This window comes from Asterias amurensis, chromosome 9 (genome assembly GCF_032118995.1).
Source record: "Asterias amurensis chromosome 9, ASM3211899v1".
Classification (NCBI taxonomy): Eukaryota; Metazoa; Echinodermata; class Asteroidea; order Forcipulatida; family Asteriidae; genus Asterias; species Asterias amurensis.
In genome coordinates this window covers 81136-309670 of record NC_092656.1, presented here as the reverse complement: position 1 = coordinate 309670, position 228535 = coordinate 81136, and the positions used below count along the sequence as shown (strand labels likewise).

The 228535-nt window shown below is 37.8% G+C and overlaps 16 protein-coding genes and 2 long non-coding RNA genes across 19 annotated transcripts in view; 11 read left to right on the top strand and 7 right to left on the bottom strand.

The window, feature by feature from the left end:
- Positions 1-2255: 2255 nt before the first annotated feature.
- Positions 2256-14260, top strand: LOC139941956 (glutamate receptor 1-like). The gene is made up of 10 exons (XM_071938603.1): positions 2256-2589; positions 4245-4409; positions 5525-5779; positions 6935-7122; positions 7576-7638; positions 8437-8760; positions 9306-9413; positions 10254-10385; positions 11097-11330; positions 11987-14260. Exons 1-10 carry the CDS (start codon positions 2502-2504, stop codon positions 13169-13171), a joined length of 2742 nt encoding a protein of 913 aa, XP_071794704.1. The 5' UTR covers positions 2256-2501; the 3' UTR covers positions 13172-14260.
- Positions 14261-20204: 5944 nt separating this feature from the next.
- Positions 20205-30619, bottom strand: LOC139942251 (glutamate receptor 1-like). The gene is made up of 10 exons (XM_071939042.1): positions 30022-30619; positions 27907-28095; positions 26384-26632; positions 25263-25438; positions 24316-24369; positions 23782-24066; positions 23098-23205; positions 22440-22574; positions 21837-22085; positions 20205-21698 (listed from the first exon to the last, which is right to left on the bottom strand). Exons 1-10 carry the CDS (start codon positions 30098-30100, stop codon positions 20469-20471), a joined length of 2754 nt encoding a protein of 917 aa, XP_071795143.1. The 5' UTR covers positions 30101-30619; the 3' UTR covers positions 20205-20468.
- Positions 30620-30780: 161 nt separating this feature from the next.
- LOC139941559 (uncharacterized) lies at positions 30781-53222 on the top strand. Its single transcript, XR_011786608.1, has 6 exons — positions 30781-31513; positions 32032-32102; positions 47458-47536; positions 49009-49066; positions 52388-52483; positions 53097-53222. It is a non-coding gene; the product is annotated as an uncharacterized lncRNA (long non-coding RNA).
- LOC139941560 (uncharacterized) lies at positions 36048-38687 on the top strand. Its single transcript, XR_011786609.1, has 2 exons — positions 36048-36175; positions 36221-38687. It is a non-coding gene; the product is annotated as an uncharacterized lncRNA (long non-coding RNA).
- On the bottom strand, positions 37836-54124 carry LOC139941558 (glutamate receptor 1-like). The gene is made up of 10 exons (XM_071938114.1): positions 53221-54124; positions 47000-47191; positions 46593-46841; positions 45545-45717; positions 44513-44566; positions 43859-44149; positions 43325-43444; positions 42899-43042; positions 41583-41786; positions 37836-41038 (listed from the first exon to the last, which is right to left on the bottom strand). The coding sequence occupies exons 1-10, from the start codon at positions 53300-53302 to the stop codon at positions 39821-39823; spliced, it is 2727 nt and encodes a 908-aa protein (XP_071794215.1). The 5' UTR covers positions 53303-54124; the 3' UTR covers positions 37836-39820.
- A 3419-nt stretch (positions 54125-57543) lies between these two features.
- On the bottom strand, positions 57544-100123 carry LOC139941715 (NBAS subunit of NRZ tethering complex-like). Its single transcript, XM_071938328.1, has 57 exons — positions 100007-100123; positions 98862-98925; positions 98098-98140; positions 97739-97819; positions 97348-97439; positions 96623-96756; positions 96213-96307; positions 96054-96110; positions 95099-95336; positions 94342-94410; positions 93667-93795; positions 93464-93524; positions 93049-93098; positions 92206-92349; positions 91517-91678; positions 90855-90910; positions 90429-90498; positions 89938-90063; positions 89468-89619; positions 89091-89216; positions 88791-88869; positions 87855-87959; positions 87318-87454; positions 86644-86805; positions 84982-85060; positions 84463-84513; positions 84043-84177; positions 79889-80014; positions 79596-79643; positions 78793-78926; positions 78020-78205; positions 77211-77313; positions 76208-76491; positions 75131-75243; positions 74366-74445; positions 73824-74041; positions 73408-73495; positions 72879-73004; positions 72162-72473; positions 71293-71422; positions 71023-71099; positions 70478-70778; positions 70132-70198; positions 69494-69604; positions 68903-69150; positions 67933-68051; positions 66955-67053; positions 65200-65313; positions 64441-64635; positions 64066-64125; positions 63604-63851; positions 61363-61471; positions 60734-60817; positions 59903-60039; positions 59635-59767; positions 59197-59325; positions 57544-59015 (listed from the first exon to the last, which is right to left on the bottom strand). Exons 1-57 carry the CDS (start codon positions 100103-100105, stop codon positions 58728-58730), a joined length of 7263 nt encoding a protein of 2420 aa, XP_071794429.1. The 5' UTR covers positions 100106-100123; the 3' UTR covers positions 57544-58727.
- LOC139941371 (allatostatin-A receptor-like) lies at positions 81596-82615 on the top strand. Its single transcript, XM_071937832.1, has one exon. The coding sequence runs from the start codon at positions 81596-81598 to the stop codon at positions 82607-82609; it is 1014 nt and encodes a 337-aa protein (XP_071793933.1). The 3' UTR covers positions 82610-82615.
- A 293-nt stretch (positions 100124-100416) lies between the features above and the next one.
- On the bottom strand, positions 100417-103585 carry LOC139941574 (small ribosomal subunit protein bS16m-like). The gene is made up of 3 exons (XM_071938138.1): positions 103506-103585; positions 102440-102708; positions 100417-102184 (listed from the first exon to the last, which is right to left on the bottom strand). Exons 2-3 carry the CDS (start codon positions 102684-102686, stop codon positions 102063-102065), a joined length of 369 nt encoding a protein of 122 aa, XP_071794239.1. The 5' UTR covers positions 102687-102708; positions 103506-103585; the 3' UTR covers positions 100417-102062.
- A 265-nt stretch (positions 103586-103850) lies between these two features.
- Positions 103851-105797, top strand: LOC139941808 (UPF0729 protein C18orf32 homolog). Its single transcript, XM_071938431.1, has 2 exons — positions 103851-104241; positions 105238-105797. The coding sequence occupies exons 1-2, from the start codon at positions 104065-104067 to the stop codon at positions 105316-105318; spliced, it is 258 nt and encodes an 85-aa protein (XP_071794532.1). The 5' UTR covers positions 103851-104064; the 3' UTR covers positions 105319-105797.
- A 2027-nt stretch (positions 105798-107824) lies between these two features.
- On the bottom strand, positions 107825-111236 carry LOC139941807 (zinc transporter ZIP1-like). 2 transcript variants are annotated; one of them, XM_071938428.1, is made up of 2 exons: positions 110489-111236; positions 107825-110330 (listed from the first exon to the last, which is right to left on the bottom strand). In XM_071938428.1, the coding sequence occupies exon 2, from the start codon at positions 110178-110180 to the stop codon at positions 109047-109049; it is 1134 nt and encodes a 377-aa protein (XP_071794529.1). In that variant the 5' UTR covers positions 110181-110330; positions 110489-111236; the 3' UTR covers positions 107825-109046. The 2 variants fall into 2 exon arrangements, with proteins under 2 accessions (XP_071794529.1, XP_071794531.1); XM_071938430.1 differs by having other exon boundaries at positions 110493-111236.
- A 6076-nt stretch (positions 111237-117312) lies between these two features.
- On the top strand, positions 117313-122555 carry LOC139941687 (uncharacterized). Its single transcript, XM_071938285.1, has 5 exons — positions 117313-117448; positions 118103-118252; positions 119328-119471; positions 121008-121151; positions 122108-122555. Exons 1-4 carry the CDS (start codon positions 117379-117381, stop codon positions 121148-121150), a joined length of 507 nt encoding a protein of 168 aa, XP_071794386.1. The 5' UTR covers positions 117313-117378; the 3' UTR covers position 121151; positions 122108-122555.
- Positions 122556-126515: 3960 nt separating this feature from the next.
- LOC139942271 (peptidyl-prolyl cis-trans isomerase B-like) lies at positions 126516-130950 on the top strand. The gene is made up of 5 exons (XM_071939067.1): positions 126516-126580; positions 127288-127593; positions 128075-128168; positions 128429-128613; positions 129276-130950. The coding sequence occupies exons 2-5, from the start codon at positions 127291-127293 to the stop codon at positions 129417-129419; spliced, it is 726 nt and encodes a 241-aa protein (XP_071795168.1). The 5' UTR covers positions 126516-126580; positions 127288-127290; the 3' UTR covers positions 129420-130950.
- Positions 130951-131116: 166 nt separating this feature from the next.
- LOC139942270 (gamma-aminobutyric acid type B receptor subunit 2-like) lies at positions 131117-167640 on the bottom strand. Its single transcript, XM_071939066.1, has 17 exons — positions 167579-167640; positions 161801-162053; positions 154026-154163; positions 151278-151448; positions 151005-151106; positions 150472-150537; positions 149913-150101; positions 148831-149061; positions 148478-148541; positions 147458-147547; positions 146496-146652; positions 146166-146298; positions 145596-145703; positions 142830-142955; positions 142278-142423; positions 132544-132736; positions 131117-131319 (listed from the first exon to the last, which is right to left on the bottom strand). The coding sequence occupies exons 2-17, from the start codon at positions 162047-162049 to the stop codon at positions 131167-131169; spliced, it is 2316 nt and encodes a 771-aa protein (XP_071795167.1). The 5' UTR covers positions 162050-162053; positions 167579-167640; the 3' UTR covers positions 131117-131166.
- Positions 167641-169845: 2205 nt separating this feature from the next.
- Positions 169846-178915, top strand: LOC139941922 (gamma-aminobutyric acid type B receptor subunit 2-like). Its single transcript, XM_071938566.1, has 14 exons — positions 169846-169958; positions 170415-170516; positions 170929-170994; positions 171225-171413; positions 172580-172810; positions 173102-173165; positions 173316-173405; positions 174385-174541; positions 174723-174855; positions 175188-175295; positions 175852-175977; positions 176780-176925; positions 177342-177534; positions 177647-178915. Exons 1-14 carry the CDS (start codon positions 169854-169856, stop codon positions 177797-177799), a joined length of 1863 nt encoding a protein of 620 aa, XP_071794667.1. The 5' UTR covers positions 169846-169853; the 3' UTR covers positions 177800-178915.
- Positions 178916-183963: 5048 nt separating this feature from the next.
- LOC139942132 (gamma-aminobutyric acid type B receptor subunit 2-like) lies at positions 183964-195226 on the top strand. Its single transcript, XM_071938853.1, has 16 exons — positions 183964-184104; positions 186202-186339; positions 186825-186992; positions 187869-187970; positions 188721-188786; positions 189372-189560; positions 190176-190406; positions 190632-190695; positions 191137-191226; positions 191575-191731; positions 192306-192438; positions 193032-193139; positions 193623-193748; positions 194149-194294; positions 194767-194959; positions 195071-195226. Exons 1-16 carry the CDS (start codon positions 183979-183981, stop codon positions 195224-195226), a joined length of 2193 nt encoding a protein of 730 aa, XP_071794954.1. The 5' UTR covers positions 183964-183978.
- Positions 195227-196562: 1336 nt separating this feature from the next.
- LOC139941765 (lactadherin-like) lies at positions 196563-202614 on the top strand. The gene is made up of 4 exons (XM_071938378.1): positions 196563-196605; positions 201397-201624; positions 201790-202184; positions 202471-202614. The coding sequence occupies exons 1-4, from the start codon at positions 196563-196565 to the stop codon at positions 202612-202614; spliced, it is 810 nt and encodes a 269-aa protein (XP_071794479.1).
- Positions 202615-206982: 4368 nt separating this feature from the next.
- On the top strand, positions 206983-221312 carry LOC139941373 (protein misato homolog 1-like). The gene is made up of 13 exons (XM_071937835.1): positions 206983-207133; positions 207927-208019; positions 208631-208743; positions 209153-209228; positions 210979-211220; positions 211599-211716; positions 212174-212308; positions 212589-212741; positions 213019-213150; positions 213558-213742; positions 213843-213938; positions 214388-214503; positions 216492-221312. The coding sequence occupies exons 1-13, from the start codon at positions 207050-207052 to the stop codon at positions 216692-216694; spliced, it is 1746 nt and encodes a 581-aa protein (XP_071793936.1). The 5' UTR covers positions 206983-207049; the 3' UTR covers positions 216695-221312.
- Positions 221313-226626: 5314 nt separating this feature from the next.
- Positions 226627-228535, bottom strand: part of LOC139941372 (uncharacterized) — a 10110-nt gene continuing 8201 nt past the window's right edge. Inside the window, exon 2 of the mRNA XM_071937834.1 lies at positions 226627-228535. This exon is cut by the window's right edge and continues 1423 nt beyond it. Coding sequence (XP_071793935.1) covers positions 226664-228535 — 1872 coding nt within the window. The 3' untranslated portion in view covers positions 226627-226663.

Here is a 228535-nt window from a genome sequence, read left to right as displayed (position 1 = left end):
GCGGGATCTTTCCAGACAAAGTTGTCTAGGTGTTCTTATTGTACTGTTACGTAACAATTTACTTAGCCTTCTATCTAGTGTCTGGGCGAAACAGCCTAGTTTAGTCAGTAGGTCACAGGCTTGATTGAATCTCAGTAGTTATGAAACCATAAAGATGCATAGAGCAAGTCCTCGATGAAACCAACCGCTCTGAATCGATTATGGCGCCCTGGTGCATACTTTCCGTCCCCACTTTTGTAATCTACAAATAACTGTTTTTGTGTTTTTTCGCATTCAGAATAACCCTTTACAATATTAGGGTTCTTTTTCAAAAGACAATTAGTTATAGAGCCATCGCGAGCCTGGAACTTCGCGATGTGTACCAGACATTCGGATAGAACCGTTGATGTTGGAGAAAATGGCTTATATAAACGAAAAACTAAGACTCCCTTTTAGACAAACGCTTCCCTTTTCCCCATGAACCGTTTTTGATTTTTTTTTTTTAGAGACTCACTTATTGGAAAATCACTCGCCCCCTCCTCACGTTTAGGAAATGCAGATTCATTCACAAACCCCAAACCTATCGAGGAACCTCAACCTCGGTGTGACAGGTGTCACCACTTAACAAGGTACGGGTCACTGCAGTGCGTAACACCAGTAGCTGGGGCCAATTAATGTGATATGCAAGACGAGGCCTCCCTTGATGGTCCTGCCATTTCCTTCACCCATAGTGCTTCCATGCACATGATACCTGTGGTCATTAACTAGAGGTCATTTACTAAACTGGGTGCGGTTTTAAAAAATATCAAGTTACATATATTTCAGCCACTTTGAAAGTTTCCAATAATGTGTAAAATAATTGCACATTACATTTTTGTTGTATTTTTTTATATTGTAAAAAAAACATCTCTTGAAAAGTTTGAACATGAGTTTTTGTTGCCAATTCGAAGAAGAAGAAGGAGCCAAAACCCAAGGTTGGTTTACCAATTAAAATATTTCCCTCTAAACCATGGAGGTAGAGTCAACTAAGTGTAGCAGGATACGTGTAAAAACGTGTTAGAATGGATCACGTCGTGACCTTTACATAATAAATCCACTCCCTCTTATCTATAACGAGTCTTTGAAGTGCCTGAAAGATTTATGATGTTTAAATATTATCGCACATTGGCAACGTTACAATGTGTTGAATGCGGCTCGGGCTTGACATTCTGTTCCCTGTTATTATTTGTAACTAACTTGGCAAACTATAAAGAAACCCTTGAGTGGTAGATTGTTGACTGATAGTAACACGCCATCTTGTAGAACTTGATGTAGTGAACATTAAGTGGCACGTGTCATCAAATTAAAATAAAAACGTTCAAGAGCACTTAGGAAAAATACCCCACCTCCTGCACCCCCGCACTGCGTTAGAACATTCATTGTCTCATCAATGTTTAATTTCTTGGGCTCACTGGAAACATTAAGAGCACACACTTTAAAAACTTCTTGGTCAGAATAATTGGTCATTTCTCGTCCATGTAAATCACTGGTCAAGCCTAACCCAGACATTCTGACACATCTTCTAGTTTGTGTTTTGTTTTTAGCAAACACAGACCAGTACCACAGCCTATTTCTTGATGCCCATCGTCAGGCGAATGCCCATCATCAGGCGAGTTTGTTGAATGAAGTTCTAGTGCTCCAACCAAAACTAGAGTAATCATTGTGCTAAATTGGTGATATAAAAGACAATGTAAATATACAGAGCTAATTGATCTTGGGCGTTTCCCATTAATTATGGTTCAATATAATAAGTAATGATAACATGACATTTTAATTCCTGTCACGATCATGTATGAAAAGGCTCTACGCCAAAAAACACACCAAACCCTTATCATTTACAACCAAATTGTTTTAATGTAATTTAGATGTTACGATTGTTTCGTCACGAATCATGGGTGGTGTGATCACGTGATCAGATGTGCCGACTCATCAACGACTAAAAACAAACATATTTGTTTATCGTACAAGTGGTTTTTAGTGAGTCAAACTTGAAGAATGGTGTCGACTGAAAAAGTGTTGTTCACTTTTAGACCATACGCTGTATTTTTTGTTCAAATGCCATTATACACTGTTTTCACGGATGACAAGTGATGTAGTTTAGCATTCAGCAGTGACATCATTATGCAAACAGACTGACCCGTCATCACCCCTATGTGGAATAATGGTTCAGTCTGCCACGCCTCCTCATGAATATTACACATGCCATTGGCACGCACCACCTGAATGTGAAAGGGATCTTTGGCGCTATTGATTGCCGTTCGTTTTCACCAACCTCCCATCATCTGACGCAGAGATAGGAGCAAAAAAGAGAAAAATTCTGGTTGCGTTTCAGGCTCCTGAAGAAGCCAGGTTTCACATATTTTTGAGGAGTGGGTGAAGTCACCAATTGGTGCCGATTTTCAGGAGTATTTTGTAAACACCCTGTAAGAGGGGTTATCGTCTTGTATCGAAAGAGAAGACGTTTATCAAGTGAAGTTATCAACATGTTGTCGACTACCGTCAAGGTTCTGTGGTCAGTAATGCTTATGCAGCTTTACGTTCATAATGGAGAGGCTGGTGATGTTAGCATCGGTAAGTACTGAGCATTTTATCTTTCAAGGATAACTAGTTTTACAAACCAAAGAAAGTGAATTTACGGAGTGTTGGGCACGGCCATTGCTTTTTAATTCTGGAATCTCGTAATTTCGTTATCAAGCTGAACTTGATTCAGGGGACTCTGAGACTGAGGTCGTACCGATTGAAAGTGACTACTGAAACATTCTTTAAATAAACACAACTTTATATTGGCTCTTCGCGATCTAAAAGCCCCATCCCAATATATACATACATATACATATACATATACATTTCAATAAAAGTAAATCATGTTGTATAATGAAGACGCAATCACTTTTTTGCCGTCCGACATTTTTTCAAATATTTTTTAGGCCTAACTATATAGCTGAGCTATAGTCGCATTTGGTTGTGTGCGCTGGATCCTGTGCCATAGACAGTCACACACGAATGGGTTCCCATACAAAATGACGTATCGATATGTAAATTACTTTCTTTAATGCTCTACTCGTCCGGACTAATTTTATAACTGACGGGCCGCCATTTTCTTTCCATATTTTTGCTGAATCCTTTTTCTTTTTGAGAGGGTTTAGAAGTTCCGTTCCACTTTGACTGTGACTTTTACAGAACCTTTGTTGTCTCTGTGCATAAAACAAAAGCAGATTAGTGCTCATTTATTGTTTGTGTTATATATTTTGGAAAAGTTTCCGTATGGCGCCACCACTTTTTCATTCGATATGATATAATATAGTATCTAATTTACCTCAATGAGATATCCCTTTTTGTAAAAATGAGTGAAAAAGTGGTGGCGCCATACGGAAAGTTATCCCTGTCATCTGTTATTGTTGTATTCTTGATTTGTTTAGTTGTCCCAAAACTAGTCTGCAGTTGTTAAACAATAATTCAGCAACCACGTATTATCAATTTCAATTTCAAATCACTTTATTATCCACGATGGGAAATTAATTTAGGACTTTTATGTACATCAAATTTACAAAAATTACATAAGATGATTTTTTGCCAGAAAACAGAACAAAAAACACTACAAGCCACAAAAGTTTATAAATATATATGTTACATAAAAAAGCTGTAGTTTAAGATTGATTCGATCTTCCCATCCTTTTCAACTTGTGTTGCTCGACCAAGTCTCCCTGGAACCATGCACTGCAAGATTATTCCATGTCAAATGAAAGATGTGATCACAAACTCACAGAAATGACATGCCCATTGTGCATCCATAGTTTGGACTAACATTTAATTATGAACTTGAAACCCCCCAAAGCACAATTGTAAATTTGAATATCAATGGAATATTTGTTTTTAATTGGACTTGATGAAACCTGTAATGATTGTAATGATGCTCATTATCTGTTTTCTTTAGAATAGTTATTTAGCCCTGTTAGTTATCATCATAGAATTTGAAGTAGTTATAATGTTTCAATATTCACATGGAGCAACTCTGTCCACCCAAGTGAGTGAACTGAACTCCTGAATGAATTGTTTAATTCTGCTTTTAAAAAGTATATGGAGAATTCAAATAAGCCACACTCATATTAATAAGAGTATTTTATTTTTTATTTTATTTTTATTTTGGAGGTCTGTCAAAGGTAAAACAGGTGGTCTGTCCATTTATCTCTATTTATAAATGATTTATTTGTTTTGTTTGTTTACAGCCGCACTATTTGGAGCTGCTTCTGAAGATCTCAAGGTTGTTATAGATGATGGAGTGCGTTACATTCAGAGAAATACCTCATTTCTCTCTGAAGTACACACCATCTCATTCACTGGTGCTGAGCAGTTTAAACCTTCAAACTCTGTCTACTCGGCATTGGAAGAGAGTAAGTTCTTATTTTCATGCTTTTAAAAGTGAAACATCTCTTTTCAGTTAAATGCATTTTATTTTATATTATAGAGCCTTGCTTTGTTGAAAACATTGAATTTGAAAAGCAAGCAGAAGTATAAATATTAAGTAATAAACCACTAAGGAAACTAACTGTGAATTTTAAATTATTTTGAAAAAAGAAAAAGAATGAACAATGACTAGAGCAGGAATTGAACCTGTGACCTTTGGATTAAACCTAACTGGCAAAATAGGGAGTTTTCCAACATTGGGGCTAATTAGCTAAGTTGGTAGAGCTCCAGGACGGGAATAAAAAAATCAGCAAATTTTATTTGTCATCAAATGCAACTCACTGTTGCAAAGTGTTAACCAACCAATAGCACCTATGATTGGTATAATTGCAAAACGTAAGAGAAAGATAAGACTTTGCTATTGTTGAAACATTTAACTAGTCCTTGTATTTATTTACTCTCTTAACACTTTAATAGAGAAATTGTGATGTACATAATTATTTTTCCACACAACTGCATGGATTTTGTTTTATATATTCAATTTCTGCTATAATTTAAAAATCTTTCAAAATCTTTCATAACTTTTAGCGGCTCCCCCCCCCCACAAATTAGTTCTAAGTACTGTAATGGGAGTAGGTAGGCCTACTATTATACATTGTTGGGAAGTTCTTACAACTTTATGTTACACATAATAATTGTTATCCCAGTGAAAGATGTATTTTCTTTTTCAGTGACCATTTATTAAACTTTGTGACACTTCTTACGTCCTTCAGAAGGAGAGAGTGCCAATCTCTGAACTCAGATCCTTCTGAATCCTCCATCGTTTTGCTTCCTATAATACCTCTGTCCTTTTCGAATCCTTCACTTTGGCAAAGAGGATTCGTACAATTTTAATTACATACTTAATTATTAAGTATCACCCAATCTGCTGGCTATAGTACATTATCAGTTGTAACAAGGAAATAGAATGATTTAGGGCTTAATATAGCTTAAAATTTTACCTGAAAAATGTTTTTTGCAAATCAATGCATTTTTGCCACAGAATACAATCCTGACCGTATACTTAATTCTTTTTCTTTCCTCTTTTATACTTTGTTTGTAGTTTGTAGTTTAATCTCTGGTGAGATTCCTTCTGCAATGATCCTATCTGCGGATAAATGCCCAGACTGTGAAGATATTGCTGGTATAGCAAGCCACGCCTCCAACCCGGTATTCTCTGTAGATCATGGGTCTTATGATTCTGGCTCCTTGGCTTTCAAGATGCACCCTTCTCCTGAAGACACTAACTCCTTCTTTGTTGACATCCTCACTTACTTCCAGTGGAGGAACTTCATCATCATTCATGACGGTGGAAATGGTAAGTTTTTTTAAATGTATTTTAGGTTTTGATAATTTAGTGCACTTGTATTTGACAGCTTAGAGATGAAATAACCAGCTTTTCTGAAGATATGAACATAAGTCACTTTAAAGGCACTTTACCACCATACATGTATGTCTCAGAAGGACTCCAGCCCCATATTTCCAACCGCCAGTCTAGGTGATCTTATAGCAAACATCTTTTAAGGAAACCCCTGGCCAAAACATCATGGGGTGAAAGATCATTTACTTCTGCTGCTCCTTCATTATGGACCAACTTGCTGGATCATGTTAAACTTTCTCCATCAAGAGCTTTGTTCAAAACTTCCCTCAAGACTCATCTAATGAGGACTTCATAACATTTTCCCGTTTATTGTGTCTCTGCGCCATGATCATCTTTGGATGGATACCAGCGCACTATAAATAATATATTATTATTATTATTATTATTATTATTATTATTATTATTATTATTATTATTATTATTATTATTATTATTATTATTATTATTATTATTATTATTATTATTATTATTATTATTATTATTATTATTATTATTATTATTATTATTATTATTATTATTATTATTATTATTATTATTATTATTATTATTATTATTATTATTATTATTATTATTATTATTATTATTATTATTATTATTATTATTATTATTATTATTATTATTATTATTATTATTATTATTATTATTATTATTATTATTATTATTATTATTATTATTGTTATTGTTATTGTTATTGTTATTGTTATTGTTATTGTTATTGTTATTGTTATTGTTAAGAGTTTTGTTGCCAAGGAGATAATAAAACCTATTGTTTGACCAAATGGCAGTCAACCAAAAGAAAATAAGTTACACTTTTACACTTTTTTTTGACACCAATTTTGAAACACTAGAAACACTTCAGCTGTTGATGACAATTGAGCGTCATGTGTAGGATGTTGCTTTGTTATACCTCCATGCTGCAAAAATTGAGCTCCCACACATGACGCAACATGAGTGATTACGTAACAGAGCTTTTTGCAAATCTTTCTGAAGAGCACCTAAGAAGCCTTCTTAGGAGCTTTTTCAATTTTTTTTACACAGTTCAAGAATAGGTCCTTAACTTCCATGTATTTTGTTTGTGTTTTTGGAACCCAGCTCTTGAATTTCTTCAGGAAGTGTTGAGCATTCAGAAAGAGCGAGAGTGGAATATCACGGCCATTGAACTAGCCAGCAGCAATCACCAAAGCTTCTTAGATGTCTCAGTTAGAATTAAAGCTGAATCAACCAAGAACCTATTCGTATTCTGTTCTGCAGAGACCACCGCTAAAGCTTTTTTGGTTTGGGTAAGAACGTCTTCCTGTAAATTGTGGAAATTATTGTTTAATAAGTTTTTGATGTGATGCCAGTGTGGCAGGAGATTCTGTCATCCAAATATGGCGAACTGTGTGTAGACTTGTTCTGACAGCGCCCTCTATTGAATCATCTTCCTCAAGCTCATGTTAATTTCCCATGTTGGGTAGAATCTCTGGGTACAGATTTCCCTAGGACACCGGAAACTAAAATAATAGGCAATTCTTTATAGAAATAGTGAAATGACCACGGAAAGATCAACCATCCATCATATCAATGTGGTGTTTTAAAAACATTGACTTTATATTATATAGGCCTACCCTTAACAAAATTGGATTTGAAACTCTTACTACAGATTAATTGTGATATTTTATTCGAAACTTGGAAGGGGGGTGACCACATAGTTTTCTTGTACTTTATGTATTTATGTGATTGATTAATTTCAGGCCCAGCAAACTCCAAGTGCAGATATTCTGACTGCTAACTACCATTGGGTTTTGGGAAACATTGTAAGTATCCAAATTTATTTATTTCCTCAAAACCTCTCAAAATGGAGAAGATAAAAAGATTTTAAACAATCAAATATACTATAAAAGGTACATAAACACGATTTGGATTTGGATTTCTAAAGAGTGTCCATTTCAAAGTTGTTGCAACAAAACTGAATTCTCCTCTAGTGGCACAACTTGGAGAGAATTGATTGTTATTCTCACATCCCCCCTCTTTCGATTGAATTCTGGAAAATTAAAAAAAAAACTACAAAATTAATGACAGAGTTCAAGATGAAGCTGGAAGCCAAGCCAAGGTTTAGGGAAAGGTCCAGGGGGAAAGGTCCAGGGGGAAAGGTCCAGGACTGGGAAGGTCCAGGACTGGGAAGGCCATAAACTTGTAGGAAGAATGGAGGGAATCTAAAGGTTGTTCCTGGAAACAAACAGATGCCCCCCCCCCCCACCTCTGTTAAACACCATCTGCTGTGCCAACTCAGAATAGTTGTGCGGTATATTATTATGAAATATGAGAAATTAATGTCAACTTTGACAAAATATCATGTAATAAGGTCAAGCACCAGACTGAATTTTACTTTGCAAATAAGCACAGCAGTTTTGTAAATGATGGCCATTTGTACAACTCATTTGTTTTTTCAGTTATTAAAGTACTATTGACCTGTTAGCATAAATGTTAGCAATTTTGGTGTAAATTTAGGTGGTCCTAACTTGATCCCCAAGGTCAGTATTAAGTCTAAGATAATGTTTCTGACTCCATTTTGATGATTGTTCTTTACTTTCCAATTGTCAATCTCCTAACAGGACATGTCACTGGATAGAACCTTTAAAACCGATCTTGAGAGAACCAATGCATACATCACTCGATTCGGTATGAATTACACTCGAGAGATTCAGTTTGCACTTCCTACATCAATCACGACGTCAACCAATGAGTGGCCAATGAGAGACCGTCTTGCGTTTGATGCAGTCATCTCTGTTGGACATGCTCTAAGGATGTATCGAGAATGGGAAGAATCTCAAGGTTCTTCAGGAACGGCAGTTCTTCCTGGGGATACACAGATGCCCCCCTGTCCTACAGCATCTGCTGTGCCAACTCAGAACACACTCACAACGTATCTAAGACAGGTAACTATCAATTGGATTTTTACTACATTTATGAAAGATTTATTTGTTTGAGTCTTAAAAAGTGTACAGACCCAAGCCCCCTCCCCCCTTGGACATATCTCCCACTGAGCTGAATATTATTGTGAAAAATGATGGCAACCTGTCCATTCTTGTATGCCATATTGTTTATCAGGTCAATGTTGTCGCTCTTTGTATGGGTCAAACTAGGAGGTCACAATGGGTCTGCCTGTGCATGATATGCAGTGTAAAGTCTGGCTGGATACAAATATCAGCCGTCTGCGTGTTGTCAAAAAGTGAGAAAAATCCAAAGGTTTAAAAAAACGTTTGCTGTTTGTTTGTCCGTGTCTGGACCCATAGCCAACATGAAGTGATTAAGAGGCTGGGTAAGGGAACTGGGAGAAATTAATATTAATGAACTTTACATGTACCTTTTGTTCATCCTAAACAGCAGCCAACCTCATGACTCTTGCACTGTTATTTTTATTTAAAGGCTTACCATCTAAATAAATTAATGTTAAACTTCTACTTTTTTCTTTCTTTTCTAGGTTGCGTTCGAAGGCATATCTGGTAATGTTGAGTTTGATGACCTTGGTAATCGTGTCAACTATACCATTTCAATTTACAGTGGCCAGTTCAAGACTTTGGATCAAATGGTAAGTTCTATAAAAAAATTATAACAAGTATGAAACTAGAAATTCAGTTTTTGTTGCATCACAAAAACTAAGCTGTCCATGCTTCTGATGTTGACGCAAAAATATAGTTAGTGCCTAGTGGAGAGCGAGGGGGGGCAGTTCTACCTCCATGGTATATGTGTACGGAAAAGGGAAGGGGCAGACAGGGGCAGAAGGAGTGGGGGTAGAGGGAACTTGGTGGTTACACCAGATAACAAAATTAAAGGTGAGAGGTTGGAGACAAAAGTAAATAATTTGTACAAAAAGTGTTTTACCATTTCCTTGGATGTGCAGACCATGGGGTTGAGTGGTCTGAAGGCGCCTTATCCACAGTTTCGCCCCACTAACAGTCTCTCTGTGGTTGCCTAGTGCCTCAATGCCATGTAAAACCAAGTCAGAAATTGTGTGATTAGTAAGATTGAAGTGATGTCCTACAGGTGTATCAATAATTTTGTTGAGTGTTGGCTGTAGTAATGCTTCTCTGATTCCAAGTTTTGGGCGTCCAAACTGATTTTTACATAACCACATTACTTTAAAGTGTAATGTTTCACAAAATGCTTTATACCGTCAACGCTTCTATAAGCTTCTGTTGTCATTAATTTGAAGAGTGATAATGAAAGTTTCCTTGAATTGACATTTGGTCGACAGCAATCGTGTCTGAAATTCTGTCTAACGTTTATGGTTTTGAATACTTTTTCACTTCTGGTTTTGCTGAAGTGTTTTGTCTATCTTAGTGAACACAGTTAATGAACACAGGACTTTCATACCGTCAACCTTGAAATTAGTTTGTAAATGTTAAAAAATGTACTGCTTTTGTTTCAGAGAGGTGAGTGGACTCAGAATCCTGCATACTGGGAGAAGAAATGGAAGAGGAAGTGGGAGAGTGACGGTCATCTTAATGTCACTTATCACAACTATGCTGCAGAGAGGACTGTCAAAATCGTCACCATTGAGGTTAGTTTTACTCTAAACATTGATGATGATCTAAGGTATCAGGATACTTGTACCTAGTTCTTGTTATAATGCATTTTAACAAATAGGTAGCGCTAGTATACAGATACGATAACCATATCCGGCTATCTGTTCAGGTTGGATGCGCGTCAGATTTTGTTTCACAATCAGAGAGTTTTCTGATACACTTCAGCCTAAATTTTGCAGGCAAAAGAAAAATCCCAAAACATTTTGTTTTATGGAGAATTTGATTGATTTTTATTTTCAAGTGTCACGACCTGGAGAGGAGAGCAAAACAAAGAAATACAAAGCAGATATGAGATTCAGGTCTTGAGAATGTACTCTTTATAAGCAGAACCTGTTAAGGACAAAGCTCTTTAGAATAAGAATTGACTGTACTTCTAATTTTAGCGCATTTACATTTAAAAGACTGCTCTAAGGTCAAACTCAGATTGTGATGCACTGATTTTGTAATTATTGTTGACTTCCAATGGTGCAGAATTTTGATTTTCTCCCACTTTTGTAAGGAGACTACCCATTGCAAAGTGGTCGCAAAACAAAACTAAATTTTACCTTGGAGCCACTCTTTCAAAAGCAAATGGACCTTCTGCCTTTGATAGATTTCTAGATTTTTAAATTGTCTATGAAGTGCTGTAAAACATTCATGTCAAGAAGTATTATAACGGTTAATTAAAAATTCTTCTCTGCTCACAGGCTGAACCATTCTTGAAGGCTAGGATTGCCAATAGCACCTTCAGTGAAACTGGAAGCTGGGTAGGAAACAATCGCTATGAAGGTTACATCATCGATCTTTTGGAGAGAATTAAGACTCATGTCAAGGGCATTGATTTTGACTACCAGATAGAGCTTGTTTCAGACAATAAGTTTGGAAGCCAACATCCATACAGCCACATCTGGGATGGAATGGTTGGTGATGTCATTAGAAAGGTATGATTGATTTAACACCCTGCAATTTCATTTTTAAGAGAGCATTTTCAATTTGCAAAGGTCACTTTTGTTTTGAAAGCTATTAATTAATCTTTTGGAAGCTTTTATAGTGGCACCAAGGCCAAGACCATGGGCAACAGGGGCCATGGCTTACTTATAATTCCAGGCCCGCTTACCGTCAGAAAGCAGATCCATAATAATTACAAATCATCAACAGTTAATATAAAAACAAGTTACCAAAATTACCTCAGAAAGTAATCTGCTATGTCTTTGGCCTTCAATGCGAAAAGACGTATCAACTCAAGAAAAAAAATTCATGCCTTGGAATAGCCCACAGCACCCACAGCAGTTGCCTTGGTGCCCTGTGCTTTTGCTGTTGTGCCAATACAAATTTAGATTTTCCCAAAAGAGGTGCCCATTAATAAAGGAAAACTGCTGTGTGCCCCTTCAAAAATGAAATTCAAGGCCTGCACATGGTTTTGAATGATAGATGCACTACGCCAGCCTTTGGTGCTAATTTTATCTACATACAGTACACATCTGAACAGTGTGTCAACTCACAAGTAAAAGTTTATTTGGGAAAATGTGGGAGTCTTTAAACCATTTTTGGTTTGGGGGACTAAAACAATATTCTTTTGTGCTTTGTTGATAAACAGAAAGCTGATGTAGCAGCTGGTCCGCTGACTGTGACTCCAGATCGAGCTCAAGCTGTTGATTTTACCTACCCCTTCATGAGTAGTGGTATCACCGTGATGATGAAACACCCAGAGAGTGTTCAGCACAACCCCTTCCGTATCATGTACCCCTTAGGTATTGAGGTATGGATCGTCAATCTAGTGGCTTTCTTCATCATTAGTGCCATGCTGTACTTCTTCAACTACTTTGACCCCTATGAGTGGCGTGCTGCTGCCGAGCGACAGGAAACCTTCGAGGAGAATGCAGACAACTTCAGCATGAAGAATTCAATGTGGTTTGCGACTACCTCTATGTTTCTGCAGAGTTTTGACGCTTCTCCTCGGTCGAATGCTGGTCGTACTCTAGCAGCTTTCTGGTGGGTATTTGTCATCATCATGGTCTTCCTCTATCTTCTTAACCTGACTCACTTTGTGACCAGTAATAAGAGGCTCGTCTACGCTACCACTGCTGAGGGTCTCCTCGACCAGACAGAGGTGGCTTTTGGCTCCATCGAGAAGGGATCCACCTATTACTTCTTCAAGAAGTCTAGTGTACCAGAGTACCAGCGTCTTTGGCAGCACATGAATACCCGCATTCCTTCACCCTGGGTGGCGAACATCAAGGAAGGGATAGAGAAAGTACGTGATTCTAATGGTTACTACGCATTCATTGGTGAGGCTGCTGAAATGAACTTTAAAGCCAGCAAGAAGCCGTGTGATCTTCTAGTGGCCGGTACCTTCATTGCCCGTACTACATATGCTCTAGCTGTTCAGAAGGATTCTCCTCTTAAAGATCAGCTGTCAAGTGCTATTGAGTCTCTCAGAGATACAGGAGTCTTGGAAGATCTGGAACGTGAATGGTGGAATCTGGATAGGTATCCCCTAGAATGTCGTAATTTGACCACCTGGGAGAAACAAGGCGTGTTCTCCTTGACCGCTGTGGACCTCCAGGGTGTCTACTACATCCTCCTGATGGGTATTGTTATCGCCGTGGTTACCTTCGTCATAGAGTCTTTCTTTAGTTGCGGGGGAGGAAATAAAAAGAGCAGCAGCCGTAATGGAATGGGAGGTGGTCAACGCATGGGTGGTGGGCAACCCATAGGTGGTGGACAACCAATCGGTGGGGGTGCCGGTGGTGGAGGGGGAGATGAAAAGATGTGGATCTAAAATAAAAACTGAGAATTTTTTTCTAAGGTTTGGGACAATTTCTTTTTCACAAAAGGACAGTATTTTGGTTCTAAGTTCCTGACAAATACATGTGGCTTTGTCTAGTGGCAAAATAATAAAGCTCTTTCATTTGATTATCTCTAGGTTTATTCTAGGATAGTTCACATGTACCATTAGGTTTCTGGGTGATGTCTGAGAATCAAGTTGAAAACAATAATATTTTTGTTGAGATTGTAAAGTAAAAGTTTTTGTACTGTGGAGGGAAATATATATTCAATGATTCGTTTTCCTGGTTTTGATTTCATATTTCAAAACATTCTAAAGCTACAGATTGGCCTGTTATTTTAGATCTTGTAATCGCATGTCTTATAAAGACAGTGTGTTTTTCCTGGTTGAAAAATGTTATTATCAAAATGAATTTGAACAGAAATACGCCTATTTACATTTGGTGCGACTGTTTGAATATTTTGTATTTTGTTTATAGATCAAAAACACTTTGTACAAAAAAAATGTTTGTTGTCAGTGTAAATATTCTTACGCCTTTTAAGAAGTTGATGTAATTGTTTCTTGCAAGTAGATGTTTGCATACGGGATAGGGATGTTTTAACTTCAGTTTGCGCTGTTTTGTACTGGAAAGACTAGTTTTCTGCATTCCATTTTAATATACTTCAATCATAACTGGTCAGATTAGATATGCCAAAAGTTTTAAAGGTGAAGTTTCTATTGAGACTTGCCTTAAATAATTTTATTGTTCTTTTCTGTTTTTCATTATTGTTATTCTTATTATTATTTGTTTTACTTTTTATGTATCTTTTTGTCTTGATCTTCTCAATTTAACCTTTAGTTTCATGCATATGATTAATTGAATGTTTGTGTATTTGTTGGTCTGTCGAGGAGGAACTGTAGTGATAGTTTATTTCATCTAAGTCAATAATTAAGAAAGTTTTAAGTTCTACTAATTAACCATTCTTGTTACTTACACAAGTACCAGCGATTTAGCTCCATTTGTAGATAAGCATTTTTTATGAAGTGTGTATAAATTTCTGGTTTGTTCAAAGATGTTGTTTTTGTCAGTAACATTTCATAAATAAAATATTCTAATCTTAGAACAAGTTTTGTTTTACTTTATTTGATTAGACTAGAACTATTTCGACTCTTAATTTCTTACCCAATTTGTTCTGAATATAACAAAATTGTTATCAGACTTTCGCCCAATGTTAGCGTGTAGTTTTGTCAAAAATGTGCTTAAATCTGACAAAATCACAAGGGGTTAAATTTTGATAAAATCACAAGGGGTAGTAAGCCTTGAATATATGTCGAAATTTGGCTAAAATCTGATAAAGTCACAAAGGGTAGGCCTAAGTCTTGCATTTGTGATAAAAATGGGCTAAAATCTGATAAAATCACAAGGGTAAGTCTTGCATTTTTGATAAAAATGGACTAAAATTTGATAAAATCACAAGGGGTAAGTCTTGCAATTTTGATAAAAATGGGCTAAAATTTGACAAAACTACAAGGGGTAGGTCTAGCGTTTTTGATAAAAAATGGGCTAAAGATTGATAAAATCTCAAGGGGTAAGTTTGCATTTTTGATAAATGGGGTAAAATTTGATAAAATCACAAGGAGTAAGTCTTGGATTTTTGATAGAAATAGGCTAAAATCTGATAAAATCTCAAGGGGTAGGCCTAAGTCTTGCATTTGTGATAAAAATGGGCTAAAACCTGATAAAATCACAAGGGGTAAGTCTTGGATTTTTGATAAAAATTGGCTAAAATCTGATAAAATCACAAGGGGTAAGTATTGCATTTTTGATAAAAATGGGCTAAAATCTGATAAAATCACAAGGGGTAGGTCTTGCCTTTTTGTTGAAAAATTTGCTAAAATTTGATAAAATCACAAGGGGTAAGTCTTGCATTTTTGATAAAAATGGGTTAAAATTTGATAAAATCAAAAGGTAAGTCTTGCATTTTTGATAAAAATGGGCTAAAATCTGATAAAATCTCAAGGGGTAAGTCTTGCATTTTTGATAAAAATGGGTTAAAATTTGATAAAATCACAAGGGGTAAGTCTTGCATTTTTGATAAAAATGGGCTAAAATTTGATAAAATCACAAGGGGTCTTGCAATTTTGGTAAAAATTTGCTGAAATTTGATAAAATCACAAGGGGTAAGTCTTGCATTTTTGATAAAAATTGGCTAAAGTGATAAAATCACAAGGGGTAAATTCTTGCATTTTGGAAAAAATGGGCTGAAATTTGATAAAATCACAAGGGGTAAGTCTTGAATTTTTGATAAAAATTTACTAAAATCTCAAGGGGTAATAGTTGCATTTTTGATAAAAATGGGCTAAAATCTGATAAATCTCAAGGGGGTAAGTCTTGCATTTTTGATAAAAATGGGCTGAAATTTGATAAAATCTCAAGGGGTAAGTCTTGCATTTTGTTTAATCTGGGCTAAAATCACAAGGGGTTAGTCTTGCATTTTTGTTAAAAATGGGCTTAAAATCTGATAAAATCTCAAGGAGGTAAGTCTTGCATTTTTGATAAAAATGGGCTAAAATTTGATAAAATCTCAAGGGGTAAGTCTTGCATTTTGTTTAATCTGGGCTAAAAAGGGGTAATGTCTTGTATTGATGAAAATGGACTAAAATTTGATAAAAATTCACAAGGGGTCTTGCATTTTGTTGAAAATGGGTTAAAATCTGATAAAATCTTAATGGGGTAAGTCTTGCATTTTTTATTGAAAATGGGCTAAAATCTGATAAATCTCAAGGGGTTAGTCTTGCATTTTTTAATAGAAATTGGGCTAAAATCTGATAAAATCACAAGGGGTTCGTCTTGCATTTTTGTTAAAAATGGGCTAAAAATCTGATAAAATCACAAGGGGTATTAAAGTCTTGCATTTAGTTGAAAAATTTGCTAAAATCTGAAAAATCACAAGGGGTAAAATCTTGCATTTTTGTTGCAAATGGGCTAAAATATTATAAAATCTAAGGGGGTTAGTCTTGCATTTTTTATTGAAAATGGGCTAAAATCTGATAAATCTCAAGGGGGAGTCTTGCATTTTTGTTGAAAATGGGCTAAAATCCGATAAAATCACAAGGGGTAATGTCTTGTATTGATGAAAATGGACTAAAATTTGATAAAAATTCACAAGGGATAAGTCTTGCATTTTTGTTGAAAATGGGTTAAAATCTGTTAAAATCTTAAGGGCTATTAAAGTCTTGCATTTTGTTGAAAAATGGGCTAAAATCTGAAAAATCGCAAGGGGAAAGTCGTGCATTTTTTATAGAAAATGGGCTAAAATCTGATAAAATCACAAGGGGTTAGTCTTGCATTTTTGATGAAAATAAGCTAAAATCTGATAAATCTCAAGGGGTAAATCTTGCATTTTTGATGAAAATGGGCTAAAATCTTATAAAATCCCAAGGGGTAAAGCTTGCATTTTTTGTTGAAAATGGGCTAAAATCTGATAAAATTACAAGGGGTAAGTCTTGCATTTTTGTTGAAAATGGGCTAAAATCTGATAACATCACACCGGCAAGTGTTGCATTTTCTATTGAAAATGGGCTAAAATCTGATAAAATTACAAGGGGTAAAGCTTGCATTGTTGTTGAAAATGGGCTAAAATCTGATAAAATTACAAGGGGTAAAGCTTGCATTGTTGTTGAAAATGGGCTAAAATCTGATAAAATTACAAGGGGTAAGTCTTGCATTTTTGTTGAATCTGGGCTTAAATCTGATAAAATCACAAGTGGTAAGCCTTGCACTTTTGTTAAAAAAATGATAAAATCTGATAAAATCGAAAGGGGTAAGTTTTGCATTTTTGTCTAGAATTTGGCTAAAATCTGATAAAATCGCAAGGGATAGCCCTGGCATTTTTGTTAATCTGATAAAATCACAAGGGGTAAGTTTTGCATTTTTGTCTGGAATTGGGCTAAAATCTGATAATCGCAAGGGTTACTGCCTTGCATATTTGTCGAAATTGGGCTGAAATCTGATAAAATCACAAGTGGTATGCCTTGCATTTTTCTGTTGAAATTGGGCTGAAATCTGATGAAATCACAACGGGTAGGTTTGCATATTTTTTGTCTTGAAATGGGCTGATATTTGATAAAAGCACAAGGGGTAAGTCTTGTATTTTTGTCTTGAAATGGGCTGAAATCTGATAAAATCACAAGGGGTAAGCCTTGCATTTTTCTGTTGAAATTGGGCTGAAATCTGATGAAATCACAACGGGTAGGTTTGCATATTTTTTGTCTTGAAATGGGCTGATATTTGATAAAAGCACAAGGGGTAAGTCTTGTATTTTTGTCTTGAAATGGGCTAAAATTTAATAAAATCTCAAGGGGTAAGTCTTGTATTTTTGTCTTGAAATGGGCTGAAATCTGATAAAATCACAAGGGGTAAGCCTTGCATTTTTCTGTTGAAAATGGGCTGAAATCTGATAAAAGCACAAGGGGTAAGTCTTGTATTTTTGTCTTGAAATGGGCTAAAATCTGATCAAAGCACAAGGGGTTAGTCTTGTATTTTTGTCTTGAAATGGGCTAAAATCTGATCAAAGCACAAGGGGTAAGTCTTGTATTTTTGTCTTGAAATGGGCTAAAATCTGATCAAAGCACAAGGGGTAAGTCTTGTATTTTTGTCGAAAATGGGCTCAAATCTGATAAAAGCACAAGGAGTAAGCCTCACAAAGTTGGTTGAAATTTTGCTAAAAGTTGAAGAATACAAGGTCTAAGCTTAACATTTTTGTTGAAATTTGTCTACAATTTGATAAAATCTGAGCGAGGCATATTTCTTTCAAAAGTTTTTTGGGGACAAAATCGCTTGTGAGAAAAAATAATGAAAAACATTAAAAACATAAAGTCTCTTCACGTATGCAGGGAAACCTGTTGTTTATCAAAGTATTTTTTTAGAAGCACTGTACACCAAACATTCATTGCAGGGGTCTTTACAGCTCCACTCATGCAGAATTGTTTTGGCCCCATTCCTGTATTCGACCATCAACGAATTTTTGTTCCAATATTATTAAACATCTTGACTGTATTTATACATCCCTGCAACACAGTCTGAAACTGAATCATGATTAAACTTACATATCTGATTGATCGAGTGTTACATAGATCCCATCAGACCAGTGGTTCTTGAGTCATTATTTCTGCAAACTGTCTGCGGACGTAGACAGCCAATCCAAGTTGTATTAATCTACTGTTTTATTCAGTCGAAGCCATTTCACAGACAGCTCTAGTCTGAATAAGCTTGATGTCACCATGAAACCTGGTATTATAGAATCCAGATGCTCAGCCGAGTCCATCGATGATATTTTAAGTTGTATCTTTTGATTCACTGGAAAAAGCAATACTTCCCCAAAGTCTCTCCTCGCCGAATCCAAAATGCAAATCAACCTTGGAATGTGCCACCGGACTACTCGACACTTGTACACGTCATGGACACTGATTAACAACAATGGACATGGAGTACTCCAGTCACAACAAAGCTTTCAGAACCAAATCATCACCTGACATTCCACGGGTGCTGGTTGTTCAGATTTCAAATCGATTGAATGCTTCCTTATGAGGACAGTTCGCGCAAATCTGAACCAGACCGCAGAGGAAATAATCACCAAGTGCACTTGTTGATTATTTCCTCGAACAAATAGTCAAATCCAGAACAATTTTCCTAGTCTGATAATCCTGCTACATCAACCATGTCGTCTTCACCAAATGCTAACTAAACTACAAAAACTCTGTTAACTATTTAATGCATTTATACCACAGATATTTTTGGTTGGTAGCAGTGTGCAATAGCTTAATTTATTTTCACACTTAGAAAAAGGTGACACATTATAGAATATAAAATATCCCGCGGTTAGTAATTTATTATACAACATTCAAATATTTGAACTGTTAACCAAAATATGACAAAATCAAACTGAAGTTCTGATTTTCTATTCTAAATGTTACTAATCAAGATAGTATTTAACATACGTTTGGTAAAATATCTTGCAAACAAGTAAATACATTTAATCTTTGTAAAGTCTATACATGTGAAAGAGTTGCTCTTTATGATTAAGCAAGATTATTCACTATGGAAGCAAAGGATACACACCACACTGTGAGAACAAAAAAGTGTTAGTTCGTGTGACACTGTCTGACACCCAAGTTCGTCCTTGTCATTTGATTGGATGATTGCTGGTTACGTGGGCTTAGCTTACGGAAAAACAACGTCGCAGTGGAAGCCAGAACACAATTTTGTACATTTCTGTAAATATTTTTGCCATCAAACTACAAAGATCTACCTACCTGAATGTTTTATTGAACAAATAATTATATTTTTCATTGAAAGATTGAATGTCCCATTAACAGGCAAAAACGTTCATTATATGTATAAAATAACATGATAATTAATTAATTGAATGTTGTTTTGTACTATTTAACAGACAAAATCTTAAGAATTGTGCTTATTGATGGGTGCTCGTAAATTACTCGTGACAAAGACACGCCCATTGTGGTATTGTACGGAGACCAAAAGGGACACACATGAAGAAAAGACTAACTTTAACAGGTGAACAAAGCAGACAATTTTCTTGTTACAGATGTCTTTTAGGTGTTCGTCTAGAGCTTCGTAATTGTGTCTGCAAAATCTAAAGCTAAACGAGCAAACATTGTTTGACGATACATGTACACAAGTTTTTATCCGAAAATATACATTCCGAGCCTCAAGACCAGAATTAAACTAATATTCGCTAGCTATGCCTAAAAGAGTTGTAAATTTTCCAAATATATACAAAAATAGATTGTCCGCGTTTCAGCCTGAACACTGTATAAACCCAAGATAGGAAACCCAAAATATAATTTTATAATGAGTTTCTAGTACAACCTTTTCCGCAAAATTAACAAGTGTTTATACAAAATGTCTGAAAACAAATATTTTACTACAATCAATATGCATCGTTAAAGGCATGTTGGGTAGGGTAGTGTCTTATTTATAACTGATGGTAAGGTTGAAAACTGAGAGTTGAAGATGATGTTGTTCTACTATTTTCTTGATCAGTGTTGGGCCTTTTCTAAACTTTGGCTAATTCCCCAGCTGGGACCCAATGATCCTTTTAATGTTAAATACACCATGCAAAATGTACACTGCTTCAAAATTGATGTCGGAGTTCCTTTTCTATTCTTTATTTTCATAATATATGACCTTAAACGCATGTTGCACATCATGACATAGAAAATGTCACTGTTGTTAATTCACTTTTCGGAAACAAATTATAAAAGTGAAAAAAGACAATACATGTGTGCTTCAAATCCACAAGTTTGGTGATTTTTCGGTTGGTTTGGCGCCGTAATCATAGCCGTCATTTCGGAGAGGAGGTGGGGTTGACGAGGATGGGTTGTCGGTAAGACGCATGCCGTTATCCCCTTGCCGATTACGACGGGCGACTTGGCCAGTCGGTGGTAGCTGTGTACCTGAACTGGAGCAACTCCCATACTGCCAGAAACTCAAGACATCTATGCAGAATATGATGACACTAAGAACTACACCCATAGCTAAGACGTAGTATATACCTTCCAGATCATTAGCATTGATGGACAGAAGGCTCTCCTCCTCCCAGATCGTCTCATTCTCGCATTTTTGGTCCCCGAACCATCGCCTCTCAGCCAGGTCTTGCAAGACGCCTTCCCTACCCAGCTGATTCATGACGTATGTTATCTGGTCTCGGAGCGGAGAGCCAGAAGGAGTGGCAAAGGCAAACTTGATCTTTTTGACAGGGTCACCAGCGATGTACAAGTCGCACCAGGGACCTTTCTGGGTGTAGAATGAAAGCATGATCTCTTCACTGACTAGGGCATAATGTCCATTGTCGTTTCGTACACGGAGGGCGCCATCTCTTAACTTCTGTACGAATGGAGCTCGATCCAACACCCCCATAAGTGTCATCAGCTGCTGGTCATCTGGATTAGTAGACATGGAGTAGTAATTGTGGGTGGGGCTATCCCTCACCATGCCGATTTTGAGGAGTGGCTCGTTCAGAAGATCCACTGGGTCGTTGATGAAGAGAATGGATTTGTCAATGATTATGAAGTCAGTGAGATTCAACATGAAGAGGAACAGCATAACAATACAGAAGAAGAACCATGTTGCCAGCATAATTCGACCAGAGTAAGACTTTGGTGATGACTTGTGACCCTGCCAGAACATGATGCATACAAGCGTCCATGCTGAGTTCCGAAGGGTATAGCTGTCAGCCTGTTCTTGTGTAGCGTTTCCTGTGGCAGCCTGTCTCCTATACTCCAGGGGATGGTATCTCATGATGAGCCATATGGCTAAGATGGCAATACCAAGAGCAAAGAGGTTGACCAGCCAAGTATCCCAGTGGAATGAGAAAGCAAAGTTAAAGGGGAAGTCGCGTCTCCAGTTAGGATGCTTCATCAGGGTCATTATGTTACTCTTGACGAAGTGTTTAGAGAAGTCGATGACTTCTTCTCTTGGCCTGGTCACGGTGAAAGCTGCTGCTGCTAGATCTGCATCCTGAAATAGCAAAAAAAACAGAACATGTCATTATCTTTAAACCCTGTAAGTTTAATGTAAATCTATGGACATTATGAAAAAGTACCCAAATCCTTTAATGTAAAAACCATTCTTGGGAATGATCTGAGAACCACTTACCGAGTCCTGTAATTCCTTGACTAGGCCGTCCCATTCTCCGGTGTTTGGATTCCGCTTCCCGTAGTATCCCTCGGAGACTAGCTCGATTCGATATTTGAATTCCATGTGCATGTCCTCCTCGAATACTCTCTTGACATGTTGGAGTAACTCTGGAATGTAACCGATGTAACGGTCTAAACCATCATTCTCATCCACCTGACGAGTCTCGCGAGTGTAGTCACGATCCTTTAACATCATGAAAGGTGGCTCCTATAAACAAATAAAAAGGATGAGATGTTTAACTGGTGGGTCTACATTGGTCATATTGGACAGTTGACATTTTTTGGCATAACTTCATCATCAGCTCAAGTGTTATACAAAGTCCACATTTCTTTATAATTACCTAAAGTTGTTAGAAATCATACTGTGCAATCTCCATAAAATATATAAGAATTCATGTTTTCTTCCATTTAGCTCTTAAAAAACATGCCTGCAAGAAGTCCGTGCTCTGTGGCTCTGTTTGAAACATGTGATGTCACAGGTCACATGGTATATATACCATGAAGGATTCAGCCAATAAATGCTGTCCTTAGATTTAGAAGTCATGAATATTCATCAAATTACCTCAATGGATAGTATTTTGATGTACCCTTGGTCAGATTGCCTGAATGGGAACATGTCTAGGCGACCCTTGCCCTCTGGCCACTTGACCCCTTTCTTCCGCTCGTAATGGTCGATGTTTTGAGTCCATCTTCCGGCCTAAAACAAAACGAATCGATTATTAATTTCATGACAGTTATTAATCATTATGGGTCTTAGTGGAAAAGTATACATCTTGTAATGGAACCGATGTAGATATTAAAAGTAATCTGCTAAAAATTCATTTCAAAAAGTGGTCAAGTTTTTGAGATACCTCTGAAAATCAGGAGCGATTATGTCCACACAGGAAAAATAATCCCTAATAATTTGAAATCACAATCTGAGCATTCTCATACCAATTACCAAAAGCTTTTATTTCTTTCAAATTTAAGAGTGATAACCAAACGTATACAACCCCTTTCACATGATGTCATGGCAATTTTAAAACTAAAACGTATATAAGACTATAATGTCAATCGTTAGGAGGGTAACACAATTTTTCAGTTTCATCAGTTATTAAGGCTTCAACCAATTTGGCACTGTTTTTTTTTTACCAGAAACGAGTCACTTGTTCATGATTTCTGCAAAAACATGCGCAAGCTAATTTAGTCGTAAATGATCTCGTGAATTTGTGTTTAATTACCTGGAGGATGTTATGCTTGTCTTTTCCCATGAAGATGTTGATCGTGTAGTTGACTCGATCCCTGTTTTCATTGAAAGCCACTTCGCCACTCAGGCCTTCATGGGAGATCTACAAAAACCCAAATAATGCTATCATTCACCCAACCGTCTCTTAACATTAAAGGCACTGGACACCTTTTGTAATTATCAAAGACCAGTGTCCTCACTTGGTGTATCCCAAAATATTCATAACATAACAAAACCAGTGAATTTGACTCAATTGGTCAGCGAAATTGTAAGATATCAATGAAGAAAAAGCACCCTTGTTGCACAAATTTGTGTGCTTTTAGATGCATGATAAAGTGGGTCATGCCTAAAGTATTTTATTTCCTCAAAAACTACGTAACTTTAAAAGAAGCCGTTTCTCCTGCTTACAGTTATTTTGAGCAATTACCAAAAGTGTCCAGTTTCTTCTACTTCAACGACACAGAGAACGCAATGTCAACCGGGTTAATATCAATAACTACCGATACTTTTCAAAGTAATAATTTTAAAGAATACATGCTTTTTTCGAACCCAAATTGTTGCTTTTTTATTAAAGATATTTGTCGGTGGAGTATTAATGATAAGTAATTACTGTATACATTTATTAAATTGAGAGAGGTTTTGAGTGAAAGGAAAGTATAGATTATTGTGGTAAACAAACCTTTTGCATGGTCGGGTCTAAGTCACATACGGTGTCTTCTCCACATTTTGGGACTGCTTCAGGCCATCTATTCCACTCTGCATGATAAGCCATCACAGCTTTAGCCATGAACACCATAGAATCGTACGCGGTTCTCTGCCTGAACGGCCACTTCCTTGGAGGAATGGGGTTTCTGGTATGGACATCTTGATCCACTCCAGAGACGGTTTCCATCTTAAAGCGAGTCAAGAAGGAAGTATGAATCCGAAGCTTGTCGTCCAAGAAGTTACGACTAATTGGAGGCTCCTGGAAGGGGAAAAACATCAGAAAGAACTTGCTGAGTTGATTCAACTTTATTCGTCATATTTCCTTGAAACATATTATTTTCAAAACGATATTATTCTGTCTGATGAAACATTGGGAACAAACAGCAGATGGAGTTCAGGCAAGGTCTACATGGAACTCACATGTCCAAATGGACTTTTAGAAATAAGATAATTTAATACATGTCTGATAATACAAGAAATTTGCAACAAAAATAAGAGTCTCACTTACCATGTTTCCAAAGATCCAGTGATACTTGTCACCAAACATACCGCTATCCAACATCTGAATCGGAGAATTAATTCAACTTTAGATTTAACTTTATAATCTATTTTATGAAACTTTAAACAATACAATAATTACATACATAAACTATGTAAAGAACGGCTTTTCAAAACTGTTTTCATAATGTTTCAGACCAAATAAAAAACAAACAAGAATTTTTCCCCGAAATATTAAAATTAAAATTAAAAGGAACTAGCTTTGGGTTTCAAATCACACACACAACTAGATTCAAGTATCTAACACTAAGGAACCAAAGAAACGTAACACATATATTAAAATACTAAACAGCAGACAGTAATAAGAAAGTTAGGCTAAATGCTACAATAAGCCTCTAAGAGGAGTAATTGGAAACTGCATGCTTACCAACCCAAAGGGAGTGGTATTAGTGCATGCAAACATGGTATGGCGTTTCAACCCTATATGTATAGCAAAGTTCTCGAAGGCGAAATGCAACACGACAAACATAAACATGTTCACAATTGTGTTAACAAAATAACATCAACACCAAAAAACTCACAGACAAACAAACAAACAAACAAACAAACCCACAAAACAAACAAACAAACAAACAGACAAACAGACAAACAGACAAACAGACAAACAGACAAACAGACAAACAGACAAACAGACAAACAGACAAACAGACAAACAGACAAACAGACAAACAGACAAACAGACAAACAGACAAACAGACAAACAGACAAACAGACAAACAGACAAACAGACAAACAGACAAACAAACAAACAAACAAACAACAAAGGCCCCCCAAAATACAGAAAGACTCTGCTAGGTTCAACGTCAGGCCATGTCTACTGTTTGCATTTAAGCAGTTTGCAACAGCTACAACTTGTTTCGGTAAAAAAGAAACAAAACAACTAAACAAGAAACTTACCCAGTCCCTTAAGTCCGGTAAGAGTTCTTCCTCATGAACGTAGAGAAGATAATTCTGAATTCTTCTCTGCTTGAGATCCTTGGCCATAACACTCCAATCCTCAGATATCTCATAAGGCACTATATGCCAATCATTATCCTCTTCCATAGCCATTAACATCAAGGCCACGGAGTAAGCTAAATGAGCAAGGCAAACACAACAAGTAATTATAAGGGGGAAAGAAGCAAATTCACTGTAGGTCCCAAACAAGAATAATAAGAAGAGGAAATAAACATGTAAGAGCCAAACATATTGTTATATGTTTTTAAAACAAACATTAGCTGACTGTTCCGAGTCACAGAAAACGGATGCGTTTCCACTGGTTATCAGACTCTGCTATATAGTTATATGGGTATACGACTGATAATGTTCAATCCAGTACAACACTCGGTAGTGCATTATTAAATTTCAATATTTATGACAGACAATTCGTGAGAAAATAATTATTGAATGAGATGTAGTAGGCATCGGACCACATGCTTATTAACAAATGATCGTTTATTACTGATAAAGAGGGTGATGTTTGGAAGACCAATTATAATTCCATTTTGAAAGTTCATACGAAAGAAAACAAAATTTGAAAACTGACAGATTATTCTGAAAAATTTACTTGACATTTATTTTGTTATACCGGCAACGTTTCAAAATACAATGAAACAGTTATCGTAGAAAGGAGATGGGGAAATTTCAAAGAGCTGCTTAAGCACAAAACTTAAGCACAAAACACAACAACATCATGCTTAACAGAATTAAGTTACCATCCGAAATACCATGTCTCATGTACAATTTGTGACTGGTTTCCTGCTCATTTTGGCTCATCCATATTCTTGCTGCTGAAGGAACATTACAGAATTGGTTTCGCTGACAAAAAGTGATAAACTCCAGATGGTTTTTTTGTATATTTGTTTCTCACCAAGTATATGACATTTCATACAGAAATATTTCAAGGGATGTTTTCTAGTATCATAACAGTTAGACCGTTTAAGTTTTATGTAAACCTGTGATCTTAGACGATTTTTCATATTATGAACTTGGTTCCTACTGGAATCCGAATGCACTAAGTATCAAAGTTTGTTTTTTACCTGTATCGCCATCGTAGATGAATATGAAGTCTTGCCATTTGTAATGATTGATTACGCTAATCCAGAGGTCCATTAGGTCTGAATCAGTCATTAGCATCTTGTAGGCATTAGAACCTTCAGCTTGGTCTAAGGCTATGACTGGACTAAAAGCATCACCTACAATCCGACCTGTATGACCGCCACAGTTTGGACACATGTCAGATGGTATGATCAACCCATGCAAATCAACCGAGCTAGCAAACGTACAGGCTGTCAAACGAAAAGAAAGAATAGTACATCAACTCTGGTTAAAAGAAAAATAACAACAACGATTCTAGACTTTTATTTGTTCCCTAAAATCTTTTAAAAACTTTCCTGACCTTTTCCTTTCACTATTCCCTGGATTAGGGGGAACCATAACCTTTTCAGTAACTCTTCACTGCAGATGGCAAGTGACCTTTGACCTATTCGGGATGCACGTGGTGGAGTTGGAAAGTCAATGTTGTGACCCCTAATTGACACAGGTCCATTCTGCACTAAAATGCATTCTTTATAAAAGCACGTTTATGTGCCATATATTGAGATTGCTCTTGCTTTGCAGGGAACATTGGAACCGAATAACAGTCATTTTTTGTCGCCTTTCACATAGATTATAAAAAGTAAACTTTGCCCCACCCAAGACTATAAGAGCCATTTAGAGCGTATGATTGAAATTTAGAGGATATACTGCACCAAACTGATTGTTGGGTAGCGAAAGGGTTTGACCCCATTCCACGTGTTAACAATAGTCAAAGAGAAGGTCATGTCCCGAATTGACACATTCCAATACGAAACACAATCATAACAAACTTTGGGTTTATAATTATTGTTCAGAAACTTTTAAGGGAGAAGTAATTTTTTCCAGAAAGCTATTTGACAATTTGAGTCATTATGGGTAACTATGTATTGATGTACACAAAACAAGTCACTAGAGTCAGATTTGACCCGCTCCGGGTTAGACTAACCGAATACAGCATGACTGCATGGCTGGTCAGACTGACCCAACAAGTTGTTAAAAAAGTACTTCAGATCAGACTCTCACCCTTTTCAAGATAATTTTGACACATCAGACTCCGGGTCTAAATAACCTAGGGATGGGTCAGGGCCCACGGGAGCGAGTCAGGTCCCAGGGGGACCCGGGTCAGTGCCCACGGGACCCGGGTCCAGGTTAAAATGCACAGACATTGTTTCTCGGGGATTGTCTTTTTGTGTACATTTTAGTATTTATATTTTTAACTTTTCTTAGAGATGTATAAACATAAAACTCAATTCAGCCTCCTTAAGGCTGTGAAGCTTTTGTTTGTGGGAATAAACCAATCAATTTGGGTTTGTTCCTCCCTCTGCACTATCTACATGGTATAAAGCATTTACCTGCTCTAAGAGCTTGGGGTGTGTTCGGTAGAGCCCACTCTATACCACCCACCGGTGCATAGTTGTAGATTGAAAACCAATCAATTTGGGTTTGTTCCTCCCTCTGCACTATCTACATGGTATAAAGCATTTACCTGCTCTAAGAGCTTGGGGTGTGTTTGGTAGAGCCCACTCTATACCACCCACCGGTGCATAGTTGTAGATGGAAATCTGGTCTCTACCATCATTCGACAATTCCCGGTCCCTGTTGATGAACACGGACGCGTCCGTAAATAGATTCTTGTACAAATCTTTCTCGTGGGTGTTTGCGCCGTACATTGCACCTATCAAAACAACAAAATAGTTTACAATTACTCCGATGCGTCTGAATATCACTGAAAAATAATGGGTTAAAGAATAATGAGATTTGATTCTACATTGTCAACCGAAGAAAGAAACATGGCAGGAATGCAATATTGAACAATAGGTCTTTCTCTTTGTATTTTGGAGAACCAAAGGGCTACAAGTTACCCTCGGATTGACCCTAATAGAGTTAACAGAAAAGTTTTGTTTTCTGAAGCACGCTGATATTTTTTTCAAACAAGGTAGAAATGAATGAGCCCATTGCCGAATGAGCATACTGCCGATTTACAAGTACATGTATAAACACTTAGTATCAACTTACTGCAAAGTCAGAACACCAAGTTTGTAGATACATTTCAGCTAAAACTGATTATAAAAGTAGTCATCTTAGGCATGCCATCTAAAAAAGACGCTTGCCAAGACAGCTAGAAACGTATCTAGAAGTTTTCTGGGGATGGATTTTACTAACAAATTTCAAAGAAAACAAAGAAAAGGAGAGGAAAAAGCGAAACATAAATACTTTTCGGAATGTAATGTTCAACCAGCCTAGCTTTTTTGTTTAAAAACCCCCCATGAAAATGAAGAATCAAACAACAAGGTATACTTCGCTAATTAAGTCACAATTACTTTTGAATCATCTTTAATTTGCATACTGATTATACTACCATTTACTCCAATCAGCACTCCTCTATCACCGCCTCCAAGATCAACATGGTCACCCGACCTGATTACTATCAATATGATCATCGCAATCATCGTAATCATTATCATCAACATCCTCATCTTTATTATCACATGATTATCTTTATCATAATACTTAACGCTATAAAAAAATCCAAACCATCTTAATAAACATCATGATCAAAATCAATAATATAATCATCCTGATTACAATCATCAACGTAATAAATCATAAATAACACAATCATCTTCATCTGACTCATGATTATCATTCCACAATCACTGTCTGTTCACCTCAGTCATCTTAACCTCATTAACCACATTCCAATCCAGCCAACCCCCATTGGATGTATCCTGATTCCGATACACACTTGCAAACAGCGTGGGCCTTCAAATACTACTGATATCAGACACAAACATGAGCAGCTTAGCGTCTGTACAAAACGAGATGAAACGCCCTCTACCTTCACGGTGTTTCCATCCAACCCCCCCCCCCCACCCCCGTTCATGCTGACCTCTTCTATATAGCGCAAACCCATATTGGTCAGCTTCCCATTGACCCGTAACGCAGCTTACGCATAAGAATCAGGAAAACATCCAGGAAAACGAACTAATTCAACTCTACGCAAAATAACTTACAGTGACACTAAATATTTGCTTATTTTGTGAAATTCAAACACCCACAAATGCATCTCACAGAGTCACACAGAAATGCACAGATGCCGCAACACAGCACCGTCGAGAATGACGTCATTATTTGTGGAAATGCATGTTTGGTAAAATTGTGACACCACAACTATCTGACTGTAAAATTGGAAATTAAAAATACTGGGCTCCTTTTCTAAGAAATCGACTGTAAATTAACATGCAACACTAAAACAAATTTACTGCATTCACAGTCACACATAACTAAGCAAAATTGAGATAAAACTACGACAATTAACTTTCCCTGATCGTTTGTAATTATGAAATTATGTCATGATGACAAATTAGTGGCAAACATTGGAAGTGTGACGATGACACCGCTATAAACAATCGGTTTAATTTCAAATTATTCCGACCATCTTAACCAACATGAGTAGGCCTAAAAAATAATACGATACTTTGTAGTTGAATTAGCTTTTAATTTCCCGGTTTCATTGTGAATAAGTGCGCCCATATTCAAACTCAAAGTCAACGATTTTGACAAGCAATCTGGAAAACAAAAATGACGGAATGAAACTTACCAATTTTGTAGTCGAATGATGTCGCATAACCGATTAGGGCTAAAACCAACTGAACCGCAATCCATCCATGGACAGCCATTTTCGTCAACTCTTGGTCGGCCTTCCTCTCTCCCTTTCAAGAACACCTTAGAGGAAACTTGGCGGTAAAACAACAGTTGGCGACAAATTATGTTCACATCAGCAAAATGTGAACGGGTGAAAATGGGTTGTTCTCTTTGAGCTAGTCCTCGTCACGTAGCAATATGAGCGACAAAACCCTCTTACTGTTTCGAAGCTCAGTCCGCATAGATTCACCAACCGCTACATGAAGTAGATCCAAGCGGCTTAATACTGGTTTACGTGCACACTACGTCCTCTCACCATAGGCTGATGGACTGCCATCAAATTATTCAAATCTAAATTTCAGATGAGTACACAAAAAGTAGTTCCTCTTTTCACGACAGGTTATGATTCATCTATGATGTCGATAATTTCTTCTTTTTCGTTTGGAAACCAGACCCGAATCGGAGAGGAGGCGGTACTTATCACGCACCACCGATTTATGAAAGAAGTTGACTCCTTTCAGTAAAAGGAACAATATGGGATGTGAAGCGACGCGGTAAGCAATAAACAGCCTGTTTCCGACTTTTCAACATCTCTCATACCTCAGCCAAGGATTGTCACCGCTTTGAATTATTATACGACACATTACATTGTGCGCATGATCACGGTCATATTAGTATGTATTTTTTTTTTTTCATGTTAATTGAAATGCAAAACTGCAAGATTTGAACTTTTCAACCACGCCCCCTACTACGTGACTAAATGGATGCCGGCCAAAAGAAGCCTGGATAATTTTATGAACAGATGTGGATGTTTCGTACAAGCTGTGAATCTGGTTCATCTATACTGGTCAATCTGTTGTAACATTTAAACACTACCTATCAGCAAACACACCTGAATGACTGGGATTTCCCCTCTCCAAACAGAACTGAAAAAAAACCCTAAGTCATTCCAAGTGCGTCTATGATTCAAATCTATTTTGAACCGACTCTTCTCACGTCAAGGCAGTGAACATTTGGTTTTGAAACAACAAACATTCGTTTGTTTTGGTTTATGTGGTTGCCATCTTTGTTTCAACCGCCTTTTTTGGACGCTAAACCTGGGTTAGCCTCTACGCAAATAGCAACAGCTGGCTCGGAACATATTTCCGCAACCCAGCTAAGGTGTGAGGAGGTCGTGCATGCCTTATGACACAAGGGAGACCCTTAGTGTCTCTCCCGACGCCCAACGGCAGGAAAACAGAGCCTTACTCGGTGCAAGCTAGCCCTACCTCGGTGTATAGCTAGCCCACCTCATCAGCCAAGCTGCTGAAAGATGTACCACACCGGAGGACAAGTAGACAGATACGAACCCAGGTTCAGCAACCCGCCGAGTTGAGAAGCCGCCACAGCAGGAAACTCTGAAGAGTCAGAAAGTCAACTCCACTGCGGTTGAAGGAACCAGGACTAAGGTAATCGCATTATTAACAGTCTGTGAATCTTTCGTAAACGTTGTCTGTTTTCAAACTCTACTCGTTTCATTTAGATAAGACACAAATCTCGTTCATTTATTTCATCAGTACAACCATACCCATGTATAGAGTGATGAACATGACTATTGTCGCAATTTTCTCGCTGTCAAAAGATGATTTAGTAACTTTGACCAATATCATAAAGGTCATTGAATACCATTAAACAAGTATAGTAAGGTTGACCCAAATTATTCCGCTGACCTGCAGTTTATTGTTTGGATACCATCCGTGTGATTATTGAACTTGCTCTATATTTATGAGGTTATGTCAACAAAATAACGCCAAATAAAACCACAATTTGCCTTCAAAATGTCTACCTTAGAAATTGTGTTTTCAAGCTTTATCGTATTGATGAAAGGCAAAGTACATATGATTACAAAGACCAAGCCTTGTGTTGAACACTAACTGACAAAAACGACAAAAATAGACAATTATTTCCACTCTCATTAATATTACAGAGCTATGCAGCCGACTACGAACCACGAAATGCTAATCAGATCAACTAATTCGCCATCTTGGATTTTCAAAGGTAGGCCATGCCACAATTATTTGTTTTCTCCCTGTACTACAGTAGGTCTACTATGAATTTGTTTCTGATTTGTTAATATCAGAAATTGTCAAGTTTTCAATTAAAACAACATCGATAGTGCACGGAAGCGCTCCTCTTATCGGGGGAATAAAATATCAAATTTTCCTCTAAGAAAAAGCAGTTTTTTCCTTTTATGCATATTTTTGTCCACTAGATTTGGAAAGGAAAAGTACTTTGAATCTTTTCGATTTTTGAAAGTATAAGGAATGTTTACTAATTGAAGAAGACAAATTGAGAAATGTGTTAATTGTTATTCCATTGTTCAAAATGTGGAGGCGTCACCTTGCCGATTGTTAGGCAATGATCTGGGCAATGTTCGCAAACGCGTTTAAAAATAATAAATTGTCAAATTTTAGTTCTGGAAAAAAGTATGTTAATCGGTGAAACAAACGAGTCTTGTAAAACCAAACCAGACAAAACAAAAAAGTTAACACAATTATAAGCAACTGTAATGAGACTGGTTTTTCGGATATTTGTTGCAACCACCAGGTACAATTGGATTTACTGCGCCGAATAAACGATTCGGGGTAAATAAGCCGAATATAAACAGTAATAATGTAGTTCAATACTTTGTGTGTAATATTAACATATTCGTACTCATAAGTGATGACCGTTTTTTGTCCGCAAAATACTATACAAATAGCTTCAATCTAATAATTATAACAAAGTGTCTAGCATTGCTAGGGGTGAACAGGCAGACTTCAACCAACCCATGGAACTGTAATATTTCGATTTAAGTGGAATACCTCAGCGATTTGGTTTCTCAATATCGAATATTCGGAACCAATAATGACATGGAGGGTTTGGTTTCTTTTTACCCCCTAACCAAGCCTCGTAAAGACAACAGTGTCCGGACTCAACATATACCACAAACATTCTTAGAGAAACCCCAAGAAATGTAACTTAAGAAGGGTTTGGTATTATGATATAAGAAGGCGTCGTGTAGGGTTGACAGGATAATTCTTATCTCACAAAGGGGTAAAAATGCTACCCAGCAGGAAAAGATTAATTTCAATTTAAAGGGAATTCAGAAATAACAACAAAATGGTTTTACGAGAGCACGACTTCTGTCTGGAACTCATCGACTTAAAGTGGCAGTGTTTGGTGCTCTATGAAAAATTATGAAATATCTGGCTCGTTATGTTTCATAAACAACATGATTTAATTTGATTTGAAATGGTTTATTTTGACATTATTTAACAGCCAAAGGCTGAATTGCTGTCAAGTTACAAATTTAAAACTTAACATTCGGAAAGGGATTTAAAACCTAATCACATTATCATTAAACGGGGTCAAGTTGTGTTTGAAATAAATGGAGGGATTGTGCAGAAGATATCAAATTAAAGCCCACCAATTCTCGGGGGGGGGGGGGGGGGGGGTTGGTACTATTATCCTCTCAGTCTCACATAAGTATGACGTCCTTCGGAAAACCAAGACACATTGTGAGTAAATTTATCGCACTCTTACCTATGACTATATTTGCAAGATTTCACATTTCAGTCAAATGACTTTGAAAAATGATCCAACTGGATCAGCTGATGCTGTCGTCCAGTTGGTTTAATTTTTACCTCTGTGTCTCATTCTTAAATAAAACAAGTCAAGGCTATAGACATCAATCAGACTGACCCTCAAATTGAATATTGAAGATCAGAATCCAGAACTCATGGGGTGCACGTTAACAATCACAGTAATGCCAAAGTTACGTACGAAATGAACAAGCTCAAACCACCAACCGAGGCGACCCCAAAGTGAACTTTAGCAAATTCAGCTTCGTGCCGAAGCTGCATAAATAGGTTTTTTTTTTATAACCGTGGACCCCAGGCAATGTTAAAAGACCTTCAGTATTTCTATGCCCTAAACCAGCCCCAGAAATTGAAAAAGAATTCTCCTTTTATTGTCTAAGTTTTTACCCCAACCAAGGTTTGTCAGACAAAAGAAAAACAACTCTGAATATAGGGGACCCAGAAAGACATGTTATTCATACCCAAGATGTGGGTTGCTGAAACTTATGAAACCCTAGCCTCTTTTTATTGGGGTTGGGACAAGCTTGACAAAGGGGCAGCTGCTGTGGGCCTAATTCCAACATGATTTTTTTTCATCGCGTAAAAGCAAATTTGAACAAAACACCTCGGAGAAAAGTTTAGCCATTAAATTTCTTTCACAAAGAAAGGGCGGTTAGTGTTAACGTTACTGCCGAAAATATTGATATAAGTGGCCTAAATCCACATGAACATTACACTTGCAGAAGCACATGGGGCGTTCATGGTTTGGTCTCCGGTATGAAATCATAAATCAGTCAAAGGTCAATTACTGAGTAGTGATGTTTTCACACCAACTATTCGCGACTGACCTGTTGTCGCACCTCGATTTCAGGGGACCTGAATTGGTTTAGTAAAGACGTTCCTCTCGCACCTTAGTCGAACAATGACATAACACTCAAGAGTATGATATAAAGGCAAGATGGCTTTTGACTGTGGTGGATATTGTTCAATGTTCTGAACATTTTGTTCATCATCACGTGACCTCCGGCATACATTGTATTCTAGGGAGGAGAAGGGATCGTAGAATCATTTCATTTTGAAAACTTTGAGATTACTTGTTATATGCCTACTAAATTAAGTAGGATTTGAAACTTTGCATAGTGGAAATACAATATAGAAAGGTTTGCGGTAACACCATGTAATGACTATCTCTAATGAGTTGGAGTGGTTCTGAAAAGAACCGTTGGTTTCAACTCGACGTTTCGATCAGTATGCTCTGATCGCCTTCTTCCTTTCTATAGCCTACTATATTGCTTTTCAAGAACCGTTGGTTTCAACTCGACGTTTCAATCAGTATGCTCTGATCGTCTCCTTCCTTTCTATAGCCTACTATATTGCTTTTCAAGAACCGTTGGTTTCAACTCGACGTTTCGATCAGTATGCTCTGATCGTCTTCTTCCTTTCTATAGCCTACTATATTGCTTTTCAAGAACCGTTAGTTTCAACTCGACGTTTCGATCAGTATGCTCTGATCGCCTTCTTCCTTTCTATAGCCTACTATATTGCTTTTCAAGGACACACTGCGATTACCTTTAAGCCACATACCTTTCTCATTAATGATATAATCTGGTTGTTGGTAAAATTCACTGATTGTAATTAAAATGCACAAATAACCCCAATATCTACCATAAAAATAGCTGTTCCCTCACCAGCGATATTGGCGTCCCTTTCAAGCACGTTTTGTAAAGAGCCTATTCGTCTTACTTCAAAGTTAAGGCTTGAAAAAGTCCCAAGTTCCATAGGTCGATCATAACCTTAGTTTTTTACTCTCCAAGTGAAACGTTTTATCCTAAAATGCGAGGAATTGGAAAAAATGCAAAGGCGAAGTAAACACCTTGCTATTACAATTGCCGGGAGTCGTAAATCTCTACACCCAATAATAAATGACTTTGCCTCTCAAGGGACATTTAAACCTCTGGTGAAATGCCCCCATTCTGGTTTTGTGTGGATTTATTTACGACAATGCACGATCACACCGTCCAAGTACAATCCATCCCCTCCATCCCCCCCCCCAATAAAAGAAAAACCTGCGGTTTAGTCAACTATTCGATTTTATGTTGAATAACACCTCTACGTAGAAAATGTTTGGGACTCAAAACCCAGTTGTGACCTCCGACGTCCGAACACTCATTCAATCTCGAATAAAGGCGGCCAGAAAAATTAAACGAAACGGTTTTTCTTCCCGCAGGAACTGATAATAGTCAGAGCAATTAGAGACGGTGAATGCTGGTAGTCAGCCATTATTCTCGGCCAAACATGGCGCCGTTTTATTATCCATTTGTTATTTAGCTACTGGCAGTTATTAACTGAAAACCGCTATTATTTGTTTTTAGTTATGCCTGGTTCGTATATACATGATGCGACTTAAAGAGAGAACTTTATTAGTAGTTTACATTTCACAAAGAGTGAGGGGATACCCAAAGAAACAAATGGTAGATATGTAGACCTCATCCTAATTTGATATACGTCGAGGTCAGACATTTTGCCCAACTGATGTTCATTTTGATATACGTCGAGGTCAGACATTTTGCCCAACTGATGTTCATATGGCCCGACAAATTCATGAATGGTTTGCAAATGGATTTTATTTTTGTCAAGGACAATTTTAACAAATTAGTTTGATTAGGGCCTACATACAAAATGCTATGGGTTTTTCTATTTTAAGGTTTCTGTAAGAATGGAACATTAAAGATGATATAGCCTAGTCTTCGTTCGATTTTCCCCTTATTTTCATACGCGCGAGACTTCAACAGTCTGTCTACTAGCTAGCTTGATTAAACGCGTACATTTTGTAACTTTCATGTGCCATGTAGTATTTGTAGGAGAAGGTGACAGCCCTTTTTCCAAAATTTGTTGTTCTCACCAAACGCACCAAGCTGCAAACGCACCAAGCTGCAAACGCACCAAGCTGCAAACGCACCAAGTATGTAAAAAACACACGGAAAAAAAAACAACGATGAGCATCTCATGCTCGCTGTGCGAAAAGCTCAAAACAATTTCTCGAAATCTACGTGATTTCTAGAATAATTCTCATTTCATTATAACCGGCCCTCCTCGTGTATCTGCGAAACGTTTGCAACCCCATGGGGATACAACATTGACGGCTTGAAACACCTGCATTGGGACCCAATGGACAGGGTGCATTAACTCCTCCGTCGGAATAAAAACCCTCCATCAGGAAATTTACGACGGTCAAATATTAAGTGGGGTCTGCCTTCTGGAAGGAAATAAGCCAAGATACGATAAGATTTTATAAAAGCAGGAAGGTAAGATGAGATCCTGATGTGGGACCAGGATTGCAGGCAGTGGCCGATACTGCACTACTGGGAGTTCAACTTTTATTATCCTTCATAAACCCCCATAAATGTCCTGTCAAGATAAATGGGTGGAAACAAAGCAATATATTTATCTCGATATTGACCTTGGGGTTTAGGGAACGGAAAGTATTCAAGTTCAGTTTTCGTAAACAGGGATGAGAGTATTTGTGGACAATAAAGTCTGAAACTGGGATCCAGTTCTTAGGAGGAATGTTGAAATGATGGCTTGTTGCGCTTATAGTGGGTATGTTGAAATGGTGGCATTTCTACAGTTCAGTTACCCATGTAGTTTTAATAGATTTCAAGGAACTTTTGTGAACAGTGTACCAGCCAGACTAAAAACGGTTGAATTAAGATAACTTCCTCCATCTCATATACAATTTTTTTTTTTTATATAAACAAAAAAACTTGACCTATAAGGTTGAACCCCTAAGACGGACCAACATTTACGAAAACTTGTCAGTAACTCCTTCCATATCTGACACTCTGGATTGTTGTTTGTCCTTTTTCAAATCCTTTCAAATATGCAATACTGAATTTCATTAAAGGGTTTTGTATAATGATTTTGCATTTATCACTCAACAGTCCTGGCAACTGTGACTGAAATATTAACGCTTCATGTACTTCATTGTTTTCAAAATTATACTTGTAGTCACCGAGCAACGAATCGCTGGATTTGTCCACATAGCATCTCAACTTCAATTTGCGACGCGAAAAACATGACCTGTGATTTGAAGTTGATAATTTAAATATGTTAAATTAATGAGTCTGCAATGGTTGGTGAAGCTCAAGAACCGAAACGAAAGTTACAAACATTTACAAAATATCGGAGTTAGTTTAATTTCCTTCCACCAGAGAAAATGTCTTGAAATGTTTTCAGTAACTCTACAAAGTATTGAACTGTAAAACTAAGACCGATTTATTGATACAGAAATATGAAAAAAATTATGTTAAGGCTGACAAATGACCTTAAATTAATAAGCAAGAGGGATAAATATTTACAAATGACAGAATGCCACTTCAAAATATTCCACTTATATTTACAACTTTTTGTAGAGTCAAACATTTACATGTAGGCCTGCTAGCTTTATATAGTACTATACCCTGTATCCAGTCTTAATGTTCATGGGCAACAAAGATTAATCTTTAGTACAAAAACTCTTGTAAAAAGTCCTAGGGCATTCACCGATATAAAATAATCTTATAAACTGTTGTAAGCAAAGCTAAATATACACCTAAAAGCAACTTAAACAATCATTTAACAATTTTACATTTTAACATATGCATTATATTGTGAAAATCAATAACTGCATTTAACATTCGTTTCTTCTTTTGTTCAAATCTTTCCTGGAATGTCAACCCTCATAATAGTGTTGTCAAAAACTCAACTTTGTACACAAATTGAGATCACGAAATTAACAATGTTAAAGGAGAAAACTAGAAGACAAAAAGACAACACGATTTTGAGCGTTAAGTTGAACTTGATTATTTACACAATAACTTGCTAAAGTCAACTTGTAGTTTAAAGAAAGAAACTGTTTTGCTCTCAGTAATTGACGCGGGGATAATGAACGCGCCCTTATGCTGAGACACAATGTGCTACTACAGTCCTACTATAAATGGAAATGCCAGTACATGTATAAGGGAATCGAAGCCCCCCCCCCCCCCCCCCAAAGAAAAAAAGGGATTAAGCCCTCTGAAATTGTTTATTATCACGTTACGAGAAAATAAAAACACGAAAACAAGTAATCAAGACTACATTATATACAAGTAAATTAAACCAAACGTTCAATTAACTGAAACAAGATAATATTACATCAATTAAAAACACAACTTTTGTTCTGCGAATGACGAATTAAAACTCATTATATAAGAATATTAAAATTCATCATTCTGAAAAGGGTTTACTCAAAATGAGCATACAACGTCGTGCTGTTAACATGGTAAAATGATGCACCTACAACCCGATATCAATCGATCATTACATAAAACAGTCTAAATAGACCCTCACTGCAACAAGATCGCTGGGACTGGCCAAACTATCTCTTTATAACAAAAACGTTGTTTAAGAATCGGGTCTTCAGAATTTACTCTTTATAAGCGGAACATCTTTAAGACGCGCTGTTTATAACGGACTGTAGTTATCGATCTTATTTTCGAAACGAAGGTGTTCTTACTTCGAGCTTGAATTTGCAACCACTAGCCCGATACATTTTTTTTTTGCTCTTAAAGATCACCGAAACGTTTACTTCCAAAGAGGGCATGTAAAAGGTTTACAACATTTTCAAGAGGTACAAAGGCAGTCCCAAGTTAAAAGTTTGAAGATCAATGAAACGTTTTCTTCCAAAGAGGGCATGTAAAAGGTTTACAACATCTTCAAGAGGTACAAAGGCAGTCCCAAGTTAAAAGTTTGAAGATCAATGAAACGTTTACTTCCAAAGAGGACATGTAAAAGGTTTACAACATCTTCAAGAGGTACAAAGGCAGTCCCAAATTAAAAGTTTGAAGATCAATGAAACGTTTACTTCCAAAGAGGGCATGTAAAAGGTTTACAACATTTTCAAGAGGTACAAAGGCAGTCCCAAATTAATAGTTCGGACTGCAGCCCAAGAACTTGTTACTTCTTGCTCTTTATTCTCTCGCATTATGACTCTAAACGATCGGAGATGTAACCGGTTTTCATACCCTCTGTAAAGCACATCTTCCTGCCTATGAATATCAACGTTGAAAAGTAAAATGTGTTTGGCAAATTTGGATGTCTCAATATTTCCCCCTTTCTAGTGACGTATCTCACCCTGACCTAAATCCACATCTTTTCATTACCTCCGGCTCCACCTCCCTGCCCCATTCCACCACCACCTCCCATTTTATCGTTTGATCTAAGGTTTTGCAACTCTTGTCTGTCGCGAGGAGCGCCTGGGCTTGAAGGTCCGAACCCAAGTTGGAAAGCTAGGACTTCAAGAACGAATACTATAACAGCGAAACCCATTCCAAGCATGAGAATGAAGTAAACACCCTTGAGGTCAACGGCTGTCAAGGAGAAGAGACCCTGTACCTCCCAGATGGTGGCATCACCTTGGCAAGAACCTTCTTTGTTTATCTCAACCCAAAGTGGATTGTTGCTGTTGTTTTTCCAGATTTCGTCGATGATTCCCTTCTCTTGCAGACGTCTCACGGCATAGGTCAGCTGGTCACGTAGTGGTGATCCTGACTGTACAGCCAGGCCATACTCGACCAGAGCAAAGTGACCACCAGTAATAAAGAGGTCACATGGCCATCTATCTGCCTCTTTCTTAAGCACCTCCTTGTCGTGGATTAAAGCATAACGCCCATTAGATAGACGGACCCTCTGGACAGCTTCCTCTGCACGAACCTCAATCGTGGTTTCATCACCATACATGGAATTAGCTGCATGGATGTACTCCCAGAATCGACGGTAGTCTTCAACGTCGGAGTACTTGAAGAAGTCATAGGCAGGGCTATCCTTAATAAACCCAACATCGACAGTAGTTTCATCCAGAAGACCTCCTACATCACGGACGATACCAATACTCTTAGAAGCTGTAAGGAATGGTGTTAGATTCAAGAGGAATAGAAACACCATAACGATGCAGAAGAAGAACCAGAAAGCTGCCACAATTCGACCTGACCATGATCGGGGTGATGCATCGTAACTCTGCATGAACAGGGTCGTTACAGAGAACCAAAATGAATTCCAAACATTGAAGCTTTGACTCTGTTCCTGTGATGCTTCACCTCGCTCCGATGCCTTCTTCCATTCCTCCTTGTTGAATGCCCCGATGAAAGTCAGTACTACGGTAACAACAATCAGAGCAAAGAGATTGATTAACCAAACATCCCATCGGAACGGAAAGACAGGTGCGAAGGGGTACTCCCAGATCCAACTAGGATGTTTGACCAAGACACCTAGCTCACTCTTAATGAAAGGTACGGTGAAGTCAACATACTCATCACGTAGGGGCGTAACGGCCATGGGGGCAGCAGCGATATCAGCATACTGTAAAGAAACACATTGAGAACTTAATGAATGATCCGGCCGGAAGACAACTACTCAAAGTCCCTTGCTGCTCGACTATAATGCCAGACTGGTGCACTTTTAATAAGAGTCTAAAATTCTCTATATATTTAAGCATAGAGAAAGGAAGAGTGGCTACGAAATTACGATAGGCCCTATGACATATGAGAAGCAGTGAGAAATAACGGGAACCGAAAACACAACAAGCACACACGGATACAATATTTTGCATAACAAAGTATGAAAAGAAAGGCAACCCAAAATAAACATCAAAATGGCAATTAACATCATTCTTCATTTCTAAATAAACAAACAATTCGACTGTTGAGCGATTTCAAATCTCTGTAAAGCAATTCACAATTTTTACAACATTATTCGAAAAGGATTAGAAAAATCTGCTATTGTCTTGAAAGAAGACAAGAATTAGAAAGTGTGAGTTAGTTTTTAAACTTAAAGCAACATTTGCAAGATGACAGCAAATAAAGAGAAATTGACTTACACAAACAAAAAGCAAAATAATACATACCCCATTGACTAGTCTTCCCATCAAGCCACTCCAGCTATGGGAGTCGATATCGTATCTACCGTAGTCTCCATCGGAAACCAGCTCCAGTTCGTAAGAGAAATCGTGGCCAAGTTCTTCTTCCATGAGCTTCTTAAGATGTTTCAAGAACTCTGGGATGAAACCTTGGATACCGACGCGACTGTCATCCAAAAGATAAGGAGGCTCCTGTATTGGGGGAAAGAGGGGTTAGGCAAGTTAGGGGTTTAATCTTAACATTGTTGTATCTTGTGGTTGGTATCAGTTTCAAATCAGTTATTGATCTCACAGGTCGACACAAAACAATTACAGTATAAAAATATAAATATAACACAACAGGCAAGAGATATAAAAATGTAAAACAACAGATTACAGATTACGGTAAACATTCCAAAGATCAGACAACAGCACAGGAAGAATTACGAAGTAAACTAAAACACAATCTATTTGTTAATGTTGGCAATGAACCCTCTTGTGAACCTATACTAAAACAACCGTCTTCTTTATCGAATATGTTTCTCATACAGGACTCTTAATGTGATTATAATGAATAATAACGAATCTAAACAACAAACGATTTTACTTTAACAATCTGAACTTCATTCAGGCTTGATACCTTGAAAATAGAACAATAATGATAAGTACAGCTCACGAAAACTCAGGTTTGATTTAATAAGTTAAACATTGCAAACTTTGCAAAACAATTTCGGGATTAGTTTCAAGAATGTTAAGAATTGGTTAAGGTGCTTTCGTAGGTGGTACTTTTACTTCTATACTAATCCTTATGTTTACACAACCGACAGTGCACATATTTATTTTGAGAAGCTGTTTTTATGTCGTAGTCGAGCGAAATTCCACCAGATTTAGTCATATGAAAACGCATAATGGAAATATTGTCACGGTTGGTCAATAACAGAGGATTGAATGTGAAGTCTAAAGCTTTGCATTTGAACGGGCTAGATCGCTCATCCATTCATGGCACTGCCATTCAGCAGCCCCCACAAACAGGTCAAGGGTTATTATTTACTTTAGGGTTTAATAAGGTATATCTGTCTCCACTCAACTGCAAATGGGTGCTAGTTCAAACAAACAACCTTATTGATGTTGTTTTGAATCAATTAAGACAAAAGTATACTGAAATACCATGGATCCTTTCTCTTTGTTCTCTCCTTTATCTCTTGTTTCCATACTTATCATTCACACCATGCATAGCTTCAAACATCACTTATGAATCAATTAGAATAAATGACATGCTTCTACAAACTTAGAACCCTAATATTCAGATCGAATCCTCGACTTACCTCCAATGATACGATTCTTATGGTATCCACAGCAGCATTCCTAAATGGGTTCATGGATAGACGGGTTGGGCTGTGCCATTTACCGGGGTTTCTTAGCTCCCAGTTACGAATACTTTGAGTCCATTTTCCCATTGGGTGGATTTCCTTTAAAATAGAAAGGAGGAAGAATACAGTTACCAGTCAAAACCCATGTTAGAATAAAAGAACTGTTTCTTGGGATATAAGTCAATATCAGATCAAATTGGGCTATTAAGCTGTAGGCCTACATTCATCAGGACAACCATTTTTTATAAATAATTATTATTATTGGTTTATTAAAAATTCAATCGAAGCCCAAGAGCCGATTGAGTTCATTGAAATATATACATTAAAAAGAATGCGTTCACAGAAAAATAATTCTGAAACGTGGATCTGTACACTGCCTACCTCAACAGAATTGTGAACATACACAGTTTCTCCCTTTCCCATGTAGATATCGATTGTGTAATTTGTTCGGTCGCCATTACTGTCGAAAGACACTGTGCCGCTAAGACCTTCAAATGTCACCTGCAAAGGAAAAAAAAGAAAAATGTAAGACCGACCTGTGAAATGCTAGACACTGGATACAAAATGCCTCAGGTCAAATCAACACTTATTTCAATATTTTATAAAAGAAGGGAAAAGTCAAAACATTTAGAACAATAATTCAAGTAAGGAAAATAATCAAGAACTGGTTGGGAAAAGTAATTAATGCAAACAAAAATATGAATAATGCAATACGTATAATACAATGTGGTGATGGTTACGGAGCAAACCAACATGGGGGACATTTACAGAAGCCAAAAAGACTCAATTTGAAATGTCAATCTTACCAATACAAAGCGAAACAATTAACATCAAAAACACAACCAAACAATTGCAGTATGGATAAACAATTAACCTGGCAGAAAAGAATGAAAGATAAATCCGAAATAAACTCACACTCTTAAGATCTTCCTCGAGTGGGCTAACAACATAATTTTCACTTGACTGGCAAAGAATTGGAGTCTGTGGATATCTGTTGTTTCTTAACTTGTACTTCGTTAGGGCATGTTTGAATAGAACCACAGCATCATAAGAAAGTCTCAACCGAAATGGCCACTCCTCAATTGGCTCTGCTTTCTGGGTTGAAAGGTCAGACGCTACATTGTTCACAGTCTGCATCTGGAGGCGTGTTATGTAAGCCCCGCCCCTTTTAATCCTCGCAACATCGTCCCAAGTCAGTGGCATGTTCTGTGATGAGGTAGAATTTAAAGTTGTTGTTATAGTACAATCATCAATGTTAGGATTCTTATCAAATATGACATGTTTCTTGAAGTTAATTCCAACGTAAAGTAAAGTATATGTCTTTATTATCCCTGGCAGTCCTTGTGCAAGAACGCAAGTATTGCGACATGACCAGACTGGGGATTCGAACCCACATTCTGTAAATGATAGAACTTGATTCCATCACCCTAGGCCGGTCATCAACGACACCCTACACACATCACAAAATGTGTCACAGTCCACGTATCTGCATCTAGCCCTCTTTACACAATATACTAAAAAACAAATCTCCTGTAAAATGTTAAAGGTCCATCAATATACTGTACCCACCACATTGCCAAGCATCCAATGGTAAGAATCCTTCATCATGTCTTTGTCCATAGCCTGAAGGGATAAAAAGGAAAGAAATGAAGAAAAAAAACTTTAAAAAAGCTTTAGACAAACACAATGCAATTATGTATTTACTATTAAAATACATATACAAAAATACGTATCAAAAAGGCATATCAAAAATACACATTAAAAAATATATCAAAAATACATATCAAAAATGCATATCAAAAATGCATATCAAAAAATACATTTCAAAAATGCATATCAAAAACACATGTCAAATTTACATAGAATCTAATTATGACACACCACTCTATATTAATCATAAAAAGTGTCAGAGACTATTACATAATAACAAACATAGAGAGGAGACAGTTTTAATAAATTGAGGGAGTTGACATCTATTATCGTACATTTATAGCTGATAATAAATGAAAAATAAAAGGTAATGACGTCAGAAAACTGCACAGAATAAGGTTTACATAAACATGTTAAAGGCAGTGGACACTATTGGTAATTACTCAAAATAATTATTGGCATAAAACCTTACTTGGTAAAGAGTAATGGGGAGAGGTTGATAGTATAAAACATTGTGAGAAACGGCTCCCTCTGAAGTGACGTAGTTTTGGAGGAAGAAGCAATTTTCCACGAATTTCATTTCGAGACCTCAAGTTTGGAACTTGAGGTCTCGAAATCAAGCATCTGAAAGCACACAACTTCGTGTGACAAGGGTGTTTTTTTCTTTCATAGTTATCTCGCAACTCCGACGACCGATCGCGCTCAAATGTTCACAGGTTTGTTATTTTATGCATATGTTGAGATACACCAAGTGAGAAGACTAGTCTTTGACAATTACCAATAGTGTCCACTGCCTTTAACGGAATGTTTTACAAAGTAAACAACTTCCTATTGTCTGACCATTCAGAATCATCCACGAGGCCAGTACTATATCATGATTAATACTGGTAAATAGCATGACAATTATGGAATAAAACAACATTTTGAAAGAAAGTAAGACAAGGTACCAACCAATCTGACAACTTTCATTGCATTCTCTTGGTATTCGCAGTAAAGTAGAAGATTCTTAACTGCGGATGTCTTCAGTGTTTGAGTCAATGCATCATGATCCAATACGCTCAATAACTTGACATTCCAGCCGTAGATTTCAGCAAAGTCCATCATCTTTTCAGCCATATGGAGTCCTACAAATTGGAACAATTTTAAAGTGATTTGGTTTTAATCGAAATTTAGACAAATTTAATGGTTTTGTTGCAGTGGAAATAAAGTAACCCTTGAACTGTATTAAACTTGAAAGCCTTATACTTAAGAAGTCTGAACCACGAAACAATTAAAATAATACAATTTAGGGGAGAAACAAGGGGATGAAGATATGATTAAATGCGACATAAATTCAAATCATCTTTGCCTAGACATTTTACAACAGCATTTAAGCAAATAACGATATGTTAAATGAGTATCAATCATTGTTTAAACACTGGTTACCTCAAGTGTAAACACTTTGCTTGTTTTGTCTAGTGCCAGTTTTCTCCTTTAAATCAAACTCTATGCCCGAACCAGATAGTTTCATGACTATACAAACGTGCAATTTATTGTTAGTTATCAATCCACAAGTTTGCTTTGGATCACGCTTTGTCTTGATCATAATATGGGAGCATTAGTGTGTGTTTTACTTTCCCCTGTAATTATAGTAAGTACTATAGTATATAGCACAGGTGTTAAACATGTTATTGTCATATGTATCTTTCTGATGTATTGATGATCACAGTGTAAGGGTCAAATGAAGTTGCATTTCACACTCAACAAATCAATCTATTTATACCATTTATTTTTCACATCTGAAAAAGAAGAGATAATGGCATTTTAAACACCAGTTTTTAGTTGACCACAGTACAAGTTTAGGAAGTGGTTTTCACTAGCCCATAGCAACTACTACATGAAGGATGTGCTATTGTTACGGGTGAGATTTGAGGGTTTCACTAAATTAAGGAGGCAACTGGATTAATGACTTAGGTTAATTTGATATTCTAAGAAACATTGGGTATTTACAGACACTTACCAGAGTCTTGATCGTACAGAACAATGAAGTCATACCACTTGGTATAATTGATAAGCCCAACCAGCAAATCAGAAATATCATCGGTAGTGGGCAGCAATTTGATGGCTTTAGAGCCTTGAGCCTGATCTAATGCAATGGTTGGACTAACTGCATCACTGACCATCCCTCCAACGGATCGGCAATTCACGCATAGATCATTAGGAATCATAAGGCCATTGATACGAGCGGAAGCCACAGATGGACATACATCTAAAAAAAGGAATGACAAAATGATGTCAGCTCAAAATGTGAAGAAGAAAAATGCCCAAAAGAAACAAGCAAATAATAATAAATCACACAAAGAAACAAGGAGAAAATGCCTTTGTGCCTTTTCAAAAACGGCGCATAAAGGCTTAGAGCACACTTACCTAATTTGAGAGCCTGGTATGGGTTAGTGCTGAACTGTTTCACGTAAGGTGGAGTTTGTGATATACGGGATTGGAAATGCGTAACTCTCAATTGATCTCCATTTCGGTCTTCTGTATTCACGTATCGAACGGCATCATCAACAATCTTCTTGTATTCATCGTCAATGTGTGAAACACTGCCGTAAAAAGATTCTGCACAAAAACATCAAAGCAAAAGTCAAACTTTAAATATGAGGTCTTTTGGTGTAGAATGACTTCTTTCACAGAATATTTTTCACAACAGGTGCTTTGCAATAGGAGCACATCATACTGATAAACAAATAAAAGTATTAACAAATTAATAACGAATAATGGAAATATAGATTCTTTAATCAATGTGAAGGGGGGATTTAAAATGATAATACAAACATTTCAGAATACCTTCCATTTTCTAATTTCCTATATATGTATATTTTCAGGTATTAATGGCTGATGTCGGGACATTTATAGGGACAGTTATAGTGACGTCATGATGACGACACGTGCAGCGGTTTGATGGTATGTATTGCCGTTTAAAGAGTTGAAAAAAATGTTTTTGTTTTCTGTCTTTCTTTATTTTCATTTTTGCTTTAAAATTTAACTCATTTTATAATAATTACTACTACCTTCAACATTCTAATGTTTTATTGCAACTTGAAACACATAACGAAATATAATGACTCAAATAACTAGAATGTATAGACCAGAACGATTTATTTTGGCGATATATAGCAATGGGTCCACACTACCAGCATACCCGTTCATTTAGTAACTATTAGAGTGTCATACCATCATTCCGCTTAGGTGACTTCTATTTAAATTATATTCAAATTTATTATGACGTCGGAGAAAAAAACACTGATGGTGATTGATTCTTTTTCTGAAAACCAAGATTCTTGATCATGCGAAATTCAGACGCCATTTTTTTGAAACATTGTGAGCATTTACTCAGAGAAAACCTTCGGTATTTGTATGTCTCACTCATTACGATCAATCAATGTTTCTGTCGTAAATTTTACAGAAATTATAACAAATATTCAAATGAGCCACTGGGAAACAATCCACACAAAAACAACAACTAATGGGCAAACGGATCTATAAAGTCACGACAAAGCAATTTCCCATTGAGAATTCTTATTGGTTTATGAAACAGCGCCCTCTGTCTAGCACTGGGGCGTTGCCATTCCCGCGTTTTTTCGACAGCAATTTCGATTAAAACACAAGTTGGAATCAACTGACAAAGAAAATTGTACGTGTAAATGTAAATTACTCTTAAATACAAGCGAAAGTGGAACTCTTCGTGTTTTTAAACAAAAAGTTTGGGTATGGACCTTAGTTTGTCACGAAGAAAATAGATATGACTGTTGGTAACCTTTTGTGCTTCACTAGCAGTCACCAAGGCCCACTCCAAATTGTAATAAAAATGGCGCCCAAAAAGAAACGACCGTTTCAGGCAACGGCAACCAGTTGCCTGCACATACCATTGGAAGGCCAGCCATCTTTTGTGCGTAATAAGTCAACCGAGACAGGCCGGTTTCAGTTGCCTTCCAATAACAATGTTGTTGTAATGCTTTATTATGCAAAGTAGACTAGTATGCAAATGAGATGCACTGTTGAGCCACACCCCAACCAGTGACTGGCCTTGCAAGTTGCAGAGCATGGCGTGTTGATGACGGGGGTTGTGTGTGTGTCACAATAGGGAAGAGTTATTGTGAATAATTATTTAGAATAAAATCGAATATATAATACAATTAGAGATTATTCATATGACTATTAATCAATAAAGGTGTCCGCAAACTGATGGTTTATATCAGACGTTAATAGAAGCTGACATTAATATGTATTTCAGGACTGTATTAAAAAAAAGTTAAACAAAAATACAAGCTTTCTGTTTTCTGCCACTAACTGTTGTGGGAGACATGATTTGTAGTCCCAGGTTTATTCCTTATTGATGTTAAATTTAACACGATGGTTTTAATTGCTATCCACAGTGAAAACAGCTGGGCTAATGGAGTGAAAATAACCGACAAACTCGAAAGGAGTTCGAAGGTACAATACTTTAAATAATCAATTACTTTAAAGATGAACAAACCAGAACAATTTATACAACTAAAAGGTTAAATAACAATCTACATAAAGATTTTCATGTCAAATAAACAATCATAAACCATTCAAACGGCTACTCTGTCACCACAAACACAATTTTGTTGACGAAAATTACGAGTCATTCACTAGGGCCTGTATCTCACATACAAATGTACTTCTGTGAAATGTTGGGCCTACTTACTCCCCGGCAAAAAGAATTTAATAAATAAAGGAAATAAATAAATAAATAAATAAATAAATAAATAAATAAATAAATAAATAAATAAATAAATAAATAAATAAATAAATAAATAAATAAAAAACCAATTAAATGGGGAAAACTCTAAACCAATCTTTATTTCAAGAAGACATAAAAGCTCCATGAAAAGTTATCACATATATATTTACAGTTTCGTTTTAGAATTCCCAATAACAAAGTTTTGTTGTAGAAACAATTGAACCCAAGGACGTTCTGCAAACCATAAATTTAAGGAATCTTATTTACGGTCAATGGTAGTTGCAAACGTCAGATTGACCCAAGTGCATAAATTACATGTACTTCTTGACCCAGTCGTGGTCAGCAGGTGTCATCCACGTCAAGATGTCCCAGGACCAAAACAAAAACATATGATAATTGTACCCAGGAATGTTGCCATACCAACGGCCAGATTGTTCGTAATCCAGCCCAGGCCTCCAACAGAGGTCCAATTACTGCGATATGTAGAGTGCTTTGGCTTTGGTTTAACTTCCTCCATGAAAGCAACTGCCGACCTGTAACTGACCTAAGTACCTGTACCTCAAAGCATAGATACTGAACAATGTTTTGACTTACCAACTGACGAAAAATATCTTGCAAGTTTTATGGTTTTACTACGCGGAAACAGTTATTGATGCTATTACTTGTGAAAATTTGAAATAATGCACAGGTTTTCACACGAACATAACAAAATTAAGTTTCGTTTTCGTTTAGTAATTTAGATTGACACGGCCAGGAACAAATTTACACTTGTGACCTGTGAAAATCCTGACCAAACTATGATAAAATGAGCGTACGAGGACTTTTGGATAAAGGAGGAGGGTGAATTTCCCGAGAAATTGTACACTAACAGCACAAGTTCCACTTTCTTGAAGCGCGTAAAAACTATTTTTGTTTTCTATATTTTCGTATTCCATGTCAATTTCCCCCCTTCTTAATTTGCCTGAATTTGGGAATGCAGTTGCCCACTTGTTCCCTATGTTGTACGAGTAAATGATGAACAAATTAGAAGCGTTCTAAAAAGTTTCCATTCTGATTCAACACACGTTTGAATATTTGCTTGCTGACTTCCTCCTAAAAATAATAAAACCTCTTTCAAAAATGCTCTCGACACAATAGATCACATAGTTCCCATGCGCTGGGCCACTCTGGACATGTTTTTAGTCAGAAGGACATCGTGGTAGGATTTGGGGCATTCTTTGAGGGTGATTTGGATTATGACGCAGGACAACTGAAATTCTTTTCCCTCGTAAACTGTCGACTCTCTATTCACAATTCGAAAATTCATTGTAGATGACTAATAATTCCGATCATTCAGAACACAATAAACGGTTGTTAAACTGTGTTGGGCTTTCGCATATTAATATAGGGGTGTGCATTTCCCCCCTCACACAGGGGTAAATAACCAGCGGTCTCATGCTACTCAAGTTATGTTGATTGTTCGAGAAAAGTGACTACGTGCAAACAAAAATGTTCATATTCTGTTTAAATCTTGACAGCAACTGTCAACTTTATCGACATAATTCACGAGGAGACAAACATTTCAAGGAAAATGTTAGATTTGCTGACAAAGATTTTACTTATTGTTTTTTTAAACACTGACAGCAACTTTTAACCATGGAAGGAGTCATCCATGGTTAAACGGACATAATTCACAAAACCCATACAGTTCAAGGAAAGTTGTAAAGTGTAGTTCAATGACTACCCCCCCCCCCCCAACCCCATCATAACGTTTTCACAGAAAAACAGCAGATTTAACAAATACATCCAAACACAGATTATTTCTCAACCATACCGTATTTTTTAAACGTCAAGAGTATGAACTTCATTTACACAACAGTGTTCTTTCCAAAGACATTGTTTGATTAAGTTCAAGAAACACTACAAAAAGAACCTTTTAACCACTCTTGTACATGAAACTAGCAAGGAAATCGGTGTACTTTTTGAACAGTGCAAGTAACAAGTGGGATGATGCACATGATGAACAATTTAGTATATATCAAGTTTGCAAACCTTATTAGATAAACTGCTGCTTTTTCGTAAAGAGGAGCAACAGGTCTCACGAAAGAAACAAAAATTGTCACGGACATGCCTTTTTGTAAAATACAATCTTACGGTAAAATGGTCCCTGTGTATGGACCGCTTTGAAGGCATTTGTTGTCTATAAAAGCCCTTTCTACCCCAAAAGCTTTGGGTGATACATTAAGCACGATCACTGAATGACAAAAGATTTGTTATGTTTCCCCCTTCCATTTTGTACAGAAAAAACCCACTCGCCGTGTGAAAAAGGCGACCTGACAAAGTAAAAGGAATTCTTTACAAAGCAATCTTTTGGTTTGGTTATGAGTATACAATCAGAGGGTTCAATGGCAGGAACTTATTAATCTATAAGCCAAACAATATTTCAGAAATAAAACGCCATGGTTCACACAGGAGAAGCTGGGCTAGATTTAACTCTTTTTTTTTTGTTAAAAGAAATCTATTTTCATTACTACAAATAATTCATTGCAGCACTTCGCCGAATAAAGTTATCTCTGTCCTTTTCGACCAAATGTTTTTCAAAGTGGTCAACTAAATAATTGTTTTGAATACATTGCATATAAAACGAATAAACTCATTTTCTGTACCGGTAAACCACCACACATTTATCACGCATACCATGGTCTTGAGGAAATGTTCTGAAATTATTGATATATTTTGAGAAGAATTATAGTATCTTAATTATGTTTAATGTGCCTTTGCAAAACCACTCCATGGTCAACCATGGAGAAGGGAACATTCCTCTTTGGTCTGGTTCACCCAAAACCAAAATGTTTGGACTTTGGCAAGATTGATAATAATATGCCAGGCATCCCTCTGGCCAAGCATGGAGGAAATAAGAACACAGTGATAGGCAATCGGACAACATCATGAAATTGGGGTTTTATTGATGTAATTATAGTATTCATTGGGGCAAGAGCTTCCATTGAATGATATTAACAACAAACATCACACTGATTAACATTATCATCTGATTGATTTTATTCTAGATGCTCTGTAGTAACATTCTCCTCTGTGTCTGAGGTCAAATTCATCACACTATGATCGTAGGTGGTTTGGTGCTCATCATGGATCAAACACGACAGGTTGGTTGTGAAGGCTACGATGTATTCAAATACAATGTATTGTATGTGTGTACATGTAGACATAGGATAAAATTAATGCAAAATGGCATCTACAACTTGTTCACTCTAGACTTCAAAAGATTCAATAAATAAAATGTTACAGTGTTAGCCAGTTTGTTTAAAATAATGGTTTTGGATCAGAGCCTTGTTGGTGGTCCTGTATAATCATGGAGGTAGAAATACCTCCATGTGGTATGGACGGTAGTAAAATATGCCCCCTGCTGAACACCTGGTGGGTTTAGACCGATCATGCTGTTTTATGTTCTCAGTGAAAACTGGCATTCCAGCAGTTTAAGAACATATTCTCCTTAAAGAGCCGTGTTAATACAGCCCCTAAGTGGAATTCATCAAAGAAACTCACACTCATGAACTCGTCGTTTCCAAGAGCTACACTGAAGACACCAACCGGCGCAGCGGCCATTTTGAATTCTGATTTTGACCGTATTCATGCAGTCGGTCTGATCTTAATGTAATGTTAAATTCAGAATAATGTATACTGACAATAATGTATTTATATTTTTTTTTAACCATCCAACAATCGTAAGTAATAGTTCTGAATTAATTTATATTGCAGGAAAGGGACAATGACCTTTGCAATTAAGTCGTGCCTCTGGCCACCAGGCCCTGTAGAATTGCAAAACGACTTCTCAAATCGGCAGGACACCAAACACAGGTTTATTTGTTTCTTCACAACTTACCGAAAGTGAAATCCTCTGCTGAGATGGTAGCAATAAGTAACATCAACGCCTGCAGGAGCAGGGGTATCTTCCTCCAACCCATGTTCCAATTCTCTAAGATTCTCTATCAAGACGTCTTGCTTGATGATGGCGCTGAAACAGCTTCAAGAAGTTTTCAATCTCCCTATTCAGTCGTGCGGTTCAACGGGAGAAACAGCCCTTTTCTCCTTTTTGAAACACAATACACGGCTTTGCTAACCATTCGCTCACCGCGTACACACATTCCTTATTAAGAATGCAAGAATTACGTATTGATGTTTTTTGAGTGAACGCGTCATCCTGTCACTCAACAAAACCACGCCCATTTCTCGAAGACACCATTTTGCTGAAAGGGGTACAAATAAACAAGTATTGTGAGGGGATGTGTAAAATGTCCAGGGAGGGGTCATTATGTCTGATAGTAGATCTTTGTCGTTGTCAAAGATCAGTAATCAAGCCAGCCGTTACATGATCCACACTAAGTGTAAACCATGCATTTTGGTACTAATCCTACCTCCATGCTATGATCAATGTTAACACGACCTACGCTGTAATAACCAAGCATTGTGGTCACCGTACACCTTTGTCCGAACCTTTTGGGAACATAATTGCAAAAGAAAATACAATATTGTGTAGTTTATATTATTGTCTTATGGTTTCATCTTCAAGGGAAAGTAAATGATAAATCTACTTGGATGTCATGGTCATAGGCAACAAAATAATGCACGTTTTTCCATAATTATTTTGTGCAATGGAGTGTTGTAGAGCGTTTCAATCAAAATGGTTTCGTTTCGTTCCGAAACAGTCTTCAAATACTTAAAATTATTCTCACAAAAAACCCCATCAAAAACGTGACTTGTAACGTATTTCCAGCCTAAAGCAGTTATTTGAATTCCTTCTAGATATTTTCAATCACTAACCTGTATTTATGTTTTGACAAACTGACGTTTTGAAATGTTGAGCAATAAAATACTGAGAAGTAATGTTGGTGTTGTGAAATTTGTTTTCTTCCTTTATCACGAGTACAAACACACCGGTAGTTCAGCGGGATTTCCCCCACGGGTTCACCAGAAGCTCCAAGGGAGCAACTCTTTGACCCGTGCGCTGTGAATTTATCCCGTTTCCAAGAAACATTTCTTAAATCTTTTCAGAATCTAATCGAAATCGGTATGCCTCAATTAAACATAGTTTTTTATTATGCGAAGTAAAAAAGAAAGGGGGATGATCTCTCTAAATTCGGGGATTTTATATTTACGTTTCCATACACATGGCAAAAATTGAAAACAATATTGTTCAATGTATGTGGTGAGGTTGTCAAGCTGGATTTAGGAAATGTCTCTGCGTGGAGGGGGGGGGGGTCTCCTTCTGCCCATCTCCCCTATTTAGGTTACTGTAGTGTACCTAGTCTCGGAACAAACAGCTAGACATAAAGAAAATAGTTTCAAGGTAAATCGCGACAACTTTATCAAGAAAAAACAAACTAGATTGTTATGAGCAACTGAGTAAATATTATGTTTTGATGACTTCACAATGAGTGCTCATGAAACTGTCAAAATGACTAGTGACTAGAGAATTCAGAAAACAAGTTTGGTGGTTTTCATGTTGGGGCTTTCAACGTTAATAAAATGCTGTTCGTAGTGTTCACTCCATCTTGTTGTGCTGTGGGTCGGCTTTAACATGTTAGTCTTGCCCTGACCAGAATAAAAGAAATCGTCGTAAAATAAGAATTAATTGTTTGGGGCATGGATGTCTGACATTATAATTTATTATAGCCACTACAGGGAAGAGCAGAGGCAACATTCAAAGGATGTGCCACAAAAAGGTGTGACTTCGTTTCTTTCTTAATATCGTCGCTCTTGTCTGCATGTTAAATCATCAGTTATCATTCAGGCTTATAGATGCAACATTTTACTCTGGTAATGGAAAACCTCAAAACTCAATCTTTAAGTTTGTGGTCGGATGGGAGGTGGCATATCGCGGGAGGCGGGGGGGGGGGGGCGCTGGGGGAAATATTCCACGAGTAAATTAAACTTCTGATTTATTTTTAATTTTGGGGTTTGGTATGAAGCCTTATTGGTGCCACTTGACAAGTGCATGTATGTTTCACTGAATGAGATGTATTTCACAGCACAGCCACTTATATCTTGCGGCCGCCACTTAGTATCTTGCGGCCGCCACTTATTATCTTGCGGTCGCCACTTATTATCTTACGGCCGCCACTTATTATCTCGCGGCCGCCACTTATTATCTCGCGGCCGCCACTTAGTATCTTGCGGCCGCCACTTATTATCTCACGGCCGCCACTTATTATCTTGCGGCCGCCACTTAGTAAGTTGCGGCCACTACTTATTATCTTGCGGCCGCCACTTATTATCTTGCGGCCGCCACCACTAAGTATCTTGCGGCCGCCACTTAAACATTTCGAATGCAGCCATCTGTATCCTTGGTGATTTCCTTGGTCTGTTTTAGTTTTAACAATAAACATGGCAACATCTAACAAGTCAGATTTGTGTTTTCTTCTGAAAAGTCCAAGCTTTCTCAATTCACGCTTTAGGGTCCGCATACTGATTATGATTCTATGATTGGCTGCTAAAGAGCACAGTTTTTCCCTGTAATTTAATCCAAGCTGGAAATAAACTTGTTTTAATAAATCCCGTTCCATGTTGTCCAACATTGCAAAATACCGACAACTTTTGCATGACTTTACTTCTTTATGAATGACAACCTGTCCCAATACCTGTTTTCAATTACACAACTTGAAGTTGTGGCAGCAAGATACTAAGTGGCAGCCGCAAGATAATAAGTGGCAAGATACTAAGTGGCGGCCACAAGATACTAAGTGGCGGCCGCAAGATAATAAGTAGCGGCTGCAAGATACTAAGTGGCAGCCGCAAGATAATAAGTGGCGGCCGCGAGATACTAAGTGGCGACCGCAAGATAACAAGTGGCGGCTGCGAGATAATAAGTTGCGGCCGCAAGATAATAAGTGGCGGCCGCAAGATAATGAGTGGTGGCCGCAAGATACTAAGTGGCGGCCGCAAGATACTAAGTGGCGGCCGCAAGATAATAAGTGGCGGCCGCGAGATAATAAGTGCCGGCCGCAAGATATGTGGCGGTGCTGTGAAATACATCTCATTCAGTGAAACAATATATGCACTTGTCAAGTGGCACCAATAGGGCTTCATAGTTTGGCTTGTCCAGAAAGGGTGCATCACATACACTTCAATAGCAACCAAATGCCAAGCACTTTACAAAAAGTTGAGTGCATGATATCTGTATAGTTTCGGCCAGGAGATCATCTTGTGAAACGGTTACACACCTATATTCCGACCCCCTATGTTCCGACAAGTTAGTTTTCTCACATTAGTACTCTGTTGATCAATAACAAAAACACAACTTGAGTTACAGCAATGTTTCCCGGCGAATTCCGGCCGGGAATAGGTTTGAACATTCATAAGTTGAATTTGTACTGTTTTTAAAAGTGATGGAATCAAGTTAAGATAATCGAATCACACATGATTTTGTTGCTTGTTGAGGCATGCATTTCATTTGTTGTGTGGTTATAAACATGAGTTATGGCTTCTCGAGTTAGCTGGCAATAAAATACTTGGTACTTTGCTATTGTTAGGTGCGTGTACGTGTTGATAACATTTCATGAGCCTTCAATTTATAACAATTCCAACCCTCCCCTGCGTTTATTGCGCCGATGTGTAATTTCTTGTCAAAAAACATTTAATATTTATAATAATTTGTTTACAATTTATAATAATAAATAATTAAGTCCTACCACCCCCTCCATGTTTCAGTCCTCTTTCTAAATAAACCAAAGTTGCTATTTTTTAATAGCAGAATAACACTTTTTATACAGAAATTAAACTTGCGGTCATGTGTTATTTCTTTAAGTCACACCGTTTTCTTTAAAAATGGCTAACACACAATATTGGTGCAGGTTGTCGGAACATAGCCTGTGCCGGAACATAGGGGTGTTTGGGTCGTTGAAATATAAGGATGTCGGAACATAGGGGTGTCGGAATATAGGGGTGTCGGAACATAGGGCTGTCGGAACATAGGGGTGTCCGAACATAGGGATGTCGGAACATAGGGGTGTCGGAACATAGGGCTGTCGGAACATAGGGGTGTCCGAACATAGGGGTGTCGGAAAATAGGGGTGTCGGATTATAGAGCAGTCACCTGTGAAGCAATATTGAGGATGGTTGGGCTATAGAGGGCGCCAAACTAACTTAATGGATAGTAAAAATGATGAGAATCGCCATTGATCCCCAATCTTTGTTTGATTCCATTCCTTTATTGTAATTACAATATTAGTTATAGTACAATAACATTGATCAATATGGTAAAATGGATGTATTTCGATTGTAGTGATAGAAATAAGCTCAATATCCATTTGCACAAAATTCATAAAACCATTAAAAACACAGAAACATTTTACCACAAAATTTCAAGCTTATACTTTAACAAATCTGTCGTTTGGTGTGTTTCATTAAACATAGAATGCCAAGATTATCTACCCTTCCCAATAACAATAATTATGTTTGTTCAGCTTTTTTTTTTTTTTTTTTTGCTGGAGCCAATAATTAAAAATGAGGACTAATCCACCAGACACAAGAGTTTTACATATTTCCTGAAGGACTCCCTCCAAAAGGTTTCTTAAATATGGCCCCAATGCTATTCATTTGTAATCTTTTTCACACATTGTCCAAAACCACATAATGAATTAGAATGAAAATGAAAGTTAACAAAAATGTTTAGTTTCCAGTCCAGTAATTTCAACACGATCATTGACCTGTTGCTTTACAATAGATATTATAGGCCTTGCATTATTCTATTATAGAGTCATCATTTTTTTGAAACATCACAGCATTTTTAACATAATTATGTCCTCTTTAAAACCTTGGTTTGAGCTTGGCCCAACGGCTCGCAAGGCTTGGCCTGGTTTGGGCTTGGGCCCAACGGTTTGGGCTGAGCCAATTAGCTTGGAGCCCTGAGAGTGAATGTTTTCAAAACCTCTGAAAAAAGGAGCCCGAGTCAAGCCTCTGCCCAAGACTTGGTTTCCAACAGGGCCTTTATTCCATTATGATCTGTGTTATGGCCCTGGTTTCCAAAAGGGCCTTTATTCCATTATGAACTGTGTTATGGCCCTGGTTTTCCACAGGGCCTTTATTCCATTATGATCTGTGTTATGGCCCTGGTTTCCAACAGGGCCTTTATTCCATTATGATCTGTGTTATGGCCCTGGTTTCCAACAGGGCCTTTATTCCATTATGAGCTGTGTTATGGCCTAGCAATCAAGCGCATTCAACTCAATATCATTTGTTTTCAAAATTCTTAAAATGCTAATTATTCAGAAGTTTATACTTTAAATAACAGTTTTAATAAAGCTACTTTAAACATTGTTGCAATGCCATTGACGACTTACAAATGAATCGGCCCAACCGCTCGTGAATAACATTCTTACTTTTGAAACATTCTTACTTTCCTAACCAACACTTAAGAGCTGAGTAAGCAGTGTCCAGAGTGCCGAACATTGAATGTGCCCCCTGGAACCTCAACAGCAATGTACCTGCTGCCGTTTCATGACCTGCTGCTCTAAGCTGACCTACAATGACCTTGACCTTTGGTTTGAGAGGTTCGGCTTCCTGCGAGGTCAACAGGAATTGGATGAGAGGGGCGTAGTAGGGTGTGGTCGCAACCTTAGCAACAAGGTCATTATCAACAAGAAGGCAAAATAGTTGGTTGTCATAGGAACTTGGAGATATCTGAAAAACAAACAAAACATGTCACTTACAATCATTTTGTATCAATAATATTGTATTTTGGTTTACCTTTTCCTGTTAACACATGTTTTTGAATCTTATTTATCTGTGAAATGCCTTAAAGGCCCTCGCATAAGGCACTCTATAAATATTTTTAAATTAAAAGTAAAATTGTTGCTATTACCTTTGTATCTTGCTGCATATACTCCAAGATGAGTGGATATAGTCTGGTATCCCTGGTAACCAAAACAAGCTTCATGGCAGTCAGCATTGCTCCTTGGGCAACCAACTCTTGGTACAAGACTTCAACACACTGTCCAAAAGATAATGAAGTAAAAACATTGCAAATCATTCGAAAAAAATAGTTTGTGGCACTAGCAAGGAAAGACAGAAGAGATAAATCTTCTCAAGTGTACGATCAATTAAACAGTTTAAAAATGATAAAACTGACTTCTCAATTTGATTCAAGTCTCTACTCATTTTTACTCTAGTCTTGTAAATGAAATCCTGGTCCAGTAACGATTCTGGGCTACGCATCTCAAGATTTTGTGGATTTTGCCCCAAATTTGAGTCCTGACTGGGAACTACGTATTGATGGTTTGTGTGATGACCTATGACCCACCTCTGAGCTGATGACATCATTCTCTTGGAAGTAATCAAAGAGCTTGAGTAAGACCTCTTCATGTTGGCAGCTATCCTCATGTTGAATCCATTTAATCAGTAGCTGAACCCACGGAGTATCTGCAGTCTCGGTGCTGTAGAATAAACACAAATATAGTGTTAGTCACAATAAAGGGAATCAAGGAGTAGTAACGAGGTCTTACATGCCTATTAAAAACCAACATGTCTTTCTGAATGAAGTTGATAATATTTCTTATTTCAATCCATACCTTGAGACTTGAAGTGGAGGCCACTGCTGCAGTAATTTGGAGAGAGTAATAAGCTGATCCATTGCCTGGCTGCTTTGTAAGAGTGATGTGAAGAGACGTTGGCGAGCTTCGTTAGTAGCTACATCCTCTTCACTCACCTAATAGATATCATCAAAACAAAATGTAGTTAAATCTACACCAGTGGTGTGTCACAGCCAAGCTGGCAAGCCTAGCTACTGGACTCAAGTTAAATCTACACCAGTGGTGTGTCACAGCCAAGCTGGCAAGCCTAGCTACTGGACTCAAGTTAAATCTGCAACAGTGGTGTGTCACAGCCATGCTGGCAAGCCTAGCTACTGGACTCAAGTTAAATCTACACCAGTGGTGTGTCACAGCCAAGCTAGCAAGCCTAGCTACTGGACTCAAGTTAAATCTACACCAGTGGTGTGTCACAGCCAAGCTGGCAAGCCTACTGGACTCAAGTTAAATCTACACCAGTGGTGTCTCACAGCCAAGCTGGCAAGCCTACTGGAATCAAGCTATGGTGTTTCTGATTAGCAAAGTATAAATCGAGTTCTTACTTCCTGCAAATGTGGATGAGAATAGCGAAACAAATAAAGATAAGTGGCCTAGAGAAAAGGGAACCCAGAAGTATTAAACTCTTTTGGGAGAAGTGTTGGTTCAGAGAAGAGCAGGTGTGGTCTCAACGCTTCAAGCTCTGCTGAAGACAAGTATGCTGTTTGAAAACTCAAGAACACATCAATTCTTCTCTGAGTCAACGCTTCTCCCAAAAGAGTTGTATACATGGATGTACCCGGAAGTGAATTACTATAGTTTTGGTTAAGAATATACCTGTTGTTTCCAGAGGGTAGATACAAGAGCCTCCGTACGATAGAACAGCAACAACATGGAATCTTCCTCATCAAGGTTGAAGGTCTAAAAAACAAAAATAACCAATTGCTAATTGTCAGTATCCAAACATTATTCAATATACACAGCAAGACAATTACTACACACATAAAAATATATTATGTGGACCCCTTTTCACCAACATCATAAGTGGCTACTGTCTACCAAGCTTACCATTTTGGGAGTCAAATTGCACGTACAAATTGTGGTAAGCATGTTAACACTATGTCGTCTAATCTGCGCACTACACTATAACACATGGGGAAAATGCAAACAAAATAAAACACATGGAGACACACCTCCTTGTTGCAGTAACTCAATGGACATTCCATCGTTCTGTTTATTCAAGGAAAATCCTTCTCTTTAACACTGTAAAAAGTAGCTGTGTGGATGTGTGTCCATATAATCCACATAGTGTTTCATGTTCCTATATTATATGGATGTCGTTTGTTCTCAGGACGACACTTTGTATGTAGCGCTTGAACACTGACTCCCAAAACTAAGATTATTTTGATAATGATGTCCGGTGAATTGGGTTTATACACATATTTCAGCCATGTGAATTAGCTTACCCTTTCCAGTATTAGCAGTAGGTTAATTCGTAACTTGGCATCAATGGAGCTGTCACTACAAAATGGTCTGAGGACATCTAAGACTTGACTTGCTTTAATGAGAGTACCCCTGCAAGAAACATTAGACAACAGTTAGAGAAACTACAGCTATGCTGAGGAAGAAACATTAGACAACAGTTAGAGAAACTACAGCTATGCTGAGGAAGAAACATTAGACAACAGTTAAAGAAACTACAGCATTGCTGAGAAAGAAACATTAGACAAAGGTTGAAGAAACTACAGCATTGCTGAGAAAGAAACATTAGACAAAGGTTAAAACAACTACAGCATTGCTGAGGAAGAAACATTAGACAAAGATTAAAGAAACTACAGCATTGCTGAGGTATTCAGGTTGGCTCAGTTGGTTTTCCCTGTTTGGACTTTTTTCCTCCAATATCTGAAACTGACAATCTTCACTATTTTCAGCCTACATGTCACAGTTTCACTGCCCAGCACAGCTAGTTGCTCTTGATGGTATCTAAGTTTCATTCCGAGACAGGAGTAATAACAGAATCAAGTAATAAACCATGAGGGAAACTGACTGGGTACATAAAAAAAAAGAATTTTTGGTTAATTTTTTTTATTTAATGCAGTTGGATTTGACGCTGCAACCTCCAGACAAACGAGTTGGCACTCCACCAACCAACCAAGCTATCTGGCCGGGCACATTTCAAGGGGGGGGGGGGGGTCACAAGCCCTACAGCTGTATACTTGGGATACAACCTTGGAGGCAGAAGAGGGATCATCAGATTATTCATTGATTCATTTTGAGGGGATGCAACATTTTATTTCATATATCAAGTAATAAACCACAAGGGAAACTGACTAAGTTAGTTTGAAACAATTTAGGGTTGAACAAAGAAGCATTGTTCAACCCTAAATTATTAAAAAATGTATTCAGTCAGGTTCCCTTGTAGTTTATTACTTAATTTAGAATAAAGGACCCAAGAAACAACAGAGTCCTACGGGGAAAGTTCCTTTTGTTGTCACTTTCCACCCCTCACTTCCTCCCATTCGTAAAATAACCAGTTCTAACCATCATATTCTTCACACATCAGATCGACTTCAACGTGCTGTGCAGGAAGAACCCATAGTTGCCTACAGACACCCACCAAGTCTCAGGGATCTTATTGTCCGAGCAGAAGTCCCTCCCATTAATGATGATGTTAATCCCCCTCTACCACAGGGAACTTTTAGGTGTTCCAACATCTCCAAATGCATCGTCTGTAGACAACACATCAGGGAATCGGACTCCTTCACCAGTAACACCGGCGGTACCACCCATAAGACAAGGGGTCATGTCACCTGCACCACCACTAATCTCATTTATCTCATATCTTGCTGAGTCTGTGGTGTTCAATATATAGGTGAAACAAGAACTACACTCAAGAGGCGTTTCTACGGCCACAGATCTACAGTCAAGACCCAAAAGCTAGATACACCTGTAGGTCATCACTTCAATCTTCCTAATCACTCCATTTCTGACATGATCTTACAGGGCATAGAGGCACTAGGCAACCACAGAGAGACTGTTCGTTTGAGTAGGGAGAAACTCTGGATTAGACGCCTCCAGACTATTCAACCCCATGGTCTGAACATCCAAGAAGGAAATGACTAATAAACCTTTTGTTTTGCCGTCTCCTTTTTTCCCCCTAGCCTTTTAGCCTGAGCCTCATTCACTAATAAATTACTGTTTACCCAACCTCACCACCCTTGATGTTGTCCTTTGTGTTTCCATCCTCTTGCTTGTGGTCAAGCCAGTCCCTTCCCTTCAACCCCCCCCCCTTTTTTTGTCCCCCTATTCATTGTTTACCCCCCTGTAGTTCTTGTTTTTTATGTATGCTTTCTAACCCCATTCATGTATTTCCACTTCACTGCTTATGTTACCTGTTCATGTTTGTTGTGTTGTCATTTAGCCTTCGAGAAAGACTCTGCTAGGGTCGAAACGTCAGGCCATTAACTATTTTTTGCATTTAATTTAGAATAGTAACTTACTGTTGCTGTTCATGTTGGCTGACAGTAGTCAGTAAAAATACTAAAGAAATAGACAAAACAGTAACTTACTGTTGCTGTTCATGTTGGCTGACAGTAGTCAGTAAAAATACTAAAGAAATAGACAAGACAGTAACTTACTGTTGCTGTTCATGTTGGTTGACAGTAGTCAGTAAAAACACTAAAGAAATAGACAAGACAGTAACTTACTGTTGCTGTTCATGTTGGCTGACAGTAGTGAGTACAGTCTCCATCTTACTAAGGAGAGTCTCTACATCCTCCAGACCCCTGCCTGGTTTCTCATCTTTGTCTCCCATCAGAGAAGTCATCAATGCCTGCAGTGTGTGCTGGACCGCTGAGAGTGACGTCCATTTGTCTAGAGTGGTCTGCTTCAACAGTCCATCGATAAGCTCCAATGTTGCACCACCAGTCAGTAATGACATCATTAAGTTCTTCATCTGAAATTGATTGGAATTTCTTTCAATTGAGGAGAAGTTTTGGATGCTTAAATTAGTGCTAAGGGGTTGTTAATTCAAAACCAAACTGCCACAACCCTCTCAAGCTTCCATTTATACACCTGGATTAAGAGGAGCAATTATGGTAAATAGCCTACCAGCCATCAGAACTTACTAACCACAACCAGACAACATTCGTGCAATTTTACAATCTCACCTTATCCGTGTCTCCTTGCGTAAGGTCATACTGCACAGTAAACAATGACCCAGTCTTCTGCTGCAAGACAACAAGAACAATATGAATAATTCCTACTTTTTCATCAAAACTATTTTATCTGCAAAAGGGAAAAAGCATGCAATTTTTTAAAGCACGCAAAAGTGTTACACTATCCCACTATGAACTTCTTAACACTATATGCTCAAATATGTGAGCATTTATTGGTTCAACCATTGTAGATGGCAACCTTTTTAACGATATAATTAACCCTAATTTTCCTGGTTCAAATGGCAAGGAATTCATCCAGGGTGTCATTAAAACAAACTGAGAAACCCACTTAAAAGGAAATCAGAAATGTAGCTACTAATTTAGTACCTTATCATAATCTTTAAGATCCTGTACCCCGTCTGATTCCAGACTCTGTAGATGTTTCAGGTACTGTTGAAGTCTCTCTGATGCCCAATCCACAGTAAAGGCTCCCACTGCTGCGGCTAGTTTCTGTTTACCAGTCTGTTGACGACTGAACTTCAAAGCTCTAGTCACAATTTTCTGACGGCAATCAAGCTCCAGCTACTTAAAGAAAACGATATTTATAAACTTTATGAATGACAGACATTAGTTTGTTTCTCTGTCTCCAATGTTGTAGCATCAAATTCTCAGTGTCTAACAAGTGATTCATACCCAACTTCTAGTTTCTACAAACTCAGAGAGCAACCAGTATCAACGCAATGCACTGGAAACCATCATCACAATTATCTTGGTTGCGCCATTTGAGTGTGAAACAAATATACCTGATTTGAACATGTGAAACAAAGTGTTTTGATCCCTTGATGTTATTATTATTGTTGTTTACCTGTTATAACAACATTTTTTAGTTGTAATACAAAGAAATTTGCCGTGTAATCCTCCCTCACAAGGTCAAAACTACAGTCACATTGAACATTGACTGTGGCAGTTACATTTGAGACACATGAAAAGTGGTAACCACATTGCAATTTCTGCACTACAACTTGTTAACTTAATGAGAGTTGATTAAACATTACAGGTGTCTAACTGAGGAACATATACACTCGCTAAGCTTTGATTCAAAGACTCATATCAGATTTTGGGGGCATCAGATACAACAATACAAACCTTTTGGATGGAGTTTTCAGTGAAGATAACGTTTGAAATGAAGGAGGTAAAATCTGCCGGATTGATGCGATTGAATAACTCCCCACATCCTTCATAACGATGAAGCCAGTCAGCCTGAACAAACAAGAAGATAAAACAATGACTTTAACTTGGCTACTAGTGATTACACTAGAGGAAAGGGGGGCACAGGGTAAGCGCATTGTACACTCCTCATTTTGTGTTACCCCTAAAAAAGAAAATACTTACTGAAATTGATTTTTTTGTAATAGACAGAATTTGATTTTTTATCAATATCTTCTTTGGTATAATAACAAACAATGCGAGACAAATACTCCCAACATTATCATTGAGGTCTATTTTAATCACTCTTTATGAAATTCACGATTACTCAACTAGATCTGTAATAACCTGTTTCTTCCTTTCACCCGCACCCTGCACTCTAGCAACACCCTTCGATTCACTGGTCCAGGTCTTTGGAACGCTATCTCTAGCGATTTAAGAACAATGCTGTCTTATTCTTATTCTTTATTTGGCCATTAAACAACAACAAATACAAGCAGACAGTATGTAAAATAAGTAATATAAAAACAAAAGTAAATACAAAGCAAGACAAACAGTAAGGGTCTGTAGGTCAATTTAAGCTCTCATATAAAAAGAGTCCTCCTCTCCCACTACGTACATAGCTTTTTTTCTCTACTTATCTCTTTACTTTTGTTGTCTTCAGTTAGCCTGGTTTAATATTCTTTGTGTTTTGTTGTCAGCATTTTGTAATGTCATTGTGTGTTTGTCTTGTCCTTGTTTCTTCTTCCCTGTTTGTTTGTTTGTTTGTTTGTTTGTTTGTTTGTTTGTTTGTTTGTTTGTTTGTTTGTTTGTTTGTTTGTTTGTTTGTTTGTTTGTTTGTTTGTTTGTTGGGGTGTTTGTTTGTTTGTTTGTTTGTTGTTTGTTTGTTGACCTTGAATTGAATTGAATTGAATTGAATTGAATTGAATTGACAACACATCAGGGAATCGGACTCCTTCACCAGTAACACCGGCGGTACCACCCATAAGACAAGGGGTCATGTCACCTGCACCACCACTAATCTCATTTATCTCATATCTTGCAGAGTCTGTGGTGTTCAATATATAGGTGAAACAAGAACTACACTCAAGAGGCGTTTCTACGGCCACAGATCTACAGTCAAGACCCAAAAGCTAGATACACCTGTAGGTCATCACTTCAATCTTCCTAATCACTCCATTTCTGACATGATCTTACAGGGCATAGAGGCACTAGGCAACCACAGAGAGACTGTTCGTTTGAGTAGGGAGAAACTCTGGATTAGACGCCTCCAGACCATTCAACCCCATGGTCTGAACATCCAAGAAGGAAACGACTTATAAACCTTTTGTTTTGCCGTCTCCTTTTTCCCCATAGCCTTTTAGCCTGAGCCTCTTTCACTAATTAAATACTTTTTTACCCCACCTCCCCACCCTTGATGTTGTCCTTTGTGTTTCCATCTTCTTACTTGTGGTCAAGCCAGTCCCTTCCCTTCACCCCCCCTTTTTGTCCCCGTATTCATTGTTTACCCCCTGCTTTTTTATGTATGCTTTCTAACCCCATTCATGTATTTCCACTTCACTGCTTATTTTTCACTTAGTTACCTGTTCATGTTTGTTGTGTTGTCATTTAGCCTTCGAGAAAGACTCTGCTAGGGTCCAAACGTCAGGCCATTAACTATTTTTTGAATTGAATTGAAAACAAAACTAAACTTACTATAGACTCTGGAGCTTTCTTAAAGCCCTGATCACCTTCCCAGAATAGCTTAATGATGTAGGCCAAGAACACCTGACTGGAAGACAGGTTCCCACCTCCCTGTAACGATCGATCACAAATAATCATGCAAAGATGACACACACAATCTAAGCAGATATCTCTTAGTTAAGTTAGTTCAATAGAAATAGAGTAATATTTAAGACTATAACACACCTCTTGCTTGTTCTGTATTCTGGTTGGCTGAAATACGGTCACCTGGGATGAACTATTAGAGTCTAGTGATCGCGCGGCGTGCTTTTCGGGAACTAGTACCCGAGTGGGCACTAGTCTTTGAAAATAGTGCCTGGTTACAGAGCCCTCTCTTGACATGAACCGTGAACAGCAACTACAAAACTTCCTTTCTTTTCCAGATTTCTGTTCTTATTTGACATTTAAGACCGAGCTGTGTTATAAAACACATATTGACTGGCATAATTCGGTAACTAGTGTATGTCTATTCCCCCTCGGGCCTATGAGTGACCAGAAGAGGGGCCTATTGCCCTCGGCGTAAGTCCCTCTTCTGGTCACTCAAAGTCCCTCGAGGGAATAGACGTACACTAGTTACCTCATCGCCAGTCAATATGTGTATAGTAGTACACGGGACCCATAATGAGGACCAGTCACTTTAAACTCTGCAGAGTTCGGCTGGCTCGTTCAGCTTTGAAAAACATACCTATTTGATATAAAATACGGACCAGTAAAAAAACTGATGTGAAAATGACACGCCAGTTGTGGTGGTTCTGAAAGAACTTGTGGTGTGACAACATTTCAATTAGTATGATCTTATCGTTTATAAGAGATAGCGTGACTTTAACCCTGCAGGAGGCATACGTACATGTACTATGAATGTGTGTATGATGTTCACAAGCGGGATAGTTTGAACTGATCTCTAATAGAAGGGGGTGGAAAGGGGGGTTGATGGAGCACCAATTAACATACCTGTAGAGGTATCTTAGCTGCTACTTTAGCAATAACGTGTACATTTGCTCCACTCAGCACTGGACCAATCACATCCACTGGATCAGTCTCTCCATCTAATAAGCTCTTATAATCAAGACCTGAAAAAACAGGTATCGGAAAGTATTCAGTTACACCACAGACTCTAATAAGCTCTTATAATCAAGCCCTGAAAAAACAGGTATCGGAAAGTATTCAGTTACAACACAGACTTAAACTACAGCGCTTGATTTCAAACTTTTGTACACGCTCAATCCTATACCGATTCAATTTGACCTCACTTGAACACATTGTCACTACAAACAAGTCAGGGGACAAATTACAAAACTTGTTATGAGTCATCATATTTTTAGTCAAAATTGCACCTCAACACAATCAGAAATGACATAAATCAGAAATCAGCAAAATCAGAAACACACAAAATTATTAATGACCCATCCTAATCACAAGTTTACAAAAACTTACAGTCAGACAACAAGTAGCAAAACTTCACAAACAAACACTGTCTGCAAAGATTGACATTTATGGAGTCAAATTGCAAGTAAAAATTGTCGTAAGCTGCAAACACCATATCGCCTAAAAACAAACATTGACTCTTAAAAAATTGCACCCAAGGTTATTACGATGATGACCTCATATGAATTTATACCATAGAGTTGTATATAAGAACTAGAGGGCGCAATGGCCTATATAGGCGGCCCGGGCATGCGCGCATGCGGCCATTTTCTAAGTTGACAAAACAGCATCGAACAGCGTGTGTTTGTGCAGCCATTTTGTAAGTTGACACAACAGAATCACAAATAGCGTTCAATAAACACAAACTCCAACGTGTACTTCATATTCAATGCGTGTACAGAATGGCACGCCTGTCTCTTTGCGGTCCCGTCGCGTATGTGCAAGCAACATCACCAGTGCACCCTCTAGTTCTTATATATAACTCTATGATTTGTACCTGGTGCTGCTGACTTCAGTTTCTTCAGAGACTTGATGTGTGTGTCAGGGGTCACCGAGCCTGTCTTGATCTTTGACCCACACTTATGAAGAAGTGAGTAGTAGTAAATAAGCCTGTTGTGATCGCTGCCCTCTATTGTTGGAAAGACGTATAGGTTGAGGCGGTCAGCAAAGTCAATGGGTTTTGATGTTAGTGTTGGCAGGATGCCAAGAGCTGAGATGTACTCTTCCAGTTTTGGAGTTTTAAAGCTGTAAAAACAAACAAATGAAAATGACAATATAAGCACATCTGTAGATCATGACAAAAGGGTTAAATTTGACGAATGGGAAAACTACGAACTCTGTGCATCATCAGAAACACACAACTACAGGTTTGGACAAAATGTGGATTATTTCTTTCCTTCTGACTGCTTCACTCTCAAGAAAATGTGACGGCTTCTAGAGGTTTTGAGAAAATCCTGAAATCAGGAAACATCCTGAGAAATCACGTGCCTGATTACAATAATACAAAGCTTAAGTTTAGAATGCACTCTTTATTTTAGGTGTAGGGCAAAACCAAAACAATCTTAGAACAAATTTGTATATTTCTTACCCGCTGTCTGTGAATAGGAATTCTAGATGTGTCATATATACCTCCCAAAGAGGCAAATGATAACGTTGAGCGAGTGACACCGACAGTTTATACACCTCCTCTTCTGTGGTCCTGAAAAGCAAGTTTTTGAATTGTTTAGATTATGAGACTGATTCGTTTAGTACCTTGAATGGGTTACAAGGTACTGTGGTGCATTCAGCAGCCATTGCCAGAAACACCAGGGCAAGCCCCTTCTTTTAGCAATAAGTGTAACTGTGTAATTGTAAACAATAATAATTATGACAATTTATATAGCCTCCATCCATGAAACATGCTCCTGGGCGCTTAACAATTTAAAAGACATTAAAATCCATACCATTATAGAACCTTAGAAAAAATGCAGAATAAAATGTAATTAAAGGCAACACATATACATGTGTGTACACTAACAAATCAAATAAGTAAAAACAGTTAGGATAAACACAAATTCAAAATTCTGGCATTGCTGAAGAAGTATAGGCAAGTCTGTCTTGCTCAAAGACACAAGTGTCAAGACTGGGACTCGAATCCACATTGACCAGAGCTTGAGTCCGATGCTCTTAACTACTCAACTGAAACAATCCACTAAACATTTATAGCTTACATGAATGTGCACTTACATGGCAAGACCCAGGATTGTCTCATGTTTATATTCTTTATCCTGAGTGAAGCGAGCCACGTCAACACCTAAAAAACAAGAGACAAAAAAATATTAAAAGGAAAGAAATGTTTCCAAACTTTGATAAACTTAAATTAACTGCTTTACACAAAATATATCATTTTAACAGCATGTCAACATTTCATTAACAGGTACATGTATAACTCTTATGCAATGCACAGCAGAGGTCTTACCAACTGGCAATTGTTTAATCAATGGAAAACAGTAACTCAAGAAACTCAAAATACCACTGGTGGGCCACAACAATTTTGAAAAAACCTCAACGTGAAGGGGTTTGACTTTCTCACCTCGCCCTAAAGCCTGCAGTGACTCAGCCTGAGTAAAGTCAGCCAATAACTCCACATAACACTGCAGCTGGGATACCAGTGACTTCTCAACATCTGACCAATCACCACCATTCTCTCCAGTCACCTGACTCACTACTTGGCCAATCAGCTTACTGGGTGACTGCTGGTACCTAAGGTCAGGGGTCATGACTGTGGTTGTGTTAGTGGAAGAGTTCAGCTGGAGTGCGTAGTAGTAAGCAGCTAGCTGCAGGGTCAGGGCGGTGCGAGGAAGTTTCTCAAAGCACTGTTCAGCGTCTAAAGGCTGGACACAAGTAACAAATGGAGAAAAATTCCAGTAAATAAAGAAAAAGCCAGTAAATTATAAACATTACCCTTAACACTATTAACAGCTGCTAGCCGTCCAATAGAAAACCAATGACAAACAGTTGAAACAAGTAACTAAAGTACAATGGGAAACCATTCATGGTTTTCTATGATAAACAGGTTTTATTAAATGCCTCTGTACTTTAAAATTGTAAGAAAATGTTTTATTTGATTAAACTTACATTTGGTAGAGCCAGCAGAAGGCAAAGACCTTGGGTCAGGTCATAGGTCATGACCTCCAGAGCAACTTGTAATAAAACTATTGGAAGCAAGCAGACCAAATGACAAATAGAATTAATCAAACAATGCGATCCATACCACATACTATGAGAATGGTTTATGCCCAGAGAGTTACATGGTTTTTTTATTTCCGATTTCAGGCATGTGCAATAAAACTTAGATTTCTTCTTCTTTTTTTTTTGGGGGGGGGGGGGGGGTTAAGTAGCACTGACCTTCATTCTGTGTGACTAGATTGGATTCACTGGTCCCCTCCATTAGTCCAGCACGTAAGAGATCCTGACTGACTTTCACTGGTGCCCCATCATTCTGAGATATGCGATACACACCATAGTCTATCTGCTCCTGTGAACATAAATAGCACAAACATTGAATTCTAGATACACCTAGACTGGGCCCCTGTCTTTATTCGCAAGGATAAAGACAGGTCGCTGCCGCTAGATCCAGTGATTCCAGTGGATACAATGATATGACTGAATACGTGCAGTAACATAGATGCCCAAATAGTCACTGCTCTCTCAAGTCCGCAATGGAATTTGACTGCGTATCTATAATGTGAAACGACAGAGGTCAGAGGTCAAACTACACACCGGTTTTGCAATTTTTTTAGCCCGGTCTCTGGCGTCATTCATGAGCCTCGAAGAATGACGTCAGACGTTCAGGCTAAGATACACCCAGCTCATCTAACAGATAAATATACCTTTATTTTCATTTTAGATGCTCTATATGCAATACCCCCCCCCCCTTAATATGTCTTCAGGGATTCTTTAGAAGACAAATCGGGCATGGTACATGAAAACTGCTCACAAAAAGTTAGAAAGCTTTTTTCAATCAAGTGTATATTTTTATCATTTATTAATCTGTTTGTATTAAGTCATATATCAATGCAAAGCTGTATTCCTCTTTAAAATGATACCACATTTGCAAGTTTAGATGACTCTTTGACATCACAGCCACAAGATTTTGGTTGGCAAAAGAACAGGCAGCTTGTAAAGTTTCATTCCACAGAATTTGTTTTCCAATTTTACTTGACTGTATCTTGAACAAAATCACAAAACTAAACCCGGGGTCTTGAAAAACCGACCTTTCCAACATAATGATTACTGATCATCGTTGAGTAGAATGGATGGCATCCATGACGTTCCATCTTGGCGTTCCCATGACCTATGACCCCATACTCTTCTGCCATGTCACTGTTGTTTCCACCAAGAGGGCGTACCCATTTCAGAGTATCCTTCCACCATTTCCTATCCCCTACAGCGGCTAGTACAGCCTTAGTGGTAGTCCCAGTAGCAGCAAGAACTGCTTTGGTAGTAGTGCCTGTTGCTGCTAAGACTTGTCTCGTCTTGGCCGTTGTTTTGCCAAGAGCTGCACGTAGCGCAGTCTGATCTTCAGGCTATAAGAAAGCAACAATAATAATCTAGATTTACATATGCACAGTTCTACCATGATGCAATACAAAGGACACTCAAGTTTAATCAACTAAAATATAAAACCAAATGTTAGGTATAAGAACATTATCAGACAAAAGTTTGTGACATAAAATTAGTCTTGAATGCTCATTTAAATTGCTCTAAATTGGCAAAGGTTGTATGTCTGTATCGCACCCACGTGATATGCTGTGGATTTAGCTTTCAGTGGACTCGAGAAAAGTACTGACTATACAGTGCTTACATGTAACACACATCTGTGAATGGGTTCAACCAAATAACATTCTTGGTCCTTGAGCAACTCTTAAAAAGGAGGAATTCCAAACAGCGCCATGTTGAGTATTTTGAAGGTAACGTGGCTCTTTAATTACCTGCAATGCTTCTGCAGTGTCTACTTCCATATCATCAATGGCTTCCGGATCTTGTTCTTCGGCATCAGTTACAGTAGCGCTTGCAGTACTGTGTGATGAGTGCGCATTCACTGAGAGGCATAAAATCTAAAAGAAAAACCCAAATACTTGTTTTTAATAAACTACTTGCGAGTAAGATGTGAACAGTGTCAGGCACAAAGTCTTGCTAAATCACAATTTACCACTTACATTTGAATTCTTCAGACTATAGAGACAGTTGCTATTTGGGCAAACTTATGTATAGTAACCACTAGATGAGCAAACGGTCCGGGGCAAACTTATGTATAGTAACCTCAAGATGAGCAAAGCCTGGTTTGCATTGTTCTACCTAAGTGACGACGGCCAGTGATAGGGGTCTCATAGATAAAAACCCAACTCTGAAATCAACCCCCTCCCTAAAAAAATGAAAAAAACCAAACCGCAAAAAAAAAAAAACGACTTGATGGAAATATTTTAGTGGTATGAGAAAGTAAAGAAGTTATTTGCTGACCTGTGTCTCCAAAGCATTTCTGGCTTTCATGATGACCTGGAGAGACTCAGCGTCAGAGTGAGCCAATGAGAAGGACAGGAGCTCTCGTCTGATTTCAAAAATAAAAATGGTTATTCATACAAAAGATGGGATAATACAGCAATGTGATCTTTCTTTAAATAATGAAACACCCTACAAAATGGGCAGTGCTATTTTTATTCCTATTATTGTTTTAAAACACCTAAACCAAGTAGCTTGTGAACTACAGTGCTGAAGTTCACTTGTAAGACATCCTTGGTTACATTTCCAGAAATATGTAACTGTGACAATTATATTAAAGCAAGCCTTCACCAGTCAGAAACTAGCGTAAACTGAACTTTATCTTATGAGTTACAAACAACAACCTAAAGACAATTCTTTGAAGGTTCAGAACTTACTTTGCAGAGAGATCTCTGAATTCGTCTGCCATGGCTAGTGTATAGCAGACACTCCAACCAGGACTATACCCATCCTGTATAAGCTGTGTACAGGTATGATGCATCCCTCTGTAGTCTGAGACGGCCAATGCGGCTTCAGCAACTAACACCAGAACAAGGCCTTTCCTATCCTCTGCATTGTTCCCTGATACTCGCAGAAGTTTGGCTAGACGTAGAAGCTAAAATGGAAACATATCAATTTATGAATTGATACATGTACCATGACTATGAATATTCATAGAAATAGAAAATAATCTAATGTTAAACACAATTTTAGCAAAAATTTATCAGTTTTACCATTCAAACAATTTTAAAAAATGGGTAGCATATTTGTGGTTTTACCCAACACCCATAAGTGATATGTGTTGTATACTCAGTGCTTCTAAAGTCTTGCCGAAAAAAATAAAAATATATAATAAACACACCACTTGAGTGGAATTTGAATTCATGACCCCTCATTCATTTCCAAATCTAGATACAAAATATAGTTATAATCATTTTACCTGTTTGGAGTCTTTGTAAGCACTAGGCATCGAAGATAAGACAGTCTTAACGAGCTCAAGTCGATTCGCACTAAGCCTCACTAAACAAACACAAACAAAATAATAATATAATGTAACTTATTTATTCGCACATGACTAGAAACTTTGAAACACTAGGCACTCCAATATTAGTACCCCTGGTCATTTAGGTTATTTATTTAATTCCTTAAACCATCTTAGCTTCCTGGGGAGTATACACCCTGTGCTGCCAAATATGTAACACACCAAGCTAATTCAATCACAAGAACTATCACTGCCCTCACAGGTAGCCTTTTACCCCTGGGTAAAGAGAAGTCTTTAAAGTCAAGGATACAAGTTTCATGACCGGGATTGGAACCCACACTCTGATGATTTAGCCACCAGAACTTGAGTCCGCTTCGTTAAACCACTCGGCAAGGAAACAGTGTAATCACTTAAAAGTGCCAGACTAGCTATGAGGTCTAGAGTTAGTTTGTATATACTTACCTTGCAGTGGGAGTATGGACAAGTTGTAATCACTTGAAAGTGCCAGGCTAGCTATAAGGTTTAGAGTTAGTTTGTATGTACATGTATTTACCTTGCAGTGGTAGTATGGACAAGCTGTAATCATCTAAAAGTGCCAGACTAGCTATGAGGTTTAGAGTTAGTTTGTATATACTTACCTTGCAGTGGGAGTATGGACACATTGTACTCATCTAGAAGTGCCAGACTAGCTATGAGGTTTAGAGTTAGTTTGTATATACTTACCTTGCAGTGGGAGTATGGACACATTGTAATCATCTAGAAGTGCCAGGCTAGCTATGAGATCTAACTCTTCCTGTACACCAGACGGACAATCAGTCAATAGTTGCAGGCAACATCTACAAGAGACAAAAAGATAAACACACACAAAGAATTAGGGTCATAGATTGCTAAACACTCCAAAACAAAATGACCACAAAAACTTACTTGGTGAGAAGCATTGCAGCTGTTGAAAGTAAACTTTGAGAAAAGATTCCCTTCAAAGAAATACAGTATGGATTATTTTTACCCAAAAAGATTTGAATCTGAGAACTGATTGTATCTCAGATTTCTGAGGGTTAGTGTCCGTTTATGAAACAATAGCACATTAAAGAACCTATAACTTGTAACCCTACCTTGCTAGATCCATACAGGAATCCATTAGATCAGCTGATGAGTTAAAGTACTCTCTCGCTGCAGATAGTACAAACTCAACTTGTAACCCTACCTTGCTAGATCCATACAGGAATCCATTAGATCAGCTGATGAGTTAAATTACTCTCTTGCTGCAGATAGTACCATCTCACCTTGTAACCCTACCTTGCTAGATCCATACAGGAATCCATTAGATCAGCTGATGAGTTAAATTACTCTCTCGCTGCAGATAGTACCATCTCACCTTGTAACCCTACCTTGCTAGATCCATACAGGAATCCATTAGATCAGCTGATGAGTTAAAGTACTCTCTCGCTGCAGATAGTACCATCTCACCTTGTAACCCTACCTTGCTAGATCCATACAGGAATCCATTAGATCAGCTGATGAGTTAAAGTACTCTCTCGCTGTAGATAGTACCAACTCAACTTGTAACCCTACCTTGCTAGATCCATACAGGAATCCATTAGATCAGCTGATGAGTTAAAGTACTCTCTCGCTGCTGATAGTACCAACTCAACTGAAGTCTCATAATCAATCCTCGGCAACATAGTGCTATCTCACCTTGTAACCCTACCTTGCTAGATCCATACAGGAATCCATTAGATCAGCTGATGAGTTAAAGTACTCTCTCGCTGTAGATAGTACCAACTCAACTTGTAACCCTACCTTGCTAGATCCATACAGGAATCCATTAGATCAGCTGATGAGTTAAAGTACTCTCTCGCTGCTGATAGTACCAACTCAACTGAAGTCTCATAATCAATCCTCGGCAACATAGTGCTATGTTGACCTTTGACCAGGTTGTAACTTGTCCCAGCTGATGAATCTTGAGATGATGAGGTCGCTGAGGAGGAGGAGGCGGTTGGCAAGGAGGAGGAGGTTGTCAGCATCTCACCGGCTAGCTGGATGTTTGGCAAGGAGCTGGATCCAAGCAGACTCTCAGTGTACACCTACAAAGTAAATTTATCTTATCAATGAACCTTAGTATCTTGCACAATGAAAACATTCAACCTGCCTAAAAGTCATCCACAAAATGTTCAAGTTCAAAAGTTACAACAATGTAAAATGTAAAGTAGACATGTCAATGAAAACCAAGGTTATGAAAGAACTGTAAGAACTCCTTAGTCCCCTGGCCACAAGGAACTTGGAGAAACTTAACCACTTAATGCCCAATGTGTCAGCAAGCAAATTGTTCACAAGATGCTTACAGGAGACTTGATGTGAATGTCATAGAACAATGGCTGCCCATCATCTTTGCACTACAGAGCTTGTGGGTACACAGCGATCACTCTCTGATTCACCCACAAAAAAAAAGAACAGATACTGGTCACAGATATACTGGTCACAGATAGTGCTAAATTCTGCCTTTATGAGGGGGGGGGGAGTTAATGTGTAATCCTTAATTTCTGACCTTTGTCCTTCTACTTCAAGATGAGGATTATATGGCATCCAAAGACTGTATTTGGCTCCAAAATAAGAGAAACAACAAGTCTTGGTGCTTCAAAGAAAATATATAGAATTTCTTTGTGCCAGCGATACTCTCCAAGAAATATTATTCCAGAATTTTTTAGAAAATAATCCCACCATCGTGGAATGGAAATATTGGAAGCTCGCAGCATCAACTAGTTCAGTCTTATTAAAGGTGGTCAAATTAGCCCAGTATACATACCTCATAGCAAAGCTGTTGATCTAAACAGGTGTAAACCTTGCGCTGGAGTTCTAGCATGTCCCTCAGAAGTTGTTTCCACTCCCCCGATTTTAATGGTGGATTCCTAGATTGAAGGGAATTAGATTGAACAAGAAATATTCCTTCAGTCTTATTCTTTATAGTTCACTGTTTAAAAACTGAAACTGACATTACCTTTTCAAACAGCGTATCAAAGGGTTCAAGAATTGAAATGTATTTTATTTCTTAAGATTTTGTTCCACTTCATTAGTACTACAACTTTAACATTGACACTCTGCAAACAACTCATGCTGCTTACCCAATTTATCTGGGCCCAATTTCATCAAGCCTGTAAGCACAACAACTTGCTAAGCACATAAAATGTTTGCTTATGCCTATGCAGATGATGATGCATCAACACAAAATGAGGCAGCAAGATGCAATAACAGTTGGGGGTCGCATCCAATTTGAACTTTGGCAAAATAGCCTGAGGATAGAAATTTAAAAATTGGCCCTGTGGACACAAAAGACCTTGCATTCGGCTCAGTCCTAATCCCATGATCTTGACCTTGCCCGTTTTAAATGGGCATTTAAGACCTCAGCATCACTCTTTTATTCCCTAAGTATGCATCCTGTGTTTCGATGACATAAAAACTATTTGATGAGGATACCTGCGAGCAGCTTGCCTTGATAGACTGATCATCAGCCCCTTGGCTTGCTGTTTGTCTATCTGAGTATCTTATGAACTGTGGAGGTTAAGGGACATCGAGGGCAAGAAGGATCTCTGCAGCTCTAAGATGACCTGAACTAACCTGCGAGCAGCTTGTCTAGTTAGTCTGATCATCAGCCCCTTGGCTTGCTCTTTGTCTGTCTGAGTATCTTGTATGAACTGTGGAGGTTTAGGGACATCGTGGGCAAGAAGGATCTCTGCAGCTCTAAGATGATCTGAGAGATGCCCAAGCTGGTCATGAAGAGCAGACGTCTCCTCGGACTGCATCCTAAGAATTATTACAAACCAAAATACATGCATTATATACCAGAAATTACAGTGGGTCACAAGAAGGTTGGGGAAGATTGGGGGGAAAAACCTGCGTAAATTGGATTGTAATGGTTGCTCAAGTATGTTATAAATAACGTATAATAGTTTTCAAGTTTATATCAGATACATAAATGCAACAAAAAAACAAATATAAAATACCCTAACTAACATAACATTGGGTCACAGGGTGAGGTATTAAATGGATATGACAAAGCTTAGATTGGGAAACTCACATTCACTCCAGCATGTCCAGTATAATTTTTTTAAAGAAAACCTTGACTGTGCTTAGCGTATTTTGTTTGCCTCGCAAACCTTGACTGTGCTTAGCGTATTTTGTTTGCCTCGCAGCTTTATGAAATTGGGGCCAGAAATTTATCTCATGGCAGCTGCATTCTATACACCATGCATACTTTGGTCCCACATACATCGCTGTAACGCGTAAAGAAAACAACCTCGTGCACTTGAACAGTTCCGAATGTTTGAATACGCATGAGACTTGCACAGACTATTGATGTAAAAGGAAGACAGACTTTTTAAAACTCTTACCCAAAACTCCTCCTAGGCATACAGTCAAGCACTGCTAATGCTAAACTCAGCTGGTCATTTCTCTCTGAAGCATAGACACACTGTAATGCTAAACTCATTAATAAATGACTCTCTGTCACGATTGATCCAGCATTCTACAATGAGATAAGAAAAGGATGCAATCTTTAATAAATAAATATTTTAAAATAAGATGCAACTTATCTCCAGCCCATTTCACTCCACTGCAGGAGGAAAGCCCCTTCATGACAACAGACAACTCAAGATTTAGTGAAATGGAGAATTGGTTTTAACTCTTTCAGTGTCCGTTTTCTTTTGTGTTTTGAACCTAGAATGTCCAGCTTTTTTAGCCTTTTCAAAAGGCCGAGTTGGATATGGGACACAGATGCGCTATATTTTCTGTATTTCCACGAGCGCGCGTGTGATAACGTATTTATCTTCAAGCAAACTTGGCGCGTGACATAGAACACACAAGACGCATGGTAGTGATATTAGCCGTGCAATATAGGTTATTATCACCACTCCATTCTGCGAATCTGATTGGAGGATTAGCGCGTACTTGAAGATAAAATGTATATTATTAGTTGTACTATGTTCTCTTTATGACACTTTTGGACAGCGTAAAATAGATTGTACATGCAGAACCTTGGCATCTCAAAAACGACAGCATTTCAAACAAACATACTTTCCAGAGAAGAGTTGCACTATGACCATCTTTATTCCATGTCAGTTGTGTACATTTTCACTGTTAACGTTGTTGTGCACACCATTTAAAAGTAGAAAAAAAAAACATCTGCAATACTTACCATTGATTTAGAGTTTTCAAAAATCATCACACAGTTTGTAAGATCTTCCTGTTGTGCAAAAAGATACAGGATTATAAAAGACAGGTCTAATATTTGGTGTTTGTATTACGGGCATGGCGAAATATTCTTTGAACAGGGCACCTTGAGAGAAATTGACATTTGCAGAGGAACAAAAAAAGAAAATCCCAAAACAACTCTTTTCAAAGGTTATTTTGTGCAAATTATTGATACATATTCAACAAGTTTAGGGATCTAACATTTAGTAGTTTTAGAGCCTTCACCAAAATATGTACCTTGGCCATGCATAGCATGTATTGGGTCAGTAGCTCATTCCTCTTTCCTGGATGCTGTCTTTCACCCCTGTCCAAAAATGGTATCACCCAACGTTTAATGTTCTTCACATACATCTCTTTCGGTGACTTCAATTGAAAGAAAAAAATAATAAGAAGTATTAACACATATTTAGACCATCTTGGAAGCATCTCTGTGGGAGATTGAAAAAAAAATTAAACATCATGATAAAAAAAATAAAAAAAATAAAAATAGTAAAGATGGTACAATGCAATAGCTTTATTAGACTTTTCTTCAATTAACAATGTATTTTTTTCATGAAAGGACCACTTATGTATGACCAATAGGTGGCCACTGCCAAATTGTTTCCTCTAGCCAAAACAGTATTGAACCAAGTTAGATAGTGGGAGAAGCATTTTGTAAATATAACAGCAACATTGTATGAACATTCTTAGATTGACCCATGGACTAGTTCACTTTTAAAGTCATAAAATATATTATTTGTAGCCATTCACAGTGAGCATAAAAAAAGAAATATTTCAGGGAAAGAATTGATAATATCCATAAAGGGGTTTAAATGTGTATATTTAGCTGAAATATTATTATTACTATCTACAACAAGTTGTTACATGGCCTTATGGACATAATAGCAAATATTATTTAGAACAAACATTATATAAAAAAATAATCAAAAAAAAAAAATCCTTTGACATGTTTTCCTGATCTGGTACACACAAGACTCGAACAGCCTATACACAGTTACAGACCTCCATTTATTTAGATAATGCTATGAGAAGTCAATCATGGCAAATCTTCAGAGATTTTCAATTTCACAATATCCACTTAATACTGCAGGAAGCTTTTTAGTAATTAAGAAGGTTTTTAGTAATTGGAAATGTCATGGCTGAAGGTTGAGCAATCAATAGTAACTCATTACAAAAAGAGCCTTAACAAGGCAACAATCAGCACTAATTCATGGCATCATGTTAAAGGGTTAGGTTCTTTATAAAAGCCACTCTTGGTAAGGGGCAACATTTAAGATGAAAATACCTTTGGGTAGAATTTCTACCTTTAGCTTTTTAGTAATTGGATACAAATTGGCTGAAGGCTGAACAAATGTCAGGAACCCATAACAAAAGGAAGCTTTAACGATCCTAATGGCATCGTATAAACAACTCCAGTTCTATTTTGGGATTGTTCCCTGGGGACCATGGTCAAACCCAAAGCCAAAGTCACTTGATTTGGAGAAGGCCTTATTTAAACCATAAGCCTTCCAATTTTACATCAGATTATTTGAGAGCATCGCTCATTTGACATCGCTGGAGGAGAGGTAAACCTCCAACTATAACCTGTAGTCCACCTGTCTTTCTTTTTGTCTTCAAGTCATTATCTAAATGACATTTGACAACATCATCGTGGACTGACTTTATTACTCTTTTGACATTGATTCCTTTCCATTGATAATTATGTCTACAGCGTCAACAAAGACTTTGTTCATGTAAGTTGATTGATATCAATATAAACCACACTGACTGGGTACATTTTTTAAAATAATTTTGGGGTTGAACAAAAATTGATCAATCACATATTTTAAATTGTCAAGATTCACCCATGGTACCATCTTTTGTTTAATCTTTTCATGTTTTACAATTCTTTCCACAGATAATTAGGTATCGTCTGTCACCGAAGAATTGGTACTTGTCAGCACTATGGATGTCCTGCCGTCTAAGTTGGATATATACCCATCGTGGTTGACCATTGTCTTACTGCTAGCTGGTACTGTTGGATTGCTGAGCAACATCTTGGTTTGTTTCACCATCTTCAAGACAAAGTTCCTTCATGATGTGACTCACTATCTCATCTTGAATCTTGCCATATCTGACGGGCTGTGTTGTTTCATCTTCATTATAGACTCACTCATGGACTTGCTGGAGTATCCGCACACTGACACAAACAAGTTTGTAGAAATGCTGCACTGCCATCTCATCTATGGTAACTACATGTTTCAATCCTTTGCTTATATCTCAGCTTATAGTCTCGTCATTATTTCCCTGGAACGATATGTCGGGATAGTCACTCCTCTCAAATATGTTCACATCTGCACCAAACGTAATATTTGTTTGGGGGTGTTCCTTGCATGGGGACTCGGCTTCTGCACGTACTTGTTACATATGATAGGGGTACATTACTCTACAGTTGGTGATGTATATGTGCATATCAGGTGTAAGCTTGTGCACGATTGGCGATGGCACTTTGTGCCGTTCATTGTAGGTTGCCTAATCCCATTACTCATTATGTTCTGGGCTTACTTTCAAATCATTAAAGCCTTAAAGGAAAGTTTGGCAAACCAAGTTGTATCAGCTCAGGTGCTTGAATCTCAAGAGGCTAAGAAGCGTGTGATTCACCTCATGCTGATCGTTACCATCACCTACGCAACGCTCTACATACCAAGCCAGCCAGCATACATGGTCATTGTTAACATCAGCTTGAACACCTTTGAAATCTCTACTTTGGGAATTCTTTTGACAGATCTAGTCACCAAACTCCCTGTTCTGCTTAATTCAGTTGTCAATCCTCTGATTTATGCATTTAAGTATAAGAAGTTCCGCAGGGCTATGCATGAAATATTGTGCAGATGTTTTGTGAACACTGTTGCACAAAATCAGTCTCTCCAAATTGGTGGAGGACAAGCTAGTATTTCAATCAACCAGCAGAACTTTTAGAATGGGCCAAATCAATCCAACAATAGAACGAGTCACTATCAATCGTCAGTTATAGTTCGCACTGAATGGATCAATCCAAACAACAGAGGGGGTGTCACAATCCTTGGTTCAATTTACAGCTGTCAACCGAAATGAGTTAAAAAAGAAAAGCCCACCTTCTAACGGGTTATTACAATATGTTACGAGTATGAGATAGTAACTTATACATAGATAGTAACTTCTTGGACTAAGGCTCGCCAAACACCGATGTACAGTCATATTGATAACTACAACAATCTCGATGATGGATTACTTGCATCGGCTCAACAAACTCAAATATAATAAACCCCACTGGAAACAAAGGTCAATACAAAAGCATAATGGTTGATTTTTAACGTCCAGCCTGTATCATCATCACTCTGGAACATATCTCTCAACAAACCCAATTGCATCAAAGATTGTTTCACACAAGAACAGTCCAGAACACATGGTTTAAGACTCATCTTTTATCTTCAGAACTACACAGTGACTTTTCTTAATATGTATTGTAATTAAAGAGTCTTTATGTGTACATCATCACTATTAGTGTTCACTTCTAAGTTTTTCAAACTAATTTAATTGAATAATCTAAAATTTACTCTTCTGTTTCTTCAAGGTTTTAGAAATATTTTTGATTTTTTTGTTCAACAATTCTTGTCTGCTCTTATAAATATATTATGTTGAGAGAAAGATTTGGATGGCAATACAAAGCCAGACATGGAACTTTTTAATTGCACAAAAGAAGGAATGGGCGCTCACACTTAACTTTTATACAGTGTTTTTCAGTTTTCTATGGCACTGTTTTGAAAAGGAAAAGAGGAAATCAGCTGATCATCCAAAAGACATTCAGGTGCACATCAATGCCCTGGGTTCAATTTCATATAGCTTCTTAACAAAACACTCAAAATAGCAACGCATAAAACAAATATTGTTTGCTTACCAACAAAAATACCATGTCACACTTATTTTACTAAAGCAAAGCAGAAATTGCGAGGCAAGTTTTCCTGCCTCATCGGCTTAATGAAATGGAGCCATGGCTAAAACCACCTCTTCTTAAAAACATGCACTACACAAATAAATTGTGTTCACAAATTTAAGCTTCTTAAAGTTGTCTGTGAGGGTCCTCCTTGGGTCATCGTAGTTTTCAAAATTATGTTGTCAGGAAGCAGAAAGTCTTTCTCTAGATTTTCTGAATGACAACAATATCTTTATCGTTTCACGGACTGATATAGTTTTCCTGCATCACTGTGGGAAAACAGGGCGTACTATTTGATATGATTTTGGAAGAAGCACGAACCAGGCTTAAAACAAGTGTTTTTAGAAAACTCACTTGAAAGCCAAAAAGGAAAACAAGATGCAACTTTGTTTCTGTAAGAGTATAATCCAATGAAATCCAATGAGTTTACATGACTCACCTTACTCATCATAAGAAGGACTTTATCCAAGTCACTCATAGTCTGTAGAGTATCCAGTGTTATGCCTGGTTGAGTCTGACACTCATAGGTCATGACCTCTAAGGTCACAAGGTCATCATGCAATGCCTTTAGGCCCTGGTAGCAAAAATCAAGAAATCAAATGTGGTTGTAATATACCTGTTTTGTTATCGCTGTTATGTTTTAAGAAAGTAGAATACAATTTGGTTTAATTAAGAGAATACAGTGCTCATGGTGTATTGGTATAATTATTTTATATCAGTTATCACACAAGAATGACTGGAGTACGGATAATGCAGTCCTTCTTCGTTTCATATCCAATGAGGTCAAAGGTTGAGTTGGACTCCCCCTGGTAAGATGAAGGAGGTGACAAAAAATGAAAACAAGAAATAACCAACATACCTGAACATTTCTTTCTATACCAAGATCAACAAGTTCCAGTGCATTATCAACCTGAAAAATTAAAACAACAAAGTTTGATAAAGTCTATATGAAAAACATCACTAATGCCACCAAAGGACACCTTGTGTACAAAACCATTTTGGTAAAGTTTCATACCTTCCAGAGCTTTACTTTTTTAGTTATGATACCTTTGCACAATGTGAAAATCTTTGTCACAGTGTGCACCAAGCTCAACTGTGAGAAAAAAAAACGTTCTATCGAACTGACACAAACCTTTTTTGTGGCGCACGCACAGACCTCTGTTTTTATGAAGTGACACAAATGTAGCGTTGTAAAACATTGCAATGTGTAACTTTGTGAAAACAGAACATCTTGACTTATTTTTTTTTAATTTATCAATATAAACCACAAGGCAAACTGACTGGGTAAATTTAATTTAACAGCTCAGATTGCAAAGCAAATGTTGTATGGGAGAATGCTGTGAGGGTAGAGACTGAATTCAAACCCTTAGTTCGTTACCTGTCTGGACTGTCTTTCAATGGTTGTTGCTCTCCATATAAACCAATCAGTTAGTAAAGCTTTAGTCAACTTGTCAGCCCTGCCAGATTACAGAATAAAGAAACAAGATTTAGTAATGGTCACAGCTCGATGGTAACTAATGAAAGCAGAGTGCATCCTTTGACCAATATAAATGTTTTTACCTAATTTGTTTTCTTTGAAAGAATTTTGATAGATGATGCTGTTGGACAACAAAAATATTTGGCGAAAAATCGGACCTAGAATCTTAACCATTAGACAAGCTGCATGACTGCTTTTCAGAGCCGTGCTAAATAAATGAGTTTGAATTCAATTGAACATCCTGTTGACCTCTTGCATGAACCACCATCGACGAGGTCACACAATGGAAACATCGAAGTATGTCATGCTATGTACAACTCTCAGCCAATGGTAGGTCTTTCTTTGATCTCACTTAGGCCACTGTTTGAGTTTGTATCATTGTATACCAAGGGTCTATATCATCAGTAAGGTTAAAGTCTAATAATAATAGTAGGGTTAAAGTCTAATAATAATAGTAAGGTTAAAGTCTAATAATAATAGTAGGGCCAAGTATTCAAAAATCATCTCAAAACATATCTATTTCGGAAAAAAATAGCCTTCAATCTTCTGGTTGTCTTGTGTCATTGTGTATTAGCAGAGTTCTTGGTTTTTGCACCAGGAGTGTCATCATTGACAGACATGGTGCACTAGAAATGTTCAACATTATTATTATTAGGATTTTATAGCGCGCATATCCGTCACTCAGTGATGCTCAAGGAGCTTTAAACATACAGTATTTTGCTGCAAGGTATGTGGGACTATGTTAGAGACCTACCCACCATGTTATGGTTTACAAGGTGCTGTGGTGCAATATGCAGCCAATCAAACCAGAAACGACAGGGCGAACCCCTTCTCTTTTTGATAAGTGCACCAGGTTCTTTTAAGTGCATTACACAACACACGGCACCAAAGGCTGTACATGTACGTCCAATCCAAAGGATGAAGCAATGGCTAAGTGTCTTGCTTAAGGATACAACTGCCACAACCAGGATTTGAACCCACACTCTGCTGATCAGAAACACCAGAGTTTGAATTCAGTGCTCTAAACCACTCAGCCATGACACTTGCACTAACCTGAAATGAGCCAGTTCTGGGCATTCTTCATAGAGGAAAGCACCATAGTCTACTGGTGTTGGATTAAAGGGGTCTATATGATCATTAAGGCTGACGTCTCACCTGAAATGAGCCAGTTCTGGGCATTCTTCATAGAGGAAAGCACCATAGTCTACTGGTGTTGGATTAAAGGGGTCTATATGATCATTAAGGCTGACGTCTCACCTGAAATGAGCCAGTTCTGGGCATTCTTCATAGAGGAAAGCACCATAGTCTACTGGTGTTGGATTAAAGGGGTCTATATGATCATTAAGGCTGACGTCTCACCTGAAATGAGCCAGTTCTGGGCATTCTTCATAGAGGAAAGCACCATAGTCTACTGGTGTTGGATTAAAGGGGTCTATATGATCATTAAGGCTGACGTCTCACCTGAAATGAGCCAGTTCTGGGCATTCTTCATAGAGGAAAGCACCATAGTCTACTGGTGTTGGATTAAAGGGGTCTATATGATCATTAAGGCTGACGTCTCACCTGAAATGAGCCAGTTCTGGGCATTCTTCATAGAGGAAAGCACCATAGTCTACTGGTGTTGGATTAATAGCTGCTTGGCAGATAGGACTTTCACTCCAATCATCGTCTCTATCCTGAATGAACTCCCATTCCAATACCTCAGAATCTCCACTACTATCAGGGCTAAATACAAAGAAGAATAGTGGCATTAGTCAGAAATGGGACATTTTGTTTGGTTACTTTGTATGTTCAAAATTGTTTGTTATACCACAGTATTAAATAGTGAAATTATTGGTAGAGAACCAAGCATGTGATGAACTACAAAGACGTATGAACATGGCAAGTTCATAGACACTGTATTTAGCTGCAACTTTAACATGTGACTTTTATTGTTAATTTCTTTACTTTTTGGCTATTTAATCAACATTTTGTTGACAATCCATGACCCTATCTATAAGCAGAAGTTTCAACACAATTCATTTCAACGACAAAAAAGCTTTGAAGCAGTGACATACATTGTACAGTACACAGTTTCTAGCATAAGCAGCTTTGGTAACTCATTTCGTTGACAATCTATTCCCATACCTTACAAATTTCTGCAAATGAAAAGAACAGCTTTGAACCAGTGACATACATTGTACAGTACACAGTTAAAATGTTTCTAGCATAAGCAGCTTTGGTTAACTCTTTTATACCTTGCCTCTGGGAACAGACTGCTGTATTCAGCCGGAGAAGTCGTCTCTGGAAAATTATTAAGAATGAGCAGCCAATGAGGAAGCAGATCTCTGCCGTGATGCGTGAAGAGGGTTTCTACAGCCTGCCAATCAGAATCCTGTAAAATACAAACCTCACTCTGATAAATGTGCTTAATACTGCTTGTTTATTTCAATACTCAGGGGTGAGAGTAGTTGCTTACAACAAGGTCTGAAACTACATTAGGATAAAACTTTCAAGAGACATGCCAAATTAATAGTATCATCACCACCTTTTGCCGGCAGGACATTCTTCATTTTATTTTTCTAATTTCTGAATGATACTATTATAAAAGCATATTCCATATGCACATAGGTCAGCCACTGTACTCAATCAAATTGTCCAACTTTTTCCAAAGGCAACAAATCATGCTTGCTTTTGTAACCCCTGGAGTTGTAGATTTCATTTCTTTATTGAAAAGAGTCTACAATAGCTACAATCAAGTTAACCTTGCATGAGGCAATTTAGGAGAATCTTACCCTTGCAAATTGCACTGTTGCTTCAACAATGTTCTGAGCACGGAATGTCTTAAAGAAATGATCGCTGAAGAACCTTGCTGCTGCCTCCCCTCCTCCTAGTATCACCTAACAAGAATCAAGTCATACATTATTCATCTTACCATAGATCTTAATAGCAAATTAATAGCAAATATAGTATACAACTTTATATTGGACATACTAACATGCAGAGGAGTTTAAAACAAGTTTGAGTATAGCATAATAATCATATGATAATCATGCTATATGATAATCATGCTATATGATAATCATGCTATATGATAATCATGCTATATGATAATCATGCTATATGATAATCATGCTATATGATAATCATGCTATATGATAATCATGCTATATGATAATCATGCTATATGATAATCATGCTTTATGATAACCATGCTATATGATAATCATGCTATATGATAATCATGCTATATGATAATCATGCTATATGATAATCATGCTATATGATAATCATGCTATATGATAATCATGTATCAACCTAGTATCACCTAACAAGAATCAAGTCATACATTATTCATCTTACCATAGATCTTAATAGCAAATTAATAGCAAATATAGTATACAGCTTTATATTGGACATACTAACATGCAGAGGAGTTTAAAACAAGTTTGAGTATAGCATAATAATCATATGATAATCATGCTATATGATAATCATGCTATATGATAATCATGCTATATGATAATCATGCTATATGATAATCATGCTTTATGATAATCATGCTATATGATAATCATGCTATATGATAATCATGCTATATGATAATCATGCTATATGATAATCATGCTATATGATAATCATGCTATATGATAATCATGCTATATGATAATCATAGTTACTTTTTGACACAAATACATTATGACAACAATTTTTCAAATAAACTTTCTTACCTCATAGGTCCTAAGACGATCAAGATACGTCAATAACTTCAGACGACATCTACATAGCTCCCTCTGCTCAAGAGTCAAACTAGAAATAATCAATAATAAAGAATATACACATAATGAGGATAAGCCACTATAAAAAGAAACATCCGATACCTAATAAAATACATTTAAAAAATTAAGAAATAGCATGAGTGTTAAAAAGTTGGTTTTGGAAGCAAACACACATTGTAATTGAGAGACGAATCAGAATATTGACTTGAAGATGTATAGAATGGACAAGTTGTGAACCTTGAATGCTCTAACCTGTTAAAGTTGACTTGTAGCATGAGCTGCTCTTTCTTCTCTTTAGCTGTCTGCCGTTCGGTGTCAGGAGTGGGATCCTCAGTCTCAAAGCTTTCTTCGGCCTCAGCATCAGGACTTAAAATAAACCTTTTAGAAGTACACCTTTACATTAATAAATTGCAAATACAATGCATTTCTAAGAGAGGTTTGTGGTAACACAATTTGAATATCTCTTTTTACTAGTGTTGGTTCTAAAAAGAACCAGTGGTTATTGACTAAACTTTTTGATCAGTATGCTCTGATGGTTTCTGGTGTTACCGCAAACCTCTCGTGTTTATACTTTACAAATCCTACAATGTACTTGTAGATTGCATTATGATAAGAACGTCGTATCTAACCTTCCATGATCTTCTCCTCTGCCTATAGCAACCAGAGCCTCTAAGTCAGTTCCTCTCAATCCATACTGAAGGAGTTCTCTAGCTGCATCAATATCCTCAGGAACTCTCTCTAAGCATTCATGAAGGACCCAAGCACGCTTTGTGATCTTACTCTGTTAAGATTAAATGCAAAGCTATTTCAATGTCGGAACTACTTGTGTGAATACTTTAGGAAAGAGTTTTTGTTTCCCTCCCTATTGCCTTATCACCATACAAAATAAAAATGTCAATAGTTTGAAAAACCATCTAACAAAGGGCAGTGGAGAGAAGAATGCAACAAATATCCATCCGGGACAAACTAAGAAGCAGAGATATAAGGAAGCAAACAGGAGTTAAACAACAAACATGTAAGTGAAGAGGGAGGCAAAGTGGAGATGGTGCTTTGCATGTTTTGTTTTTTTGTGTACTTGACTATTGCCTTGTTTACTTACGAGATAATCTTGGATTGCAGCAATGGAGACTGGAGCTTTCCTCCACTGTCTTTGGTAGACAAGATCAGCATCTAATCCAAACCGTCTCGCTAGCACTAGAGCTTCTCCATACTCTTCATTTTCAATCTGACAATATATAAAAGGCATTAATATAGTAAACTTGAACCCTTTCAGCACCAATGACGATTTATAGTCGACTGTCTACTGATAACAGAGTGTGTTAAATTGGCCTTTGAACACAAGTTTTCTGTTGTGTGAGGATGTGACCTTCACACTTCAGTGGTCAAACAATATGGCCACCAGGGATTGTTTTGTACATAACAATTTGTAACAAGAGGGTAAGCATTCCTGAGGCAAACTCAACTACTTTGGAGTATGCAGCACCATCAATACGATTTATTCAGATGATCTCTTTCAGACATCTCAATTGCTTTTGGTGAAAGCAATTATTGTTCTTTAAACCAAGTTTTTCTACCCAGGACTCATCTTACCCTACGTGCATACAGCTCCTCTGGTGTTGTCTTCTGTAGACTTACAAGACGGTAAGTACGACTCACAACTCTGTCAATGTAAGAATAAAGTACAATTAAAAAAGAACATAATTCCCGATATCAGTGTTTCTCCCTTTCTGACATGATTTTACAGCACATCGAGGCACCAGGTAACCACAGGAACACTGTTTGTCTGAGTAGGGAAAACTATGGATAAGGCGCCTTCAGACCACTCCACCCAATGGTCTTAACATCCAAAAAGGAAACAACTAACAACCTTTGTCTTTGCCTTCTCCTTTTCCCCATCCTCCTTTTCCAGTCTGCCTCATTCACTAACAGCTAATTATTTTTTCTTCTGTTTCTCAAGATGCCATAATCTGATAATGATACATGCATTAAAATGTGATCGTTTATAAAGCCACTTACTTGGGGCGTTTTCTGGGCGGTTGAAATGTCTCACTCTCTGTTATAAAATACATGGCCTGGGGAAAGAGAAAATAAACATGATATTTTTTTCTACACAGGACTCAGGAAAGCACAAAGTAAAAAGCGTTTGACATAAGTTGGTGCAGGTTGAACACAAATAGTATTCTTAATTCTCAATAATTTCAGCAGTTGGCTGATAACGACATGACCATCAAAACTCAATGATACAGGAATGAAACTCAGCGAAAGCAAATACTCCTTGAATTGGTATTTGGGCCCGAGTTGCTTATACTCTTAGACCCAGATAACACTATTCAGATGGTTTACAGACACTGTGAATCACCAGAAAGAAACAACTACAGGTTTGGACACAATGTGGACTATCTCTTTCTCCTTTTTGGTCATTGCTTTCTTTGTTTCAAGAAAACTGGAAGGCACCAGGCGATTTTGAAAAAATCCTCAATTCAGGAAAAATCCTAAGAAATCCAATGCCTACTCTTCTTGGTTGGCCACTCACTCACTCCGTCAACCCAAGTTACTTAAAACGAGTGTGATGATACACACATCACACACGCGTCTCCAACCCTGCGTCTTCTTTCATCCTCTTCACCTTTGGTCGTTGCTTTCCCTAAAACTAGGAGATTGAGTTAAATCTCTCTTACCTGTTTCATTAGTTTAGTTGACCTCATGATGATGGTAGCATCTTCATCTTCATCATCTTCACTATCATCATCCTCATCACGTGATGTTTGACTCTTACTGTCATCATATTCAGTATCAGATGGCATCCTACGTCTCTTCAGTGCAGAAGTCTTACTCTCACACTACGGAGGACAATCAGTCGTTAATCAGATGGAGTCAAACTTCACAGAGGGGCCTCCAGGCACTCATTTTCCAATTGATATAGTCCTTGTAAAAGTGGGGGGGAACTCTCTAACTTCACGTAAATATTGTGTAAATATTTTGGAAAATATTTAGATGGTTGCATAACAAATCTCCTGTGCCAAAGTTCCAGCATACCATGTCAAATTATCAGGTTCTGCGAATCACAGTGAGTGCCTCTTACATTTTCTCACATAACATTACCAAAGTCCAAATTATGAAAACATTTATTGTTTTTCCTTTTACAAGTCAGACTTTCAATGTGGCAATGATATTTCCAAAGAAAAATGATTACTGAAGAATCCTCAACAAGCTTTTAAAATACCATGGGTCAGGACTTAAATATTTTTAGAATACAATCGGCAGGGTTTCAAAAAAATTTACTTTTTCCTTGAGGTTATTACTTACTGAAACTTAATAAGATACAAATTTGGAGGCAGCTCTTGTTGAACTCAATGACTTGACTTACCTCAATGGATAGAAATCCTTTATCCGATGCTTGGTTAACTCTAGGTGCTGGTTCAAACCATTCACAAGAATCACCCAAGAGGTTTGTTAGGTGTCTTGTAGAAGCCACGGAAACAGCTCCGGAATATCTTGCCAATATCAGGGCCTGTAGTACGTGTAAATAAGGCGTTTATGGTTTAATTGACAGGGCCGGTGTAAGGCAATATCCTAATTACGGCTATGACTGTATTGTATGCCTTCAAGTATAGGATATCCTTAGCAACATCTTGAGCACCTTTAAATGTGGAATTGTACCTGCTCATATCCTGATTTTTCAAGGAAATTCAATAACTTTCTGGCATTTTCAAACTATTTTGGACTCTGATCAGAAGGATTTGTCTTTTTCTATATTTTTCTATTCGGTACACCTATACCAACAAAGTCATAAGGGTTTTGTGTTATACACCGGCAGAGACTACAGGATCATAAGGGTTTTGTGTTATACACCGGCAGAGACTACAGGATCATAAGGGTTTTGTGTTATACACCGGCAGAGACTACAGGATCATAAGGGTTTTGTGTTATACACCGGCAGAGACTACAGGATCATAAGGGTTTTGTGTTATACACCGGCAGAGACTACAGGATCATAAGGGTTTTGTGTTATACACCGGCAGAGACTACAGGATCATAAGGGTTTTGTGTTATACACCGGCAGAGACTACAGGATAAGGGTTTTGTGTTATACACCGGCAGAGACTACAGGATCATAAGGGTTTTGTGTTATACACCGGCAGAGACTACAGGATTTAAAAAGGGAGAGATATGTGGAAAATGCCCTTCAGCACTTCACATTATAATTTACCTTTTCTGACCAGAAGTTGATATCAATCAGTGAATGAGGAGCTGGTTGACCTGACAATTAAAGAAACAAATAAATGATTAAGCTTCAGGTACTCCACATGCTTTAGAACTACCAACATTAAAATGTTCCCTTTTTTTTTATTGCTATAACTTTTGCTGCTAGCCTTGGTGTTTGAATAAACGTTGGTCCTTTCTTGAATCTCGACATGGGCTCCGGCTCCGGCTCCAGGCTCCACTGCGTGCAAAATACAACTAGATAAAAAAATGTACAGGCCTGAGATTGGTTCATACTCGCTGCGGTTCCACTGAGGAAGCAGCAGCCAGTGCCCACACCAGAGACGGAGTCTAATCTGAGGTTTGAGAAAGGCCCCTGGATAATACTTAATTCCCACAAGATATGGCGTCTATAAACTTGCCTTCTGCTGGCTTCTTCTTGGAGGGAATAAGAATGTTGGGATTCTTCTCATCATATCCAGGCTGAAAAATAACAACAGTGTTTAGAAAAACTACAAAGAATAAAAGCTTAGTTGAAGCAAGAGTTGAGGCTTTGCATAAGAGTAATAAATGAGGGAACAATTCATTAGTTGATGATGTATTTCAACACAGGGTGATGTTGTACCTGCTTTTCTAGAGTCCACATGCTGCTATTCTTCAAAGATGGAACGTCCCAAAGAGCAACAAGACCTGACTGGTGGACGGTAACTAACTGGTTCCCCTCTGGTGATAGACACATCTTGTAGATGCCATCCTACACATGAACAAGAAAGCTATGATCATCATATTGAAAACAAATTGTTGATGCACCATCTAGGCTTCCCTGCTGCTCACCATCTCTCTGCCAACACCCAGCCCCCACCCCCCCCCCCCCACCCCCAACAACAACAGCAACAAAAACATCCTACCCATTCAAACTTAAGTTGAGATGAATACATTTCTAGAATATGAAAAATGCACAATAACATGTAAAAACATCAACAGTAGCTGTGTGTTTGTTTGCGAACGAAACACAGAGCTGTTCCTTTTAAAACTCCGCCTTTAAGGTGACATCATGTGACATTTGGTGACGTCATTATAGAAGGACCTCAAGTTTTGGAAGTAACACATCCCGTTGTGTGCAATATACAATGAATCATTAAGCAGTACCAAATGTAGCGACATGTACAGTACATGGTAAGAGATATGGGGTATGGAGTGCAGTAGACTAAAGTCACCAAAGGTAAGGAAGAGGGTTTAAGGAAAGGGTCAATGTTGTTGTCTGTTTTACAATGAACAATGAAGTACAATGAAAACTGACCTGTTTGTTGGATCTATTAAAGAGTGACATCGAGGTCACTTTTCTAAGAAGCCGACGAGAACTGCAAGACTGTTAAACAAAAGGGACACAGAATTGAACAAGTTAGTCAAACAAAATTAAGAATTGGGCACAATTTCAAAGAGCTTCTTAAGCACAACAAATAATAATAAATAATAATAATAAGACTTGTTATGCGCACATATCCAACCTGCTGGGTGTTCAAATAGTTAAGCATGCAACAAGTAGTTTAAACTCCCCAAAAGTTCCTGGCCAAAATACCATTCAATATGTACCATTTGTACCATTTGTTTCATGCTCATACATGTATGTTGCTTAGCAGAGTTGTAAGGGTGATCAAAGAATTTAATGTTTGGCAAAAACTGTAGTTTTAATTAGTGCGTGGACATGGGGCATGGAGGCAACTGCCTCTGTTGCTTTGGTGAAGCACAATCAAGCTCGCATAATCAAGCTTGCACCTTTTTCTTGTATGTTTTATGATTATTTATTGTGATATTCGGAAATAAAACAAACAAACAAACAAACAATTCCTAAAACTAACCTTAGTAAGTTCCCCTGAATAGTCAGTCACCATCTTGTAGTATGGTGCATCATCTAGCCTTCTCCAGGCAGTGATGCCATACTAATTCCTAAAACTAACCTTAGTAAGTTCCCCTGAATAGTCAGTCGCCATCTTGTAGTATGGTGCATCATCTAGCCTTCTCCAGGCAGTGATGCCATACTAATTCCTAAAACTTACCTTAGTAGGTTCCCCTGAATAGTCAGTCACCATCTTGTAGTATGGTGCATCATCTAGCCTTCTCCAGGCAGTGATGCCATACTGTGCTGCCATGTTATTAGCATCTTGACCTTCTTCTTGTGAGCAGCAACCAATCAGGAGTAAGGATCGAACAGGCAGGTATACAGCGCTGCTTATTCCCAATGGATGCTCATTACTAAACTGGAAGCTATGATTGGGGATGAATCCATCGGCCAGGCTGAAGAATAAAAGCAGGCGAAGATTTATTGTTTATTTAAAGGTAAAATGTTGGCTTTTTTATTCCTGAGGCTACTCTCTACCTGTACAAGACAACTATACGTCCCATCATGGAGTACTGTTGCCATATTTGGGCTGAAGCTTCTGCCTGCCTTTTATCTTTACTGGATCGAGTGCAGAAGCGTATTATAAACCTGGTTGGAGAAGACTTAGGAACTACACTGCAACCCCTTTCTCACCGAAGGTCTGTAGCCAGCCTTTGCCTGTTTTACAGATATTTCCATGGTAAATGTTCCACCAGTCTATCCAACCTTGTTCCTCCTATCAGGGTGTTTGAGCGTGAGACCAGGCTTTCTGCTTGTTCTCATCCTTATACTGTGGCTGTGCCGAGATCTAGAACAAAGAGCTACTCCAGTAGCTTTTTCCCTCGTACTGCATCTCTTTGGAACTCACTCCTTGCCTGGTGCATGTTTCCCTTCATCCTATGATCTTCCATCTTTTAAGAGGAATGTCAATTCCTAACTTCAGCTCCACTGAGTTTCTGCATGTATATGTTTTCTTTGTTGTAGCCCACTTGGTTAAGGTTAACCTAGAGTGGCTTTTAGCCTTGTTTTGGGCGACTTGCATAAAAAAATATATTAAAAAATGGGAGTTAGGGAAGGACCCTCATTCAAAACATTACAATTAAGTTTTTGTTAAAGCAACAGTGTAACTTTACCTTACTAAATAGCTGTGAAGACTCCCATGGTACGTTATGACTATCAGTTCAGCACACCTGTGTACAAGAGAAAAATGAAGACAGGGTCTAGTTTGAAACTAGAATCCAGATCTTAAGAGATACACCAAAATGATGCCTTGGTAATGGCGGTTACTTTACCATTGCGATGTCTGTTTGTACTCGGTGAAGATAAGTGAAGCTACAGCACAACTCAGATCTAAAGGACTTCCTGGAATCTGCTGTTTAGAAGATGTCTGCAACAAAATACAGAAAGGTTGATTGAATGGAGTGGAAATATTAGCAAATAATTATCACTTGGAACATTATATTAGCATTCACTCAGTTTCAGTAATAATGTGTCAAATGTTCACTGCGATAGGGACACCATTCAAAAACTAATTAAATAATAAGGCAGTGTTGCAATTTTTGGAAGGATTTGGAGGGACAATGACTGGCCAGCTGAAGGCAGGTCCAAAAATATTTTGCAGAGAAAAAAACCATGTCTTTCAACATGAAGTGGTTAACCCCAAAGATTGAGGCGTTGGAGAGGTGAATTCTAATAGTCTTACCTTCTTGATAGTGAAGAGAACACTTCCCAACAGATCTAAAACACGTACATTACCGCTACTGTCTGAACAGGCTAGCATAGTACAGTCTGGACTCCAGGCTAGCTTTCTCCATTGAGGATATGGATCCTTAGGTACTGAAGTCAATGCAAAAGCAGGAGAAACATTAAGTGGTGGGGATTCAATCTGGTGAGGTTTAGAGAAGCACCATATCTACATGAAAACAATCTGTTAATGAGTTGTGGTGCAGTTCTGATCATCTTCTGATCGTCTTCTTTCTCCTATCAAAATGTTGAGTTGTTGTCAACGATGGTTCTTTTTAGAACCACCAAAACTCACAGGAATTATTTTCATGTCTGTTGTTTTACCGCAAACCTTGATAAACCTGAATAAAGTCTGTGGGTTGAACAACGGAAAATTTACTAGAGCAAGATTAGAACGTGTACCCCGGTCGGATTGACAAAATAGGGAGACTAACAACATGTTTAGAAAGATGACTCAGTCTCAGTTGGTAAAGTGCCAACAGGTTAATTCAGAGGTGGCTGGTTCAAATCCATTTGGATAAATTTGTCTTTGTTCGTCTCAAAATGCATTAATAGTTTACCCATTCATTTTCCCTTGTGGTTTATAACAATATTAGACAGTAAGACAAGGTTGAAAAGCCATTAGCTGAATGGTTGATATTTACAGGAACTTAACATGGCAGAATTAAGTGTTGATTTACTTACTTGTGCATTTGCCAAGACATGTTGCATAATCATCTCTGAATGATCGGACCTCGATATAACTGTCCTGAAGAACAGCCAGAAGTTTGTCATTGCTGCAAAAGAGGATTATTCATGAAGCAATATATCCAGAACTTACAATTTGACAACTTTATTCCCAGTGGTGCTAGAATTCTTTTCCCCTTGAAGTGTACCTTTGAAATTTCCAAATATACTGGGTTATAATCAGTCCTGTTGACATATTTGTGATATGTATATGATTAATTTGAAGTGGATATTATCGAGCAGGCAAATATTGTGAGTCAATCGCAATTAATAAACTGAGCCCCAAGCTTTGATGAACGAGCCTCATTTATAAGTCTCTGTTACACCATTGAGATTAATAACAGCTTACCTTGTGGTTGCTAACTGCCAATTACTCTGAGCATTTACTAACTTGATGAGAGGAGCTGGAAGTGAACATGGAGTAGATGTCCTGAAGGAAATATAAAATATGTTGAAAATAAACAAACCATTTTTGTATATTTTATGTTACAATGTACAATACTACACTGTAAGATTGTACATGTAAATAAAGTGTTTTTAGGGGGCTTGCCAGTTTTGCCATGCTAGACAAATTGACTGCTTGCACCATTGTCACCATTTGCTACTGTCTGCCAGTGTCATGCTTATTATTGAGTTAAAAATTAATCTGATTCGTTGAACAGGATAAATAAAGTTGAACAGATTTATGTACAAGTTAAAGTAGCTCACCTCAGTGGCATCCCAGTACTACGAAGAAAAGTCCATAGTGATCCTGAACACAAACAAATTAACTCATAATGTCAAAAGAGATTTTCCATTTACACATGTGCCTCAAACAATTTTCACAATTTTAAAGTTCTTATTTCTAACATGCAAGTCTATAAATGAGTAAAATCTGCAGAGAAGTAACTCAATGTAAAAGTGTAGTCCTTGAAATTATGACAGCCATTGACAGGGCCTGAGGTTCTTTTCTGTTTCCTTCTTCTTTCTGAGCAGAATTACTTCATATTGTTTACACTTTCATTGTAATTTCACATTTACATGGTACATAAAGATGGTTAAGGTAGTTTCATGCAACCTGCAAATTTTGACTGAATTGCCCCATTGATTAGAAATCTGAAATTATGTCAACAAATTTGAATATCCAACAATTGAGTTTTGGATTTCTGTGGTGTCCATGTGTAAATGTTACAGCTAGAGATGTGATTGTACCCGTGTTCACCTCGCTTAACGAGGATGAATTTGACATTCTTGATGACATTTTTGTTGCTGTTTTATTTTTCTCAACAAGTACACCTAGACACTGTATACAGCTGAAACTTCCTCAGGTGGCTTTACGTGTAAATGTATTTTTGTTGACAATTTTGCCTGTGAATCAGCATTGAAAACAAAAAATAGTAATCTATGACCCTGCCTTTAATTTTCCAAGTCTGCCAGTCACTGGCAGTCAACAATCTAACTTTCCATTGATTAAACCTGTTTTTAATACTTACTGTTAGCAACAGATGATAGCTTTCCAACGATAGAACCTTTAGGCTTCTCAGCGATGACCTTTGTCTGTCATTTTGACATTAAAATAAAAAATGCAGAATCCGTGGGTTATTACCATTAAATTTTATTTGTTAAATTTTACTGAGGAACTTATAATTGTATTACTATACAGTTTGTCGATGCCACTCCTCAAAAATGTTTGCAACTGACATTACAAGTACTGCAAATTGCTATCTTTTTCTCTCTCTCTCTCTAGAATCTTTGTTAAATTGTGTTGTTAATTCTATTTCTACCTCCATGCCTTTAAAAACAAAATAGAAAATTGCCGCTTTTTATTAATACATGTACATGTATGTAGACTAGGCCTACTGTAGCCCCACTTGTGTGGCCAGGGCTAGCTGAATTCAGCTAGCCTCGGCCAGACAAGTGGGGCTAGGCCTACTGCTGGAGCAGTCTCCTTGGCCTACCCTAAGATTTGGGGTATAGTGTATTATTTACACCCGTCGTTCAGCATGGTTTTGTCCTTGCTCCATGATTTAACCATGGAGCAATAAACTAGCCGTCAACTCCCACTTATTTAAGATTGGAAATCCCTGCACTGCATCGTGGTTAATTCTGCTATCATTTGAAGATAATAAGTAACTGAGCAACTACATAGGCACTAAACTCTCTGTGTGTAATCTGAACTAACTAAAACTTACTCAAGTCGAGACTATTTAATTTTTAAAGGAATTTCAAAAAAGGAAGAAATGCAATTTACTTTAGTCATGGATGGATTGGAGGAATAGTTAGTTGTACTTGTTGTAGTAGCCTTTATCACTTTTTATTTTACTTATTATTATAAGCAGTATTTTTTTATTTAACCACTTTTTCATTCGTTATGAAAAGAAATTAAACTATTAAATTAAGTTTACTCAAATGACATTTTGGTAACAACTTGTGGAAAAGTGGTGGCAGGGTACAAGGAACGCCGCCCCTCCCCCCCCCCCCCCCCCCCCCGACGGAGCCTGCCTGACACAGCCACAGTTGGCGTCATTATTGGCTCAGGCCCAGGGCTCAGAAAACATCGAATATTTACAACAACAAAATGCAACGCCCTAAATAGAGTGGGCATTTTCTGTTCATAAAAAGCTTAGTTGTTTCTCACCAAAGTTTCAGGTTCTTGAGGCCATTCAGAGAGGACTAGAAGGTCGTACAAAATGTTATCGGCATCATCTACTGAATTTGCCTCCGTGGACGTCGCCATCTTGAATAAGTTGTTTGTTCGTCGCCCGTGAGCTCATTACTCAAGTCATGTGGAAAACAGAGGGCGGGACAAATGGGCCGGCGTCGAATAAACGGGGGTGAATGGGTATCAGCATGGGGGGGGGGGGGGGACACGTGTCTACCTCCATGGTATCAACAGTCGGGTTCAGAAAAACAAAAACACAAACACCATAATATTTTAACGAAAGCACTGCCAAATTTGCAGCTTTCTTCAAGGTTTACAACTACTTACTGATATTTCAATGGAAAATCACAACTACAAACTCAACATGACACAAGTGTTTTGTTTCTTTTCCTTTTTATTACTGAAATGTTTTATTTCCTTATGTGTTGTCTATTTTAACAACAAAAACATCAACTACAAAGCTGCTGTCGAATGTAGCCATGTTTCTGAATTAATTGACAAAAGTTTCATTCAGAAAAAGGTCATCATTGGTGGTACAGCAAATTGTTCACAAGGTTTTATTTGGGAACAAATTTCTTTGTAAAAGATCTCGGCTAAAACACAAAGCTTTTTGAGCACTTTCATATGCTAATAAGTTTAAAATAACCTTGAAAACAATTTAATTTATGTACAGAGGTATGATACACAGTGATATGGAGAAATCTGTCTGGGTTTGCCTTAAAGGCAGTGGACACTATTGGTAATTACTCAAAATAATTATCAGCATAAAACCGCACTTGGTAACCAGTAATAATGGGGAGAGGTTGATAGTATAAAACATTGTGAGAAACGGCTCCCTCTGAAGAGACAGAGTTTTCGAGAAAGAAGTAATTTTCCACGAATTTGATTTCGAGACCTCAAGTTTAGAATTTGAGATCTCGAAATCAAGCATCCGAAAGCACACAACTTCGTGTGACAAGGGTGTTTTTTTCTTTCATAGTTATCTCGCAACTCCGACAACCAATCAAGCTCAAATTTTCACAGGTTTGTTATTTTGTGCATATGTTGAGATACACCAAGTGAGAAGACTGCAGTCTTCTCAATTGGTGGACTGGTAGTTGACAATTACCAATAGTGTCCAGTGTCTTTAAACGCTCATTTCATTCTTCAGTCATATGTTGAATTGCAAAGGTTTCACTGGTCCTCCTCTCAAATAAGGTGTCATCAATGATAACAGAAATGAAATATATAGGATTTGAGGCATTGCATGGTGAGGTATCAATGTATATTTGGTTTGCGGTAACACCATGTGTGTATCTACTTGCTGGAAACGAAATATCTCTGACAAAGTATTTGGCAAATTCACACTTCAACTGATGCCAGGTTTAACCCGTCTGATCATTTTTGTTAATGCATTACTTTTTGAAGAGAACACTGTGGCTGTAGACCTCAGTTCTTAACTTTAGATCTTGGTATGTGTTCATAAAAGCTGTATTGACCCCTAGGGTCGAAACATCAGGCCATTAACTATTTTTTGCATTTATACCCTCGGTCCATTTGGTTGGTAAGTTGTTTGCAACAGCTAATTTTATTTTCCTGACCCCTTGTTAACACGGAATACACCTTCACAAAATGGGGGTCTACCATTTGCACCATCTTGGAATCAATTCCTTTGTGAATATTTTGACTCCTAAAAAATGGTGGACAGGATAGGTGCATGTAGTGCCAACAGATCGTACAAGGGGTCGATAAGCAAATTTGTATGCTTAATTTTAGCATGAAGTTATCACAATAAATCAAGCATTCTTTGTTAATGGAAAGCAGTAGTTATAAAAAGGGCCACTCCATGAACCAGAAAACATCATCTTCACAGGCATATAGGCCTCTGATACTGAAATCAACAGACCCATAACAGCTGTGAGCTGTATAGTGATTTTCCCCCTCAAATATTCAGTCATTGTGATGATCAGCTCGGTGATGATGTCTCTTAATTCCAAGGCATCATATTCCACTCTGAAGTCTCTACAATATAAAAGTTCAAGAGTCTTAAGCATCAACTGTTTGTTTCTTCCTCTGCTTCATCAGCTTCTTCTTGCGCTTTCTCCTCAGCCTTGGCTCTCGCTCGTCTTGCTAGCACTGTACTCATCGGATGGAGAGGAAGGAAGCCGGATAATCCTGAAGTTAACAAATAATAATAAAAATCCATTAACTCAGAATTTAAAAAAACTTGTTTTCATGTGAGAATATATAGCTGTTGCAAACTAAACCCAACCCAAATGACCTACAAAATGCAGAAAATTGGTCATGGTCTCACATTTTGACACTAACAAACAGAGTTCTAATAACAGTGTTTTTACTGCAACTGAGCAATATGAGGGGGTAAATGAGAAGGAGAGGAGCTTGGTTACCAAAACATATCACAAAACATACCCAGTAACATAGCAACTGGTCTGGTTGGCTTTGCTCCTGTTGCTAACCAATGTTTGATCCTTCCAAAGTCAAAACTAACAAGTTTCTCGTTGTGGTTATTTGGCATTGGGTCATACGTTCCAAGCTGCTCTAGAACTGCTGGGCTGTCACGGCCACGTCTGTTGTGTATGGCAACAAGATGATAGAATGGTCGGTTCGTACAGCCATGGCGTGCAAGCCTGATCATAACTCTTAGTTTAGCTGGCATCTTGATGATGTAGTTACAATTCCTGCAAATTAAGAACAAGTTATGGGTTGCGTTATTAAATGAACGTTTACAATACTGTTTCAAATTTAAGCAACAAATTTGGAAACAAGAAGAAATGTCTAATCAGTCACATTATAAAAGTGCCGATATTCATTAAATCTGTTTATGTTAAATCTGCACAAGAAGTTATGATTCATGCAAGATCTGTTCAAAATAATTATTTAAATAAACAATGCACCATGGCGCTGGCACAGGGGGGCAGAATCAACATAATATTAGTATTACTGAACGGGTCTATTTAAACGAGCATTTTGAAAGATTAAATCATGAAACTATTAAAGCAGTACCAATTATTGTTAAATATTACAATTTGTAATTTTGCACTCATTCACACTAACTAAGGCTATAATAAAGTAAAACAGGTGGAAAGTTTAATAAAGGCAAAGCATTTTATAAACTTTTATTAATGACAATGTGTAATTATTCATTATTCCATTAAGTTTTTATTTAAGGTTTTAGATTGAGCCTCAATTTTGGAGAATCTGTGATTCATATAATGTTTACTAATACTAATGTGTAATTAAAATGTGCTATTTTAATTTATGTTGATTATAAATATTAACTTATTTTTAGGCCATTTTATTTAAACCTTTTTTTTTTTTTTTCAATTGAGGAACGGTATGATGGTTGGTCCCGATGAAAATAAAATCCAGGTGTTACTCTACAGAACAGTTATCTCAGTGTTATGTTTATCTATTAGAACCAAGGCAACATTTTCAAAACAAGGTAAAACATTGAATAAATGCAAAAAATACCCACCTTCCTTAACAAAACTGTCTTCTGCAACTTTGGAGGAAGAACATCAACGTTGGTTGTTTTTGCACACAGCGCGCATGAAGATTGAGCAGTAGTGATTATGATCTCGGTACTAGACCAGTTGAAACCTGCCGACTTCAATACCATTTAATCTGGTGCCCTGCAAAACGACACATGCTCGGCACCCACAAACTCGGCACCATTCACATTTCTTCTGCTTACGCATAATCTATGCTTGTGTCGAGTTAGCTCAGTGCCGACTTAACTTGTGACGAGTGTGTGTATAATTTACCAGGTGTCGAGTTCGTGGGAGCCGAGTTGTGCTGTTCGCATACGACGTGAGATGAGCTGAGGTCATCATTTTTCTGCAGGCGACGTGTGTACTAATAAATATTGATTAAATTAACCCAAACGTAAAGTCAGTTTATTTTAACATAACAACACGTCATCAGTCATTAAGAAAAAGTGTCACTAGTTTGTCATCATACATTCCAGAGCTCGATTGTTCCTAGAGTTTGAAGAAATCAACCAAGGCAAAAGATTGATTGAACTTCAATCAAAGATGGTGTGTTTACCGTGTATCGTGATCCCGCTGTTGTTGTGGGTTTTCCACCGGTTTCTACAGCCGTACCTCTTGCCACTGATGCCCGCAAGAATACAGAAATGGTTTAGTGTAAAAGCCGAGAAAATGGAGCATTATGGTGGACCACCACCGGAGAACACATCTGAGAGTGAAAAGGTCTGTTCTCTGACATTAATGTACATCTCCTTTATAATATAAATGGCCCATTTTGTAAGTTTATTATTACATGTTGTGCGGTTTTTAATTTATGTTTACCATCTATAATATAATGATCTATTCTTGAATTGGAGCCGATAAAAATGAATTACTATGACTATAGTATATGACTATCAGATCATACTTCTAGAAACTATATATAAGACTCCTCACAGGGGAGCCTTATAGTTTCTAGAAGTAATCAGATCAAATGTTTTAGTTGCACCTGGAAATTAGCACTAATATCCCAGAAATAGAAACATTGTGCATGTTATAAATCTGAAATAATTGTTTTGTTAATTAGATAAAAGTTCATTAAAATGAGAATTTGTTTACTTTTAGAATTTCCTATTTCACCTTCGCTTGCACTTTATTAAAAAATCAACCTAATTTGCATATAGTTTGTACATTATCTTTAACATCAGTGTACCAGCAATAATCCGCTTTCAACCTCCATGGTTTAATTGAAACTACTAATTGGTGGCACTTGAATAAATGCCAGCATAAATTTGTAAACTAGATAATTGATACTGACTGCTGACTAGCATGGTGTTTCAATTCATAATTTAGGCCTACTGTCCTCGCTTCAGTTGCAATCACATAACCCTCCTCCCGATGGCGGGAGGAGGGTTACGTTATCTCAACTATACACGCTTATGATCAAATTTACTTGTTTGATACGGTACAAAATACAATTGTTCTTATTATACTATCCTTTATGAATTTTTAACAATCGAAGGAACCAGTTTGAAGTGTGACATTTTTGAAATCTGAACTTCTTAAATGAAGTCACTCTTTAAACTAATATATTCTCCATAATAGACAATGTTTTTCCTTATTCATCTTTTCTCTCTTAATTTCAGTCCAGTAACATGTATCGCTAATAACAGATTTCTGTTTCCATTTGAGGTCAGATGAATTGAGTTCTAATCATGTTGTTTGTGTTTTGTTCTTCAGACACCCAGCTGTCCAATGACCACAGGGGGCCAAACAGCAACAACAGAAATCAAAGCAGGCGAAGATAAGAAAACGGATTGATGGATTGATTTTTGCAAACTTTTTAACATTAACTTTATTAAGAACTTTGAATGGACCACCATCTTGGCTTAACATCCTGACTTGTTACCAAGGTGTCTAGTTAAGTACTGTCATCCACTACCTCTCTCCTCCACCTGCCAATTCAGGAATGGGCTATGGCTATTGGCTATGGCTATTTGCTGCAAAGACAACAGTGATGAATAGGCCATTTCAGCGATCCTGCCTCAGCCACAGTCGAAGCCATCTATTCAGTCACAGTATCCTTGCACATGACGTCACGCCACCTTCAGCTTCTTAAACATTCACATTGAGGCTTACCAGTGTGCAATTTTTCGAAAAAATATGCATCGTAATTTTGTATGGTTATTTTTCCCTGATAAAGAAAATTAAAACTGTTATGAGACTCATTACAAATGTACTTCACCATTGTAATATTAAACAAGGAAATTAACAATGCATGGTGCCATTTGAAATTATAACCAATGTTTAAAAAACTTGACTTCTTTTTAAAAGTGAGGTTGGTTGTGTCAACTTTCTCTAATTTGTCAACTACAAATTGGTGCATTTCTGAAAATGTTCCTCAATACCTGTGTGTAGATAGCGATGTGGGTCTACTCTGCTTGATTAAAAGTAAAAGGGCTTTGTTGTCAAGATCAAATAATGGCCTGTGGCTATACATTGACTTAATATACTGTCACTCAGGTACTGCATGGGTGTGCACTCACTGAATATTAAATCTATGGAGAGCGTCCACACATGCAGGAACTTGTCGAGACTTCATAGTTCCATGTACAACCACAGGCCAGAGGGGGCAGCGCCCTCATTGTTGCATTAGAGAAAGTAAACAATACATGGAATAATAACGTGTTTGTCAATACAACAATACAGCACAGATTCTTTAAGGCATCACTCTGTCCTTTAGTATGTAGGATGTATTTTATAGGCAGTCAATATTAAACTTACAAAAATTGGAGTGTGGGGAGGGAAGGGGCAACATTCTTTATCATTGGTTTTTCTCATTGGCCCCATAAAGATTGGTTAAAACTCGCCATTTTAAATTAAGGTGTGGCACCCAGTGCATCCATCTAACAAAACTTTCAAGAAGTGGCAAGCTGAATCCTGGGTGTACTTGGATGACTGGATGTAGCAGTACCATTACAGTATTTGATTGTACAGGTAACGTGGTATTTGTCGGCCTCTTGCAGGCACAGAACACACCTCCTAAAAAAGGCTCATCCACCAATTCCACCATTTTGGGGGTCAAGTCCTTTGTGTACATTTTGACTCCCAAAATAAAGACAGGTCAGGCGCCTGGAATTAAAATATCGAGCAGGGTCAATAAAAGAAACTAACTGGAACATTGGTGACACGATTTCAGTATTGTTATGATTTCTTAACGGACAATATGGAAAAGCAGAGTGTGACATTGTGAAATGATGTTTCTACCCAAATTACTAACAGAATTTTCGACTTTTAAGTAGATTCAAACAAATGTATATCTTCAATCGAGTTGACATGTTTATAAAGTTAATTCACACAATATGTACACATATTTTTAAAGATACAATTTTATTGTATGAATTATCAAAAATATTATTTAAAAAAACATGCTTTGAAAAATACATTTCAATTATGTATTCACCAAGTGTATAATTATTATGTCTACGAGTCATATACATGTAAGCAGTAACTAAATAATATTTTCATTGACATATCATAACATAAACAGGCAATTTCCACTATGACAGGACAAGTCCAGCAGTCTAACATTTTTGTGTTACAATGTTGTCTGATAATATTTTTTTTTTATTGAAGAACACTTATACTACCGTAAGTGAGATAAATGCTCTCTTTTTAAATTCTAACAGTTTGTTATTTTCTCATTTTAAATCTTATATTATACGCGAACTGTCAGTTCAATTTGAGCAACAAGACCAGGGCCCAATTTCATGGCTCTGCTTACCGTAAGCACAGAATCTGCGCTTGCGGAAGCACGGAATTCTGTGCTTACAGCAAGCGTATTTCACGGGTTAGCGGCGAATTTTGGCTTCTGCGCATGGGTACTTCACGTTACTAGGCATTCTACGCTTACAAGGCTAGCGCAGAAATTTGGCGCTTGCACATAAGCGGGGAATCGCGATCGTAAGCGCAGAATTCGGCGGTAAGCAGAGCCATGAAATTGGGCCCAGTGGTCTTGTGGGTTTCCGCAAATTCGAACCCAATGTCTTTGGGATGCTCATTAGAAATTATAATTTTCCTCACTGATGAAAAAAGAGCTTCATAGTCACACAAGAACAAAGTATAGCACCTGTATGTGTTATTATTTATGCAAAATAAACAAATTCAATAAAATAAATCTTATCTGAATGTGATTTTGTTTGTTTTGTCTTCTTATTTATTTGTCAAACAAATTACCTTAAACAAAAATGCTAACCTACATTTGATATAAAATATTTTATTTTACATTATATTTTTGTAAACAATACAAAAAACGGAACATGTAACAGCATTTTAGTAGTTTTAAATTATGAGGTAAAACTGTGTACATTGCGAGTGAATAGCCTCACATTGTTGTAATCTTGACACGTTTGTCTGGTTTCATATCACCATCACTGCAGCATGACTATCATTTACAAAGGAGATCAATTGAATTGAATTGAATTGAAGTAAAAGCCTCACTTATGCCACATGTTCGTATGATTAGTTGAAACGTGACCAAGTTATCATTTGCATAATGATGACATGGCCATGATATTAAGACCCCCCCCCCAAAGCATGGTTTTTTATTGGGTCATGAAAAGGATTACATAACAATGGTTTATTGTTAATCGGACAATGCATTAAATCATTCTAATTAATTGTTGTGCGGATGCAACAAGATTGTGACTTATTTTTGGGGAAAAGAAATTATTGTGCAATTTTCTCCATTATAAGCAACGGTGATGGCTAAGTTTTACAACAAGATGGAATATTTTGCAATACAGTCATTGAAATGGTTTGTACACACACAGTTCATTGCACTGTCAAGATAAATGCCTATTGTCATTGTTTGGTCTTTGCGGTATTAATTTGTTTTTTATCATGGGTCAAAGTTCTGAAATGGTGGTGTATCATCACTGCATTGTTTCGGTGTCTGTCCTTGCCTTTCTCTCTGCAGTGTTTGTTAATAAAACACTGCAGAGATAAGTCATAAAGAATGAAACAACCTGTGAACGAGACATCTGCTTTAGAATGGCAAAGGTCATGGGTTCCAATTGGAGGAGTGTGCCTGTGGATTAAGGGCAGCCTAGATGCCTCAATGCATGTTTTTAAAAAGTGGCTAACAAGAAGTCACAGCCACTAATTTGGACACAGACCTAGCTATGAAGATGTACCTTACAGACATATGTTTTCCAGTATACAGCATTAAATTATCCATTACATGTATAACAATGTGAGGAGCTGGTCTTCACTGTGTGGCTGAATGGTCCATGGCCGAGTTGGTCCATTAACAGTGCCCAGCTACCAACCATCCAAGTGATAGTATGGGGTTTTTCACTGGACTTAGGAAAGTACCGAGTATACATAGATGTAGATCATATAGGCATACACATCGATGTATGGGTAATATTTGTTATCCCAAATGCAAAATACAGTATTAGTAATACTAATACTAATAATACATAACATGTGTACATGTCAGCAAACTGAATACCTGCCACCTACTGTACATGTATTGAGATCTATTGCTAATTGCCACTGTTAATCGTAGGATCCAGAAACAATGTTCCCACAATTACTGAAAATCCTATCAATGTGGATAAGAGTTTAAGTAATCTATCTCCAGGTTGGCTCATCTCCATAGGAAGTACTTCAAAGAAAGTTATATACAAGAATGTCCCTGTAGCTAACCCTTGCAAGACACCACTGGTGATGCCGTGGGCAATACTGTTAAATCCTTCCGTCACTAAGACACCAATAACGATACCTATTGGTGCCATGACAGAAAAACAAATACTAGATTGAATTACTGTTGCCTTATGGAGGTTACTCTGAACAAAGTTAACTCCGAGACTAAGCGCTAGGATGGTTTTATGGATCACAATGGCAGCGAAGATTCCCAACAGCTGTGCGATATCACTCTGCAGACCTAGGGCCAGGCCTTCAAATAAGGAGTGTAGTGATAGGGCAAGGAGTAGAAGCAGTGATCGTAGGGAGGAGCTAGTGACCATATCATGGCTGTCAGTATGCTGGACTATTGTACTATCAGCAGGGTTAGAATCAATCATTCCATGACTGTGGCCGTGACTATGATGACCATGTCCCTCTGACTGAACACTACCAGTGTTACTAAGTTCTCGTTGCAAGGTTTCCTGGCTGCTAGGGTTGTTGTGTTGTTCAGTATTGACTTGATTATCAACAGCAGCACTGCTAGTGGCAGTGTGTTTTAAAAGTGGACTTCTTTCATCCTCAGGTTGCCCTTCTTCTTTGATTTGTTGAAGTGCCTTGTTATGCTTCTTCTCAAAGCTCTTCTCCTTGAAGTCATGAGCGATTTGTTCAATACAGAGAATCAAAAAAAGCCCCACGGCGGTAATGAACTCTGCAATAGGAAAGTTGGTTTTGATACCTAGTTTTGGGAACAAGTCAGTGAGTTTACTGCGAACATCTGGCAGTAGATCCAGCAAGCATGTTGCGAGGAACACCCCTCCACCAAAGCAGTTTAGAAAACGAAACACTCGTTCCATGAGGTGTTTACGTGCCAGGCCTGCTTGTCCCTGTCGTTTATTAAAAACATCGACAAATTTCAGGGGAAGCAAACTTGCTGTGAGGCATGTCACAAAAAGAGTTCCCAGCAAAATGAACTTGATGATCAGGATTTCCATGGCAAGAGATTAGATTTACACCTGGCAGGCTGGCACAATTAAAAAGCGGAATGAGACTCACAAATCCTTGCGAATAAGTTGGGCCAAGCAATTCTGAACAGAACAGCAGATAACATCAGCGCATGAAGTCAAGTTGTACGGTACATCAACCTGTCAAATGATAAAGTATTTTTATATATTTTATTTTCAAGTCCTAACAACATTGTGAGTAACTACACAACATAATCCAATATCAGAAAAACATGTGTATAATTCGCATGATCATGGTTGATTCCAATAGTTCCATAGTTATATTATTATTAACTTACATACAGTTTTCTTGCATCAAGAAGCAGTGACTGAAACCGTGAAGGAAGGATGAAACCAGTCCACCATGTCCACTGTTGCCAATTCAGTATCTTCTTTCAACTCTGAGACAATAGCACATTGACGGCATCGACAAACAATACTTCAGTGTTCACCTTGTCTAGTCTATAGTCTAGTGCCGGTGTCACGAGACCAGTTGTTTGCACAAGTGTACCTCCATAAACGTTTGCACACACCAAGCTTAGCACAGACATGAAGTTTTCGGTTTTGCACCTAGCAGCAATCAGTCATAAACTTTACACACACACTACAATACAAATACAAAACATTGTATAGTGGTAACGTGTGCATTTGTTTCTTGATATTTGTTCCCTTGACCATGCCGTGACCAAGCACTTTTGCACCACACAGTACGACCATGGTCTAGAGCAAGGAAGAGCGGCTATATACTCCTCTGCCTCTGGTGGTGGAGGGCCAGGATGTACTTGATAGGATAGATTATAGATAGCTCGTGGACTCCACGACCACGGTGTATGTAGGGCCTACGGGGGAGTTTTCTACCTCCATGGGTTTGCTTGCACACACGGTTACTTTGGCACTTGTGTCGGCTGCGTGCGTTGTTCGATCATGACGGAAGGAACCTCTTTCCAGGTTGAATAGCTTAAAATGTCAGAAAGAATTGATGTTATTATGTAACTATGCCCAGTTTCCTTTTTTTTCACACCACACACAATTGCTTCATGGATCACCAGTGACCGAGAAAACCATTGTTGAGCGCAAAGTAGAAACCCGCGCGAATTCGAAATATGCTCACGTATGTACGCTCGGAAGTAGCGCCGGTACCATAGAGTTATATATAACTCTATGGCCGGTACGTTTTAAACTTGCGCGGATAATACTTTTTAAACTTGCGCTTAACACAAACCTGTTTGACATTTGTCATGGTTCAAGGTCAACAAGCTTATCAGTATCCAGTAGTCAAGTGTTTTCAATAGGATAACAGGAAAATTGTTCACAGTCAAAAACTGCATGGTTTTTTTTTTCAAATCATCTATCCATTTTTTTTTCAATAACACTTACACTTTATGGTGTGTTGAAATTTTTAAAGTTTTGGTTCTACGTTGCGAGAGACAGTCCGCCATTAACAGTGCTTGCATGCACGACATTGGAGCAACGTCATATTATGTTTTCACACCTTTCATTGCTTGGTATTTTATTGAATAGGCCCTATTCAGAAGCTAGTATGGCGTGCAAATCAAATCAAAAATATTATTCAATTACTACTTAACAAATTTAACTACATTTTTGTCCTAATGCATTTAATGGCTACTATATTAGAATCCAGAGATATAAGGCATGAAAGTAAAACACCCCACGAGCTCCCTTGAAGCACACACACTTCGTAACAATTCGTTTTTCCCCCATTTCAGACCAGCAATGTTTGGTTTCAGGAGATAAGAAACCAATCTATGATATTTTCTCTTTAATGTAGACTAAATATTTATTACGCTTATCGGAATTTATTACAGTAAGCAGTGAAAGGCAGTGAACACTATTGGTAATTACTCAAAATAATTATCTGCATAAAACCTCACTTGGTAACGAGTAATGGGGAGAGGTTGATAGTATAAAACATTGTGAGAAACGGCTCCCTCTGAAGTGACTTAGTTTTCGAGAAAGAAGTAATTTTCCACGATTTTGATTTCGAGACCTCAAGTTTAGAATTTGAGGTCTCGAAATCAAGCATCTGAAAGCGCATAACTTCGTGTGACAAGGGTGTTTTTTTCTATCATAGTTATCTCGCAACTCCGACGACCAATCGAGCTCAAATTTTCACAGGTTTGTTATTTTATGCATATGTTGAGATACACCAAGTGAGAAGACAGGTCTTTCACAGTAACCAATAGTGTCCACTGTCTTTATCAAAAAAATAAATGTTTTTTTGTCATTTTCACTTTAAATGTTTTAATTTTGTCCCCATATTGGCACCATAGAATCCCAAATAGTAACCACCTCACGTGATCCATCTAGTGACTAAAGCAGAATGAAACTCAATCTAGCAGATAGTAATTTTGTTTTGAACTTTCGAGGTTGGATTATGTTTCTTAGACTCATTTGAATGTTGGCATAATAACTAATGCACTTGTGATTTGTACCAAAAATCAATCATTTTATAACCAACGACAGGAAACTTTATTCTCAGCATGATTAAGCCTGATGAAAATACAGACCGTGAGTAAACTGAATAGCTTCTGTCACCGGTGCAGCTTGCACAATCTCGCGGTAAACGGGAATCAAATTTGGGGTTCGAAATTCGAAAACTTATGAGGGTCGGTAACATGATGGTGTATAGCTTCCTACTCACTCAACCTGAGCTCAGTCACAAGGTCATACCAGGGTCATGGGTAAATTTGAGTGCACGGCAGCATTTCACCCAGACAATCAAACTTGTTGACCTTTAAGTCTTTTCAGAAATTATCTGTAGCCTACAAACGCACATTTTAAGGGGCGGCCCAGTAGGCGTTATAAAAGGGGGGGCCATCTCAGACACTCTTCTTTATACGGCCCGCGGCATCATGCTGCCACATCATCGGGTAGTAGCTACCATGGAGCTATGCATGAAGGTATAAATATTTCTCGTAGTACAGCGGATAAGCTCCCATATTATGAAAATTGTGCCCTTTTTGAGAAAAGCATGGCATAGTTAGTTTTGACCATAAGATTCGCATTTATCAGAGGTCAAATCTGACTTTCCTCCACATCTATTAACAGAAGTTATAAATGGTAAGGTATCATGGAGAATACAGCGCCCCAGTTAATTACTGGTGGTCATAGCTATTCGTGCTTTTCTAGTGCACAATTTTCTTACTCCATGAGCCTGCACTAGCTATTCTACATAGCGGCAAACATCTGGGGCCGATTTCACAAAATTCATCGCAAAACTTGATTGATTTGCAGTTACGATCAATCTTAGTTACATTGTGACCATGCCCTCAGTGCAAATAACCTGGAGGCCGATTTCACAAAGAGCTAAAATTGATCGTAACTGCAAATCAGTCGTAGTTGCTTAGTACAGTGATGTCACAATGCAAATCACTATGGTGATACTGAAAATTTCTCTTACGATGAATTTGATTGCTTTGTGAAATCGAGCCCTGCTGGGCCCATTATTGGAATTTCATATCCCAATTTTACGGCGACTTCGGGCTTAACTGCCAAAAAATGCAAAAAGCAGGATGGGCCTCAATCACGTAGGCCTACAAGAGGTAGCGTTTTGGCTGGTAACATAATTCTGGTAAGCATTTTGTGTGTGTAAGAATGGTAAGCAATAGACTTGATTTCAAGTCTGAGACTCAATGTTTTGCATCAGCCACGCACCCCATCACACTCTAACCGTGATCGTAGGCCACTGATGACGGAGGTTAATCTGCAAGAGGGCGCCTTTTTTAGTCAATAATGTGTTGGCTACGGGTAGACTAAAAGCCATGATCACAGACTTGGAACCAAGTCTAGCTAAGCCTTACTAGATGTGACATCCAGGGGACTTATTTAAGACAGACTCTGTGAAATTAGGCCCATGGATGTCACAATGTCAACCATAAACGTCTACAAGCCATCGTGTTACTCTCTATCTTGTAGAGGGGTTTCACTCCAGAACGTCTACAAGCCATCGTGTTTTACTCTCTATCTTGTAGAGGGGTTTGTTTCACTCCAGAACGTCTACAAGCCATCGTGCTACTCTCTATCTTGTAGAGGGGTTTCACTCCAGAACGTCTACAAGCCATCGTGTTACTCTCTATCTTGTAGAGGGGTTTCACTCCAGAACGTTGTCTGGTACAATTATGACGCGTCTTCTGATCACAAGTCACCAATTTTAAATTCCTCAGACTATTATTTTATTTATTTATTTCCTCACAACCTCAAAAAGAATTAGAAAGACAAAAAGATTTATAAAAATTAAATCTAAGACAGTTGCTATTTTATATGATTCGGGGCAAGCTTTGGCGTAGGTACGTATACGAGACGATGAACACCCATACACAATTCTGAATTGATGTGTATGGCACATTGGTACCAGCTGCAGGGTCGACTGCTCATCTGGAGGTTGCTATACAAAAGCTTGCTCCGAATCGTGTGACATAGAAACAGTCTCTGGTAGTCTGAGGAGTTGCAGTCAAATGCACGTGGTAAAGTGACTGCAAGTCATTGTACAGATTCAAACTCGCAAATGGATGACATAAATCCCTCAACCAATCTAAGTGCACCCCATCATTACCTACAAACAAGAACCCCTTCATCCATATCAACCTCGTACTCAATCATATAATATGGCCACCATCCAAACTGCTCCAAAAGTTGTCAAAATGTTTGCTAAATTAACATTTATTGCTAATTAATTTTGTTTAATGTGTAAGGCGCTTACGAAGCATGGTAGTTGTACTATTTGTGTTAAAATTACTAACTTTTTCATTTTTTTAGTACCAAAGACAGGCCGTGCATCGATCTATAAGTTGTCAATGAGAGTTTCCAAACAATTACTGCACGAAGTACATCGATAATACTTATACTGTCATTATTATCCGACCCAAATCAGAACCTCAATATTACACAAAGCCCCGATCTGGGAAATGAAGTTGTGACTAACTGTCTGGGACTTTTAAAAGCACATCATAACCGGCCTCGCTCGATAAAAATAAGGAAACCTGCATGATAAAGTGTTGTATTGGAAGAGAAGTTTATCGATAAAAGTGGAGGATTTTGTTTATTTGTAGAGATTGATATGCTGGTATCGAATGGCGTTATGGCAATAATTCATTTGAGTTGTCATCAATCTTTTTGTAACATCTGTTGCTCTGTCACTCTTGTCGTCATTGATACTTTTAATTATTTTGTTATTTTTTCTGAGATAGTGTTGTCAAGATATCAGTGCACTTGAAGTTGTGGTCGCTATGGTGGTTTCCATAATAATATATCTCTAAGAATTGGTTCAAAACAGACCGGGATTATAGGGTCAGAGTCACCATGGAATCTGTTTCAAAATCACCCAGAAATGGGTCACACTGACGCAAAATCCGAGAAACTGGTCAGGCCCGCTGGAACAGGGCCTCTAGGCTCAGTCAAAAACAAGTTTACAGGAATATTGGTGATGTTGAATCACACTCAAAAGTTCAGTAACGCATCCATTTCACAATCCCCTCTCCTGCTTTTTAGGGAAACAAAGAATGAAAGAAATTGATCGTTTCTAAGAGGAGTTACGTCTATTTTTACTCAGATGTTTAGATTCAGTCAAGCATATACACATTCCATGGACATGCAGTTACAAACATGAGTGCTTTCAGTAAAACAGGCATAACTTCCGTCCCTTTTTAATAATCAATTGTTATTTTTGTTCTCCCAATGAAGCAGGAACAAAGCTTGTTATGTGCTTCACAGGGGTCAGTTGTTGTTTTGTTTTCAAATCATAAATCTCAGTCAACTTCGTTTCCGACTCACGCTGTGCACAGCTTATATGCTTACTTTATACATTGTTTTGTCAAGTATTCCATGGACAGCTTGCAAAATGATTACCTTTATTATTGAATAGACATTTATGCTCCTCTTATAAAGGAATTATCAGAGTCTTTTATTCTTTTATTTTTCTCTTTTGAGTATCATTTGTTTGTTTTGAAAAACATCACCAATCTCGGTCAACTTCTTTTTTTGCATGTCTTAAAAGTTGGATCAGTTAAAAATGTACGCTTAATGCAGTTTGTTTTATTCATTTTGAGCTAAACAGTTAATTGACAATGAAATGCAATGTTCAAGTGTGTTGTACTAATAATTTAGAATCAGTTTTCGGTATTTTTCCGTGTCCTTGTTTCTTGGTGGCCCATACTTCAACCCAGTCTAACAAGAGCCTCTTTGGATATGGTTTTCAGTCTAACATGATTGCTAGGACCATACAACACACAACACACAACACAACATATTATGTTGTGTTCTGTGTAATATTATTAATAATATAACAAAACATAACATACATTATATATTTTTTTTACAAAAAAAACAACATAACATAACACGACATGATATGACAAAACATATATCAATTCAAAAGTATATAAGGCGACATTCATCATGATCACCTTTTACGAACTAGAGATAAAATAACGATTTCCAAAATAACAGGAGGAAGATTGTTCCAAATCATTGGTCCAGTTTATTAGTGATTGATGTCAAGTGGTGGAGCGAAAAAAACGTGGAGGAGACTGAGGAATATAACAGTAAAGACATACATTGGACAAACTATAATAATAAGAGTAGTTTGTTCAAGCGTTTATCCAACACACAGAGCAAGTTAAAAATGAATTCATTCTTTAATAGGTAGCCAATGTAGTTTCCTGGGTGAATCCAAGCATTCTAAAATAGGGACTGAAAACCCAATCCATGGGCGAGGCTATGCTATAAAGTGGACTTAAGTCACTCGACGGTTAGAAATCAGCGAAATTAACAATGCAGCACATTGCCAATATACTGTTTTAGAACTAATTTTGACATGATAATATCACAGGACCGTTTTCTTTTGCAAGTGCACTGATATCTTATACAAACATACTATTCCCCCAAGAAAATAAGTTGTAACATATCGATGACTGCGATATAGACAAAGCAACAGATGTTATATACAGATCGATGGCAACGTGTTCTTTGAATTCAATTGATTTATTGGTAGAAGGCCATTCGATACCAACAAAAAACTCCTTCCAATAAAAAATCCATACAACACTTTATCAGGTTTCATTTTATCGAGCGAGGCGTTTCAAAATTTCCTATATAAGCCCCGACAGTTTGTCACAACTTCATCACAACGATTTTAACTGCATTATTCTGAGAATCAAGAAGTGAAGTCAACATGGCACGAGCAGTTACAATGGTGTTCTTGATGGCTGGGGCTCTGTTCATTGCTACCACCAACTTGCAAGGTTTGTTCTATTTTCCTAATGTTTTAAATCTCTTCAGAGAGTCTGGCTCTTTTTGAAGAGTGTCTTTTCACTTCTACACATAATTATACAATATTACCTACAACTTGATTCTATACAAAACTTCTCTCTTGTTGAACGTTTCGCTATAATGTGATGTACTATGTTTTGCAAAGTGTTGCCAAAGGAAGCCGTGTCTGGGTCCATACACTCGAGAGTATTTTATATTGTTTTTGACTCCCATAACATATACGTGACTGGATCCACCGGTTTTCGAGCTACACAGTGTTTAATTATACTTTTGTTGATCCTGGTCATCACACTACGGTTGTTTTGTAAATTTGTGCCTTTATGGTTTGTTTTGCTGTTTATTTGAGTATTTTAAATTTTTATATTCATGTTACTTACTAAATAAGGAATAAGAAGAATGGATGGGACCAGTAAAACTTGGTCCGAAAGTCAGAATACTCTGGAGCCTTTGTGACGGCGTGTCAGCATTTTTGTATGACCTTGTTATTGTACCCACTGGAACTTTCTTTAATGTTTTAGATGTAAACTTATCTTCATTAACATCTGACTAAGATGTTTTTGCTACAAACTCATCAATTGTTGTAAGTGTTAAAGTGTCCTGACTATCTTCATTGCATTATTATGTAGGAGTGAGTGGTGAGAAGCCTGGGCTCTGCCCCGAGTCGTCCGGTGCTTGGGGAGCAGCTCTTTGTGTACAGGCTTGCTCAAATGACGAGTCTTGCCAAGGGACAAAGAAATGTTGTGAAAACTCATGTGGTGGGCGACATTGCAGTCAAGGTATGTTGTACTATATATCAAAGGGTACTATATCTCACACTCATGAAAACTTGCGAAGATGAAGACAAACCCAGCATAGAATGTGCATTGTACATCTTAGGAAACCAGCTTAAAAGGAAACGGCAACCAGATAATATTTGCTAAAATTCATTTTAAAAATGTTTTCAATTAGTAAGTAAATACAGTTCACATGAGAGTCAGATTTAAAGACACTGGACACTATTGGTAATTGTCAAAAACCACTCTTCTCACATGCTGTATCTCAACATATGCATAAAATAACAAACCTGTGAAAATTTGAGCTCAATCGATCGTCGAAGTTGCGAGATAATAATGAAAGAAAAAACCTCCTTGTCACACGAAGTTGTGTGCGTTCAGATGCTTGATTTCGAGACTTCAAATTCTAAACCTGAGGTCTCGAAATCAAATTCGTGGAAAATTTCTTATTTCTCAAAAACTACTCCACTTCAGAGGGAGCCGGTTCTCACAAAGTTTTATACTACCAACCTCTTCCCATTACTCGTTAACAAGTAAGGTTTTATGCTATATTTTGAGTAATTACCAATAGTGTCCACTGCCTTTAAGACTGTCTGAATCTGTCTTTACCTTTGAACGTTATCGGATTTATTGTAAACCAAGTTGAAACGAACTGAATTTTAACCAAATGGCACCTCGTCACATTGTTGCCAACAAAGAAAGTTTATACGTTATGAGTTCCTCCTTTGTAATATTTTAAAATACATTTGTGAGTTTTAGTTTTTGAACACCCATGCGAGGAAAGTCTTAAATATAAAACAAATCTTCCCAAAGATGTCTGGAAATTATATTATTTTTTTTTATTCATAAATAATTATCAAGAGGAATTGTATTGGCACAAGCTTGGAGTGTTTGCTAAACATTTAAACAAAAAAAAAATCAAAAAGACAAAACAGAAATACACGTATAATGTTCGTAGAATTAACCCACGGGTATAAATTAACATAAACCACTGCAAACAAAGCGCGCCGAGGATGATATCAAGCTATCATGAAAGACAATCCACTTGTTTTTTAATTTTATTTGTTTGATTTAATAGTGGTCCATCCAGGAACGTGCCCTGTTATTCCACCCGGTATGGGAGGAATTTGTGGTTCCGTTTGTGCCTCGGATGGGGAGTGCTCCATCGACAAGAAATGCTGTCACAATGGATGCGGGCCAACCTGCCTAACCGCAGGACCAGGTATGGATATGCCCTCAAACAATTAAAACAATACAGATGTTTCAATGTATGATTGACTATTTGGAAATGGCCATGATTTTAAAATAAGCCACTGCCAAGAAAATAACATGACAGTATAATGCTATCATGGCAGACAATTGTAAAAAAGTGTGCCTATGATGATATGAAGCTATCTTGGCAGACAATCCACTCTTATAAAGTGTACCGATTATAATATTAAGCTATCATGGCAGACAATCCACTCTTGTAAAGTGCGCCGAATATGATAATATTAAGCTATCAAGGCAGACAATCCACTCTTATAAAGTGTACCGATGATGATATCAAACTATCATGGCAGACAATCCACTCTTATAAAGTGCGCCGAATATGATATAAAACTATCATGGCAGACAATCCACTCTTTTAAAGTGTGCCGAATATGATATAAAACTATCATGGCAGACAATCCACTCTTTTAAAGTGTACCGATGATGATATCAAGCTATCATGGCAGACAATCCACTCTTATAAAGTGTACCGATGATGATATCAAACTATCATGGCAGACAATCCACTCTTATAAAGTGTACCGATGATGATATAAAACTATCATGGCAGACAATCCACTCTTTTAAAGTGTGCCGAATATGATATAAAACTATCATGGCAGACAATCCACTCTTATAACGTGTACCGATGATGATATCAAACTATCATGGCAGACAATCCACTCTTTTAAAGTGCGCCGAATATGATATAAAACTATCATGGCAGACAATCCACTCTTATAAAGTGTACCGATGATGATATCAAACTATCATGGCAGACAATCCACTCTTATAAAGTGCGCCGAATATGATATAAAACTATCATGGCAGACAATCCACTCTTATAAAGTGTACCGATGATGATATCAAACTATCATGGCAGACAATCCACTCTTTTAAAGTGTACCGATGATGATATCAAACTATCATGGCAGACAATCCACTCTTATAAAGTGTGCCGATGATGATATCAAACTATCATGGCAGACAATCCACTCTTATAAAGTGTACCGATGATGATATCAAACTATCATGGCAGCCAATCCACTCTTATAAAGTGTACCGATGATGATATCAAACTATCATGGCAGACAATCCACTCTTATAAAGTGTACCGATGATGACATCAAACTATCATGGCAGACAATCCACTCTTATAAAGTGTACCGATGATGATATCAAACTACCATGGCAGACAATCCACTCTTATAAAGTGTACCGATGATGATATCAAGCTATCATGGCAGACACTCCACTCTTATAAAGTGTACCGATGATGATATCAAGCTATCATGGCAGACCATCACTGTTTGAATTGAACATCAATGGTTTGATGTCGCATGTAACTGCTGTTTTTAATTAGAGATTTTATTGTGTGAAATATGAGTGTGGATTTCCTTTAGCAAGGTATAATCATCAGCCATTTTTTTTAACCACAAGCCCTTATATGTTGCTGGTTAATGAAATATGGTTCACTTTATTTTGTTTATCTTTTTGATCTATATAGTGGTCCATCCAGGATTGTGCCCCGTTGTTGCACCCGGTGTGGCAGGAATCTGTGGTCCCGTTTGTGCCTCAGATGGCGAATGCGACAACAACAAGAAATGCTGTGACAATGGATGCGGGAAAACCTGCCTAGCTCCATTTTAAGGTAAGAAATCGATATGGAATTAGAACGGCTTTAATGTTGGATTGAACATAATAGTTTCTTTGTTTAATAGCGACAACAAAGAAAGCATTTTACAGCACAACATAATAATTATTATAACACCCCTTACAAGTATTCTGCCTGCTCATTGGTTTAGAGCGCGTCACATGACATGTCTTAGTTTTGCTAGACGACTGCCGTGTGATAGTGCGTCGGTTTGCCGTGGATGATAAATTAATAGTCTGTAACCATTTCGGATTGCACGACACTACATGCAGCACAGTAAAAGTTTTTGCAATCTGTATTCGCGTCGTCCGTGGATTGTAGCATTCAGGTCTGTAACTTAATAATAATAGTATACAGTATTTAGAAATGTTTGGGGTGTTATAAAACAAATATTGACTGCTTTTACTCGTGCAATGGTTAAAACTATGACTCCCTCTGTGATCCCCGTAGCGTTCTATTTTCCCGAGGCGCAGCCGAGGGAAAATATAACGCTCCGGGGATCACCTCGGGAGTCATAGTTTTAACCATTGCACGAGTAAAAACAGTCAATATTTGTATACAATGTACCTATAATGTGCTATTAATTCAAGTTCATAGCGCACATAGTATACTGATATAACCCATTAATGTTGTACTTTACAACATTGTTCATTTGTTGTATGATAGGCCATCGTCATATCAAAGCATCATTCAGTCTGTTCAGCTGTATGAACACTTCACCCTATGAATGTATTTGCTTACAAACAACGGTGAAAAAAACTAAACAAACAACAGGGGTTTTTCTTTTAGCAGCGATTAACAATTATATCTGCAAAACAGGAGAACAGAAGATAACTTAAGATGTAAAAACGTAATTGTTTAAAATTGTCGCCAAAAGTTATTCAGCAGAAGAATGTATTACCAATGTGAACTTAAAATTTCACTCCCTTTAAAAGTAATTTTCTTTCCTTCAGTTCACAGAGGAGAAACGCTGTAGCTGGGACATCATGGCCATCAGTAAACAGCACCGGGCATAAGCCAAGAGGCGTCATTTATAAGAAGATGATACGTAATTACGTAGTAACGCAACGTTACCATCGTCCTACAATGTAAACCCAAGACGTAACGGTTGACGTCACACGTTACGATGATGCAGACGTGCCATCTTCTACAATGTTTTTTCTTGGCCTGTTCCGTTATGAAATTAGATATTCTTCCTTCCTGTATTTCAACAACTGATAAACATTAAAAAATTCACAATTTATTTTCCCCCTTCCACAGTCAATGTTGAAAGAGCTCATATAGGGCAAACTACATTGTCCTGTCAGATATTAACTATATAAAAGACATAAATGCATACCTGTAGTGTTTTCATATTTATTTGCGTTTGGTTGTGAACAATAATAAACAGCATTAAACTAACGAGAATTTATACCCAAGTGATTTATTTTGTATGTCAAGTTTTCTTTATGAACGCGCCACACTGGCTTGTACATTCGAGAACCTATTTTAAAACGTGTAGTTGACTGCAGTTAGACCCCTTGTCGAGGGACCCGTTTGGTCGCAGCGCCCTCTTGGTGCGTTTTCAGCGCATGCTGGCAAGCTTTTTTCATTGGGTAAAAAATGTTTTTGGTTTGTTGCATTTTTCAAACCTAAAACCAATCTAAGAGAGTTGTTTACATTTCCAAGTCAATTTAAGCTTATTTGCTTGCTTAAAGCCATTGGACCCTTTCGGTACAGAACAAAAAAAAAGTTCACAGATTTACAAATAATTTACAGGGTTTACTGAAGGTAAAGGTGAAAGACTTCTCTTGAAATATTAGTCCATGAAATGCTTTACTTTTTGAGAAAACGGTAAAACAATATAAATTCTCGTAAGCGAGAATTACGGATTTGTTATAAACACAATCCCCATGTCATGACACGGCGAAACGCGCGAAAACATGGGTTTTCCCGTTATTTTCTCCCGACTCCGATGTCCGATTGAGCCTAAATTTCCACAGGATTGTTATTTTATATATAAGTTGTGATACACGAAGTGTGGGACTTGGACAATACTGTTTACCGAAAGTGTATAATGGCTTTAATTAATTAAATGTGCGGTGTGACATTGGCCCACATTACTAGAGCTGATTAAACACAGAATTAAGCAAAACAAAACTATGCATCACAGAATAACGTAAACAACCGAACTACCATCTCACATATAATTGTTCATTTTTACTCAGCAGAAAATTGTATATGTTTTGCAGCTCTGACAAAGAGTGTTTCTTAATACTGACATATTAAGCTGTTGATCAGCACGATAAATCACGCCAACAACAATAACAGACTTACAGAGTGTGCTAATAGATATTAAAGACCCATTTTAATGAAAATTGTTACAAGTGATCTTTGCTGAAATTCATTTTAATATGTTCAATCAATAAGGACATCAAGTTCACATGAGATTAAACAAATTGTTGTTGTACAAAACTGTCATTCAAAACTGTCATTTTGAATTCCCCGGTGCTTCCCAGAAAGATTTGCAAATCTCTGTTACGTCATCAAATGTTACGCCAAGTGGGAGCTTCGCGTTTTGTATAACTGCTTTTGTTACAGCATGGAGTAGTAAAACAGTTACATCCCACAATAACGAAGTTCAATTTGACGCACGCCGTGTACAAAATATCGGACGTAGTCCGCACATTTTAACGATAAATAAATACAACATAGCATTCCCGTTTAAACAATGACGCCCATTCAGCTGTTTTAAGTTTAAGCAATTCTTATTCAAGACAACTCAAAATTTGAGTAAATTTCCTTCTGATCTTACCACATTAGACGGTGAGGCATTCCTTGATGAACCATGTTGTTGAACCGTTCACACTTGTATACCATGCTTGTTACAAGGGGAGAGTGTCGACCACAATGTTCACATACGTGAACGCACTTTTTCCACAGAAATACTCGGGACCCGAAAACCCTTCGAAGAATTCCAGACCTGAAATGTGATAGCAAATTGAACAATGGGAAGTGGGGGTGGGGGGGGGGGGGGGCTTTTAATGCCACATGTTGCTGCTGAACACTGAAATTCCATAGAATGTAAGCGTCTTGCATAATGTCTCACCCTACATCTTGTTCAACAGTTCAACCTTTGGATCATTATAAAGCCGTCGATGAAGACTATACATTTTGACACAGAAAGCAGTGTTAAGCAATATGCCCGATGCAGGGTATACCACCCATACTTAGACACACTATTCTCATCCTGTATCGAAGTACCTTCTCCATAAAACCTTCTAAAGAAATCCTGAGATTCCAAGCGCCCAATTAAGACAAAATAGGGTTGGGCTTCACCCAGCCCCATTATTGAGCAACACTTAAAAGCAATAAATATGTGCACATTTTTAATTTGATTCCCTCTACTCTACAGTAAAACAAAGGATGTACTTGTAATGCACTCACCTCATGTGTTGCCTTTTCAAATTCCCGGGTGAGGTGTCACCCTTGCTCTATGATGTCACAGCGATTCGTTGCAACTACTGTAGGTTTCTTTCCCAAATACGACGGTTATACCATTGCTCTTGCTTCTTCTACAGAAAAGTATCCTCACACATGAATACATTTTAGCTGTATAGACGATGATCGCTTTTACTGTGGTAATGTACTTCCTTTCTGACCAATTATTATGAAGTTTGTTGCTGACGAAGAGGAATCGCGCTTCTAACCGGTACTGCCTTGATTGGTAATGCATGAGCCCCAACAGAGGGCACTATTTACGACGGGGAAAAATAAATTTGTGAACAGGACTGATCCGAGACGCGAATAAGTGGGACAAACGTCCGACCATCAATCTTGAACAAATTTCCCTGCACCTTTCGCCAACTGGGACAATTCAGGGCTCAGTATCCAAAATTGGAAGTAATTAACCCGAGCCAGGGTACTTATTCAACAACTTATACAAAGGTTTGTTCTATACATTTCAAGAAACAGTGGAGGCAGCAGTCTGAGTAAAATGCGTTAAGTTGGAGAAACTATGCTTTCAAATGCAAACAAGTTTTGTTTGTTATGTGACAGCATCACAAGCTGGTACAAGCCGTAGCCGTAGCCCAAGCCAGGGTTTGACAAAGGGCCCTTTAGTTACCAACCGCAACCTGTGGCCGCCTATACTAACGAGTAACAATCTAAACGTGTGTCAGATTGAACAAATATTGGTTTACTAGCGACGGCTAATTGATGATAAATAAGTATACTTTGATCATTGACATAAGATTGAAGACAGGAATGATACTCCATGGAGAACCAAGTGTGTAGCGTTATAGAGGGTGATGATGAACATTATCCATGAAACAATATTGATGGGACCACACTGCCTTCCCAAGTCCCCTTCTGGTTTTTGATTAACATTATTCTTGGATTAATCTTGTGAACCATAAAGATCGAGATATTGAATATCAACGAACAGCTGTTACCACAAGCTGTGATTGGAGAGACAATGAGTCACATTCCTGCCTGTTGAATGAGATGTCTGATTCATTGCCTAATAAGTTGAACAAGTGTAGTAAAATTGTAAATAACAAACGCCAGACCAACGTTAAACTTTTTAAAGGAAAATAATTCTGAGTTTGTTTTCTTGTTCTTACACCAATTTGGAAATAAACTTTTTTGAATTCAGGTTGAACGGCATTAATATTATTATAGTGATGTTTTCCTAGTCGTTTCCGGCAAATAATCGGGCAATAAACATTTTATTCCGCGTGAATTTAAAAGCCCCTCAAGACAGTACTTGATTGTCCCTAACTGTGTGTGCGATTCTTCTCGAACGTCATGATGTTAAAACGACAACCCTTCATATTCACAACTCTCTCAAACAACATTAAAATTCGTATCATTTTTTATTTGCAGGAAACTGTAGTTGTGCCTTCTCTGCTAAATTAAATACCGATTTCGCGAGGCCAAATGAGTTCTATGCAAGTTTAATGGAACATAAAGGTATTTATAAATTGGCATGCCTCCAAGCGAAGTAAACTTGAATGACGGTGTCAACTGCATAAGTCATTTTTCTTACGAATGCATGGAATTGAAATTTGTTTTTTTGCCAAAAATGACCGGGATGTAATGTTCAAACAATCAATTCGAGGAACAATATAACTGACGTTTACGACTGAGTATTCCAATACTTGGTTGGACGACTGGGGTTCAAAACAACATTTGAATATGCACTCTTGAACAAATTAATTAGCACACTGACTGCTCATACTGCCACGCTGCCTTAAAACTCAAAGGTAACAGCTGACGACACTTTGGTTGGCCTGCCTGTAAAGATGCTCACGCTATAAGAATGGTAGTCCCCAAACACGCTGCACTTGATTTATTGATAACCACCAAAAAGCTCATCTTTTGCTGCGCACCTTTTGCTGTTATCATTGAGGACGTTTCAATCCGAGGATCGAGACGATATTACGGTGAGTTTGAAATGAACTATACTACACACAAAAACTTTGTAATTATTCTATTAGGCTAACTACAACTTTGCGATGGAAATGATACCACACAAACAACAAGCTCCAACATGAAATATTTGTAAGTGTATTATCCACGGAAACGTATCTCTGTTTGTTACACGTTGTTATTGTTTGGAGTGATAAATAGGGCAACAAGTTTTTGAAGAATGTTAGAAATGTTAAATTATTATTTCATTATTTTCTTCTTGCGTTGATTGTTTTGCTTTTTGCTTATTGTTTGAACTGTTTAGAATTATATTATCCGGTATTTCTGTTTCGTTTATCGGTAAAAATGCAAGTTTAACTGTGGTAAATGTAGGTTTAATGGTGATAAGTATACAGTTTTCGAGATTAACTTTAAGGCTAATTCTAGAGCATCGTATATATTATGTTAAAACATTTTGTGGTGCGCCAGAGGGAAACATGAAAAGCAACCTGAAAAACGCAACATTATTGAAATATATACAGAGGACACAATTAAAAACGTATGTGTTTTAATACATTTGCCAGATTTTTATTATAGAAACACTCTCCGACCGACTACAGAATTACAAAGTCAGAAAATATAGGGTCCTGAATATGAACAATATACAACTTCAAGATTTGAAATGAAGTTATTCGATATGTTGCACTATCCATTGATCGGTTTACGCCATTTTGCTGTACAGATAATGAAAGGCCACATACTTCAACTTGTTATCGGGTTATGTCTAGCCCTTCACTTAATGACCACTAACTTGGTAGACGCCGCTGGTCCGAAGACAACGATCAGTAAGAAGTCTAAGAAGATAAAGGATTGGGAAGATCCAGACCGGGATAATTCTAATGATCTCATGGTCACCAAGAAAGCATTCTTCCAAGTCGAAATTGACGATGAACCTGTAGGCAAGATTGTCATCTCACTATTCGGAGAGACTTGCCCAGTGACTGTACAGAACTTTGCTGCGCTAGTTAGAGGGACGTCAAAAAACAGGGTAGGTGTTTTAATTATGGTTTAACCCATTTTCTTTTTCAATTTAATTAAATTCACATGTATTTCCATACAGTGAAAACATAGCACCACAATACAACAGATAAGTTTAAGCTTTCATTTAAAGAAAGTGAACAGTTTGGAGGCCCCATATGGCAGATGTGTTTGTCTGGTGGTGAGAGAAAAATGGGGAATGTTTATTGGCACAAAGAAGGGATTGTTTTGGGGATGATGTTACATTATGTAGGGCACATTTACAGAAACATTTCTCCATGATAGAAGCAACAAAATGTATAAAGCGAAGAAAGAGACAATCCTTAACGTCTAATCTTTAAAACAACTTGTGAACAGGACGTCGATAAATGTTCTAATGTTTGGTGAAGAAAGCTCGGTTTAAAGGTCAAACGCATTAAATTACCCATGTTATACTAAACCAAGAAAAACATCTGATAATGACGTCATCATTAATTATTATCGTTATTCAGGAGAGGCTGAGTTACAATGATACAGTTGTTCATCGCATTGTGTCTGATTTCGTCATCCAGATGGGTGATGTCACAGAGGGAGACGGCACTGGCGGTGAGCTCCGTTTGTTGTTCCTTTTTATCAGTTCGTTGTAATCTTGTTATAAAGACGGCGCTGATACTCAAATTAAAACCAACGTACATGACATTTTTAGAAGCTACTTCGATCACTTCACAAAGATTCAAAGACATTTTCAGGAATAAGTTTTTAATTATATTTTATTGTCAAGTGCTTATTTCTCCTGTGCAGTACAGTTTCAGGTCTGTTTAATTTAATTGAACAATAATGGTAAATATAATATATTTTATTTACAGGTATAAGTATATACGGTAAGTATTTCGATGATGAGAACTTCTACCTCCGTCACGCTGGACCAGGATGGGTGGCGATGGCTAATTCAGGCCCAGATACCAACAATTCACAATTCTTCATTTTACTCACCAAGGCAGGCTGGCTGGATGGTCGTCATGTTGTGTTTGGTAAAGTTACTGAAGGAATGGTAAGTCTGAGTAAACGAACATTGTATTAAAAGAAGCCTGGTTCGAGGAGTAAAGTAAGAGTGAGTAAAATCTGTAGTCGAGCCAGCTTTGCTAAATTGAATGATGATTGTGTGTCATGAAAACGAATGGGCGTGTTTGGAGCTTGGATGCCTACAAAACGAAATTGAATGACCGAATTCTGAATTTGAAACGCATTAAAAACCGGAGAGGCAAAATAGCTTTAATTCGAATTCATGAAAATTAAATTGGCTGCTCATTTGCCGATTTTGACCGAGAAAACCTATATTTGGTTTGCGGTGACACCATTCTGTATCTACTTGCCAGGTAGTATTTGTTCTTAAAGAACTGTCTTGCTTTATTCTACTGCCGCAGAGTAGATTGTTCAGGTGTTGTGGAGGCTTCTTAGTTCTGATAAGAACTGTCCTGCTTTTTAACTATTACCCGGATGGACGGTATAGAAAGTAGGCTTCGACTACTACTTTAAAATTGGTCTCAACGTTTCGACTAGCTTGCTCTATAGTCATCGTCAGGAGACTGAAGAGGTAAGAGCACAAACTCTACCTTGCAACATGGTGTTACCGCAAACCAATTGATACCTCACCATGCAATGCCTCAAATCCTATATACGTGTTTAATTTCATTTACATTATTTTCTTCACAGGACATAGTGGAGAAGATATCCAAGATTGACACCGATGATGCCGACTTTCCATTGAAACCAGTTCGTGTTATTGACTGTGGTATCATACCAGTCAGGACACCATTCATTCTTACAGACAGTGACGGAGACCAGACCAATATTTAGTTGTTACAAGTTCGCTAAATGAAATAGTTATCACTCGTATCGAAGCCTATTCAATTGAGATTTTAAAAGCTCGTGCTAAAGTGGTTATAATGATGCAGGTAATTTAGTCGTGTTGATGTATATCCTCCCCAATAAGTTCATCAAATCTCACTCTCATTCTAATTTATCTATACAAAGTGCAAAAAGCTCAATGTTGAATTATGGTGGTTCTAAAAAGAATCAGTGGTTTGCTTAGCCATTCGACGTTTCGGTCAGCATGCTCTGGTCGTCTTCAGGACAAATGAGTTTAAATCAATAGACCACTGGTTCTTGTCGCAACCACCAAAAACTCATGGATACATTTGTTTATAGTACACGTTTGTTTATAAACACATGGTATCTCCGTAAACCACACAATAGATTGTACCCACACCGTGCAGAGTGTCAGATCCTACTTGTAGCTGCATAATTGGATTAATTAAAAGTCAATTAGTAGTATGCATTGAAGTGCAACAATTATTTAAACAACGATGAAAAATGGAAATGAATGTCAGAAGTCACAAAAGATAAACCTTTATTTAATTTCATTATTTCATCTAAAATTGTAAAGACAATTCTTATAAAAGGATAACAATGGTAGTTGACAGTTGATATTCCACTACCAGTTGGTGAACTACGTTGAATTTGTCTTTTTTAACATTCACTTAGTTATTTATTACAATCAACAACACGGACATTTAACTTAACGGGCGAGTATAAAATACCGAATGTAGTCCTGCGATTAAAAGGCGTTTACACAATATGACTACCATACGTCCACAAAGTGCAATGTTTACCATTGCAATAGTGAACAAGTATAAATTATTTTCCCTTTTGTGCGTCGAACAAAACTCTCAGCTTACGATATTGCCCGTATAGGGTCGTTTATACAAAAAGGAAAAAACAGCAGTTTCCCGCAAACCGGATATCTAAAGTTGAGTTTGTTTGTGTGATTGGATGTTTCAAATTTTCGTGCTAGGAAAAAGTAAAAATTGTTAGAAATAATTTAAAGTCTATTAACATTAGTTTTACCTGATCGAGATAAGAAAATTTGTTTAAAATTTTCATTGTTTTTGTTACTTTGCATTAGTTTCTGTCCATTGTGTTATTGTACAGAACAATCTCAAAGGCACCGCTAAATTTCCTAGGCCACAACAACCGAAACGCATTCTTCCCTTTAAAAACCATGCAGAGCTAAATTGCTCAGTATGTTTTCCAAATAAGTGGATAACGTCGTAGAACCCCCCTTAATGCAAAATCGACCCGTTATCCACCAAAACACATCCACATATCATTAAAAAGCCCATCAATTTGGGGGCAAACCGTTTAAGTCAGCCAGTACACTTCCCATAGGCCTTAAACTTTACAGTGTTTTATCGGATACTGAACTCGTCCATACTTGGACAATTATTAAAAAGCGACTATTTTTACCAGAAAACAAATATATTGCACGTGCTGCGCCTTGCACACCCAGCAGGGTGGATATGTGCGCATTACAAGTCTTATTATTATTATTATTATTATTATTATTACGTGATTGTTTTAAAATACATAATACACTTAACAATAGAACGAACACGCAATCGCGTTCGTAACCTGTGATACTAGGTGTTTCAATTGACTTATTTCATGTGAGTAATAAATTAGTGATTTAATAAACAAATAAACTGGTGTTATGGTGACTTACAGCAAATCTTCCCTCTCGACGCAGGTCCACTGTGGTTTTTCTTCATTTCTGAGCTAATGACTCAATTTGACCACTTGTTGTGGCTACTGCTTCAACTGTAGCCCCTCCATTCCTAGGTCCTTGCGGTGCCGCAAAGGTAATCAGTCCAGACACTGTGCCTCCTTGAGCATCAATCTTTCGGTAAACAGCAGATACCTGTATTGTAACCAAAACAAACTATTTATCTAGCGTAGTAAAAGCCTAAAAGAATGCGAACTTTGCTTAATTAACTGCTTCATTCCAGAGGAGGGTGTGTTGTTTAACCGAGACATCTGATTGGCTTATCTTCGTACTTTGGACGGCTGTGAGGGCCCATCAGAAAGCGGCTAGCAGACAACTTTGCTTAAAGGATATATGTACTTTTTCCTAACAAAAAACACAATGTCCACATATATACATTAAACTTACACAGTTTGAAGATTATGATAGTAGAAAGCTTCCCTTGAAATTTTACTTACTAAGATGCTGTAGTTTTTGAGAAATGAGTTAAAGTAATAATTTTCCTCTCAGTTCTAGCATGTAAAAACGTATTCACCAGTTATGCTATGGTTTTGGTGCTAAAATAATTTTGGTCTCATGAGACCAAAACTATTTTGTGACTTGTTTTACTCATTTCTCAAAAACTACACAACCTTAGTTAGTAATATTTGAAGGGAAGCTTTCCACTATCATTATCTTCAAACCCTGTAAGTTTAATGTAAATTTGTGGACATTTTGAAAAAGTACCTGAATCCTTTAACACTATTTTCTTTATATTTGAATACTTAAAAGTAAATAACCACAAGAAAAACTGTCTTAAAATAATTTAAAGCAAAGTATTTACAAAAGGAGCGCGACGTGAACCTGTGACCTCTGGACCTCTTGAGGTCAAAATGAAGCTTTCTGATTGGCTCATCTTCCTGTGCCCCGCGCGTATATACACGTACGCGTATGCGTTTCAGATTACCCAACGATCCGATGCCTCAAGGCCCAACTTCTTTAAGCTAATTAATATCGATCACATTTCTTGTCATATAGCTCAATGTGTAGACCTAAGTCCTTTATCATACTACAGAGGACCCAATATTAACAGGTGCTGTCAATTTCAAACATTCCAAGGAGACACCCTTTTACGGAAGCCTTCTTACAGGGACATTGAACAAAATTATTATATCATGCGTATGATTTAAGTCATAATTATGACTAATATTCCAATATAAAGTAAGACAAAATTATTCTAAGACTTGTCCAAATTGGGTTATTTGAGATAGGCCTATATTACTCCAAATTACGAGACAAAGTTTTTATTTTGAGACTAGTCATAATTATGACTTTAATCTTCTTTTGTTGTTCGCTGCCCTACAACTTGTTTATGTCTTCGCTTAAATTGATGAGACTAACCTTAGGAAGGAACAGCATACAAAGTGACACTGTAATGCAGAACAGCATAAAGCATGAAACTAGGCCATAAGTGACTCCAATTGAAGACACTGAGAGAAAAGATAACGGTACAGCAACGACACAGCAGATGACGGTGTTATAGATTGATAGACCTACGTAGTAACTATCGTTCAGACCGGGAACGTTGATGTTTCTGAGTAGAAATAAAATACAAACAAAATTTAATTTCACCATCGGGAAATTCGGTCTGACATTTTGAAGTATTGTAAAGCAGGAGATTGGTAAAAATATCAGAGCAGTAATTTAATTAAGGGATGGATTCAACATTGGGACAACCTCCCGTTTACAAATACGCCTATTGTGTACCGAGCACTACAAAGAACTGGTCAGTAAGCGACCTTAAGAGTCAGTTCAGGTAAATAGTTGACATACTTGCTCACGGTCAAAAAATGATTTTTTTTTATACTTTGTGGGTGGAAGGGCCTTGGGGTGCAAGTAAACAAAATTGCATTTTCAATTCTATATATAGCCCGTTGCCATGGTTACGGCTCATTTTAATTTTTTTGCCATTTTAGGTCGATTTTGGGGTCTGAAAAACTGGTTTTTAGCTTATATTTACAACTCCACCCCACCAAAATGCAATATTAATTCAAAAAACCTTTTATATCACTACAAAGTATCATCCTTGGCCTTCCTTGAGAAAAAAAATTATTGCTTTAAATATCACCCTTGTGCTATTTTTGCATCATGCATTACAGTATGTTTTTAAAACTTGCAAAATCGACATTTTTACCCTATTTTTGGACCCCAAAATGTCAACTTGCCAGGGGTCTCAGAAAATTTTCCTTTCGTCTGTGATTAGGACCAACATTGGTCTTTCCATATCTGGTGTCAAAAACTTGGGCAATTGAATCCTGTTGGGCCAGTACTGCCTCAAAACTAGACTTTTTTCCCCAAAACATGAAAAATGCCTTTTTAAGGGTCTTTTCACATAATATCGACATACGTGTCCATGGTAAAAGAAAAGGAATATTTTTTTTATACTTTGTGGATGGTAGGGACTTGGGGTGCAAATAAACAACATTAACATTTCAAATCATAATATAACACGTTGCCATGGTAACAGTTCATTTGTGTTTAGGCCACTTTGGGCCGATATTGGGGAATGACAAACTGTTTTTTTAAGTTAATATTTACAACTCCACCCCACCAAAAAACAAAAGTATTTCATAAAACCTTTTACATCACTACAAAGTATCATCCGTGGCTTTACTTGAGACAAAAAAATATTGCTATAAATTTCACCCTTGTGCTATTTTAAGAACGTGCATTACAGTATGTTTTTAGAGCTTGCAAAATCAACATTTTTACCATATTTTTTGCCCTCAAAATTCCATTTTTTTCAGGGGTCTCAGAATATTTTCCTTTCGGTTTTGATCAGGGCCATAATTTGTCTTTTTATTTCTGGTAAGAAAAACTCGGGCAATTGTATCCTGATGTAACAGAACTGTCTCAAAAATAGACCCTTTTCCCTGAAAACATAGAGAAATGCATTTTGAAATATTTGCTTCATTTTGAATTTATAACATGAAGAAGTTAGCTATAATTCCATCAATCTGGCAGCTTTTTATAAGCACTTTGTAGGTTTAGTGCATTACCAAACATGGATCAGGACTTGTTGATGACCTAAATCTTATAATTTGCCCCACTCCGGCCCTGGCCCAATCATGTTTCTTGACATTGCATAAAATAAAATAACAGTTTTGTGAACAGCGCCTCTTTTTTGAAAGTCACATTTTTTAATTCCCCTTGCACATTAAGAAAGTTTGTACTGTCTTTAATGTTTTATTGGTTCTCGGAATATTTCCCTTTTTGTTTTGATTGGGCTATCAATCATTATGGTTTGCATGTCTACTGGGGAGAAACACTTTGGTTTATTGTATCCTGTTGTGACACTTCTGCCTCAAAAATGGTAATTTTTCCAAAAACAATAAAAATGCATTTTGAAGTTATCTTTTAGTTTGAATTGATAAAAAACAAAAACGAGCATGCTTGTTAAAAGCATATGGCACTGTTTCCATGCTCTTTAAGCCACTGAGTTCTTGTTTTGTCATAACTACTTTACCTAGTTGTACAGGTATGATTCACATTGCAAGAAGAGAAGTAGTGCGATGAGCAAGCTTTACTGTTCTTGTCTTTACATGGCCTTATAACAGTCTTCTTGGTCCCCTGCCCGCTACCAAACTAAACATTTTCATCCCAATCAGAACAAAGAGGCTCTAAAAGTGAGCAAGTACTGTATCCAAAGTATCTAACCATTTTGCCGCTGTACCGCCCAGCCGCATTATATAGCGATACACTGTATGCGGTACGAGGAAACCTCGCTAGCTTGTGTTTGTAGAAAAAAAGGAACATCAAAAGAAAACTCGATAGTCATTAGTAGGTCTACGCATTTGTTAATATACCTAGTTGTTATAGATCGTTATTAATTCTCCCTTCACAGTTGACTTGTCGAAGCTAATGATGATGACATAATTTAGCTCTTACGAAAAATAAAACGCTCATTAGTAAACAGGAAACTGTTCATCATTTATGATATTGTCAAAAATTAACGCCTTCGCATTTAATCAGTATGAGCATTGAGCCAGAAAAAAGCCTTGAAAAGCTAGTGTTCATTTTATCCGTGCACAAAAATATTCGCCATAAAAATTACCGTAGCCGTTTAACGAGAGGCATTTATTGTTCCCATGAGAACTTTTATACAAATATTACCGAAAGGGTAAAAAATTGTGCATACACATTAAGCCATGGCTATCTTTTAAAATTTGAACTATGATTCCAGTAATTTACTGCAAGACTCTTGAGAAATTGGATTTCAGCAAACTCGGGCGGTGCAGGGACTAAAGGGCTAAATGGCCATTCACCTGCTTTGGCCTTCTGTAAGCAGTTCTCCCATCTATGGGGGGGGGGGGTTCCTTTCAATTGTACTGTTGCAAACAATAAAAGAGTTAAGTAGGATTTGAAACTTTGCATGGTGGAGATAAGATATAGAAGAGTTTGCGGTAACACCATGTATTAACAATCTCTAAATGAGTTGGGGTGGTTCTGAAAAGAACCGTTGGGTTAACTCGACGTTTCGATCAGTATGCTCTGATCGTCTTCTGGAGAATGCTGGACTCTGATGCTGCATGCTGCTTAAGTACTAGGCGGTGGATCAGCGGTGATGCACGAAGGCGGGAAATGTAGGCGGGAAGTGAACTCGATGATGCGTGGTGAAACCTGTTGTGGAGCCTTGGGGGTTGGTTTATTTAACGTGATAAACAATTCAATGTTTTTTGTTGATCGTTCTCAGAGACATATATAATAATTATGAATTAGTAAGATAGTGAATGGAAAAAATATCAAACTAGCCTGAATAGACTTTTGTCACTGCAAATGCATCTTACTTATTTATGTTCAGCAGGTGCAAGTTTTTACAACTTCTTTCAATGTTGTTTCATTAAAGGAACACGTTGCCTTGGATCGGTTGAGTTGGTATTTGAAAAGCGTTTGTAAACGTTTATTAAAAAATGCATATGATTAGAAAGATATTTTAAAAGTAGAATATAATGATCCACACAAGTATCACTCAAAACATCTTTCTAACCATGCATTTTAAAACAAACCGTTACAAACGCATTTCAAAGACCAACTTAACCGATCCCAGGCAACGTGTTTCTTTTAAATAATCTCTTACGCTCATCTTGCAAATCGTTAGTATCATTGTTTTTAATAAGATCTTGGCAAACTTTTCCAACACTTTTAAGCGGGCTTTTTAATTTCCCACGTTTGTGTTGGACATGATTGGATGCTCCAAACCATCTGCCGCAAGCACAGAAACTACATTGTTTATGATCTCTATCTCTAAGAATAGTTTTACATTTGGTAGCGGGCAGGGACCAAGGAGAGTAGGCCCTGTATTAAAGACAACTTGTAAAGAATGCTCATCGCACTCTACTTGCAATGGGAATCATACCTGTACAATAGGTAAAGTAGCCAAATCAAGAACTCTCAGTGGCAAAGCATTGGTTATGGTTTGGTTGGATACCATTATGTTTAAATAAAAACTTTGTATTCATTACTCAAAGGGCATGGAAACAGTGCCAGATTTTTAACAAGCATGCATTGTTTTTGGAAAAATTACTATACTTAAAGCCATTGGACCCTTTCGGTACAGAAAAAAAAAAAAAAGTTCACAGATTTACAAATAATTTACAGGGTTTACAGAAGGTAATGGTGAAAGACTTCTCTTGAAATATTAGTCCATGAAATGCTTTACTTTTTGAGAAAACGGTAAAACAATATAAATTCTCGTTAACGAGAATTACGGATTTGTTATAAACACATGTCATGACACGGCGAAACGCGCGAAAACAGGAGTGGGTTTTCCTGTTATTTTCTCCCGACTCCGATGTCCGATTGAGCCTAAATTTCCACAGGATTGTTATTTTATATATAAGTTGTGATACACGAAGTGTGGGACTTGGACAATACTGTTTACCGAAAGTGTATAATGGCTTTAAGGCATGATCAGTCACAACAGGATACAATAAACACAGTGTTTCTGCCCAGAAGACATGAAAACACCAATAACAACCGAAAGGGAACACTTTCACAAAAAGAGGTGCTATTCACAAAACATTGTTTTATGCAATGTCAAGAAATATGATTGGGGCTGGGCCGGGCAAATTGTAAAATTAAGGTCATCAACAGTTCCTGATCAATGTTGGGTAATCCACTAAGTGCTAAGGAAAAGCTGCAAGATTGATAGAATTATTACTTTTTAATGTTAGAAATTCAATATGAAGAAAAAACAATTCAAAATGCATTTTTCTGTTTGAGGAAAAAAGTCTATTTTTGAGACAGTACTGTTAACATCAGGATACACTTGCCAAGTTTTTCTTACCAGAAATAAAAAAGACAAATTTTGGCCCTGATCAAAAGCGAAAGGAAAATATTCTGAGACCCCTGAACAAAATGAAAAAGGTTTTATGAAATAATTTTGGTTTTTGGTGGGGTGGAGTTGTAAATATTAACTAAAAAAACAGTTTGTCATACCCCAAGATCAGCCTCAAGTGGCCTAAACACACATGAACTGTTACCATGGCAACGTGTTATATTATGGTTTGAAATGTAAATGTTGTTTATTTGGACCCCAAGTCCCTACCATGCTACCATTTACACAAAAATGAAAAATATTCTTTTTTTTTTACCGTGGACACGTATTTCGATATTATGTGAAAAGACCCTTAAGAAGGCATTTTTCATGTTTTTGGGAAAAAAGTCTAGTTTTGAGGCAGTACTGTCACAACAGGATACAATTGCCCAAGTTTTTGACACCAGATATTGAAAGACCACTGTTGGCCCTAATCACAGCCGAAAGGGAAATTTTCTGAGACCCCTGGCAAGTTGACATTTTGGGGTCCAAAAATAGGGTAAAAATGTTGATTTTGCAAGTTCTAAAAACATACTGTAATGCATAATGCATAATTCTCAAGGAAGGCCAAGGATGATACTTTGTAGTGATATAAAAGGTTTTTTGAAATAATGTTGCATTTTGGTTGGGTGTAGTTGTAAATATGAGCTAAAAACCAGTTTTTCAGACCCCAAAATCGGCCTAAAATGGCCAAAAAACAAAATGAGCCGTAACCATGGCAACGGGCTATATATAGAATTGAAAATGCAATTTTGTTTACTTGCACCCCAAGGCCCTTCCACCCACAAAGTATAAAAAAAATTCATTTTTTGACCGTGAGCAAGTATGTCAACTATTTACTAGTCTTGGCCCAAGACGATGGTGCTTGATTCTGGATAGTGTACTACGCGCGGTTGAATCGCCAAAGCGCGCCCGCCACGGTATGGTTTAGTTACGTGGACGGCTCGAAATCTAGACTACACTCTGCAAGCTACCATCGTCTTGGCAATCCTGCAGCGCTGTGTTAACTTTTTCATTGTTTTCTTCTACAGCTTTCTGTAGAACCAATCAGCGTGCGATCGTTGTAATAAATTAACATAATGTTTAGTTGACCCCGGGGTCATTCATGTTATGATTACACGGCATTGGCAGCTCCGTGTTTGTCGTGGAGGAAAAGTCGTAAGAAAATAGGAAATATTCACGATTATGAATGTTAAAGATGAACAAGTGAGCCGAAGCTATATTGATCTGCTATCTAGATGCCAGTGTCACAAAGTGGTGAGTGGAGAGAATCTTGTTTATATTGATCGAATCTGTATAGAATTAGAAAACGTAAAGTCATACATTGTAAGTAGTCATTGTTTGTCATGTTTGAATACTTCAAAACTTGTTGTTATGTTATTCATGTAGGTAGACCTCCTTCCTGCTAAATAGCAGTGCTGTTTCATCATGCGAAGCACAATTTTCTTGTGTCTCACTTATGGAAGGGCAGCTCGTAAAAGTATTGCCTCACCAAAATCCACTTTGCATTCACATTCGAAGGAAGTATGAGCCTACTCCTTGGTTTTGTTTCGGTTTGGAACGAACATAGCCCAGCTTTATGTGAGATTGGATTTGTGTGACTTGAGTCACCAACACTTCAATGCACACAGATTCATATCCCTCGATTTGAAAATGGCTCATTGGCTGACATTTTTTTTTTTAACTTACATTTTTCTTCTGTGCACAAGCAATTAACACTTGTTTGCAATTACTATAGTTGGGTTGATTGATGATCGTAATATTAATAATCAAAACAGATATACATTTTACATTAAGCTTGATGCAGAAAAAGTTTAGCACAATAAGACCCAATATAATCACTGAACTTATTCTATGATTTGTATTTGTTTCATTCTTCTGATAGGGCACATTTCCAGGAAAGGCTTTTAGAGAACTGCTGCATGCCCACCTTGGAGTACTGATACTTTTTAGGCCTCGTCTTGTCAGATGAATGGGTAGTCGACTGCTCTGCAATTAAGGAATGGAGTTCTTGATTCAAGAGAGACAAATCTGTGACAGAATCAAGATTCAAGCATATATAATTGTGGAAGAGATATTTTGCTGTTTTGCAGAGGAAGTCTCAAGAGAAAAGGAAAAGATGGAACATCATATTAACTGTCAATCAAGAAAGACGTATGTGAAGAGCTGTACTCTACATTTTGCTGCAAAGTTCCACCACTGTATCACAATATCACAATTTATTGTCGACATGTATCATACCATACCAATACAGAGATTGACTTTCAAGATGAGTTTACATAGCTTTTTCAACAGTGTGGGAACTGTGTGCATACTCTTAGCAACCGATGCTTTTGGACTGGGGTTGATGTTTGTCATTATTTTGAACACCAAGATGAAAATGTACAACTAAGTGGAAGAGTTGGGCGAGATGAGCAACATGGTCTTTCAACTGCCATAAACTATCTAAGACCAAGAGAATCAGATGAAAACTGCATTGCACCCCACAATGTAGAAGAGTGGTCGTAGGCTCAGCCGCTCACACAAGTACATAGTACAAACAGTATTGTGTATAACTGCTGTGATACCTGTGCACTTTAAATGCTGCTGTGGGAAAGCCTGTGATTGGCGATTAGTGGTACGCACTACGATTGATGTCGAAATCGCAACTAGTTATTGCTTAGTCGAGTTGCGACTGCCATTATTCACCTACTCCGTAAATCGAGCCACCACAACAACTAAAATAGTTGCGACTATTCCTGCTTGCTGAAAAAATTGTGTCGCTCACAGTCACGAATTTTCATGACAACATAATTTACCTATGAAACACAACCAGACATCAGTAAGCCTGGGCCACTTGTGTAAGTTACTACTCGACTAGTCACACCTCAAAAAGTCATGACTACGACACTAGTCACGACTTGTTTGCCGCAGGGACAATATGGTAAATTTCGTGCTTAGAGGATTGAAGGATTGTCACTGGTGTCACTGACTGTGTTTCGTAAGTAAATTATGTTGCCATGAATAGTCGTGAGCGATACAATAGACAGTTCACCAAACAGGAAGTTGTTACTATTTTTGGAGTACACGATTATTCAATTAGGAATTAAAAAAAGTAGTCGCAACACGACTAGTGATTTTAATAATCTCGACTGTGCGACAAGTTTAACACTGTGTCGCACTAGTCGCCCAGCCCTAGACATAAAGTGACAAAATCCTTAAATCCTTTCAGCGTGAGTTTAACTCTATTGCACCTGCAGCAAATAATACGTCGCAATGCATTTTGGGGCATGAAAAATGACTAGGGTGTTGAAGTTGCGACTGTTTGAGGCACGAATAGTTGAGAAGCAAATTTCACTAGTCGCTCAGGCTTTAATTGTGGGGTATCGTTGTTATAGCCTGTTTACAAACCTGATCATTTTAATAGCCACTGTTCTGTGAAGAATTTGTGTTTGGCAATAAAATAAAGAAATCAATTTTATGAACAAGTAATTTGTGTTGGCCTTTATTTAGAAATAATTTGAATTAAACTGTATCAATTGTTTTTGACACAATACATCATTGTTAATTATAACATACTGACTATTAGGTATTCATGTGATTGTGACACAATTAGTAGCCCTAAAGTTTAATACATGTGCAAAGTCATATGAGTCGATGCCTCAGAACGACAATAAATTGTACATGTACAGTGAATAGTGTTTGCTGTAGTAAAACTACTATATACGGTAGTATCATGGAGGATTCTACCTCCATGTGAGTATAATCATGGAGGTACCGCCATGGTATAATATATGCACTGCGGGTAGTTCGTCTGTCTGTGGTTCATGTGATCTGCCCACGACAAATCATTCGGGAAGTATAAAACCATAAAACAAACACGACACGTAACGAAGCATTTTGTTACTTAATTCCTCCTTAGTCAGTTTTCTCTCAGACATTCTGTAGTCAGCTATTCTTCAGAATAACGACAATAATTATTAATTGGTTTTCTGGGAAAAGGGGATGTAGAATTTAAATCCCTGCATTGCGTTCGTTTAGTATGGTTAGGCAAACCATACTATAGTATCACTCGTTCGTCCCGTTCGTCCGACCATGGCCCGACTTCATTTCATGCTGCTGGGCGCTGCCATGTTGTTCACATGTTGAATATGCATTACACAACCTCGACAACGGCCTTGTTAACATAATACGGCAACGCCCACAGTGCACGCAGTGCTGCAGGATTGCCAAGACGATGGTAGCTTGCAGAGTGTAGTCTAGATTTCGAGCCGTCCACGTAACTAAATCATACCGTGGCGGGCGCGCTTTGGCGATTCAACCGCGCGTAGTACACTATCCAGAATCAAGCACCATCGTCTTGGGCCAAGACTAACTATTTACCTGAACTGACTCTTAATATACAGCCAGGGCAACTGATTTAGTGCTTAACAATTCGATGATTGAACTTCACATAGTTGTTGCTGGAGAGTTTTAATATTCGCTCCATTAAGAAGACTGAAGAATGAGCTGCTCGATCCACAAGAAATTGTGTGTACAGGTTTTATGGGAGGATGTTACGTAGACAGGGACAAACAAACGGGACAAAAGAAAAAAGTTAACAAAAGTAAGAACATAAGAAGGGATGCAAAAATAGAAATGTGTGTTTGTAGTCAACGCTTTAGCTCTGTATTACCCCCAGCCCCCTCCCCAAAGATTTTGTTTAATTATACAAATAAAAAGGGGGTGAACTTAAAAAATAATAAAAAATAGAATAAATAAATAAAATTAAACAAATTACCGTGTTGACCATGCAAGAAAAGCTCCAAACACGACGACAAACGCCTTGTAGATTAGCATGATCATGATCCATATGGTGTTATTTTCGGATGTGCAGTTGACGTGAAGCAATTCACGCTTCTTATGATTTTCTATATCGTCCTGCGTCTGAGATAAATATCACAATAAGAATGTTTTAAAGGTCGGGATAGTAAATCAGTTTGGACAGATAACGTTGACAATATGAAGTAAGTTTAATCCATACTGTTTGTACCTCAGCGGTATTAGTTTGTTTTTGCAAAAGAAATATTTCTTTTTTAGGACAATAAAACGAATCAGAAATAGAAACCTTTCAACAAATACAAAGATACCAACTAAGGAGATCGTGCCTTTGCCGAGTGTTAGTCAAATGGTGTGACTATATAATCAGAGCTTCTTCTTGGTTTCCATCTGCTATTTTAGTGTTAATCGGTCAGTTACGCTTAATGTATGGATATATAAATCCACACACATAATGTATCAAAGTTTGGCAGGCTCTTGCTGCAATGCTTTAGGGGTCTACGTTTGTACTTACCCGAGTTATAGGGTATGTTATTTTCTCGATTTGAATGGGATCAACGATCTGCCATGGGATGAGGATTGCGAAATCTACCAGAAGCAGCACAACAATAATACCAAAGAGATATCGGTCCTTGATTACCTAGAAATAAAAACAAGCCAAAACGATCCGTTTAGATTATACATTGATTCAATGCTGTAATTAGTCGCTCTGAGACGAGGATTGGGGTAGGGGGATGTGTGGGTTGGTGGCGTCTTAGGGGATGTGACTGTGAGACGAGGATTGGGGTAGGGGATGTGTGGGTTGGTGGCGTCTTAGGGGATGTGACTGTCACATATTGATGTCTACCACACCCAATCTACATTATGATTACAGATATTTATATAGTTTCATTTACTGAAAAAAAAAAACATTATGAAAGTACAGCTTGTCGAAAGAGTTTAATCTCACTGTACATTAACACAGCACGCACTACCTTTAAAGACACTGGACACCTTTGGTAATTGTCAAAGACCAGTCTTCTCACTTAGTGTATCTCGACATATGTACAAAACAACAACCTGTGAAAATTTGAGCTCAATTGGTCGTCGAAGTTGCGAGAGAATAATGGAAGAAAAAACGCCCTTATTGCACAAGTTGTGTGCTTTCAGATGCTTGATTGCGAGACCTCAAAATCAAATTCTGATGTCTCGAAGTGTCACAAGTGATCTAGTACTGTAAATAACCCATGTGTATTTTTTATATTTCCCTCATTTATTTTATTGGTCAAGAGTTTAGAGATACAATGAATATTCATTTAGTTCTGTGATGCAGTCAGTGAACTACAGTTGAGTGAACAAGTCCTTATTTGGGAAGACATGAGTGGGCTGATGTAGGGTGTATGTGTGTGCATTGAGAGGTGACTATTGTTCTGTAGAGTGGGTGCCATGGTTGGGTGAGCTTAAGAATTCCTTGCAGCCGTAGATTAGGGTGTGGTTGGTCATTCCAAGATCTGCTATCAGGGAGGTCACACATATTGCAGGACCTTCATGCAGAATTTTGTTTGATAAATTGTATCATTGCGACAAATTGAAGATTTTGCTGTTTCAACAGAAAGCTATAACAGGCAGACACAGTTTAAGTTTTTAAAGGGAACTCCTAACCGTAAGTTGTGAATTATTTTGTGAACAAATATTGCTTTGAAATTCATTCTAAGTTTAGTACGAAAAGGTACAGTTTGATAGTTTATGATTATAGTGCAAACCAAGTGTAGAAACTATTTGATTATAAGCATTTCCAGACAGAACTGTTCAATTATCATTATGGTATCGGTATGGTTGGTATTGATTTTGTAGATGGCACTGGTTCCGGGTTAAACAGTTTACGACAGACATTAATCGGGATACTCCATCTTCCTACCACCCTACACTGGATGAACCATGATTGAGCTAACCATTTGAACTGATGTGGAATTTTGTCAAGAATGAAGACTGGATATAGCTTCAAGCTTTTTATCCTCTGAACGGATTCCGTCGAAAGAACAGCTAGCCCGATAATTTTGGAACACTGGTTCTGTATGTAAAAACTCTATGCTTGTATATATATATATATTTATCATCGGAAGATGGGAGCAATTTATTAAGTAATTTTTGTCTTCCATGAGAGTAAAGACACTTTTTGTAGATAGTCAGTAAAAGCCAGGTTGGATTGCAATTTTGTATTTGCTGACATTATACATTTAACATTTAGGAGAATAATTTTCTTCTTCCATAGCCATACATTTTGGAAGAAACTTTGCTATTTGAGATTAAGGGAGTTGTTTTATTCTCCAGTTGTGAAAAAGAAGTTGGAAAGAAATTTTGCTATTTGAGATTAAGGGAGTTGTTTTATTCTCCAGTTGTGAAAAAGAAGTTTGGAAGAAGTTTTGCTATTTGAGATTAAGGGAGTTGTTTTATTCTCCAGTTGTGAAAAAGAAGTTTGGAAGAAACTTTGCTATTTGAGATTAAGGGAGTTGTTTTATTCTCCAGTTGTGAAAAGAAGTTGGAAAGAAATAATTGTTATTTGAGATTAAGGGAGTTGTTTTACACTCCAGTTGTGAGCAGAAGTTGGAATAAGAAGTTTTTCTAAGACGTAATTTAGATTTGAAGTTAAGTGGAGGGTTCTACTAGCCCAAGTTATTATATTGACATTTAAAGAAGTTTGTGGAGTTTGAGAACAGAGTATAGTTTTTCTTTATTGATTTTCATTGAAGATAGTAAGTGAAGTGAAGTTCAGAACGTTTTGAGGTTTGAAGTTTTGATTTAGGTGAAGTAAGGATAGATAAATTATTTTGGTTTAATTTTGGAGGAGATTTTATTTGAATCAAGGAATTGTAATTAGAGCCAAAGAATGTTGGACATGTTGATTGATAGTGTTCGATGAGGAATTTCATAATTAAATACTGATGTATATAGTAAATTAGAAGTGCTTCTTTCACTGTTCATTTATTTCATGAGTGCATGGCTTGTTCGTCTTTCTTACATTTGTTGGTTGGAGCCACATCCCGTGGTTATGTGACACGAAGTCAAATTCAAATATTTTAGTGAGAAATTAATTCTTTCTCAAAAACTCGTTACTTCAGAGAGAGCTGTTTCTCGCAAGGCTTTATACTATCAACAGCTCTCCATTACTCGTTACCAAGTAAGGTTTTATGATAATAATGATTTGGAGTAATTACCAATAGTGTCCACTGCCTTTCAAACAAAGCTTTCATGAAAGAATTTGAGGGTGAAACATGACCCGTGGAGGGTTGGAGAGATTTACCTTTCGTTTAGTCTTGTTAGCAATTACGATTGAATAAATCCGCCACATCTTTGTGAACATACCTCCAAAGGCTAGCGTAAAAGCTAGTGGGATCAACCAAGAGCGAAGCTACAGATCACAATAGAGAAATAATACTGCATAAGTAAGAGCTCAGAATTGTCGAATGTCATTATTGATAGTTTTTAAACAAACTATGGAAGCTAGGTGAATGTAACATTATACTTCACTTCTAGTCAACTCAATTCAATTTAATTCAAAATCACAGTTGTGTTCATGACAAACAGAAAATACATGAGTAAGTCGGTATGTAGGAAGTGAAATAATGTTGGTATACAATGTTTTAAGCCTAGGCTTGAATGCCATTGATGGACTCAATAAAGAAAAAAAACCAGAACAAAACAAAACCCAAGCATGAAACAAACAGAAAATAAAAATAGGCTCCGGTTAAGACTCTGTCAGCATTTGTGACATGGCTTGCTTACGGCATAGGCCTGCGTCTTAATTTAAGGAAGGCTAACGGAACTTTAAGGAGGAGCTGAGGTCGAAATTGTGGTTCCGAAAAGGCCTTACCTGGCAAACTTTCTGCAGTGCTCCCTCTTCTGCCATTGAGTTGTCAATTCCAAGTAGCGCAGCACACATGTAAGCCAACATGATTCCGCACGCAATGATGTTGTTCACTTTGGGGCTCGACATTTTGATTTGTCTGTTGAACGAAAAGTACAAACGAAAATCCTCATACATTGTTCATTAATTTTCACTTTCTCGACATCTTAGCACACACTGGGCAAACTCACCGGGTTTTTGTTCTGAACCAACACTATACTCAAAAACACACGGTGCTACCGCCAACCCCACCTATTCATATTCCCATTAAACAAAGTTTCAAATCCTACAACTCACCTATGTTCTCGCTTCCATGTATTAAAACAAAGAAAGAGTGTTGCAAGAATGATCCCAAGGAAGGACAAGAAGGATACGACAATCACAAGAGGAAGGGGCGTGGCTTGAAGGGTGGTGATCGTTTCGGTGACGTCAGAGTCGAATGGTTTGGTTCCTCCTAAATGAATATTTCATAAAATAAAAGTAATCTAATTATAGTCTAGTTTAGGATCTAGTCGATAGTGTGGCATTTCATGAACCAGATCGGTGAACTATTATTAATAACAAGATAAAGAAAAAAGAATTATACAAGTTAGGTTGCGGACCCTTTTAGACACACAAAAGCAAAGTTGAAATACTATTCTGCTAACAAAGATCCATGCAAACCGACGACTGAATCTTGCAAGATGAAAACATCCCTTGAGACATTGCGGTATCAACAAACGTGACTTCATGACGTCACTGTCAATAATATGTTCTTCTTCTTGTTTTGTCACGTATTGGTCCATGAGTAATGAGTTCAACCGTGGAGGAAGCCTCTATGAGTGAACGGAGTTTGCTAATGGCCAAATCTCGACCGAAAGCTGCCCTTTAAATTCAATCAATTATATAGCAATGTACCCCGAGAGATGACCATGAGGGACTTCTAGTCGCTTACGGTTAATGCTTTCTGGTCTTTCATATTGTCCTTGTTGAGTACGATATGGTGTAATGCGAAGGGCATTGTTTTAGTGGTTCGTGATCACATCGAATAAAACAGAAGGCCAATATGTAAACTAAAAAATTACAGGCAAATTTTCTTGCTAATTGTGGATTTATAAATAATTGTATCTAAAGTGTTAGCTTTATACCAAATCAATCACTAACGTGGCTTTGTAAAAGGTTAGATATATTTGATAAATCAGTACTATCAGTGATTTGTTCGGGTGATGCTATTTCAGGGAACACATTAAACCCCAATTAAAAACACAGAGTAAACTTACCACTGTAATACCACAAACTATCAGTAGGTACAACCCATGTGATCATGTTTTGAATGTTGTCATAGCTACCAATGAGAACCTCTTCTCCATCTTTGGATTAAACGATATATAGAGTCTTAATCTGGGTTGAAGAAACAAGCCCGGCCTTTCGCCAAGATTGAAGCTCATGAGTATTTGATATCGAAGAATATAATAAACAGACCACAACAATCTTGTTTGTTGCTGGATAGGTGAAGTTTCTCGAATGCAATGGGTGCTGCAATTTTGCCTATATTTTTTTTTATATATCTGTTGTTAGGTTTATCGATGGCAACTTATTACAGTTTTCCTTTCTCTATATCAGAAATTGAATTAAAAATAGTAACATTAATATATACACATATTTACAATTTGACTTATTTATTATTAGGCCAAAATAATTACTGTATACTTCTGGTAATGCAACCACGGCATCATCATCAGTGAATTTATAGACGATGTGACCTCTGACGTCACTCGAAACCAAAACATGATTCGCGCGCATACCGCCGGGCAAAACCTTTGTGTTTTGGCAGCCAGCTAGAAAGTGAATGCAATCTTACCATGACTACGCGTCTTTTTGCCCGGCGAAACATGACGTATAGTGTTTTTTTTTAACAGAGGGCGGTTTGAATGTATACATAGGTCACATCGTCTATAGCTCGTTATAGTCTAAAGGAAATATTCAAGGGTGCTTTCTATATTGAACCAGAAACATCGTAAGTTAACCCAAACTCAAATAAGTTTTCTGGTTAATTGCTGGTGCTACAAATCGTTATACACACAGGACCCACAGCTTAATGTCCAACCCGAAGGACGGAACAATTACGGTAAAACATTTTGCTCAATCGGACATAAGTGCCAGAACTGGGACTTGAACCCACACTCTGCTGACCAGAAACACCAGAGCTTGAGTCGGTTTCTTAACCGTTCGGTTATTCAGAATAAATAAAAACTGTATGAAGCCATCAAACAAAATCACTTCTTACGTTATTAACTTACTGACATTTTGCTCTATGAGAAGATTCCCTAGCCGATAGCCGCCATCTGTGAACAATATTGGACCCTGTAAAGTTAATATATTAGCTGTTCAGTCAATTCTTACAATTTCAATTAACTATATTCCTTCCGAAAAAAAGGTCTTCAAACGTAAACATCAAACATGGCGGTCGGATCAAGTCGATCATTCTGAGTAAAACCGTGTACTTGCAGTGTTGAAGATATTGAACAGTATGTGTAAATAATGACTCAATTAAACAATATCGGACAGTGTGTAACAAAAGTGTCCTTAGTTTTAAAATCAGAAATGTTCATGTCCCTATAATGTTAATAATGATATGATTAAAAGCCGTTACCGACATGCCGTCAAACTCCTGCCGTAGAATACTGTCTCCTACCAGCGTTGCGTACTCCCCATCACCGTACTGATACGAGTCTAAACCCATTGGTATCTCATTCTGAACATCATGCATTGCTAATGCTAAGGCCCAGATTCCATCATAACCCATAGCAGCGAACCCTGGGTCGCTTAAGGTAATATTCACAGCCAGTTCGTCCTCCATCTTATGCCTGAACTCTGAAGGTGTCTACAAAATAATAATAAAGACAACAAGAGACGGGAGTGATTTTAGAATATCAATGATGCTGTGATAAAAAAAAGGAGTCATTATTGACAAAAAGCGGCCAGGATCATGAGTACCCTTAGTTGTTTATAGGAAGACTGCAGAGAAGAGCATTATCGTTGTCAAGACGAGAAGTAACAAATGCAAGAAAAACCTTCAGTGGCACTCTTGTCCAAGAACTTGCGACTCTTACCAATATTCCTGATGTGATATGATTGAAGTATCATAAATCAATCGAAAATAACCCCTAAGTTCCGAGCTTGAAGCGACGAAGCTATCCGAGCATCACCGATGGAAATATTAAGAAATGTATGGCACTCACCTTTGTTTACTGTTGACGTAACCCAAATAGTAGGAACTCTGTCTTATCAATATTCAACTTGAGGAAGTTTTATTGACAAAACGGGCCAGGTGTAATGTGTACCATTGTCCGTCAATAATCGCAGCACGTATTAACTTGAAAGCTTTATTTCTGAGCCTTTTTTTCGGAAATAGCAGGCACGTTTCGAACTTATTCGAATGTTCAAAACTAGTTTGTTTGCTAGGACTGTAAGAATAACCTTCTTTGAATAACAAAAGAAAAAAATAGTATTTTACTGCAAGAAAAATTAAAAAGAAGGCTTTTAAACGCAACTTTATGATACGGCGTTTGAGGTAAGAGTTGGTGGTCCTTTTGCTCATTGAGTATACATTGTACCCATTCTGATAACAAGATACCTTTTAAATGCTAGTTTTATCAAAGTCTGGAAGTCCTCTATTATTAGTTACTATTAAACAGAAACGTGTATAGGTTAACGGGTAGGTGCGTATCTTACCCGTCCGCATCTTCCAACATCTTCGCTGTTACCATACATCATGAAGGCGACCGTAAGATATCCTTCCGTAGCTTCTCTAAGCTGCTCAGCCGTGCAATCTAAACCTTCAACATCATCTTGCCAATTAGCCGAATAGTAACCTGGGATCATCCACACGTAGTTAGCTCCATACATGTCCAGTTTGTAAGCCTGTTTAAGAACAGTTTCACTATTAGATAATAATTAATTGTATGTTTTATCAAACGGATTTGTCAACAATTGGATGAATTTACCGCTTGCAACCCAAAACCTGCAAACGTCACTGGGAGAAGTCGACATCCTACTTATAACCAACCGAGGCTGGTAAAGAAAGGGGCAAGAGACTTTTTAGACTAATTTTACCGAAATAGTATAAGCCTACCATTAATTCTTATTCACGATTCATATTCGTGTCTAACAACAACAAGCAATTAATGAGAATCATTTATTGTTCACTTATAGATTATTACTTCCGATCTTATAATTACTAAAAAGGCAGTGAAGTGACTGATAAGTCATATGAAAAATACATTCTACTCACGCTGCAGAACACTTTCTTAGCTTCTTCTTCGTAAAAACTGGTAGCAATTATCCTTGCATCTTCAGCCTGAATTTGCAAAATAAATATTCCGATTAAGAATGGTGCCGTTATTACTAATTTCATTCTCTTCGTCTGTCCATCAAACAAAATAATAAATTCTAGTTGTGTTAGAAGTGGCAGCGAGTGAAATGTTGCTGTCCAACACCGATAATCTCCATTGCAACCTTGCCTTCTTAAGTTTTCCTCCTATTTTGGTGCCACAATTAGATGCAACACGGACATAATAACAATATATTTCTTCCGATATTCACTTGAACTGATAATCATTATTTTTAGTTAAAGTCTACAAATTTCGGAAAGGCTTTCTCTTTAAAATTGCTGAATATTCAAACCAATTTATAGACACCAAGATGCTGATTCTGTAAGTCATACCTCTCAAGTATGATAAAGTATGGCTGCCCGTTTGAAAATGAGAATCTTAAAATGTCGATACATCCAGCTTTTTGTTTCCTTTCTGATATCCTTAGTTGTACCTTGAGTCGTTTTAAAGCATCGAGTGGATCGGTCAGGAAACTCTCCGAGATGATTACAGTAAAATTACTCTCAGACTCCTCGTCTTTTAAACTGTTAATTCTCTGAGGAATAAACAGAAGAATGTGATTTAGTTCAAGACAAGGTATACATGTCTGATTGTCTCGAAGTCCCCCCAACGACAACGACAACGACTACGAAAACGACAACGACTACGGCAACGACAACGACTACGACAACAACGACCCAACCCAAACCCTCTTAACCCCACTTACCCCTTTATGCGGCTCTGTTGCCATATTCAATGTTGCAATCTTTGTCCATCCGAACTGTCTTACTATTCCAGCTTGAGCCGTTCCAAAGGCGGCAGAAGAGGTTAACATTCGGTAGACATGAGGGAATTTGACTCGGTCAGTCAAGACAGGGGTAGACGCTCCTGGTGATATCTGATAAAAAAAAAACATTTCCCCATTACAATCTTCCTTGGAAAGAGGGTCTCCAGAGTTGTTTGTGTTGCACAGTTTACATCCAAACAGAAATTAATGCATAAATTAATAAAATTGAAACAACATTCACAAGTCTCCTCACGTTTAAGGCAGTGTCTACCTTTGGTAATATTGTCACCAGTGTTTTCACTAAAAGATCTAACCTGTTAACAATTTGGTCTTAATCATTTGTTATAAAAGTTGAAAGAAAATAATGACAAGCAGAAGCGACACGTTTGCGTCAGTCAAAAAGTAGAATTCAAATCATGTTTGAAATGTGACGTCATCGGACGTTTGATGTTGACAAAATCCGCACTGACATTACATCATAAAAACCGAATTTCATCGTTGAGCCTCTGAAAAGTTGAATTGCGATCCGATTTGGATCGAAGGTTTAACAGGTCGCCCTCGTTATGAACGACGAAACGACCTTTCATAAGGGTCTGTTTTCTTTCCAATTGACCTTGACCTCAACTCCGACCAAAAATGTCAAACAAATCGACTGAAACCTTGAGATGTCACAAGTGGCAAACAGGTCATTTCCATTAATCGCACTTAAAGGGACACACCGGTTCGTTTGGCTATTAAGCCTACAAACTACACTAAAACATGATTCTAAAGGAATGGAGAAGAATAGTTTCTAAAAGAAACCATCAAATTTGACCGTTTTAACGCATTTTTCAAAAAACGAAGGTCACGTGGGTTACCAATTTTTTGGTTCGGATAACCCACGTGACCTTCGGAGATAGTTTTACTTCCAGCCGTATAAAAATAAATTAAAAATAAATTACTAAACCAAATTTTCAAATTTTTGGTTACAATTATTCATGAATATTTGACAAAAGAGACTATGCATACAGATTGCGGGTAAAAACTGTAAATAATTATGAAAAAAGGGACGTCAGATTCTCATTCAGAGAGTCCGTGCTGCAACGGAAGCGTGTTTTACAGCGCCTCGGCATGGGAGCAATCGGAACGTAAGCCTTGGGGCATATCACGTACCGCACATGCCGTGTCTTGTGGAGGCTGGAGGTGTAATCCCGGGCGCTATGAACTCCCAGCCTGCTTGCGAGTCTCGCCGTGAGCTTGGGAGGGGTTGGGAGCCAGACATCAAAGTTTGTCATCGTGGGTTTGTCAGTCGGTACACCTCGTGTCGATTCCGTTGTTTCTTATGATCGCAACGTTTCAATGAAATGCTCTGTTTTGTTTCATGGCTCCTAATTTCTTTTTGTTAGGAGTTTTCAGGTAATTAAAAAAGATTGATGATGTCAAAACGTAGGAATACCGCATTCTGTTACATTGACAGTGTTATTGTGTGAGTAGCTTAAACAATGTTTTATGAAGAAGAAAAAAAGGATAAAAAAAAAACCGGAGCCCCCGATCGTAAAAAGAACAGGTGATTAAGAATAATATTTTGTATAGGTTGAAACAAAAATAATCATAAAACAAAATTCCCTCAAAGCATAATTTTGTCAATAAAAACATTATTTTTTAATTCTGTGAATGAAGTGTTATATTTGAGATTGTTGAGGTATTATTTGGTTACGTTCCAAGCTATGCAGCTACGCTTACTTTCCTTCAAGTTACGCTATAATATCAACACGTACGTTTTCAACCCCGAGTCAAGCTACACTTACGTGCCATACGCAGCTACGTTTACGCTCCAAGATACCCAGCTACGTTTACGCTCCAAGATACCCAGCTACGCTTACCTTCCAAGATATGCTTAGGTTACAAGCTACGCTTACATTCCAATTTTTGCCTACGTTCCTTCAAGTTACGGTTTAATAACAAAAGGTACGCTTTCAATCCTGAGTCAAGTTAAGTTTACGTTCCATACGCAGCTACGTTTACGTTCCAAAATACCCAGCTACGCTTACGTTCCAAGATATGCTAACGTTCCAAAAAATATGGTTACGTTCCAAAAGATATGGTTACGCTTCAAGCTACGCAGCTACTCAGCTACGCTTATACAATCCAAGATAATTTTAGGTTCCAGTTACGCTATAATAAAAAGGTACGCTTCCAATCCTGAGTCAAGCTAGGCTTACGTTTCAAGATTTGCAGCTACGCTTACGTTTCAAAATACATTCCCACAAGGACGCTTTTGAATACCTCAAGATTCCCTTCCCCCCGAGATAAAAACATCTTTCACTGTGAATAACAGGGCCCATTGTTCAGTTTCATCTGTTTAGCAGAAAATTTCTTTACTATATGGATAGACTGGATCCTTTTGCTGCGTCAGTAAAACGTTGCTATAAACAAAGCACCAGTCTACTTGCAACATTTTGCGACAATGTCACGAAGATTTGACAGTTGCAACGGCTGGAAACACGTATACGCTGGCCTTTTACCGCTTTGGTTTTTTTAAACCATTTTCGCTAATCACGTGACATTTTGATGATTATTTTTACAGCAACCATTTAAAAAAACACTACTTATGATTCTACACCCATAAATTGCGTAAACGGTCAGCCGGTGTGGCCCTTTAATTTGTCCACTTTGCAGATAAAAAAGACTCCTTTGCATTTGATTTACCTGAGTGATGTTCCATTGTCCGATGACCTCAGCTAAGACCTCAGTGATAGATGAGAATAATGGACCAAATATTGCCACCTTCACTGGTGGGTTGTAGATGAACTCATAGAGCTTATTCAGGGTGATGGGCAAGTTGTGCTGAAAGACAATACACAAAGTAGGAAGTATGAGAAAAGAGGTCAAATAATTTGACAGATACAACGTTTACGGACATTTTTATTTATTTTATTCATTTCTTCTTTACCCTGGGGAGACCTCTCAGACAAACATTGTTTTCAGAGGTGCCCAGCAACTACAAACAAACATCACAACTTTAAAATTGTATTCATAAATACCTCATACATTTTCGCTATTCCTATTGGTGGAGAGCGCGTCACGTGGATGTGTATAAACCTTTGTTTATGACCAGTAAAAGGTGTCGAAACACGGCGCGAGCTTGTACCTGTGCTTATAAGACAGTTTCTTCATTCCTATTGGTCGAGAGCAACGGCCGAGACCGTTGTGCCACATCACGCGATACGCGCGACGCGCACAGCATTCCCTTATAAGGAGTTGTTAACCCGAGGGCTGCGGTGGGTCTTACCATTTCATAGCTGGAGGGGTGTTGTGTTGAAAGAAATCATTGAACAATTATAATTTTTGCATTTATTTTACTTTTTGACCAAAAGTGTTGATGTTTTTCGACCGAAAATGTATTTATGAATGGGAATCAATGGGTCGTGAAGAGGTTTTCAACTATAGTGGTTTAAACCCGCCGAGGCCTGGTTCTTGATAATTTACCTCGACTTCGTCTCGGTAAAATTATCAAGAGCCAGGCCTCGTTGGGTTTAAACCACTAGTTGAAACCCTCTTCACCACACATTGATTCCATTATTAATAAAACAAAATATGTGTTTATAAAAACAGTTTGATTAAATATTGTATTTAAATTTGAAATCTGATGTCGCATCCCAGAAGTAAAACACAAACTCAAAAAGCTGTCATAAAAAGATGCATATAGATAATAAAAACAAAAAATCTTCCATTACTCGTTTTTTTTGTTTTTTTTTTAACTTCTTCTTGCTTGCCTTATTATAGGTTTTATTGTTAAGGTTGACGACGTTTAGTATTAATTGAAAAGTTTAAAAATAGAAAAAATTCCGGCGTCTGCAATATTTTAAAATGAATGAAATCTGGTTTTTAATTAAATTTCAGTTTAAATATATGGTTCCCATGCCAACAGGCAATATAAATCCACGACTGAAGAATGGACGTAGAGGAATGGAAACAGACAAAAAGAAGAATGAACGTAGAGGAATGGAAACAGACAAAAAGAAGAATGGACGTAGAGGAATGGAAACAGACAAAAAGAAGAATGGACGTAGAGGAATGGAAACAGACAAAGAGGAGAGAGACGAGTTTATTTCCCAAAACTGAATATGAAACTGAGACACAAAGGAGCGCACTTTTTGTGTATTGTTTCCATGGCCATTAGTGAACCGTAAACAATCTCTTTATATACTGATTTAAACGTGTTTTGTCATTACTCGAATTATAATCAATTAAATACAACTATATTCAAGTCTCCCGAAAAAATCTTCTCGGTCCGCAGCAGTAGAATATTTATAGCAAGACAGTTTTTTTAAAGAAAAAACTCTACCTGTTTTGGTAAGTATATACACATATGGTACCGCAAGTATAGACCAATTTAAGAACTGACTCCGCGGTGGTATACAGTTTATTACGATGCTATAAGCTAAAGTAGTAGTCCCAGCCTACTTTCTATACCTTCCGACTGGGTAGTAATAGATAAAAAGCAGGACAGTTCTTTTCAGAACTGAGAAGTGTCCCGAGCAATCCGATAATCTACTCCGCGGTAGTAGAATAAGGAAAGACAGTTCTCGCAGAACAAACTCTACCTGGCAAGTAGATACACACATGGTGTTACCGCAAACCAAATATAAATATTCTTTATTTTTTGGACTCAAATAAACTCAGACTCTTTTTTTGCTAATAATTTCAATAATTTTATAAATTTTTAATGAGGATCTAAAAAGCTACCCGGTTGGACAAGAAGTTTGACAATACAAGAGATAATTAGTTAAAATGTGTTCACCAAAAAACCTTTGTAACAGTATACGGGAGTTTCTCCAGAAACCATTTATAAATAGGGAGCCCCACAACCTGATATGGTAAAAGGAAAAGACGTGCCACGTTAAAAAGAAAGTTAAAAAGAGCCAGGGAGATATTTCAAAGGGGACGATTTGTTAGTTTTGACCCGGAAGACAAACCGAGGCACTTACGTTCTTCTCTAATTGCTATCCCCAATTGTATTTGAAAACTTCTTAACCCCCATTTATTCTTGTTTTATGGTTAGTTTTTCTTCTTCGATGTTTACATGAGCCTTAGGAAGTTTATTGCATACTTTTTTCCCTTCTTTTTTTTTGAAGGGGGGGGGGGGAGCCGAGCGGTGATTGGGGGTCTGTCATGGCTATTACCAATTACATCTCAGACCATAATAAAGAGTATACACAAACCCTTCGCCACTGCACACGCTCAAAGTTCAAACCTCACGTTTCCCTTCATTATATAGACGAACGTGTCAATACGAGGAGGTTGAGGTTCCATCTCGTACATCATTCTGTTATAAATCACCGTTTCGTGTTAACCGGTACGACACTTAAACACACGACCGAAGAAAGTCAATTTCATTTGGCGACACTTTATGAAGCTTTTTAGCCTTCTGAATGGATGTTCACACGAGCGTCCCTGAAAGAGATAAACATTATTAAGCATCCCTAGCGGAATTGGGTCTTGGACGTTTTCGGTTAATAGAAGCATTGGTTTGTTGAAAATCACATCTGAAATATAAAAAGTGGCGTACGGTAAAGAGTAGTGCATGTGAACAAAACTATTTAAAATAGTGCCAGGTTCCATTGTTATCCCAAGTCTTTAGTCTTGTGATGTGGTTCCATTGTTATCCCAAGTCTTTAGTCTTGTGATGTGGTTCCATTGTTATCCCAAGTCTTTAGTCTTGTGATGTGGTTCCATTGTTATCCCAAGTCTTTAGTCTTGTAATGTGGTTCCATTGTTATCCCAAGTCTTTAGTCTTGTGATGTTAATTTCCAAGACCGAGGTGTACAGGTGAATAAAATCAATCAAGTTGTCTGAAAACGGTTAATTTAAGTGAAAACTCGAGATTCTCTGGACTAGAATACAAAAATTATAGTAAAAAAGGACATTTTGTTTTTACATGGATTTTATATGACAACAACCAGGAGAAAACGACAAACTTTGAAAACCCAAGTACATCGTCATTCTCGGGTAAAGAATAATGATAATAATGATCAAGGTTTAACCACCAAATAGTCATGCGGAGTGCTGACTATGTTGAAGTATAATCCGTGAACCCTTTAAACATCCGAGGAAACAACCCTGGTAAACAAAAACTCTGTATTATGCATCAATGAATAAGTGAGTTACAGTTTAACTCGCAATGGATATGTTTTGTTTTATCGCTTCATCGGTAACGTTTATAAAACCAATTCTTGTGTGCAATTATTTCATTATTTTCAGCGTATTCCTGTGATTTCGTATTTGCGAAAAGAAATTTACCGGAACCACACGACACTGTTGACAACTAGGAGGGCAATGAATTGGAATGAGTTCGTCTAATAACTAGTTCGAGGTATCGCACTTTAATACTGCATGGGTCTCTGTTGTAAAGTAGTTTCCTTTAAATCGTTAACAAACGAGTCAATTTAACTTCTGTGTGCGTTTAAATAAAATTAGGTTGGAGTATAATATTTTGACCCTTTTTTTGCTTTTAATAACATTAAAAAGCAGAGTTTAAACAATATTACTGAGTGTCTCGAGAAGGTCAGAACTTGAGAATAATTTGTCATCCGGGTTAAAACCCCAGATAGCACGTTTTCGAGATGAAAATTTTGGGTTAATTTGGCACGTGGCATTTTGGTTTAGGGCATGTGGCATTTCAGATTGAATTTAATTTGCAGTTGAACGGAAGGAGATAGAAATTTGGAATTGGATGTGCAAACAATCAGAGCATGTCATGGAGAAAAAATAATTGTGTCTGTATAGCGCCATCGAAATGTTGTCCTGAAACAAGATAGGATACCAATCTTCAAAATAGCTGCATTGCATGTTATTCCATGTGAATATATTTTCAAAGGGTTATAATATATAGGTAAATTTAATAACTGAATTTAGTACATTTGAAATGCCCGTGGATATTTTTTAGCTGGGGTTAGGATTGACGTCATTGCCCCAAACCCCATTTGTAACTTCGTCGAAATTCCTTGTTTTCGTGGGCATGTCTACGCATTCAAACCGAGGACTTTAACAAAAGGGGATCCGGGAAAAGTCACACCGAGGACGTCCTCAATTCGATTTCGTGTACAAAACCAATGGGGACGTCTGAAAAATAAACTATGTCCAAACAATGGGAGAACAAAGAGAAGTCCTCGGTGTACACCATAAACACAGCTGTTTGTGTGTGTGTGGGGGGGGGGGGGCAAAATTAAGTAGTGGGAATTGAACCAACGACCTAAAAATCATTTGAAATTAAAAAATATATAAATGTTGTTTTCACCTCAAAGTATGAACATTATTTCCAAACTTACAACAGCGTAAGAGACGATGTTTATGACGAGTTCCAGTCAACTTGATCTGAAATGTTAATTATCTTTGATGTTCGTATAAACGAGTCATTAACGCATGGTTAGCTTTCGCGTTGAGTTTTTCGGTCTTGCAACGCGTACGGAATTTCTTATCAATCTGTAACGTCGGTCTTGCTATACCAATTAATCTAATTATTGCGCAGACTAGAGTTCTAGGTCATCTAGGCCTGTTTTTGATCACAGCAGTTGATGAAGCACATGACTCAAGAACAAAATTAAATGAAGAAATTGAGGAAAGGGAAACAGCACGAAACAAGAGATATGATTGGGTGAAAAGGTGATGTTTGAGGCCAGTAACCACAAAGCCTGGCGTGTCTACAGGCTGACATTAAGCTCTATGGAAGAAAGCATTACAGAGATGCTCCAAGGAACTTTGCCATCCATTCGTTTCAAATGGCGCCAACAAAATAAATAAATAAATACAAAATTCCATTTCATTTTCACGGATTCAAAAATCCATTATAACGGATTTGAAGTCCGTTACACGGACTCGCAATAGTGGATTATGTGATAACGGGTTCTGGATCTGTGAACAGATTGAATTTTTATTTTTGTGGCGTTACTTGGGCTTTATAAGTGTTGCAGCTTTTGGAGTAAAAGTATGGACATTATTAAAGACAGTGGACACTATTGGTAATTGTCTAAGACCAGTCTTCTCACTTGGTGTATCTCAACATATGCATAAAATAACAAACCTGTGAACATTTGAGCTCAATTGGTCGTCGAAGTTGCGAGATAACAATGAAAGAAAAAACACCCTGGTCACACGAAAGTGTGTGCTTTCAGATGCTTGATTTCATGACCTCAAATTCTAAATCTGAGGTCTCGAAATCAAACTCGTCGAAAATTACTTCTTTCTTGTGAAACTATGTCACTTCAGAGGGGGCCGTTTCTCACAATGTTTTATACTATCAACCTCTCTCCATTACTGGTTACCACTGAAGTAAGGTGTTATGAATGCTAATAATTATTTTGAGTAATTACCAAAAGTGTCCACTGCCTTTAATGAGTACGGAAAATGTCTGGTTTATGTGTTGCAGCTTGTAGAGTATAAAAGTATAAACATTATTAATGAGTACGGAAAATGTCTGGTTATGATTGTGTTTAAAAATGGTCATAGGCAACAATGAATAATACCACATACACGAAGTTCAAAATTACTTCAGATGGCTCAAAAAGATAGGGAATTAAGAAAATAAAGATTCAAAGCAAAATTGCAAGAATCTTATAGATGGAAATAATATGTCTTATTTCTAACCATACAGTTTACAGGTTGTAACCAACGGGGTCACGGTAAATAGTGATTCACAGGGGCATAATGACATGCGGTTCATTTTTAGATTCGCAGCTGCAATTTATTGTCTTGTGATTAATGTTGATGCATTGCATAGTATAGATTATACAGTTTGAGGTAACACTATAATTATAGCCAGGGAGACCAAATGAAACTTCTCCCGTGACAATGAAGTTAATAACGAGAAGTTTCCTCGAGCTCTACAAGCAAAAGTCAACCCGGGTTGATTCTTACCTTTGCCAGGTTGTACATCCCACCCCTATACCCCGCAGCGATAGAATGAATATTCAAGACGAGATGTCAATGCGTAATGACGCAGACAACTTTACCGGCGTCTATTTTGTTAGATATATTTTTTTCATTTCTGCTGTTTTCAAAGGTTATTTTTGTTTGCTTCGGTTTGTTAACTTCCTTTAAATCAGTCCTGAAAGTTTTGCTTGTCTTTTGTTATAATATAATTTCCCTTTAATTTTTTTTAAATTTCGGTTTTATTTGTTCATAATTTATTTGCTGGGGCCTTTATTGTTAGGTGTGTCCTTGGTTGGCATTTCACGCCTGAGACTATTTTCTTGTAATCAGTGAATAAAGCAAACAATGGATCACAACGTATTGTTCTCTAGCAGTGTAGAAAAAACAAGCAAAGAAATAATGAAAACATAAGCGGCAAGACGAAAATAGACTGGTTGACAGAGTTAACTTACTTTTTGCCAAAGATAAATATCTGATTCTGAATTCGAAGTGCATTGTTTTCAAAATAAACGGCGTGGGGTCAAAACTGTTAAAGGAACACGTTGCCTTGGATCGGTCGAGTTGGTCTTTGAAAAGCGTTTTTAACCGTTTTTTATAAAATGCATATGGGTAGAAAGATGTAAAAGTAGAATACAATGATCCACACAAACATGCCTCGAAATTGCGTGGTTTTCCCTTTACCTCGTCGACTAACACGTCGGCCATTTATGGGGGTCAAAATTTTGACTCCCATAAATGGCCGACCATGATAGTTCGCACAGTAGAAGGAAAACCACGCAATTTCGAGGCAAACTTGTGTGGATCATTGTATTCTACTTTTAAAACATCTTTCCAACCATATGCATTTTATAAAAAACGGTTACAAACGCTTTTGTTTTGACCAACTCGTCCGATCCAAGGCAACGTGTTCCTTTAAGCAGCAGGGGAAACATTCTCAACAGTTTTAACTCCACGCCGTTAGACTACAATTAATCATTAAAACCCAAAATGTAGAAACAAAATCCCACACTTTAGAGGCTCTCAAGTTCCCATGAAGTGGGATTTTGTTACTACATTATGGGCTTAATGGTTTGATAGTAACCTAACATCGTAAGAGGGGTGCTAAGGTTATTATTAACTCCCTTAACAGAAGGTCCAGAAGCAACACAATGGCTCCTGACAAACAAAATTTAAAAACTATTATTTGCATTACTTTACTGAATTAGTCTAGCCCAAAGAACAAGTTTTCCCATGTTCATGCATACAGAATGTTATTTTTCTTAGGAGGAAACCGATCAAACGTTCACACCCAGTTCTTGAAATTATAGTTTTGCACATGACTTGCCTGTGTACAATATTCCAGTCAAACTGTCGTAACGTTCTCCTTTCAGGAACCATGACTTGCCTGTGTACAATATTCCAGTCAAACTGTCGTAACGTTCCTCTTTCGGGAACAAGACGTAGGCCTACAATAGGGTATGCATTTGTCATGCGTTAAAACTACACATTACAATTATGTTGCATTTTGAAAAGAGAAGTAAAATATAAAATATAGATTTGAATTAAATTCGTACCTGCGTATCAGTCCAATTCACTATAAGTTCGTAATCCGGTAGTACATCACTCCTATTATTGATATCATCAACAGCTAGTTTACATCCAGCAAAAGCTGTAGGCCCGAAGTCCGGGGAAGACCCCTTGGTCAGTGGAAGAAGTCCACCGATGTAAAGTGGTTTTCGACCCGGTGTGGTGGACGCATAGTTTCCCGCAAAGCCCATTACCAATACCAAGATCCAGACGCTTTTCACCGACATGGCGTTCATCAACCTGTTCACACGGGTGAATAATAACATCTCGGTTATACCACTGTTTTATATCACTAAAATGCGGTCGTTAAAAACAGTTTTCTGGACACTTCCATTACCAGCAGGGGTCCACATACAATTGATGAAATCACACATTGCCAAAAACGGTAGCTACCCAAATGTATTTAAAGTGATGCTATGGACGGTCGTCAACATCAGTTGTGTTTTCTTTTAATAATTGACAACTAAATAAAAGCGTGACTGACACTTGTGTGAAGTTTAAAAGTAGATAGGCCTAAATACGCGAATTCAAGCAATGGATGCTCCCAAACCACCCCTTCTAAAACGCATCAACAGAATAAAAGTCTCTGCCATGTGATTGACCAGCCTTGTTTCAATGTGAACACTGCTAAATGACAGGTTTGGTACTTTTTTTTTTTTTTTTTTTTAGCAGTGCACCCAAAATAACCCGAGCGGCTTGTTGCTTTATTTTATGGTAAAAGTCTTGCTTGACAAATTGTATTGTTTTTACATTCGAGCCAACTTTTAAACTTGAACCTAATGAACTTATGAATTCTAAAAACTTTCAGGTCAGCATTGACCCATTTCTGTGTCAGGCTGATCCAAGTCTTGTTGTAAAACAACAATATTTACCTCTCGCTCTCGTTAGCTTAATTAAGCTTACCAAACAGAATGTCTAATCGTATTGACTATATATTATTTGATGCAAACACTTGATATGACACTATACACCTCCCATTGTGTCTTCTTTAAATGAACTCATTCAGATGATATTCCGGGAGGTTGTATTTCTGTACAGGAATAGTGTTGGGGGTATCGGAACATTGGTGACTGCATCTGCAGCATATAACGGGTATGTTATCATCAAACTGGCTTACGGCACCACATCAGAAACTAGGGTTTGATTTACAGCTGTAGATCGAGATCATGAGGATTGCTTCAGTAGAAAGGTTACGTATGTGGATTCTACAGATTACGTGGGTTTAATTCGCAATGTCGGAAGTGATTTTGTTGATGTTCTTTATAGCCTTATTTATTTATTTATTTATTTATTTATTTATTTATTTATTTATTTATTTATTTATTTCCTTTATTTACCCAGGTTGAGCAAAATCAAACTGGTTTCCATTTGGGCCCTGCGAACAAACTAACATGTTAAAAGTGAACATAAAATCACGATAAAATTACGATTAAAAAATTACGTAAACATTTATAAATGTTACGGTAAATTAAAAGCAATATAAACAAAAAAAGAGTAAAAACATATTACAAGAGTAAATTTTATAAACTGTCACAGCCTTGATATATGATACGGACAGAGAGGAGAAGTGGAGGGGAAGAAACGAGAAGGAGGGGAAGCTAACGTTCTGCAATATAAAACAAGAATAGTAATTTAATAGATGTAAAAGAGAACACTTATTTTTATAAAAAACATCCGTAAAATTATAAACACTCGTGAAGTTAGTTTATTATAAAAAAAAGTATCTTATTTTTGAAGTTAAGGCCAAATTTAGAGTAACGAAGCATTGATATTTCAACATCAAGTAAAACACCATCGATTAGAAGGGATAACAATTCCGGGTATAGTATAACAATGAAACCTCGCTATTTGTAGATTATAGCTCGAGTGTGCTTTCATTGTACGTGCACTTAACAATACCGCAATTCCAAAAAATATTTGTGACAATTTGTCCAATCCCCGTATTTAAAAATCGTGGCATTTGAATGGCCCTAAACGATTATATTACTACGTCGACTCAGTATCTATTATATTAATGGGCTAGTTTATCTAAAGTCTTGTAAACTGTGCATTTTAAAATTTGATATTAGTTTACACCAACAAGTTTTTATTTGTTTTCAATCAAGCGTGTCATATGCGTGCTGCCTCAAAATATTAGGCGCTTGCCCAATTTTTATTTCTTATTTATTATAGTTTCTTGACTTTAGGGAGTTAATTGCCTTGAAACGTTTTTAAAAAAAGCCTTACGTTTCCATTATTTCAACGAAACCTAATGCATTAATGTGGATGTCCGTTCGGACTTACTTCCTTTTCTTTGTCACGATAAGGCGATTTGAGACGTGGGGTAAAAACTATTAGATTTCAAGCATGACCTTTATTCCCACATGAATCTGCAAAGAACAACGAGATAAAATAAAGCATCACATGAACCTTCATTGGGGAGCTCCGAGGTTCAAATAACGGCAGAATAAAACGCCTACGGAAGTCAGGTTTTATGGAGACATGTGATGCTGTACCTATCCTAATACTTAATCTGTTCGGCACTGGAAGGACAAACGGCTGCTTTATATACTATTTTTTTCTTTCTTTCCTGATTTGGGTTTTAGACGCTCGTCCAAACAACCTGGTGGAAATACCTAAAAGTGAGGACAGAAAATATTTCTACGGAATTGTTTCCTTAGAATATTCGGTCTACGGTTTGGAATCCCGGGGTGCGGGGTATACTGTTTTTTTTTTTTACTTTTCAGATTTTGATTAGATGCTTTGGTGTCAAAAGTTTTACAATCAGTTGTTGCTTTATTGATGACCAAAAAGCCATCCCAAACCAGCTGTTTAAACAAAATGATGGTAAAACATGAATAACCGATGTGATGTCAAAACACTATTATTCTGTAGGTCTACGTTTTGCAATCAAACTAAAAAACCTTTTCACAACTTGAAAAACAAGACAAACTCACAAGAGCTAGACACTTATTTTATGACTAGTAAATAAATTCTGTGCCTATGCCCGGAGGAAAAATATCTGTGTAAACGTTGGACTTTACGTCAAACATTCTTCTCTAGCTAAAAAGTTAGGTAATGACCTTTTGAAACATGAACGTTCAAGTGTACATTTTCTTCGTGCGTCCAGCAGTGAGACAGAAGATTCAGTCCCCCAGTATGGTGAACTGCGTACAAACTTCTTCTGATAGTGCCCTCTTTTGAATCAGCCTCCTTTAGCCCATGTTAATTTTCCATAATTGGAAACAGAATCTAGAGTGGACAGATTTCCCTGGGACACTAGAACTCTAGTCTAGTTTCATTACGTTTTTACTCTTTAACAAGATTTGAAGCCGTTAGAGGGCGCTATAGCTACATGAACTGCTCAGCCCCTTCAGAACAAAATAATTTATTTTCTGAAAATAAACTCAAGCTATACTTATCCGAAATAAAATCTTGGGATAATGGCCCCTATCTTTTGGCTTGCAAAATAGAGCAAACATTATTATAGAGCTTTATACTGTACCCACATGGCAGCTCTATGGGTGTACCCAAAATGCTCTAAGATGAAATCAAACACCCCTATAGGGAAACGTACTTGACCTTTGTTCAACAATCCATAAGAGTCAGTACCTTCAAATCGTTGAATTGTGACTTTGCGTTTGATTTCTTTACAACCATCACCAAATGGCTCTAGCCGTGGGTTGATAGAAGGGATGCTGGTCATCTCGCCCCAGGACAAGCGCGCCCCCAACAAAGTCGCCCCTGACCGGCTGGCCCCAGGTTTCAAAGTCGCCATGACATGGTCGCCCCCTGACAAAGTCGTCATGACATGGTCGCCCCTTGACAAAGTCGCCCCCTGACAAAGTCGCCATGACATGGTCGCCCCCTGACAAAGTCGCCCCCTGACAAAGTCTCCCCACATTATTATGATAATGTAGTGGCTTAGGGTAAGAGTTAAAACAAAGTACGGTATGCAACAATTTTTTAACAGTTTAAATATACTCTACCCTTGTAGGTATCTATTTAATAACTCCCGGGTCAGATTATGCAGAGCTGGGTCAGATTAACCCAGAGCTGGGTCGGATAAACCCAGAGCTGGGTCGGATAAACCCATAGCTGGGTCAGATTAACACAGATCTAGGTCAGATGAACCCAGAGCTTGCTCAGGTTAACCCATAGCTTGGTCAGATTAACCCAGAGCTATAGGTCAGAATAACCCAGAGCTTGGTCAGATTAACCCAGAGCTAGGTCAGATTAACCCTGATCTAGGTCAGATTAACCCAGAGCTAGGTCAGATTAACCCAGAGCATGGTCAGATAAACCCAAAGCTGAGCTGGGTCAGATTAACCCAGAGCTTGAACAAAACATTGGATTTTGGCTCAGATTCTGCGCTAGTTTGACTCATTTGGGGTCATTTTGCGACAGATCTCGGAACCTGGCATACGTCCAATCTGTTCCGAGAATGATTAGAATGTAGGCCCTAACCGGCCATGTACCCCTTATAGTGTCGAGATGTATCTATTATTATCTTGCCAAAACGTCACCATCAAGAATTCGAAAACACACTCCAACTCATGTCAGACAGTAAGCATTCGAGACTAATACCGGTAGATTGTTTGGCCATGACAGTAAACGCAAAGCTCTTTAAAAGTGTATGTACATGTACTGTTCCAGGTAGTTCAAAGCTTCGCTTGATGTCATTTTAAAGCACCATTTTGTGTCATATGTCCCTAGGAGAGCCTTTTTGCACTTCATCAGCTGAGGAGATAACTTTACACCCGCTGCGTTTACATACATAAGGCCTATAGTAAAATGCACTTAATGTGTCTGTTTTACGTTTGAATGACATATTGCCAATACAACTTACGTAAGATTTGAAACTTTACATGGTTGAAATACGAATATGGAAAGGTTTGCGGTAACACCATGCAATGACTATCTCTAATGAGTTGGGGTGGTTCTGAACGAACCGTTGGTTTCAACTCCTTCAATAACACTTACATTGTCCAAGAAGTAGGCTACAGCAGCTTTCGGTAGCACATAGCATTTTGTAAAAAACATTTCACTTCGAAGTACTATACGGTTACGTTAAAAGGTATCACTGAATGGTAAAAAACGAAGCGTTAATAAAATTATTTGCAAAGCTTCACAGACTCGTGATGGGGATTATTAGTCCTGAATTTCGGCGATATCTAAAAAACGCGAAACCTCTTGAAAGGAAATCTAAAATCTAAAATTAACTATTTAAAAATATTGTATTATTTGAAAATAATTATCGAATACAAGGATGATGGAAAAAAACAGTAGGTTAATTGTACAAATAATGTATGTATTGATCATAACCAATGACAAAACACAATGGTCCATGTGAGGAAGAATCTAATACCGTGATGACCAATCAACTCCGGACAAATGGACTAGCCGGAGGCATTCTCCGCCGGGGACAACTATGGAAAATAAACACACCAGGAAGACAAAGTCAACGGTTGACCGATGGACAGGACCAAAGAGTGTACTTTCCTGTCGATATTATTGTAAAAATAAACACTTTTGCAACGCAAGATAATGAAAACGATGGACTGTAAACATCAAAGAGTCAATTGATTGGACTGATATTCACAGAAAAAACAAACCATTGCAGAAGAACACAACGTAGTTGAAAGACAAACAACATCAAAGAATGGCATGGACTGATGAGGTCCATATATAAACACCACTCTTTGGCAGAAGAAAACAATGAAAACGTTGGACTGTAAACACTGCACAGTGGATGAGAATAAGTACAGCATCCCATATATACAGACCCTTGTTCGTCATCATCGTCAAGCCTGGAGAAGACTTCTTGAAGTTCCACACATAGCGGGTGTAAACTCAAATTAAATCAGTGTAATCATTAAAACATTGCGGATGTAAACCTGAATACTTTGAGTGTCCATTTTGTCAGCTCTACAAAATTCAAATGAACATTGGTCAAAGCTTCATTCGTGGAACTACGTCACGTTTTGTTTTATTTTATTCACTTCCGACTCGTTACTCTAGACTTAATTTCGTAATGTATAGTAAACATTCCTAATTCAATTCCTATGAGCGAAGAGACGAGACTTATGTTTGTGGTTAATTGGAATTGGCCATGCAGCACCATTTGTCTCTCCATAGATTTACTTCTTGCAAACACTGGAATGCAAAATACGTAACGATATTTTACCCACATAAACATTCACAAGTAGTCAGGTAAAATAGCGGAAATGACAGGCGTGCACATAAATCGTGCACAACTTTCAGCCAATTAAAGATCTTCAAATTGACCTCAGTGTGGGTGGTGCTTGAGTTGGTGACGTCATAAGGGTGAACTCTTTATTATACCCACGTTTTTCGCTAAAATCAAAGTCATACATTTTATATTCACTCTTTGTTTCCACTACACAGCGAGGAATTAATTGATTGGTAGACGGGAAGCAATTACAATAAGAAAATGAACCAATGAAAACCTTAGGCTTCAGTCAAGAGAACAGTTTAAACTGTCAGTGAACTTTGGTGTAAAGTGGAAACAAAACCCATAAGGACAAAACAAGTAGTGTGGGCGTCACTAATACAAATAGAAGTGATGCTCTAGCAGTACGATGCATTCAAGCTGCAGGTAGTGCCAGGCAAGTTGGTATAATGCTGGTCAATTTGGTTCTTCGTCTGGTTATATTTGTAGCTGGCATCTTAGGCAGTTGTGCGAGAAATGTTTCACATCGCACACCCCTGTACATCGGCGGGCTCATGCCGGTCTTAAACGGAACATTCCAGCCTGGTCTTATCTCTCAAGCCGGTTCTAAGCAAGCCGTCGAGGACATCAATAATAGAAGTGATGTCTTACCAGGCTATGAAATTATCCTAGAATGGGCCGATACAGAGGTAAGAGTATACATTTTCCCTTCTTCGCAATCCTGCTAGATGTACCTCCAAAACCTATGAACACTAGTAGCACACAGTTCAAATCTCTCCTTGAAACTTATTATGGCACACTGAGGACTACTTCTGTGTCCGTTTTCTTTCGTTTGTTATTGGTTTACTGCACCTTGAACACCCATCAGGTAAAGGGTAGATGTGCGCATTACACGTATTATTCATTGTTTGCAGGTTGGTTTTGCCCGCACGTGTATCTATACCGGTATAGCAGATCCCCTTTCACACTGTATCTCTAATCCTCGTGGAATACGACCCCTAACCCAAACCCAACATACCCCGGTGTTTTACCTCTTACCCCTATACCTACTATATGGAGCAGGGGCGGCTTCCCGGGGGTGTGCCTGTTCGCCGGACCAGACCTGGGGGAAAGAGACCCTAGGGTGAAAAGGCCGGCCGTTGATCCCCAGGGGCATTCCCGGGGAACAAAGTATGTGTGAAAGGGGATGTAAATTGACACAACTGTGTATTAACTCGAAGCAAAATCTGACGTCGTGAACGGATAAGGTAGTGTATACGAATGCTATGTACGTATGCAACTGTTACACGATAACATCAACATACCTTTTTGAAACATCTTGTTGTCATTTGGCTTAAAGGGAAATGTTCCTTCGGCCTTGGATAGATTCTATGAGTTTATGTACACACCTCCAGTCAAGGTAGCCATATACGGCCCTGCTTTTTCTTCGGTGGCTGCAGTATTAGCTGAAGTCTTAGGAAAATGGAACATCGTTGAGGTATGTAACTCCTACAAAAACAGAGACAGTTTAGATTTTTGTTAGCATGATGTATATGTAAGAGCCGTAAACGGAAAAAATGCCGAATTATTGAATACTATTGTTGCGTATAGACGAACAGAAACAGGAGATTGTCATTAATTTGGTGTTATATCAGTGACTGTGACTTTAATCAGTCGTCGAGAGGATCAATCAGTGAATCACATCCCTCAGAATCAAATAGAACATGATCTCCAGGGGGCGCTGTTTGACTTTTCTATTATACAGTGGTTACGCCGAATCCGTTAAACACAGCTTATTAATTGAGGTCTTTTTGTTTGTGTCGTATTAGGTGTCACTTGCCTCGTCACCGGTTCTAAGTGATCGTGATAAGTATCCACACATGTATCTCATGCAATCATCAGCTTCTTTCGGGACAGCTTTCGCCCAGATTATTCGACAGTTTAACTGGGAAAAGATTGCCCTGTTATACCAAGCAGGAGAACCTCACCAGGCGGTATGTATCAAAGACAAAGTTCCTTTTAACATTCATTCAAAATACCTTTTCGGTCAAAAAACATCAACACTTTTTGGTCTAAAAGTAAAATATATTTAAACGCAAAAATTCTTGTTGTTCGATGATTTCTTTCAACACAACACCCCTCCAGCTGTGAAATGGTAAGGCCCTCGGGTAAACAACTCCTTACAACTGTCCCGGCCGTTGCTCTCTCAATAGGAATGAACAAACTGTCTTATAAGCACAGGTGCAAGCTCGCGTGTTACGCCCATGTTTCAACGCTTTTTACTGGTCATAAACAAAGGTTTATACACACCCACGACGCGCTCTCCACCAATAGGAATAGCGAAACTGTCCGAGGTATTTATGAATGCTAGTTTTTAATGGTAGTGTCGCTGCCGGTTTGTGTGTTGTGTTATTTATTCAATGATTTCACCATGTTATATTCTTTACCAGAGAATGGCAGCAGTCAACGATGAGGCACTGGTTAGTAACTTCTCAATAATCCTTGCTGAGAGTTTCTTGAATGATCCCTACGAATCTTTATTACGTCTCAAGGTAATTATGAAGATTGTTACCACCTTTAGTCGTGAACTGTCGAATGCCAAGTTGAAAGCATCTGATGAGCATAGATAGGTTACTTTAATTCCTTTTCACATTCTACCGTTTAATTAAATTTTATTTTATTTCCACACAACGAGTCCAAAGACTAAACAACATATGTGATTAGCAAATACATTAATTATTACTCTAAATCATCAAATAACACTGACAATAAAAACGTTGGGGACAAATAAACAGATAAATAAATAAATAAAAGAATTGGAAATGGGAAACTGCAAAATGGTAACTTACATTAAAAAATAAATAAAAAGTAACATGCAGAAATTAAAATAATAGGCTATATCATATACGATTCAATACATTTGTATAATTTGATTGTTCTGATATTTGATTTATATTTTTGCAGGGAAAAGACGCACGAATCATTGCTACAAGTTTTTACGAAGATACTGCGAGGGAGGTATTTTGTAAAGTTAGTATTAACGCGACTGCTTCTCCACAATGCTGCGTTTAGGGATTTCGACTGTGTCCAACTTGTCTGAAAGATTTTTATTTATTTTTTTAGTCGGAACTAACCGACATTACTGCATCAACAAAATACTTTAACGAAAGCCCAATATCTAGGAGGATAACGGACCATTGGTTTAATGTAAAGCATATACTTTTGCTCAAAACAAATAATTTGTATTTTCCTGGTCTAAGGCCTTTCATTTAGGTTTGTACGGTCCCAACTATGTCTGGATGGTACCCGGATATTTTCCCGATAACTGGCAACAGAAAACAGACGGAGTCAACTGTACTGCAGACCAACTCAAGACTGCAACCGAAGGCTATTTGGCAGTTACTTTCAATAACTTCGAAATAAGCAACGAGATTACTTCTTGTGGAAAGGTTAGAAAATGTTTCTCTATAACTCCCGGATCCCGGGTAAGAATTGACTCAGATTTCAGGTCAACGGAGCCTGACACATTTTCGGGCCAGATTGACAGAGAAAACAGCTTTAACAATGAGATTTGTACTCAGTTTCTTTGCTTATAGGTTGACCCCTTCGGGATCATGTTGACACAGATTGTAGGTTATACTGACCACACACTGGGTCAAGCCCCACGGGACGCGCATCGGGTATGTTGTGACTGGAAATTTGTATTGAAAGTACGTCCACCATTATGTCTGCATCAAAATTAGTCTGGTCCCCTGACCAAAGATTCCTTGACGTCTCTTGTTAAAAATCTAAGGTCAGTATCACCCACGGTTAAAAATAGAGCATGACGCAACTTATCAGGGTCGGGGGTCATCTCCAGGGAATGTCTGCACTAGTTGCGATAACGTAACCCTCCTCCCGACGGCCGCCAGGCCGGAGCGTTACGAGATTATTTTGATCGGCAAATGACAATCTGGTTCAACACGTATAATTTCGACAGCTAGTCACCAGATTTGCCCCATTTTTACCACTTTCAAAAACCATGACACTTAATCCTCAATCAATGTCTAATGAACACTCAAGTCAAAACACCTAATTTATTTAGGCACAACGCCTGCGTTTGCTTTAAATAACAATAGCTGGCATAAAAACTCCTGGATCTACGGCCGACAGGACTGACATTTAATATGATTCCATACCGACCATCAACGATACTGTCCGAATGTTGACGACAACACGTTCGGAACATTTCGGATAACTTCGAAAAAGGAGGAATTCCTCCTTTTTGGTCACGTGATTTTGGGTGATACCGGACGCTAAATTCGACAGAGCCTAGTCGGAGATTTTTGGGTCTGGGAACCAGACTACATCAAAATGCGATACGCAGTCTACTGAAAAGTGTGGTATCAATTAGGGGATGACCAATTGTGTACGAGTGGTCAACATCAAGCAGCCTGCTTGGTGGTCAATTAACGGACCAATTCCAGGAATTTATTCAGGAATCAACATCGGCTGTGATTAGTGTGCAAGAATTTAAATTTGAATAACACGTGGCTGTAACAACCCTGTTAACCTTGATTACCCCAAAACTTGCATATTTGTTGTCCTAATGTTTCCCTTCTCTACTCCATCGCAGAGTACAATTGACTTTCAGCTACTCATGGAAGACGTTGTGGGATACACTCTTACCCGGACTGATGCTGCACTGGCTGCGTTGGGTTACGATGGTATGTGGGCATTAGCAATGGCCATGCATAAAGCTGAAACTGTATTAAGAAGGAGACTGGATACCTACCAGTACGGGGATGAGGAATACGCACGGGTAGTCGGTGACACCATTTTGAATCTGGAGTTTAGTGGTTTGTCGGTGGGTAATAAGTGTTCCAAATAACCTAACATAAGAAAGCCTTCATGTTCTCATTTATTTTCCCTCAATACACCATTGCACCACCCTGCACGTGAAGCTTTCTGATATATTTTAATATTAAGCGTTTAATGAACGGTGATCACTGCACACGTGCAATTATCCTAGAGAAGCATCGATCAGTAGGTGCCCGATCAACTCAATCGACGATGTTATTGAAAGTAGCGATGTCCTTTTCGCTTTGAAACTGAATAAATTCAGATACTGTTAACGAGTTTTCTGGGTTTTTTCCAGGGTCCTGTCAAGTTCACCAAGACTGGCGCCAGGATTGGTAATTTACTGGTAGAGCAAAATATAGGTAAGTTTAGAAGGAGCTTATGCCTATCACAACTCGACGTTTTGATCAATAAACTCCGGTCGTCTATATTAAGAGAATACGTCAAGTTCTTGTTGTGAAGTAAACATGTTATGGCTTATGTATAACTATCTTTTCTTTCCACATGTCTAGCCGGCGAAGATATCATTGTGGGAACATTTGACAACATCAAGAAAAAGCTTCACTGGAATATTCCTGTTGAGAATCTTTGGTATTACAGTGGTAAGTGATTTTGTTTATAATAGCAAGTTGAACGAAAATGTCAAGTCGTGAACTTTGCTGAATTTCATTTAAAATGTTTTTAATGAATAAGGAAATCGAGTCATATGATTATAGATAGGCTTTAATTGTGTACCATTTTGAATACCCTTATCCAGCGCTTTCCTGAGAGATTTGCGAAAAGCTCCGTCACGTGATCTTTCTCAAAACGTCATAGTTGGGAGCTCCAATTTGTAAAGCCGCTTTGTTGCTGCGTGTAGGTGTAACAAACAAACCCCAACAAATGACGTCAAAGCACTGTCCTTTGACGTGCGCCGTCAGCGGCAGAACTGTTTTTAGTTTTTCAAATGTTTTTTTAATTGTTAATTTCAATTTTTTTAAATGGTGTACAAACGCAATATAAACAAGTTAAAATACTATTTTCGTTGAAAACATCCCGCTCAAGTAGCTGTTGAAAGGGTCTTACTCATAATGAGTAAAACAATGTCATGTTAATAATTTTCGTCTTAGTGATCATACGTCGAAAATGATTTTAGCATGTCACAACGTATTTTCATGAAATTGTTTTCCTAAAAACTACAGCACCTTAGCAACTAATACTTTAAGGTACGCTTTCTATCATTATCTTCAAACGGTGTAAGTTTAATGTAAATCTGTGCACACTGTGTTTTGTGTAACAAAAAGTACCCAAAGTTTTGTTTACACAAGAGACATTGATTCATTGTACTGTATTGTATTGTATTCATACTTAAAGACAGCACACCCAATATCATGAACTTCTTGAAGCACAACAAGTACGACGAATATGCGTAGTTAACGTTTACCATCTAGCAGTTGCCACATGCCATATTTAACTGGTATCCTGCGCATTAGTATTTTGGTAGAAAGTTATTCAGAAATATTTTTCTGCTGAACGCAGCTCTATGAATTATGTCCGTATCCAGTTGGTAGAGTGTGCAATGATTCAATTTGTCTGTAATAGGAGGGCATCCCCCGTACGATTCTGACATCACTGTAACCATAGTGAACCTACAAGCCACGCCCCTTCTCATCGTAGTCATCATGTCGGTATTGGCAAGTCTTGGAACTGTCCTTGCATTGATGTTTCTGGGATTTAACTTTTGGAAGCGCAAACACAAGTAAGTAGTAGTTACGTTTTAACACGTGAATACTGCACAAACAAAGCAGTTAGTTTTCGACCACGTTTGAAATTTGAGATCAGTGGTTCCTTCACTCAATTAGTTTTTTGGTTGGGACTGAAAATAAATCATAAAGCAAACAAATTATCAATTTTTCCCATACCTTTTGTTTCATCTGCAGACAAATCAAAATGTCCAGCCCCAATATCAATAACTTCATAGCGTGTGGTATCATGATGGCGTATGTGTGTGTGATGCTACTGGGCATTGATCGTTCTATGGTAGATGACAACTCGTTGGTAACAATCTGCAAGGTAAGCAAGTATTGCATAAATCACTCAAATCAGCTGGGCCAGTTTCATATCTGTGAATTTTGTTCACAAATTATATAAATGCAGTTAAAATTTTTCGTATTGTCTTGCTGTAAGATAGAAACAGTTAACTGTAGATAGAATTGCTAGCTGTTCAATCCTAGAGCTCTTATAAGGATGTATAGCACTGCTTGTGTTTTATATTTGTTGTCGTATCGATGGGAACCAAACTGATTCGTTTGTAGATTACTCTGCAGTCTTTATGCTAAAGTTTATTAATCTGTCTTCTTCTACCAACATATTTGATTTTTGCATTGTCCCTACTTTATTTTCAGACTCGATCCTGGCTCATTGCAGTGGCATTCACGCTTGCTTTTGGTGGAATGTTCTCAAAGACGTGGAGAGTATACAGTATCATCATCTACAACAAAACAAAGAAAAAGGTCATTGATGATGTAACTTATAATTGTTAATTTCTTTGTAATCAACATGCTTCCAAAAATGTGTTCTAGTTTTTGCACAAACAAACATTATTAAATAATCGATTATGAAAATAACGCACAAAAACTCGAAGCCCCAATCATCACATAGGTTGTAGTGGGAATCTCATGAATTCTTTAGAGAGTTACTAAAACTCGAAGCCCCAATCATCCCATAGGTTGTAGTGGGAATCTCATGAATTCTTTAGAGAGTTACTAAAACAAGAAGCCCCAATCATCCCATAGGTTGTAGTGGGAATCTCATGAATTCTTTAGAGAGTTACTAAAACAAGAAGCCCCAATCATCCCATAGGTTGTAGTGGGAATCTCATGAATTCTTTAGAGAGTAGCTCGAAGCCCCAATCATCCCTTAGGTTGTAGTGGGAATCTCATGAATTCTTTAAAGAGTTACTTTGGTACTTCTGTGCAAGATGGGACACATTTGAGAATTTGTGCCAAGAGATTTTATCCTTGAAGGAATTTAACTGATGCTGTGTTTTATGTTCATTTGTGTCTATAGGTAATCAAGGACCGATATCTCTTTGGTATTATTGTTGTGCTGCTTCTGGTAGATTTCGCAATCCTCATCCCATGGCAGATCATTGATCCTCTACATATTGAGGAAGTTAGAATCAATATTCCGCAGGTAAGCAAGCAATATTATTGGCATTACTGCCAAAGTTTCAATGAATATTTAGATTTTTAAAGAGGATACAAAAAGCTGAAATGCACTGGTAATAATAATTGACCAGTTTTCTCAGTTGGTATATCCAAACATAAAATGCACAAAATTACTGAACATCGGCAAACCAGGTGCTTGCATACATAAGATTTTATGAAATATAAACGCAATGTATTTACGTTTACGATCATCCAACTTTTACATTTTGATAACAATAGAAATAAAATAGATGTTAAATTTGCATCGGGGATAAAGAATATTAATTTTTGGTTTTTACCCATATACACCGATGTGTATAGCACTGTATACTCAGTACTTTCCCGAGTCCTGTGAAAAATAAAAATGCCTGTGATTTTTTTCACAGGACTCGGGAAAGTACTGAGTATACAGTGCTACACACATCGGTGTATATGGGTAAAAACCAAAAATTAATATTCTTTATCCCCGATGCAAATTTAACATCTATTAAATCGTTTGCAGTACCCGCTGCTAAAACATTGGTTTCGAACTGCCTCTAGCTACCGGGCAGTCTCGGTGGTCTAGTTGGTATGACACTGCTCTAGAATTGCAAAGGTCGTGGGTTCGAATCCCACCCGAGTAAAATGCCTGTGATTTTTTTTTCACAGGACTCGGGATAGTACTGAGTATACAGTGCTACACACATCGGTGTATATGGGTAAAAACCAAAAATTAATAGAGATAAAGATATCCAATTCACTGGACATGAACGTCATTTTAAAAAAGAATTTATGTTTAACTTTCTCAGACCGAGGATGATTTATCAAACTACAGACGGTATGAGATGCTGTATGTAAACTGCACGTCTGAAAGTAACAACATATGGATGATGGTTATATTCGTCTACAAGGCGTTTGTCGTCGTGTTTGGCGCGTTCCTGGCTTGGTCAACGAGGTACAAACAAACAAAACTTGCCTTTGCTTTTGTTTGATTTATCTAACGCCTTTTTCAAACCCATACGCTTGAATAATATAAACCAGTTATAAACAAGCATTTACATGCACATTTTCCAATAGTACGCTAAGGGCAGTAAACCCACAGAGAGGATGAACAGTCCTGGGTTAAGATTTAGGCATGCATCATGTACCCGAAAGGGCTTGGACATTCATGGCTGTTTTGAAGATAACCAAACCAATGTTGGTAACCAATGAGCATGTAGTTGTTGAGAATGTCATGATTCACGCGAGTGTTTTGGAAATTCGCGCATTTTTATATCAGTTTGTTTTAATTACAACGAAGAGAGAACTATTCAACCATTTGAACAACCTTATCACCATTTTTGTAAATGTTGATTGTCATGTGTTTTTCAGAAACATCAACGTTCCCGGTCTAAACGATAGTTACTACGTAGGTCTATCAATCTATAACACCGTCATCTGCTGTGTCGTTGCTGTGCCGTTATCTTTTCTCTCACTGTCTTCAATTGGAGTCACATTTGCGCTCGTTTCTTCTTTTATGCTATTTTGCATAACGACTTCTCTTTGCATGATGTTCTTCCCGAAGGTACGTTACAAGGTTACAGAATGGTTGATCCCAAGCAGTTCCAACTCCATGCAAATCCAAACCCTTATGATGAACCGATTAATTATATGGAATTATGTGTGTTTAATTTCAGCTGAACGCCGTGTATCGTAATAAAGTTGGAGAGAACACTCATGGGCTTGGATTTGTAACTGCTACTAGTCACATCTCAGCACCAGAGGGACGTGACTTTCAAGACACTGACCTTAGTAACGTACAGACCATAAGCAATATTGTCAAGTCTTAGGTACTAAATGAGTAGCAGTTAAGAACTGCACAAATACTGAACACTCATTAAGATTGAGTAAATAGGCTTGGTTTCATACCCATAGTATGGAGGGCACCTATAGCACTAAAGTCTGCATGTGTTTCTGTAGATTGCAATAATAGTGTGCCAATGTGCACCTATATAGCACTAAAGTCTGCATGCGTTTCTGTAGATTGCAACAATAGTGTGCCAATGTGCACATTATGTTTTCTCAAATCAATTGGCAAACCATGGACGTTTTCCTTATTTGTACTTATGGTTTCTTGGGCGATGTGAGGAAAAACCATTCATAAAGCCATTTATGACTAAGTGAAGAGGGGGAAATTAGTAGACAAAGAAGCAAATTAAGATCACAAAGTATATCAGACTCTTCTGAATCGGTTGATTCTTTTATCAGATTTCATTATATTGGTTATTGCATCTCATGCTACAGATTGTTTCGTATCAACTTTTGGATATTTCAGGGAAACATATTGACTTCTAGGCACAAAGATATTTTGTTATTGTATACAAAATGAGCAACTAACCAATCAATTTAAATTGTCTTGTTTTACCCAAGCACCGGTTTATGTGTAAATTACTATACACAGCACCTTCCAGGGTCATAGAGTGTTTAATTCACGAACGTTCTCGCAATTATGCGCGATAAAGTACACGATTCAGACGTCTTTATCACAATACAGGAATCCCAAAAGTAATGCAAGGTCTGCACTGCGACTGTGTTTCATTTCATATCGATATGAAACAATAAATGTAACTTCAGAGTTTTTCTTTAAGGATGATTCTGTGCTTAATCATATCAATTTCAACTAGTTATATGACTACCAGATTTGCTCAATATTAGTTAAATTCAAATAACAGCCAACTCCATTTATCATTAAATTGTTTATTTCGAGATGTTATTTACAATTTGTTTCGAATTATATTTTGTTATTACTTAAGTGTTCTTATTATGCCATTGTTTCCATTTACTGACAGAAGTTACGATTTCTATGAGGTTTTTGAACAGTTTGTATGTACAACCATTTTGTAAACACAAGTAATAAATAAGGGAACCAATATGTGGTGAAGAGGTTTTCAGCTAGTGGTTTAATCCCAACGAGGCCTGATTCTTGATAATTTTACGTCGAGGTAAATTATCAAGAACCAGGCCTCGGCGGGTTTAAACCACTAGTTAAAAACCGATTCAACACACTTTGATTCCCATTCATAAATACCTTTTCGGTCAAAAACATCAACACTTTTTGGTCAAAAAGTAAAATAAATGCAAAAATTATAATTGTTCAATGATTTCTTTCAACATAATACTCCTCCAGCTATGAAATGGTCAGGCCATCGGATAAACAACTCCTTATAAAGGAATGTTGTGCGCGTCGCGTGTATCGCGTGATGCGGCACAACTGTTTCAGCCGTTGCTCTCGACCAATATGAATGAAGAAACTGTCTTATAAGAACAGGTGCAAGCCTGGTGTCACGCCCATGTGTGAACACTTTTTACTGGTCATAAACAAATGTTCATACACACCCACGTGACGCGCTCTCCACCAATAGGAATAGCGAAACTGTCTGAGGTATTTATGAATATGTATTAAAACCTGTCATTAAGTTACCCTGTGGGTAGAATCCATTAATGACCGCCCTTTTTATAAGAACTCCAAAAGATAAATGACTGCCATCAACCATGTCTTGTAGCCTACGGATGGCTTCTATAAAGGTGGACTGGCAAATTTGCATCATATCAGGGCCCAACTTCATGGCTCTGCTTTACCGCCGTAATCTGCGCTTACGATCACGATTCCCCGCTTACTTGCAAGCGCCGAATTTCTGCGCCAGATAAAAGCGTAGAATGCCTAGTAGTAACTTAGCGCGGAGTAGTATACGCGTGAACAGAGGGCAAAGCGCTATAATATAACCCGTGAAACACGCTTGCGTAATCACAGAATTCCTTTCTTCCGTAAGCGCCCATTCCGTGCTTACGGTAAGCAGAGCCATGAAATTGGGCCCAGATAGTTTGAAGTTAAAAAGGGATTGTTTCCGTTAAAACATTACACTCTAAAATTGTAAAAACGTATTGTCGGAAAATGTGTATTAAATAGTGTTCAAGATGTCTATAAATTAAACTTGTTTGCACCTTAATATCAGCTCATTTACGAAGAGTGTGCTATCTTTATTGAAACCCGGCCCTTATACTCAGCAATAGCTACAGTTACTTGACAATGCAGTGTCTCATCGAGATGGTTTATTTACATTCCTCATAATGTGACACTCACTATAGGGAAGAGATGTACAAGAAAGAATAACGATAAATTTATTTCTCTGGCGGTTGGTGGTGGTGTTCAGGGATGGGTAAAATGCACATTATGCAATCAGCCACTGGGGATCAGTGACGTCAGCCCATCGTGCCTTGTGGTGAGGTTCCGCAAGCAGGGAAATAATATGAAGCGCCATCTATAGTGACACAGTTGGATAGCATTTCGGTTTGGATTGAGTTGAGAAAAACAAACAAAAAAAACACAATATAAACATACATACAACAGCGCCTTTTTCGAGATCAAAGCGCTGAAAAGAGCAAAACATACACTTTGCCATAAGCCCGTTGCGTACAACAAACAGTTAAGGCGAGTCCACTTATCAGAACAGAGTATGAGTGCAACATTTTTGGGGCAAATTTGAACCTGATTCCGGGAGGTGATTTTTGTTCTTCTAACTCTTCTGTACGAAATAGCCACTACCGAAGTGCTTTTTAATGGGGAATTGTTTTTTATCGATTCAAAAGAGGGAATCCCTACAAAAAAACTACCAGGAAAACTTTTGAGGGTGGCAGTTCTAATGTGCAGGGGAAAACATTGCTTCCTGTAGCCAGGGATTCCTACTCGTTTCGGGTCTGCGTGACCAAGAAACTGGTTAAATAAAAAGGATTTGACTCAGTTCTGGGTCAGTTTATCCCCAACAAAGGACTCGGATGAGTTGTGTTTCCGCTTGATGTGATTTTAAAAAGCCCTTTTTGAAATGTTGCCCTTCTATAGAGCCGTTTGCACTTCATCGGCTCAGATGGTGGAACCCCGGCTGAGTGATACACAGTAAAGTACATTGGTCTTTATAAATCCGTGTGGATCCAGGCACCGAAGTGACAGGTTAAGAATAAGTCACATGAAGCTGTTTGATACCCTTCAAGTACAAATTATTAACTAAAAAAACTAAAAAAAAACTTAAACGGTAGATGACGTTGGGGTATGTCCAATTTTGGAAGAAAAAAAAAAAAGATTCAGTTCCTTTCTGAAATATGATCATGATATAATTTGTCAACGTGAGGTTGTAGACTTGTTTCTTTTTCACATTCATTTTACGCGAACTTTATTTATTTGAAAAGTTGTGCATTGCAACACTCTACCACTCAAATCATAGTCTTGGCCCAAGACGATGGTGTTTGATTCTGGATAGTGTACTACGCGCGGTTGAATCGCCAAAGCGCGCCCGCCACGGTATGATTTAGTTACGTGGACGGCTCGAAATCTAGACTACACTCTGCAAGCTGCAGAGTGTAGTCTAGATTTCGAGCCGGCCGTCCAGGTAACTAAATCATACCGTGGCGGGCGCGCTTTGGCGATTCAACCGCGCGTAGTACACTATCCAGAATCAAGCACCATCGTCTTGGGCCAAGACTACTCAAATCATAATCCGTAGTCACATAATATTCTGTACAACAATTACAATGAGAAAAACAGGTTGCTTTACATGTTTTACATTACGTACATTTATTCCACATACAATCTGCTATTGACGGTGGTTTGAACCAATAGGAATTACTTTTCATAGTCTATAAACGGCAACTTCAGATATGTATTGTTGCCTGCAAAACTTTACACTATTTGCATGACTGAAGGCCCGTGTTTCGTTTATTGTGAGGATCAAGCCAGTTTATCCTTGTATATGAAGAGACAATTTTTGTTGAATATTATTTTTGGGTCCCAAGATCATTTAATTTGTTGGGAAAGTTATTTGTAGGGAACGGAGCAATAAATCGAAGAAACGAACCAAATAATATAATGATCAAACATGTAGAGTGTCCCTTCCTTTGCCGGCTCCTACCGATACTGGAAATTATAAAAGCTTTCATACATTTTTGACCGTTCTTGTAAAAATAGTTATCAACTACAAGGATGATTAAAGAAAAACAGTTTATTGTATAAATAATTTGTGGTGTTCAGCGCACAAACACTGAGCTTGTAATAAGCAATTATCTCGTACAAACGGGCTAGCCGGAGGCACTCTCAGGGGTACAACTATACTGGAAGAAACACGCCGGGAATCAAACGTAAATATGGACCGACAACATCAAAGAGTATACAAACCTTTACAGAGGAAGGAAACAATATTGATGGTTTGTAAACATCATAATTGAACTGGTAATCACAGAAACGCAAACTCATGCAGAGGAAAATAACACAATAATGGACTTACAAGATCAAAAAAGATGAAAACATCGAACACGATGGACTGTTAACACCAACCATCAGTGGAAGGGAATGAGACAAGCATACTATGTATGAAGCGCTAATTTCATGCTACTTCGCTTCGCTCATACGCATGAAAAACAGTTTAGTGTTAATGGACACGCCATAGTAAAGGACAAGGAGGCAATATGATTTGATTCAAATTATTTATTTACAGCATGGGGTAATGGTGGGATCACAAACGGCTTTTGAAAATACGCAGAGATAAATGATAAAACGATCTGAACTCGATGCAAGTGATTTCACCTGAATGGGACAAGCATACTATCTATGAAGCGCTATATACATGGTGTTGTTGTTACATTATACACAGACATAATATGAAGACTTTATGCTTCATATCTCATAAGGTTCACCGAAACCATTAGTTGCAGAAAATGCTATGTAGTAGTGTTACCGTGGCAGTTTTTCAAACTATTTCTCTCTGAAATGAAGTAATTTTCGAAAAAGGATTTTTTCCAGCAACAGCCGAGTTTGGTTGTTACAAACCACCATAGGGACGATGTCTTAACATGCTGTAAAATGTACATGGTTTTTCAGCTTTTCTTTCCTCTGACCCACACAACGGAATAAGCCCCTATTTTTCACAGTTTTGCTATTTTATGTAGGTTGTTCATACCAAGCACTGTCGATAAATCCAGCTCTAACCAATCCTGCATGCACCTTCAAATGACATTGCGTTGAGCTTCATACGATTTTCGGAAGTATCATCAAATTTCGTAACACAGCAATATTTCCAAACTCGACTCTGATGAGAGTATACGCTAACGATTATGGTCATGGAAATTTGGTAGTGCATGAAACCAAGACATTTTTCACTCCTTAAATTGCAAATAATGTTATACATAATACTGATACTTACCCTCTTCAACAATATTGTAGAAGAAAATACCCGCGGCGTAGGTCGGGTAAAATAGCGGAAGCGTGCACCTGCACACACATTACGCACTACATCCACCGTTACGCACTACATCCACCATTACGCACTACATCCACCATTACGCACTACATCCACCATTACGCACTACATCCACCATTACGCACTACATCCACCATTACGCACTACATCCACCATTACGCACTACATCCACCATTACGCACTACATCCACCATTACGCACTACATCCACCATTACGCACTACATCCACCATTACGCACTACATCCACCATTACGCACTACATCCACCATTACGCACTACATCCACCATTACGCACTACATCCACCATTACGCACTACATCCACCATTACGCACTACATCCACCATTACGCACTACATCCACCATTACGCACTACATCCACACGTCTATAACTTCCAGCCAATGATATATCTTTGATTACAATGCTTTTTGTGCAATACGTAATAACCACCTAAGGAGCACTGTCAGCGGTCTATAGTGAACAATCATTACGACATGACCCCTCTAGTATGGGTAGAGTGGTGGGGTTGGCTACACGAGTATAAATAGAAGTGATGCTCTATAGCAGTACGATGCATTCAAGCTGCAGGTAGTGCAAGGCAAGTTGGTATAATGCGGGTCTATTTGGTTCTTCGTCTGGTTATGTTTGTAGCTGGCATCTTAGGCAGTTGTGCGAGAAATGTTTCACATCGCACACCCCTGTACATCGGCGGGCTTTTGCCGCTAATGGACGGATTTTATCAGCCTGGTCACATCTTTCTGGCCGGTTCTAAGCAAGCCGTCGATGACATCAATAACAGAAGTGATGTCTTACCAGGCTATGAAATTATCATGGAATGGGCCGACACATGGGTAAGTGTACATTTTCCCTTCTTCGCAATCCTGCGAGATTTAAGTGCTAATTTTCTTTTGAGTTGATGTATTAATTATATATATTTTTTAATTATCGTTGAAACGCAACCATCGTTGAAACACAACACTTATAGAGGGACAGATGAAACCAGTACCACTGCTCTAGAGACACACTTATTTGAAACGATTCACTCTTTCAATAAAAAGGAGACCCTGCAAAGAAAGTAGTGACTCTGTTGGCCCAGGCTTGCTCTGTGTTTCAGTTCTTGCCTTTAACCTGGCGTGGCCTAGTGATCAAGCGCAACAGACCCGAAGTCTGGTGTTTCTGCTCAGCAGAGTGTGAGTTTGTGCCCTGGTCGTGACAATGTATTCCTAACTGCACCTTCCCATTATTGTTTCATCCTTTATGATGGCTTGCAAAGGCATATTTGCCCCGTGTGTTGTAAATGCACGTAAAAGAACACAGTAACTTACCGTACAGAGAATGGGTTTAACTGCACCGGCGTTTCTGGCATAGTCTAGCAGCCGCTCTTCTATAATGTAAGAGTGAACATTTCACTCTCTTGTCCAAGTGGTGTCAGTTGTGCTCTTTTGAGAGTGAAAGTCAATCCGTGTCACTCTTTTGGGGTGAAATTGGAATGAACTTCACTCTAAATCGAGTTGTAAGTACCCGTCTTTCACTCTTACGGGAGCTCGCATAATATTGACGGTCAAAGATCACTCATCTTGCCACTCAAGTGTTTATTTAAATAATTGTCCTTTGGGGTCTTTCATGTTTTTGTCTATTTTTTATGTGTTTTCCCCTCTTGCCATGTGCGTTTGTGTATTTTTTACGTTTGTTTACTTCCTTAATTTATTGTAAAATTTAACTGTTTATATAATGTTTGATATTAATATTTTTATCCGTCCTGCAGTTGGCGCTTGCGCTGTTGGATGTTGAATAAAATTTAAAAAAAATAAAGTAATGCGCATTAAATACTATAGTTGTTTTATAGCTATGACTGAGTGGTAGTAATCACGAACGAGGATTAAAACGATTCTGAGAATTAATATAAGTAAAAAAAAAAAAAAAAAACAGAACCAAATACAACACAAAAATATAATGTTAAAATAGTGGTGTGGTGCACGGTGAACTAAGATGATTTTTCCCACGACTTTCACTCGCTCATACACGTTCGCTGAAAGCAAGGTAACGTTTGGTAATTCACTTGGTATATCCCTAACAGCTAAACCTGTGAAAAGTTGGGCCCGTTAAATTGGTCATTGAAGTTGCAAGAACAAATCAAAAAAGAAAAACAAACTCTCCACTTTATGCATACAATTGTCTGCTTTCAGATGTCTGAAAAGAACAAACTGATTACTTCAATGGATGTCGTTTCTAATGATCTCTTGTAACATCAACAGCTGACCAATTAAGTTGTTTTGTAAGAACAATTACGAAAGGTTTAAACTCCCCATAAAAAATGATAATATTTTGCTTAAATTGAGTTGTATTGACCAAGGTAATGCTTGAATTGTGATATTTTTAATGTGTCCATTTTAAGCAGCCCCCATGTTTAAAGGCAAGGTACACGTTTGGTTATTACTCAAAACAAATATTAACTTCAAAACTGACTTGGTAACGAGCATTGATAGTATAAAACATTGTGAGATACGGCTCCCTGCGAAGTAGCATAGATTTATTTTGAGAAAGAGGTAATTTCTTACTAAAACAATAAAAAACTTCTAGCTAGAAGTCTTTTATTCCTATCTGAAAGCACACAAATTCGTCCAACCAGGGCGTTTTTTCCTTCCTCAATTTCTCGCAACTTCGATGATCAATTGAGCTCACATTTTTACAGGCTTGTTATTTGATGCTTATGTTGGGACACACACAGTGAGAAAACTGGTCTTTGACAATTACCAAACGTGTTCAGGGCCTTTAAAAACCCTACGTAAACGTGTGTGCGAAACAAAATCTGACGCGCATCAAACGATAACGAATCCGATTATCGTATCTGTATTCACACGCCAGCCACAAGCCTCTCTAAATTAATGATGAACTCAACAACTGTAACAAATTTACATACCTGTTTCAAACTGTCTTTTGGATTTAAGGGAAACGTTCCTTCGGCCTTGGATAGATTCTATGAGTTTATGTACACACCTCCAGTCAAGGTGGCCATATACGGCCCTGCTAGGTCTTCAGTGACTGCAGTGTTAGCTGAAGTCATAGGGAATTGGAACATCGTTGAGGTGAGTGAGTCTTCCTAAAAGATTAAACAGACAAAGAGGTTGCTGAAGAACAAGTTTGTTTCTGTTTTCCTTCGGATAAGATTACTGCTCAAAAACTACACAATTATGGTTTATCGTTTTGCGTATATCATTAATTTGGTGACAGTACGAATAACTATCAGTGACTGAGGTTATTCAGTCATAGAAATGAGAAATCGGCAAATCAAATTAATCAGAATCAAATGCAAAAAACAACCATGGTCTCTGATTTGTCTATGTACTTAAAGTTACCTGGAAATATAATTTTTATTTTTTCAAACATAAGTTAGAGTATAATGTTGTTTGGTAACAATAAAACAATTTTTTTAGTAATTGTTTGTCACGATTTATATGTTTAAAAAATAGTTACAGTTGTTATCGCAATATGTTTATTTATTTACATTAGTTACTCTGATTTCTTTAAGCATTGGAAGTTATTTTCATTATTTTGGTTTACGTCACCTTAGATGTCAATGACTGCTTCAGCACCGGTTCTAAGTGATCGTGTAAAGTATCCCCACATTTATCGCATGCTGTCATCAGCCTCTTTTGGAACAGCTTTCGCCCAGATTATTCAGCAGTTTGGCTGGGAAAAGGTTGCCCTGTTGTATCAAGCAGGAGAACCTCACCAGGCGGTATGTATCAAAGACACAATTATTAAGTCACATTTAAATAATGTAACCCCAAAAGTTACCAACTATAAAAGTCCAATCACTAGCAAATTAATTGGTAAATTTCAAAGCTATGTTTTTTTTTTAGTTATTTTTATAAAAAGTTTTTTCACACAATTAATTTTACACAAGTGCGTTGTCAAACATTATATGTCAAATAATTGAACATAATATGTTCATATTATATTAAATTGTCCCACCTATTTTTTAGACGCTCTTGTTAGAATAAATTATGTGATCGCTTTTTCTGCAATTGGGATACATACCATTATTAGGTTTTACCCTTTCACCAATGTGTGTAAGCACTGTTCTTTACTGAGTTTGGTAAAAACAACAATCACAGGCATAACTCGGGTTAGATTCAAACTATACGATCTTTGTATATTCTAGAGCAGTGTCATACCAACTAGACCATCGTTATTGCCTTGTGTAGCTAGATTCAGTTCGAATCCTATATATTAGCAGCGGGTACCGCAACGATGTTAAATTTGCATAGGGAATAAATAAGATTATTTTGTTTAACCAGTATACCGATAAGAACTATTGGGGTGTCCCGAGTTCGGTTGATTATATTTAAAGTAGTGCATTACCGAATTATAACGATAAAGAGAAGATAAACGAGTAACTTAATTTAGTATGCTCAATTTATTTTAGCAGATTGTTTCGTTATTTATTACTCATATACAGCGACATTACCGTTTTGAGGGGAAAAAACGGTCGCCGTTTTCTGTAAGCAGGTTTTACTCGCGTAGTGTGCTCCTTCGTTGTGTCGCCGTCGTATTTGGTGATTTTATCCCAATACAATGATTTCATCATCTACCTTGTGATATTCTTTACCAGAGAATGGCAGCAGTCAACGATGAGGCACTGGTTAGTAACTTCTCAATAATCCTTGCTGAGAGTTTCTTGAATGATCCCTACGAATCTTTATTACGTCTCAAGGTAATTATAAAGATTGATACCCAAGGTATAAACCTTTAAGGGTTAACCGTCAAATATCAAGTTTAAGCGTTTGACGAGTGGGTATGCAAATTAAACTCCTTTTTAAATTTCATTATTCGATTGAATTCAATTCAATTCATTCAATGCGGTTTTATTTTACCATCACAACGTTCAAGGACTGAAAACTGTTGTGTGTATGTATAAAAGCGTTACTTAAAGGAACATTACAGAGTTGGTTGTTGCTAAAAACAGCTGCTGGCAGTGTAAGCACTTTATGTAATCCGTCATATACATAAGCTGACAAACCTGTAGAAGTTTGAGATCGATCGGCCATCTGGGTCACAAGTTAATAGTGAAAAACCGATTACAAATTTTGCATTGCATCGATGCCCAAACAAAAATGAATAAAACGCTCAATGAGCGATAAACTCCAAACGCGAAATTAGATTATTTATTTCTCATCAAATATGAAGTTTCAGACAGAAATACTTCAAGGGATGTTTTCAACTATCATCACCATTAGACTGTGTAAGTGTTATGTAAATCTGTGATCTTCACGATTTTTGTTTCTTACCAATTCTGCAGCGTTCCTTTACCAATACATAGGCAAATAATGAAAAAGAGAAATTGTAATATTCTAATTTGAAATAAAACAAAAAGAACATAGGGCCTACAGGTTATAAAAAAGGTATTTATAGCAAACCAATCCTACAATATATTTAACCTTTTTTTATATTTGTTATTTTGCAGGGAAAAGACGCACGAATCATTGCTTCAAGTTTTTACGAAGATACTGCGAGGGAGGTATTTTGTAAAGTTAGTATTAATGTGATTGTTTTCCCATTCAAAATTCCCTTCGAAGTATAATGTAGTTTGGATAATTTTAAACCCACAACATATTTGAATCCGAAAATGAATCATGCAATGATCGATGCTTAGATTTCCGGGAGTTGGTGTCCGTTCGCAACTGCTGCGTAAGATGAGGTTTGATACACATTGTGACATCGCAAACGTGAATGACTTTGTCTATTCGTTTTGTGTGTATGTTTGTTTTTTGTTGTTGTTTTTTTGCTAATTTCTAAAGAAGCAGAAACTTCGTTTAGCTGAAACTTTTACATCTTCCTTTACCATTTTGACAAATCAATGTGATATCAAGTAGGGGAAACTCAAATTTGAACTGTGTCTAATGTTAGCTATCGATGTGGTTACTTTACTGACAGAACACCATCAGAAACCCCGAGTTAAATATCTCTATAAGGTTAGACTATAGTATTAATATTTAATGAATAACAATACTTTGAAAAGAAAGATTATTCCGTATTTCCTTTAGTAAGAAAAATTATTCTATATAATTTATATAAAAACCTTTGTAAGATAAATTCTATATTTTCTTTGTTTTAGGCGTTTTATTTAGGCTTGTACGGTCCCAATTACGTCTGGATGATACCTTCATATTATACCAAGAACTGGCAAGAGAAAACAGACGGAGTCAACTGTACTGCAGACCAACTCAAGACTGTAACCGAAGGTTATTTGGGAGTTACTTTCAACAGGTTTGAAAGCAGCAACGAGACTACTTCATGTGGAAAGGTTTGATATTGTTCACTTTAGTTTCCGGGTCAGATACTTACCCAGATGCAGTCCAAGGAATGGTCATGCCCCTAGATTTGGAATCTGGCCAGTGGTTTAAAAATCACGGATTCCGCGTTAACTGACAATAGTATATGGGTAGTTTTGACTCATAATTCGGATCAAATTGTACAATATGAGTCAAGCCCCACGGTGGGGTCAAGCCCTACCCCCGGTTTGCGGGTACGGCTCAATTATGACAAACAAGTGGTAGATTCGGGCCATTCTTACCCACGAATGGCGCGCCCGTCAAATATTTCAAAAACAGTACAATACACAACATGAATTTTTGGAAGAGCATATTTGAGTTCAAATAAGGAAATCCTATGATGCGTTGAAAACTGTTTTTGTCCTAGAAGTGCATAATACATACTAGGTAAATTCTAAAACATATTTTGTACAACATATTTTTTTTTACTCTGTGGTCGAGTAACGTACCTATTCCTGCAATTCAAAACATGTCGGTTGTGATTAGTGTGCGCGAGGGTAAATTTGAATACACGTGGCTGTAACCTCGCCATTTAATAAGCAACTTGTGTTCGTCCTTTTGTGTGTGTTTTCCTTCTCTACTCCCAGAGTACATATGAGTTTCAACTACTCGTGGAAGATATTATTGGATACACTCTTACCCGGACTGATGCTGCTCTGGCTGCACTGTCTTACGATGGTATGTGGGCATTAGCAACGGCCATGCATAAAGCTGAAACTGTATTAAGAAGGAGACTGGATACCTACCAGTACGGGGATGAGGAATACGCACGGGTAGTCGGTGACACCATTTTGAATCTGGAGTTTAGTGGTTTGTCGGTAGGTAACTAGTGTTCCAAATAACCTTTGCCCGTCCCACACCACCCCACACCCCTTAATTTACAGTAAATTATAATATTCTATCAGAGAGAAACCTCCAATGTGGGCTCGTTATAAATGTACTGGACTGCATCGATTGACGATTGTAAAGTGTATTAAAGCTGTACACAAATTAATCAAATACAAATTATAAGTTTTGTGTTTTGACACTATCCGTTTCACCAGGGTCCTGTCAAGTTCACCGAGACTGGCGCCAGGATAGGTAATTTATTGATAGAACAAAATATGGGTAAGTTTCTCGGATATGAAACTAAAGAGCAGTTTAAACTTGTTTTCAATAGTATTGTGTACTTCGCCAAAAATTCATTAATAACTCTTGTAACTTGAGAGTTTCCTAGTTTTCTATTGAGACTCAGCCAAAAATTGTGGAAAATGTTAAATTAATGAAAAGGTTACCCACGTTCACGGCTCCTGGTTATAAAAAAGTGTATGCAAGGATTTGAAATTTGCATGGTGGTAATACAATCTACTGGATTTTCAGAGGTACTATGTACATCAAACTCTCTGTATGAGATGTGTAGGTCCTATGTGGAAAGAGCCGTGGTTTTACAACTCGACGTTTTTGATCAGTATGCTATGATTTTCTATCGTGAGTGTAAGTCAAGTTGATGTTGTGGGAAGTGAACAACAACGGCTTATGTATCTAACTTCTTTCTTTCCGCGTGTCCAGCCGGCGAAGAAATCATTGTGGGAACATTTGACAACATTAAGAAAAAGCTTCACTGGAATATTCCTGTTGAGAATCTTTGGTACTACAGTGGTGAGTGATTTGTTTAACAATAAAGAAACATGATAAATAATTGGAACCCAGTGTTTGCAAGCTGGGTTGTACAAGCATATGATTAAGACAGTACACCCTGTTTTATGTGATGCTTATGAACAAAAAGTAGCTCAGTCAGTACAAAAAAGATTGTCAACAAGATTAGGGTTATCAGGTAAAACACCATGTCATATGCACCATCTTTAACTATCCTGCTTTTTCTTTGATTTTCTTTTTTTCGTGCATTTTTTTCCCCCTGAAAACGAAAGGAGCTCTATGAAATTGGGCCCTTAATAATTGTGTATACCAGTAGGTAGAGTGTGTAATGATTCAATTTGTCTGTAATAGGAGGGCATCCCCCGTACGATTCTGACATCACTGTAACCATAGTGAACCTACAAGCCACGCCCCTTCTCATCGTAGCCATCATGTCGATATTGGCAAGTCTTGGAATTCTCCTTGCATTGATGTTTCTGGGATTCAACTTTTTGAAGCGCAAGCACAAGTGAGTACAGTTATATTTAAACACATGAATACTGCACAAGCAAGTTAGAATCCTCAACTTAAGGGCTACAGTTTTTGACCACGTTTGAAAGTTGAGATCAGTGTTTCTATCATTCAATAGTAATTCAACAGTAATTAATTTTTATACAGCTGGAACTATTAAAGATCACTAAGATCACGTCATTTATCTGAACCAAAACTGTTTCAGATAAACCACGTGACATTTTTTGTTTGAAAAAATGTTCGAAAGCGGCAATTTTTATTTTGTTTGATTTAGGAACCGTTCTTACTCTTCTCCTGGAAGACCATTAGAGTGGTTTTGTAGCTAAAGTATCCCTACGATTCCCTACGAAACCCGTGTGCCTTTAAAGTTCGACGTTCGATTTGGGTGAGAGTAAAGGAAATTAAAGAGGTTAACCAGCCGATTGGATACCTGCTTCGTAATATCCATGGTTACATTTCAATAGTGTTTGGTTTTCAGCATAGGTGCAGAAATTAGATCACAAAGCAAACAAATTTATTTGATTTATGTTTAATTACCGATTCTTTCCATACCTTTTCGTTCACTGCTTCAGACAAATCAAAATGTCCAGCCCCAATATCAATAACTTCATAGCGTGTGGTATCATGATGGCGTATGTGTGTGTGATGCTACTGGGCATTGATCGTTCTATGGTAGATGACAACTCGTTGGTAACAATCTGCAAGGTAAGGAAGTATTGCATAACACTCAAATCAGCTGGGCCAATTTCATATCTGTTTTGAAAAGTGTTTAATACAAAGTGTGGAACTAAGAAAAAAAGGTTCACACAGTTTAAGGACTTGAAAGAATCTGATGGACTTACACGACCACACTTTGTGTTTTATATTGTTCAAGAATATGTACAGAACAAAAACAATGTAAACAGAGTGAATGTCCACAAAGCCGTCTGTATGCTTATTATAGCCGTAAAGCATACGTGAGCAACATCAATTTGACGATTGAAATTATTTTAAAGTGAACAGGTTCGTAATGAATTTGCTTTGTTGCGTCACACATATCTGCCGCACTATAAGTCTGTCACATCGCAATTATATTTTCAAAAGAAGCTATTTTCATTTTCAAATGTATTGCATTTAAAACGGCAGCGGTGTTTATTAGACGAGGTTGTACATTATTAATTGGTTTGCTTCTTATCGTATTGGTGGTAGTGGAAATGAATCGTTTGAAGAGCACGTTGAATGCATTTTTATGTACGTTCATAAATTTAATCTTTCTACCAACATATTTGATTTTTGTATTGTCCCTACTTTATTTTCAGACTCGATCCTGGCTCATTGCAGTGGCATTCACGCTTGCTTTTGGTGGAATGTTCTCAAAGACGTGGAGAGTATACAGTATCATCATCTACAACAAAACAAAGAAAAAGGTCATTGATGATGTAACTTATAATTGTTAATTTCTTTGTAATCAACATGCTTCCAAAAATGTGTTCTAGTTTTTGCACAAACAAACATTATTAAATAATCGATTATGAAAATAACGCACAAAGACTCGAAGCCCCAATCATCCCATAGGTTGTAGTGGGAATCTCATGAATTCTTTAGAGAGTTACTAAAACAAGAAGCCCCAATCATCCCATAGGTTGTAGTGGGAATCTCATGAATTCTTTAGAGAGTAACTCGAAGCCCCAATCATCCCATAGGTTGTAGTGGGAATCTCATGAATTCTTTAGAGAGTAGCTCGAAGCCCCAATCATCCCATAGGTTGTAGTGGGAATCTCATGAATTCTTTAAAGAGTTACTTTGGTACTTCTGTGCAAGATGGGACACATTTGAGAGGTTGTGCCAAGAGATTTTATCCTTGAAAGAATTTAACTGATGCTGTGTTTTATGTTCATTTGTGTCTATAGGTAATCAAGGACCGATATCTCTTTGGTATTATTGTTGTGCTGCTTCTGGTAGATTTCGCAATCCTCATCCCATGGCAGATCATTGATCCTCTACATATTGAGGAAGTTAGAATCAATATTCCGCAGGTAAGCAAGCAATATAATAAATATCCCAAGTTTGTTGAAGAAATTATGTTATTATTTAGAAAATACAAATGATGTTTTATACACGATAACATCTTGTTACACAATATACAAAGTATAAAGTTATCGTGTACGAACATTACAGTTTCGTGGACGTACATGACACAAGCGGAATTATGATTTTCATTCATGAGGCTGCACTACTTTGGCCATGATCATATCGGGCATTTGACTGAACAGAGTTCTAACCCAAAGTTACTGACCATCAGTAAAGTACAGTCTGCAAATTATTTGTAAAACGACCAACCCCCTTTTAAATTGATAACAATGTTGCAGATACAAATGTTTAATCCACTGGATATGAACGTCATTTTAAAAAAGAATTTATGTTTAACTTTCTCAGACCGAGGATGATTTATCAAACTACAGACGGTATGAGATGCTGTATGTAAACTGCACGTCTGAAAGTAACAACATATGGATGATGGTTATATTCGTCTACAAGGCGTTTGTCGTCGTGTTTGGCGCGTTCCTGGCTTGGTCAACGAGGTACAAACATTGTCTTTGCGATTTGTATGATGGAGATAACCGTTTCTCAAATCCATTGGTGGTTTATTTTTTTGTAATACAAATGCAGTCAATCGCATTTGTCCAACTAATTGCAATACACTGATGAGGGCAGTAATGCCAGAGTTAATAAAATATGGAACGGGAACCTTATGACTCGAGTTTACAATTGATTCCAGCAACTGGGTCCGGCTTTGGGCATGCATCAAATGTAATTTGTGTTCAAAAGTGCCATACATATTCACGGCTGTTTAATAATGTTGATAGCATGTTTTTGGATGGCTAACCAATGGAGAATTTTGTTTTGTATGTGAGTGAACGAGCAGCATAAGTTGTTTTGAAGCTTTTGAGGCAAATGATCAGTTCGTTTCATTCCGTTGAAGAATTATTTAACTTACTTTCTTAATACTGAATTGATTATTGTAATTAATGTTGATTGTCTTGTGTTTTTCAGAAACATCAACGTTCCCGGTCTGAACGATAGTTACTACGTAGGTCTATCAATCTATAACACCGTCATCTGCTGTGTCGTTGCTGTACCGTTATCTTTTCTCTCAGTGTCTTCAATTGGAGTCACTTATGGCCTAGTTTCTTCTTTTATGCTATTTTGCATAACGACTTCGCTTTGCATGATGTTCTTCCCGAAGGTATATTACAAAGTTACAGAATGATTCGATACAAAACAGTTCCATTACTTCAAACCCATGTGAAATGAACCAATTCATTGTATTGAATTAACTATATCTGTTTAATTTCAGCTGAACGCCGTGTATCGTAATAGAGTTGAAGAGAATATGCCTACTAGGCTTGGATTTGTAACTGGTACTACTCACATCTCAGCATCGATAGGACGTGACGTTCAAGACACTGACCTTAGTAACGTACCGACCATAAGCAATATTGTCAAGTCTTAGGTACTAAATGAGTAGCAGTAAAGAACTGCACAAATACTGAACACTCATTAAGACCTTTTCAATTAGTTTCACAAAAAACTGTCGTTTCCAGCACATGGCCATTTTTTTTACTATGGTTTTTACCAGTGTTTCCTCGGGCACTGCTGTAACGAAAAGCTCATTCGTTGAACCATTACGACTTGGTATTATGAGAGGCAAACAGGAACAAATAAAGACGCTAACTTTAGATCACAACGTACATTGGACACAACATGAACACATTTGTTGATTTTTTCATTCTCTTGTATTGGTTATTGCTAGCACGTTTGTTCGTAGACTTTCTGATTTATCTATAGGAAGACTAATGTATTCCTTTGTGGACATAGTGTTCTTATACTTGATTATAACTCCATTCTATTCATTATAGGTTAACTTGGTACTTCTTATTATTTGGTTTTACCCATAGCACCGATGTGTTTAAAGCCATTGGACCCTTTCGGTAAACAGTATTGTCCAAGGCCCACACTTCATGTATCACAACTTCTATATCAAATAACAAACCTGTGAAAATTTGGGCTTAATCGGTCGTCGGAGTCAGGAGAAAATAACGGGAAAACCCACCCTTGTATCCGCGTGTCATGACATGTGTTTAAAATAAATCCGTAATTCTCGTTAACGACAGCTGATATAGTTTTACTGTTTTCTCAAAAAGTAAAGCATTTCATGGAATAATATTTCAAGAGAAGTATTTCACCACTACCTTCTGTAAACCCTGTAAGTTATTTGTAAATCTGTGATTTTTTTTTTCTGTACCGAAAGGGTCCAATGGCTACACCCAAAGTACTTTCCAGAGTCTGTTGGAAACAGTTTGATATGGTAAGCGAGTGCGTAGGTTCCGAAGGTGTCACCGAAATGCTGACAACAAGTCTCGCTGATGTAAAATGTTACTTGTCTTATAATTTAAGTCTCACCGTGTATAAATGTAAGCTGTGTTATATTTTATTAAGTCTCCCGATTTATGCCAAAATATAACTTGCCTGCAATTTTCATTAATCATAAACCATTTCAATAAAAAAATTTTTTGTTACAGTTCCCTCTTCCAGCCCTCTCATCAAGGTTCCCCTCTTGTTAAGGCAATATCCTCTTTCAATTAAGTCTTATGAAGCAATCCAATTGGATGCCAGTTTATCACGCTTAAATCACCAGCATCTGCGTGATATTAATATCTGCCCCCATTAGCACCAGTATCGGCGTGATATTAATATCTCCCCCAATTCAATGCAACACGAATAAAGTAGGTCTTATTAAACTCGGCGATACGACAAGACTACAGTTCTATTCATAGTCAGATGTGAACATGGGTGGTGTAAAAAGCTTCAGTGTATTGCTCGCCTATCTAGGTAAGAGAACAAGTATTTGTTTAGTAATTATAGATGCCCTGGAGTATGCCTTTTGGGCTTTAAAACGGAGTTGTTAGTGAATTAATGTACATGTAGTTTGAAAGATGTTAATTTTTAATTTATTTTATAAGTAGAATAGAATAATTATAATGATTCATACAACATATTGCTAGCATTTATTATGGGGATTTCCTTTTAATTCACGGACTGACACGTACGGTACAACATTTTGTACTGAACGACAAGCATGAAACCACACATTTTGAAAGGATATTTGAGTGAGTCATTATATTATATAATACTTTTTAAACATCTTTCTTTTTAAAGCCCAGAGTATCCAATTATAGGCAATGTTTCCCTTCAAAATCCTTCTTTATGATAATTGTTTATACTAAAGCTAATCATAATAGGACAGAGGCATTAAATGTACAACATCACTCTTTTCTGTATTTTGTTGCTAGTATAGCCTTTTAACATTGGAGCAGATTACCAAACGAGGCGACTTTCTAAAATTAGTTACGGGGCACGATCGTTAAACAATCTATGAAGAGACGTATACCATGGCAACCGTTTAAATTCACCTTGGTATCTCGTGATAGTTACATTATGGTGGACAGTCTGTGGATTTTTGATACGTTAAAGATATTATTGTAAAATACAATTATTAGTTTTTAGTTTATTTTAATAATAAAAAGGGAATTTAAAACGTTTGATTTTTCCCCCGCGAAATTGGTAGACAAATAACGCACTCAAATGTTAATTAAGGGAATCAATGTGTGGTGAAGAGGTTTTCAACTAGTGGTTTAACCCCAACGAGGCCTGGTTCTTGATAATTTTACTGAGACGAAGTCGAGGTAAATTATCAAAAACCAGGCCTCGGCGGGTTTAAACCACTAGTTGATACCCGATTCAACACACTTTGATTCCCATTCATAAATACCTTTTCGGTCAAAAACATCAACACTTTTTGGTCAAAAAGTAAAATAAATGCAAAAATTATAATTGTTCAATGATTTCTTTCAACACAACACCCCTCCAGCTATAAAATGGTAAAGCCCTCCGCCGCCCTCGGGTAAACAACCCCTTATAAGAGAACGCTGTGCGCGTCGCGCGTATCGCGTGATGTGGCACAACTGTTTCAGCCGTTGCTCTCGACCAATAGGAATAAAGAAACTGTCTTATAAGAACAGGTGCAAGCTCGCGTGTCACGCCCATGTTTCAACACTCTTTACTGGTCATAAACAAAGGTTTATACACACCCACGTGACGCGCTCTCCACCAATAGGAGTAGCGAAACAGTCTGAGGTATTTATGAATTGAATTTAAAACTGATGTGAAGTGTTCAAGATAACTAAAGTAAACTATACCATAATCATGGTTCAATACATTTGGGGCTGATTATTTTACAAAAAAACCGTCCCGTTTGTTAATTATCAATGATTAACAGGTTATATATGTTCAAGTTTAGAAGTGATAAGTTATATGAGAATAATAAATGCTATTTGTCGGGAAATAGCAACCATGCTTGAGAGTAGGCTATACGGCTATAAGTCAGATAACCCAGGGTTATCAAACTCAGGGATTCAATTTCCCCGGAAGATTTCATCAATGTGAAACGAACTTGAGCTTGGCGGAGGAGTTTATTTCCTGGGGTTTTGTTTTCTGGGGGAAAGAGAAAACCCAAATAAGACATTCTGGAGTCACCCTGCCAATTATTTAGCCTGTTTATATAGTCTTATACCTGCTGACATTGAAACCTTCTCCGTGTGTTTTACATGCATCTTAAGGTTGATGAGAAGTGACTTCAGTCTACCATTATGGATTCTGAGGAAGCTGATTATAACAAATTCAGAGTAAAGCAGTTAAAACATGTATTTGAAATAAAGAATGAATGTGCTGGGCAGGTGTCTTTTTAGTTTTGAGCACTATTATGTAAACTAGTGAACCAATAAGTGAGCAATTAATTGCATGTAAGATGAAAGTTCTTCATTTTCCCATGTATTACTTGGAATGTTTTCCTTTACGTTTTATCAATATGGATGTGAAAAGTCAAAGCAATACACAAGAAGTGCTTCATTTGAGCCAATCTTTTGTTGCTCACTGTCATTATCCTTTGAAACGTTAGTACGGTCAATGTTTTTAACACTTGGGGTCTTTTACTTCATAATATATAACACCCAAGCAGATCCTTGCCATTTGATTGGAGGATTGTCCGTCACGTGATAGCAAATAAAAGTACCATTGCACGCTGAGTCACTCACCGTGCTTTTTTGTTCCATCCGAAATGTACCATTGCACGCTGCCAGCGTGCAATGGTACTTTTCGGATGGAACGAAAAAGCTGAGTAAAAAAAACATCACTGCGTGCGCGTGTCTTTGGTAACGCAGCAGTGTTACTGCAAGGCATATTATGTAAAATTACTAGCATTCGGCTTCTACAATTAAAAAATGTAGGCCTACGCTTTGTTTGTTTTGAAAGTTGTATCTTTCAATCAAAATGACAAAGATCTACTTGGATGTTATATAAAACAAATAATGAATGTTTTTCATTCGTGCAATGGTGCGAATATGTTCATTCGTTGAAAGCTGGAATGTTCCATTCAACTCGGCTCCGCCTCGTTGAATAGAACATTCCATCTTTCAACTCATGAACATATTCGCACCATTGCACTCATAATCATAAACATTCATTATGTGTATACTATTGGTAGAGGAAGGCAATTAATACGGACGACTGAACAACAAAGAAGTCAAATAACGTTGAATAATGAAAGATGAACGAACGTTTAATCTAATTTTAGCAAACCTGACCTGAAAAAATCGACTAGTTCAAAATGTACTGACCGAAAAAAATCTCCAGGAACTACGGTACAATAAAAAGGTCGGAAATAATTGTTCTCATCACTATATGTGACGTCACTCTATTTATGAAAGTGTAGACTATTATTAAGGAATCTACACTGAACTGTAAACATTCGTTACGAATTACTGTAGATTTGTTACGAATCTATACACTTAACTGCTATTCGTTACTAACGATTTTTATCGTTGGCAGGGGTCTGGTTTTACACATCTTTTGATGACAGTTTTTATACTTTTGTTTTAACCTTGACAGCCCCTGTACAACTTGTTACGATTGTGTATGTCTAAAGATTTAAAATAAATAAATAAAACATAAATAAAAATAAAGTGAGTTGTTCAACTTGAAAATTACTGTCTCTGAAAGGGTGCAACAAAACACACTCAGCTGAAGTCATAGTTACCTTTCAATTTTAATACAAAACTATTTTTTTCCTAAAATTACTTTGTAAAACAAATTGTAAGCTGATAAAACGTTGAACTCAATCATGTTGCAAGCACTGAAAAAGTATGTTATGTCTATACAGTTTGCAACATACAAGAGACCAAACGTCGTTTCAAAAAGTACACACAATTAAATAAATCATGCATAGTGTATTTAAACGTCTCTTTTGAACACGAGGTTTATACAGTGACTACTAATTTATACGCATCTAATGGGTTAAACGGCTTTCGTAGTTACGGCCCTTAATGTTCAGGATAGTGACAGGGTGACCAAAATACCCATATATTGTGAACTGAGTGCACTGTAGCAACTATCTAACAATCTTAATTTTTAATTTTTGGTTTTTACCCATACACCGATGTGTGTTAGCACTGTATACTCAGTACTTTCCCGAGTCCTGTGAAAAAATATCACAGGCATGTTACTCGGGTGGGATTCGAACCCACGACCCTTGCAATTCTAGAGCAGTGTCTTACCAACTAGACTACCGAGGTTGCCCGGCAGCTAGAGGCAGTTCGAATCCTATGTTTTGGCAGCGGGTACCGCAACGATATAATAGATGTTAAATTTGCAAAAAAGAAAAAAAAAAAAAAAAAAATTAATATTCTTTATCCCCGATGCAAATTTAACATCTATTATATCTAACAATCAAAGAGGTTAATTATTAGGCCTTATAATTATAACAACCAAGATGATAAAAGAATTAGGGGAAGCCATCCAGAAAAGCGGGCAAATTTATAGTCAATTAAAGTTAGTTCGTATTCTTTTCGTATAGGCCCTATATATGGGACTTGGGCGTTGCTATTTGTTATGGTTTAGCTCTTGAATGAACTATTGACCTTTTCAGTCATATTGTTGAAGCAACTGTTTTCAAGCCAAGCGTCTGTTGACAACTCTGTTACGTTTGATTCAGAACACCTATACACTATACGTCACTATGCGGCAAAACTGAACTCTAAACAAAATACAGACTGAAGCATATGTTTCTGATCGACGTCATGACGTTGATCAGAAACATATGCTTATCAGTCTGACGTCAAAACATTCGTCTTAAAGATGAGTTGTGATTTATAGTGTGACGTTTCGCTTTGCTTAGCAATTGTAGACATTCATCAATGCTTACTGATATTAAGCTCAGGACTGCTATCATCGTAAGTGATGTTGTTGATCACATTGTCTATTTCTGATGCGATTTCTTGTGATGAATTTAAAATATTTGTTTTCTGTTGGTATTTTTATTTTTGTTTAACTAGTAACCCTAAACTTTACATTTGGACACTAACAATATTATGCAGTAAACTTTATTAAAAAATACCGCATGATGTTCACTTTTCAGTGCAGTTCAACCTTATGTCACATTGGTTACGCTGATTCGACTATAACAGTAGGCCCTACGCGAATCAACGAATGTCATCATGTTTTAAAAACCAATTAACCCGTAACAGTACAACAATTATTGATTGTATGTGTAATTAATGTTTATTATAGGCGCATATCTGGGCATAGTGGCATCCCGTCACGTATGTTTCATTGGTACCGTATACAGCAAGGATGTAGAGTCACTCCGTTGGGTCTTACCCTACGATGATCCATGTCTGTGTAGTGTCATACGACCTGGTGGTCACCTACCCTATAAGCCCAAGAATTGCCACTATCTAGAGGGACTCTTTCTCACCGAGGACTCACAGGAAATTCACAAATTCTTCAATTGCCAAGGTGAGAATATTGTTCAAATTAAATAACTATCTATGTCAATATATCACATCGACTTCAGTTGTTCTGAATGTTAACAACCACAATATACATCATAAAAGTGAATCATTCTTAGTGGCATAATTTGTGTAAACTGTAAACAGATTTCTTAATCTGCACCTTTTTCAGCTATTTGTGATGAACCAGGTTATCTTGGTGTAGGCATATGGGATTCTCAATCTGGTGTTACTCCATTACTAGAAATACAGAATGACCAGTTCAATTCATCCTCCAACGACAATGATGGCAGTTTCCACTGCACCGCTGCATCAGCTAGACTTAACTTCGCTGGTGGTTCGCCCCTTGCTGCATGCTGGAAACCCGCTGGTGACAGTCCCGGGGATGATGAATGGGTTTCGGTGCGTCTTGCCAGAAATGTACTCGTTTCTGGAATCACCACGCAGGGTCGTGGGAACGACGGATCAGGCAGAGCTCAGTGGGTCACTGAATACAAGGTTGAGTACAGTACATCCGAGAACATCGACCACTATGTTGAGCTGAAGTCCATTGGCGGATTATCTAAGGTAGGCAATGAACCAAACAACTCCAAAGGCAGGACCCATCTCATCAAAACATTCCCCGCATTAAAACAAAACAAAAACCAACTTCAACAACAGAGTGGAGTTGAATATAAGTTAGTTGCAAAACAGTACGAAACAGTTGGATTCGTAATAGTCATATCTCATACTGAATGCATCTCTTCAAAACTTAATACTATTTACAAATTAATGGCAAACAACCAGTCATCGCTGATGTAAGCAAATTATAAACAGTCCTCTGTAAAACATTTACTTTTTCATCCCTTTGCAGTTTATCGGCAACATCGATACGAACAGTTATGTGATAAATGTTTTCCAGCACCAAGTCATCGCAAGTAGCATTCGAATCTTACCAACAACCTGGCAAGATAAAATCGCTCTTCGTTTCGAACTTCATGGTTGCTTGCTGGAGTAAATGAATTCTGAATCACCACTATTGAGAAAATGATGTCCTACAACTAAACGATAGCATCGTTTCAAGATTATAGGTCCGATTTTGACCAAATTTACCAAACAATTTCGAGTTTAAATTAAAGCTATCATTTAAATCCCGAAAATGAAATTGGTAGTTACTTAAAAAACAAAGACATTCTACTGCGATCCAAAATAAATATAATGTGAAATAATGACCTTTTTGGTCTGTATAGTCACCACTTGATGTTATAGATTGAGATGAGCTTCTTACAGAACATAATCTTAATAATTAGATCTTTGGCCACTGGCTGCAACTACAACGCTGAAGAAAACGAGTGTTCATTGAAGTTCAGGACACAGCCACTCCCAAAACTATTCCATCGAACTTGTAACCTTCTCGGACTGGGCAATTAGCAAATAATCTGTATGTAAATAATATGTTTATGAGAAGAGTTTATTTCCTGATTCCAAACCTTCAAATTTAATTCATTCGCTCATAAGTTTGTATGACGATTTTGACCCAAAATCTACCATCTATATCTTGACCTCTACTATTTATGGCGTGCACAATATGATTCATCCGCAGATTTGCACATAGCTATAATACGAAGATGAACGAATTAACATTACATTATGAAGATTGTCATGATGGAAAATGTTCAATGAAAAATTTTGCTTGAACACAGTATCAACGTTTTAAAATGTAGAACAACAAGTCCACAACCACATGGTTGAAAGTGAAATGTGTTTCCAGTAATTTTGTGACATCAATTTAAGCTTTTATAGCTTTGAGCTTTCAGGTTATAATTAAGATTGTTATTTTTAAGTCACAATGCGGATACAGATCGTTCACAGCTTTGCGCACGTACTATACGCACGCAAGCAAAACAATATAATTATGTTTTTCGTGTATTAAAGCCATTATACACTTTCGGTACAGAAAAAGAAGATAAAAAAGAAGAACAAAAAATCACAGATTTACAAATCACTTATAGGGTTTACAGAAGGTAATGGTGAAAGACTTCTCTTGAAATATTATTCTATGAAATGCTTTACTTTTTGAGAAAACATTAAAACAATATCAATTCTCGATAGCGAGAATTACGGATTTATTTTTAAACACATGTCATGACACGGCGAAACGCGCGGAAACAAGATTGTGTTTTCCCGTTATTTTCTCCCGACTCCGATGACCGATTGAGCCTAAATTTTCACAGGTTTGTTATTCTATATATATAAGTTGTGATACACGAATAAGTGTGGGACTTGGACAATACTATGTTTACCGAAAGTGTATTTAATCGTTTGGATGTCAACTAAATGTAATACTAAAAATAGGCCTATAGTAGTAAGAACTTCATTAACTTTTGCTGTTTGTAAATTAAACAATAAGTGCCTTAAAAATGCCGAAATGCTTTAAGGGCTGCCTTAGGTGGTTATCTTATGATTTGAGTTTTTATGCATTTTGTATTATTATAAAGAACAGTGAAAAGGAAAACAGAAAGATTGCAAGAATTCCTATAACAAAATTTCTTCTCAAAGATATAATTAATGCAAAACGTTTTTCCACTCAAGAGTATAACTGGATAAAATATATATTATTTTACGCAGTATGCATGGTCAGGCCCTACTTCAATTGCTAGTAAGCCCATAATCAGGGCAATCAACATTGGTTAATCGATGAAGTGTGTTAGTTTTCATGGTAACCCCAGGTCATCCACGACATCATCAAAATTGCCTTGCCAAAAAGTATTCGCACTTGGGCAGTTTTGTCACTCCCTACATGACGGCATCCTCCATGTAGTCTGGTTCGGCGGACCTTACTCTTAGAATTACCGGAATGCTTATCCTGCCATATTATGCCCTTATTCCTATCACCAGAGCCAGAATTAGATTTTCTCCTCAAAAATACAGAGAGATAAACATTTAACGCAATATTCTTACCCCCAATATTTGCAGTCTGACTCCAGCGGAGGCTGGCAACACAGAGACTGTGGGTGAATCACGGTTTAGGATTACTTTTTGTCTAACCGGAATTCAAGAAATCAAGTGATCAGCAACATTCTCAAAAAATGCAGAGACACCTTAAGACATCAGAAACGTTTGAAAGGAAGCAAATCACCGGAAGATCGACGGCAATTCACTCATGCGATTCGCACCCATTGTCCGCGGCTTCAACCAGAAATAAGAACCATGCAAGCAGTAAGTGTCAGAGGGGGTACCGGTCACTTCGGCACCTTGCAAACTCGGCACCTGCAAAGTCGGCACCTTGCAAACTCGGCACCCACAACCTTGGCACCTTGCAAACTCGGCACCCACAAACTCGGCACATGATACAAACTCGGCACCTAGTTGAAAAAGTTCGATTTTCACACTGTGTGGTAATTATTATATCAGTCCCACCATCATAGTCCCATAAAAAGCTTGATTCTGTTATAAAACCTTGCAAATATTATTGGAATATGATTATCGTAAAAACAAACAAAAACAATTGCACTGGAAGGGGTGTGCACACCACTTGAACGATCAGGCGTGTGTGCGTGCCGTCCATATCACGCACAAAACGGAGCCCTCGGGAAATTATCCAGCCAGTGCCTTTAAATCACGCTCTCTTAAGAGGCAAAAATCCATTGAAAATTATTAACCTAACTAAACAAACCCTTATTAAATATGTTCAGAGCCAAAATCATAAGAAAATGGCACCGCACTTTCACCGACATGCGGCCTACTTGTTGACTAAACCACGGGCACATGCGGGCCGGACGGTAAACTTCCGGGGGCCCAAATTAATGTTCTCGATAGTTCGGAATTTTCATCACCATAGAATTAGTGATTTAACATTGTTTACAAAGCTACTATTAAAACTACCAAACCATTTTTTATTGTGTAAGTACACGCACGTTAGTTTATTGGTAACCACTTGACTCTTCGAGGTGATATTAATTTTTCGCTTGGTGCCGAGTTTGTTAGTCAATAAAAGGCCTGTGCCGAGTTTGTTTGGTGCCGACATTCTTGGTGCCGAGTGGGTGCCGAGTGTGCAAGGTGCCGAGTTTGCAAGGTGCCGACTTTGCAGGTGCCGACTTTGCGAGGTGCCGAAGAGTCCGGTATTCGTCAGAGGATATAAACAGCCGGCTGCCATAGAATAACAGCGCACATAAAACTTCTGGACTTTTGCAAAAAGTGTATTAAATAAAATATTCGGGGCAAGGCCCACGTGCACCCGAGGCCGGCCGCCGCATCCTGCCCTTTCACAGTTGATTAAAATACTCTGGGAAAAACTCGCAGCTCAACTTATCACATTGCTCTTTGGCAGCAGAGCCAGCGAAACTCATTTTTAAACACGAACGTCACCGCCCACTGTGTGAGTGATTCAGTGAAAAGGTATTTAAAGCTCCATAATATCTGATATTAGGATTAAGACAATATTCCCTTATGTATTCACCGTCTGGGCGATAGATTCACGACTTCACCGATCACACCAATCGGCTATAAGAATATCGACTAGATATATATAACTAGATAATACTCGAGAATTGATCAGCAAATAGATTTTCCGAAGTTGAGTCAAAAAAGAACCACAATCGTGAATGTTTACAAACCACCGAATTCACCCTATCTACACCCATCCGGCAATACACTCTGCAGGTGAAGTGACCTTGGCCTGTGGATATCAGGACTTCACCGAATGGAGTGAGAGCGAGTGGATTTTACGAACTGACACATTATTATTTATTAACTCACCCAAATTCTGAACCAGGGAGGGGAAATTCAGGCACAGCATGGCCAATGGACTGAACAAAAAGAGAGTAAATGTTTCTTTCGGTTCGGGCAATCAATTCCCAAATTGTATGTCACCCACTACCAATGAATTAGGACGCAAACTCCTAAACTATACAGTGTGAACTAATAGTTTGCACCCGTAAACTGACCTACCTTTTTGGTGTGAAGTATGCAACCTTGCCTATCCTTCCTCTATGCCTAGAAGTATCGATACGACAATAAAAGCTCGTGTACCCACGTGGCTCATGCATGCACGGTCGCGTGAGTTGCGGGGACGGCGGGCACATGGTCCCCTAGCCCACATTGGCGACAGTGAGTAGACTGAGCCATTAACAGCTCAACAAGGTAGCCACCTCGCCCATTCACTCTCTTCCCCAGTTTCTTCAAGGGAATGTCCAACGGAACGAAGTTTCAAGAAAAGTTTGATGAGTGTTTTACCGCCAAGTGTTTGTGATAAAATCAACACTTTGACACTTGTATGTCGCCCTCTCTTGACAAGTCTTCTGTTATTCATTTTAGTCTGATCCCGCTGCACATGTTTTCCGTTCTAATAGTGTGTCGATATAGGTCACCAGACAAGATCAATCTTAATTTTTTTTCTTCACAATAACGAATGGAGCGATCGACGTGATTTTTAGCAATTATTTTTTGTTGATATGGCCGGCTGGGGAAGAGAAATTGTTACTCTACAATGCGGCCACTACTCCAACTTCGTCGGTACTCACATCTGGAATATTCAGGTAGGTTTATTTGGGGTGTCACTTTTGTGATCGAATTTTTTTCTTCATTTTCTGCCTCCATGTTTTTGTTATTCTAGTTTTAGTTACACAGAAGAGAGTTGAGAGATCAATACAGAATACACAAACACTGAAACAGCTCACAACTAAAACTCTATTCAGTACAAAATCAACACATGTTATGCTTGTTTAACTTTGGGAACATGCGTAATGTATTTTTAAATATCATCATTCAAGTGGGAGTGTCGGTGATTGTGTTTTTCTTTTATCATTCTTTCTGTTGTATAGAGTTTAGATTAGACCGAGTTACTGGGGCGCTGTATTCCTTTTTCCAAATTTGGACATTGTCGCCTTATTGGTCAAATGACCAATCATGACCGATAATGACTGGTAATGTCAAAATTTTGAAAAAGGAATACAGCGCCACAGATACTGGGTCTATCGGTTGTATAGTTGTAAGGTGATGCGGTGCGGTTTAACGTTAGCATGCATCCATGGACGGTTAGTGCGGTTGAGGTACATTCAGAGCAAGACTCAGTCCCCTCAGTCAGAGAGGGCAGGATCAATAATTGATTTTCACCTTGTTGTGAGATGTTGTGAATCCCATTCATTTCACACATTGACATTACCATGGCATAGGCATACTTATAAGTATAAATCACCATAGATTTTTGCACTTTTAATATAAACACAGGATCACCTCAAGGTGATAATGTTCTTTTACTTTGAGAACTTTTTTAGTGTGAAATATCTTTCAAAATCTGTTATTGTAATTTTTGATGTGTTTTCATTTCAGGAATCCACTTTTTTATACGATGAGAACCCTGCAGCTGTGGTGTCTAAAGAGATCAATCATGATGTGCTATATAGAGAAGGGCGAACCATGACGGTCAGTATCAATACTAGGAATGCTCCCACAGGCTTTCTTCTTATTCACTGAAAGGGAGAAGACTTCATGTCCCTTTAACTAGAATACATTTTAAGATGATGGAAAGCAAGATACAAACAGGGAGTTTCAAACTGCTCCCACAAGCTTTCTTCTTATTCACTTAAAGAGAGAAGACACCATGTCCCTTTAACTAGAATACATTTAAGATGATGGAAAGCAAGATACAAACAGGGAGTTCCAAACTGCTCCCACAAGCTTTCTTTTCACTCACTGAAAGAGAGTAGACATCTGTTCACGTTTCCCTTGAACTAGAATAAATTGTAAGACGGTAGAAAGCAAGATACAGACATGCATCGAAGTAAAAAGAAGCAGAATATTACACAGTATTGTAAGCCTTTGAAACTAATATTGTGATATGATGATTAAAGGACATGAACTTTGAGTTTGCTACAGCAGGGACAATGAGTGAAAGATCGTCTACACATACATGTATGAATGTATCTGTCATAAAGGTGGCTAGTAGTGAAATAGAACATACATTGTACAATTGTAAACAATTATCTGTATGGGGTAGGATTATAATTCAATATGCCTATGTTTGTTATTTGCAGGGGGCTGTGACCTACACCCCCAGACTGGTGACTATTGATCTCAAAGGAAGCTTGAACACCCTGAAAGCTGAAGGTGTCCTCTATGACTATCACACAATGGAAGACATCAAGTGGTAAGTGTCAGACCTTCTTGTGCTGATACTATAAGGAATCCTTGAGTACTTTCTAGGTCTCTACTCTTTGTGAATTCTTTGAGTCTCTTTTGTTACTCTGTGGGTCTTTGGGTTGACGTTGTGTGATCTTTTAGTCCAAGGTGTTTTATGGTGACTGTATTGTGATGCCCATGCGAAGGCTTTCTTAATACAGTATAGAGTCTGAAGAAACTGGGTAGAAACCTTGCTTTTTGACATACAGGAAAGCCCTTCTATCATGGCTATGCCTCACTCATACAAATGATAAATCTGTTAGTTAAGCAATGTATACTCCTGAGTCCTGTGAAAAAATCCACTAAGTGTATCATACTCCAATACTAAATCTACACTGAACCTTATTTATTAATATTCGTGAACACTTTGATTCCAGGGAAGGTGATGTTACACTTCACCAGGAGAAAGCTGCCAGAAAGAACCAGTTTTTGTCAGATCTTGACACACAGGGTGTAAGTAACTCTTAAATCTCAGTCTAACTCTACCCATTATCTTACAACTCCTTCATCCTGTTAATGCCTTAAGTCTATAAGTACATGGCACTAACAGCTAAACCCACTAGCTCCGTATTAGACCATTTATCCTTCTATACACTGGAAAGTACCATACTTTCTAGGCTAGCATTGGGTACCACAGACTGCCACAAAGTACCATTCTAGGCTAGCATTGGGTACCACAGACTGCCACAAAGTACCATTCTAGGCTAGCATTGGGTACCACAGACTGCCACAAAGTATCATTCTAGGCTAGCATTGGGTACCACAGACTGCCACAAAGTACCATACTTTCCAGGCTAGCATTGGGTATGGTGCCACAGACTGCCACAAAGTACCATTCTAGGCTAGCATTGGGTACTACAGACTGCCACAAAGTACCATTCTAGGCTAGCATTGAGTATGGTGCCACAGACTGCCACAAAGTACCATTCTAGGCTAGCATTGGGTACCACAGACTGCCACAAAGTACCATTCTAGGCTAGCATTCGGTATGGTACCACAGACTGCCACAAAGTACCGTTCTAGGCTAGCATTGGGTATGGTACCACAGACTGCCACAAAGTACCATTCTAGGCTAGCATTGGGTACCATAGACTGCCACAAAGTACCATTCTAGGCTAGCATTGGGTACCACAGACTGCCACATAGTACCATTCTAGGCTAGCATTGGGTACCACAGACTGCCACAAAGTACCATTCTAGGCTAGCATTCGGTATGGTACCACAGACTGCCACAAAGTACCGTTCTAGGCTAGCATTGGGTATGGTACCACAGACTGCCACAAAGTACCATTCTAGGCTAGCATTGGGTACCATAGACTGCCACAAAGTACCATTCTAGGCTAGCATTGGGTACCACAGACTGCCACATAGTACCATTCTAGGCTAGCATTGGGTACCACAGACTGCCACAAAGTACCATTCTAGGCTAGCATTCGGTATGGTACCACAGACTGCCACAAAGTACCGTTCTAGGCTAGCATTGGGTATGGTACCACAGACTGCCACAAAGTACCATTCTAGGCTAGCATTGGGTACCATAGACTGCCACAAAGTACCATTCTAGGCTAGCATTGGGTACCACAGACTGCCACATAGTACCATTATAGGCTAGCATTGGGTACCACTGACTGCCACAAAGTACCATTCTAGGCTAGCATTGGGTACCACAGAATGTCACAAAGTACCATACTTTCTAGGCTAGCATTGGGTACCACAGACTGCCACAAAGTACCATACTTTCCTAGCATTGGGTACCACAGACTGCCACAAAGTACCATACTTTCCAGGCTAGCATTTGGTGCATGGTGTTCATATGTTGGTAAATTTGTTATTATCAGGAAACCTCTATGGCTTGGTGAAGGCTTACTTTGGACTTTGTCTCAATAAAATCTCCTGTGGTTGTTTTTTTGCAACAGCCAGATGGGCAGATTATTGCACCTATAGCAACAGGATAATATACAGTGGTTTAAGAAGCAAAGGATTCAGAGGCTTGAGCAGTGAATCATTTAAATCGTATAATCTTGAACTAAGAACAGATTGAGAGTCCTCACAACAATTCCCTCAAAGTTTAAATTATACATTTAAAGATTTAACAAACATTTTAACTTAATATTTAAGGATATTTGACAGTACATGTGAATCTCCTTAGATGATTTCAATCACTTCCTTTATCTCTCTGCTTTGTATACTATTAAATATCCAGATGCAACCCCATGTTAAAGAAGAAGGTACATCCAATATGGACAGCCAATCTTCTAGGGAGAGTGACACCGCAGAGTTCAAAGGTCAAGTCCCTCCAGTTCAAGTTTCACCGGGTCAACAACAAGAAAGCAAGCAGGCCAAGGTTTATAGTCTGGATGAAAGCATTGATGTGTGGTCTGACTTCTTACATGGTCATCTTCACCCTAAAACTGTGATGGTGATTAAACACCACAGTCATGACAGGTAGGGTAGACTCTTTGACAAGTATTATCCACAACACACAGATTCTTCCATGAACAGTTTTATATAACAGAATCCATACAGTAGAATGGTTCCAAATGGTTGGTCAACTTGAGAATTGGTGTGGAGAGTAATGGGTTGTTATTGTTTGTGATGAATTGATCATTAGTGACTTATTGTAAAGGACATTAGAGCATACTGATTGAAACGTCCAGTTGTTCGACATTTGGTTCTTTTTAGAATCACCACAACTTTTAGAGAAGGATTTTTTGTGCGTGGTGGTGTCTCTGCAAACCTAATTAGATTGTAATCCTACCATGCAAAGTTTCCAATCTTGCATAAGGAACTTTCTGTTTATTTTTCTTCTCATGTAAACTGCAGTGATGTTGATCCTTTTGGTCTGTACACCAAGGGGCGGAGTCTCATGAGTAAGAGGGATGTTGCAGAAGATATTGAGAATCGTCTTCACTTCTTCGTTGAGGAATGCGACCATCTTCAGGTTAGTGTGTAAGCCTTACCAGTAGTGGACGGAGGACATTTTTTGTTCTCACATCTTTGTCTTGTTCTCTGTATACACAATGGCAGTAATAGTTCAAAACTTTCATTAATACAAAGTTGCCAGACCATTTTTTCTTGGAGCCTCACTTTGGTTACTGTGGACTGTGAGGGTAAAACCCAAGATGACAGATCAGCAGTATAAATCCTATACATTCCTTCCCTCTATTCTCTTTATAACTAACCAACATGTTTAACCCCAAACCTAAACAAATCTGTCTCTCAGTTTCTACAAACAATGATGAGGATACTGTTTCAAAGTTCGCTCAAAAGTTGTTATGACTTCAAAGTATCCTTCCTTTTGTTAGTTTGAGTATTGATTTGTCTTTATTTGATGTATTTTCCAGACCTGGGAGAAAAATTTCCAATCTCTTTGTGTCTTTATTGTTTGTTTTTATCAGGGTTTTCAGGTTCTTGTAGACTTCTGTGATGGGTTTGGAGGTCTAGGAGCCAGTCTCATCGAAAGTCTTGCTGATGAATATAGAGGCAAGGGTATCATGGCTGTTGGTGTGGCACCAGGATCTTTTTCATCCAGTGTAAGGAAACCACAAAAAAAAAAGAGAATTCTTTTTTTATCAGTCATGCTTTACAAATCAGACCAGTATGTCTATATAGCATCCTAAATGTAATATATAATGATTAAATCTTTGCATTTATGTAGGGTCTTGGCCCAGGTGTTCATTGTGCTTTGTCGTAACACTACAAGTTTCATTGAGTAAGACACTTAAAGACTTGAAATTGGGAACAAGAATTACCCCTCTTGAATTTGATGCTATTGAAGTATGATTGTAAATGTTTTTCATTATTTGTCTACAGACCCTTGCGATGGATAATCACCGTTTGATCAATTCAGTACTGTCCTTTGATAAGCTGAGTGAGCAGAGCTCACTCTTCCTCCCCTTGTCCCTTGCCTCATCACTCTGGAGGAAAGTAGGATCACCGGTCAAGTTCCAAAATGTTCATTATAAGGTAACAGAAGTAGTGTAGAAATAATGGATTACTGTATAGAACTTGGTCATAAACACTAAGCCTCAATAGTGCTTGTAACTGATGGTGTCAAATACATAAATTTAACAACTATTTTACTCTTCAGTGTCTGTGTTTCTTTCTTGGAGGCTTGGTTTCTTTGAAATGCATGCATAATACATAAGAGAGATACTGATGTAAAGTTTGTACACATTCTCATGAATGTGCAATATCTTTATTCCATTAATGATTTATATCCGATTGTGTTATTGCTTTTCAGCCTTCTCTTGCCTACCACACCAGTGCAATCCTTGCCAGCAGTCTAGATACAGCTACCCTTCCCTACAGAGTGGCTGAAGAACCTATATCCCTCTCCGTACTCACAGAGGCTCTGGGAAACCTCGGCAGAAAGGTAACAACCCCATTGGAATTGAAAATCTTAAGACAATGAGATTATTAAGCAGCAGACATACCAGGTAGATTTCTTTTGTTTATGTAGTTCTGACCTTTCAAAGAACAATGCTGCCACTTTAGTGGCCCCAACATAAAAACATGAACTACTGTATTGACCCATTTCACCTGACGTCATCATCAGAATAATCTTGGATGTGCCATTTGTTGGGCAATGTCACTGTGCATTATTCAGCGAAGTGCACATTTTAGGTGTTGCGGTGTTTACATGTAAACCTATTGCCCGTCAACATGTTGAGCGTGGCACGGTCACCTCCTGTGTCGTGCGTGCATGGGGCCAATAATGTGGTTCCTCTTTAACCCGACTAAGATTTGTCTTTTTTTTTTCTTCTGCAAATATTGTTTCAGGTGTCCATGCTCTCAACATCATTTCCTCTGCCATTTCCAAACCGTGGTTACCTAGCCAGTGTATTTGGTAATTATACCCAGAGACCCCCATGGGTTCCTCTTACCCCACACACCCATGAGGGTACAGCACAGCCCTTTGCCCAGTCAGTGGTAATCAGAGGTGTTCCTGCTGGAAGGATACATGCGTAAGTCACATTCTCATCATCTAATTTTTGCACATTATTAAATCACGTTTCTCCAATTCTAGAGGTCTAATTGAAGTATTTTATTTCTTTGTGTTTCCAGTCCAGGAAGACAGCCACAGAATGCTCTGGAGTCGTGCAGATCGGTCAATGAAATGCTGAGGTGTTACTTAACAGGAATGTACCCTAGAACGCTCAGGTAATCTATAAGTAATTCTAAAAGAGGGCTGGAAGCACCGTTACAGACAGACCCCTTGTGCATCAGAAATCTCTGTCTGATCCCCAGTATACAGGCACATAAAGCTATATCCGATTGCCTCGCAAAGAATGAAGGGACCAGACTAATATGTCTTCTCACAACCTCAGATTGATCATGTTGGTTCCATGGAGTGAAAAGGACAGAAAAAAGCCGAAAGATTGCTGTAACTCGCTAGTGTGCATCTTCATATTGCCAAGAATAGCTGTTGCACGACACCCATTTGAAACTGCCACATGTTATTTTGCTCTATCTATCCCCACTGTAAACAAACCCAATGGTCCTGAAACATTTTTATTTGGAGGCTGTTGTCTGTGAGATATGACAATTTTATAAAAATCAAGTTTAGCAGCCTTTGCACTGACGTGGTGATATTGTCCATTGCCTTGCAGCTCTGGATTGTGCATTAATCAACCCTTGAAGACTGCAGCACCGTTTCCTCATATCTTTGATCCAAGAATGAGTCAAGAAGGTTTCATGGAGCAATGGCAACGAAGAGAAGAAGAAGGTACAAAGAAATACTTTACTATTGGACATGTTGGAAAGATAAATGGTAATGGCTGGAACTAGACTAGTGGACTAGACATTTAGCTGGGGAGTTGGTACAAGTTTAGCATTGTCTGGTGCCTTGCCTCTTACTGCTGTACATAGTACTTTCCAGAAGTATTCCCGGCTACATTTTACTTATCATTGATTTCCAGTCTACACACCCGTAAGTACATTCCATTTTCCTCTTGGCATCATCACGTGTGCATTCCATTGGCAGTGAAACCAATTGGGCAATGTCTTCCCACTTTCAAGGTAATAACCCCCCCCCCTACCAAGCTGTTTACTTGTGACTGATTGTCAAATCACAACTAAGAGCCCATCTTAAAAGGGAGCAGGTGACCCAATGTTTACGTTGAAAATTTTCGCGATGCGTTCCTTCGCAGGACAACTCCAACAAAAGAGAACCTACCATGTGGAACCAGTTCTCCCCAACCACCCGGTCTTGAGGGAGACCCACTGTATAACAATAGAACAATGGTATTGGCCGAAAACCACTGCGTTTCAATAAATAAATAACAACCAAAAGAGAATCCATGTAAATTATAATAATTGTATCTCCAGTCAAGTATTAATTTTGACTTTTTTTTTTTAAGGTACAACAAGATTAATCCTAGCCCTTTTCATACAACAAGTCAAAACACAATCACAGTTTAAAAAATAAAAAATACTGCGTCTTTACACGACCACCATGCAAAATAATCCCTCAAAATACAACAGAACAAAACAAAATCAATAGGGAAAACATCTTACATTAAACAGTAAAATCATACTCTTTTTTGTACATCCAGGGTATCCCAAATGTTTCATGTTTGAACAATGAAGCCAACACAGTGTAGTTTTAATTTTTCTAAGGGAACTGCTAAAAATTCACCACGTTGTTGACATGCCCAAGGTACCAGCGACGGCAATGTTGTATGAATTTAGCTCGGGCACTAACGCTGGTTAGTATTGCAATTTTAGGACACCAAATTCTCCCGAAAGTCTTAATCTCAAGGCGGTTGTAACTATTTTCGTAAGCTGTTGCGCAATTTTTCCAACGGAGGGTGTCACTCTCCAGCTATCACAATGTTTAGGAAAGCCCTCAAGCGTTCAATGTTTTTTGTATTATAGTTTGTTGCACGCAAAGTAACAAGACTACTAGGCCGGTATATTGAAAAAACTGTTTGTGAGTGTGTCGCTGGATAGTGCGTTTGTGTAATTTTGCGTTGTGTTTTGTGTGATTGCAAGCCTGTCAGCATGATTTCGCGGTAATATTATGAACGAATCTTGTAAGTGTAATCACCTCTGTTAACCCGGGTCCTAATGTAACAATTACATACATGTACATGTACATGTAGATACAAAACAAGTTGGCGATGATAAGAATTGTCACCAGTTCAACTTGTTATGGCAGTAGCATATTATTGTACTGGCTTTGGCAAACTCGAGGGTTGGCTGTATACATGGACATAATTATTATCTCCAACCCATTGTCTGGTGTATACTGGACTGCAAACACTTATCCTTCACCCCTTCGTGGCTTATTTAAGAGCTGCCTTGTCCATGTAATCTGAACACCAAAAGGCACCAACAATAAAATTTGATAATGAGGGACCTTAAAAATCAGTGAAGCGCTTAATCCATCTTAGGACGGACTTGTTCTAGAATGAGTCTGACCGCGGGCAGCCGTGCTCTTAATTTATACATGGTCCCTTAACCTGTTAAACATCCAAGTACTATTTGAGGAGGGGCATATTTTTATTTGTTTATTTATTTATTTATTTAATTTTTTTTTTTTTCGGGGGGGGGGGGGGGGGGGGCTATGAAGTGATGTATGATGAGTTTGCCCTACAATACCACAACCCATACCCCCACCCCCACATCAGCTAACAAGTTAAATGCAACCCCCCTCCCCACACACACATTTATTACAATTGATTTGATTTAATCAACACTTTCCCTCTGCAGCTGTAGAGAGCCTCCCAATGATGACTTCTCTTCAAACATCCCCTGCTGCCCAAGAGATGTTGACTCATCTTGTAAAGGAGGGTAGTAAGGTAGATATCCGTAAATGCCACGGCTACTTTGAAGATGGTTTGGAGAGGGATGAATATATTGAGACTCTGAACAGATTGGAAGCGCTGGCACATTGCTACGAGCTGTGTGCTTAATCTACCATGTGGAGCGCTGGCACATTGCTACGAGCTGTGTGCTTGATCAACCACATGTGACCATCTACTACCAACAGAAGGCTCGATAAACCTTCTAGACTGCTGTGAGTTTAGCCAACCTTCGTTGGCAAATGTATGGGCTGCCTTGACTGCCAAATAAACAACCATTTATTTCCCCCCCCCTGTTGATTGACCATTTGAAACCATTCAAAATGTATTCCTCCCATTTGCCATTAACTCACTTCAAAGCTTTATAGTCGGATTGTGTGTACTAAAGTATACATGGTCAGTAAAGCATGACAGTGGTTTTAGACAATGAAACAATGGCTCTGCAAACTACCAATATGACCAAGAGGGTACATGTAAGTTATCCATTTCACTTAAATAAATCAACTATGCTACCCAGAACATATTCTGTTTTGTGATTCTCAAGGTTTGCAATACAAAATGTTCAGCGTTTGTGATCTAAAGAAAGGTATACAAGTCTTAAAAGCATGTTGGAGCCAATGTGGTCTGGTTACTGTGAATGTGTTGAGTACATAACTGTTTACTGCAAATGAGTAGTAAGTGATCATATTGAAAACCCCAAAGACTACTTCGTTAACAAAAGTTGACATTGAACAAAGACCACAGCTACTGTCTGCAGGTAAAGTTTTGGTAAAGCGTGAAAACGCTGCAGCCTAAAATGCTTACTTTGAGTTTATAACACACATGACAATGACACCCATAATGGTGCAAACCATGAGAAATGTGATGATATTGTAAGATAAATAGGGTCCATACTGCCACTATAAGATCGTGTAAGAATCAGCCATTAGCGTGTTAGATTTGAATGTTGTCTGGTACAATGACATGCTTGACCACAAGTTACCATTTAAATTTGAATTCACCAGACTATAGAGACAGTTGCTATGTCACATGATTCTGGGCAAGCTTTTGTATAGCAACCTCCAGATGAGCAGACCCTGGTACCATTATGCATACACATCTATTCAGAATTGTGTATGGGTGTTCACCGTCTCTCCTGTAACAAAGCAAAAGCTTGTCCCTAATCATGTGCCATAGCAACTGTCTCTACAGTCTGGTGAATTCAAATTTAAGTGGTAACATGCCAACATTATCATCATCAAAGCCAAAGCCACTAATTTGGACAAACCCTAAACACTTTACTAATCAAATGCAGCCAGCTTAATTCACAGACGGACTTAATTTTTGAGACACAGACCAAAGATAAGACATAAAAAACTAACGTTCTTTATAAAAACGTTTAACTTTTTGAAAATACATAAGTTGTTTATTGGCCACTCTTGTTCAAAATTCTAGGAAACAACAGGGGCGATTTTTGTTACTTCAATGTGTCAACGAAACGCACAAAACTTATTTTGTGTTATCAGTGTAATTATAAAGTATCTTTATGTAAAATAGGTCTCTAGTTTTGAGTGTGCAATATTTAATATTTCATATTTTTAATGCAATGATGACACAGGTGTGATTTGCCAGGCTGATTTGCCATTTTGGATTTATGAAGCATGATGGAAAAGTTGGATCAATAGACAGATTAAATACATTCTGACTGCATCCCTGAACAACGATATTCACAAAAAAAGGGAGACCGCCAACATTGATGCTACTGTAGATAGCTTAGTTGGTAGAGCACCGGCATTTTAATCTGGAGGTCACAGGTTCCAATTTTCATTTTGTTTATTCAACCTAACAAATTATTTACAATTTACTCAGTTAGTTTCCCATGTGGTTTCATACTAATGGTACTAATTTCCCCAGAATCTAAAACCACTAGAATGGAAAAGATCAATCATAGGGTAATCGCTAAATTTGTTCAGCACTTTTTCCCAACATATTTTTTAACTTTGAATGAAAAAAGTGTTTACCCATCGAGCATGTTTAAAGTTTAAAGCTATATTCAGTAACAGTATTTCATAAAACAATTCTTTTGAAAGTATTCAATATTGTGTAAATCTCTGAGGTGAATATTGGAAATGAATTATGAATATTGTTTTCAATATTCTAACTGCATTTTACCAGTGTTTTTTACAAATGCAGTAACTCAGAAGTAAACTGTGTTTTAGTTAGATTGACACAAGCTTTACCCCCAAAATACTATCTTGTTGTGTCTTTTACATAATGCTGTTTCTATATTCTTTGACACAGACAAGAAGAAAAGAGTTGCACAGAGCTCTGGATTAAATCACTTAAATATTATATTATATGACATGTATATTCACTATTTGTTTAGTCCTTTTGTCACCTCAGTTGAGCTGAGGTTTATATAACGCTTGATTGTGGGCTCAAAAAGGTTATTGTCTCAGCTAAGGTTGTGGTAATGTGCATGTATGTACCATTCATGTTTAACAGTCTCTAGCATTGTGTATGTTGAGTGTGGATAATGGCAGTCAATTTGAAAGTAACATTGGACATAATGATCCAGTGTGATACTGCAAATTTGTATGCATTTTTCATAGCGGCACGCTGTGAGCTGTTTTGACATGCAGCCTTCATGGTTTTTGTTTCCTTCTGACCCGTCAAACAAGGCAGTGTAAGTTACGTACACAACGTACAGCTTAAATATAAACTGAGTGTTGTATGGTCAAGCTGCTATAGTCTGGTGCCTAATCGTTGCAGTCCAATCAATGTATTGCCATGTACAGGTGCAGTACCAGTCAATAGTGTAACGCAGTGTGCTCATGTTTCTCTCATTGACAATTTATCCTGCAAGTCTTTTTGTCAAACCATTGGTTACCATTGAATTGTGTGGTGATGTTGTACATTAGTGTTTGTAATTGATACTTTGTAACAACATGGTAAACTTTGTATACAGTTAGAGGTGGTTGACTTTCAGTAGGACCTACTGCTTTTTGTTCTCTTCTTGATGATGATCTTTGCAATTGCAAATTTCTTAAAGAGGGGCTATGAGGTAACATTCAGTAGTTTAAGATCTGCTCATTTTCCAATAAATAGAGTCACTATGAAAATGGGAAAACAATTTAATATCCTCTATCCTGATATTAAATTGGGTTAATATGTCACTGTGGTGGATAGCTTTCAAGTGAAACTTTTGTTATAATCCAAAAAGATTTGATGACCTCACATTTCAAATAAATAGTCAGCACAATTTTGTGCAGAAGATTTGTAATTCTATTCCTGAATTTTGACAATCAAAATGGCATTCAATTTGACCTTTTGAATTTCTCTGAAAGAGTTTTTAAAAAGTGACCTTTTCAACTATATATGCATGTGACTTTGGAACCTTGTAATTTCCCCCCACTTTCATCTTATGTAGTACATGTACTCTAGAGTGCATCACAAAAATGAAGTGAACCTTGGAGCAGTCTTTAATTTAATAAAAATGTAGAACCGCTTCTACAAGATCTTACGGTTATCTCAAAGAACCGTGCATGTGTTTTAGGTTTTGGCACTTCCATTTACAATGTATATGCCCTGAAGTTTCAGCTTACATGTATATAAAACATACTTTAAATCGTGCACATAAAGATAAAATTCTGTACATGTACATGTGTATATGAGTAGTAGAACCAGAAGAGCGCCACCCCCTTCCCAAACCAAACCTCAATCTCAGCCACCCCCCCACCCCCAAACCGGAAAATGAACTCTGAATTATCCCATGGATAGTTAAACCTACATACTTTATAATGATGGAATTAGGTTCCAGCTTGCATTGGCTGAAATCTTGGATTTGTTACATGTATTAACCAATGAAAACCTTTCACAGGAAATACATGTAGTAGTAAAGTTTCTTGACCGAGAAAAATGCATGTACATGTTGCACAGCTGTTTGCAGTGAAACAGTTTTTAACATTTAAAAAAAAAGTACTGCAGTATTCTATCGTTCATTATACCTGTAGATCGCCATTTTACTTCTGTGTACTCATTGACAGTATTTGTATCGGTGCAAATAAATTGTCCTCAGTTGTATATTCTATTGTATAAAAAATAGCTATTTTTATGCTAGCTGTTGTTCATTGTTTATGTAAATGTAATTCATGCATTGTGAATGTTAACTTTTTAGTTACGTTTCAACTATAAATGGAATCAATTTAATGTGAATAATTTTTGCAGTAAATACATGTATAAGGTGCTGTCAGTAAAAATTATAAAGAAACTTGTCAAAATTTAAGTTCTAAGACTTATTTTAGTAGCAGATATCAATCATGCTCAGTAATATTTCTCTGTAGAGACAAACAAGAATGTACCATTTGTTTAAGTGTATGATAAAATAAACAAAAAACAAGAATAAAGAGGTAACAAAATGTTGACAACCAAATAAAATTGCTCAGAGTGAATGTTTGTTGATCTAATGAGAGATAGGGGGTGGCAATGGGAACATTTTGAAAGAGTGCAAGGCCTAGCCTATTGGTAATAACCCATTTTGCAATGCACGGCGCGCTTACTAGCACCTGTCGAGCTACAGGATCTGTTGCTAAAGTACGTCCTATACTTGGATGCATTCTAATGCAACGTTTCAGCCGTAGCCAATGCTAAGGAAATAGATTCCCAAAATGTGTGATGGCGTTATGGAATGCGAGTCAATCGGCTTTTCTAGACTTCTCAGGCTTTTTAATAAATCTTTTGCCGATACAAGTAGGAAATAGTCATGCCTGCATTATTATTGAAAAATATAAATCAAAAACTTAAATAGGATAATTTAAACTTCAAAGAAGTGTTTCATTAGAACAAAGTATTGGTTGTTAGATCATAGGAATCAAATCCTGTTTGTTTTAATTCGAGCTGCACAAGATTCAATACATGTACACGCACATCAAAAATACCCTAGTTTGAACACAAAAACTTAGCAATCTATGACATGCTTGATTTGCACATTAAAAGCAGTCAAAACAAGTAAAAAAAGCTGCATCGATAATTTTTGGCCCTGTTACAATATCAACCTTTCAGAAATAAGAGGGCAGTGGAGATTCATAAATACCTCATACAGTTTCGCTATTCCTATTGGTGGAGAGCACGTCACGTGTGGGTGTATAAACCTTTGATAATGACCAGTTATTATAACCAGCTGGCGGAACGCGGAACGCAATTTATAGCTATAGTAACAGCGCGTAATCTTAGCGAGCGCGCGTAGTCTAAGCGCGCGTGTACACACAACCCACGCGCATCGAACAGATTCTTCACAAAGTTTTTGAAAAAAACATTTCAAACCTCAAATTTTCAAATGTTAAAGTGTCTATATTTGTATTTTTTTAAAATGTTTTATAACAAAAGGACATTATGAATGGCAATAAAAGAGTAGTGACTCGTTCTTAAACGTCCGTTTAAAACCTTGCAGCGTCGTTGCGGTGCAATAAACTTTATCAAACGGCCGCCGAACCTGCCGGCTTTAAACGGCTGTTGAAGAACTCGTCACTTTTTACATGAGACTTGAAGCATGGTGGAAGTGCTAAAAGAAAGTAATTGCAGTGACACCTAGTGAGAAATCTCTTATGAGTGGTGGTTGCTCTGAGAAGAGCCTATTTCTTATTGACGATTCGATAGTATACTTTGACCGACTCCTGGAGAAAGTTTGACAACGTTTCGTTCAGTATAACTGTCTTCTTGAGAAAGCTCGACTCTCAGCTCTGTGTGGGAGCTTATGTTGGGTTGGGTGGGTTTCAGTTTTTAATGGGTTTGCTTGAGCTTGGATGGTTTTGGTGGTTCTTAGATGTGTAAATTGAGAAGCAATAGAGATCAACAGATACAACATAGTACAAGACATCATCATGAAGATCAGCATCATGCCAACCTCTCCTCACATCTAAGAACCACCAAAAGCATCACCACTCCAGCAAACTCATAAAACACTGAAGTTCCCAGAAGAAGCATTAGTGAGAGTATACTGTTTCAAGCAGAGACCAGCTCTTTTTAGAGTCACTACTACTCAAAAGAGTTTTCACATGTTGTCACCGCAACTCTCAAACAGTTGTAAAGTGTAAACGAGTCAAATTAACTACCACATCCATTCTACGACTATACCAGGCCCAATTTTATAAAGCTTTTAGGGGAAAACAATTAGCTTGCATTTTGTAATAATCATCTTGTTTTACCGACATGAGCAGGCCTGGGACTGAAAGTAGCTAAGCACAACAGAAATATGCTTACCAGAATTGTTACGGTGACCAGGTACAATACAATGTCATGAACATGTACATACAATTTTGACTAGTTCCCTTTTCATTCCTACTTTAAAGCTACGTGTATGGTCATTGGTTGGCAAGTTCTCCAAAAAGTAATGACCCAAAACCTTACTTATTAGTGAGATCACCACAGCTGTTGATCATACAAAATTATTTTAAGAAAGGATTCCTGACAAAATAATGTGGTTCGGTCAATTGTTCACGCAAACACAATGGAATCTGAGAAACGATTCATTACGAATGAATAGTTTCTCAGATTCCTGAAGGTTGGTGTCACTTCATAAATGCTGCGGCCAGATTTGTGGTTGGTACCCGCTACCATCTTGCTAAATGTAGATGATGGATTCGCAGTCTTGTGAAATTACTGTGACTTTAATTATACCCTTTTTTATAATTTTGTCTATAAATCAGCATTATGTTGACAAAAACCAGTCTGTGAAACTATTGCTCAATACAAGTGTAAGTATCAGGCTTGCTCTTGGTAAATCCTTGTACATATACAGTATGTAGACCCTACGTATGTACATGTATGAATTTACCCCACTTTTTTTAAGAGAGTGGGTGGGGGTTAGGGGGCAAGAAGACGCATACATGCACATGTGTGTACATGAATTCCCTCCACCCCTTCCCCAACTTGAAAAAGATACCTTATGTGCTTTCCCAACAATAATAAAACTACACGCATCACATGTGTTTATAAAACTATATTTACATTGTTAGGCACAATATTTACATGTAAAAATAAAAATAAAATAAAATCATCTGATGTTAAGACTCTTGGAACTCCATTTTAATCCAATAAGAAGGGCGTAATAAGTTACAAAAGAAAATGTGCGTAGCCATAAAACTTTCTTAGACATGTATTAATATTTCTATTTACTTTTTGGTTTGATTTGTTAGCCTTTTCGAGAATATTATAAAGAAAAGATTTTCTGTACATGTTTTTAAGTCACTTCTGGTTTAGATTAATTCAATTTGATGTCTGACATGCAAAAAGTGTTAATAATATTTTACACGCTTTTCAAAAATAGTATACAATAATTTGATTCCAGTGCTTGGCAAATTAAGACCTATACTAAAAAAATATGATTGGTCAATCTCTTTAAATAGTTGTATATGTATTAATAGGACACACAAAAATGAGGTAAATGTACTACTATCGTTCATTTACCCCAACACTACATGTAGCTGCAATTGGTCAAAATGCAATTAAAGAAGAAAAAAGTATCACTATGTACATGTAGATGTTGCCAGGACCATGTAAAAAAATATATAATTTTTTTGATTGGGGGGGGGGGGGGGGGGACGCAAAACAGTAGGCCTACTCTTAAGCCATAACTTTTTTGTAGGATCTGGGGTAGAATTCATAAACCACTAAGATTCATCTCAACATGAGTTGTCAGTTTGACCATAATAATTCACATTCTGACATCACTTTGCTTAGCAATTAAGGTCGATTTGAAGTTAATATCAATCTTGTCTATTTGTGAAAATGAACCTTGAACACATTAGGCCTAAGTGCAGGCTTTTTCAATTTTAGTATTCAATTCACTGATACATGTAGTTATACATGTATATGGAGTTACTATGAAGAATCCATAAATTAACGATAACTAAAGCAGCACTTTTAGAGGGAAGGTAACATTTGGTAATTGTCAAAGACCAGTCTTCTCACTTGGTGTATCCCACCATAATCACAAAATAACAAGTCTGTGAAAATTTGAGCTAAATTGGTCATCAAAGTTAGGAGAAAATAATGAGGGAAATTGGTCATCGAAGTTAGGAGAAAATAATGAGAGAAAAAACACCCTTGTTGGACAAATCTGTGTGCTTTCAGATAGGAATAAAAAGACTTCTGGATAGAAATCTTTTATTATTTTAGTGAGAAATTACCTCTTTCTCAAAATCTATACTACTTCAGAGGGAGCCGTTTCTCACAATGTTTTATACTACCAACAGCTCTCCACTGCTCGTTACCAAGTCAGTTTTTAAGTTACTATTTGTTTTGAGTAATTACCAAACGTGTACCTTCCCTTTAAGCAACATACTTATCTTTCTTCAGGACAAACACAAAGATCCACAACCAACAACTCAAAATGAACTGTTAGGAAACACATAACTGAAGCAGAATCTCAATTTGAAAACCACTGCTTGCCCTTAAAGCAGAGCTATTACCCTGTGCTTCTTGCCAATGTATACAGTACTTGTGTACATCTATTTGCAACATCACTCATGTCCAATCAGTAGACCAGTGAGGAAAATGTGTACAAACATTTCAAGCATTTTTACGCTTTTTGCATTGAAACTTATATACAAAAAAAAGGTAAACAAAACCTCTGAATTAATCGATGTACAGTACATGAACTAATGTATGTAATGTACATTATAATTGTAGTCGATATGCTTCAAACCAAATGATTTGTGCAACTACATGTATGTAGCACAGATTGTGCCATTGTAAGCCACACCCACTTTACATAAAATGTATCCACTCACCAGACGCCTGTAAGAGTTACATTGATCTAATTTTTCTCGGATAACTTAAAGGCAGTGGACACCATTGGTAATTACTCAAAATAATTAGCATAAAACCTTACTTGGTAACAAGCAATGGGGAGAGGTTGATAGTATACAAATATTGACTGCTTCAAGTGCTATGGTTAAAACTGCGGCTCCCGAGGTGATCCCCGGAGTGTTCTATTTTCCCGAGGCGCAGCCCAGGGAAAATTGAACCGTCCGGGGATCACCGAGGGAGTCGTAGTTTTAACCATAGCATGAGTTAAAGCAGTAAATATTTGTTTTATAACACCCCAACAGACTATTTATCATCCTCGTACACGTAACGTTCGTACGCGCGTTTCACATACACAGATGCACAACTGATTGGGTTGGAGGTGGACAAAAAGACGTCTGGGTACTGCACGCCGTGTGATAGTCGTCGGACTATCACACGGCAAACAATGCACTATCACATGGAAAACGATGCACTATCACACGGCCGCTGTCTAGTCAAACTAAGACAAACCATGTGACGCACTCAAAACCAATGAAAAGGCAGAATATTTGTAAGGGGTATTATAATATAAAACATGTTATAATATAAAACATTGTGAAAAACGGCTCCCTCTGAAGTGACAAAGTTTTCGAGAAAGAAGTAATTTTCAACGAATTTGATTTCAAGACCTCAGATTTAGAATTTGAGGTCTCGAAATCAAGCATCTGAAAGCACACAACTTCGTGTGATGAGGGTGTTTTTTCTTTCATTATTATCTTCAATGACCGATTGAGTTTAAATTTTCACAGGTTTTTATTTTATGCATATGTTGAGATACACTAAGTGAGAAGACTGGTCTTTGACAATAACCAATAGTGTCAAATGTCTTTAAATGCAAAAAAGTTTAAAGGTTGGAATTGGGTTTATTAAAGTTTTCTCAGGATTGAAAGTTCCTATCAAAAGAAATGCTTTTGAAGGATTATGTTTTTTTGGTCAAACTACACATAATCGTCACCAGCTCGTGATACGCACAATGTACATGTACATGTACATGTACAATTCATTGGGCGTTAAGCAGATATCTGCACAGGTGGCGCAATGACAATACCACCATGATTGGTTGTACATGTACATGTACAAACTTTGGCTATTGTGTCGAAATATCTGAAGAGATAGATGACAAAAATGAAGGCATGGATTTTAGTGGTAGTCAGTTAAAACGCCAGGCATCTGATGCAGACATCTTTTTACTTTCTCTGACATTTTTTGTATAGGACATAGGAAGAGGACTGACAGACTCTAGTGCATTGTGTATTATTTAGGACTGTGCTCCCCCTGTATAAAATGAATGGTGAACTCGTACTTATCCCTGAAAACAGCACCGCACTGATTGCATTCAAAAGCACTACGCCTGCCATGGCAACCCATGTGCATGATATACATGACACTATCGCTAAAGATGACATCACAATGTTCACAGGCATAGCTGGTGGTCTGTGTCTGTCCTGTATCAAGATCTACTCTGGTGAAAGAGTCTCTCTTGACTGGCATATTAGTCTTGGTCTCTTCCTCTGTACCCGAGCTGCTGCCTGCTTGTTGAGATGTGGCATCAGGAACTTGCATATCATGGGAGATATGAGGCACCTGATGCTCATCGCTGGATACTGAAGACTGTATTCTCTGCTCCCATGGGACATTATTCGTAGAAGAAGTTCCTTGAACCAGAAGGTGTCTGATTAATGAGTCTGAACCAAGGCTGCCTTGGCCAGAGTCAGGCAGTCTTGTGCTGCCAGAGCTTGGATACTTGTATCCAGAAAGAGTTTTGATGTCTGGTTTGATATCTCTCTGCTCATTGAGAGGGAATGTTTGCTGTTCACGATTGACAGATGGACCAGCTCGATGTGAGCTACTCAGCTCTGCTGACTGATTAGAGCTGCTATCATCAGCGAGGGTAGTGGGTGGACTATGGCGACTTTTATCAGAAACCAGCCTGACTCGCTTCCTGGCAAGATTGTGAGGGTCAGGTTGGTGGAGATTAGTTGACTGGGCCCAGCGGAAAGACCTGACCTGGCGGGCAGGTGGAGGATCCCCAATATGTGTGGTCATGACAGGCTGACTGTTCATCACAGATGTTGGGATAGTAGAGCTGATGCTCTGACCAGTCGATGTCGGCAACTCGACATGAGTTGTCAGATATTGGCGAAGGATATTCTGTTGACCATGATTGAATGAGTAATTGGATGAGCCAACCACACCTGCCACAGTTGCTGTTGGAACAATACCCACACCACTACCAACTCTGTTTGCACTGCCTTGAAGTGCCTCTGGTAGTCTGCTCATTGCTGTTGCAGAAGAACCCTGCTCAGTTCTCTGCAATAACTCACGTACTGAACTTCCTCCAACCTGTCCGAGGCCTCCTCCAAGGGAATGAATTCCATGGCTGCCACCCATTCTTTCTTCAGTGTTGGTTGGCCAGTTGGTCCAAGAGGGATGTCGTTGCTGATCAGACAGTGATTCCTCTGATCGCTTGGCCCTTTTCCATGCAGAAAAACCAGACTCATCCGCCTGCTTATTAGGACCTTGTCTTGAAAGGTAGTTTTGGCTGGTAAACCAATTGCTGTAGTCACTGAACCTTAATTGGGATCTGCGGCGCAGGCCTGGTTGCATCTGACCTGCCATTTGAGGTCTGTGACTGTTAGGAGGCACTTGTTGGAGTGGTTGTTGGTGCTGCATGTCCCTTGTGTCTGGTTCTGAATCCTGCTGAGTTGTAGTCTGCTCTCCAGTGCTTGGCTCCTGTATCTGCTCAGCAATGTTTCGAAGCATGGAACTGATCAAACCATTTGAGCTTTCAGGTGTCTCTTCCCGCATCGGAGCTCTTGGTCTTGGCGGAATTACCTGATGAAAGACCAGCATAGGTTGGCTATTTTTTTTACCTTTCCTCAGTTTTGAGCTGTCATTTTCATTACCAGCTTGTGGGCTGATGCTGCCATTAGAGTCTTCTTGGGGACCTGCTGGGCTCGTCTCATCCTGCTGGGAACTTTGCGTGGGTTCTTTTGTTCCTAAGCTTGCGCTCCTTTTCCTTTTGGCTTTTGGGCGAAGTAAAGTCTCAAGCCGCTTTCCTTCCATATTAACAAAGTTAACAGGCTTACCAGTGAACTGTTTAGGAGAGTTCCTTGGGCGTAGCCT

What these genes read in the sequence shown, in the direction of transcription:
- LOC139941956 (XM_071938603.1), top strand. Translation starts at nt 2,502, where the DNA reads ATGTTGTCGACTACCGTCAAGGTTCTGTGGTCAGTAATGCTTATGCAG. An exon ending in CATTCATGACGGTGGAAATG is followed by an intron (nt 5,780 to 6,934) that starts GTAAGTTTTTTT and finishes TTTGGAACCCAG; the next exon opens with CTCTTGAATTTCTTCAGGAA. An exon ending in TCAAAATCGTCACCATTGAG is followed by an intron (nt 10,386 to 11,096) that starts GTTAGTTTTACT and finishes CTCTGCTCACAG; the next exon opens with GCTGAACCATTCTTGAAGGC.
- LOC139942251 (XM_071939042.1), bottom strand. Translation starts at nt 30,100, where the DNA reads ATGGCTGTCCATGGATGGATTGCGGTTCAGTTGGTTTTAGCCCTAATC. An exon ending in ATCATTCGACTACAAAATTG is followed by an intron (nt 28,096 to 30,021) that starts GTAAGTTTCATT and finishes TTGTTTTGATAG; the next exon opens with GTGCAATGTACGGCGCAAAC. An exon ending in ACCCCAAGCTCTTAGAGCAG is followed by an intron (nt 26,633 to 27,906) that starts GTAAATGCTTTA and finishes TTCGTTTGACAG; the next exon opens with CCTGTACGTTTGCTAGCTCG.
- LOC139941558 (XM_071938114.1), bottom strand. Translation starts at nt 53,302, where the DNA reads ATGGGTTGGAGGAAGATACCCCTGCTCCTGCAGGCGTTGATGTTACTT. An exon ending in ATTGGATGCTTGGCAATGTG is followed by an intron (nt 44,150 to 44,512) that starts GTGGGTACAGTA and finishes ACCTCATCACAG; the next exon opens with AACATGCCACTGACTTGGGA. An exon ending in TGGGAAGACTAGTCAATGGG is followed by an intron (nt 41,039 to 41,582) that starts GTATGTATTATT and finishes GTTTCTTTACAG; the next exon opens with TATGCTGATATCGCTGCTGC.
- LOC139941371 (XM_071937832.1), top strand. Translation starts at nt 81,596, where the DNA reads ATGGATGTCCTGCCGTCTAAGTTGGATATATACCCATCGTGGTTGACC.
- LOC139941715 (XM_071938328.1), bottom strand. Translation starts at nt 100,105, where the DNA reads ATGGCGACGTCCACGGAGGCAAATTCAGTAGATGATGCCGATAACATT. An exon ending in CTTCACAGCTATTTAGTAAG is followed by an intron (nt 95,337 to 96,053) that starts GTAAAGTTACAC and finishes TTTATTCTTCAG; the next exon opens with CCTGGCCGATGGATTCATCC. An exon ending in AGAAAGCTCCAGAGTCTATA is followed by an intron (nt 65,314 to 66,954) that starts GTAAGTTTAGTT and finishes TTGTTTGTTCAG; the next exon opens with GCTGACTGGCTTCATCGTTA.
- LOC139941574 (XM_071938138.1), bottom strand. Translation starts at nt 102,686, where the DNA reads ATGCCAGCTAAACTAAGAGTTATGATCAGGCTTGCACGCCATGGCTGT. An exon ending in ACCAGTTGCTATGTTACTGG is followed by an intron (nt 102,185 to 102,439) that starts GTATGTTTTGTG and finishes TGTTAACTTCAG; the next exon opens with GATTATCCGGCTTCCTTCCT.
- LOC139941808 (XM_071938431.1), top strand. Translation starts at nt 104,065, where the DNA reads ATGGTGTGTTTACCGTGTATCGTGATCCCGCTGTTGTTGTGGGTTTTC. An exon ending in ACACATCTGAGAGTGAAAAG is followed by an intron (nt 104,242 to 105,237) that starts GTCTGTTCTCTG and finishes TTTGTTCTTCAG; the next exon opens with ACACCCAGCTGTCCAATGAC.
- LOC139941807 (XM_071938428.1), bottom strand. Translation starts at nt 110,180, where the DNA reads ATGGAAATCCTGATCATCAAGTTCATTTTGCTGGGAACTCTTTTTGTG.
- LOC139941687 (XM_071938285.1), top strand. Translation starts at nt 117,379, where the DNA reads ATGGCACGAGCAGTTACAATGGTGTTCTTGATGGCTGGGGCTCTGTTC. An exon ending in TGCTACCACCAACTTGCAAG is followed by an intron (nt 117,449 to 118,102) that starts GTTTGTTCTATT and finishes ATTATTATGTAG; the next exon opens with GAGTGAGTGGTGAGAAGCCT. An exon ending in TGGGCGACATTGCAGTCAAG is followed by an intron (nt 118,253 to 119,327) that starts GTATGTTGTACT and finishes TTGATTTAATAG; the next exon opens with TGGTCCATCCAGGAACGTGC.
- LOC139942271 (XM_071939067.1), top strand. Translation starts at nt 127,291, where the DNA reads ATGAAAGGCCACATACTTCAACTTGTTATCGGGTTATGTCTAGCCCTT. An exon ending in GAGGGACGTCAAAAAACAGG is followed by an intron (nt 127,594 to 128,074) that starts GTAGGTGTTTTA and finishes ATCGTTATTCAG; the next exon opens with GAGAGGCTGAGTTACAATGA. An exon ending in AGAGGGAGACGGCACTGGCG is followed by an intron (nt 128,169 to 128,428) that starts GTGAGCTCCGTT and finishes TTTTATTTACAG; the next exon opens with GTATAAGTATATACGGTAAG.
- LOC139942270 (XM_071939066.1), bottom strand. Translation starts at nt 162,049, where the DNA reads ATGAACGCCATGTCGGTGAAAAGCGTCTGGATCTTGGTATTGGTAATG. An exon ending in AGGAGTTTGACGGCATGTCG is followed by an intron (nt 148,542 to 148,830) that starts GTAACGGCTTTT and finishes TTAACTTTACAG; the next exon opens with GGTCCAATATTGTTCACAGA. An exon ending in GTATGCTGTTCCTTCCTAAG is followed by an intron (nt 131,320 to 132,543) that starts GTTAGTCTCATC and finishes GTTACAATACAG; the next exon opens with GTATCTGCTGTTTACCGAAA.
- LOC139941922 (XM_071938566.1), top strand. Translation starts at nt 169,854, where the DNA reads ATGCAATCATCAGCTTCTTTCGGGACAGCTTTCGCCCAGATTATTCGA. An exon ending in AATCTTTATTACGTCTCAAG is followed by an intron (nt 170,517 to 170,928) that starts GTAATTATGAAG and finishes ATATTTTTGCAG; the next exon opens with GGAAAAGACGCACGAATCAT. An exon ending in AGATTACTTCTTGTGGAAAG is followed by an intron (nt 171,414 to 172,579) that starts GTTAGAAAATGT and finishes ACTCCATCGCAG; the next exon opens with AGTACAATTGACTTTCAGCT.
- LOC139942132 (XM_071938853.1), top strand. Translation starts at nt 183,979, where the DNA reads ATGGACGGATTTTATCAGCCTGGTCACATCTTTCTGGCCGGTTCTAAG. An exon ending in CAGGAGAACCTCACCAGGCG is followed by an intron (nt 186,993 to 187,868) that starts GTATGTATCAAA and finishes ATTCTTTACCAG; the next exon opens with AGAATGGCAGCAGTCAACGA. An exon ending in ATTGATAGAACAAAATATGG is followed by an intron (nt 190,696 to 191,136) that starts GTAAGTTTCTCG and finishes CCGCGTGTCCAG; the next exon opens with CCGGCGAAGAAATCATTGTG.
- LOC139941765 (XM_071938378.1), top strand. Translation starts at nt 196,563, where the DNA reads ATGGGTGGTGTAAAAAGCTTCAGTGTATTGCTCGCCTATCTAG. An exon ending in TGTATTGCTCGCCTATCTAG is followed by an intron (nt 196,606 to 201,396) that starts GTAAGAGAACAA and finishes TGTTTATTATAG; the next exon opens with GCGCATATCTGGGCATAGTG. An exon ending in CAAATTCTTCAATTGCCAAG is followed by an intron (nt 201,625 to 201,789) that starts GTGAGAATATTG and finishes CACCTTTTTCAG; the next exon opens with CTATTTGTGATGAACCAGGT.
- LOC139941373 (XM_071937835.1), top strand. Translation starts at nt 207,050, where the DNA reads ATGGCCGGCTGGGGAAGAGAAATTGTTACTCTACAATGCGGCCACTAC. An exon ending in CAGGATCTTTTTCATCCAGT is followed by an intron (nt 212,309 to 212,588) that starts GTAAGGAAACCA and finishes ATTTGTCTACAG; the next exon opens with ACCCTTGCGATGGATAATCA. An exon ending in GCAACGAAGAGAAGAAGAAG is followed by an intron (nt 214,504 to 216,491) that starts GTACAAAGAAAT and finishes TTCCCTCTGCAG; the next exon opens with CTGTAGAGAGCCTCCCAATG.